This window comes from Centropristis striata, chromosome 11, assembly GCF_030273125.1.
Source record: "Centropristis striata isolate RG_2023a ecotype Rhode Island chromosome 11, C.striata_1.0, whole genome shotgun sequence".
NCBI lineage: Eukaryota > Metazoa > Chordata > Actinopteri > Perciformes > Serranidae > Centropristis > Centropristis striata.
In genome coordinates this window covers 14,276,493-14,518,958 of record NC_081527.1, presented here as the reverse complement: position 1 = coordinate 14,518,958, position 242,466 = coordinate 14,276,493, and the positions used below count along the sequence as shown (strand labels likewise).

At 39.8% G+C, this 242,466-nt stretch overlaps 14 protein-coding genes across 27 annotated transcripts; 7 read left to right on the top strand and 7 right to left on the bottom strand.

Moving 5' to 3' along the window:
• The first annotated feature begins 4,780 nt into the window (after positions 1–4,780).
• On the top strand, positions 4,781–24,494 carry LOC131980037 (transcriptional repressor p66 alpha-like). Of its 8 annotated transcripts, none has more exons than XM_059344173.1 (12): positions 4,814–4,926; positions 12,043–12,234; positions 15,073–15,584; positions 17,192–17,324; positions 18,591–18,719; positions 18,831–18,908; positions 18,995–19,114; positions 19,401–19,592; positions 20,285–20,546; positions 20,957–21,366; positions 21,710–21,968; positions 23,241–24,494. In XM_059344173.1, the coding sequence occupies exons 3-12, from the start codon at positions 15,076–15,078 to the stop codon at positions 23,378–23,380; spliced, it is 2,232 nt and encodes a 743-aa protein (XP_059200156.1). In that variant the 5' UTR covers positions 4,814–4,926; positions 12,043–12,234; positions 15,073–15,075; the 3' UTR covers positions 23,381–24,494. The 8 variants fall into 8 exon arrangements, with proteins under 8 accessions (XP_059200158.1, XP_059200160.1, XP_059200159.1 ...); XM_059344174.1 differs by lacking the exon at positions 4,814–4,926 and adding an exon at positions 5,180–5,216; XM_059344175.1 differs by lacking the exon at positions 12,043–12,234 and having other exon boundaries at positions 4,781–4,926; positions 17,195–17,324.
• An 834-nt stretch (positions 24,495–25,328) lies between these two features.
• ndufa13 (NADH:ubiquinone oxidoreductase subunit A13) lies at positions 25,329–29,993 on the top strand. The gene is made up of 5 exons (XM_059344187.1): positions 25,329–25,480; positions 27,419–27,497; positions 27,609–27,680; positions 27,787–27,856; positions 29,751–29,993. Exons 1-5 carry the CDS (start codon positions 25,387–25,389, stop codon positions 29,868–29,870), a joined length of 435 nt encoding a protein of 144 aa, XP_059200170.1. The 5' UTR covers positions 25,329–25,386; the 3' UTR covers positions 29,871–29,993.
• An 874-nt stretch (positions 29,994–30,867) lies between these two features.
• On the bottom strand, positions 30,868–36,178 carry cirbpa (cold inducible RNA binding protein a). 4 transcript variants are annotated; one of them, XR_009395169.1, is made up of 8 exons: positions 36,026–36,178; positions 35,194–35,304; positions 34,951–35,057; positions 34,462–34,594; positions 34,227–34,380; positions 34,076–34,128; positions 31,413–31,503; positions 30,868–31,165 (listed from the first exon to the last, which is right to left on the bottom strand). XR_009395169.1 is itself a non-coding variant. In XM_059344183.1 (7 exons), the coding sequence occupies exons 2-7, from the start codon at positions 35,291–35,293 to the stop codon at positions 33,512–33,514; spliced, it is 561 nt and encodes a 186-aa protein (XP_059200166.1). In that variant the 5' UTR covers positions 35,294–35,304; positions 36,026–36,177; the 3' UTR covers positions 32,575–33,511. The 4 variants fall into 4 exon arrangements, 3 of the variants coding, with proteins under 3 accessions (XP_059200166.1, XP_059200167.1, XP_059200168.1); XM_059344183.1 differs by lacking the exons at positions 30,868–31,165; positions 31,413–31,503 and adding an exon at positions 32,575–33,525 and having other exon boundaries at positions 36,026–36,177; XM_059344184.1 differs by lacking the exons at positions 30,868–31,165; positions 31,413–31,503 and adding an exon at positions 32,575–33,525 and having other exon boundaries at positions 34,474–34,594; positions 36,026–36,177.
• Positions 36,179–38,435: 2,257 nt separating this feature from the next.
• LOC131980497 (midnolin-like) lies at positions 38,436–46,000 on the bottom strand. The gene is made up of 7 exons (XM_059344744.1): positions 45,562–46,000; positions 44,538–44,625; positions 44,385–44,447; positions 42,132–42,644; positions 41,833–41,938; positions 40,319–40,564; positions 38,436–39,080 (listed from the first exon to the last, which is right to left on the bottom strand). The coding sequence occupies exons 1-7, from the start codon at positions 45,786–45,788 to the stop codon at positions 38,926–38,928; spliced, it is 1,398 nt and encodes a 465-aa protein (XP_059200727.1). The 5' UTR covers positions 45,789–46,000; the 3' UTR covers positions 38,436–38,925.
• A 6,059-nt stretch (positions 46,001–52,059) lies between these two features.
• LOC131980234 (uncharacterized) lies at positions 52,060–66,732 on the top strand. Its single transcript, XM_059344446.1, has 10 exons — positions 52,060–52,296; positions 54,967–55,038; positions 59,274–59,419; positions 59,598–59,659; positions 59,768–59,930; positions 60,008–60,188; positions 60,300–60,443; positions 61,978–62,176; positions 62,279–62,483; positions 62,842–66,732. Exons 1-10 carry the CDS (start codon positions 52,096–52,098, stop codon positions 64,691–64,693), a joined length of 3,225 nt encoding a protein of 1,074 aa, XP_059200429.1. The 5' UTR covers positions 52,060–52,095; the 3' UTR covers positions 64,694–66,732.
• Positions 66,733–67,374: 642 nt separating this feature from the next.
• stk11 (serine/threonine kinase 11) lies at positions 67,375–83,993 on the bottom strand. Its single transcript, XM_059344447.1, has 11 exons — positions 83,836–83,993; positions 82,048–83,008; positions 76,179–76,262; positions 75,918–76,007; positions 75,463–75,595; positions 74,876–75,012; positions 73,902–74,029; positions 72,464–72,521; positions 72,107–72,300; positions 69,827–70,071; positions 67,375–68,073 (listed from the first exon to the last, which is right to left on the bottom strand). The coding sequence occupies exons 2-10, from the start codon at positions 82,329–82,331 to the stop codon at positions 69,863–69,865; spliced, it is 1,317 nt and encodes a 438-aa protein (XP_059200430.1). The 5' UTR covers positions 82,332–83,008; positions 83,836–83,993; the 3' UTR covers positions 67,375–68,073; positions 69,827–69,862.
• A 1,966-nt stretch (positions 83,994–85,959) lies between these two features.
• sugp1 (SURP and G patch domain containing 1) lies at positions 85,960–93,945 on the bottom strand. The gene is made up of 14 exons (XM_059345214.1): positions 93,788–93,945; positions 92,820–92,988; positions 92,514–92,617; positions 91,461–91,709; positions 91,189–91,312; positions 90,994–91,094; positions 90,051–90,174; positions 89,631–89,959; positions 89,198–89,304; positions 88,749–88,926; positions 88,509–88,615; positions 87,671–87,816; positions 86,670–86,799; positions 85,960–86,480 (listed from the first exon to the last, which is right to left on the bottom strand). Exons 1-14 carry the CDS (start codon positions 93,804–93,806, stop codon positions 86,454–86,456), a joined length of 1,914 nt encoding a protein of 637 aa, XP_059201197.1. The 5' UTR covers positions 93,807–93,945; the 3' UTR covers positions 85,960–86,453.
• A 1,915-nt stretch (positions 93,946–95,860) lies between these two features.
• On the top strand, positions 95,861–102,323 carry rnf126 (ring finger protein 126). Its single transcript, XM_059343712.1, has 9 exons — positions 95,861–96,025; positions 98,260–98,318; positions 98,417–98,480; positions 98,568–98,806; positions 99,226–99,294; positions 99,390–99,459; positions 99,867–99,960; positions 100,401–100,516; positions 101,464–102,323. Exons 1-9 carry the CDS (start codon positions 95,951–95,953, stop codon positions 101,614–101,616), a joined length of 939 nt encoding a protein of 312 aa, XP_059199695.1. The 5' UTR covers positions 95,861–95,950; the 3' UTR covers positions 101,617–102,323.
• Positions 102,324–105,843: 3,520 nt separating this feature from the next.
• LOC131981056 (potassium/sodium hyperpolarization-activated cyclic nucleotide-gated channel 2-like) lies at positions 105,844–141,661 on the top strand. Its single transcript, XM_059345345.1, has 8 exons — positions 105,844–107,009; positions 109,833–110,256; positions 112,857–113,018; positions 122,280–122,498; positions 137,366–137,512; positions 137,896–138,136; positions 138,225–138,389; positions 139,406–141,661. Exons 1-8 carry the CDS (start codon positions 105,844–105,846, stop codon positions 140,350–140,352), a joined length of 3,471 nt encoding a protein of 1,156 aa, XP_059201328.1. The 3' UTR covers positions 140,353–141,661.
• A 27,381-nt stretch (positions 141,662–169,042) lies between these two features.
• LOC131980956 (spindlin-Z-like) lies at positions 169,043–175,400 on the top strand. Of its 3 annotated transcripts, none has more exons than XM_059345251.1 (5): positions 169,043–169,150; positions 169,804–169,845; positions 171,140–171,399; positions 172,767–173,000; positions 174,161–175,400. In XM_059345251.1, exons 2-5 carry the CDS (start codon positions 169,826–169,828, stop codon positions 174,364–174,366), a joined length of 720 nt encoding a protein of 239 aa, XP_059201234.1. In that variant the 5' UTR covers positions 169,043–169,150; positions 169,804–169,825; the 3' UTR covers positions 174,367–175,400. The 3 variants fall into 3 exon arrangements, with proteins under 3 accessions (XP_059201234.1, XP_059201236.1, XP_059201235.1); XM_059345253.1 differs by having other exon boundaries at positions 169,123–169,230; XM_059345252.1 differs by lacking the exon at positions 169,043–169,150 and adding an exon at positions 169,159–169,403.
• A 15,397-nt stretch (positions 175,401–190,797) lies between these two features.
• On the bottom strand, positions 190,798–198,796 carry LOC131980848 (fizzy-related protein homolog). The gene is made up of 14 exons (XM_059345157.1): positions 198,626–198,796; positions 197,342–197,415; positions 196,658–196,786; positions 196,420–196,483; positions 195,227–195,357; positions 195,049–195,134; positions 194,775–194,958; positions 194,496–194,561; positions 193,813–193,915; positions 193,478–193,662; positions 193,134–193,367; positions 192,938–193,042; positions 192,398–192,490; positions 190,798–192,286 (listed from the first exon to the last, which is right to left on the bottom strand). Exons 2-14 carry the CDS (start codon positions 197,408–197,410, stop codon positions 192,245–192,247), a joined length of 1,491 nt encoding a protein of 496 aa, XP_059201140.1. The 5' UTR covers positions 197,411–197,415; positions 198,626–198,796; the 3' UTR covers positions 190,798–192,244.
• Positions 198,797–199,058: 262 nt separating this feature from the next.
• On the bottom strand, positions 199,059–206,622 carry plekhj1 (pleckstrin homology domain containing, family J member 1). Its single transcript, XM_059345258.1, has 6 exons — positions 206,261–206,622; positions 205,186–205,253; positions 205,007–205,073; positions 203,545–203,635; positions 200,738–200,801; positions 199,059–200,277 (listed from the first exon to the last, which is right to left on the bottom strand). Exons 1-6 carry the CDS (start codon positions 206,352–206,354, stop codon positions 200,185–200,187), a joined length of 477 nt encoding a protein of 158 aa, XP_059201241.1. The 5' UTR covers positions 206,355–206,622; the 3' UTR covers positions 199,059–200,184.
• Positions 206,623–208,895: 2,273 nt separating this feature from the next.
• On the top strand, positions 208,896–213,486 carry sf3a2 (splicing factor 3a, subunit 2). 2 transcript variants are annotated; one of them, XM_059344797.1, is made up of 8 exons: positions 208,896–209,066; positions 209,892–210,147; positions 210,250–210,296; positions 210,511–210,620; positions 210,731–210,780; positions 211,624–211,764; positions 211,847–211,915; positions 213,011–213,486. In XM_059344797.1, the coding sequence occupies exons 2-8, from the start codon at positions 209,950–209,952 to the stop codon at positions 213,272–213,274; spliced, it is 879 nt and encodes a 292-aa protein (XP_059200780.1). In that variant the 5' UTR covers positions 208,896–209,066; positions 209,892–209,949; the 3' UTR covers positions 213,275–213,486. The 2 variants fall into 2 exon arrangements, with proteins under 2 accessions (XP_059200780.1, XP_059200781.1); XM_059344798.1 differs by lacking the exon at positions 208,896–209,066 and adding an exon at positions 209,127–209,428.
• Positions 213,487–214,318: 832 nt separating this feature from the next.
• On the bottom strand, positions 214,319–218,006 carry LOC131979923 (junctional sarcoplasmic reticulum protein 1). Its single transcript, XM_059343999.1, is given in 6 exon segments — positions 214,319–214,763; positions 214,842–214,939; positions 215,719–215,876; positions 215,943–216,022; positions 216,115–216,143; positions 217,913–218,006. Coding segments are annotated over 6 exon segments (852 nt in total). The 3' UTR covers positions 214,319–214,370.
• Positions 218,007–242,466: the final 24,460 nt, after the last annotated feature.

The following is a 242,466-nucleotide window of genomic DNA, read 5'->3' as shown; positions in this document are numbered from 1 at the left end:
TTTTTTATTGTAACTGTAACATAACTGTAATTCTCACAATAATTTGTTACTATTGTATAATCTCTGCATGAATAATGCATTTTTATGTTCTACTTACAGTAGGCTATGTTCTTCTGATTTTGTTTATAGATTTTTTAATATTTTAAAACATTGTCTTGATTCATATTTTATAAAAATCTTATTGTGAAATTCCATCGTCAGTATTTTTCATGCATGAACATGATGTTCTGCAGCCCATCGGTATTCAGTGGAGAGGTCCGTGAGATCATCAGTTTTTTCCCCCATAAAAATAACCATTTTGAAACATAACTACACCAAGTTACAGTATTTCTTCCTTTCTCTCTTATTTCCTCGTGCCCGATGCTGCCTTTAAAATATATTTAGCAGAGAAACAGCGTTAGTGAGAAGTGAAAACTTTTGGGACGCTCTAGGTGTCTTGGACGCAGCTGAAAGGAGCCATTTCCTGCCAAATAGTGAGCCCGTCTAATCGTGACTGCAGCAGCTACTTCCTGCATTGTTACAGTACTTAATGAGGATTAAGTTGAAGCTGTCATGTTGCAACGGGCGGCCATTAGACCTCCTCCACATGGAGAGAGGAGAGAGGCTGCAGGCTGATCTTTCCCTGTTTGATACAAGAGATGATCTCTTCACCTGGTCAGGACCTGCTCTCTGACTCTGTCCTGTCAAATCCTACATACAGGCCTTTATAAAGTCATCATTATTATTAATACATATCAATTCATTTGAGAAATAGTAAAACTTGTGTATAACATTTTTTATTCTCACATCATTTTCATGTAAAAGTTATGAACAATGAGCAGGCCTAAACTAAATATTTACCCTTTTTAAAAAGATGAGGTGCACCAAAAACAGGACTACCTGACAATATTATGTAATCCAACACAACATCACAATGTTCAGACACAGAAAATACTAAAACTATAACCTATAAACCTGACCTTTATTATACGCTCTAGATACTGTAGTTGTAGCAACATTTTGTTGTATTACATTCATTAAAAGACAAATTAACTTTTTATTTAACTATGTTTTCAGGACATTAGCCAGGATGTTAATTCAAGTTCCACCATTTAAAACCCTGAACAATTCTGACTAGACATCTAAAGAGAGTGCTCTAAAAAGGGTTTTACTTAATATTCTTACTTTACTAGATGCTGATGATATTTGTAAATATTTCTCATTATAATTATAAGTTAAATTCAGTTTCAAAGCCTTCTGGAAAGCCAGGAAATAATTATTGGATATTGACACAGACCCAACATTCATGGTCCCCAGGGGATGGTTCCTAATGATTTTGGTCATGACTTTGTGGCCCTCATCAGGGTCATCATACAACACTTTGAAGTTCTCCTTCATTTAATGCCTGTAAAAAAGTTGCATATGGAAGCAGAATCTGTAGGCAAGTGGGACAAGATTTTGTATCAGAAGCATTCTGGTTTCGGTTTATAGTCCTTATTAGTAATGTGTGGATGGGCTTTGGTTGGATGCAGGAAAACAGTCGCTGTGAAGGGAAAAAGAGGCAGAACATTGGCCGAAATGCAATGTCTTACCCCATTGCTATTATATGACAACAATTAATTTTCCTTTATATATGTATTTTTCATTTATAGTTAGATATCTGTTAATAAATAATTGTTGCCTGGAGCTAAAATACCTACAAAAGTATAAATGAAGCTGCTAATTGGAAAAGTCTTGGCCCAAATGTCCATTATTTGCTATCCAGATCTCCAATGTCTACACCAGAACTCCTGAAATTGACTCATTGTTGCCCAAAAGGTTAAATTGTCATCAGACAGATAGCCGATGGGTTCTCTAGACTGCCCTCCACTCCAATGTTAATGACCTCCAGGTTGCTGAAAAGTACCAAAATCCCCCCAAAAATGCTGGGGATATGACCTCAGAGTCCTCAAGAGAAGCTGGCTCTGACTGTTCTTTAGTTATTTCTGGCTAAGGTAATATCTACTTGTCTCTGGGTCTACAGGAACAGCTACGATATTTACAGAAAGATTCATCATAACCTATAAACTCCAGAGTGTTTTTTAATTTTTGCTTTAAGCAGCGTGATTATAAGAAGGTGGCCCCTTGGTACAGATTTGTGTGCACTTATAAGTGACAATCTGCAGCCTCAAGAGATGCAGTGTTAGGATGAGAGGATGAAAACAATCAGACCTGATGACACAGCATCATCTAAAGAGAGCTTTTTTTGTCATTTAAAGAACGGCAACAAAGATCACTGACAAAGCACTCAAACCCCCCCCACCCCCCACCTGTTAGAGAACAGCAGCCCCCTACCCACTTCAGTCTACAGCTATTGCTTAGATCACAGTAATTCAAACGCATATGTGTGTGTGTGTACATGTGCGTATGTGCATTTCTATGGGTGTTTGTGGATGACGGAGGATTAGTTCAGTTCACAGGGATGCTTTGAAGGGATGCCATGAAAGAGGCAGCCAGCTGGATCCTTTATGGAGGCGATTCTGCAACTTCTGACGTAGTTAACCCTGCTGGGGTGTGCTCCAGACCTGCGTGTATGGATCTGACTGTAACCACGGGCCTGGTTGACTAGTTATTGATGCAGCCGTCCTTTAAATCGCTACACAATAAAGTGAGAGGTAAATACTGTGTTGGGCATTATAGTTTGGATGTTTATGTGGGGTCAGGGAGTCGTATGTGATGCTTGTGTCGGTCCCTAAGAGACGTGAGTTATGTGATGCTGAGGTTGGGAAAAGGATCTGAATGTGGTGCTGATGCAGGTCCATGCTGAGAGCCAGTAAACATTGTGGTGCTGGTGTAAGACCAAAGTCTGAGTTTGGGGATAATATGATGCTGGAGTTTTTATACTTTATAGGGAAAAGCATAATGCATTTTTGTATAATACAGCAGCCATGTGAATGTGTGCTGTGCAGACTTCCTGATATAGCCTGATTGACCTGTTAGACCTGTTAAGGGGCTTCAGGGCAAACATTTATTAACTCCTCACATCCCACCCTCAGTGTAGACCTTCTGTCGCCTCATCCAGGAGGCTATAATTCACACAGTAGACCAGTGTTACTCAACTTACGGCCCGTGGGCCAAACAGGGTGCACTGCTGCGTGGCCCACTGACCATTTTCTTATTCACAAGGAAAATAAAATTGCTTCTCATTGGGGTTTTCTTGTACTTTTAACATGAATAAGGGGACGGACATCTACGACTTGTGTATAAGGATTATTAGAAAATGGCTATTAAGGCTCCTTTATTTTTATTTTTTTTTACTGAGTGTATGATGTTGTAGTGAAGGGTTAGGGGGCCATCAAAATAGAGCTTGTCCATCAAAAAAGAAAGTGAGGAAGGATCAGAACCAAGCCCTGATTGTCCATAAAACCTAGAAAATACCTCTGTGTACACCTAAGCAAATTCCAAAGAAAGATAAGTTATGGGCCTTTTAATGTTTATTAATTTTATCTGATGAAACTTATGAATGATTGTTGACTTCCAAGTCACATGATTGGGACTCAGGTCAGACTCAAGTCACAAATTTGATGATTTTGAGACTTTTGAAAAGACTTGAAACTCAACATGGATTTCAACACCAGTGACTTGTGATTTTGCTTGGACTTTGACCCCAAAATACTTGATACCTTGCCATTTTTTATGTAATGAAAATGCAATGTCAGCACTATTTTCTTTTGTTTAAGTTCAGTCGCACTGGTTTTAACAAACAAATACATTTTCAAAAGGCATGATTTTTGTAAATTTGATTTAATATTAGCCCACTCTGTTGTTGAAATGCCACTACATTCAGTGAAGAGCTTGTTTAGGACCTGTCTTGACTTGGGACTTGATTTGAGACTTGAAATTTGCAAAATGAGGACTTGGCCCCCCTCTGCCCTGCAGTAGACTGCACATGGCCTCAGGTTCATTGCCTTTTAACACAAGGTCCCACATTAATAACAATTAAGGACCCACATTAGTTTATATTGTGATTTGGTGTTACAAGTTCCCATACAAATTTTCAGTTATTACCAAACAAACAAACCAAAATGGTCAACATGTAGTAAACCTTGGACTTTTGAGGGCCCTGTGGGGGTCTCGGGTCCCAGGGCTGTTGGATTGCCACCTGTGCCCGGTTGGCAAACCAGTCTTGAATTCTGGCAGTCTCTCCCGGTACATCAGTTATGCTCTGATTGTGCTGTATGCTCTTCCAACTGATGTTTGCCCACTGTTTACTATGCAAAGTGACTTTGTTCTTGTTGTTTTGTTTTTTTAATGGTTTTGGTATTACCAGATCCCATGAGCTCATCATAGTAAATAAAATCATTGTGAGTCCTGACCTGAGGTTGCTGGTCTAGGTCTTTGTTGCATGCATGGAGGCAGTTGGGATGCTGGTGAGTGTTTTGGGGAACCTGTTTGATGCCTTTATCTAATTCTTTATAGGTTCATTGTTACATGGTGTGTGCCTGTGTGTGTGTGTGTGTGTGTGTGTGTGTGTGTGTGTGTGTGAGAGAGAGAGAGAGAGAGAGAGAGAGAGAGAGAGAGAGAGAGAGAGAGAGAGAGAGAGAGAGAGAGAATGAGTGTGTGTGTGTGTGTTAGAGGGGATATCTATGCATGCTGGTACAGTCATGGGTCAACCGGAGGAGCCCGGGGCCCCTGACATGGTCGTCCCGCTTTGGCCCTTGGTGGTCAGTGGCTTACATGATGAGATCCGGTCGCCCTGGTATGCCGAGGTGCGCATGCCCACTAAGAGGACGCAGCGGCTCCATGTGTGTTGAGGCGCATTATTTGGCAACAGACGCGGCAGTGGGGAGGGCCGAAAAAAAGAGGATATCCCCTGGATTTAAAAAAAGCAACGATTTATCGAGGTTAACTGCAGATTAAACATTCCTTGGTCGACCATCGGTGAAGAACGGGCGACAAAGCGACCGAGTAAGTTGACTGAGGTGAAGCTGAAGTTTTTTAGTGAGTGGATCGAGGGGAGCCTTTTATTCGGAGTCGTCGAGAGGAGCCAGGTTTTCCTCCACCTATCTGTGACGATAAAGAAGCTGATGGGCTGTTGAAAAGTAACACTTCTCCGCAGAGCCAAAGGTTGAGCACTGGGGAGGAGAAGGGGGGGCTCGCTCAGGCAAAGATTATTTAATTTTACGTTTTCTTACGAGTGCCAGCTTGTAACCATGATCCCTGGACTTGATTATGTGCGGTAGAAGTCGTTAAATGAGGTAAGGATTATAACGTTACATCGCCAGTGGCTCTCCGGCGGCGGCACGCTCAGTCCTTGGGCCGGTCGATGAAATTTACGAGTTCCGATTCGGTTTTCTCTCCGGGAGGGGACACCCAGGTAAACAGTCCCGGTGAGAGCTCATACAGCCTCACTTTTAGGGCAGTGGGATAAAAGTTTGTGCCCGCTTTTTGAGCTGATGGTTGTCCCGCATCGGGGATGCAGCCAGGTCAACGATTCGGGCTCGGTTCTGGTGGTGCGGGTCAGGATGTTGCTGCGCCCGGCTGGAGGAGTTACTCCACTTTGGCATGAAGTCACAGACAGCCGCTGACGTTCAGACGTTAACCTTTTATTTCCGACCTATCGTGTTTTTGTTTGTGTCGATGTTCGCTAATGTTAGCTCGCTAACTAATAACACGCTCACCTCCTCTGAGGCGGTGTCAATAATAATAAAAAAGCCGGCTAGTTGCACATGTACTGTGGGCTGGGTTTAGTTTTTAAAGGGCTGAGTTTGCTTTGGATGGTGTACTGGGTGGTGTAACGTTAATGGTGGACGCTGCTGCTCGCTTTAAGCCCCTTGGCACCAGTGTTGGTTCTGCTATCTGGTAGCTAATCTTCCTACTTCTCTCTGTGACAACCGTAGTCTTCCTCCTCTTAAAGCTGAACACACACACACACACTCTGACACACACCGCACACACTCCCTCTCTGTCTCACCCAGACAGGCGCACACATACACTCTCACGCGCACACATTTTTCCAGCCACCACAGCCATACCAGTTTGCAGCGCTTCAGGACAAAGCTGTGGCTCCGGATTTCTGCCATCAAACCAGTTTAAACTAATTTGTCCATTGTCTTCTCGTCTGTATGCACTGGGATGCATTTAGGAGCTTTAATATGTAATGATTAAACATGACGGAAGCCGGTGTGTTGACAAAGCCACATGCAGCATTTTGCATCGCGTTATGAAGACACTCTTTTAAGTTTATTTGTGCCATTTAAAGACTTTAAAGTCTAATTTGCACTTGTGATTAAATTTAGGTTGAGATTAAACAATGTTTTATTACATAATATATATACTGTCTGTAGGTATTTAAAATGAACTACTTTCTCAGCTGCAATAATAATGATCTGGTCTACAACTTTGAACTGAAGTATGCTCATAATCAGACAAATACAGAGAAATACCTTCATGGCTTTAAGTAGTTAAATTTATTATTTACTGTTTGGAGTGCCATGATTCTCCAAATAAACATTTTGATTAGACCTTCAAATTTAAGGTCACAATTTGATTACATTTTTTATTTAAACTTTTTTCCTCAGCACTGATGGCTATGCTATTGTAACACTATAGAGAAGAATCTATCACACTCAACAGATAATTAGGGTTATACCTGATGAGTGTCATCCACAATTTAAAATTCTTATTTAAAAGATAGGCTATAGTGTCAGATGTGATATGACTGCCATACTTTTTTTTTTTAATTTCCCACACTAAGGCCATATGGTCAAGTTTCAGTACATTGTTTAAAATGTAATTAATAACAATTACTTATTTCACCAGTCAATTGAACAATATACTGTAGATCCTGCTTTTTTGATCATTTGAATGATCATTTGATCATTTTTTCTTCAGTGTATTGTGATCCACTGTAAGGAGGCTTTATTGCCTATTTGTGGAGATCTGGAATTAACAGTTCATGTGAACAAAGGCTCTCTTGAGTGTTATTTGCATGTTAACAATCTGCTGCATGGTTGCATTGTTTATGACGTGTCACTGTGAACAATATACAGCTTGCCTTTATAGAAACACTGGTCTGAAGAGAGGAGAATGTGTTGCTTTGACACCAGCACTACAGCTACCTGTTGAAGTTGTACATCCACTGGTTGTTCTATTCACCCCAGAGTGACTGTATTCATAGTAGAAATATTACAAAACTGAGTGAGTCAGTATAGTATGAGTGTTCAGCTTTGTTGTTTTCCAGAAAACTGTTCCAGTGATCACACACTGGTCCAGAAAAGTTGTGTAATCAGCCACTGTTCTGGAAAGGGTCGTCTGCTGGCCACATTTTAAGCTGCTGCACATGACTGAAGGGGTCACAGGGCAGCTGTTTAGTCAAGCCTCCATGACTTCATCAAATATATAGGCAGCATTTTGCTCTAATTGCCTTTTTCTGCCTATTTTGTGGACACAGTGGTGTTGGTTGCTGCATAAAGCACTGACATGTTAAGAGTTGAGCAAACCCGTTATGAGTCCACAGCTATTCAAAGACACCAGCTTAGTTATGAGTTTATTTCTGCAATTAATGTCAAATATGATGTTTGCAGATTGTCATCACCATCATTGTTTTTCTGACAGATGTTACCAGATAATTGATAACAGTATTTGCCGCGTGCAGCAGTTCTACAAGGTGGTGTGAACGCGTGGGTGCACAGTTCTCTGGAAACCCTGTGCAGCCGTGTAGAAATATGTTTTCACAGGTTAAAGGTCTGTCAGTGGGTAAATAAAATGCTGAACACATGCTGTATGTGCAGCCAGACATCAATGATGGCAGAGAGTGCGGCTGCCGAACTGAGTGAAGGGTGATTGAGTGACTGATGGTTGACATGATCCACAAGTGACTAAATAAATAACCACCTCGGGGCAGGAAGAAGAGGCACTCAGCAGAAAACAAGACAGGTGTAGATAAACTGTGGATTTGGATGAGCAGCACCCTGATAGTGGTAGCAACCTGATATCAGAGTAAAGTATTCTGCCATGGTGAAAGCTGCACACACTAACAAAGAGTCAAGTACCAACATAGTGCAATATGATAATATGGTGATTACTGTGATGTAATTACACTCCAAATGTTACTTAACTTATTAACCGTTTTCATCACCCTTGTAGAGCAGTGGACAAATAATAGCAATAGTGAGATATTAAGTAATAACTTGGATCAGTTTTTCTTTTCCATGCATATATAACTATCTGCATTATCTACAGTAAGTGTACTGTTGGTTAAGGAATCTTTCATGTATATAAGAGCCATATTTACTCTAATAAGTTGTCACATCTTAATGATACGATGACAAAAACATTGTTTGTAACAGGATCAGTGTTTGATCATTTTGTCATGTGGCCTGATTAAGGAATGCACAATGGCTGCATTATGATTGCAGAAGTGATGTCAGTAACGATTTTATATTAATATCAATATTGATTAATCTGTCGATTTCTAGAAACTTTTTTTATTAATTATTTGGTCTATAAAATGTCAGAAATTTGTGAAAAATTTAAAAAGTTTTTCAAAGTCCAAGGTGATGTCTTTAAATGTTTTGTTTTATCAGTTCAAAACCCAAAGATTTTCAGTTTAATGTGATATCATGAGAAAAGTAGGAAATCTCCATGTTTAAGGCAATTTAAAACAGCATTTTCTGCCTTTTTTGCATGCAAAATTAATTTCACAATTAATCTATTCAAAAAAGAATTGACATTTATTTTTCTGTTGAACAACTAATTGTTTATCAGCTAGTTGTTGTAGCTCCATCACGAAGAAACTATGATAAATATTAATTTATATGCAGTAATATTTATTGCACTAAACCATGTTTCGCTACAGTTACTTTACAAAGCAGCATCAGCTAAAAAGTATTTCTTACACTGTTGTGTTTCACGCAAGTTCATATCATGGCGCATACCTCCACTAGTGTGTGGTTAATTTCCGTTTTACAGAAATATCTCCCAACAGAAAGAACTACTGATGGAGAACTATTGTTGTGATAAAATGTATGAAAAGAGAGTGACGTACAAAGGCAGCAGCCTAACAACCTTAAGGACACCTCACCACACACCGTACAATGATGTCTTTACAGTGTCGTTAAATGCTGTTTGAGGATTTACATATTATTTGAATATTTGTGTATGTTATTGTCTAGCCAGATAATTCTGACAATCATCCCACGAAACTTCCGTAACCACGTATGCTGTCTGATAAAAGTGGTATAATATTGAAATTAACAGTGTGGCTCTTTATCAGGTTATGTGTTCTTGTGAGCAGTTGGTTTATTGGAATATTTACTTTTTGTATGTAAAATGAGTTAAAAGTGTTAAGTTGAGTTTTCCTTTTAGTTCCAGTTGCCTGCAGAAGTTTTGCACTGGTTGCATGTGATGTCAATTTCTTGGGTGGGTGGGGGTGTGATCCACTCTGTGTGTCAGTGTGTGTGTGTGTGGGCTTGATGGAAACGTGTGTAAACTGCCATGGAGATGAAATGTGAAACCTGTCAGCCATTCAGATCCCCTGTTACAAAGATAGGGTCAGTGTCTGTGTGTGTGTGTGTGTGTGTGTGTGTGTGTGTGTGTGTGTGTGTGTGCGTGTGTGTGTGTGTGTATGTGTGTGTGTGTGGGAGTGGGAGTGGGTCTAAGCATCATTTCACAGCCATACGCATCAGAATTAATAGCGCCATCACAACTCTCTCCAGCACACACACACTCACACACACTCACACACTGTGTAATGGCCGTCAGTGGAAGCTCTGCATCTGCTCCAGCACCTGAAGGGTTAAAACTAGCTTCAGCTTCTCTCTCAGTCATACATACACACACACACACACACACACACACACACACACTAGCAGACTGGTTTCAACCGGTTCTCAGGAAAAGTGCTTTGTGTCCCACTGAATCCTGGGAAGGGTCATGTCATGTGTGTCTCAGTGATGTCAGAGTATTTAAAAAAGAAAAAAAAAACTTAGTCAGCTCTCTGTTATCAGATGATTGCTCTGCATGCTGCATTGTGACTCTGTATGTACACTGGATATAGGTACTTCATGGACATACTGAGTGTGATTTATGCTCGTCGTCATAATCATTATGAGTGCAGGAAGAGAAGGAGTTACAGTGTGTGTCACTGAGAAGTAGTAGGTTGTAAGGGTTAATTGTAGTCCTTTTTCTTCCTAAAAAAACCTTCACAGCTTCCTGTAGTGCGTCGCTGGGCAGACTGAGGGCCTCAGCAAACTTGGCAAGATCAGGCCTCGATTCTGTAACATACATGCAGAAATATAATTCACGACATAATGGTGCTGTGGTTCTCCTCTGTGGTCATCCAGTAAATAGCAACAGTCTGAGTCAGTCTCTGAATGTCACTTGTGCTTTCTGTTTGAGATTCTGAACTTTGAGCGCAGGTCGTCTCTTGCAGCACGTGTTTACCTTCCACATTTGATAATGGCCAAAGTCATTTCAACAAGCGCATGTACACCCATATTAGTATGCCAATTTTGAGTCTTATCCTAGTTTCGATCTTTATCTCGATAAAAGTCGTAAACCTCATTATTCAAATCAACAGGGTCATAACTGTGTCCATGTTTCTGACCGTCTGTGTGCATGTGTGTCTCGATCCCTTCACATCTAAACCACTTTGTGTCATTTCTGCACTGATGGAGTCTCCTCAGCAGCTGAGGATAGACACAGTCATACTTTCCATTAATTTTCAGCGTGTTGACGGTCATGACATCATTTACCATCATGCTTTTTGTTTTTCTGGAAACAGGAAGACCGGATAAAGTGTTCACATGCCAGAGTAGTTTCTAGCAGAAAACCTTGGGCTGGGGCAAGATTTATTCACTTTTTTGAAAGACATTTACTTGCATTAAACATACTAAAACCTGATGGTAGTAGTGCTCATGTAAAGCCACTCAATTCATGTTCTGTGCATGTTTAGGGTCTGGGTTATGTTTTAAAAGTACTTTAAAAGTAATGTCAGAAGGCAGAAGTGTTTATTCGTGATCCATATCCACACTCTGGATAAAAAGCCATAAATAAGAAGCGAAAAATGTTTAAATATAGGGATGACGGTACTCTCAGTCTACCCTCAGAGGGGTTCGCTGCACACAATAAAAGTGTCAGAAATGGTTGCGTAAAGAATGAAAAAAGACAGTTGGAGACATTGCTCTGGGTCAAGTAAAAGGACACTAGAAGTGGGAATCAGCAGAGGCCCCATGATACAATTTTATCCCGATACTTGAGTCACGATACAATATTATTGCGATTTTAAGCATTTTGCGATATGGTGAGAATTGTGATTGTGATATTGTGATTGATCTTTTTAGATGCATTTTGTGTCCATAAAATTAAATTCAATCAAGAATTAATTTGTCCAATAAGAGAAAATTCTCACTCTGTTCATCTCACTTCAGTCTTTTATTTCTCCACAATGAGAGTCAAACCTACAGACTGACCCACAAAGTATTCAGTCAAACTGAACTGAACTGATATCAAACATGTATGGACGACAACAACTGCAGCACAACAACTTCCAGACACTTTTGCCTATAGGTTCCTTAGATCTTCTAGTTCCATATGATACCAGTATCTCCAGTATATTCCTAAAAGTGAGCCCGCTACAGCCTCTGGGGGAAAAAAACGGCAAAAATCCTGACGATACACTAGAACACTAAATATTAATACCTGGCGGCCATGAATCCATATAATATTGGCACGCAAAATATCGCGACACTGTGCTGTATCAATTTTTTTTTTCCCCATCTCCACCAGACACATGCAAAAAAACCATAAACGCTAAACCCTGGATAAGATCAAACCCTTCTTATCTTGTCGAACACAGTTCCGCCAATTTCGAAATTATATTAACTATGCAGGTGTAAGAAGAATGTCTTATCCTGTGTATAAGGCTGTGGTTGACTGACACTGGCACACATTTCTCTTCTTATTGTGACGATAATGGTATAGTGTCTATGATTCATAAATGGTTCTAGGCCATTATCCAAACCATAAAGATAAACATGTATCGACCCATATCCGTGTGTCTCCTCTCTCATTTTTGACCAGACACTGACTCACCAGACTCCTGTCCTGTTGCACTGCACATTTGAGTGCACACTCTGTCCCCGCTTAGCTGTCGAGCTGCTGTATCTCTGCTGGCATGTCGGCATCTGCTGGGATTCAATTTGTTGGACCGGGGGGCATATGAGACTGTAGTGGATCTGGTGCTTTTTTGGTGCCTGACTCGAGAAAAAAAAGGTTGTTTATACACAAGCTTTTTGAAATGATTTAAAAAACATATTTTCTGTTGCACACATGCATTACTGAAATACTTGGATTCATGGATCATTATGAATCTTTTAACAAAATTCATGCTCCAGTTAATTCTGGATATTTCCCAAGTGTCTTCACTCTGATTTGATTATGATGTTGTCATGTTTTTGCAGCAGTTTAAGTCTCACTGCAGCATTTTTTGGTGTCACCCCTCTTCCAAAAGACCTTGTTACAGTTGAGTGATCCTCCAGTTTTTGCACTGAACATTGAGTACTCACTGTGCACTCCCATCCTTTTTTTTTTTTTTTTTACTCACATGTTTTTTCGGTTTTCCCTTCTTTTGGTTTTTGGTTGAGACTGACATTTTGGATAATTGGATGTTTTGAAATTATACTTGAGTCAACATCTTGGTCATGTGACCTTCCTAATCCCACGTGTTTTGTCTGGGGGCCATTTTAGTCACCCTGTGTCCCCTGCAGATGATTCAGGGTCAGTTTTGTCGACTGAAGTTCTGAATGACAGGCCCGAAATCACAACCACATGTTCAGCTAGAGTGGATAGCTTGATTTATTATTATAATAGCTCTGTAATGTTTGTTTGTTAGATAATGTCGACATCACAGGGATATAATATGGCATCCAATCAGAGTTTAAAATAGTCTTTTAAAGTAGTATGCAGCGCAGTATTGTTACAAATGTCTGTAATTTAACTTTATTTTGAACACATTGCTGGTGGTTCCTCAGTTGCTGAGAGCTAAATGAACAGACCTTTGGTGGCCATGTTTTTAATTTCATTTACTCATCTAGCTCTCGTCAGATTTCACATGAATATAGGTACAAACTGCATTTAAAAATCTTTGTACTTGTCCTTTCCCAGAACTCCACACTTGTTTATAAATGACTGATAACATGACTGACATTTCCGCTGCTTTCGACTCTTCCTCTTAAGCTGCTGTTTTAACTTCTTTCAGGATTAATTTAGAAATTAAAAATGTAATTGCATTTTGGGTTTAAAATGCAAATGCTTGGAGTGACGACATGTTCAGTGTTTTTAGTTGCTTTAAGCCTCTCAACTTCCAATTTAACTTGCCCTTAAAGGGGCCCTGTGGAGTTTTCCTACGAAAAACAGTTATGTTTTAACTTTCGCTCGACCCTTCAATTCCTTTAGTTGTGTGAACGTCTATACAATATTTAAGAGATTCACTTTTTGTAGAATTTAAGGCTGCATTCCTACCAAATCAGGTACTGCTGCGAAAATGTCGGTCCACCAATTTATTTACTGTAAACTAGTGCAGTGCCCGTAGGAAGTATGTATTCGTTAGCATGCTAATCGTGAGATAGCACATTACGCAGTATGCTGCACTGAAAGTACATAAAAATGAACCAAATTAGCTGATATACTATATTGCATGTAAGTATCTCATATCAAATGATTATGGGCATTACGCTTAGCAACATAAATGTCATCCCTGAATGACAAAATAATGCAACATAAGAAGTTTATAAAGCTCAATCTACGCTTAGCATGCTAATCGCGAATAACAGAATTTGCACATTACATGCAGACCACTACAACGTCTGCAACTCCATAAAACACTTACTTTTCATAAGGTACGCACACCATCCAGCACATACACATTGAACATTGATAGTCGCTGGAAACTATTTGAATATAATTGGAAAATCGAACCTTGTAGCGAACTTTAAAACTCCGAAAGATAGGTAGGCTAAATAGATTTACAGATGAGATGAGTCAGGCGTGGAAATCCAGAGTGAATTGGGTTACTGACCAGGTGTAGGCCTATCACACAATGGAGCTCCCCTAAAAGGCGTCCGATCAAAAACAGTGCAATGCCGAAACACTTCCTATGTAAATAAAGATATTTTGAAAAATTAATTCAAAAATCTTCGAAATTGAGGATGCACACCTTTGTGCCGTGCGCAAGCCACATACGAAATCTGAGGTCAGTCTGACTAATGGTCAGCAAAATATGCCCTAGACACACACACACACACAGATGCTTCTTGCTTTTATAGATAGATGTGAGTAGCAGGTTTAGGCTGCAGTGTTGAGGACCGAAGGGGATGCCGAAAGCAAACGTTCATGGACCAAACAATGTTGTGTCCTCGTTTGGTTTACAATCCTGATTCCCAAAAAGTTGTGACGTTGTCTAAAACATAAAATAAAATGCCGTCACACTTCAGTGGGTCAACCTGTGCCTCTTATCCGCGGGAAGACTTTCTGTATTGAATAATTGTAGAATTCATTTCGATTAGACAAGACCAGTCTGTGAATTTGTGTTCATCTGGACAGTAAGACTCTTTTAGTCAGCGGCTTCAGAGTAAATAGGTGTGCACCAGAACAGACCCAACCCACACAATTATAAAATACTTAAGTTGCTCTGCTGCACTTTTTATTATCTATATTTTTACTTCCAATGTAAGAATTGAGTGCTTTTTAATGTTTTATTATGTTATTTTTTATGTCTGTTCAATGTGAAGAACTTGGTGCCTGCAATTTATTTGTTGTAAAGCACTTTGTACTGCATTTCATGTATGAAAACTGCTACACAAATAAAGTTTATTATTATTATTTAAGTGACAGTCCCACATGACTGCATAACCTTTGAGTAATCACCGCAATGGCTGATTTGGTGTGAATGCAGCGTTACATCTGAAGACGCAAGCCACGTGTTTACAGATACAATTTTCTCCAGATAATTTAGCCCATTCTAGCTCTGTTGTATTTGGTACCATTTTTGTTATCAAGCTTTTCAATGTACAACAAGACAGAGGATGAAGTTTTTTCCTCCTTTATCTGCAGGGGATGTCTGAGGAGGCTGTCCGCCAGACTCGCAGCCAGAAGAGGGCGCTGGAGAAGGATGCTGCTCCCCAGTCGATAGAACCCTCTGAAGTTGACAATGAAAGCAAAAAACCTAAATTGGACCAGACTGAACCCACAACAGGGGAACAAACTGAACCTGAACCCAACCCTGTTCCGGCACAGGAAGATGAGAGCCGAACTCTGGTTGGGTCAGAGCAAGAGAAAGAGCAGAGCCGGTCGCCGTTACCTTTAGCGCCATCCTTGGCCTCTCAGCCTCTAAAGGAGGATCAGGAGCGGACCCAGAAACAACAGACATCGGTTGAACCCGGCTCAGACAATCGGACTGACTGCAATGACAAAGCCAGCAAAGTGAGGACAGAGCCGGCCGTGGATACGAAGAGCCAGGTTCAACTGGCGTCCAGTGACATGCTGGCTGCAGGCGAGGTGAAGGCCACCATTAAAGTGGAAGTTCAGACAGGAGAGCAGCCCGTGGACATGAGCACCTCCAGAGGGTGAGAAACTGTTTATAGTAAACTTTCTTCAGCTGTGAAGTATGTGCCAAAACGGTAATGATGTGAATATACAGGAAAGAATGAAGGCTTCTTGTTCAGAATTTTTGTTGGGGGTGGGAAAAAGTCACTTATTATGATCCTGATGTTCTTTAAAATGACTAAATAGGAGGGTGGAGGTGGAGGGGGTGGGGGTGGGGGTAGTTGTCCTCAGAGGGGATGTTTAACTTATCTGTAGTTAATCTTAAACTTTATCTTTTAGTCTACCTCCATTTTCCCCCCACTCACCACCTGAACCCTAAAAAGTCTCCTCACACAAAATGAAGCCGTGTGTCACAAACCGGTTCCAGCCGGTTGTTGCCATGGTTTCCACAGTGGAAGGAACAGTGAGGGCAGGGGGGAGGAGGAAAAGTGAGTGTGTCACGTGACGATGACTTTGAGGTCATGTGACTTCTTTGGAAGAGTAGTGATTAATCCACAGGAAGTGATGATGGCGCTAAGCCCTGAGGAGAGACTAATACACACACGCACACACACACACACACACACACACACACAAGGAGAACGGCGAGGAGAGACAGACCTCACGTTGTCATGCGCTGACTTTAACGACTTCATAGGAATACATAATCTGTGCAACCACAACACCATCCTTGTTTTTTAGAGCAGCATAACTCATGTTCTTCAGAGGTTCACTAGTGAAAGAATTTAGGTAATCGGCTCTCATATATGGTCCGCAGTTCAACTAGTCGCTTTGCTTTGAGGAGCTATGTGTCTTATATGTACATAATTGAAAGTGATTTTTTTGTAAACAGAAGTAAAGGGTTGATCCGAACTGCCTTCAAAATTCCCACTTGCTATAATTTTTTCAGCATGCTTTTGAATGACGTATGTAGCCCAATACAGGTCATCCACAGATGACTCAGACAACTGTAATGCGCTGCCACAATATCCTGTTTCAACAGGATATACGTGCTCTCAAACAGCCGTTGCATTGTGACTGAAAGACCTTAACTGGACCTTTAAGTTCAGGACTGTGCTGTTGATGGAATAGCAACAACAGACACACAGGAGCTGTGTGGAGAGGTGACTGGGCTTTCTAGGTTATAGTGGAGGGGTTTGACCCCCAGTCATGACTTCTGACTGTGGTTAAGGAGCAGATCTCCATTTAATACAGACGCCACTAATGGATGCTAATATTTGAGCCAGATGAGCCGCAATTCTTCATTTTAAACAGCCATAAATTGTTCTTAACCTCAATACTGTTGGACCAGTTACAACAGACTCATAATGTGCACCTAAACATAGTTCAATCCAAATAACATTTTTATAAATTCCAGTTTTCGAAATACCAAACATTCTTATTTGGCTAAATTTTGTAGAAATGTATAAAAAAACAACAACAAATAAATAGATTATTTTCAGGTATATTGTACCTATTTTTGTTGCATTTTTTCCAATTTTTTTGTATTCTTCTTCTATTCTTTATTTGTATCTTTATTTTATCACATTTTTTGCACCACTTGCTTTTATTTAGCTTCATCCTGTTTTTCTTTGTTTTTGTTATGCAACAAAATAATCCGGATATACTGAGATCTATTTATGTCCAGCAGTATAAAAAGGGAGAAGCGACCTCCGTCCCCTGAAGATGACGACGTCATCATCTTGTCAGATAATGACTCCCCCAGTCCACCGATGAATGGATTGAGCCATTTCAAGGAGCTCGACACTGACCTGCTCATGGTGAGTACACAAAGCTATGGATCATGCTGTTATACTACCGTGATGGATCCTGAGACACAATTAAGGGAAAATATATATAATATCAATCAAAAAATAAAAAATATATCAAATATCAATACATATATATATATATATATATATATATATATATATATATATATAAACTTCCCCCAGTTGATTACTATCAATTATTGTTATTAAGACATTTTTTGTGGTTTTCCATAGGGTTATATTCAAGTATGCAAATGAGGCTTTTTCTTTTTTTTACCACTGTTTTTATTGAGATTTAACTCCTATACTACACCAATACAATTCAGCACCTTTTCATAAATACAAAAACGTTACAGAGATGCAACATTCCGGTTCCACCCTAAGGTATAGATTACAGTAGTACCTGATCGATTCGTAAATAGACATCAGATTTAATAGAACTGTACCCAAAACAACAAACAAACAACAAACAAACAAATAAACAAAAAACAAACAATCACAAATCTCTCAGACAAAATTTAAGGTCCTTCATTGTTCTGTGTTGTGTTGTCATATTAGCCACCGTGAGAGGTTTACAACAGTTAGTGCTCAGTCGTCGTCTTCTACTAAATCCAGCTCTTTCACAAACATTTAAAAGATCCCCAAATCTTCTCAAACAAGTCTGGTTATTTTTTCCAGAGGTTGTTCATTCAGGTAATATGTGTGACCCGTGGGAGAGGATCCTAGAATAAAAAGGGCAGGGTTCATCAAGCAATCTTATGAGATAACCTTTTCGATTGCTTTTTTAACTTCTTCCCAATAAACCTTGATTTTCTGACATTGCCACATGCAATGAAATAAAGTCCCCTTTTCAAATGAGGCATTTTCTAATGCTAACTTTTGGTGATTGTAGAAGAAATCTACAGACACAAATTGAAAAAGTGTAGTTAAATAAACCTCTTAATGTGTATTTTGGATGTTACCTTTCACTAATCTGAGAGAAGACGTTATAGAGGCAAAATAGCATCAATTCTCAAAGCTGTCCAGTGAAGAAAATATCAATGTTTTGCCTGTAGCTTCTAGTCTTAAATCACAGCCTAAGCCTTGGATATATATGTATTTTATGATACTTTTTTTGTGTCTGTGGCAAGTTGTTGGGGCTTGGTTTGCACAAGTTATTTTCTCATCTCAAAGATGTAAGTGACATGGTGTCGCAGATAGGGCTTTTTTGTTCCACAGGATGCATGACTGTAAGTTCACAGTGGTGTAAGTGCTCTTGCTATCTGTTGAGTGTAGAAGAGCAGCCCCGAGGAGAGGGAGCGCATCATTAAGCAGCTGAAGGAGGAGCTGAGACTGGAAGAGGCCAAGCTGGTGCTGCTGAAGAAACTTCGACAGAGCCAGATACAGAAAGACACTCTGCAGAAGGTAAACACTGCTAACACATCAACACAGAATGAGTCGCACATCCTCACAACACAGACTTCCACTGCAAGCATCCTGTTTATTGTTTAATGAATTTCTCTGTTTCCTTTTCAGCCTTCGGGTCTGTCCGGCTCCTCTGCTCCTCCTCCTCTTATTCGAGGAACAATTACAAGCAATAAAGGCTCTCAGCAGGTTAGTGCTCTATGACACATGCACTTAGGCACCTTCATACTGTAGCCTAGTTGATGCTGTTTCTAATGGTGTTTTTCTCCGACCAGATTTTGACAGGCAGGAGTTCAGGCACGGTCATCCCTCCGCCGCTGGTGAGAGGAGGGCAGCAGGCGTCCTCCAAACATGGCTCCCACATCATAATGCCGCCTCTGGTCAGAGGGGCGCAGGTGAGTCACAGGGAATAATTTTAACAACATTATTAACATGCTAATTTATTATGTATTTTGTCGGGGTAAGTATAGCTTTAGTTGTCCCATATTACGATTGTTTTTCATTCTTGAGACAATCTGCAGGGAATTAATCCCACTTAAACTTAGAACTTATGATCTCTCTTTGCGCCTTTCTCTCTCTGTGTGTGCCCTTTGCCTCGGTGCTTTTGATGTCCCTCCCTTGTCCTCCACTACCTCCGTCTGTGATGTCCCTCTGTGTCCTCCCTCTCATCGTGCTGGTTAGCCCATCTCTGTATCTCCACAGCAGATCCAGGCTCTCCGCCAACAGCAGCAGCAGCAGTTGGCTGCCTCTGGAGGCTCAGGCTCAGGACCCCCTCCACTGCTGCTGGGCCCAAGGACCTCAGTTCCCACATCCCACGGCCAGAGGACGGTCCACTCTGGCCTCATCCGAATCGGCAGTAGCATTAACACGCTGGTCAGTATTTCACGGGTGCTTTCAAGTAAAAAAATGGCGTCTTCTGGCCCTTTACCCTATCCTGTGCACAAGCATAAACAGTTGTGTGTCGTCCAAGCCACTTTGTTTGTTTCCCATTTACTCAGTCAGGGCTGTGAGCAGTACACACACACACACACACACACACTAAGGAACGGATAGCTTGTGGTCCCTGCAGGGATAATCACTGAATTTAACAAATGTATTAGATAATCGCTGGCTCAACCTCTTTTTTTAAAGTGAATTTGAGTGAACATAAAGTGACTAAAGACTTCAGGTTTGACTTAAAAATGCATGCTTTTCTATTAACAGTTAGCCTAAAAATCTCAGGAGGTTAATGTTTCTTCATCATTGTGCACAACAAGAAACTGTAGCAAACCCCTTTATGAAAACAAAGCAAAACTGGTCCTTATAGATAAATGTATTCTAAGCCTTAATAATCATAAAGTAACCACTGAATTTTACACTTTTGTAGCAGTGCAATTCTAGTCTTTCTCGTTTTGCCAATTTTATTTTGAAGCTTTGATAAGGCTCAGACTGTCTGATCAGTGTTCTTTTGTCATTAAACACCTTGCAATTAATCAACAGTAAAAGCCCTTAGGATACGTCTGTATTACTATGACAAACCAACAATATTCTGACATTTACACCTGTTGTTCTGCTGATTTTCAAAGGCTTCAACATCCAGTATGAAGAGCTCTTCCTCAGGAAGCGGCGGTGTGTCCGTGGTTAGCATGAATGACTCTCCAGCCAGCCGCCAAGCTGCTGCTAAACTCGCCCTGCGGAAACAATTGGAGAAGACCCTGCTGGAGATTCCCCCACCCAAGCCCCCTGCCCCAGAGTTCAACTTCCTGCCCTCTGCAGCCAATAATGAGTTCATCTACCTGGTGGGACTGGAAGAAGTGGTGCAGAATCTGCTTGATACCTTCCACAGAGGTGTGTTGCTTTTCTTTTTTGATTGCTTTTATAAACATGTTTTAGAGGTAAAGTGATTCACAGACAACCAGTCGATCAACAGAAAACTAAAGAAGCTATTTTGTGATATATCTCTGGGCTGCAGTAAACTATGGTGTGCTTTTTACACATCTACTGCTATTATTGAAGAATATGATTGTAAGATTCTTCCATTATGTAAATGAATAATATTTCAATTGTCCTACCCATTTGTATGTTCATGGCTTCAAATTATTGTCTTGTTTTGATTAAGTATTGGAGTCCGGACAACGCCAAATTTGGCCCAGGACTTGATATCTGTTGATCATTGTTGGTTTCTTTTTTATAACTTGTATCAGCGCTCAGTCCCTTTTCAATCAGTGGCTCAGGGTTTCCCATCTCTCCCCATCCAGGAAAGACAGGTGCAGCACTGTCCAAGACCATTAACAAAGACCCCTTCACCTGCACCCAGTGCAAAACCGACTTCACCTGCCGCTGGAGGCAGGACAAGGCGAGAGGCGGGGCAGTCCTCTGTGAACACTGCATGTCATCCAATCAGAAAAAGGTTTTGAAAGCCGAGCATACCAATAGGCTGAAAGCCGCGTTTGTCAAAGCACTGCAACAAGAGCAGGAAATAGAGCAGCGCATTTTCCAGCAGACGTCTTCAACAATCTCCCACAGTAGCTCCTCGTCCTCTTCGTCGATGAAAGCAGAGCAGCTGGTGTCTCAGCAGCTGAAGCAGGCACACGCCAGAGCATCCTCCCTCCATCACATCCACCAGGCCAATCGAGGAAACATGCTTCACCATCACTCCAGCAAGCAGGTTACAATCAGTTTTTATCATAAGAGTGTTATATTTTCTACTTTCAAAATGAATTTCCCCTTTATGCTTGCATCCGTGATGTGGTTGTTTTCCAGAAACGGTCAGAAATCATTTTTTCCCAGCCATATTTTTATGATTTACTCTTAGTTATATATTTTAACCAGATGAAGAATTTAAGTAATTGCACTTCTGCAACTTCTCAGAGAAACAGGTTGACCAAACATTGGCAGCAGCTCGGCTCCAGCCCCCCTAAAACCTCCTGAACAATTAACACTCAAGCAATTCTAACCGGGACAAACTGACTGCAGTGACGATGTTAATCTCTGTTTCTTAACTCCATCAGGGCTCCCAGGGCCAGCTGTCCCATGGTGTCTCTTCATTGGGGGTGAGGGGCGTCCCCCACTCCTTCTCCTCCTCCTCCCAGCTGCAGAGTGCAGTGGCGGCTGCAGCTTTGGTCAGCCGGCCAGGTAAGAATGCCCACGTTTCCCACCGCTCTGTCCAGAGTTCAAAGGTGAGCAGCAGTGGAATCGCCGGCGGCAGGAATATCAGCGGAGGTAGTGCCTCATCCACTGCATGGAAGAAGCAGAGCAACAACAATACAGGTAGACTCACATTGATAGCAGCCTGCCGGCTGACATCAGCTCTCTTTCAAATTCCTGTCTGGTCCAAAAGCAATCCTTCAAAACATCCTACGTCCAAATTTCTCGAGTGTTAAGGAATCTTATACAAAGGTTACCTTCTGGTATAATCTCAAACACTAGAAGCAAAATAAAATACAGTAAAGTTGGAAATGTTTTCGGACAAGGCAATCCCACTCTCCAGTTCTCCCCCTGCCAGTCATCTCAGTCTTCCTACTTTAGTCCCTCAGTTTGGTGGTTTATTATTCTTCCTTGGGTGTCGCTAATAAACCTTGGAGTAGAAGTAAAGGCTGCACGATATTGGAAAAAAACCGGCATTGCAATATTTCTTATGCAATTACATATTGTAATATGAAAAAATTGCCTACAGTACAATCTATCTGGTGCACTTTGAGATCAGAATAAAACAATTGTTCTTGTAAACAATTTGGAGTTCCAGTAACCAATTGAAATATAAACACATTTATTGTGATGTGTGAATCGCGACGAATCAGCAAAAAAGTCACACAAACAAAGCATGGAAACAAGATGGGGTCCATGTTTCAAGATGGGAGGGTTGGTGGCATGCCGAAGACCCCTCACACACTGAGGACAGTGCACCATGGTCCAATGCCCACCAAGTCCTGGGCCTCGAGAAGCTGTGTGGTCCAGGCTCTTGAAAGCAGATCTAGGCTGCTAGGCTGCACCGCCACAGAGGAAATGCACCTGGTGAGGTCCAGGTAGAGGTCCCACAATGGGATCCTACACACCAAGCGGCCATCCCTGACCCACCAAGTTGAGTCCCCAGGGCCCCGAGTTCACGACCCCACCCGTTGAGAAAATTTTCAATATTTTCGTTTCATCATGCAACTATGGACCACCTAGACTTAATTAACAGGAAATGCCTGATTAGTCACAGATAATCAGAACCATGTCACTTTTCCTTTTGTATCAAGCAGCAAAAAAGGTTTGTTGCATGACGTGTTTGACTTAAATTGCCTCACTTGACATCTTGTGATGTGACTATTGCACAAGCACACACTGCAATGTCCAAACTGAAATGATATATCGTGCAGCCCGAGTAGATATTCTATATTCTGTCTGTTTTCCTGTTTCTGTCTTTGTGTTGTGGGAGCTCGGGTGGCTTTATAAGTCAAATCATACAGATTTTTTCTCTTATTCAACTCAAGAGACATTAAACTGTCAACATGCTGCTTGTTCCACACCTTGACCTGCTGCTCTGTTGCATGTTCACAGGAGTCACCATGGCCTATGTGAACCCCAGCCTGACTGGACACAAGACGTCAGCCACCGTCGACGCACGTCAGAGGGAGTACCTGCTGGACATGATCCCCTCTCGCTCGTCGATCTCGCAGACTGCAAACACGTGGAAATAATTTAAACAGTACTGTAGTACTACTTAGGTTTTGTCCAAGTTCCTCAGCTCCAATAATATGGTCAACAGCACCCCCCGGAGGACTGTTCAGCAAATACAATCTCTCAAAGTGAAGAAACGTTCCTTCTGTACCTTTTGTATGATTGTGTTTTAGTTTTCTTATGTTCTGTTGTTTATGTTGAGATTTGTTGTTATTTGATAATTGTGCAGAAACAATGTTGATTTGATTGGGGCAAAGAAAAAACTAATACTTGAAGGGCTTCCCCCTGGGTACTTCTGTCCTCCAGACTGGGTGGTTAAATGATAGTGTTTTAAAAGTGTATGTGTGCATCAAGTACTTAGATAAGAATAAGTGCTCTGATCTGGGCTAAAAAGCCCCTTTTGCCATGATTTGGGTAAAACTGACCCAACCTTTTAACACTTGAATGGTTTTAGTCATACCCAAGAGTTCACATTCAACAAAATATACATTTATTTTAAGCAAAAACGAAATAACTGAGTTGTAAAATGTTCAGTACACAACCCCTGTAATACCAGGTTTGACTTAATTTTGTATTTACAGTAAGTTATTTTGGATTTTTTTTTTTGCATTATATTTCAGTATATTGTGGTTTCCACAAATAAAAAGTTTCTTCTAGTTTTATTTCCCCATTTACCAGCATGCCTACCCGTAACCCCTCTGTTCATTTTGCACCTTAGCTGAAGAAGCATGGTGTCGTTACTTAATTCATCTGTAATTACCATCAATTTGCTTATTTTATATTAATGTCAACATTGTAATTATTTTCGAGTGTTTTGTCATTGCTGAGAAAATGCAAATTCTGAAGGAGCTGAGTTTGCCACACTGGAGCCGGAGATCTTGCCTCAGATTATTTCAACTATAATCCATACAATATGAGGCGTACATGTAGCCCTGAATCAGTTCTTAAAGGGACTGTCTCCCAGCTACCAAGAGCCTGGAATACACAAGATATATTTATCTTGTACCCCTCACCATATTGCATCAATTCTCTACTTCCCAATTTTAACTGCATTGTACAAACTTGTGTTAAAAGTTATTTGGTTTACTTTTTTTCCTAGCTCCTAAAGAAATAATAAAAAATATACATTTTAAACACTTGTTTCATTCATTATGTGTAGATGATATTCCACTGGCAAACAAAACATTATGGGACGGCAGGTTGTCAGATCGATGCCTGGCCAAAGCAAGTGACTGCAGTGTTTAGATCCAAAGTCAAAACTGAAGAAAATGAACCACAAATACAAGCAACAAGGAAAATGCAAAAGTTAAGTGAAAAGATTAATTCATAAAGGTGGAACAGATATCAATCTGAGATTAAAAGGGATGAAAACAGGAAAGGCAGGTTGGCGAGAAGGCAAACAGCCCAAAGGCAGCCGTGTCCTTTTCAAGTATGTGTGTAATGTGTTTTTACATTTACTCAAGTACGAAGAACAATTTTAAATTAATACTAAAATTCTGTTTAGATCTTCTACTTCTTGTGTCGGAAAAAATACCATCAAGTAATCAAAAGGGATCTTTCTTTATATATTCAGATTGAAATGCTGAACAGGGTACGAAGTAGTTAAAATTAACTGTTCTTTAACAATCTATGACATTGCAATAAGGCTTGTGTGTAAAAGTAAGTGACAGTTTCTCCAGCGGTATTAATGAATTCATCAGGAATGAAATATGGGATATGAGCGGGTCGAATGAGATTTTTTTTTTAAAAGCACTGTAAACATACACATGAAAAAGAAAGCACTACATGGAAAACACTAGCTGCAGTATTCTAAATATAATGTTGTTTTTACATTTATGAATTAAAAAAAAAATGGTTTGGCCATTTTTTAGATAAACTATCAGGTGCAATAAAATGTATAAATATAAGGAGCTGTAGGTTGTAATCCGGGCAAGTGGGGGCGGTAGAGCGCCACAGGAGCGTTCTGGGAGTAGAAGAAGTCCCCAATGTGACGTCACCGGCGTGTTTGGGAGAAGGCTGGAGGAAGATGGCGGGGTCCAAGGTGAAGCAGGACATGCCTCCTCCGGGAGGCTATGCTGCCTTTGATTATAAGAGAAATCTACCGAAACGAGGATTCTCTGGTACTTGCATTACATACAAACCTAGTTTATCATACAGGTCCGGGCACGAGCAGTTAAATATGCATAAAACATGAGATGTTTGATGCTAACTGAGCGGCGGCTAATGCTAATGCTAACAGGTCGGCGTCAGCTAGACAGAGAACTAATCTACTAAAATGTAAACACTGGAGTTGTTGGACGTAGTTGCATGTAGTATGACTGAACAATACATGTGTCATTTGACAGTATACTATGAAAAATAGCTAAAAACGTTTGCGAATTACTGACAGTGATGATAGCTACATGCTATCTAGCTAACACGGGCACCTAGTTCAATGCAGGTTGGGTCAAATTTTGTTTCATTGTTATAAGGTCATTAACTTTATATTTGATGTAATGCAGTCCGTTACACAAGTTGAGTAAGGCATATACAGTTACAGACCATTTTTTTTTGTTTTGCCCGAAAATGGGGGTAAACTTAAGTCAGATTTTTTCTGGTGCTGGCCCTAAATAAACAAACGAATATTTGCTTTTATTGATGATTTTTCAAGGTGGGCACAATAACTTCCTGTTGATTTGAATGTTTTGACGAGCACATAACATATTCTGCTTGGTCTGCAAGTTAATATTTGACAGCGCAGAATTAGATCTAGATATACAGACTTTATTGTCCCCTGGGGACATTTGACGTGGTCTCGACAAAGCTAGACAACCAGCAAACAGATTACATTAAAGAGGACTATGGCTGCGTGATTAAGCAAAATTATTTGTATCTGTTTAAGTATTTTTGACTGATGATTTTCACCACGGTTTGAACCAAATGCAATAACTTCAATTTAGATGATGCAGGGAAGTCCCTCAAACCATGCAGTCATTCCTGATTATTACACTCTCCAAAACAGCATAATGAAACAAATGCGGACAAATTCTTTGTACATGTAAAACCTGAACCAACAAATCCTCACACATGACAAGCTCTAACCAGCTTTAACATTTTTGTGGGGTTATATGTCATTAACTTTAATTAAATGTATTTTCAGCTCTTGACACTCTAGCAGGGGTTCCTAACATGGTCTACGAGCTCCCCTTAGCGGGGCACCAGAGATCACAGGGGATGCATGAAACTCTGTCTGCTTTGAGGTTATGAGGTTGTCAAAATTATACTTGTGTATGTTCAATAAAAAAATCATAACACATGTAGTGGAATAATCAAAAGTCTATATAATACCACTTAGAAACATATTTTGGTCCGCATTTTAAAATATTAGTCTATTTTGCAGTTCACACGTCTGTGACCTCTGAATCTCTGGGAATCAAACACCAGCTTTGATAAACACAAAAGTGACAATGACTCAATCAGTGCCAAAAAAAAGAAAATGAGGAAATATCTAGAGTTACTATAAGAGTTGCCTGAACTTTGGTTTTATTGAAGGACAGGACAGAAGTCAACCAAAATGTGTCATTTGTAGCAAAGTCTAGCTAATCCCATCCAGCATGAATCCAAGTTCATTAAACAACACCAATAAGAAATGGTACCAGGTAACTGCTAGTGAAAGTCAAGAATATTTTAAGAGGAAGTAGCAGTTAGAAGTTGCTTGGCTTGTCTTGTAACAAGTAGGACAGGCTCCAAGAAGAAGAAATAAAGCAACTTCTACTCTATAGTTCATCTAGTGCAACCGGTTCTGCCACTGTGGAAAAAATGTGAAGAACTGAGCTGCACTGCCATACAAACAAATATGTGTGTGTCTTAACGGCTGTACATGCTACCATTGTGACAAACTTTCTGTGCAAACTGGTTTAATTAGTTGATGGTGTCGATGTCAAAGTGCATTGAGCAGCCTTTAATATGCTCAGACGGGTTACTTAAGATTTGTTCATTCCATCTTTGTAGGATGAGAGAAAGAACTTGTCTCTGTCATGTTACTTTAAACTGTCTCTAATCACTTCTTTCATCAACAGGATATACCATGTTTGGCATTGGGATTGGTGTCATGATGTTCGGCTATTGGAGGCTCTTTCGCTGGAACAGAGAGAGAAGGTAGGAAAATTCTTAGTTATGCTTTCGGTTTTAATGTTGCTCACAGTCAAAGTCTGTATAATATTTCTCGATCAGACTGAAGCTAGTCATGACGTGTTTGTTCATTACAAGGCGCCTGCAGATTGAGGAGTTGGAAGCCAGGATAGCTATGATGCCCCTGCTGCAGGCAGAGAATGACCGAAGGTGACAACAAAAAACCTTACACACGCAAACATGTTAAATTTCTAAATGTGGTGGTAACTCCCTCATGACAGGCTTTATGTAACAGTTGAGCTTCTCCTCTGGCCAGGTCCTTACGGATGCTGAGGGAAAATCTAGAAGAGGAGGCTATAATCATGAAGGATGTCCCTGGATGGAAGGTATAGAAAAATTGTGATTTCTCATTGTTGCAACTACATTTTAACAAAGCTCTGATATCAGTCTACTAAGAGGGAAGATTAATCAATAACGGATATGGTGGCCAATATTGTATTTTTTTTTTTTTTTTGCTGTAATGAAAATAGACCTTTTTATGTGGGTAGTGCATAGATTTTTATACCACCAGAGCTCAATCACTCAAACATAAAACTCAAATTATACTTAACATTATTAAATATTTACACAATGAATTGCATTGTCCACCAGTTCTATAAATAGTAAAATAATTTTCGGCATTATATATTGTGGAAACAAGTTTTCATAACAGCACATATCTGACAGTGTACAGGTGCATCTCAATAAATTAGAATATCAGAGAAAACTTTATTTATGTCAGTAATTCAATTCAAAAAGTGGAAATAACACTTTATAAAGATCCATTACACACATAATGAAACATGCCATGTCTTAATTTATTTAATTTCTTCTAATTATGATGATTATGGCTTACAGACCTAAAAATCAGTGTCTCAAAAAAATATTAATTTTACAAAAGACCAATTTTAAAAAGTATGTTTGATATGGAAATGTTGGCCCCTGAAAAGTATGTCCATCTATATACACTCAATACTTGGTTGGGGCTATTTGACTTGAACTACTGGAAATTGACTTTTCCATGCTATTCTAATTTATTGAGATGCACCTGTATACACTGATCCCGATATGCCTTTCGATAAGGCCAATATCGACAGATATTATCTGTCAACATACCTGTCTGGCTCTAGTTAACAGATTTATCACAGCTGTCATATTTTATTAACCCCTGGATGCAGATATAGCCTAAAAACACAAGCACTTATCCCTTACTGTCCAGGGGTTTATTAAACGGCTGACTACATGGATGCTCATTTGATCCAGCCCAACCATCTTTTTTTCTTGTCTTGCTGCCGTGCTGCACTCTGGCAGAAAACAATCATTGTGAAATATAAACACTACTTGTGTTAAATTGGGGTTGGGTTAAAAGTTAACAATTTGATGACAAGCAAATGGGCCATTTAAGTGACACTGTCTTCCTCATTACCTAATTTTGAAAGGTATTCACTTACAATAGCAGGCACACTTTCAAATTATGGTCATGTTCTGTTTTTTAATTTGTGTATTTTTTGCCTTTTTAACAATGTTACACACACAAACTTTATTTTTGTGTGGAATTGAAATAATTATAATAATAAATTATACCAGCAAGCCTTGATTCTCATGCAGTAGACCTATTTATGCAGGAATGTAACTTCCAGTGACCTCTATATATTCCTAAGAATAATAGAAAGGTTAATTGGAATATCACATTAAGTAATTAATTGTAGCTTATTATTGAATATAACCTTTTTGAAAACAGCATTTAGCTGATGTTATAACAAGACAGACACCAAAAATAATAAATCAATATCTGTATTATAAACCTCTTTGGGAATAATATTTATTTTGACTTACTCTGTTTTTGGCCAATGTAATCAGTTTTTGTTCATGAATATTATAACTACAAACCAGAGTCCAAAAAGGAATCAGGACACTTTAAAAAAAAAATCAGAATTTACAGTTTGTATTTACAATACTAATGTATTATTCTCAACATAAATCTCATTGTGTTTGTACAGTTTTCAATTTATCATATGCCACAAAGAATTAGGAAATTATCAGATTGAGTTGTATTAATGTTTGAGTCCCAACTTTATTGTAAACACGGTTGTATGTACAAAACAATGTTTACATACAGAGGCTGTCTGGCTCTTTGTATTTATTGGGAGTTACAATCCAAGTTGAAAATTATCATCAGCTGCAGGTTAACAGCAGTGTCTTTGTATTGATAAAAACTGTGTCCCATTAACATTTGTGAAGGTCGGTGAGAGCGTCTTCCACACAGACCGCTGGGTCCCCCCTTTGACAGAGGAGCTGTTCAACCTCCGGCCCCGCGAGGAGTTGTTGCACAAGCGTTTCGGCTTCTTGCTTTACGTTTGAACACCAGCAAAGATGTCCAGCGTCCTGAGCTCCATCACCTTCCAGAGCCAGCACCACATGGACCTGAGCCCTTGTGCAATCCAGCTTGTAAATGTTCAATATTAAAGTATCTTTTTTCCTGTACCTCATCCTCACATACCTGTTGACATTTTTTTCAGTGTTTGGTTAAATTTAAATTTCTACATTTCATGCTATCCTACCCTTGTGCACCCCTTCATATATAAAGCAATTGTACTTACTACATTCAATTCCTATCATTGTTCAGGTACTTGTCTTAAGTGTATGATCAGCTCAAGGCATGGTGAACTGTTATCTCCACAAAGTATATTAAATAAGCTCCGCCCTAACCAGCTACACTCTGCTGCCAATACAGAATTACATCTCAAATAATTCCCCCTTTAAACGGGCCATTGATATTGAGTACTTTTGATATACATGTACATCTGGCTGAAAAGTTTGATACCAAACTTGAGTTGTGTTAGTACTCGTGACATGGAAGTAAACATGTTTTGGGGTTCATCTTTCCAAACTGCCCCCATCCTTAAATCATTTCACACCTTTTATTTTAATTAATTTTAATTCCCCAAAAATGTTACATTAGAAGTGAAATATTTTGGAAATTGCTTATGAAATTTCTGAAGCTAAATTCAAGCACTTGAAGATGCACCATGTCTGTGGTAAATTAAATTGATACATTTACATATTTCACCCTATTGAATTATGTTATGATCGATAACTAGATAATTTCATTAGAAAACTCTTTACCCAAGTGATTGGAGCTTCAGCTCAAGATTGTTTAAAGTCTTAAGAATACCAAAAAGAACATTCTTAAACTGGAAAATATAGGATTGTCTACACTTTCAAGACTTTTATCAATTCTGCACCACATTGTACTGTCATCCTATATAACCCAAATTTCAAGCACTACTGGCTCTGAAACCACAAAATTCAAGGACTTCCAGCAACCATAGTAATCCTGAAGAAATGCAACAAGCAGTTTGATTTGAAGACTTTATTTTTTAAATTTCAATACAAAACACCAGAATACTAGCATCTTTTCAGCTAAATTAATCAGCATTGAAATGAATGACAGTGCAACATCTTGAATGTAAGCCCATTGCTTGTACAGGACAGCATGACACCCTTCTGTAGGACTTCTGAGTAGCAGCACTTATATTTTTTTAAAAGTGTGTTTCAGGGCACACTACAGTCACACTTTCAGTTGGCAAGATCCTGGCAGGCTCCTCCCATGTAGCCACTGCTCACAGCTGCACCACCGCTGCTGCACCTTGGACCTGAAACAAGGCAGGAAGAGATGGTTATCAGCTAGGCAAACGACTACACAAAGGGTGGCAGTGAGATTACATCATAATTGTATTGCCATTCAATCGGTCAAAGTATATGGTTAGATGCTCTAAACTGTAAATCATTTTTTAAGATTGGATGCCTAGAAAAAGTTTTAAAATGTAACCATTAACTTTCATACCACTCTATGCCTTGAAATTCACCAACTGCTGCAACCCTAAATGTACAAGAATTTACCTGACTACTGGATCTGCATTATCACTGCCATCTGAAGCCGGATACTTCAGCTGTGAGGAGGTCGTCCGAAGCCTCTGACAGCCAGTTCACTCTAAAGAAAAAGATAAAGAGATGGATTAAGTCCGGCAATTAACATTTGACACAAGTCAAACAAGATGCATGCAACCCTACTGGAGTCTGAAACTCACCGCTTATTCAAATGTAAAAAGGTACAAATAAAAAGTGAATAGTCTAGAGACCTTAGGCGTCAATAAGGACGGCTGTGGGATATTACTGGAGCAAATGGTTTGCACTAATGCAGTGAACAGAAGTGGACTGAGCACAATACTACCCATGACTTAGAGGCCAATGCTTTTTTGGTGGGCTTGGGAGGTTGTGCACCACAATCCAGAGGAGCTTCACAGAAACATTTTCTCAAAGAACTTTTCCAATCGGGGAAGCGGCCATGGCATGTTGTAGGCGACATCTGAAGCAGAGGACTACAAACAACGACTAACTTGAAGGTATTCATGGAAACAATGAGAACTGAGTTTGAAGGATGTGAGCAAAGCAAAAGGAGATTTTTACCTCACGTGCATTGGCCTACTTTCTCCACATATGACCTAGGCAAGAGAGCAGCTTTCATCTCTGATGAGCACTTGTTGGAAGGCGCAACACTTCACTCTCCAAGGACTTGTAGGTTTTTGAAGTAGCTGACCTCTTGAACGTAATGAAGCATTAATATGACCAGACACCAGCTGATGTTTTCCCAGCATTACCATGTGCCACTTGGGGATTTTTTTTTTTTTTTTTTTAAACCTCACTAGAGGTTGGATCTCAATGCACTATGAAGATGCTGAACACATTTAGCAAACGGATGGTTTTTAGACAGGGTGCACTGGGCCAAAAACCATCTTTAATACTGAAATCTTAAACTACACAGGCAGCTTGTGGACTGGAAGTGGACTTTTTTTTTTAAATTAAAGATAAACCCAATTACAGTTAATGCAGCTATAGTTTTATTTAAATAATTAAAGCCAATTGATAATTGCCCTCCACAGAAATCCATGTGCAATTTCAGTGCTTCAATTAGTTGACTCACGCAGCATTGCAGTAACATGTGAGCCTACAGCTCTCAGCTAATTCCCCCATGCGGTAGTTTTGAAAGGCAAAAGAATCAAGATTATTTTCCACAGTCTGTTTAATAGGCTCCATGAAGCCAAACTGACAAAGAAAAAAAAATGTTGATCATACAAAGAACATAAAGTACAAAACTGTTCCCGGTTGGATATTACTTTGGGGAAACGAAGTTACATTTCTCGATCACTTAAACAAGATTAGTCCATTTTACAGCACATTTAAAATGCAGATGTTGAGCAGAGCACAGAAGATACCTTGGACAGACTGTAGCATGCTGCAATTTGCAACTTCATGAACAGCCGGCCACTTCGGATGTGTAGTTCACCAGTCTGAAAGGAATTCACTCTTTTGGGAAATTGAACACACAGGAGCCTCAGCTAGACTAAGTTTTTAATAGTAAAGGAATTTAGCATAAAATCCCCCAAAAGTCTATTTATGAATAACTGGATTTCTTTCCTCACTCAGTTTAAAACCTGGCAAGAGGTAGGTCAGCCACAGAGACTGAGAGGGGAAATAATTAAAGGAACAAACAAACAAAAACAAGCCCCATCGGATATATCAATATAAAAAAATAAACTAAATAAGGAATCAAAAATCAGAAAACACTTTAACGTGCTGGATAAAGAGTCTACAGCGATGGTGGTGGCTGTTCAACGAAAAGCCATGTGGAGAGCCATTGTTCGGTCCCCGAACTGGGACTTTACAGTACTAATCAGATTACACAGATGCCTTTTTAATTAATTAACAAACGACCTTTGAGGAATAAGGATGCCCAATCAAGCAAGGTAAGAGTCTTGAACTTCAATTTGTAACATGGTTTGTTAGGAATGACCAAAACTCATGGCTAGTTTCTTAAGATGCTTGAGCTACTACAACAGAACTACAAAACTAAGGTCAGCAATAACACGTGGACATTTTTCTTGAGGAGCGCATCTTTGAAATACAGCCAGCCAAGTGATGATCTTGAATCAGGGAGATGTTTACTCGTTTGCACCTGATGATAAGAAGTGGGCACACAGGTAAAGACACTGAAAGTTCCAACACTGGAGTTTCACAACATCCCCTTCAACCCACCAGACAGTCCATAAACCATCCCTCAGTTTTTGCATAAGGGGCTCCATCCGCTGAGATACGAGCAATGGCAAAATAGGTAACATTTGCTACATGTTTCAAATAGTTTGCCAGCCTCTTTATCAGAGTGGGACAACGGGAGGGGGGGCTAGCAAAATTTGGCAACGCATGGAGAGGCATCACGTTGGGCTCAGGTACAAAACTGAGGGACATAAAATACAAGCCATCATATGTTGGGGCTGTGAAGTTGTTTTAAAAGGTTTGATGGCGCTTAGTGTGGTGTATTAATCAGCCTACAACAGACAAATAGTTCATATGTTCAACTAAATAACGATGTAATGTCACAAATACTCCGGCATATCCAATAAACTACTTTGAAGATACTTTCATTAAGGTTCATTTGAAAAATTTGAAAATGACAGCCCCAACATAAGTCTACATACACAGTACAGATGCATATCATTGATGCTTACCATAGCTGTCGTAATCGCGATAGGTTGAGCGATCACCATATCCACCCTGACCCCTGGAAATAAAGAAAAGACAGATTAAGCATATTGCAATATATTACAAATATATGATAGGCTTCTGAACAAGCATCAGGGAGTGTCAGACATTTCTTACCTATTGTCTCTGTAGCTTGAATATCCTCCGCTACTCCTGTACTGGCCGCCGCCACCACCACCACTGCCTCCAAACCTGTCACCGCTGCTAAAGCTTCTGTCATTGTAGCGGCTGTCACCACCATATCCCCTATCACCATTGTATCCTCCGCCACCTAAGAAAACAAATAAATATTCGTAACCAGGGAAATGGCAGATTGCCATTAATGGACAAAATGCAGACAGCTAGTGTCCACCTCTGGAGTAACCTCGTCCACCTCTCCCTCTCCCGAATCCACCACGCTGTCCTCTTGGACCCCCGGAGAATCCCCCTCTGTTGCGTCCTCCCTTTCCTGCTTCATCCACACGAATAGCCCGTCCATCCACAGTCTGTAAACATTGTGAATTGAGGGAAAAGAAAAAAATTAACATGACATTTGGCTTTAAGGCAGAACGATATAGATATCCAATTGTGGTCATTTTTACAATCATGAGGTAACTACAATTTTTCATCAGTCTCACAGAATCCGTGGCAGAGACTGTTGATAGCTATATTGCAATTTCAATAAATCCTGACTTTTAACTTGTCCTCATAAGAACTAAAATGATTTTGACATGTGAAATAGTCCTGCAGGTATATACATAACGAAATTGATTTATATTGAAAAAATAATTTTGGTAAAAAAAGACAAAAATTAAATTGAATGAAAACGTGTAAATAGTGTTTAGTCGTGCAGGGTTTTTACCTTGCCGTTCATCGCTTCCAATGCGTCTTTAGCATCTTCTGTGTTGTCGTATTTCACGAAGCCGAAACCACGAGACTTCCCCGTCTCTTTGTCTCTGATCACATCCACTGATGGAGGGGGAGAGGGCAAAGAATCAATCAAACATTTGTTTTTTCCTCAAACAACGAAACCAATCAATTCGTGTGGAATCAATTCCAGTGGATTAAAACCTAAAAAACAAATTAAATGCTGCGGTGAATTTACCTTTTTCGATGGTTCCATATTTGCCGAAGGCCGCAGCCAGAGAGTCCTCGTTGGTCTCAAAGCTCAGTCCTCCGATGAACAATTTACCTTCGTCCGCCATATTTATAATATCTAGAAAATAATGTTGCAATAAAGGAACAGTCAGCTTAGCAAATGGATATTCACCACAATCTGCAAAAATATTTAGCAAACGTGCAAAAAAAAAAAAAAAAAATTGTCCGCTCACGCAGAACGAAAGTAGGTCACAAGCCGCCATAAGCGGCAAAATGTCATTTTATACCAAAGTGTTTCTTCTCCTCGTGTGTGGAATCAATGCTATGAATTAAACTCAATAGGTATAAATATGGGTTATTCCACGTTAACCGACCAGCACCATTGATATAGGCGGTCCGGTTAGGCCGCAGGCCCATAAACGTGGTGCCGTTAGACTAGCGGATTAGGCAGCCACCGTTAGCCCTTTTTTCCTTCGGCGCCATTTTGTAGCAACGAGCTCATAGAGCGCCTCACTTTTGTTTCACTGACCGCCATCGAAGTACGCCATGCGGCCATATTATCTGGGTTAACGTTACGTAATTGTTCTGAAAAACAAATGAAATATTGTCTATGCTATGCAATCTTAATCTACACATCATAATCATTTAGAGCGGTTTTATTTATTTTTTTGTTCCAATGTGCGTACGTGCATTGTATGGTTTTTCTACAACGCAGTATTATATATCTAAATTCAGGCAAACAAAAGAACAAGTTAGTCGTGAATTGTTAATTCAGATGTATGTTAGCGTATCAAATCCATTGTAAAAGCGGGAAATTTGTTTCTTGAAACAGCACTTACCTTAGCACTCGCGGGAGCCAGACAGCCGATGAGAGAATCTGCAGGTCGAATGAACGAAGGAGAAGAAGCGCTCCGCTTTTCAGCGCTCTGCGCTCTGACTCTTCTTCTGCGGTTGTATTGGCGGTCACCAAGCTACAAAGCGGCTCAGTACTGCCATCTATTGTACAGGGTGGTGCGGCCCCTGCATAAACGGCATATAGGCCTGTGATATAGGCTCCTCCAGGATCAGGCACGTTTTATGACTTAAAAAAAACCCACTTAATGTGTATAACTGTGTGTTTGTCTGATATGACATTAAAAAATGAAAAAGGTAATTTAATCTAATCCCAAGTATTGTCACAGCCTCAACATGTTGAGTTCCACAAATATTCTTCAGTCACAAAACATTGTCAATACAAATAAATGCATTTAGCATATTCTGCACTTAAAAATGGCACATATCGTAACCCTGTTAAAATAATCGCCTAACTCATTTTTTCAAATTTTTCAGGAAACACAAAAAACTTCACCAAAAGTGTCACATATGACATTTATTGATCATTTCACTCTAAAAAAAAGGATGTAACAAAGGATGGCTATTGGCATAGTATTAACACTGTGTGTAAATTATGTAACTTAAGAGAAATAAATGACTTAGGCAATTTTTTGAACATGCAAGATATGTTAACACTTTATTTTGAAGGTGTCTACATAAGAGCCACACAAGCCTGTCAGAAACATGACATGACAAGTATCATATCATGTTCATGACACATCCCATGTCTTGATTATGACACGCTCATGTCACTCTTATGTAGAAACCGTCAAAATAAAGTGTTACTATATCTTGCATGTTCAAAAAATTGCCTGAGTCACATTTTATTTTGACTTAGGCATAATAAATCTGCTTTAGTTACATACTTGACATAGGCCATTATCTTAAAGGGGTATAATCACATGATCTGATCAACTGAGGATGTAGCCGATTTTACCATAGGTGGCCGGCATTATAAGGCGATGATTTAGGCAAAAAACAATTTTGACAAAAAATGACTTAGGCGATTATTTTAACAGTGACGATATAGGCTCATCCAGGATCAGGCAAGTTTTATGACTTTAAGAAAAACACTTAATGTGTATAACTGTGTGTTTGTCTGATATGACATTACAAAATTAAAAAGGTAATTTAATCTACTTTTTTAAAATTACTTCAATACACCAATAACACACACACACACACACACACACACACACACACACAAAATCCACCCAAGTATTGTCACAGCCTCAACATTTTGAGTTCCACAAATATTCTTAAGTCACAAAACATTGTCAATACAAATAAAATGCATTTAGCATATTCTGCACTTAAAAAAATGGCACATATATGAAAAAACATACGGCTGATTTATAGGTGAATTAAAGTAAACTGCAGTTATACTTGATTGACAAACCAGCAATAAATAAAGGTTCTTTATTTATCACATGCACAACAATTATATGGGAGAATTAACTGGCAATGGAAATCTTGAGCCTCAGGCTTCCTCCAACAATTCTTTTGAAATATAGAAAGAAAAGGAAGAAGTATGTACAAGGTAAAACTTAATGAGGAAGTGGTAAAAATGTAAATAAGGAATTAAAATATTTTTAAAAAATTATGAAATCAGCTGCTCGGTATTGTCAGTACCAGACAAAATAAAAATCTGATTTTTTTGTTTTAGGTTGCTGTTTGTATTTGAAGAGCAAAGTTCCAGGAAAAGATCTAAAGCTTTCGAAAGTCTCCTGAGTCGTTGGTGTGAAGGGCGGAGAGCAGTTCACAGATCCTGAGTGCGGGTGGGGGGTCAGTGAGGGCCTGGCAGGGGGTGCAGTTGGCGGTGTGATATCTGTATCGGAGCGGGTGAGGGGTGTGAATGACGGTTTATCAAACCTACAGAAAAACAGGTTATGCTTTCCTGTAGCTGGTGATGTCCTGCTGGGCCGTTGGCTGAGAGCCTTTTCAGTGTAGCTTCTCTTTGTTATTCTGATTTCCTTTGTGTGACTGTGTTTCTGGTTGTATTGTCTGATTCTGTGGGGGTTCTTCTCCTCGGCTGGACAATGCGGCCTGGGTTTAGCTGTGAAACCAGTTGTTGTTGTGTGTGTGTGGAAAGTTTTGGTTACCAATAGCTCAGTTCTTCTACATCTACAACCTCAACACTCCTACCAGTGCAGTCAAAGCAAGCCTGTAACTCTAAATTGGCCTTATTTGTTCAGCTCCAAATATCACATAAGCATTTTGGCTCTTTATGTAAATGTCCCACCATGCCTGAATGTAAAGAAAGTTAACGTAAAAGACCCATGAATAAACAATTTAAAGGCTTTTACTCATAGAGACGGATGAAGGAAGCAAAGTTTGGTGTTCCATATCTGAAAAAGTGCTTGAGACAGAAATATCTCCACTTTCTTTTATGTTTTGCTTTATTCTTTTCCTTCCTTCTTTGTGTTTACACTTTCATATTGCAAAAAGGAAACATTTTGGAGGAACATCCTCTGCACAGAACAGAACATACAGTCTACATTCAAGACATTTAAGGCATTGGAAAACATAAAGAAACACACGGTAAGAGGTCTTTGTACAAACACCAACGTGGAACGTGAAAATGTACATCTTGTGGGGTATGCTACATAGCAATGATAGCCGTTGACATTGAAGGACAGACTCAGATGGAATAACATGCTCAGCACAGAGACAGTCACAGGACCTTTAGGGCTTACATTCTACATTCTTTGTATAAATATCAACAAAGCATCTGAGTTCACTCTGCTGTTATGTCACCTGGTCCACAAGTTCAGAGGTCAGCTTTGAGTTCCAAGATGGTTCTTCTTTTGGTCAGCAGAGAGCTGCCACTACGATCACAGTGACTGGATCTTTTCTGTCCAGGAGACTAGGGACGATTGTGATGATGCTGGTATGGGTGAGACCTTTGTGAGTTCCTGCGAGTCCGTCTGCGAAGACGCCTCTGATGCATCAAAAACTGAAGGCGCTCTAGCTTACAGTGCAATGTTTGATTCTCCTGTGTGGACGAGCAGAGGGACTCACCTGCAGGAGAGAGAAAGAACAACTCTTTAGACATGACACACAATTATTAAATTATTGTTTAGTATGTTCTGGGGGAGGGAGGAAGAATGTAAAGGTTCAGGTTCGTTGACTGGAAGCCAAAGGGGAAAACACAACTGGATAAAAAAAGTCTGGTCTCAATGCAGCAGGCCTTAATTTAGGTCACAGGCAAAGTTATGCAGCGCTGAACTCAGACTGACATAGCTCTCACAGGATCCCAGTCAGAATGAGCCCCGATTTCTGTAATAATTCAGATTTCATCTTTCTTGAGCTGGGCCAGCCCTGTACAGTTTGTTTGACTTACACGCAACCATGTTCTATTGGCCAGTTACCAATGACGTGGACTGGCCACTAGCTAACTCTCATTTCGATGATTGTGATACACTATGTGTGTGCGTGTTGTCCTACAGGCGCATATCTATGGGTTATAAAGCCTAAACAAGATAAAAAATACAGCTTGTAGTCACATCTTGCTTCTGTGGGAACATAAACTGGGCTCTCACATGCCTGTGGTAAAGAGGAAAGCTATAGTGGAGCTAATTATATGTGCTATCAGCTTTTATTAATTATCCAAATATAGCAAGAGTAAAGAGAAGAAGTCTCTGTAGCAAGCAGCAACCTCCAGGTCTCAAAAGCCAAGCCAGTGCAGTTCAGAAGCCAATGCAGAAGTGTCTTAAACCTGCATTCTTTCTAAGGGCCAGAAGGGGGCGTCTCCACAGGTTTCAAAATAAGTCTGATTGTATAGAAGGAAAATTTAAAGAGGAAAAGGAAAATGGTTCTACTTCTCACTTGATTTATTGTCTCAGTGAACATCTTCCTAATGAGTTTATGGACTCAATCACTAGTTTCAAGCCTGATTCAATACAACACAATGTCCTTTTTGTAAATTATTATTATAACTAAGGGAACTCAACCACAGGAAGCTCCAGAAAAACAAGATAAAAGACAAACTGAGAATAAATCAAAAGAGAAAGCAAAGCAATGGTAACTTGGGACTCATGAATTTATGAACAGTCTCCACTTCTTACTCAGTGGTGTGTGAGTAAATTTGGCCTTTTATCACAGCACCAACTGCAGCTCTATTTTAAGCAAATGCATCCATGTTCTTTTTTTAATTTTTAAACATATATCCCCCCTGTTTTCTTTCCTTGTTCGAGAAATACACATTTTCATAAGTTATATATTGTAAATGCTTCATGTGTTTAATATTCTGTGTTCACCTGGAGTTGTACTGAGGTCTGGTCTCTGGGTCGGCAGTGTTTTGCTCTTTGCTTTGCTTGGCTCCTCTGCAGTGAGCAGCGGGCCAGCTGGAGGGTTCGAGTCAGGACAGCGGAGAGGAGGAGGGGCAGGCTGAGCCCCCTGGTGGTGGCAGGCCGCTCTGAGCAGGTCGTTCAGGATCTGGAGAATGATGCTGATGCCTCGTCGAGGATGGCTGATGCTAGTCTGACTGCAAGGAGCCAGAGTGCCTGATGGGAAGAAAAGAAGAGAGCGGGGGGGTAAGAGAGGGAGGAAAACAATTACGAACTGAGACAGTAACAAGTTTCAATTGTAAAAGATCTAGGTGAAGCAAAAGCAACTATTTTAATAACCGATTAATCATATTTGGGAAGAATCCCATCGATTCACTGTTTTCAGCTGCTCAAATGTAATGATTTACTGCTTTTCTTTGAGGTAAACTAAATATCTCTGGGTTTTAGATCAGTGGTCAAATATAACAGGCAATCTAAAATCAACTCCTTAGGCAGTTTTTTGTCATTTTCTGAACAAAAGCTTTAATCAGGCACTTAACCTCACTTTGTCTGCCCAAAATACTAAACCGAGGTTATCTAACTCATACTTAGTCTACATGCGCATGGTTACTTATACGTACTGTATGTTACATATTGTTACAACATTTTTAACTATATAACTCACATTTAAAAAAAAAAAAATTTAATTGTATTTTAACTTCATTTATCATGTTTTAGCTGTTTCTATTTTTTGTTTTTCTCTCTCTTTAATTACTGTGAGTCAGTGAGCAGGCTTTTTTTTAATTTTTCCTTTTAATTATCTTTAAATGTCCTCTTTTAATGTGCTTTCCTGCCCTTTGTTGTGATGCTTTTGATGTGTTGTGTTAAGCACTATGAATTGCCTTGTTGCTGAAATGTGGTATATAAATAAACTTGCCTTGCCTTATTTTACTAATGCTGCTCATTACTGTTTTATTGTAAGCATCAAAAAATCCATTTGTAACACTATGATGAAGTTTATTTCACTTCCATACATTTTTATGTATTTCGCTAATGTTCCTCATTGTTTTTGTTTTTTAATGCTTGTTACACATGCTTTGTGCTTTTGGGCTACAACAAACTTGACTTGATTAGTTAATAGAGAAAATGATCTCATAATCATTAATAAAAAATAATAATTAGCTGCAGCCCCAGAAAACATAACTGAACTGCATTTGATTATATTTGAATATCCAAGAACAATCCTGCACCTGCAGTCTCTATTCTCCATTATTTTCCTATTCTATTTAATGTATTTTAGTTATTGTAAGTCCAACTTGGCTTTTTAAATTAAGAGTGTTTATTTTCGGGGGGTTTTGGTGACTTGGCTGAGGTAACACCGCAATTTCACTTTGGGATTTATAAAGTACTCCATCTATCTCACTCTATATCTTAATTTAACGTATCAAAAACAATTACGTTCTCATTATGTGTGTTGTTCGGGGCTCTGCTGCTCACACACTTACCAGAAAAAGTCCCGGAGAATACGCCCGGAGAATGGCTGACAAAACTTTCTATGACTGCTCCTGGCTGCTTACACAGCTCTGCAGTAGATGAGGTGTGCACGCTACTCTGTAAAACAAGGAGGAGAAAGATGTTTTTATCATCCATTATGAGGAATAAAAACTAGTAAACACTGTAATCTCTAATCTGTCTTGTTTTGCAGGATATGTTTCTAATATATGTCAATAATACAGTAAAAAAGTGGTGAAACCACCGCTTTGTGATTCAGATGTACTTTTGCAGAGGAATATGAAAGGCTAACCTCTTTGAAAGTGGAGGCTGGCGCTGGGCTCCGGGGTGCAGGAATGGCGCCAGCAGGAGCAGGTGAACAGACGGGTGTGGCTGCTGGTAGTGGACAGCTGGCATGTGGACAACCAGAAGGCAAAGACGGGGTAGAAGGAGCAGGAGATGTGCGTGTAGAGTGGGGAGGACAGGACTGATGTGGAGGGGCAGCAGTGGGTGAGTGGGAAGTGGGAGCTGCTGAGTTAAAGGAAGTCCTGGGTCTTTGAGCACTGAGTTCGATCGAATCTGGGGATAGAGTCGAGGTTTGGGAAGCGGAGGAGGAGGTGGATCCTGTGGAGGAGTCAGGGTGGCTCATCCTGGCGGCAGTGGACAGGCCGGTTTGAAGCTCGCCGCTGCTCCCGGCTCTCATGTCCCGGTGCTGCTGCAGCTCCGCCACGTTCTGTGCAGACAGCTGGAGCTGCACATACATCATGTGGGCACCGATTCCAAGGTTAATGGTCAGAGGCGTGTGCCCGGACAAGAAGTCACTGATCTGCAGGGGAGTCAGGAAAGACAGAGTTAAATTTACAATCCTCAAGATTTTAGTGACATTTAAGTCATTTGGATACTTTAGCAAACATTTATTGAGCAGAAACTTCTTCAGAAATACAACCAAAGAGCAAACTGACATATGACCCCCTTTGTCCCTGCAGTCTTTGTTCCCCAGTCCATTGTTCTGTTCAATAATTCATATTAATTCATTGTGCAATAACTCAGTGTGTATAATTACCCCAGTGGTGGAATATAACTAACTACATTTACTCAGGTTATGTACTTAAGTAAAGTACACGTACCTCAAAATTGTACTTGAGTATTTCAATTTTATGTAACTTTATACTTCTACTCCACTACATTTTGAGACAAATATTGTTCTTCTCAGGTCAAGATTTAACATAAAAAACATCACAAATTTAAAGTGATTAGACATTTTCTTAAAATTACACCTGATAACAGTATATTAACCAGTTAAAATGAGCTCTACCTTGAGAACATTTAAATGTATCAATAATAATCCAATAATATATGTAGAACATGCAGTATACTAATGTAAGTGGGGCCATTCTGCATAACAAGTACTTGCACTATTTTAGGTACATTTTCTTGCTTGTACTTTAATGCTTTTACGTAAATAAGTTCTGAATGCAGGACTTTTACTTGTAGTGGAGTAATTTCATAGTGTGGTATTAGTACATATACTTTAGAAAGGGATCTGAACACTTTTTCCACCACTGATTTACATAGATTTATATAGTTCACAGTGTGTATTTTAATGTATGTAGTGTGTATATCTTTTTATATTGACATGGTTCCTTAAAATGCCCTTCTTTGTCTTTTTTTAATTTAATTTAATTATTTTTTTAAAATAAGGTTAAAAAAATAGCATTTCAGGGTAAATGGCAATACATCTCTTGAATCTGCACTTCTTCCTTTGGCTAAGCTTGCTAATAACCATAAAAACTACTTTGTAGACAGTCATTAAATAATATAAACACTGTGAAGGCATATTGCAGACAAAATGCAAAAAATCAGATTTGATTTAATGAAAATCTTAAGGATTACAACTTAAAATACATTTTACACAACAGCTCTCTGCTCTACCTGCCTCTTCATGTAAAGCGTGTGTGTGTGTGTGTGTGTGTGTGTGTGTGTGGCTGTATGACTGTCAGTTATAACATGAAATGTGCATTAAGAAAGACATAATGCAATAATGTTTGCATGTGGATACATATTATTCTTTGAACATCAACTTGTGTGTGGATTTCTTTTTCCAATGAAAAACTGATTCATATATACACCTTGCTTTCCAACGACCGTCCCTGCACTACAAAGTTGATCCTTCCGTATTATTTAGTATGCAGGACAAGATATAGCATGTCCTAATACATAGTATGTCAAATGCAGTATGCAAATACCAAGATGTCTTATTGCATCAGGATGCATTTTGCAGTATGCAAGCCAGCATGCTTTTTCTGGCTATTATGAGCCACAATCCTCTGTGCAGAACGAGAGTGTCAAACCTCAAGTCACAATGTTATGACAAAATATTATGTCGTTGAGATTTTGGAGATACGTGTGTCACATCCTACAAAATAAGTGTAAAACACACACCTGTGCATTGTTTTGAATTCTTCAAGGACAAGATTGGTTCTCCTTCACCTAATTCAACCTAATTAATGCATTCAACAAGTGTCCATTAATTTACAGCATAGAGTTAAAAAGTGGTTAAACTCACCTGGGCTTCTGATAAACTTTCCAAGACGTCCATCATAGTTCTCTCAGTTCTGGCAGTGGAGCACTGTGCCAATACAAATACAACAACATGACATAATGTGTGATTGAATGTGTGTATGAAGTGAGTGTAAGATGTACATCAGTTTATACTTACCACTAAACCAGCTTCAATAGCAGGGACCAGGGTCAGTTTGCTTCCATCTGTTACACCCAGGTCCAACAGTTTGCCTGCAGTCAGCTGCCTGCCACACACAGCACAGTAAACAGTCAGTGGAGGTGGAAGAAATACTCCTTAACTTAAGTAAAGGATGATAAATAAATAAAAACTCCAAGACAAGTAAAAGTCCTAAATTCAAAATGGTACTGGAGTTAAAGCACAGATGGATTATCAGCAAAATGTACTAGAAGGTCTGCTCATTATGCAGAATAAAAAATAAATGTAGAATATTACATTATTATGTTTTTATGATTAGCTAAACAGCTTTGAGCCAATTTTAGCTTCTTCTGTTAAAGTACTTCTACCACAGTGCAGAAATACTGTGTTACAAGTCAAAGTCATGCATTCAAATATTTACTTAAAAGTAAAAGTATTAAAATCAAACATATTTAAAGTGCCAACATTGAAAGCAATTATTATGCAGAGTGGCACATTTCATAATATGTATTATGATATATGACATTATTGGATTATAATTATGAATGCATTACAATGCATGTCACTTGTTGCAGCTGAAAAAGGTGAGGATCAGTTTAATAACGTTATATACAGCTAGATCAAAACTATAATAATACATCCTTATTTATTTAATAATCTAAATCTGCAAAGTAACTGAGGCTGTCAGATAAATGTAGTTGAGTAAAAATATATAGATATTTTTTACCTGTGAGATGTAGTGGAGTAGAAGTATAAAGTAGCAAAAAATGTAAATTCTCAAGTACAGTATTGATGTTCTAACTTACATTCCACCAATAATCCTGTTAGTGTCAAATAACGATATAAATAACCTGACCTGTACAAATACTGAATAGTCTGGAAAAGTACCTCAAAACTGCACTGAAGCAGCCTTGAGTATCTGAGTAAACGTACTTAGTTACATTCCACAACTGACATAAATTGACTAAATAACACAGACTGGTGATGAAGAGATGTATTAGACTCTACATAAAGCATAACTCACTTGTCTCTGTACAACAGCACGATTCTGTCTGTCTGCAGTCTGAGTTTGTGGGAGATGTGTGTCCTCAGTCCCTCCACGGTCTCTCCCCGGGGGACACTGAGCTCCACCGGACTGCCGGTGGTCGACGTGATGGACAAACGCATGGCGGGCTGACCGGCGGAGACCCCAGCCCTGCAGCCAGCAGACTCTCCCGGGGTGAAGCTACAGAGGCCCCGCTGCTGCTCCATTCAGCTGATTTACTGTAAAAGCTTCAAATCTAAACCAGATTGTGGTAGCGCGGTTGAATTGAGGCGAGATGCGACGGGGTTTATCTTTTTAATCTTGCTCCTCATTCCTCAGCGGACACCATAAAGCAGCTTTGAACTTGAAGGAATAAAATTACAGATCGTTTTTTCGCCACAACAGACTTGCAGTTCCTCTTTCTGGCTTTGACAGACGCAGCACTACTCCACCGAGCGTAAAACACTCCAGCACAGTCATTCCAAGCCCCGCCCATTCGAACATGCAGCCAATCAGCGAGAGCCCCGAGACCCGTCGGCCCATTCCATCCAATCAGAAACGCCCGTTGCTCACATGGCTCAGCCCTGTTCTGTGCCTCACTCACCATTCATAAATGATGCAATCTGCAAAGCACTACAACATTTTAGTACAGGATGTCATAATAGCAAAATGTTTGTCTCGTTTGCCAATCAAAACAGACTGCCTGTACTGGCATTTGCAATATTCAAATGGTAATTTATCTTATTAAAAGCTTCCCAGAGATAATGTTTCTGAGCTTGTCCTAAAATGACTCATTGGCTACACCAACAACAAATACACTACCTCCCAATTATCTTAATAGCCCTGTTATTGCACTATAGGGGGTTTTCTCACATGACACATGACATTACACTAAAAAAAACCCAGGGTGTGTGACAATATAAAATGAATCATTAACTAACCTGTACTTGTGCAGTGTACAACACACGGTTGCCTTCTTCAAGTAGGAAACCTGAACTTTATGATCATAAAACAAAAACATGACGTCTGATCATACAGGATACTTGGTTAGTCAAAGTGCCTGAATTTTAAACTTTAAAAAAAGTCCTAGGCACACAAAAGGGGATATTTTTTTCTTTAAATTAACCTGCAGACAGTGCTGCTCCAGAAAAAAACAGTGAAAATATACCAGCTCATTGTTGTTTCATCTGTGTGGGAAAAAAGAAGGAAAAAAGTTTTTATACCTTTGGTAGCCTTACAGGCTCATTTGGGTTAAATACAAGATTTTGTGATATATAAATAAATGAAATTGACTCTTAATTAGAAACCTGTCAACTCAGTGAACTCACACAGTTTTGTAGCTACAACTCACTATAAAAACTACAATAATAAAAATGATTCTTGCACATTTCAACTGCTCAACAATAAAATAAGAGCTTGTATTTTTATCTAATGACTTCCATTGACACGAAAGCACAGGTGTGTAATGAAAAATAACACATTTGAATTATACAATATATTTTGAATTTAAATTGGGTTAAAATAGAATTCTGTATATACACAGAGGGTGTAAGGAATATTCCCAATCATTTCTCCTATTCTTCCTTTTCAAGGTCACATGGGTGCGTAAGCAGCCTGTCCCAGCATGCACTGGGCTGAATGCAGGGAAACACCCTGACCAGCTCATCACATGCACATCTCTGGATGCGGTATAATCTCACTGTTCAGCCAGTGGGAGGAGACGCTCAGAGACAGCATCCACCCTTTGTTCTCTGCAGTCTTTTTCATCCTTGGCTGTTTAGTATTCGTGTCCCTCCTCTGCTGGTCCTCAGCAGGATCTCGGGGCTGCACCTGTCACATGACTCAGAGTGGAGAGAGGACCAGCTTGGAGTAAAATGACGTAGGAAGCCCGGATAGGGCAGAGAAATGCAGCTAATATGTGTCTCCTCACAGTGGCTATAAATAGCTACACCCACAACACCCCCGCTTTATCCAGCCTGCGTCACTCCACTCCCATATCACCTACCTCCCTTCCTCCACTCACCCCCACACTCTCTCCTCTCCAAATGCAGACATGTTTGACTCTTTTCTGTCTGAAAACCTGAGCAGCGAGAAAAACACCAACTATTGATCCCCGCCTTTTTCATTCTTTTGTGCTTTGCTTAGCTACTTCAGTATTCTCATCTCTATTTGTTTCTTTGTCTTATGCTCCATAAACATGTGCTCTAGAAATATAAGAGCTATACACACATCGACACACAACCATGGATGGATTATTGATTGAGCTGACAGGACACAGACCCAGGGGCCCAAAGTGTCAGGGCCATCTATGACATGTCAATCAAAGAGACACGGACCATTTAGGAATAGACTGAAAATGACCACAAAAAAACATAAAATGACACAAAAAAACAACAAAGAGACACAAAAAGACTACAAAGAGACACAAAAAAGACTACAAAGAGACACAAAATGACTACGAAGAGACTTAAAACAGAAGGAAAAGATACCTAAAATGACTACACAGGGACACAAAAACACTACAGAGAGACTTAAAATGACTACAGAGTAACTTAAAATGACTACAGAGAGACTTAAAATGTCCACAAAGATGAACAAAATGACTCCAGAGACACAAAACAACATCAAACAGACACCAACTGACAAGGAGTGGTAGTGGGGCCTTTTGCCTGTCTGTGCCCAGGGGCCCTTTGCCTCACAATCTGCCCATAAATAACATTTAAAAGCATGACTTCATCGTAATCACTGTTGAACTATACTGGAATTCACAAGGAATCCTGCACTAATCTCCTCCTCATCTCTTTTTTCCTTTTAACTGGGAGTCATTCCCCCACCCAACATTTCTATGGCAGCGTACCCCTACAGAGTTTCGCTGAGACGAGCGAGAAGGGAGAGGTTGCTGCTTTACATTCTTCGGGGCTCGCTGAGAACAATTCCACAGGATGTCCTGCTCTCCAGAGCATGCACAGACGCAGCTCTGACGTCAACCGTCCAGCAACACACACACACACACACACTCGCACATAAACACACACACTGCGTTTATCCTCTCCTCCACATTCCTCCTACCCCTACACAGCCTCTCCTGGCATCATTTCCCAGATGCTTCAATCCTCTGGTATGTTACACCTTAGAGCTGCTGGAATTTCAGAGATGAAAACATTTGTAAGTGAAGAACCAGTGTTGGATATTTCAAGATTTAATAATCTTAAACACGGACTGAGAAAAAAATCATCAAATGGCTGAAGCGTTGTCTGAAATAGATTGAGGAGAGCACTGATGGCTCTTCACTGATCTTAAATGCATGACTTTACATCCCTAAATGGATGAATGTCTTAAACTCAGCTATATGTCTACCCATTCACTGTAGAGCACAGTGGGTACTATTTATTTATTTATTCATCTAATGCTTGTTTTAAGTATAAAGCATGGGCCAATGTTCCCCATATGAGCAAAAAACCCTAAGAGGTACACCATACAACTGAGTCTGATTATTTTAAAAATAATACCAAAATGATCATTTTAATATCAGCTACTCATCCCATACTACCTTGAATTCTTGTAGAAAAGCAAGAAAATCAAGAAAAGTATTTAAGAATTGAAAAAAAATGGTGGCAGCAAAACTATACTGTCACATTTGTGCAGTAGGAAGGATTTAGCAAACAAAATGTGTTTGTGAAGCTTACAACAGGACAAATTAGACGTGGGTCTGGATGATACTTTGAATGATACCAGTGAGGGGAAAAAAGCACTTTCTTCTATATGTGTCGACTATTAAATATCCATAATACATGTATTTATGTCATTCTATGTGGGGGTCTAAAAGCTAAAGATGTTCTCACAGACTGTGCCTAAAGTGGCAGCATTTTTATTCCAAAGTGTATAAACAAGTCCCAAGTCCTTGGAACCATACACTGTGTTTATATTTGGGATGTCTGAAGAGGATTTACTGCTCATAGAGTGAAATTAGACCCTCTTAGGAAGGCGGAAAATAGACAGAGGAGCTTAAAATGTCTCCAAATGTCCTGGAATGTAAGATACATAGTCTGAGAGGCTATTAAAGTTTACACAGACGTGGCATATGAGGGCATAATGTGGTCACATTCCTGAATCAACAGCATTTATCCAGCGAAAGGGACATCTCACTCCTACATTTTGTCGGTTAACTCCAGTGAGTAAATACATGTAGGTCAGTTTGTTGGCTGAACTGATCTGTCCTGGTGAATCAAAGTATCTCTGGTCATGTGTGAGGTTATTTCTGTCACTCAACCAGCTGTTCCACTTTTGGGCCAGTTTGCAAAAGTTTTGCTGGGGTAAAGTCTTTGTGCTCTGGGTTCTTCAGAAGTCTGCCTTATTCTCACTCAGACAATTTCCTCCAGCTTTCTGTTATCACACAGGTGCAGATTAGACCGCCTGCACACTGCAGCTGAAACATTTTTCATTTTTTTGCTGCTGCTTGCTACATTTCTGCATCACACAAGAACGTACACTGCAGGGCGATGACTGCAAGAAGCCTGTTTGAATTACAGAGTGAGTTCAAATATTTGTGTTACAAAAGACACACGATAGACAAAGTAATGGAAAGATATAATGGAAATAACTGACACTGACTTCAAATAAATATCACCTCTCTGGGTCTCTTTGATGATTAGAGCTTTGTTATTTGATGAAACCCTAACGGCAGGTGCATCAATCAATCTGTTCAATTATTCCATATATCAGGATATATAATAACATTGTGTTACAGTATACACAGACACACCACAGATGGATCAAGGGTTTGACAAACATTTACAAAGGAGTTGAAAGATAAGATATAAATGCCAAATAGCAGAAATGTATGTATAATGTGTATAAAATGTGTGTATATGTCTTATTTTTTATATTCTTTATTCTGTCTTCTATATCTATGTGTTTGTATCTTGAGCTACAGTGACAACTAAATTTCCCCACTGCGGGATAGATAAAGTCATATCTTATCTATCTTATAGACGATGCCAAGCAGCAGGCACAAACAAATATCTAAATTTGCAGTAGTTTTAGTCAATTTAGTGTTTAAGTTGAAGCAACAAAAACAAAAAGCTCTTATGTGTGCAGCCCTCAAGTCCAAGAAAAATGTCCCCAAGGGGATATTCAAGTATATCGTAAGGTATAACAATATTACAGGATCAAAACTTTCATTAGAGAAAGCATCCTTCTGGTGTAAATTCTCTCATTTTTCTAATGATTTCGATATAAATCCTTTATTCAACTAATAAAACATCTAAAGAAGTTCAATTATGATCAGAGGCCTGTTTCATAAAGCAAATTTGACATAGTTCAAGCCATGGTACTATGGCAATGCATTCTGGGGAAACTAGTTGAATGTGCTTTATGAAGGTGAATTAACTGAAAATTGAGTTAGCTGGCTTTATGGAACAGTAGTAGCCAGATTCTATTGAATATACAGTCATGGAAAAAATGATTAGAGCACCCTTTTTCTTCAATTTCGTGTTCATTTTAATGCCTGGTACAGCTAAAGATAGTTTGTTTGGACAAATATAATGAATGAAACAAAAATAGCTCATAAGAGTTTCATTTAAGAGATAATAACAAAAATGATATTTGTTTTTGATAATAACAAAAAATCCCTAACAAGAAAATCATTCCCAAAACTCTTATGAGCTATTTTTGTTGTTATCATTACATTGTCCGAACAAATGTACCTTTAGTTGTACCAGGTATTAAATGAACAAGAAATTGAAGAAAACAAAACAAGGGCAGTCTAATATTTTTTTTACATGACTGTATGGAACTATTTTTAAAATGTGGTTCTTGGCTGGATCTGATTTTTGAAAAAAAAAAATCTGCATGAAGAACTTCCATTTTATTAAACCAGAAAACAACAGTACAACGCTGCCACCTAGTGGTAAAACGTGAGATTACAAAAACGTCCACAGCACGCAGCTGTCTGCTGTCTCCCTGCATTTTGTCGCGCAACAAAGAAAAAGTGACAGACTCAAACACAGAAAATAAAAATAAAAAACATTAGAATATTAATTCGAATTCCGGATTACGTAAAAAATAACCTGATATCCACCCTTTGCTCTGCCAACGGCTGCCATTCATGAACAGCCGCTGTGAATGAGGTTTTCTCCTCCATCTCACATCATCACCACCATCATCATCGTCAGTGCTGGTCACGTGGTGCGCAGAGAGCGGGCGGTGGGTGTGTCTAATCGCGTGTGGTTTCATTCATAACTACAGTCTTTATTTGAAGCCCAAATTAAAGTATGCAGACGGGGCAGGCTGCCTGTGTTCCGCCGCTTCACACGGAGTCTACAGCCGGGTGAGTCCCGTCTCTGCCCCGCTCACATCAGCACCACTCCACGGACCGTGCTCGCGCTGTAATGTGCTACTATTTCATTATGTAAGACGTGGGATAGGTGACAAACAACAGCAGGAGAGATTATCGTGATTTAGTGAGAGGTGTTTGGAGCGCAGCGGCGGAGCATCCCGGTGTTGTCCGCGCACATGAGGGCTCCCGTGTGACTGATGGTGATTTATTCCCCGCAGGCTGGGAGCACACGACGCAGAGATGTGGGACAGCCCCGATCGGCGGGTTTTCGGAGGAGAGAGCAAGATGCTGCTGCTGCTGATGCTGAGGCTGCTGCTGCTGAGCGCCGCCGGCTGCCGCGGGTCGCTGTAGTCTGCACAGAGCGGAGGGAAGCTGCTCCAACACCGCCTGTATACACCGTAAGATACAGCTGCACACATCTGGAGACCATCATCATGCAGTCACACGCCAGGGTCATATGCAGTGACCCCCCCTTCACCCCCTTCGCCCCAAAAACTATGATGGTGCTTATAAGGGTGTAAACACCACGAGCATCATTAACGTCCACTAATGGAATGAACTAGAAACTGTCTGTCTGTCTGTCTGTCTGTCTTAGCCGCCTCGTCCATCTGTCTGTCTGCCTGCCCGGTGTGTATTTGCGTGTGTGCGTGGTTAAGCGCGCGCAAACAGCACTCATACATGCACGCCATGCGCGCATATTTTTTTGTACACCAGCCGGGGTCAGTGTTTTCAATTTACTTATTCTAGATACTTACCCTTAGTAATAAGATCAAATGATGATGACGCTAAGAAATCCCTTAATCTTTATAATCCATGTAGATGGCGGGTATAAGGCCTTTTATAATAACAATAACAATAATTATTATGATGATATTGTTTTCTATAACTTTAGGTTAATCAAAATGAGACCTATTGGAAAATAGTAACTATAAATGAATGTATAAATCATTAAATTCAATTAAAATGATTAGGTAATAAAATATTTTTATTACAATAATTGTAATCTTTTCTACAACTCCTAGCGTGTGCTCGAAATTAGACTAATAGGAAAAAAGTTATATGAATGAATCAATAATTCTGAAATAATGATATGAATAATAATAATAATAATAATATGATTATTAATGTTGTATTTCTAAGTGCTCATATTTAGACTATTAGGACAAAAACGTGAATGAATAATTAATTGAAATAAAAATAATTGAATAATACATTTATTTTTAATATAATCATAATACTGTGACACACAAAAAAGTAAATCGTTATACAATGAATATTCTCAAAATCAGTATGATGATAAAAAGATTAAAAAACGTATTAACACACTCTTTTCTTTTTTTAAATTTCCCCTGACATGGGCTTAAGTCATATTTTTCCACACTGTCTGACAATTAAACACATATATTATATATCAGCTTTACGATGTTTATTCAGAGTGAAAGAATTATGACTTCATGTTTTCATGTCTGCACCATTAATCTTATGAAAATATGCTAGATGTGTAATGCATCATTTTACAACATGTCCCCAAAATTCAGCCGGATATATTTGATATTTTTTGGAGACTTCGGGACATTAACTAAACTTCTTCAACCCAGATTCCAAAATGTTGGGACGCTGTAAAAACAGAATGCATCTTATTCAGTATTCAGGGTATATTTACAAAAAGCAAAAGTTTATCATTTTAAATATTAGGTTTCTTGTCTGTCTGTTTTAAGTATGTTTTTCACAGCATCCCAACCTTTTTTGGAATCAGGGTTGTATGTGTCTTTGAACACAGTTCCACAGCATGCTTTGTTCATAACTAACACATCACAAATTAAGTTTTTATATATATTATAATGCATATTTCATGTCAGAATGCATGAAGGGAACTGCTGTGATGGGTCATATTTACTGCAAGTTGATGAACAGGTCAGTTAATATAGAGAAATTATTAAATAGGTTTCTTCTTTGCAAAACCTTTTTATGAGGCTGAAAGAAAAGGAAAACATAAGACCGCCAACCAGGACATTTTTAAGACCTTGGACAATATAATACACATGACCATTTAAATTCTTCTGCAAGGTAGCTTTAAACCATTTTGATTGTTTTATAATCAGTCAGTAAAGAGAAGACAGATGTTTTCACCACATCTGCCTGGAAGGAGACTGTGATCATGTCAAAATAAAGATAAAAATCTTGCAGAATCTATCTGAAATCAGTATTTTTCACATATAATCACTAAATCGGTAATAAATAGTATAAAAGAGCTGTAATAATATAAAATGTGTCTTCACAGGATAATTAATACAAGTACTGTACATTAATTAAGTATTTTAAAAAGTCCTTATAGCTGCTTATAACTACATTATAGTTTGTTAAATAAATGATTACATGTTTATTCTGTCCAGAGACGCTAAGTAAGAGGGGTTAAAGTGTTACTGGCATTATGCTTGCATGTGTGTGGCTCTCTATTGTTGGTGTGCTCTTGCTATTCACAGCGCTGTCCTTGTCGTAGTTACCTTGAGCTGTTGGTATGTATGAGATATTACATAAAATATGACTCTCACATGGAGAGGCAGTGTGCGGCTGCAGAGTTACCAGTATGAGTATAAGGAATGCAATCATGGACTGATGTTACACAAGCTGCACTCTGTGTAAATTATTATGTACTGTCAGCTCTTCCACTTCCCTCACCACACGTCTTTGTCTGTCTCCGTCTCATTTTACAGACAATGGACTGTAGTCTAGAAACTGAGAGTTTATTGTGAGGGATTCTGGGTTTTTGTGCTGTAATAGTCCATCATCAGGAGACGTCAGTAAGTCTTTAGACAAACAAGGGTTTAATGCAAAGCACTCAGTCCAGACTAGAGTTAGGTATGTGGCGTGTTTGGTATGTAAAAGGGCCATTACACCAATTTTCAACAAATTGGTCAGTGCGTGTGGTTAGTAGGATCATTTAATTGTTGATTACCGTATCCCTTACATCTCCTCCATTTGAGTTTTCTGCATTAAATGACAGAATCTGTATCATTGCCAAGAGAAGCAGCAGCTCTGACTGACTTCACTGTCTCCGTCCTCTGCAGGGTTCACACACGCTGACCTGGACCATGAGCAATGATTTGCCTGTTCTAACAAGTCTGACTGACAACTCCACTGTGAGTACCACTCCATCCGCCCCTCCAACTCTGTCCAGCACCATCAACACATATACACTCACCATACCTTTAACATCAGCTGGAGCAGAAGCTTGGAAAAAATTAGGATATAAAGGTGTATTATTATGGAGGCCTTTTCTGCACCCATGACTTCATTGAGACAGTTATACATCAAGTTTTACTTGTGTGTGTCACTTGTGTGGACAACTTGAGTCTGCAATTACAAACATGAAAGTGGGACTAAATGTACAAACAAATCAAAAGTTAAATATCTTACAAAGCTGACAGTGGCCATGTGTTTCAACAGGTGTTTCTTTTGTGCATTCAGATATAGAGATAATGGACAGTAAGCTCTGAAATGTTTCACTTTGAATTTGGAGGTGTGAATATAAAATTGAGTCAAAACAGAGGCACCTGTGACGTACAAAAGAGGCGTGACGATGGACAGATGTGCAGCTGTGTGACACACGTCATAAATAATTAACACAGCTTTACAATGACAGCTTCGAAGCAAAGATGTCTCATTTTGTTAAATGCTTGTTGTCTCGCCTCCTCCGCTCGCATCCCCAGGGGTTGGGAATAGACGTGAGGGGAGGAAGAGAGGAAAGGAATCGAGGATGTACAAACTAGGAAATCAGAAAAGGCCTCTTGTGTCTGTGGTCTAGTGAACAGAAACTCCTCCACAATACTTTACGGATCAACCTGGAGCTCAGCCAAAAGCAGCCAGCAATAGGTAGACACAGCGAGCTAACACCACAGTGTTCCAGTAACAGGTATTATATCCCAGGTGGAGCTGTAGTGGAGGACAGCCTGATCTGTAGCCAAAGAGGATTTGACTCAAAAACAGGACTGTGTATGCTGCTGGCTTTGTGTGCCATGAAGCCCCTGGAGGCCGGGGGGGATATCTGAGCCAGCGGCGGTGATTATCGGACAGTTAAAGCTGTCTGTGTGGAGGGAGAATTGACTGTTGTTTGCCTCGACAGTGTGTGTTAGAAACATGGCCTAAAGAATAGTGAGAGGCTTCACTGCTGCAGCTGATTGATTGTGTTGTTCTTCCTGTTTGGCTGAGCTTGTAAAAACAGCAGATTTCATTAAGCTACAAATGCTTTGACAAATTTGTGTGTGTGTGCTGCACACACGAGTGTAACTGTGGATGCATCAAGGTGTGTATGTTATGCTGTGATGGAACTGTAATTCATGCACATACATACAGCTTCAAACACTGTATCTCCCCATAGGCTTAAGCTGAAAGTAGGCCACTTCAGCATCTGATGAATGTAAAAATATACTTTGTGTGTGTGTATATGTGTGTGACATGGGACTTGCTTTAACAGGATCAGGCCTAAAGTAGCTTTGAGGTTGAATGAAAAAGGGAAAAAAAGGTTATGTGCTCCAATGCACATAATCATCAACCCTTTCTGGTTTTATAAGTAAAAGATTACGGCTTCTTCTATGTAGCAGCACTCTCTCTTCTGCGCCTGCTGTTGGTGTGAGCGTGTGGTGGAGGCTGACACAGATTGATTGATGCTTTGTCTCACGGAGGTGCAACATTTACAGTAAAAGCAGAGTCAGCACAAAAAAACAGCTGTTTTTGCTCTTTGATTCACACACACACACACACACACACACACACACACACACACACACACACACACACACACACACACACACACACACACACACACACACACACACACACACACACACACACACACACACACACACACACACACACACACACACACACACACACACACACACACACACACTCTGTTTTCTAATACACACTTTCCTCAGTTGATTGACAGAAAATTAATCGTTTCAGTTATTTTTCAATTAAAATGTCAAACATTTTCAGTTTGCTGCTTCTCCAGTTGTGAGGATTTGATGCCATAAATGAAATATTTGAAAAAAAAAATTTTATTCTGATTTTATTCTGACATAACAAAGACTTTGGAGGCAGCAAACCATAAATTCAAAACCTACATATCATAGACTGTATATAAGTGGTGGACATAGCCACTATGATTTGACTGAGTTTGCGGACTGTTTTTAAAACTTGAGTTTGACGTTTTTGCCATCACCATCTTGGTGTTTTGGAGCACCTTGGCACCCAGGTCACGGACCCAGCTGCAAACGAAAAAGTGAAAAGCCTCCGTACTTTTGTATGCTTTCATTTGCCGTTTTGAGTAGAAGGAGGTCTGGAAGACAAGGTCATTTCAAACTCAGGCAGCAACCTCTCAGTTTGAGCAGTGAAGCAAATGCAGAAGTGAAGAAGTGCCTTAATCTTTCAAAAGTTCAGCAGGGGTCGACACTGTTGCAAAAGAACTCCTGTCCTATCTATCTCAATACAAAATTAGATTACTTCACACTTAATTAATTGCCTCAGTAAAATGCTGGTGGCATGATTATGGTCTCAATCACTAGTTTCAAGTCTTCTTCAAGACAATATGATGCTAATTGTGTAAATAATGGTCCCATTTAGAAGAAAAGAGATGATAAAGCAGGGTATGATTTGGACCTCCCCAATCCAAATATGATCTGTTCTGGTTTCAAAAAACAAAGATTGCGAGGGAAGGACGTAAAGCAAGATCATGATGGCCGTAATGCCAAACTCAGTGCTTCAAACGGGTAGTTCACAAATCACTGGGTGACATCACGTTGGCTATATCCACTATTTATATACAGTCTATGATCATGCTAACGCTAATGCTGTTAGGTAGAGTTAATGATTTATAAAAATAAATCAAGTGAGAAGTAGGGTCATTTTCTCATAGACTTCTTTTGGAAATAGTAGAGGCCCTTCCACAATGGCTTCACTATTAAGGCTTGGAGTTCGCAGATTAATCATTATTAAAATACATAATTTTCTGCAGTCCTTTGCGTCATCATAAAGGTCTTTCTGTGTTCAGTAAGGAGACTCTCCACTCCACTGTTTCCTTTGAATCTGTGCATGATGACAACCTTTAACATTTTAATACCTTATGTAACGTTAAATGCTGCAATGGGTGAACATCCCATTTGTGACGGTGAAAAGAGCCCAATTATTTTCACTCTCTTTTGAAAGTGACGGCGGAAGAAGAGCCAGGAAAGTCTGGTGTGGGGATTGCTCTTGTGCGTCTGCATCCTCCTCCGATTTCCATTTTTAGCCTGCGGAGGCCTCATTTCCCCCTCATTGAGAAGAGCTGGGAGATTGAATTAAGGGTCTCGCTGACATTTCGATTAGCATCCCCAAATCAGCTCACTCGGCCAAGACTGAGAGTATTAATCAGAGAAAGTGGAAAGCAGTGTGTGTGTGTGTGTGTGTGTGTGTGTGTGTGTGTGTGTGTGTGCAGGCAGGATGTATGTATGTATGTGTGGATAAGAATCACTGTGAGGAGGCCTGGACTTAAAGAAAGTCTTTCAGTGTTAATTCCACTCCTTATTAAATATTACGGCACTTAGCTGGCAGCGTAATGCGACACAGAGATTCCTCATTGCTGCAAAGCTCAAAGGAAGAAGAATCAATTATTGTCCCAGCAGGAAAAACACAGCTAGTGAGCTCACAATAACTAAAGATGACAACAGAGATATGTTAGCTTCTGCCTTATTGTACTATTAAAGGAATGAGTTACGAGCTCCAGCAATGTCATCTGAACACAAACAACCGGAATTAAACTGATGTTGTGCAACCTAAACACTAACAGAGTACAGAGAGTACCATGGTTTGAAGGCTGATATTTTTACCGAACATGATAATTTATCTCAATATTTGATTTTTTTTGGGACATTTTGAGTGTGTTACTTTAAAGGGAATTTTTTGAAATTATATTTCAGGATAAATCTTTTTTTATTTCTTATTGTGCTCTTCGATCAAGGGGAAGGTAGGGTGGTGGTTGGAAAACTGGTTGTTTCTTTATCTTTTTACACTGTAAATGTACTGAGCAAAGAAGCCCCATCGCAATACACTGCATGATAATAATAAAAAAAAAAAACATTGCTCGGTGTGTGAGAGATAAACTGAACTCTGGGGTACGCTGGTGAAAGAAGTAGTCAAAGAAAAACACAGAGAAAATGTAAAAAAGAGGCTATACTATCAGATAAATGTAATGGGAAAAAGTACAATATTTACCCTCAAATATAGTGAAGTGGAAGTATAAAGTTAAAATGAAAATACACAAGAAGTACTTAGGTACATTCCCCACTGTAAAGTACAATGTACTGACTAAATGTGCCTAACCTCTTCTCTTGGTCAGGATGTGCCGGTGTCGGCGGGCCAGGTGGAGAACTATGTGCTGCTGTTGGTGCTGCTGAGTGTGTTTGCTGGGGGGACCCTGGTCCTGCTCTCCCTGCTGCTCCTCTTCTGTCACCGCTGCTGCATGGGTGGACGGAGATACTCCAGGTGGGTGCTCCCCTGCTGAGTGGCACGCTGTGTGGGTTTAGTTCATCTGCAAACAAGCAGGGATTACAGGAGCTGTCGTGACTGTAGCAGCAGGGGATTAAAGTTGAAACTGAAAGATCTGATTTTTGTTTTCTATGAAAGACATTTCAAAAGAATTCAAAATCTTTTCCCCTTTCAGAGCGAGTGATGACCCTGAGAAGACAAACACCACCTATGCTGAGGATTCTCAGCCCACCCAAGGTCAGAGCTGTTTGTAAAAAAAGTTTATACATGTATATCTCCTGGGCCGCTGTCGTCATTAACACTATTATTCTCTCTTGGTTTGGCCTTGTTCTCTTTGTCACTCAGAGATCACCATTCATCTGGATGAATCAGACGCTCTCTCAGCTGCGAGCTGTCACGATGGAGAGTCAGAACGATTTGTATCCACTGGGGCTACTGGCCGCAGAGTCTCCTTTAATGAATCTGCACTTTATGAACAGGAGAAGACGACTCAGGACAAAGGACGCAGGTACATTACGACGGGTGATTTTTACATTATTTATGGATGAACTGGAATTAGATTTGATGATTCGTCCTCTTTCTCAGATACACTCTGACTGAGGGAGACTTCCACCACCTGAAGAAGGCCCGGCTGACCCACCTTCACCTGCCTCCGGCCCCATGCGACCTGAAGATCCTCACCATCATGGAGTGTGACTCAACAGAAAGCAGCACCGTCAACATCAATGAGACCGCAGCTCCCAAACTGCCTCTCACCATCTACCAGGTAACTTCACACTGGCTGTGGTTTATCGCACAAATGTCAATGTCAATGTGGTTTATGTGCACAAATTGCACAAGATCCATGTTTTCTCATCGTGTTGATTTCTTTTTCCAGCCCGCTGAGAGAAGAGTCTCCGACTGGGTGGGACAGAGCCTCAGCGGAGGCCTGCCTGGAGACCCGCACCACTCCACCATCCTGGACCAGGGCCCCAGACAGGTGTCATCAGCCATGAAAGCACAGCACACACGGTCCCAGACAGTGAGTTTCATTTTTTCTCCCAATGTGCTTTGACAGTTATAATACCAGTCAATATATATTTTTAGCTAGCTGTGCCGAACTTTAAAGAGCCGCTTGCGTTGAGTCTGATAGTGTGTTAGGATCGTAGTAGATTTTTCGCCTTGCATTACTTTAGTGAATATGGCTACTGGAGTGTTTTTTGTACTGGAGTACTTTTCAACTCACTGATATTAATCCCTAAATAGCCAATGGGAGTTCTCCTTCCAGAAACGAGAAGGGGCTTACCTCGTTAGATACCACACACCGAATGAGTCATTCCAACTCGCACATATGCGTATTCGCTTCTTATCACTGACACGTTTAGGGCATAGTCACACATTTACCAAATTAACATTGGTGAATATTGGCGTCCCCTTCACTTTCATTCTTTTCGAGCGAAAGGGCAAATAAAACCTGGCAGATGCTATTAGCACCCAGGTGTCCATAGCTAACAATGCTATTTGATCCCGGGCTGGAGGGCTAGTGTTGCTATTTACACCCAGGTGTGTATCATGGTAAAGACAAGCACCCAAGTATTACTTTTTAAGTGAATAACAAAAAAAAGTGACTTATTGCATAAGTTATCCCTAACCCTAAAGTTACCATAACCCATTAGACGTTAGTTATGCTAACTAACCAACTGATTAACAACCGTTACCATTTTTTCCAACAGTCCACACTAAATTGAACACAACATATGTTTCCATAATAACGCGAGATTGAGAGGACCGGGTGTAATATGCAGAATAGCTGCCGTGTGACTATTCTCAGCCGGGTGCAAATAGACAAAGAACATTTGCTTTGCATCTCTGCGTGTGTGGGGTTGGCCCCTCTTTGCTGACATAGGCTGTAGTTTCCTTAGTGAGCCAAGTTGGAGGAGACGTTGCTTTTCCCGTCACAAAACTTACAACCACAATAATTTGAACAAATTATAAAGCAAAGGCAATCTCAACCTAAATCTTGTTTTATTACCTCCTAAACGTGGGATTAGGATTCGATGCTCACTGTTTTTAATGAGATTCTTTGTTCTCAGGCAAAACCATTTTTTTTATCCTGGGGTCATCAGTGAAACATCAACATTTCAGGGTCTCTCTCAGGAATGCCTGTGAGAAAATAACAGCTGACATTTTTAGAACGTTTTAAGGTACCTACTTGTTTGTATCAAAAGAACCAATTTTCTCAAAATCTGGCCATCAAACAACACAATTTTACAGTAAAAATGTGAGCCTGCATTCAGTGGCCAGAAACACATTTGCACAGATAGATCTCTCAGTGACGAATGATCCAGTTGTATCACACACAAACAGAGCTGTGAAAAGCAGCTGCCACAGGCTCAAAGCTACTGATGCACTGTGACATCAGTCATCACTGCAGCTGAGTGACAATATGACAAAGTGCTGTCTCCTGAGGGCTTTGCCTCTGCCTGTCGCGATTCATCTCAGCTCGTCTGCCTCAATCTCTCCTTAATGTCTCATCACCTCCCTCCATCCTCCTCTCCCTTCATCTCTTCTGTCAGATGGAGACTATCGGGGACAGGGGAGAGGCTGAGAGTGAAAGGGGGATTAGAGGAGAGTTGACTCTAGCTCCGGGCCAGACTTCAGTTCTACAGTTCTTCTCTAAACTGCGGCGCCATGCCAGTCTGGAGGGGGCAGGGCCTTACTTCAGGAGGTGGAAGTTTGATAGCAGTCATCGGGCTGCCAGTCTGGATGCCAAAGGTCAGGATAAATGCTATAAATGAATGATTAGCCTTCATATTGTGAAGGTCTAATGATGCAAAAATGGAATTAAAGCTTAAAAAACATGTAAATTTCACCCAGGATCCCCCAAAAGAAGGCCCTTTCAGAGGCAGAGAGCAGCAAGTGAAACCACTGATCACACCGAAGACGACTCTTCGTCTCTCCGAGATGAGCTCATCGACTCTTTCCCACAGTCCCCCATCCAGACCAGTGGCCTCCAGTCCCTGTCTGCAGAGTCTCTGTCTCACCCCAACATGGCACCCACGTCCTCAGTCTTCCTCAGCAGGTATATCCATTCCCATAATCCCATGCAAGGTATTCTCATAGAACGGTTGATATGTTACCCTATGAAATATTACACGTAACCATTCCATTTAATGTTGTACAGCAGCTAGAGTTTTATACACATTGTTAACGTTGTGAAACAGAACTACTTGGTAAGGTTTAGGCACCAATACCAGAAAGTACATTTGCATAACTATATGTAAGAGCTCAGATTATGGGTCATAATAAGCTGCGCCTCCTGGCTCATAATTACATGGGTTACCTTACGAATTATAGTGGATAACTTTTAATAAGTATAAGTGAATAAGAACAGCTTCTCTCATGACCATTAATTAACTGACTGTTCTCCATCTGTGCAGGTTAAAGCTAGAGTCCATGGTAGAGGCAGGTGGTAGCAGTGGCACCAGAAGAGAAGATCTCTGTACGCCACCAAATGATTATCACACCCAGAGGCAAGGGGAGGCCACAGCCAATGGGACAGGAGAAGAAAAAGAAACAAAGTTTGGTGCAGTTATAAGAACAGAAGCAGCGGGAGATGAGCTAGAATCGATAGAAGATGACGACTTGTTTGTGGAACAACAAAAAGCTGGTGTACAGGAGAGTTTTGAAGACATGTTAAGGACAACTAAGGACACAAAAGACACATCAGATGAGAGGAAAAACAGTGAGTCGGAGGCAGATGACGGAGACGAGGTGGTGTTGGGAGCTGAGGCCAGACGAAGGACTGACTCAGGCTCTTCCTTTTCCTTCATGGTTCGCCAAGAGAGCTCGGAGGCTCCTCCCTCCCTGTACAGAGACATATGGAGCTTGCGAGCCTCTCTGGAGCAATACGCCTCCTCAGACCAGAGCAGCACAGATCGGGAGTCAATCCGCAGTGATGCTGACAGCGTCTCATCCCTCGGCGGTGCAGGAGCTCGTTCTGGACTGGACAGCTGCCTGTCTCAAGACCTGGACGATGAGGTTGATGGAGAAGGGGAGGGAGAGATGTTGGAGGGAGGGATCAGAGGGGCATCAGGTGGGGGCAGTGAGGTGGGAAGTGGAACTGGGGGAGAGGGTGAGGCAGGGAACCGTAAGCTCCTTCAGATGGACAGTGGCTACGCCTCCATTGAAGCACCATCTAGGGCCCCGGAGGAAATGCGGCTTTTTGGGACTCCTGGAGCTCCTAGAGGGAAGACGGCGTCTGAGAGGAGGTTATTCTTCACCAGCTCTGGGAGAAAAGGTTCAGTGTGCGAGAGCATCGAGGCCCGGCTCTTTCAGGAGGAGCTGGAGGAAGAGATGGCCGACAGCACAGAGACCGAGGAGAAACTAAAGGAGAAATCCCAAACTGGCAGCAAGTCCCTTACCCTTCAAGAACCATATCAACTCCTGAAATCCCTTCATCCCCAGAAACCACCAGAATCACAATCCCAGCTCAAGGCTCCGCTGATGAAGCCGATCCCACAGCCCTCGAGTCCTCACAAACCTCGTCTCCGCCGGCGCGACTACAGCATCGACGAGAAGACAGATGCTCTTTTCAACGAGTTCCTCCGCCACGATCCGAGGTTCGATCAGCAGGACTCTCCGCTGCGTTCCAGGCACCGGTCTAGAGTTCACCTGCGGAAACAATGGCAGAGACACAAGCAATACAGCGACCCAGGGTCAGGCGCAGGGGGGAGGTACTCCCCATCTTTGGAGAGGCAGAGATTCACGCCGCTGCGGAGAGGTGATAGCGCCGGTTACCCTCTGGACACCAGGTATCACAGCACACTCTCACGCATTGCGAGCGCTGCCGATGAAGAAGCCAGCGAGGTTGCGGCTTGTGAAGAAGCAGCCAAAGAGAGCACAGAGAGCAAAAATCCGTCGAGTGAAGGAGCAGCGGGGGATGCCACAGAAAGTACAGCAACCTCTGAGGCAACGAAGAGTTCTGCAGAGTCGACCGGTGAGGGCGATGGCTGCCAGGCCGCAACAGAAAAAGACACAGAAAGCACAACTAGCCAGTCTTTGACCTCTGTGACGACACGGGCGAGTCACATGGATCCGAGAGTCGACAACAGGAACAACAACAGCAGTCAAGCTATTCTGTCAGAGAGCAGCCTGACGGACAAGCTGGTCGTGTCGGTGGAAGAGAGGCTCTACGGCGGCCTGCGGAGCGCAGAGAAGCTCAGCCAGGGAGGAACGGAGCGTGTGCTTAGTGTGTCACACACAGCCTCACCTGGCTTCAGTCCCATTTAACCGCTTAACAATCCCATCATCTTCATCAAAATTATTTCATTATCTGTAGACGACAGACTTGAACAGAACGGTCTATAGCACTTCATCGTGTGTTAGATACTCGGTCCATCTCAGTGGCCCATATATTTGGACAGGTCATCAATATAAACATAAATGATGCATCAAAACACAGATATATCCTAAAGGACAGAAGTCCTTTCTCTCTCGATGGCCAGTCTCTTCCAGCATTTCCATTCAGACCTTAATTTCCACTGTGACACGTGATGCCCCATTTTATTGGTAACCATTCTTAAAATCAAATGCATTCATTACATAGCTTTGAAAATATAGACCCATCTTTAGAAAAATTAAATATTTTCAGACTTAACTGTGAATTTTCAGCATGCTACTGTATGTCCAAACAATGTGTATTTGAATACTGTACAGTTTTAACTTTAAAAACAAAAAGCACTTTGATGGGAAGAAAGATAATGGAGTTTCTGTCGCCCATTTCTCTCATTTTAAAACCATATCCTCCTTAAGTGTCCTTCTTGTCTCGATCACCATGAGGGTAAATGTCTCCATGAGAGCTTGTGGGAAGAACACTGACCATATATATATATATGTATATTAAAAAAAGAAAAGCCAAACATAATTCTTCAGAGCTCGCAGCCCTCTCGCATTAACACCATATCAGCAGATCTGAAGAATACACACATTATATCGTTCAGTAAAAAAAACAGATGGGATACCCAGACTATACAGCCAACACAGCGGTCGAAATCAGATAATTTTTTATACTCATATTTCATCTATTTTTATAGGATTTTTGTTAGTCATATGTCCCCATTATTCATCAGAATAAAGGAGGCGGTTTCCAGGAGCTTCTGTGGGCCCTAGTGAAGTGTTGTATCACTGCTGGGACTCTGCTGAGGGGGAGACTGACAGACGATACTTAAAGTGACTGACACAGGAGCCTCTCAGGCTCTCAGACAGATGGTCCACTGACAGAGAGTTGAGGCTGTGAAAATGGAGGTTGAAACTAAATATCAACAGCATGGGATATACTCACAACATAATACTGAATAAAAAATAATTCTGGTGATATTCTATATTTTTTGTTGTCAACAAATGCCATGAAAAGACAAAAAAAAAAGGTTTGTCAAGAAGTGCCTGTAGTTGAACTTGATCTAACTTATTTCTCCCAATTGTTTGTAAAAAATATATCGCCATGTAGCTGGAGTTGTTGACTTTCCTTCATGGCTACAAAGTAGGCTTGTAAAATTGTTTAAATTTGATTTAATTTGACCAAAATAACATTGTGTGTTCATCCACAGCTGAAAATAGTGCCCCCCAAAACACTATTAACCTGTAATTTAGTAATGTTTGCTCAAAACCACAGTGATTAGCTGTCAGGAAATTATTTAGCATTTAAAAAAACAAATGTACATTTATCATGTAAGAGTTGTCTTCAGCAGGAAAAACAATGGGTGTAGGGCTGAGAACCACAAACAAGCTGGGCAAGTGGTAAAGTATTTACAGAAAAACTAACACCTCATCGGTTTTGTTTATTTGTTGACATTAAGAAGAATATAGAATATTGTCTGCTTTCTGCAGATGTCCATCTTTACATGTTAAAATCACAGGCTGAACAGCTTTCTTTCCACTTTCTCTCCCTCTCTGCCAGTATGGATGTATATTTTTATTATTCGTTCTGCATTCATGTTGAATTGTATCTCTCCTACGCGAGAACATTGCTGCATGTTATAATGTGTGATGTCACCTGGGTAACTGCGATGGTCGGTACAGCTTGTACCTTTCTCCTCTCACACAGACTTGGGTTTGAGCTACAGTACATTTATGTGTGTATGTTATGAAACTCATGTCTTTGTCCTCATTTATGGTGAACCATCTGTTTTATTGTAAAAATGAGTAGTGCAGAAAATTCAAATGTCTCGCAGCCTTGACAAAGGCTAGACCTTGTGGGACCAACTGAGGCACATATTCATTTTGGACTGAACATTTTTTTCTGAATAAAAAAACCAAAACAGTGAAGAAAAGTTACTCTCCAACCTGTATAATTTTATGCTGCTGTAATGTGATTCATGTAAGCTGATGTACTGTGTGAAACTGTCATAACGGCAGAATCATTACCATGAGAACAGAAAGGTGTCCTGACATACTAATCATACCGTTGAAATATTCTTCTTGAGCCTGTTAACGTGAGGCATCTCTTCATCATTCCCCGTGCGTCTTGTCGAACGGAGAATCTCTCCCTCGACCTTGCTGACGTGGGAAGCGCTGTTCTCTCCCTCCCTCAGAGTAGTGACTCACCTGCTCTCTGATCTATTCCCAGCAAGGGGCTGACGATGGGCCTGGCTGCGTAAGAGGGGGGCAGGGCTCCCGCTGATGTGATCGGCGCAACAAAGAGCATCGCTGGAAAACAGGCAACTGGGTAATTGTGACGGCACACCGCCTGCAGCCGAGCGGCATCGGCTCTTGATATTCTAGGATGTGACTACAAACCAGTCACAGACATCAGAGAAAGACGAGTGTAGTATTCCTATCAAAGTATACCCTTTAAAAGGGCAGGTAAAATAATAATAAACACTAGAAATCAGGGAATAAACCACTAAGGTGTATTATATAATAACAATATGCTCAACTTAAAATTAAACAGAAAGGATCATCCAACAAAATAGCCTGTTTGGGACATATTTTATATAAATAATAATTAAAAAATATTCATTGGAAAAAAGAAAAAAAACAAAACCTAAATGGAAATCAAAAATCCCCAACAGGTCAGCGGTGGATCTCAAAGCTTCAGTCTTTCCACAAACCAAGCACTTTCCCTTTCTTCCAGCTCTGTACAGCATGCAGTTTTTTATGTTGGTGGTAGTAGGGTACTATCATAATTATTCTCATTATAGATTTAAATATAGAATTATTCATAACTTTTGTTATCTTTTTTTCTCCTCTTTAATTTTTTACACATCACAATGTGTCTTAAAAACTGCCATTAGGGTTCTGTAAAAACAAAAGGTAGTCAAAGAAACAGAAGGTGGGTACAGGGGTGATGGTGTTTGTAATGTCCGGTGACACACTTGGTTCTCCACAGAGGATGACAGGATGGAGAGGGGAAATGACTAGATGACAGAACTGTTTGACGAGTGTTGAAAGGAGCCAAAATATGGGGGAAAAAACACCATCTTCACAGCCAGTGCCTCAGTCTCAGAGCAAAAAGAACATTTCATGCTGTCCTCCTCCTCCCCGTCACTCATACCGCATCTTCAAAAGACTCTGCAGGCCAGTGGTCCAAGGAGGTTTGGGGGCATTAACGTCAGCAGGCTTCTCTCACAACTGTGAGGACTCCGGACAGAGAAGGACGGGGACAGATCAACCTGAGAGGGACAGAGACGGAGGACACAGTGAGTTTAACTTTAGATTATCTCAACACATTTAGAAATTAAACGTATTAACATTTCAGATCACAATTATTTTTTGATCAAAATGATCAGCATTATGGTGGTATTCTTAAAATGTCCAAAACAGATAAACACTTAAATCATAGTTGTTTTTTTTTCAAAAGTATCATATTGACAAGTAATTTTAGCTATTCTGAAGTGCACACGTCATACATTGTGGTAAAAGCTGCTTTGCATTACAGTAGTGGATGACTCATAAGATTCAAAGTGTGCAGTGTTTTTTATTCTGCGTGTTCTGCAGACCATATTTGATCCGAGTTATAAAAATCTAAAATAAAAACGTCACATAGGTGTTGTTCACAGCATGAACAAAAAAACTATGAATATATCGTTTTAAAAATTGTTTTAACACCACAACGACGACAGTGGCGAACAATATCGTCAGGATTACTTGATAGAAATAGAAACTAGCAGCCAATTAAAATTCATCTGAATTTACAGTGCGTCATCTCCCTGTGCAGCACAGCAGCAGCTGCTTTTCAACAGTTTTCTTATTTCATGTTCTTAATAATAAGAATAATAAAGGTTGAATCAAGGGCTTCATATCTGCCATTTCCCTCTTATGGAAGCATATAAATGGTATTAAGGAAAACAAAATAATGCAGAAGACCAGGGACATGTGTGGCACCAACACAGCAGTGTGAACTGCATGCTTGGCGCTGCTTTTATGTTTATGAGTGAGGATGCTCACATAATTATATTTATAATTACAGATATCGTTCTTGGTGTAGAAGGCCCTTAAGTCCTCTTAAAAGGCTGAAAAATCTCCAGAGTGGGTTTGCATTCGTCTTGCAAAACAAACCGTCATATGCATGCATGTTTGCATCTGGGAGACTTGTTGCTAATTTAAGTTAATCAAACACTGTTTTAATGATGATTAAGTAATACTCTTTGTCCGTATATTTATGAGCAGTTCATTGTAACCAGTAACAATGTCATCACTCTCATGACCAAAAGCAAGTTCTCTTTATGTTAAGGTATCACAGAATTACAACAAGAACGTACTAATTGGTGTGGTTAACACGGAAAAAGTCTCATCCACAGGGTGAGAAAGAGAGAGACAAACATCCCACAGCCCACTTCATCTCATACAGGGTGAGTCATCGCCTGAACAAATTAATACGCAGCATCTCCTCTGCACTGCACTCATGACAAACAGCCTCACACCGTGACTGGTTTGTATGTGCGAGCGATTGAAAGAGCAAACTGTGGGTGGTAACTGGAAAGAGAGGAGGACAACCGGTTAAAATGGTGTGTACGTTTGCTTGCAGCATAAATCTGCCCCAATTCTGTGCCTGAGTGACGGCCAGCGAAGAACCCCTGGAAGGTTAAAGTCTAGATAAATCCTAACAGAGAGGAGAAAAGTGATACTCTAAGACCAGTCCGCATCTCGTTTTGTGACTGTAAAGGAAACTGCCCGTGTGTTTGCCTGGGGAGTGGTGGTGAGTCAGAGCACTGCTCTCTGAATGTCAACACAGACTCTCTCTCCCCCCTGATTTCCTGTTCCACTCGTCCTCCCTCACCGATACTCATCTTTATGTCTCTGTCTGTTCGAACGCGTTCTCATCTGAGAGAATAATCTATCTTTTCATCTGTTCTCCTCAGGTGTTCCATCTTTCTCCTCTGTATAGAAGGTGTCCTCTAAGCACAATTCTGTTAACACACTCACCAGGTGGGTTGTTGCCGAGGCAGGAAGGGGAGGGGGTCATTGCTGTTTGCAGGTGGAGAGCTTGCGGATCTTGCTGGCTGTGGAGACTCCTTTACGTGAGGGGTTAGATGAAGAGGAGGAACGGCGTTCGGCTTTGGCCTTGCTGTTCAGAGCCCCCCCTTCTGTCCCATTCACACAAACTGGCTTGGCTAGAGCAGGACTGTGGTCCGTGTGCCCCTGATCCCGATCCTCTTCGGCCACTTGTCCTAGAAACACACACATTAGGGCTGAAAACTAATCCATCACTGTTTCACACAAGTGCTGACTTGACCGCTGCTTCACTGAGCAAGCGTGAGTCAATAGCAAGAGCGTGTACACAGTGAGTGATTACATGGGTGGAAATTACAACAGATCGGGTGCTGTAAAAACTGTAAACATGTTTTTTTTTTTTTAAAGGGGACCTTTAAAAAGCTCATTTGTCAGCAGCACCAGCAAATGTCAGGTCAGATAACCACGGGAAACAAGAGAAATACTAACCTACAACAACAGGAAATCAGCTGAGTGAATAATAGGCCCTAACCTAAATGTGACTTGTTTAGCTGCAGAGGTAGGTGTGTGTGTGTGTGTGTGTGTGTGTGTGTGTGTGTGTGTGTGTGTGTGTGTGAGAGAGAGAGAGAGAGAGAGAAAAACTTTAAATGACTTCCGACTCTGCAAAAAACTGACACCGAGGAGAATATTAAAAGCAGTGGGATAGTTAATTCTTAAGAGACACATCTTAAATGTTGATTAATTAAACCAAACGCTGTAATTTCATTCACATGAAGCATCCTATGAAACAAGCTCAGCATGTGTGGGAGTGAACCCTGGAAAACCATTTCAACTGGACTATTTTTAGATCACTTCATTCACATTCTGCAGCTCTGTTTGGTTTTTATGTGGGGCACCACTTCTCGATACCCGACACAGACTACTGCATTTATTATTACCGACTGTTGCCTAGCAACAGATAAAGGATCAGAATTCTGGGGGAAAAGGATAAAGGAGAGTTGGGGAACAAATTAAATTTAATATAAAAGATACTATCATTTTCTATTTTCACCAAACTCTGTAAACACTCAATAAAATGTGTGCACGCAGTTCACTACAAGGAAAAACTAAATTAAACAGGATTGTAGCCTGTTCCAGACCTAGGAATTTATGCCCGCTTTTAAGCCTTTCTAACAAATATCAGAACTTAGGTGGGTTTAAAAATGGGGACATCATCCTCGTACATACTGTACCAGTCAAAAGTTTAGACACACCTTCTCATTCAATGTTTTTTTCTTTATGTTTATTATATTTTCTACATTGAAGATTAATATTAAAGACATTCAAACTATGAAAGAAAACAAATGGAATTGTGTAGTAAACAAGAAAGTGTTAAACAGACCAGATTATGTTTAATATTTTAAATTCTTCAAAGTAGCCGCCTTTTGTTTTGATGGTCTCAAACACACTAAGAAGGAAAGAAATTCCACAAAGTAACTTTTGACTGGTACTGTACATGTAGTCAAAATGTACCTACATTCATGAAAAATACAGACAGAAAAATTGCAAAAGTGTGGAGATTGATGTAGCTGTACAAATTATTATAAATCCATGTACAGGAATAATAAATACTTAAGTCGACATAATTCTTTAAACGACGTGGAAAATGCTAAATTAGCTGATTGTGGCAACAGCTTCCAGAAATAGATCCTGATGGTAGAGCCTGACTGATTTATATAGGCTTATATAGTTATATAGGCATCTGTATGTTGTCCTATAAGCGCTGAGACGAGAGGTTTTACTACGAGGGGATTTAGAAATGGTTTATTGAATATTTATTTGATTTTTATCTATTCTTTCTCAGTTTTCATTTCTAAAATTGGTTAATTTATTACACTGCATGTATAATAATGTTCAATATTATTTATACATTCATATTTATTTACATTGTCATATTAGAGCTAAATTGGTGCAAAATACATATTGAAAAGGTATATTTTCATTTTATTCCAAAAATTCACGAACTTGAATAATGCTTTTTTTCCCCTCTACATCAATTATGTTGGATGGAAATTAAAATAATCTTCTTGGGGGGGATCTCAATTGTTGAGGCTTAGAATACACAACAAAGAATCACTAAAATAATTCCATTTAAGAATCACTGATTGAGCTCATACTCCACAATGTTGGGTAAAGAACTACAACACAAACATTTATATCAATCTTTTGTTTTTGAGTTCAACTATAAGAATTGCTGTCTGAGCTCCCGCCTACCTGGCACTGTGAAGTCCTGAGTGTATATGATCTCATCCTCTCCATCATAGAGCTCGTCATCATCCTCCTCTGTGTAGCCGTGAAGATCCTCCAGGTAGGGCACCACCGTCATACTCCGCCAAGGATCCCTGCTCTCTGCGCTGGCAGGGATGGGCACAGGGGGCTCAGATGGAGGGTGTTTCTTACGCACCCAGCTAGAAGCGGCAGACAGGAAGATAATGGATACGTAAATGACAAATCAAGCTTTAACAACTTTTCCAAAGAACTTACTGTAAATCAGCAGTCTTACGTGTCTTTTTTAAAATCTGCATGTAATAAATTTTATACCTGATAAAAGCAATATACTGAATCACTCACTTATGTTGCCTTATGTTCTGTATGGAAAACCTCTTCGCAGGGTCGTACTCAAGCATTCCTGTAAAGAAAACATCACAAAAGGTCAATCGAATCACAACAAACCTGAACAACTTCTCCACTCGCATCATCTCTCTCTCAAGTGTTTAACATAAACTGGTGGGAGGGCGCGGCAGTGAGGGGCGAGCTAACGGCAGACAGATGATAAACACATTCAAGGAACGTTAATTAATGCATATAATAATCTCATTCATCACTGTGTGTCAAGGCATCCTGCAAAGCTTAAGGAGTCAATGAGGTACAGTAAGGAAACATCAATATGAGTAGCATAACAGCTGTACCAATGTAATAAAGATTTTTGTCCTGTAATTATCATAATGTGGGCTGAATCTGTGGGAAAAGCAGAATGTCAGTGTGATAAGGCAGCAGTGATGCAGTGCCTATCCAGACCTAATAATGTAATTGTCTCCCAGCAGGCAGAGAGGGGCAGCGTGCAGAGTGCTGATAGTAGTGCTGCGCCTGCTGAAGGACACCTTTTGTGGCACTGGGCTTATTTTAGACCATGTAATTATGGACTGACTATCTCCCAGGTGCTGCGTCATCACACACAGACGTCACACGCTCGCACAAAATGGGGGATGGAGGCTCAGAGATTTATAACAGCACCAGAATGTGAACGAATTTTTCTTCCACTGTTCAAGACATTCAAAATCACTCCATGTGACAAAGTAAAGTAACAAGATAAGATGGATAACAAGCGAGAACACCAGCCATTCAGTTTCACGGTTTCATTAGTTGGTGCAAACATAATCTCGCCAACATTCTTTTTGGATTTTACATTCGTTTAGCCGATTAGACATTTCACTATAAAAGACTGTGGACTGGTTTGTTTTAACAAGGGGCAGGAGCTTTGCAGCATTCCAGCCGGGGAAAGCAACGCCTGACTATGAAGTGTTTAGTATTCTGCTGCTGGCTCCAGATCAATGGAAACTACGTCAACAGCTGGAGGGATTTCTACAGTTTGGAGGAAGCATACCATGCTGAGAAGTCACAGTGACTTTCAGTGTCACAGCACCACCTACTGGACACATGCAGAAAAGATCACAGTGCAACTAGCTGGGACTTTTTTGTGATTTGTCAATGCCCTCATGACACACCTGACCAATTTCATCTCAAAGCTTTTACTTACAGTAGTCTTTTTCTGTAATGCTCCACAAACTTGCATTTTGCAATCTTCAAAAACACACTAAAAGAAAACCTTTTCACTACCATTGTTGCAATGAATGAATGAGAGCCATCTACTATGACAAAAATACACTCAATGGATTAATCCTATGCTAAGATATGAATCATCCACTACGGCATAGGTATGTAACCATGGTAACACCTCCATGAGAGTGTATAATTGCACTACAAACACTTAGCTGGAGACAACACTCACCTCGCAGCAGGTCCGACAGGAGGGGTCCACACTCCTCGGGAATAGTGTAGTCTCCTTTTCCAATGTTCTCAAATAGCTTATAGATGTTGTCCCCCTCGAACGGATACAGACTCGTTGTAATGTTGTATCTGAATGGATGGAAAGTGTCAACAAATACTGTGAGTGTATCATAAACTCATACACTGTTGATATTGGTCACAATTTGTTTAATAAAATTAAAATAACTGTTATTGTCAAAGGAGGCTGGTGGCTTTAGAGAGAGCATAACAGCTTAAGTTCACAGTTGGAAAGGGCGTTTTGATGGCAAGGTGAAACAGCAAAAAGTTTTCTAAATATAGCGTACACTCAGATATTGATCTTTTTTTCCTGTGGGCTTTTATTAGGTTGCTAAAATACATTTGCTGACCATCCACAGCACTACATTTCTTAGCTTCTGTGTGCCATCTACTGTAGGTAATACAATATGGATAAGTACCTCATACAGACCAGTGGTGGAAGATGTGTTCAGATCTCTAATGTGACCCATATATTCTGTATATATTGTTGGATTATTATTATTCATTTATGTAGGCAACATTTTACTGTTGTCAAGGTAGGGTTCATTTTAACTATTTAATATACTGTTATGTGGTTTTCAAAAATGCTTAAGCATTCATAATTGATCACGTTTTTCAGTTGAAATCTCAACCTGAAAAGTAACTGGCTGTCAGCTTAATGTAGTGGAATGATAAGTACAACATTTGTCTCTAAAATGTTGTGAAGTAGAAGCATAAAGGTACGTAAATGGATAAGTAAAAGCACCTCAAAATTATACTTAAATGCAGTACTTGAGTAAATATACTTAGTTACATTCCACCACTGATCTAGGCCCTAAAAAGGCTTAGCAAATCTTCTGTCTAAAAATGGATGTTTAAAACTACAATTTGTCATTTGAAGCATCCTCTGAGAACCTTAGACTGTCTCTGACTACTCACAGTGTTACTCCAGCAGACCAAATGTCCACTTTAAACCCTGAAAAGGTGTCCAGTCCATTGGCTATCTCTGGCGGCTGGAAGGCCGGAGAGCCCTGGCTGGTGCGACATGTGTCATCCTCCGCAAATGGGTGAAGGGCCTAAAAAATACAGTGAATAAGATTAGAAAGAATTTGAGTTGGTGTTTCACTAGATCTATAACCACAGACATTACAAAAGGAAATAACAATAATTTGTTGCCGTTTCCTTCTTTCGTAACACCATCTACACTCGAACAACAAACAGTGATAAAAACACAAAACACATGGAGGCAAAGTCTCTTTTACACTCACATGATAGAGGAAACACTGCAACTCCAAATAAAATACCAAATCTACAGTCCTGCATTTAGATTTATCCACTTAAGTAATCTCAAGTGCAATACACTGACCGCACTTTTCTACTGTGTTTTTGTGTATACCTGAGCTGGCTGTGTTCACTATTACCACAGAGGAATACATAAATGTTTGATTTGTTGAAATCTGGAGGAAAGGGTGGAAAAACAACTTTCCCCTGGATGGTAAACAAACTATGCTGTCGCCCGAGCTCACCTCTGCTACTCCCAGGTCGGAGATTTTCAGCGCCCCGTCTGTGGTCAGCAGCAGATTCCCTGGTTTAATGTCTTTGTGAACTATTCCCTGGCTGTGCAAATATTCAAGGCCATCTAAGAGTTGGCAAAAGTACCTGGAAGAAGAAACGGAGGGGTTGACAAATACACTTAAGAGGAGTGGAAGTGTTCCATAATGCTAAGTAAACTATTGGCATATCAAACAATTTATCACTTTGGTCACAGGAACCTTCATCACTCAGTACTTTAGCGTCAATGGGTATCCCAGCAGCGACCGCACATTCACAACAATCTATGGTCAGTCATTTTAACAGTAGAGGCCCTGCAGTCTGCTCTAAAGTTAGCCCTGAAGCAATGGCTGCAGAGAGGCTTAATCTAAATATAGCAGAGAGAAAGAGGGAGAGAGGGAGCAGAGGGGAGAGAATAACAGACACTTACCCGTGAGCTTGAAATACTGGAAACCTTTTTTCTGGGACGCTGTCCAGCATTTCTTGCATCCCACAAACGCAATACTCCATCACCATATACGTAAATCAGAAGTCAAGGGGATTTGCCAAACAAAACACAAAGATCTTTTAATAAAGTGAGCCTATTATAAAGCTGACAAGTAACAGATATAAATGTTTAGGCCTAATAAAACCTAACATCTAAATCATTAAAATTAACTCATATGCACATTAATATATAACGTAAGGATATATTTTCTGCTTCTCTTCATTGTAGAGCACATCCACCAACTGAATCACATTCTTGTGTTGGAGTCTTCTTAGCAGCTGAATCTCCCTATAAAAGGGACACAAGAATAAAAAATAAATATTAATCAAGCAATACAAGATGTGTTTTATACTCTAATACTGGCACTTATCTGCTGAGAATGTGGTATAAAGGCCAGGTGCCTTCTATCAGTACAACGGCATAACTATGGCACTATATTGTACAATACATATACAGGTGTAATATTTGTTTATTATTATTAATAATAATAATAATAATAATAATAATAAGCTGGGCAAGAACACAAATCATTTTATGAAACACCCCTTTGTCTCTTGATATGAAATTCACATACATTGTGATTAAGAAACAATTCATTTGTATATCCATTAAATTAATATTAAAACATATTTGAGACTCTAATAGATGATGTTAAACATAAGTGCAAGAAGTATACTGCAAGACCTGATACTGTCTGAGTGCAGCAGCAGTCAATTACACTGGTCTCATAAAGAGAGATAACCTGACAGTTCACTTCCCTACCCAAGGAGAAGACGTTTAAATCACCAGCATGGTGAAACCCGCAGGAGACTCCACATTCATCAGAGAGCTGTGAGCGGGGACGCTAATGAATTTGGATCGGGACAGGAAGAGCACAAAGTACAAACCACAGGCTTCCCTAGACGCACTACCCACATCCACACACACACAGAAATACTATTGTTTTGTTCAACCATTAGGACAGGAGTCTTGCAATTAGATTTAGATACAATTTGTGTCACAACTGCATTGTTCATAGTATTTTATAATACTGGTATGTGTTTTAAATAGCAGCAGTGAATATTGAATAAAAACTCTACATGTCATAGGCGAACAATGACTTTCAACAGACAGCTTAACTGGCAGTTATGTTTCATATCAGAGTTGATGGGAAACACCTGTCAATCCTTTTACTGGAAAAAACGCACAATATGTAATCGTCTTTTTGTCATTTACAATCAGCGTCTCTTGGTTGGGATTCCTTCAGTGTTGGTAAAAACATTGATTAAAGCACTTTCATGTAAAAATCAGTGTTTTTTTTATGTTGAGTCGTGATTCCGCCAATGTTTGCTCAACATGCATTACTTAAGATCCAGATGTCCAATGACATAAAATCTTTCATCTTGTTAAAATATCTTTAAAAACAACCAAAATCTAAAAGGTATATCACAAAGATGAGCCTTAAAAGAGGTTAAAAGTAAATTTATGACAACTTCTGGCAGACAATCTCAATGATTTCATCATCATTGCATATTTAGTGCGGACCAAAAAAAACATAACGTCAAAGACATCAACGTCAGTGACAAAAATGAAAGATAATTCATTTTTGGTCTCTATTTAGTGTTGTAGAAGATAAAAGAAAACTTGATTCTTATTTTTGAAAAATTTCCCCACCCCTCCAGTAAATACATGTGATTTAATATGTCATGCAATGACAAGCCAAAGCTATAAAGGGAGTGCGCCAGTGCCAAAAAGGAATGAAATTCTCTCTCTCCTCTAGAGTGCTGAGGCATCATCTGTCTTCTTTTTTCTTTGACACAATCTTACAGCAAACACTTTGGAGCTTTTCTGTACCTTATCACCTTGCACTTCCTGAGCTGTGTCAGTCCTCTGCCTTATGCACAATCTTACTACTGACAAATAGATATTCTGGGACTAGTCAGCCTCTTGCTTGCACACAGACACACAAACAAGCGGTTAATGCTGCATCACCGCACTGGTAGAAAAGACACAGCTGACTCATGCTCACATAAAACAGAGCTATGATTAAAATTAAAATACGGTACAGCGTAATGAATAGCATCACTTTAAGCCTAATGTCACCTCTGCTGAATAGCGAGCACAGATGACATCTCAAATGTAAGAAAACAAACTTAATCTACATCACTACACGTTGCCATAAAACAAATCATAAAGCAGAGGCGGCGCTGCCACTGAGGCACAGTGACTGCTGCAGTCCATCTGCAGTCTCTGAGTTCAAAAGTGTGCTGATGGACCTTGTGTGTTCAAGGCCTGCAGGCTGCAGAGCTGAAAGGATTTCAGCACTCAGCGATATATGGCAGCTACTGTGGTACACAGTGGCAACATTAACTGATCAGAATCTGCATCCACACAGCGCTGGTGCAGACTCTGTGTCTGTTTTCGGGCATGTGTGCATCCATGTGCGCTCCTGTCATTCCAAACAAGGGCAAGGCGTTTTGGGGGTGTTGCTGTAGAAACAGGAGTGGCATTGCTCAATCAATGCTGGTATGAGCATGCCCATTACCATAGCAACCCTGTAAAAGCAGGAAGTGTTTGGCAGATAGGAATGCTAAACAGAAGCTGAATGCTGAGGCTGGGAGCTACTACGCCATCCACACACTGACAGGCCTTTACAGGCTCGAGGAGCCAGATTCCTCGGGTTGGAAAACATAAGGCCTCCACCGAGTGAGACAGAAAATACACAGGAAACGCATACAAATGAATTTCACACATCAAGGAAGATGGCTGTGCCTTATTAACAGAGTGACACAAACATGTCGTCTACCACTGCAGCTTTGCCCTAAAAATATAAATATAGCCAGGATAAAAAAGAAAACACACCTTTGAAAACAAGAAAAGCAAGAAAAGAGCTCCTGAGTAGCCACCCTGTCGCCCAGGGGAAGATAAAAATCATTCATGGTATGAAAAATATTTGGAAATACTTCAGGATGATACAACAAAAGGTATCCGGTGCCATGTAATGTGGCAACAGTAAGAAAAGGTGTGAGTGAAACCAGTTTTTAACATTTTAGTAGCCTGTCTTAAGTGCAATGCCTAGTATCTAACCTTCAAATTGTATATTTTGTGACTGCTCAACCTGTCGAGTGACATGGGGACTAGGACAACTGTAATTTTCAATTCTGGTTAAGACTGAGGCCACTCCAGGACACCAATATAATGTTTTTATGTCTTTTTGGAGCAGCAGTAGGTGTCCTCCAGGATTTCCTTCTGTTTTGCCATTTTTTACTTTACCCTCTAACTTCAATTCCAAGCAAACACTAACCAAGCTGTCATGTGAGATTTTTTTCAGCCCAGTTAACAGTTGTGCATGCACAGTGTCAACCATCTCAGCCATGGAGCCCTGCAGCACCGTTCAAAGACGTCATAGGCCTCTTAGTGGCCTTCTCGCAAGGACTTTTTAATGTCTGACCTTACGGAGTGTGTCCTGAAAACATTCTTGTATGCTTCTCCTTGTTGGTACTCTTGCATAACAGCATTGCAGATATGCCTGAAATACTCTTTTGTCTTTAGGATGTAGTTTTTACCAGCCAAACGTTGGTATTGGCCAAAATTTGTTTTGTTGAATGCCATTGGCCAATCGACAAATAAGGACATTCACCGATGATATTTATTTGATGTATCACATCCATTTTGCACGGCCAAAATGTTGTCTTCGTTGTTTGCAAAGGGTGTCATGAATTTTCAAATTCACAATTCTAAAATTCAAAACAAGCCTTTCGATTTAAGGCTGCAATTCAATTCAAATTCAGATTGTACATTTTTTAAAATTAAATTGGCAACTATGCCATTAAAGATTCAGATATCATTTGTTATATGTCCTGATAACTGTCACATTCAAAATTATCCTATAAAAAAAAGAGGTTATATATTATGAAGTGTGATATAACTGCCATCATTTTTTTGAATGTTGAAATATCGACATCAGGCAATGAACTTAGTTTTCAGTGAATGAACTTGTGTCCCCTCCTTACACACACCTTACAAGCACCTGTCAACAGGAAGCAGTACTTACCCATGGACACTAATGCACTCTACATGGTCACAAAAGCACTTTTCTTCTGCTACCAACCATCATGTTTTTAATGTGTCAGCTCTATTTACTACTCTGCTATGTGTCTGAAATGTTTATTTTAGGGATGGACATTTTTAAATATGCATTACGGTCTTTTAATGCACTGATTGTAGCTGGGGAGAAACAGTATTGTGTGGCAAAAAAGTGAATTTTGAATCTTTAACTTTGCTTAGGCAAGTGTATTTATCCTAAAACCTATTAGTTGCACTGAAAATGTAGCAGTTATAAAAGTTTGACCAGAGGTCCTTTTATTCTGTTCTATCTCAACAGATCTACACGTTTTTTTCAGTGCAACACTTGCACACACATACATTTTAGCACACCTTGTACTTCAGGCACTTTTATGTGACTTTAATTGTTGTTTTAGGCTTAAAGTCTATTTTTCTCTAATGTCCACATGTTTGCAAATGGTGGATTGGGCTGCTAGCAGTCTAAAAATGCTTCTCAGTGCAAGACAATGACACTGGTGGAGAACTGCAGCTGCTGCTGTTAAGCTGCTGACAGGCTGCTTTCAGTCGCATCTAACTGGAGACTGAGAAGGGGGGAAATATGGTACGCCTCAACTTTAAGTTGCCCATCTAAGAATAGTTAACACAACATCTTGCCTAGACTTCACTAAAGTCAGTCTGGATACCTGATAAACACAAGCTTCTACAATCCCAAACAAAATTATTCTTCTTGAGCGGTCACCATCACCACAGGCTTTTATCATCATTCTTCTCCTGCCGATTTCACTGCGACTCTAAAATCTCTCTCTCTCTCTCTGTCTCTGTCTCTCTCTCTCTCTCAACTCATTTTGACAGTTTTCTAAAGCTTCAGCTATAATTAGCACAGGCCCGCAGCGAAACGCTGGAGTAATATTTAATAAACTACTGTGTGATTAAAACTTCTGATACTCATCAGGAAATGGGGGACGCAGAAGAAAATGTTTGAAAATGTAGACATGAAAGCCGAATCACAGAGGCATTAAAACAGAGAAAAGACAGTTAGGGACAAAAAGAAAAAAATATTTAAAAAGTAAAAAAAACCTGATTTTGATATGCAACTACAGATAAACTAGCAGTTGTACACGGTAATTTGATTGTCTTGTGTTGCATGAATTTAAAAAGGAGATTTTTGGTTGTACTGACTATTGTGATGCAAAAACCATAACCAACTCACAGAGAAATCTGGTTACGGCAATATGCTATGTCACTACAGATGGTGGCTGTTTCTCTAGATAAGGTCCATCTGTGTTTATCAAGTTTCTTATATTTCTTCACTCTGGGTTGGATTTCGACATGGATTTAAGTGTACATTACATTATGTGGATTTAAATGCTGACATAGCTCTATATTTGTCTGTGTAAAAGCTGATACTTTATTTTGTCCAAGTGGTTTTATACTATACATACAAATGTGAATAAGTACTGACTGGACGGCATCTGCTACGAGTACTGAAAGCTTTGATATTTTCTGATTTAAACCATCATTTTGTTAATATAAAACAGTTTATTATTGAAGTTTTACGTTTTTTTAACAAAAGCTGAGGAGTATTTTGTATGCCTCCAGTAACTGGAGTTCTCATGTTAATGCAGTGATGTAGACGTGTATTTAGGGTGTGTCGAGTGTAACAGGTGAGCACACGTCTGACCTTACTCAACAAGGGTGATCAATAATGACGTGGGACAGGTATGATGGACCTTTCTCTTTGTGGCACACCGGTTAAACCTAGTTTACGGGTCTCATTAAATATTCAGCTGGTTGAATCAAACAAAATAACCCATTACATTCAGGCATTACTGTACTCACATCTAGTGTATTTCCGGATAACTGACTATCCCCAACTGAAAAGACCCTGCACTTTAGCATACATAAACTATACTGTAAGGGTGAGGCATCAGTAACATTGATGTTATGATTTTAACATTCAGAATGATGAGAAAAGAGGAAGATAAAGGGTAAAAAAAATGCAGACTGACAAAGCCAGAAAAACACTCACTTTTTCACATTAGCTTCTCCATTGGGAATCCTCCTCAGCTTCTTCTTCTTCAGTATTTTTACAGCCCTCCGACAAAGTGTCTCTGAGTCCAGCATCTCTTTCACTTTGCCATAAGATCCCTCCCCTAGTAGATCCCCCATCAAGTACTTTCCTATCAGCTTTGCCCTCTTCCTCCGTGGCTGGTAGATCACCTCTGTAGAGTCAATGCGATGAATGAAGGTATCCATCTCCATCAGTTCATTTTCATTTAGATAGTCAAGATGATGTAGCTCGCCGGTACTCATGACTGATAGTTCCGCAGCCACAACTTAAGCCTCCTGTGCAAAAATGTTTGCAAATAGCTATGATTGCTGTTGGAGAGTAATCCACTGGTAACCTTTCAGCACTGAGCCCAGTGTTTAAATTCCACAAGATGGAATACAGATGAATTACAAAATACTGAACATGGGAGAGAATAATCAGGCCTGAGAGTTGAGGGAGGAGGTGGGGGATCAATCCCAATTTGTAAACATTAGGGCTCTTTTCTCTCAAGAGGTGCGAACAGAAGTAAAGAACCTGTTGGGTCCAGTGCCAAGTTAGTGCTATTTACTGTGCATTTTGTACTACATCCGTGACAAGTGCAGTTGAACAGAAATTAGAAAAAAAAGTGATTCTAAAATGTTATTCTTCTTTGCTTAACTCTAAATCACCTCAATATGAATTTAATACCAGACAGCCTTAGATAGAGGCAACCAGTCCTGCTTCAAGGCCATGCAGCACAGCATTTCTGTCAAAGGTCCATGCTTCATAGCATTTCCCCAGGAAACATAAGTGTGTACAGCTGGCCTGGATCCAAGCACAGATCTACAGCCAAACGCATGCAGCAGTATCAGCCCGGCTCCTGGAGGTCGACTGAGCCATCCAATGTGTCCAACCGTCCTCAGGTGTCCTCCATGCCACTACGGTTCCTACTGCCTGATGCCTGAAAACAAGGACCGTTTAAACATTATTGAATAGACAAACACATGGCCTTGGCTCACTTCTAAACAAAGTAAGCCTTATTTGGTAAACAGTCTGTGCAGATATAAACATTGACCGGTTAACTTCCCTGAGTTTCTATTCTGCTGTGAGGCTCACATTAGGCACACGCAATTCATGCAAACAACTTACATATTCAGCACCCTAATTTAATAAAGAAGAGTCGTTTGCGAGTTACGATTGACACTAAAATTGCACTGTTGAAATACACATTTTTTTTTCTTAGTGTTAACTATTAGCTAGCTAGTGAGCTAACATAGCCCGTCTGTCTGAATGAACTAGCTAACTAACATACACTCTCACTTTGTGGTTCATACACACCTTTAGCGACCCATGTAGGTTATGACTCGAAGACTACTTTAAAACGGCGACAACTAATTTAATGTGGATGAGGACAAACGGTGGGAAGCTGGGCAGGATAACCGAAACGTCGTCACACAGCTGTAGCTAACGGTGGCTGTGCAGCCCGAGCTAACTTTGCCTGACGTTAAGATTAGCGTTAGCCAACTTCATCTCGTTTGCCGGTGGAGCGGCGGAAACATAGGAGACTGGAAATGCTCTCCGACTATATTGCATTATGCTGACCCAATATTAAAATCAACATAAGCTCCAACATCGTAACCAGCACCTACACCGGAGAACCAGATGCATCCATCCAGCTAACGCAAGCTAAATGGAGTTGCGTCGCTAGCAAGCCGTTCAGATTCCAATGTAAATTGCTAGCTAGCTAGTTAACAAGCTAACTAGTTAACTCCTGTTACCGGGTCTCACCTTATATCGATGTGAAGCTTGTTGCTGTTTCAGGTTTTATTTCGTCTCCGTGTGTCCGTCCTGGGTGAAGCAAATGTTTCACTTTGGTCTTTCAGTATATCAGTTAAATTTTCTGACTCTTCGCGTTACTCTTGCTACTCAGGTTGTCGCCATCTTGTTTACCTCCCCCCCCGACTCGCACTGACAGCCCATACGTTAATGCGTCAAATCAAAGTTTTCTTTTCCTCCACACATTGAGGAGTGTCACAATTGGTTTTGGGAAATATGACATAGAGGGAATACCTGCAGGGTTATATTTTACAATTTATTAAACTACAATTAACACCAGAAAATAATGGAGGGTGTGGATTAAAAAACTAGGTATTAAAAGCATTGCATGGATCAAGGAGTGTTAAATGTGCAAAACCAAAGGCTAAGGCAACAACAAAGTGGATGCCTGCTGCAACCATAGACTGTATAACAACAAGGCTGCAACAAGGGAAAGAGAGCTCATCATACTTAGTCTATAAACTCAGCCCATGATCTACCTGAGGTCAACAGGAAACACCAGAGGTAAAACATGGAATATAACACAGCTGATGTTTGGTAGTGGGAGCTGGGTGCTCAGCAGCAACACTGATTTTTGGCTGCAAACCTGTTCCTGACCCTGCTTGAAAAGGTAAGTGATGGTAGCTTTTGCACACTCACACCTCCTCAGGTGAAGGGTCAGTGAGGCATTTTCAAAGCAAAAACAAAAAAAACCCTGGGAGAATAACACCCACTCACCTGACACTGACATGAATAAAACGTTTTGGAAGTAGGCCTCACAGTTAGCTACACCAGGCAACACTGTCCACAGGAGTTGCTGAATGATGGTGGGGTCGTCACACATGCTAAATGTCATCACAGGGTACCGGAGGAAATTGTCAGGGGAAAAAGGCGGGGATGTCACAGGCTCTCTATGTCGAGGGAACTTGCCAGTACCCTTTACACAACTCGAGCTTGGTCACATAATTGTGCCTACCCTACCAATGCAGTCCTCAACATGTGGGAGAAGAAAGGAGTCAGGCTTAGTTAGACACAACTCACTTAATTTGGCGGGCTTTGTCCCTCTTTGGACTGGGCAGCATGGGGATTCAACATATTAACACAACTAACAGAGACTAGCATTTTCTCACTTGCACTTTCTCTATTTGAGTCTGAGTACAAATTACATCATTGGTGTCTCTTTGCTTTTTCACAACAACATAAGGCCCAGCAAACCTGGCATGTAACACTAAGCCAGGTAGAGAAGAAGAAGAAGAAGAAGGTGAGAACCTCATAGTCAAGCATATTGACATTTGGAGGCAAATGCAACAATAGCTGTTCCTGTAGCTACCAACTGTTTGGCAGGGCTTGGAAGGAATGAACCCAAGTGACTCTTGTGTAGTTTCATATGAATAAAATAAATAAAAATTGAAAGTTTCAGAGACTGCAAACAACAAAAAGAGCATGCCTTCATCCCACTCCGGACCTCATTAAAGACAGCAAGAGTATAACATACATCGGGGTAAGGTGGAATCTATCCAGAGATCTGGCTCTCAGGGTTGTAAACATATGAAAGCTCTCACCTGATTGAATACCTTAGGCATAAAGTTATTAATATGATCTGTTTGAGTCACTTTCTGCAAACCAAAAGTCGTACACAGATTTAATTAAATCAACTTGTGCTCTAGGAACATTTAAAAAAATAAATAAAACCAAATGATTGATGAAATAATAATTAAAATAATCTTTAGCTGCAGCTTGTATTCAACCAAAGCCTTGGTTAACCTTCTAAGTTGCTTCTGATTGATGCTGTGGCCAGTGCCAGAGTGTCTATCGCTTAGCTGGGATTTCGGGGTTATATTTATCCCGTGTAACCCCCCCTGGGGAATGGCAAACGGAAGGTCTTATTTCACTGATCTGTCACCTTCTTCCTCACCACTGGCTCCTTGAGCCTGGTCAACTGTGCCTGGTGTTGTCCAGAGCGATAAAGAAATGAATACTGGTGGCAGTTATCAACATGATTGAATAGATACCTGAACTTGGCACACAGGTGTACCATAAACTGAGTTTATTTTCACTCCTACTTATTTCCTAATAAACAGATAAACATAGTAAATATAAGACATACAAGTGGACATTTTTTATTGTGAACACTGAAGCATTTAATGACAGGGATCAAAAGTCAGTTTTATCACAGTGAGTAAAATTACCCAATGAAAAAATATACACAAGACTGTGTACTAATAAAGAACCGTGTTATATAGTTGGTGATACAATGTCGAGTCAAGCTCTAAAAAGGGGAACAAAATGGTAAAACAAACTTGAGTGAAATCATTCTGGAATTCAGGCAATGCAAGTCTGTATATTTTTAAGTTATTACAGTATTAAACAAAATGTGACAAAACAGGTGATCCATTATTTCATTTTGTTACTCAAATTAAACTTAAAATGTAACGGAGAATCTACCAGTCATCCTACTTGTCACACAGTTCAAATTTAAAAATGTCTATTGTGCAACAGTGTCCATTTCACAAACGAGCAGAGCTGTGGCAGCTGCAGGAAGCAGCTTTTAAGTTATGATGAACAAGTAAAAACAAAAACAGTCCTCTAAATCAGTAATATGGTCTCCGTGGATTATTCTGTGGAAACAAATAAGAAACAATAGATTAAATTCAAATATTAAAGCAAACCCTGATGAATCAAGTGTTTCTGAAGCTATTTACACTATTAAACAATGTGTATGTATTTCTACATGCTATTACACATTAAATTAAATTCGACTGAATGGAATATTGTTAAAACAAATAACAATATGAAACAGAAGTTACCAGTGGGTTGGGCCTGAAGCGGTAAGCCAGCATCATCCTCTTTCTGTAAGCATCATACTCGTCGTCATTTTTTGCGAGCTCGGCTGGACGTTCAATTCCAAACCCTGCTCCGTTAGAAGCAGTCACTCCCCTAGAGTCGGACAGAAAGACCCTCTAAATTAGTTTCTCCCTCCATGTACTTTATGTCATTTAAGAGCCAGGCAAACTTCAAATATAAGCCTTTTAACACAAGATCTTTTAATATGTCACAGTAAAAAAAATACATCTGTACATAACAGGGTTGCTCAAACTTCCTAAGTCAAATGTAAGCCCTTTCCAAGCATTTTCAAGGTGCCTTTTAAGCTTTTGCTGCACTTTACAGCTGAGGTAGATTACATCTTTATTTACAGCATACACAGTATATACAACATACTGATTATTTCACTGCTTCATGACATTTATGTAGATGTTACTGTGCTAAAAACCACCAAAGTTATGTTTTGTGACTTAAGCACTTTATTCAAACTCCAACCCCTTCCAAACCTTGATTTACAGCACCCGTAGGAACCCTGGAAAAAATAATATTAATGATGGTTTAAATTTAGCCGCTTCAGTTTCAGGGTCCCACTGTTATACATGCAGACTCACTGTGACACCTTCATGACTTACTGGAACACTCTAATAGTACAGCACCATGGTTAATGAGTGCTTTAAAAGTTAACAGTTTCTCAGCTCGACTTACATACTATGGAGCGTATGTTCACATTGTGTAAACAAAAGGAAATATTTCACAGTCCACAAAAAGCAATTGTTAGTGGAAATAAACAGTTTGTTTTGTACTCAACTATGAACTTTGTCTTGATGACGTTGTCAATTTTTTAGGTAACTAGAAGAACCATAATTCAGTAGTGCTGCTTCACTTGAAGCATTAATAAAACTATTTTTGTCATTTATAAATATACCCTAATCATATGGAAATGCAACAACTGTGAGAGGCAAATGTACTGAAGATGAATACTCACTTGTTGACAGGAGCCTTGATGCCCTGTCCATCACTGCCAAGGCCTTCACCCTCCTTCCAGCCCATCTTCATAAGCATTCGGAAACCAAGATTCTCCACCGTCAACTTAAACTCTTTATATTCTGAGTAGTCGGGGTCCCGGCCCTCCTGCAAGTCAACAAGAATAAAGTTGTGCTTTTATGCAGTACACACTGAACTGCTGCACTGTTTAATTGCCTCCAATGCCATTTTGTCTGAGGAAGAAGGTGGGGAGATAACAAAATACTAATTTAGTTTGGGTGAAGCAAGCTATTATATATACTATTTACTTGATTTAACTGGAAAAGAATGAACACCGCACTGGTGGACTTCGATATACAACCTGCAAAAACCTGAGTAAAAGTGATACATTTCAAAATAAAGTGGCAATTTCAGTCTAGTAGGGACGTCTGCTCTGCTTTGTTAGCTTTTGCCAAAGTGCCCCTGACATGGTTAAGCAGCTTTAAAACAGAGACATGCATGGAGGACTACAATCCTGTTTACAGACATTTCCACCCTGGCCCTACTAAATTATGTATGGCCTTTCTGTGGAGAAGCAAACATTTAATGGCCTATAGCCACAAATTACACTAAAGATGTATGAAACACGTTTTACAGTACTCTAAAGAGATACTGCAGAGGAGATTGTTTATTTTATAACACAAACAAAGCATCTCTTAAATTATATTAGTTTGATGTCTCCTTCTCTGACTCATCTTTATTTACCTCTTAAACAAAAGAAAAAGGCCAATCCTTGTAGTTGCGAAGTAAAATCCTTCCCTGTTAGGCTAAAGAACAAGTAAATTCACAGGAAAACTAACCTTGAGTGCCTTGAAGGTCTCCATGAACTTTTCCAGCTCTTCAGGCGGCAGGAAGTCACCTATAAAATGTTTCCCTTTACCCATTTCTGTCAGAGACTCTGCCCACTCTGGAAAAGAGACAAGAAGATTTTTTTTAAAGCAACAATTGATCACTTTTTGGTAAGAACTGATTATCAGCCACTGACAGCTGCTAGTGTTGCAGAGGCAAGACCAAGTCGCCGTCCTGATGGTCAGCCTTACCACGGGTCTTTTCCATTTCCATCTTTCGGAGACGATGCTCCCAGGTTCCTGCCTGCTGGTCAACTTCTTCATCACTGTCATATTCATGCTGGTGGTCCCTTATGGCCTTCTCCCACATCACCTGCATCTCTGCCATCGCACGCTTGTGTTTCATGATCATGTCGTACATCTCTTGCATCTACGGGGTGTGTGAGAAAACATCACACATGCACACAGTGAGAAAAATACACGAGACAAATATTATTACAGGCATAATAATCCAAATGTATGGTGTGATCAACCTGAGACATCAACAATCCTTCTGACTATTCTAATAGACAGATTATATTAAAAACAATGCACAAAGAGTGAAGTATCTTGGTAGAGGTTAGGTATAGTTCAAAATGCAGTGGCTTAATTTTCACTTCGATAGATTTAAACAGATTTACATTAATTTGGCTCTTCCATACCTCTTGTTGTTCTTTGATTTGTTTCTTCTGGTCCTCTGATAGTTCTGTCACTCCAACCAGACCAAGAGGCTTCCCCTTCTTATAACCAAGACCTCTCAGCTCTTGGGCTGAAACAGACATTACCATTCATAAATTAACTATTAGATTGGCTAAAAATGTGGCCAAAATAGCAAATAAAAATTAGATTTCAAAACAATACTTGGCACCATTTTATGAATATATATAATGATATGATATCAGTACCAAATTCTCAACAATGATTACACCTCTTCCAAAAAATGCATATTGACAATGGTATCAGTTTCAACCATATACTGACATTGCCTTTTAAAAAGGTTAAGGTTTTTTGGTTGATTGCTTTATCACCAGAGCAATGTGTATGCACACATTCTATGTTTACAGCATATAAAAAGAAGTTAAAGAGTTAATGTACCAGAGAGAGAGGGTGTGTTAGGGTCTGGAACATTCATCTCTGGAGGAATAATGATTGGAGGAATGGGCAACTCGACTTTGTCATCTTCAGACCCCCATCTGCTTTTTCTCTTTCGTTTGACGGGCGGAGTTCCAGCCCCCTGACTTTGGGGCAGAGAGGCAGGGTTCAGCGGTGGAGGGATTCCTGATAGCACCGGAGCAGCTGGTTGCTGAAGGTCTGTCCCCGACTCTGCTGCTGGAGGTGAAGAGCTTTGGGAGGCTGCAGCACGAAACTCCTGTACTTTCACTTTGTAGAAGCGGTGGGCTGGATTTTGGTTGTCACATAGAAAACTGAGAGGGACAGTGGATATTTTGTGTAAAATCAGGCTTTAAACCCCTCCATAAAGACTTAAAAAACAATGACCAGTATACAGTGACTGACCTGAAGGCAGGGTTGTCTCTGTAGCGCTCAGTAGCGATGGCTTCCATCTCGGGGCCACCCTCCGCCACAAACCTGGCCAGCTCCTCAGCCACTTGCTGGGTTTCCGCATCCACTGGGGGGGAGACTTTAAGCAGCCTATCAGTACTGGGACTCAATTCACACCCTACTACTGTACCGTACTCAACTGGCTCTCACACACCACCAGTCTAGAGCCAATAGGGGATAAGAGAGGAAGGAGGGAGGAGGAGCAAGGGGGACAGGGGTGGTGAATGGGGAACTGTATGGACGTGAGGCTTTTATTGTAACAAATGAAGACCATGTATAGCCCAGAGAGACTCCACCACATACACTGTGATAAAACTTGTATCTGTATGTGTAATGTGCACAATTTAAGACTAGAAATTGTACTCCATCTTTAGCTTCCAATCCAAAAACAAAAATACATATTTCATTTCATCATATTTCATCAATCTAGATTGTTAATGATGCAAGTTTGATTCAGGGACTATTTTCTTTTTTATTGAACAATACCCGCCAACCGCATCATTGTGCAGAAGGAATCGTGTTGAGTTTCGGCACTTTGAGCAATACAAGCCAAGTGCCATCTCGTCCCATTAAACTCGAAAGATGGCAGACATTTCTAATGCCGATATCCCAAACACGAGGTAACTCATATCAGCAATTCTACATTAATCAATAGAACTACAGGTAAAAAAAAATGCTTGATATTAGGGAGAATTGTCCCTTTAAGACTATTAGAATGCATCATAATGTCTAAGGTTGTCCATGTGAAGTCATATTGTGATAACTGGTATCTTTAATTGAAACTGAAGAAGCTATATTAACATATATTCCACAGCTTTTACATTTACATGTTTGTATTTCTGAGAGAGAAGACGAGAAAAAGAAAATGGAGACAAAAGACAGAGTGTGTGAATCTTACCATTATCTGACGAACTCTCAGGTCTTATCATATCCTTTCTCAAAACCGCAACTCTGTGTTTGTAGTACAGATACTCCATGCTGCTCTTATCATATAAAAACCTGAAAGGCAAAGATCAGATTTGAAATTACATGAATTTAAAAATACTGGATCAGTAAATGCTTCTTGATGAGCAACACTGTCCTTCAAACGTACGTGAAAACAGGATTATCCTTGTAGTCCTCCATGGCCTTTCTCTCAAGCTCAGCTCCTCCTTCCGCCACAAAAGAGGCCATCTTGTCGATAATGAGTCTGGTGTCTGAATCCTCTGGGGGAGAGACTTTAAGCAGGCTATGAGTACATTTACTCTAAGGGCACCTATGACAAAATGCCAGTCATAAGGCACTGCAGTATGCAGAAGATGCACTGAAATGTCCAAGCCATGGAGTTGTCCAGTGATACACTGAAAAACACAGGCCTTGATTTACCTTTCATCTCTAAGAATCTGGAGTAATCAGTCTCTTCATCATCATCTTCATCATCTGGAGAACAAAAAACACTTGGCCTCTGGCTGAGAACAGGATTCTTCTTGGTTTGTGAGTAGTTCTTGAACTGACTAAGCATGCTACTGACTCCAAGGCCAGGCCGCTTGCCAACAAGAATGCTCTTTTTCTGCAGCGCATTTCCTCCTGGCGATGCAGTCGATGTTGTGGGAGATTTGGCATCACTGTTGGAACCTGAAAAAAGGACGCATTTTTGAACAAGAGTAACTAGACATGGTGTCTTGTAGTTGTATGCCTCCACCAAGCAGCCAAGTCTGTCCAGACTGATATGTAGCCATGACAGTAGACAATGCTTTAAATATGGATGCTGCTGCAAAGAAGCTACACATTCTTACAAGATGCAGATGTTTCACACACATCTTCAACCTAACAGCTGAGGAGATCTATACAATCATCATTCTCACTGTGTCAGCAGCATGAAGGCATACAAATCCAGTACAACCCTACACATAAAGGGTAGTATTCTTTCTGCTATAGATGATGTATTGGCAGGTCTTAACTTTTTAGTGTTACCCACTCAGGCAGTCAAAGGAGCTGTATGTCTCTGTGTGTGAAGGGGTAAGGATGTGTCATAGCAAATTGTTATCAAATTCAAGTTGTAGGATTCAACCTTCTACTTCAGTTTCCAGGAAACATAGCCAGCCTAGAGAAAGGTCTAAATGTGCAGACAAAATACTGTATTTATTGAAAGACACCACCTAAGGTGCACACTTACTTAGTACTGACTTCTGAACTTCTTTAAGTAACTATTTACAGGCGGACAGCTTGGGGATAGACATTTACAAATGTGTACTTTGTTTAATGCAATAAATCTCACAAAATTCAGATTATCTCTGTGAATTGCTGACTTATAACGAGGACAGTATTTTCCCCATCATCAACCAGAATATTTGGCAGGTAACAAACACAGGTAGGTAATGTAAGGTAATGTTCGTTATCACTCTTCTCAACTAATTTTCATTCAGTCAAAGTACTCACCAGACCCATTGTTGGATTTATCCTTCTGCATCCTCATGAACTGCTGTAAGAAGCTTCCATCATTTGCAAACTTGTTTGACGAAGCTCCTTGCAGCATGGGAGAACTATTGGAATCAGAATTAATGAAAAGTTTTAATATGCTTTGTTATCATTTTAGGCCAAAGTTGGTGTCAAAGAAAACATTCACACAACAATATTAATTGGCAGCACCAGACATACACATAACACTTAAATAAATAAATCCATACATGTAATTTTCACACATCTGTGTCATATTAGCAGATCAATAATTATATGTATTGTTACCTTGGAGGCAGGGGTTTGTTTGGTGTTTGCACATTAATTTTAGCTTGCTCTGCCATCCTGGCCTCAATCTCCTTCTTCTTCTGAGCTATCAGCTTCTCTTGACGGAGAATATTCATGTTCATCTTGCTTTTCTGTGGCTGGATAAGCTTGGACTTCCATCCTCCTCGCCCTAGAAGAAAGATAAAAGGGAAAACACAAAGATAAGCATTTTATAAAGCTGTGTAGTTTGCAGTTCGGGTAACTGGGGCTTCAACTAACAATAATTTTCATAGTTTCATTAATCTGCAGGTAATTCACTTAATTTAAGATTAATCGTTTGGTCATTTGGTAAATGTCCAGAGAATAGCATGGAATAGCCAGATAAACGAGGCTGAACAGTATTTTTTCCAAAAGACATTACTACAATGACTATTCTACAATCAAAATAGTTTGTGACTATTTCTCTGCAGATTGACAACATGTGGCATTTGTTGATATGCATCCTATGAATTTTGCCCCAATAAAGAATAATTTCACAACGAAATGCAACACTACAACCATTTTAGTGTTGAGTATATATAAGTTTACATTTCCATGTAATAGTTAGTATTCTAACTTTGCATTGCAGACTAGCATACAAGAAACCTCTAAAACGAACTACAAAACACCTTTAAAAGCTGCTAAGAATTCTGGGAGTTAAGCGACATTCATGTGTTACTGTTTGCAAAGGGAACTCGGGTATGTGTTGCGTAAATATATAGCAAATTGTTCTATTTGACAACTAAATACGTAGTTTATTTTACCCGACAGCTAGCTAACGTTGTACTCTGATTACGCCAACAACCGAGCTCCCCTACGGCCACATATGCTAGATAGTTCCCGTTAAAGCTAACGTTAAATGCTATCCTGGCTAACCGTTAACTGTTTATTTCGGGCAGTGCTACATATTTAGCATTAGCATCGCAGTCCAATTCACAGTGAAGATTAACCTGCATCGCTGGGTTCCATGGTTGTAACAGGAAGAAAAATATATTTCGAAAACGACGCTAACGGAATACAATAAGGCCTTTCGCTGCTACCGTGATAGTTGATCTCTAAGCTAGCTGCTTGGCAAACTACAAAACACAAGACAAGACTTCCGGTCCTCTTTTTCCAGAATAAAAGCACAAGCCCATACACATCTGCTACAGGACTGTCAAATCTTCAGACACTGGCTATCTAGTAGCTACTCTGACACAAAACGGTAAATATTTCAGTATTCTCCCTCACACTAAGTAACCCGACACAACAGCTGCCCCAGGTCACATATAAGCACAAAACGTACATTTGGGGTGTGTGTGTGTGTGTGTGTGTGTGTGTGTCTGTCTGTCTGTGTGTGTGTGTGTGTGTTATTTTATACATCCATACACCGCAAATTGTCACACTCTTCATGTTGTGCATGAATATATTTTTGTCAGGTGACAGATAGTAGAGATGCAGAAGGAGATACAAGAGAAGAGGCTGGAGGAGGTAGAGGAGGAGAAGTTGGAGGAGATGAAGGAGGAGAGGCTGGAGGCTACATGCTTTACAAAAGGTAAAACCAAAAACGGGACAGTAAACTTAAAAGTAACAATAGAAAACTAGAAGAACTACTAGAAAACAGAGTGAACTGAAAGAGTTTGAATTTTATTAAAGATACTCACCACACAAGGACTCAGCCTTAGTGGTATGTGCTCTACCAGTGAGCCAGTGAGCCAAGGTTAAATACTTCCCCAGAAAGCACAACCTTCAGATTTGGAATGACACTTTTATTGTTTTATCTCAGTTCTCCTCAACCAGGCTTGACTAAATACTTCAGTCGTAACATATCCAAGTCCCCTGGATTTTTTTGTGCCTTAAGTCAATCAGTGCTCCAGATTATTCTTCATAGTTTTCATAGTATTGAATTTAATTATTTAGAAAGCTGTTTCTATTCTGTCGCCATCAAGCAGCTATATAAATAGGGCCGAACAAAACATTGTCGGAATGACAGCACTCTGATGCAGTTTCAGTTATTAAATACGACATACAGCTCTTAGAGACACATCCTCTGGTAGAGCAATAATTAATAAAAAGTAATTGTTTTGCAAGTCAAAAGTAAATCACAAGTCTTTACAGTTAAGTCCTGAGTTAAGTCATTAAAATACCATGTCATTTTAATAACAAATCATTTACAAAAAGACTTAATGCTTTTTAAAATGTGTATTTATTCGTTTACCAGTTTGCTGAAACAAGTGCAACTGAATTCAAATGATTAAAAGTACTGCTAACATTTCAGCATTTTCATAGCATATAGCATGACTTGAATGGAGGTATTAAGTATTTTTCGTCAAAAGCTTTAATCTGGGTTAAGTTATGCATCATTGGTCCTCAGTTGATCAGATCATGTGATTTTACCCCTTTAAGATCATCACTTCTTTGACAGTTTGCCACATTCATAGGTATCAGCTAAGAACCCAGCAAAGAAGAGCTAGAGGGAGATTGTTTTGTTATCAGTTTAGTTTATCAGTGTTTTATTGTTGACACTAATATTGGTAACACTTTACTCTAAGGTCTCTACATAAGAGGGACATGAGCGTGTCATAAACGTGACATGGGATGTGTCATGAACATTAATGACACTTTGAAGTAACATTAATGCTCATGATACTTGTCATGTCTTGTTTCTGACAGGCTTGTGTGACTCTTGTGTAGACACCTTCAACATAAAGTGTTACCATATCTTGCTTAAATCACAAAGGCATGTTCAAAAAAATTGCCTAAGTCATTTATTTCTCTGAAGTTACATAATTTACACACAGTGTTATTACTATGTCAATAGCCATCCTTTGTTACATCCTTTTTGAGTGAAATGATCAATAAATGTCACTTTTGGTGAAGTTTTTGTGTTTATTGCAAAACTTGAAAAAATGAGTTCGGCGATTATTTTAACACCGTGACGATATTTCCCTTTTATTTGAAGGTAAATATTAAACCGGAGGTCTTCCTCTTGGTCATTTTTTCTAGCTGCCATGGTAACGTTACGCTGGGGCGCATGTTTCCGTTTCCTCTGTACTTTCTCGTTGCAAAAGTCAGGGTTTGTTGTCCCTCGTTGCTTCCCCTCCGTATCGTACGAACTGGTCTCCTGCTTAGAAATGGCTGAAGCTCCCCCACGGCCCAGCCGGTTTTTTTGTCACCGGTGTTCGGCAGAGATTAGTCCGCGTTTACCGGTAAGAGACATATTGACTTTCTTGAAGAATGAAAGATTAATTTGGGGTTTGTGTGGTTTTATGTATGCATATGTGTTTGTGGCGCACAACCAGTCACGTCGACTGATTGCTGCTACGCTAGTTAGCTAGCCCCATAGACAGCAGCGGTCCACAGTGACAGTGAAGTAATGGTAGTAATTAAGTTGACGGGTTCACTCACGTTATGCTCTTGTGTTTTCGACATATTTTCAGCTATATTGTAGTGTTATATATTTAAGCTAGATAGCGCCCATTTTAGCGTTTAACGCCCGCTAGCTAGCTAACAGAAGAAAACGTAGGTTCACTTTCTAGCTAAATCAGATTTGTACACTGGGAAAAAAAACATTTTGGCCCTGTAATTATTATTTCAATCATCTATATAAATTATTCAAAGAAATACGAATTCAGTGCTTTAACTTTAAAATAGCAGTTTTTAATGTCGTGCATTACTTAGTGATTGTTTGTTATTATGTGTCCTTCGTTCCAAGTAATATTAACTAAACCAGTTCATTGGCTTAATTGGCTTATTTCCAAGTAAAATGTAATTGAGGGACATCGGTGAATCTGCAAATTACTTGTGTATTTTCATTAAATAAAACAAGTGGTTCTATGAAATAAATATTACTTAGGAACAGCCTGAGTAAAGATTACAAACACTTTCTGTGTGGAAAAACTTGCCTAGCTTTTTCTTTTAAAGTAAATGTCACTCCATTTTTTTTCAGTGTGTCCTGTCAGGGGGCGTATGGCCAGTTTTGGTTTTGAATTCCTGACGGTATAAATTCCTGGTATAAATATATTTCTCTTAAGGCTTTAGTTATTGTGGTTGTGCCTCAAAGAGAAGTAAAACTTTCACAATATCTGTCCAAAGCCAGTCTCAGTCACTCAGCTGTTGTAGTAACAGCCCGCTTGCCTGCCACAGCAGTCTGTTGTCAAGCCATTCATGGGAAGCTTCTTGAATGTTATAGTAACAGTTACTTTATTGACAGTCAGCCAGTTGCTTATCTGTGTGACGGTTACTGTCAGGAGCGAGGTTCAAATTTAGCATCATCCACTGGCCAAATGCTGGTAAAATAAGGCAAGATTAAGGTAGAAGTTCTTCACTCACCAGCTAAAAAAACAATGGTAAACTATTGAGTGGCTACTACACATTTAACATTCATTAGCTATTTGGACAGTTGACAAACAAGTTAATTCTGCACACTGGTCAGGTGATTATATTCATTAATTGGAAGTGCTAACAATGTGCCATTTACAGCATGTAACATTTGTTCAACTTTAGGTAATGTATTGTCAGCAAGACATCAGGGTTAATATTGATTATCCTTATGGAAATCATCAACATTGGCATAGTCTACACTTCACAGAGACATGTTTATAGGAGAGTATGTTCCATTATTAGACATCATATGCTCGTGTTTCATATACCTGAAACTAATGCAGCCTAATACTGGAACCCTGCAATAAATCCTGCTTGCATGGATCTTATAATATTCACTTTTTGTTTTCTTTGTTTGTTTTTTAAGGGTTGTGTTTTTCTGAGAGGCATTTCTACTATTTTGTCCACCACATGTATCTCCATAATGGTAGATTAAATATGAGGAACACCATTAAGTATAAGAGAAGGATAAATGTCAAAGATACATGAGGTAAACTCACCTCCTACAGAGTCGAAAAAGCAAAGGAGAAAGTGACTTGAGTGATAAATTAAAATGAACTAAGATAAAGACACAATAAACACTGATGAAAGCAGTTAATTGCACAGGATGTTATAAGTGGGTGATGGTGACCGTGTAACATTAAGTAATGCTAGTGTTTAAAAAGTCTGATGTTGGAACAAAGGAACTGCAATTGAAAGGCAGTTAGCCCTCTTTCTTAAACTGTGGGCAGAGGTCACAGTCTGTAATGAAAGAGTAACTGAATAAGGAACCCAACTGATATGGGATTTTAGAGACTGAGAGACATCAGTACTGTATGCACTAGTCGGTCTTTACCTAAGGTGGTACACTGTACAATTCAACAGAAGCCTTTAAATTGACCATTAAGTTGTATCAACACATCTCCTACACCGAAAAGCTGTATGACCCGTAGCAGTTTTTGCTGAGCAGCTAAATTGGAGCGCATTAGTTTCAGCTTCAAAAAAAACAGACAACTGTGTATGTGTTAGTTATGGTGTATACGTACTATAGATTTTTATATAATTTATATTTCCCCTGTAGGACTACACGTGTCCACGCTGTGAATCTGGTTTCATTGAGGAGCTGCCAGAGGAAAGAAGGTATGGATTATTTTGTGTCATGTGAATTTTATTAATTAGATGCTTGACTGGATTTCTGAGTCTGACTTTTGACATTCTTTACCACTGTGTTCACACAGTACTGAAAATGGGTCTGCATCCACATCCTCCACCAGTAGTGATCAGAACCGCCCATACTTTGAGGTCAGTATGACTTGTTAAATCAGCTGGTCAATGGTACATTTTGCACCCTGCACCAGGATTTGACATTGCCTTTGTCTTTTCAACCAGAACGTGGATCACCAACACTTGTTCACATTTCCCACTGGATATGGTCCATTCACTCTTGGGATATTTGATGAGAACTTCGACCTTCGAACGCGGCTACCCACAGAGGACAACCGAGAGACAGAAAACAGGAGAGAAAGGGAAATGGCATCACGGCAGCGATATGGTGCGCGGCAACCACGGGGTCGACATGTTCCTCGACGACAGGGTACGCGACATGAGGGAGTTCCCACATTAGAGGGGTGAGACATTTTCAGCAGTAGAGCGTGTGTGTTGGTAGAAAACACAAACAATATTATTTACAGTTTTAGAATGTGGTAACATGATGTGTTTAAATACATGTAAACATAATGTAAAACTTTGCCTTAAAAGTGATCTGTTATGTCTCTTAGTATAAGCGTATTACCTCATTCAATAGTATAAAACAAATTTTATACTACTTTTTATAACAAAGAGTGACTTTTCCCATAAATACCAAGCAGCAGACATCTAGTATTTGTTATAACTTATCATTTTAATTGGGTTGAGTTTGTCTTTTTATGACCATAAAGTTTTTAATATGTACAGACATTTTCCATTTGTGCAATTCAGATAAAAAGTTTTATTTTTCAGTTTGAAGGTGTTGAACGTGTTGCTTTTTGTGATGTTTTTTTCTTGACAGAATTATCCAGCAGCTAGTAAATGGCATTATAGCACCTACAGCCATGCCAAATATTGGGATGGGACCTTGGTAAGTATAAGAACTGTGATACATATTTGTTTACCTATTTTCATATAAAAATGTAAAAATATATTTTTTTTCTTTGCCTATCTTGTTTCCTGCAGGGGTATGTTGCATTCCAATCCAATGGACTATGCCTGGGGTGCCAATGGTCTTGATGCTATCATTACACAGGTATAAAAATAGTTATTCTTCTACATGACATTGGAGATTAAACTGTATATAAATGAGGCAGCTTCAGTGTCCCAAGAACCTTTTCAATAAAGCCTTAACAATAGTGTTATAGTACTATAAATGATTGTAAAGCAATATAATGATAATTGTATCCAACAATCATTTCTACATTTTTAAGATTAGATTATATATGGATGATAATCTGTTGGCACTAAAACACTTTTGTCCCAGAATGTAGCTGCCAAATCAAACTTTGTGAAGAATTTATCCTTTAAATCGTACACGTAGGAGTTAAGCTAAATCCTGGAAGTGAATGTCTAAAAGTTGTCATTTACAAAACAACGTGACTGTTTTGCAGATAATCTCAAAGCCATTTATTGGGATTCTTCTTTTTCTTTTCTTTGTAGTTATTGAACCAGTTTGAAAACACGGGTCCCCCTCCTGCAGACAGAGAAAGGATAAAGAGTTTACCCACCATTACCATTACAGAGGAACACGTGGGTAAGTCCATGCCATTCTCTCACTTACATTTACTTACTCCTTGTCACTCACCCAGCCTCTACCAGCAGCACCTTTGTTTGAGTTATTTCTCAGAAAAGAACAGAAGTTCTCTTTTTCATCGGTGCTGTTCTTTGTACTGGTTTCATACAGTCATACATGTAACTACAACCTTCTTAGTGTACCACATAAAAAATAAACGTTTTTGCTTTGGCGTGTAAGCTTTTTCTTCTTGTTATTGCTACTGAAGTAAAATGCTTGATTTAATCCTACACAACACTACCTAAATTCAAATGGATAGAATCAGTGTGATCACAATTTCCTATACAGCTGAAGCACGTGAGTGTGGGTCTCACACACACACACACACACACACACACACACACACACACACACAGACACAGACAGATAGATAGACAGTGTGTCGTTTACTTTTTTTGCAGGTGCTGGTTTAGAGTGTCCTGTGTGCAAAGAAGACTACAGCGTTGAGGAGACTGTCAGACAACTGCCGTGCAATCACTTGTTTCACAATGACTGTATAGTACCATGGCTGGAACAGGTATGTATATCTATCAAGGATGTTCTAAACAGATCTGCAAGACTGAAATCAGATGTTGATGATGGTTTTTGATTGGTATCAGCTATATTAAGCTGTATATTTATGTCAAGCTAGATTTGTCTTGAGTAATTTTATTTAACCCAGTGTCCTTGCTGAAAGTCTGTGAAGCTATTCTCAACATGCTGCATTGTGACCAAATTAACTGCAAAACGACACAAATTTACAGCAGTTAAATGTATGGATAGTGACTGTGTGCAAGTGAGCAAAAACAGTGATGCTTTGAGTCAGAAAAAAAAATGCTTTGCCTCCATTTTGAGACATACCTCTCATGCTCCTTAATTGCTGTTGCAGGTTGACAAGGCACATTTAAAAAGCTTGTAAATATTTTTCAGGTTTAGTATATGACACTATAAAAACAATATAATAGCACTTTAGGAAACCAGTAAAAGGAAAGCTTGGATGCAGACTAGGTTTTTCTCTTCTGAGTTAGGGCTGTAGCAGATTTGGATACAGTCATTTGCATCCAAACCAGTCATGTGAATTTGTTAAAGGATGTTCCTAAAAAAAACAAGACAATGTATGGACAAAAATAATCCATTTGTATCTTTTTTTATGACCATTTAGAAGTGTGTGGCAGTGTCTGTATCTGCAGAGAACCTGCCCTCTGCCTGTATTTTCTTTTGTCTTTGCTGTGTTCTGGACATTTTTGGGCGTGGCATGCCTGACAGTTGAGTTTGAAGCATGGGAAGCTCTGCTAAAATTCTCCCGTATGGACAAAAATACTTTGCCTATTAGACTGAAGATTGCTAAATCCACTGGCTAAGGAGTGGCCAACATTGAATTTTGTATTTACAAACAGCAAAAAAAAAATCCTACACATTCTGCCTTTTAACATGTTGAAAATACTTAGTTTTTACTCAAATCTCGTTTATCCTTCTTTCCCACAGCACGATACGTGTCCCGTGTGCAGGAAGAGTCTTAGCGGACAGAACACAGCCACAGACCCACCGGGGTTATCAGGAATGAACTTCTCTCCCTCGTCCTCATCCTCTTCCTCCCCCAGCTCACCTAGCAATGAGAATGCTGCCAGCAACTCATAGATTTTCACCGTCACCTCACACCTGAAAACCTCACAACATACAACACCCAACGACTCCTAGCTGAGACCAGGACAGTTGTTCGTCGCAGCTCTAGGGGACAATATGAGTCGAGTTGAACTCTGAAACTGTTTCAGATTTTTAGTCATCATTCCTCCCCCTGTGCTGAACGGACACCGGGTCCAGTTGCTGCTGCTATTGTTGTTGAGTATTTTGAGGAGGTGGGACTGGGCAGTGCTGAATGAGGATTCAGAGAGGCTGTGAAGAAGAAGAAAAATAGGATTGTAACCAGAACTGGATTTGAACCAGAGTGGACTGCTTTTTGATGGAGACATGTCTTTGCCATGAGGCTGAGGCACATTTTATATTTAAAAGACAAAAAAGCTCTTTAAAAAAAACATAGCCTGTGGTGGTGCAGAGTCCATAAATGTGTAGATAGAGAATTCATTTTGAATGGTCAGCCACTGTACAGCTAGTGGATCAAACAAAAACCTTGTGGAAAGGAAACTGAGTGTACGCATCCAATTTTTATTTATTTGCACCTTTTTTTTTATTTTGCACAAAAATCTGTCTGATGTTGAGAATGTGAATTTGGGTGAACTACTGAACAAAATGAGAGAAGAAAAAAAGAAGATTTTTCAAATTTTTGCATTGAAGTCTTTTTGGACTTTATTGTTTTTATTAGGTTCTCTTTTTATTAGAGCTTGATCCAGTGTATTTGGTGCATCTTGACAAGATAAAGATCCTCACAGCTCAACAGTGGACACATTTTTATTCCTCAAGTGATAACATTCACAAACCTACTTATTTATTGAACCCTTGCCCACGGCACAAATTGAGCAATGTAAAAGGAAAAAAAAGGACACATAGAAAAAGGCATGGGAACATCTTACCTCTATGAAACTGGCCAAATGTGTTTCACAAAAACAAGTGTTTATTATTTTATTTACTGATTTTTCGTACAGTCTGAATAAAGTGCTAAAACATAATTTTGAGTTTCTGCTGATAATGAACAGTGTGAAAATGTTATCCTTCTACTGCAGCTGCTCCAGGACATTAACTTTAATAATGCTTCAATATCAATCAAACCAATTGATTTTAATCAATTTTGCTTTGACGAGAGCAATAGAAGGACTTCAGTTCCCCTCAAGTAAACCTAAACAGGACTGTCTGGCTAGCAGTCAGACAGCAATAAACTGATATCTGATATCTTAGTCTCAGACAAATCACATGAAAACTTCCACAGGAGGTGAATGGTTTTTACAGGCGCTGTAAGTCTGTCCATTGTGGTTATGGTGTTGACAAAGCTCAAAGTGAATGTTGATCAGATTTACTCAGAAGTCTTCAAGTGCCTTCATGGAACTAGGCAGCCTGCCAATCGTATTTGTCATTTACATTCACAGCGAGCCCAGGGAATTTTTAGCAATAATTAACAAACAGGTGGTGGCTGAGTCACCAGACCAGAGGTTTTCATATTTAAATAAATACGAATAACAAATTATATTCCCATTCCTGATGGTCCCAAAGTTACCAAAGCAAATAGATGAGGTGTTGCCACCCACTGCGAATATAAAAATCTGTTAGGTTGATTTTAATGGTTTATTTACATGACCTTGAGATAGAAGAGGCTCTGTTTGAGAAATACTGACTTAATTAGTTGTAAAACTGTTGAAAGAGATGCAAAATTTCCCTCCCATTTGTTTTAACTAGTTTAGGACATTTGTGTGTCTATTGCTCCACACCAATAAGGTCATCACTTCATCTTCACTATATGGGTTAGCGCTCTTGATTTTGATTAATGGATAAACCCTTTTAGCTCCTGTGCAGTGCTGCAACATGGTTCTGGGCCATTGATACCACCACTTGTCTATTTGTGTAATGCTTCTTTTGCCGTTTCAGTGAATCGCTGTTGTTTCTGTCATTTGTTGAAAACTGTTTAAGAGCGTCACACCTGCTGCATCACCCCACCAGGAAATTAAAGTGAACCTTGGTGCAGCTGCAGCATTTTGTCTAATGAAGTGGAAGGAGGATGACTGAGAGAGGGAGACAGAGAAAGAATAGGGGAGGGGGAGAGAGTGATGACACTCATGACTTCCCAGCACTGATGTCAAAAGGTAAGAAAGGTGCAAGAAGAAAATTAACAATATTTTTTGTTTGAAAAGTTAGTATTGTGCAGGGATGATGTGTTACAACAGTGACTGGTTGAGTCTTAAATGCATATTGCTTTTGTTAAGCTGATCTCTGTCTGTATTTGTGTATAAAAACATGCTATCATTCACATGTGACCACAATTAGACACAACCAAAACTAGAACAAAGAAAATAGGCTATCTACTTAATCACTTCTCAAGTGACAAAGCACTCGATTATCATGGCCCATATCCTGAATGAGTCGGAGTAATGCTCTGCAATTCTGTAGCTTTGGCCTCTGGAACAATTGTGTTCAGGCTGTTTTAGTGCCACTCCTTACAACACACATGCTAATGGAAGTGTTATGTGAAAATGGCTGGTTTAATGCACATACCATGCAGCTGTAACCAGAGCAAAACCAAACAGTCCATCAGTGATGCTGAACCTGCATCTGACTGCAGCAGCATCCTGCTGTCGGTGTGTGCACTACATGAATACCTCTGCTGTACTTGATGACCCCTGTTACAGGTCATACAGCAGGGATTAAGCAGAAGCTGACTGAGCTGATGTGAATAGCTAAGTAAATAGGGGAGACTGGGGATATTTTAACAAAGGGATGGTTGTAACAGCACCACTTTCACCAAGTAGGGATGTGTTGTGTGGATGGACCAAGTCTATATAGTGAGGAGTACTGATGGTGAAAAAAACAGATCGGGGTGTGCTTGCACCCATACTAAATGTACTAAAATCTGCATCAGATGAGGTAAGGCAGGTAAGGGCAGTATGGTGTGTCCCCAAAGAATATGCCACATGACATTGTGAAAATACTGCAAGGAACTAGAAAACCTCAGAGAAAGAGGATCAACACAGCTGCCCTGTGTGGGCTATAAAGCAGAGTCGTACTTTCTACTCACTCCGTGTGAGGTACTCAGCATAGAAGCTAAAAATACAGGTTAGTGTGTTAGATTTCGGTCAGGACTGGTTATTAGTGAAGGTGTTATTTTATGTGTAATTGCGTCATTTTTAATTCTTCACTCTTATTGTTACAATTTGTAATCGTGGAGCACCTTGTATTTTACATCAGTTGATGAAAGCATGGCTATTTGTAGAAGCAAATAAGGGTACATTGTGGCATAATGTTAGAGGTGCTGAGACAAAAATAACCATCCCCAGTCTCTACTATTCAGTGCTGCTTTGGTGTTCCTCATGGTCACCGTTTTAGAAAATAAAAACCACACACAGCACCAAAACAGTACACATTGTTGTTAATTGGACTGTGTACATTCAATGCACAAAAACCTTTGGGCTGTGCCTCTAACTTAACAAGACCAGACTCCAGGGGGCAGAAACAAAAATGTACCTTGTGAGAAGTGAAAAGTACAGTATGTTCCCTCAGGGGAGCCCAGCCACAAGCACCCAAAGGATCGGCACCTTTCAGATGATGTGTTACAAGCTGCCATTTTGTAGAGAAGTTGACCTAAACTGTTCACCTGCTCATCCTTCTAACCACATGACTTTGACAAAATGTGACATTTCTTTTGTGTCAGAATCACATTGAACATTTGTCTTCCACGTCCTGTGCCAACCTCGTGTGGCCGCTAGGGCGCGCTAAACACCAACCATGGGTGACATCAGCTCAGAGAGGTTGTCATTGAAAGCACCTTCTAAAACATATGACATCATTTTGAGTTTTCATTAACACGTGGTAATTAAACTTTTGACGTGAGTATATACTGTGATTGACATGTTAAGCATCTATTTCCGTGTGATTATTTGTGAAGAGCTACTTGAAGCAATTGAAGCTTCAGGTCATGACTGAGAGGCCTCAGCTGGAAGCAGCTTGAGTTGAATTAGCAGCAGCATAAGCTCATTTAATTTAATGATATTTGACACGCAGTCAAAGGGCTCAGATAGCTTCATGCCTGAGCATCTTTGACACAATGACTAGTGAAAGTAAAAGCGCAGTAGTTTGCAAAGAAGTCACGTCCACCCCTCCCTCTGTCCCTCTCTCCTTTCTCTCTCCCTCTCTCTGCTTCTTCTCTCCATCTCCCCTCTATCTCTGATTGGTTTTCTCCAAAGATAATTGGAGGCAACATTTGATATGCTCAATGTCATGGACAGGAATGAGGTTTCACCGGCGTCTGCTGCCACCATGAAAAAGAAGGCGGTGGGCGGCAGTGGATGCAGCCACATCAGCGCACCAAAGGCTGCCGCGTCCAAATGCACGAGAAGCAACAGCAGCCAAAACTGTCTGGACTCCGCTTCTCCCGGTGCACCGAGCGGTAAGCAGTCCGGTGCGGCCAGCAACGTCGTGATGGACGAGACGGAAGACGGAGAAGAGGAGTCCAAGTTTCAGCATCCGCGGTTGCGCCGAGCCGGGGGGAGCGGCAGCGGCGGAGGTGGAGGAGGAGGAGGCGGCAGTATTAGGATGAAGAACTTTACGCCAGGAGGGGGAGCCGCGTCCTCGGGTTCCAGGAGGAACTCAAACAAGGAGCCCTGCCATACGCACGCAGAGGACACTCCTGCCGCTCCACGGCCCACTGTTGCCTCCAGAGCTACCGAGACCCAGACACCCTGTCCGGGCGATGCTGCCCCGCGCGGCGAGACCAGCAGAGCATCTGGGGCGGAGGCGTCGGTATCAGCGGTCGCGGTAGAGGTTTTAAACGCGACAGCGGGTGATGGTTGCAAAAACGTCGCTCCAATTTCCAGCATGAAATGCAACAAAAACGGAGAATGCAGGAGGGACTCGGGTACCGGGAGCCTGCGCTCAATCATCTCCAAGCAGGAGAAGCAGACAGGAGGGTCGGGGAGGGCCGAGGACGGAGGGAGCGCCAAGCGAGGAGCCTGTAACTCGACCACCGCCAGCATGGACGGCTCGATCACACCGGGCGAGAGCGCAAACCCCGGCTCTACCCCCGTGTCCAGCGGTGTCCCCGAGAAAAAGGACTCCAAGGTGTCCTTCTCTAACGCACCAAGCCGGAAAGCCTCGTCCTCGGTGCACGGCCCGACTCAGACTCAGACCCAGCAGCCCAGGAACTCTGTCACTTTCCAGAAGCCGGAGGATGGACCGCCAATTGTGCCCGCCGAGGATGCGGAGCCTCAGGGCAGCCAAGCCAGCTTCATGCAGCGGCAGTTTAGTAGTATGCTGCAGCCTGGAGTTAACAAATTCTCCTTACGCATGTATGGTAGTCAAAAAGCAGTGGAAAGAGAGCAGGAGAGGGTAAAATCAGCTGGAAATTGGATTATCCACCCTTACAGCGATTTCAGGTAAGAGCTGGGGCTGCCATTGGTCGCACAGTGAAAGTCATGAGGGGCCCGTATGGGTCCTCATTGTCATCTACAACTTACTTCATAGTGAGTAACCACTGTGCCTTTATGGGAACACATGCATGGTTATTGTTCAACGCTGCTGAATTTTAATGCCACCCCTTATGATTAAATCTGTAGAGATTTGAATCGAGGCAAAGCAACGTGCTGCCATTAATCCCCCAAACAACCTGTTGTCAGGCAAATGGACTTGAGCAAAGAGTGTCCTCTCAAGGTTGTAAACAAATCCTATTCCAGTCTGCATGTACAGTAGCATGTCTGGGATGCTCAACCAGCCCGGCCTGCTAACACATCTCGACTTTTCGTTGCAGCGCGTTCACATTTAACAAAGAGGACATCGCTCTGACGCTAATTCTGGCTTATTTAAAAATGCCATAATTTTTCAAAAGATCTGGCTAATATTCGCTGTAGTATAATCTATGCCCTGCGACAAGAGCCGTGCTGACAGGATGTAGGCTATGCGTGTGTGTGTATGTGTGTGTGTGCACTCAGTAATGGAATGTCACCTTGAGCCAAGTGTGCGAAAACCTCAAGCATGCTCACTGAAGACATATCCGCCTGTACGACTCCCCGGATCCTGCATTTTAATGACGGATGCGCTCTGTTTATCACGGCTCAAACACCGATAACCCAGCTGGACATCCAGCAGCTATTTTCACATACAAATATTTAGAGAAATCTACGAGCCAAGGAAGCTCCTCGTGACTGAGGCTTGATGAATTAGCCTGCATGCCTTTTCCCCCCCGACATGTATCAGCCGCTGAATAGCATTTGGGTCAGAGTATCAGTAGGTTTTCCTCTCGGCTGGGCTGGCTGGCTTCAGCACCACCAGGAGTGGACAGCTCCCGTCTGGTTTGGAGTCTTCTCGCGCGTGCCTTCACAGAGCCATTCATGTTTGGCCCGTTTGTATCACATAACGCCGAGTCAGTAGCCCACTAAAGCCTTAACTTGAGACATGTCTTTAACAGCAGAAGTGTAATTGGACGACAGACCACTCTGGACACCTTTCTGTACCATGCGAGCTCCCACACGGTGTGAAGCTGTAGGTAGCTCATTATGCAAATTCATGCATAGTTAAAGCAGCAAAGTTGCTTCAAACATGATCATCGGGGCGGTTATTGTTATTGCCGTGAAGTGGAGGAGTCAGAGCTTGTTGCATAAGTCGCAGTGTAATGACTCAGCGCTGCACCTGTCCTGCAGAGCTTCCTCTGACGGGCTCAAACCTCACTACTTTTACTCTGGCTGTCCCAGACAGCAAACTGCCACATCACCACTGGCACTAAGGAGCAAGAGACACGCCTTCCTGGTACCAATGTGTTTGTTCTGCAAGGTCAATAAGGGCTCCAGATACACTCTGATAAATTACACCTAGTGTTAGGACATATTAGGGGTCCTGGGGACTGTTTTTCCTCTTACCTGTACTGCTATTTATTAATATAGATTGCCAAGTGGCATCTAGCTCCATTATATTTGAGAGTAGGTAGACATCTGTACATCCTGTATCTCCAGTACCCTGCAACTCACACCAAAACAAATTAAGATTGATACATGTTAGAGGAAAACTGTGGATTAAAAAGAATGTTGGGGTGAACTTACCCTTTTACAGCTTACAGTTGAGTGTAATTTAGTCTGCTACAAAAATGAGACCCAGGCTGTTGGTTAAACACAACCGATATGCTCAAAATCAATTATTAATATTGACAATATTTGTGTGTTGCTTCTTGGCTCTTATTGAAGGTTCACTGTAGTTTGTTCACACAATATCTAATTGACTGCAAACATAAGTAACATCACAAACAAGGATAATATGTACTATATAACATAGGCCCATACATCATAGAAAATGTTAAATGTTTCAATTTTATTGTCATTGCTGAACACATTTTGTGATCAAAGTGCAAGCTCAGTCTTTGGTAAAGGAAAGAACGGTCACTTCAGTTCTTTTCTACATCTAAGGTTTGTCAGGTGAGACAAAATTAACAAAAGACATTTTGCAGTTATAGTTCCCTGTACTTATATTTTACACCTGCACTAGTAGGGTAAATCAAATCAATCAAATCAAAGTAATTTATAAAGCACATTAAAAAAACCCTAGTGTGGATCAAAGTGCTGCCCAATAAAATAGCATTAAATCAAAGAAAATAACAAAACATGGCAACATAAAAAAGCAGAGGAGGAAACTCAACAATAGAATCCCATACAGAAATAAATAAGTAAAGGAACTGATTAAACACAAGCACAGGAGAGTAAAAGGTGAAAGATAAAACCTTAAGGAGTGTAAGTAAAAGAAGGGTTAGGAAAGGAGGCTGAAAGTTGATTCTATCATTTAAACCTTGAATGTGCAGCATGAAGAGCATGTTCACTTCAGGCAGTCATAGATTAGAAAACCTACCATAGTATAGAATGCATGGTGAAATGACCATAAATATCATAGTATGTGAATGTCTGGAAAAGTGAGATCAGCATTTCATTACTTTCTGCATGTTCAGGCACGCAGAGTGTAGCCCCTGCTTGGTTTACATGTTCCCATGTTGAGTTAGGAAGTCTCTTGTGCCTATCGGCTTTCCACAGCAACTCCCTTTTCTTATCTGACTCTATTTTTGTCTTTTTCCCTCCCCCCCTTTTTTCCCTCTCCTGTACACACACGCACACACACACACACACACACACACACACACACACACACACACACACACACACACACACACACACACACTAACCCATGTCATGTACACACCACAATCACACACACATGCCTGTTAGGTTCTACTGGGATTTCACAATGCTGCTGTTTATGGTGGGCAACCTGATCATCATCCCTGTGGGCATCACCTTCTTCAAGGAGGAGACCACAACGCCCTGGATCATCTTCAACGTGGTCTCCGACACCTTCTTCCTCATGGACCTGGTGCTCAACTTTCGCACTGGAATCATCATTGAGGACAACTCTGACATAATTTTGGACCCACAAACCATTAAGAAGAAGTACTTAAAAACTTGGTTCATTGTGGACTTTATCTCCTCCATCCCTGTGGATTACATATTCCTCATAGTGGAAAAAGGGATCGACTCGGAGGTGTACAAGACTGCTCGGGCCCTGAGGATCGTCCGTTTTACCAAGATCCTGAGTCTCCTGAGACTGCTGAGGCTCTCCAGATTAATACGCTACATTCACCAATGGGAAGAGGTAAGAGCATACGTTTTAGGCCTGTCCCTCAGTATATATTCAAAAAAATAAATAAATATTATGTTAACTCTAATCACACAACTGAAAGGAAGAAACACCCAATCTAGTCTGTGATAAAAGGTCACTGATTTGCCTCCAATATGCTGACGTTGGCTCATGACCAAAGCAACAATCTGCCTCTCTGTCTGCTCCGAGCGGCTTGCTCTCCTGCGCCAGGAGGCTCGATGTTAATGTTCTCACCTGCCACCTGGTGAGAAATGTATAATGTCAGCAGGATGTTTGAGCTTTAACAAACTTTGCATTCTAATTACTGTTATTGTCACACAAGCCCCCCCTACCCCTCTGTCTCCCTGTCTGACCTGGCAGTCCCACAGGCGGCATCAGGCGCTCTAATAAGCAGCCTATTACCAGGGCAAACACAGTTAATCAATTAAGGTGCCAGCGGAAGAGCAGGTGGGGTAGAGGGTGATGATGATATGCAGCACTAGGGGGCTGTGGACTGCGATTATATATGTAACTAATTGTTCATTTAAAGGGAGCAAAGAGGTTAGGTGAGCTGGCATTTCCTCAGAGGCCTGACTTTGGATGTGAAGATGGGTGCTGTTGCTAGGAAGTCCCCACTGAACTCAATGACCCAGTCCTGCCCTTCCTGGCCACTCAGCTTTTATGTACTCCGTGAGGGATGGACTTTGTCGGGGCCCTGCTCCAGCCTCTCCATCTGACTCCTTCCTCGAATGAAGGAGAGCAGCCTGGGAGACAGGAGGTCCAACAATGTCACGAGATCACTCGACTTCTCGTTTATGCCAGTATTGGCAGCCTGGTGTTGGCATTTTGCAGTGGTGAGCAGCGCAGTGGGGCTCGGCTGCTAACTTGACCTTTGGATAATTGGATTTCTGAAGATATGATGTGATACGCACACATACACACATACATACACACACACACACACACACACACACACACACACACACACACACACACACACACACACACACACACACACACACAGCGTTGCATGATGGGAAATTATACTTGGCATGCATGGAAAATGAGAGAGGAGTGTGAAACACTGACACAGGAAAACCCAGTTTCAAATGCCCAGTCTGTCTAATGTTATCTGTCAAAATAGTTTATTTTGAAAATTCAAGAATCTCAACCTTAAAGGGGGTATATAATGCTCATTTGGGTTTCTACTAGTACATCCAAAAATACTTTTCCCCATTAACTTGCACAAGAGACGTCTGTACATCAGCAGATACATTTTTTTGCTTCACAACCACTGGGTAATTACTTGTTGCACTAACAGAATTTGATCCATTTTATGCACAACTTTTTGGCCTCACTGAACAACTCTTATAGGAATGGACCAGCATCCAACACTGTTTCCAGCTCTCTTTATACATCCATGCTCTGTACCATCGCCAATGCAGCCAGTGGAATAACTGTAACAGAGTATAGCAGCACTTTCTATCATGAAAAAGGTTGGAAACCTGATCTTTGCTTATGGGGATTACTTACAGGCTGCATTATTTGTGCATGTTTAATATGTTGAATATGATAAAATAAAATAAAAATAAAATTAATTTATTTTTTAATTTTAATTTTTTATTTTTAAAAATAAATATATATATATATAAATTAATGAAAAGCACAACCGGTCCCCTTTAAACTACTTTCCTGTAATTTTCTTGGCGCTGTCCATGGTGCTGAACATCTCCGTCAGCCCCACAACATGACTGTCTGCAGTACAGTTTCTCTCATCCATCTTCAGTGAAAAAGATATGACAAATTGCTCTATTTTGTCAGTTTCTGATTGATAAAAACTGACAGTGAAAACCCTATAAAGGTTAAAGCGGCATTTAGAAAGATCAGCACATGTGATTCATGTCCAGTCTCATTCCTCATCACTCCCATCACAGAGTATCACTTCTCCTTCAGCTGCACTGAGTAAGACATTATCCATTTAGCAGACATTACTGTGTCTGTTACTATGAAAAGTTTTGTAATTTCTCCAGATTTAGACCTGATAAAGATTATTGTGGCTTTAAATGCAGCCATTAAGCAGCAACAAAGGGTGTTTTCTCGAAGTCAGTGAGGTGATAGATGATTGGCCTAAGTGACTGTCCAGTGACTCAGAATGATTGATGTGTGAGACGACATAGACTCAGAGTTGTTAAAGATCATGATGGTTCCTGTCCATCACTCTGTGTGTTTGAATATGTGTACGTGTTGGCATGTCTGTCTGTGTTGTTAGTGTATGCCTGCAGGCTTGCGTGAGTGTTGTGTGTGTGTGACTGAACTCTGTGTTCATGTTTGAGCCTCTGATTGATGTCATGTGTCTCTGTGTAACAAATGTCTTGGCCTGCTCCTGCTGTGTTTGATGTGGGACTGATGGGAACCTGTCTCCCCTACTCATTAATCAAACTTGGTATGATCCGAAGGAGACTGAGGGACTGAGTAGGAAGCTTGTCCTGTCACTCAGATATGAAGTCAAGGTCTTCACAAAGTTATAAAAGAATTCCAAAATCTCACATATTCTCTGTCTCCACATGTCTCAGCCCAGTTTGAACTCCCCTCCCTGTCTTATTGTCTCGCTTCAGATCTTCCATATGACCTACGACCTGGCCAGTGCAGTGATGCGGATCTTTAACCTGATTGGTATGATGCTGCTGCTGTGTCACTGGGACGGCTGCCTACAGTTTCTGGTTCCCATGCTGCAGGACTTCCCCTCAGACTGCTGGGTGTCCCTCAACAAGATGGAGGTATGTGACAGGAAATCATGTCTGTGCATACCAATTTCCACATTTCACCCCCAGAACTGGATTAGCATTTTTTATTCTGAGTTGATTGGGAAAGAGCTCACAGTGGTCACAGAATATTGATTGAAGTTTCTGACCGCCATCAGAAAATATTGGCTGAATGTCAATCAATATTTTGTGACCATGATAAACTCTTTCTTGTCTTTACTAAAACAGGAACCCGAGTGCTCTAGAAAGGATAGTGGAAAGCCTATGTATGAATCTTTGCATTTGACAGCCCTTTATTTTAATTTTAAGAGCAGAAAAAATAAACGCATCTTTGTTGCCACAAGATGAAATGTGTTGGTAGTTTAGTTTTATGTAGTACTGGAGGAACATGGGTCATCCAACAAAAAATGAATAAATAAAAAAGTCTTTGTTAACAATGGAATGCTGTAATGGTATAAATATAGGTTTTGGTCATTGAAAATGACTTAGTGCCCTACAGTGCAGCAATGCTGTTACTGTTAGTTTCAGACCCATGTAGTTGTTATTTTGCACTTGCACCACACACTTTAGACCGTGCTCTACGGAAAGGTTTAAATTTACAGCCACACGAGCAGCTCTGTGAAGCTGTATGTTCTGTAAATTCTTATGTCAGCATGTGTACAAGCTCACACCATGTGTCTACTATGTTCACTATGTTAGTTTGGTGTGTAAGCATGCTATCTAGCACTAAACATCATTAGTAATTATTAGTTTTGGTCAGTAGGCTTCAGAATCAGAATATCTTTATTGTCATTGTCGCAATTAGAACGAAATGAAGTGCATTCCCATCAGTGCAAGATTAAAAATAAATGCAAGATGAATAAATAGTAAAAAGAGAGGAAGAACAAACAAACACATAAAAAACAAACCCTTACAAACATCTGCATTTGCACAAGTCCATAAGTCCATTCTCTGAGGGCCGAAAATGTTTCTACAAAATTTCATGGCAATCCATGCGACAGTTGTTCAGATATTCATTCATTTTATTCAGTCTGAACCAAAGTGGTGGGCAGTGGGCACACATATCCCTCTTAAGAGCTATGCTGCTGGCTTAGCTAAAAATGAAAGGTCCTCTAGGTTAGTGGCAATAGTTATAGATACTGTAATTTAGATCAATATGGTCCACTTTAAAAACCAGTGCACTGCACTATTCAGGGGACCATTATTATCCTAAGTAATGTTTGTTGCAATTATGCTATTACCTAATCAGGAGGAAAAGTCAGTATTTCTCTCCAACAAATCAGGAAAATTACTCATATAACTGCCCTCTGCAGCAGCATTCAGCCGTTGTGCCAGACAAAACAACTGTAGGATACCAATGAACAGGCTGTAAAAAAGAAACCAGAGTGATTTAAGCACACCTCTGGATCCCTCCTCTTCAGCATGGAGGGGTGATGACAGGAAAGATAAAAGGGGAAAACAGAGGGATGGGAGGGATATGGCCTGGCAGCTGGGCTCTTTGTTGCCATGTCTCTCTCAGAGAGATAAAAGCTGGTTGTTTATAGGTCCTGTCTGTGAGCCTTTTACTGAGTGAGGGGAGACCACACTAACCCAGACATGAGGCACAGGTCCAAATGGGGTTTTAAACAGATTGGGTCCCGCTCCCCGACATAGTCAGAGCCTGCCATGACTACTTGTACATTTCAGATTGAAAACATTTCCTGGACAGCAGCATTGGCTTTTTTAATGCTGTACATAAGTAATTCCTGTTAAAACAAGTTACAGTTCACAATATGAGAAATGTCCTCTCTTTCATGCTGTGGAAGGGGAAGGAGGTTACCTTTGTTTAATTTGTCACACTTGGACTCACTGCAGTTTTACTGTTATTATTTTTTCAATAGAGCTTGACAGTATTGACGAAAACATACAATATTGACTCAGTATTTATTGATCTCAATATCAATAATGTGAAGATATTTGGGGTGTGATGAATGGTGCTTTCACGTGACATTTAATCACAATTAGCTGATGGTGACATGTCAGAAAATAATATGTACTATGGTGGCAAAACAGGTAGAGACATCTGATTTTTTATGACTCGGCTAAAAAAATCTCAGAAATAAAAAGTTCAGAAAGCAGATTCACATAATAAAAAAGACAACATTTAAGCTGTATATACTTCAATTTTACAATAACCACAAGGCAGACAGAGAGACTTTAGCTGGAGCAGGTGTGTCCACTACCCCTGAGGTGACTCTCGACCAAATCCAAATCAAGTCTTTGATGTTATAAACTATCAAAAACTCCATCACGCACTGCCTTTGACTGCATCCTTCAACCGGCTGCCCTCCACTGAAATACAACCACACAAAAAACTCTGAATGCAGCAAGCCAGTACTCAATCCTTGTATCCACGTATTTTCTTAAAACCAAATATCTTTCAGCGTGGGACTGCTGGTCAGAACAGTAAACAAATTGAAGATGTTATCTTGACATTTTTTACATTAAATGATCAATCAGTAATAGGGGTGTAAGAAAATATTGATACACTGGTATTATGTTTTGTGATACTGTATTCTCAATAACACTATATGGATTTTTAGTTCATATTTTACATGCAATGATTTGCTGCAGACAAATTGCTATGATATTATATGTTATAGGAACTGTGATAAATGCAAATGCAGATCCCTCTGTTCTGATTGCACATAAAAGTACATTTTTAAAATAAGTTTTTTATACCTTAAATTAGATTTTAAAAAGTGCAATATATCGCCTTGCTTACAGAATTACAATATGTTGCAGTATATTGAATTGTAACTTCTGTATCATATCGCCAGATTCTTGCCAATACACAGCCCTAATCAGTTCATCAAAAATATATTAAATGTAAATAGTGATAATAAATATCAATATGCTGACATAAAGCTATACTCTCAACTATTAATGTGGTATTTCTTTTATTCATGTATGGAGTGTAAAATTATATAAACCGTGTTGACCTTCCCTATAAAGAACTGCAAGCACGACAACTTTAACTTTAAGACAACTTGAATATTTCTGCTTTTATAAACTAACATGACTCATGAGAGGACAACCTTGGACTGTGCAGTGTGAGTTTGAAGTCCAGGATGATGAAGTTTGGGGCTGACAGGCCAATGACTCCTCCATTGCTTTCTATCTCTGTATAATCAAAGACAGTCAGTCTCCAGAGAGCCGTCACTCTCAAACTAAAGGGCTGCTCTGGCATGGTACAGGCAGCCTACAGCCACCTGAGACCGCCCCCCTATTGAGTGGCTGACAACTTGTAACATTAGCCATTGTGTTGCAGCCAGGCCATCCATCACGCCTCGCACCCTACCGTGGCACTGGTGGTGTGGGGCCCAGAGGCAGGACCCATGGAGGGCACTGAGAACACTCTGTAACTCTGGATGACATCCACCAACCAGTAATTGGATTCAGTCAAACTTGTAATCCCTCCGGGAACATGCATTGTTCTTGGAGTGCACCCCAACTTCCATCCATTAATTTCATTTTGTTTATATTTAGCATTAGCTTTATGCAGTTGTGGCAGCCACATACTTAATCTGCATGGTAGAGTGCGGTTGTGGCAGAGCCTCGCTGCATCAGCGGAGGCGACTGGGTAATAATAGTGACAGCGGCGCTAACTGACAGACACAGGGTGTATAGTTTCAACTTTGTAATTACAACTGCGTGTGTACCCATCCCTTACATCACAGAGACGTCTCCTTATTATCCCCCACTGCCTTCAGCAGGAGGGGGCTTTGCAGTACACTGGTCTGCTCCCTGAGAGAAGATAAGCCGGTAATTACTACGTATGGTGTTAAATCACTTTATTTACTCACCGCACCTAGTTTGACCAAACAGCATTACAGGTCTGCTGCTGGACGTTGCAAATTGGATTTAAACTACTCACCATGCCTGTAACAGCATATAAACATGAAAAGTGAAAGCTGCTGTCTAACCCCTGAAAATGGACTTGAAATTAGGTGGTGTTTGTTTCCAGAGGGAGGAGAGAAAAGATTGCCATTATCTCAGTCCCAGAGGAACTCAGGTGTTTTTGTTCTGAAGGATCTTGTTGCACTGAGGACAAGGGTGCTACAATAGCCTACTCAAGCAAGAAGTACGGTTCTTAAGCATTACTTAAACAGCAGGAAGCTTGTTGTGTTGAAAACTACTCATGCAGCTGTGCAGATGTTAGTCTTCTGAATACAGTCGTTACATATGGTCGACGTGAAATTGCAATCTTGATTAAGATGGTTTCAAAAAGAATTCATGCTGCCGAAGAAGCCCTCTCCAGTTAAGTGAGTCTGTAGTAGTCATCAGGGCATCTAAGTAAGACATTTTCTTCAAAGATTGCCTCATGATAAAGAAGATGTTCAAAGCAAACCCAGTTGTTAATATTCACGACTGTACCACAACAGAACTGCAGGCTTTATAGTTATTGAAGCCTTTCCAAATGCAGCTGAACTCATCAAAAATCAGATTCCAGAAACATGTAACAGCATAACAAACAAAAACAGAGGAACATATTTTACACATAAAAGGTCAGTTTAATAGTTATGGATTTTACCACTCAGCTTGTGAAAACAATTGCTTTGTGTTTTCTGTCGCTCTGGAGGAGCTTTGTCAGATCTAAAAAAATAACCCTTCATCATGTCGGTGGGGTTATCTCGGCTTCGAGACAACATATTCATAACTAAAAGCCTGTGTTTGAAACTGGGGTCATAGAGTTTGAAATGCATTTGCTTTTACTGAGCATTTAAGCTATTACGTTGCATTGTGGGAAATGGAGGATCCTACATTTTTGGAGACTTAGAGGTTGGTTAGCTTTGCTTAAAAACCTCTGTCCAAATTACACACAAAAAAACCCAACAACCAGCACCTCTAAATCTCAGTAACAAGTTGCATCTTGTTTGTTTAATCTGTACACAAACAGAAATGTGAAAACAACAAGTTGTAATTTTATGTGCTGGAACTAGCGAGACGAGCTGTCTCCCTCTGCCTCATGTCTAGCTAAGCTTAGCAGGCTGGCTAGTTCTTGTTCCATGCTTGCAGCACAGACATGTGGTATCAATCCTCTCATGTTGGCAACAAAGCTAATAAGCGTATTTCCAGAAATCTCAGATGATAAATAGCATGAATTTAACTTTGAATTAATTTCAAACCATCTACACCAGTCTAGGCTGAGCTAATGTTGATAGATACAGTAGAGTGCCATTTTTTCTATTGGCCTCAAAATGAACTGTCAGGAGACAGAGGATGCCTTGCCTTCCACATTCCCAAGCAACATATTTCACTGCCCACCCTACAGACTATAAAGAGACCACACACACTTACTGAGGCAGACTAGAAAAAAAGGAAGAAAGAGACAGCGAGTGAGAGGGAGGAAGCAGCAGACAGCGCTGACTGTACAGATAAGCCATTGTAAACTAAACCTGGTGGGTGTGTGACAGGGTTGGGGCAGAGGCTTTATTACTTGTGTGTCGATTATCTTTTGATATTTGTCCAGCTTATCGGCCGTCGGACACACATAGTGATCGGTCATCCACTCCGATGTAACTCTATTTACCGTTATCTGCTTCTTCCATGTCTGTCTCTGTCATTCCTTCCACCCCTGCACCTATATCAGCCATACACAGAGTCTGAGTCCAACAGTCAGGGAGGTGCAGCCTGACGAGGGGCAAAAGTTGGGTTGGTCTTCTACTTTGGTCCAAACTAAAATATCTCAATAAAATTTAGATAAAATGATGCACGGACATTTATTTATCCATTGTCTTTAACGACAATTGGAGAGATTACCATACAATTTGGACCAGATTCTCCCTTCTTATAGGCTAATCCACCTCAGCTGTATTTTGTGCTACTAAGCAAATGTTAGTACTAACATGTTATATTAATATGGTAAGACATCATGTCTATGTTCCCAAACACTATGTCTCCCTCAGCACTGTGTTCCCTCAACCATGTGTAGCCTAAAACCTATGTTCCCTTGGCCTTATGTTCCCCTTAAACCCATGTTCCTTCAGCCCTATGTTACCTTTACTCTATGTTCTCTTAACCATATGTTCCCTCCACCCTATATTCCCTTTACCCTCGGTTCTCTTAAGCATGTTTCCTCAGCATTATGTTCCCAGAGCCATATGTTCCCTAAAGCCCATGTTCCCTCATCCCTATGTTCTCTCAACCATGTGTTCCCTAAATCCCATGTTCCTCACACATATGTTCTCTCAACCATATGTTCCTTAAAACTATGTTCATTCAGCCTTATGTTCCCTCGTCCCTATGTTCTCTCAACCATATGTTCTCTAAAACCCATGTTCCCTCAGACCTATGTTTCCTTTACCCTATGTTCCCTAAAACCCTAGGTTCTCTTAACCATATGTTCCCTAAAAAGTATGTTCCCTCAGCCGTGTGTTCCATCATCCCTATGTTCTCTCAACCATATGTTCCCTAAAACCTATGTTCCCGCAGCCCTATGTTACCTTTACTCTATGTTCTCCTAACCCTTTGTTCCCTCCACCCTATATTCCCTTTGCCCTTGGTTCTCTTAAGCATGTTCCCTCAGCCTTATGTTCCCAGAGCCATATGTTCCCTCGACCATATGTTCCCTAAAGCCCATGTTCCCTCATCCGTATGTTCTCTCAACCATGTGTTCCCTAAATCCCATGTTCCTCACACCTATGTCTCTTTACCCTATGTTCTCTCAACCATATGTTCCCTAAACCCATGTTCCCTCACACCTATGTTCTCTTTACCCTATGTTCTCTCAGCCATATGTTCCCTAAAAACTATGTTCCCTCAGCCTTATGTTCCCTAAAACCCATGTTCCCGCAGACCTATGTTTCCTTTAACCTATGTTCCCTTTATCCTAGATTCTCTTCACCATATGTTCCCTAAAAACTGTTCCCTCAGTGGTTTGTTCCCTTAGCCCTATGTGCCTTCAAAAAAACTATATCCCCTCAGCCTTATTTCCTCAACCCCTTGGTCCCTTAGCCCTATGTTCTCCAACTATATGTTGCCTCAAATCAATGTTCCTTCAGGCCTATGTCTCCTTAGCCAAATGTTCCCTCAGATCAGTGCCTCCACAAGTGACATAATTTCTTCGCCTCTGTCTTTTTGTTTGTCTGTGTGTTATTTGATATTGTTGGTGCAATATATCAAACGTTAATAGACGGAGTTACATGTGTGCCAAAGACCTGAACCCTAACCTCAAGGGAACATAGGAACATCTTTGGGATGGACAAAAGTTAATGACGCAACAAAGTGCTAAGGGAGCATAGGACCAGCACCGGGATGATTTTAAACATATTCTATTTATAATTGTTCAAGAAAAAAAAGGATTGTATTTTTTTACTTCACCCAAATTATAAAACAGATCAAATCTGTTCTTTGTGGGACATCTGGTCATTCTGTTGCAGCAGGTGAAAATCTCGTTTGAGTTTATATGTGAGACACATGAGCCAGGTCGCAGCTGCGTGTACAAAGAGGCATTTTAGGACACTTGAAGATAAATTTAAAGCCTTTTGCGTTATCAGCCAACTTCAAACAGACTATCTGCAGCTAATGGAGACGGTGATTACCAACAAAGCAACGGATAGTTCCCAAACTAAAACCTCTGGGGAGGGTTGTTGAGACTTATGAGGATATGGAGTCTCTCTCTCCTTCTCTCTTCCCTGTGCTATTTCAGAATCAAAGTGCTCATCGTTCATCTATTATTCAATCTGTTTCACTCCACTGTTTCTCTTTCTGTTTTCACATACACCATTTAGCCTCAGCCCACTTGGTGGAGCTGTATTTATTTTTGGAGTCTTCATTTTCTCTCTGCTCGTGACGGAGAAGGCCTTCTATCACTGCGTGGCCCTTTAATGTTGTGTCTCTCACATGAGACAGACGTTTGCACATGCTGTTGTATTGTGCATTTATTTTATCCAATTGCTCTTTTGTTAAATTTAGGGTTTACCAATAAAATATTGACTAACAAATCTTTAATTTTTTAAAATTGATGATCATTTTATAAAAATGTAAAAACATGTCTGTTGCAATTTCAAAGAGCCTTAGGTGTAAAAAAAGAAACTCTCAAAAATAACCAATTTGCTATGATAAAGTTTTTTTAGCCCATGACATGTTGACATTATGCAGAAAGCTTTAACCGGATAGTGATGGGTCTAATTTAGTTATTTAAAATGTGCCAGGGAAATGAAGGAGTGTTTTATAATGTGATGGCACATGCACTAATAGACTGCTAATGCACCTCTATAAGTTATAAGAGAGGATACATTTGATTGCCTTTGCTGAGTGCAGACTGTAACCTCTTTGTAGCCTGCTACGAATTTAGAGTGGAGGAGTGTGTGTGTGTGTGTGTCAGGAACCATGATAGAAAATGTTTTTTGTTCCCTTAAAGCTGGGCTCTAAGAGGTTTTCAGGAAGCTGTTTTTAAACTTCATTTTTCCATAGCCGGAAGCTATGCTTTAGTAATACAGGTTCATTACGCAGGATTTTAGTTCCCCTGGTAGAATGATTTAAATGAAACCAAAAAAAGCTGGGCTTCAACCCCGACTTTTGACTTTACCTTGAATAAATTGGCATCAGCAGTCTGTTAAGGTCACCACAGTCACCATACAAAGCTAATGAAAGAAAAAAGGGAAACAAAGAAAGCTGGTGGACAAAAGTATCAGATCAGTGGAGCTTGTTTGTATTGCTCAGTCACCCCTCTCTTTGTGACGCAGGGCTTTTTTGGCATAGAGCTGCAGTGGAATATCACAGAGCCAATATTTACATTTAGAAAAGTATGATGACTCTTGACCAGACGTTCTCAAAGTGTTCGGACAACATGACTAATGCCCCTTGATGTTTTTATAACCTACGACCTGAGGTTTACCCCTTCATGAATCTCAGCGCAGGCAGCCTGGTGGCTGCTCCCTGACTGTCACCGCCTGCAGTACATTCCTACTCACAGAGCTCTGAAAGGGCATATTTAATGACCTCTCATTATCATTCCTCTCTGAGGAAATAATTTCCAAACCTTCTCTACTTTACTGATTAGGCCTCGAAGGATTCCCCTGATGTCGTTTCCACTTCCTCTCTCTTTCCTTCTAATGCAACTCCGTCCCTGGAGTTCTCATTTGTATAAGTGCTATTCCACGACCCTGCTGTCCCCTAAGCTTTACTTCTGGTTCCTTATTCACTGCCACCACTCTCCCTCAAAACATGCCTTTTTATGTAATATTCAAGTCTTTAACTGTTTGCTTATCTCTCTCTCTTTTCTCTCCATAGAATGATACCTGGTCAGAGCTGTACTCCTTTGCTGTGTTCAAGGCAATGAGCCACATGCTGTGCATCGGTTATGGCCGGCAGGCCCCGGAGAGTCTATCAGATATCTGGCTCACCATGCTGAGTATGATTGTCGGCGCTACGTGCTACGCTGTTTTTATTGGCCATGCAACAGCTCTCATCCAGTCCCTGGACTCCTCCAGACGGCAGTATCAGGAAAAGGTGAGTAACTTTATTACAACAACTCTGTCTCTGGCCTGGTCTACTAAAAATGATGTTCCTGTACAACCAAACTACATCATCAATTACATTTCAAGGGAAGAGTATTGACTTATGATGTGTTTTTGGCGTATTACAAAAATGTTTCTAATAAAAGTCAGCAAAATTCAAGTGCAATGAGAAAGTGTGTAGGGGCGGATTGCTCAAACTAACATAGGAAACTGCTGCTTGTGTTCGGTGTGAAACCAAAAGTCAATGATTGCTTATTTATGTAACAAATCTACCAAATTTAACTCAAACCATAATCTTTTACTAAACAAAACCACTTCGTTTTTGTTGCTTTAACCAAACGGCAACTCTTTCACACTGTTAACCAAAATGTCATGTCATCTGGTAAAAAGTGATTTTCCTCTAAATGTTGTTTTGGAACATAATTTTTTAGGAGACAGGTTTACTTTCCTATGTCTCTAAAACTTTTACTGTTTCCTATTAGCTGTTTAACATTAGATTTTCTAGTTTTATTTTTTCTCTCAAAGAAAAAGTTTCACATTTTGAGAAATATTCACTTTATTGCTGATGAGAAAATTACTAAATCTGTACAGGAAATATGAAGCTACTGTCACAACCCGGCTAACTCACTAATTAGGGAGAACCAGCACCTCCAGCCTCTAATTAACGATGACTTGCACAAGCCTAAAAAGATGTATGGATGTCACACATAGTTGGAGAATGGATGTGTGGCTACATCTCCATGGTACCTTGCATATAGAAGAAATGTACCTATGGGAATTTTGTGAAAAGAAGATCACAGGTATGAGGTCTGTACTTGCGCAGCATGATGCCTTTAGTTTGGCTCTGTGTATCAGGGGAGAGAAAGTTGAATCAGTTCCAACTATGTGTGGCTGCACAGCGGGAGTTTTGTACTAACTGACCCGCTGGTGGCTCAGTTTGATTGAAGAGCTTCCTCAGTGGTCAATTAAAAAAAATTATCTTAGTTGATCAAAACAATGATCCTGCTCATTATTTCTCTCTCTCCTCCTGTGCCTTTGTTAGTCATTGGCTCAGCTGATTTTACATTATTGAATAGTTGCTGCTGATTAAATGGAAATGTATCACATTGTATCCTCATCCACTAATTAATTTAAATTGCAGGATCTGATAAGCATGAACATGAGTGGAAATTTTTTTGCAAATGTATTGTGGTGCAGCAGCATCAGGTCACGCCACTTTCCTTTGACCTTAACCACACATTATCAGATCCTGATAATGTGTGATAACCCCTCGTGTATATTGTCATTGGATAGTATTTTTCTTTACCTATCAGACATCTTTTGAAACAAGGATGGGGATCAGAGCAGAGCAGAACAGTGCTGCAGCAGTGGCCTGTAGTGGAAACGGTGCAGCCTCTCTGTTTCCAAGCAGAGTCTCGCTGGCTGGGGAGCAGGGGGAGTGTTGCTGGCTTTCAACAGCCAATCAGAGGCTGCGGGTGTGTTCGGCCAGGTAGAGCCACGTCGCCAGGGGCTTGGACGTATGTGTGTGTGTGTGTGTGTGTGTGTGTGTGTGTGTGTGTGTGTGTGGGGGGCTGATGTGGGAGGGGGAGAACAAGACATAGAGAGAGAGTGTGTGTGTGTTATATGATGTCCCCTTGGGCAGCAGTAGAATTGATGAGGCAGCAGACCTGTGTGTCCTGCCAATGTCATCCTGAAGGTGACGTAAGCAACCATGGCTGCCGCTCTCTCTCTGATCACTCACTCACTGGCTCCCACTCTACCTGCACTCTGTATCATCTGTTATGCATCTTTAACTATCCCACTTTACATTATCTCATCCCCTCTTTTCTTCCCCTCCACCTGATTTCCTGCGTTGTCTCTCATCTCCCTCTAATCTTTATCCCCCTCTCCTCTCCTCTTGATCTGAATTTCTCTCTCCTTCTTCCTCTCCTCCCCTCTCTCTATCCTCTCTGGTGGTGGTGTCCTTGAGAGGTGCAGTGCTACTGCTAACTGTCTGCTACAGGGAGCAAAGCGAAGGGGGGGAGGGGAAACCTGTGGGAGACGGTAGGGCCTTGTTGTCGACACTGGGCCTGGCAGTGCACTGTGAGATATTTGTCTGTTTCCCATCGTTTAGTGCTTTTGTCTGCGATTTGTCTGGCTAGCATTGTTTGGAACTCCCCATAGGGGTTTTTCAGCCATGTGGCAGGACACCCGGGTATAAATCATTTCCAATAAATGCTTTAGAAGACAGCAAGAGCTGTGCTTACTGTTGCTCTTGTCTTTACTGTGTGTCCTGGATTAGAGAAATCTATTGTGTTCTATCTGTGAGGAATGGTTTCTTCCACACTGGGGGTCACATAAATGAGCAATCTGTCCAAGAAAAAGACCATTACTCTGCCCTGTTTCCTGTTGCTGGTGGTTGAAAGTATAAAGGGGTTTGGGTTAGTTTCTTTTTCACACTTGTAGTTTGGGTTTCTACTAGAACATGTTTGCATGCCTTAAAGTACAAAAGCACTTAATTTCCCTCATACTGCCCATGGCTGCAGCACTTCTACTCACCCTCTGTCTGAGACGGTCTGTTGTAGCACCTGTCTCTTTAAGCCCTCCCTCCTGCAAAAGCCCACTGTGCTCTGATTGGTTTTTCAGTCATGTTCCAGAAGAAATGTGATTTAAATTTGGGGAGAAATTAACAACATCTGCAACCAAGATTATAGGTTTCTCTGATTTTAATGTGCAGCTACATGAAGCAATGGAGTGACTAAGTATGGGAGTACGGGAGCGGCATTGTCATGGCATGAAAAATCACCACTTGAATATTTTAAACTAAAAACTACAATCGAGCATGTTTAATCAGGAATTTGATCCAAATTTGGGTAGAAATGAACAACATCGGATTCTACATTTGATTTTAGCATTTAGCTACATGTAGTAATTCTTTTGCTCCCATGGATCACTTTTAAATACGTTCTCCATATTTTTTTTTTACACTTTGGCCACATTTAATATGAATATCCAACATTGTAACATGATATATATGACAGAAAATAAGTAAAAGCACAAAAGCCCCATTTAACTTTTAACTTTTCACCTTAGTTTTAAATATCTAGTTTAACTAAATTTTCACTAGAAGCAGCAATGCCTTATGTATTAAAGAGATGTGATGAGTTGTATAAGTGTATATAAACCTCAAACATTAACCTTAAACTTTATTTTCATTCAGTTTAGAGATAAATTGAGAATACGAATCATACATTTTCTTACACATCCTCAGCCCACATCACTGTTTTTCTTCTGTTAAGGGCAGGAAAGTGCATTTCCTCAGAACCCCTTTTTTCTGACAAGTTTTGAGATTTTCTTTTTTTTTCCTGATGCAAAGTTTTTTTTCTGCTGCTCTATGAGGATTAGCATTTCAGCTGAGGATGAGTTTATTAAAAACGTAAAGTGCCAGCCATGCCAGTGAGGCTGATGCTGAAGCTGCTGGGTGAATTCGCCACGCCTCTGGATAGGACTGTGAGTGACATTTTTATCATTTGGAGAGTGTTAGCCAAACAAGTCTGCTGGCAGTCTGTTACAGCCCCAGCGAGGCTTCAGCTAGCATTGTGTGGAGGTTGCCATTTCAGCCTGGCAGTAATGTCAGACTCACATCTCATGCTGGTTAAATTTAGGGAGAATTTGGCTTGGTGGCTTTGGTGCAGAGACCTATGAGTTATTTATACGTAGTAAGAGTGCACACAGACACACAGCAGAGGGGCACATAGACCGTCTCACTTGTGCCTCCTTTAATGCACAATGCAACAAATTCAGGCTTGTGTTTTGGAGCTCATGATTATTGATATCTGACCTTCAAACTTGCATATTTGACCAAAACAAACACTTCTTTTTTTTGGTGCATCATATTCTGTGATTTTGACTTTGTGATTCTGACATCATTCTGTTTTATGCAATCCGGTGTGAGGTCACTAGAAAATGCAGCATTAAAAGCCCTTCACACTCCATTATGCACCCACATAGTGAGTGTTTTTTCACTGATTTTACCTGATAAGTCTCATGCTGCGTTCACCCACTACCGGCATAATAAGAAGAACATGACAACCCAAGACGGTTCCCCCCCGTTACTACTTTTTTGTGTTATAAACCAGATACAAAGACATCAGAATAGCTCCTTTTGAAACAGCTGAATCCTATTCTATTCATTTTAATATGGATTTTATTTAAATGTGACACCCAGGCAGGTGGTTTTGCTATCTGTTGACACCTTTGTAGTTCTTTTCACCAAGTGGGACATATTGTCCCTGTCAGAAATTCCTGAAAAATCTCCAACTTGGAGGCTGAAGTTAGTGGTTTCTCAGAGTATATGATGTGAATGCGGCATGAGCACTGTGCTTAACAGACATCTGTCCGAATCTTGTTTTATGGTGCATTCATGTGCTCCAAGGATGGTCCCTATGCTGAGCTGGGAAGTGGTTCTTCCAACAGCTTTCAGTCATAATGTGGAAACAACATGGGTTTTACAAAGAAAAAGTATTTTATTTTGTTGCTTAGAGTATTGAACAACATGTACATTACCAAAAAGCACTAAAAATATTGCTTTAACTGACTTGTGATCAGTATTGAAGCTAATAAATAACTTCTCTAACTAATCTACACGGTTGGCCATAATGTTGGAATAACATTTTTTTTTTTTACCTCTTTCCATGAAATGATTGTGACAATGCGATTTATTATTGACAAATAAAGTGTATCTTCTCAAAACTTTAATAATCAATTTCTTCCAAACATATCACAATGAAAATGAAACCACAATTAACAGGATTGTGTCTGAAAACAAAATTATTCCAACTAAATGGGTGACCGTGTAGGTTCCTCCTTGTGGACAGCAACTAACAATACATGAATTCATAAAAAGTTTCTGACCTCCAACCTAACATTTAATTTTTTGTCACCTCAACAAGTCTTGTACCAAAATTTTAGTTGTTGTACCGACTGAAGAGGGCACTTTCACCAAAGGCATTTTTTACCTGTCATAGAAGGAAAAGCGCAGGTGATACTAATAGAATCAAGATAAGATAAGATAAGATAAGATAAGATAAGATAAGATAAGATAAGATAAGATAGAACTTAATTAATTCCTAAGGAAATTCTGCTTCCAGATTGCTCCAAGTTACAGAAACAGTTACAAAAACAACCACAATATAGGATAAGATAAGAAAAACAATGAACGAAATAGCTAACAATAACAATTTCTAATATAAATATGACTATAAATATAATAATAAAGAATAAAGTGTCAGAGGAGTAAAGCCAATACACCAATATTGAGCCAATACACCAGGACCGTGAAGCTGAAGCAACTATACTGAATTCAGCCATTATTAAGATTATGATTTACACCTGCTTTTCATACTGTTAAAAAACTGTGATGTACATTTTTTTCATAAGGCGTCCCCTTTTTCCCCACACATTGTGCCTTTAAGACACGCAGCAGACAGTAGTCTAGTCCTATAACTCCACACAGATACACCTTTTGCATCAATAATCAGCTCTTAACGGCCTCACAGGGGGGGTTACATTGAATCAGCTCTCCTCTCTTGTAGTCGTATAGACTAATCTCAGTCAGCAAGACGGAGAGCAGACATCAGTCTGAGCCCTCTGCCATGATGTGGCACAAGACAGGATACAAGATTGTTTTCTACCTTTTCCCCCTCCTGCTCCGCTCCCTCTCCGTGCTGCTGCCACCATTAACAACAGTGATCTGTCTTCTTTTAGCCAGACTGCTTGTCACTGATCGCTCCAATTATCCACAAGCAGGCTGACTTTGCAAAGATAGTGGCCAAAGAAATTCCTACGCCATTGTCTACAACGAAAACAGCGTCCCTTTGGTCGTGGCAAATGATATTCACTGCTCTAGCAGAAAGTGTGTCTGATGAACAAACCCCTTATCAGTCAGACTGCTTCGGTCGTCACTCCCTTTGACTGAATTGAAGGATTTTCAGTGTTTCCTTAGAAGCCTCATTTCATTTAATGAGACTTTGTACTGTGTGAGACCTCACAGTGTGTTGTTCCTCCCTGTGTACACATCTCCAAATTGAAGAAAGACAAGACAAGCTCTGACTTACCACTATCTGATTTTCTTCTCTTTGGTGAATGTGCTGCATAATATAATGAGGCGATTTAGCAGGGAATTAAGTGAATGAATTATACATCCACATGGCCGTTTGGGATGAACCCGAATTAGAATTTCCAATGGAGAGAGGCTGTGGGATGAATGAGGAGAGGAGAGGAGAGGAGAGGAGAGGAGAGGAGAGGAGAAGGAGAAGATGGGAATGGAAACTTCAGGAAAGGAAAGGAAAGGAAAGGAAAGGAAAGGAAAGGAAAGGAAAGGAAAGGAAAGGAGAGATGGGAAAGTTAAGAAAACTAAATATAAGCAGAGGAGAGAAAAAGGAAGCTAAAGCAAAGGAAATTAAACATAAGTTAATGATAAAGAAAGAAAAATAAGTTAAAGGAGAAGATGGGAAAGGAAAGGAAAGGAGAAGCTTGAAAAGTAAATTTAAAAAAAAGAAAGTGTAGGAACAAAGGAGAAGGGGAGGCCAATAATAAAAAGCTGTGGGTCAGCAGTTAATGGGCCTGAAAGGTGGAAAAACATAATCAAAGACAAAACTCTGCAGAAATGTATTTATATTTCGTCTGAATAATATATCAAAAAAATGCAAAGACTTCCGAAAAGCAGCAGCTTCGACAAAACGTCAGTGGAGCATTCTCTTGCCGCATACACCGTCATCAAAGTGACACAGAAAATGGATGTTGTTTTCACTCTCATTTGGGTGTTTGTCAGGCCCCCGTGGGTGCTGTGACGCACTGGCCCAACACTCCCTCTCCTCTGACACCGGAGAGATTTCAGGTTGGCCTGGTGACGATCGATACACCGCACTGTGACTTGGCTCTCAAAGTCAAGTCATTAAATGCCACCATCTAAGTTCAATCAGATAGGCTTTTGCTGCCTCACTCATTAGACTTAGCCGCGTCACGGCCCCACCACAGCTGCTCGGCCGCTGCATCTCTGCGGGGAGTGTGAGGTTTTTCCCTCCCCGCCACACCTGCACTTTGTTCACAATCAGCACTTCTATTCTATGAAAGGCTCACCAGCTGCAGTGTTAGCTTTGACACGGCGGGTAAAGAGTTGTGACACGGGGTCATTTCCTCAGGCTGCTCTCCATCTGCAGATGTCAGGAAGCAGAGCCACTCATGCAGGTGAGACTTTGTGTTGTGTAACTCCATCAGAGGAGCTGTGCAGCTGCACCTCCCTCCTCTCCACCCAGGAGACCGTACGTACATGCTGAATAATTCAAATGTTGCATGTTTGGTTTATTTATGTTTATGTTATATGGCAGAAGGAAGCAGTGTGGGTGACGGTATCAGTCAGAAACATGCATTGCTATTTCTGGACCGAGTGAAAATACTGTTCTTGGCGAGTGATGTGAGGTCATTGTATACCAACATCCCCTCTGCAGGAGCTGTGTGTGGTAGCATTAAACCTACTTACAGTTCATGAAGTATTTAGTTTTCACTGTTTTGGCTCTGTAATGTTGCAGGATTTTAAACAGGATGGAGAGGATTTAATATTTCCCCACTTCCTGTTCATGTGAAATGCTGGTGTTAGAACTTCTACAGGCCGCTGGTGTTAAGAAAACTTTAAGAAGAAGTAGTCATACACACCTGCAGCCATGCTCACAGCTGTGTGAGACGACACCATAGACTGGATAAAAGAAGCGCACACAGCCACCATGATGTCTACACCAGTGGTGGAAAGTACATTTACTCAAGTACTGTACTTAAGTATAATTTTTAAGGTACTTGTACTTTACTTTAGTATCTCCATTAACTTTATACTTCTACTTGACTACATTTTGAGGCAAATTTTTGTAGTTTTTACTCCACTACATTTAACTGAGAGCTTTAGTTACTTTACAGGTTGAGATTTAACATAAAAAATATGATCAATTTTTTTTAGTTTAACCTCACAGTATATTAAGTAGTTTAAATGAGCCATACCTTGACACTTCTTGCATAAATGCATCAATAATAATAATCCAATATTTGGAATATATAAAACAATCTGAGTGGGCGCATTCTGCATAACAAGTACTTTTACTTTTGATACTTTGAGTACATTTTGAGGCCGATACTTTTGTACTGTTACTTAAGTAAGTATTGCAGGACTTTTACTTGTACTGGAGTAAGTATTCAGTGTGTATTAGTACTTTTACTTAAGTAAGGGATCTGAATACTTCTTCCACCACTGGTCTCCACTTGGTTTGAACGAGTTTGGTTTGAGCTGCAAATTTGTTTTTTAGGAGCCAGAGGTGAAAAGGGTGCAGCTGAGGAACCATGGCTCTTGTACTCGGGTCTGGTCTCTGTCTTGAGTTCACTCTCAAGATCACTTTTTTAAAAGTCTTTCTCTTATCTTGGCCTCAGGCCTTGTTGGACTCAGAATTGTCATGGTCTTGGGTTTGGCTTTTGGTCAAGTTGTTCCTGGAAGTTGATTTGGGATCAGCTGTACAGAATGAGTCTGATTCTACCAACATGATATGTTCTGTATATTAAATCAATGATAGGTGAAACCGTTCTGTGTGAAGTTTGTATGTTGTCCCCAGGTTCTCCGGCTTCCTCCAACAGCCCAAAGACATTCAGCTCAGGTTTAATTGAACACTCTAAATTGCCTGTAGGAGTGAATGAGAGTGTGAATGGTAGTCTGTAGTCCCTTTAAGACCGTTTCAAGCTGCGATATTTATGCCTTCGTGATGTTTCGCCTGTGGTCTGAACGTCCATAAGGCATACACAAGGGGGGACCAAGTGATCACGGCTCTGTACCATCTCCAGAGGTAGGGAATGGCGTTTGGAAGAAACCTGCCAACTTGATCATCTATAACGTTAACGATCAATTAATCGATTAATCACTTTGTTTTTACACATATTTTAATATGTGTAAAAACATGCATACATGGGCAAAATTAAAAAATATATATTCAGCACTATGCAAAAGCCTGTTTTGATAATGGACACTTTTATTTTGAAAGGACGAAAAGAGACTTCCTTTCGATCTTAAAACTAAATCAACTGAGATGATACTGTAGAGATTTTATCAAGGAGTTAAATGTTTTATGTTTCAGCCCCCGAAGTAGCCTGGCTAACACCAGACTAATCTCAAATGAGAAAAGTCTGGGAACCAGCCGTTCATTTCTCCGTAGAGGAGGTGTGGTTTACGGTCCTCCGGAGCCGTTTATTGGGCGCTTAGAATGTCTATCAAAAGCGTCTGTAGGTAGCTCTTAGCCAATCAGATCAGTTATACCAGATGACGTAGTAGAGCAACAGAAATGGATGTTTGTTGTGTGTGTGTCTGTGAGAGAGTGTTGCTTGCTGCTTTGCTTCTCCAGTTCTCACTTTCTGCAAGATTATTTATTTTCACGCTTTATTCCCCCTCATGTCATTCAGCCACACACATCCACTGATTTTATGGGAATAAACAAGCTGCTGCGGGTCTCTCGGCGGCTCCGCTGTCTCGTAGCGAGATCACCGGCGCTACAATAGCGGGGCTAATAGTGGTAGTGCTACGCTACCGTTACGGTGTTAGCGGTAGCTATTAGCCCCGCTATTGTAACGCCGGTGATCTCGCTACGAGACAGCGGAGCCGCCGAGAGACCTTTCGCCTTTCAACTTTCGCTCTAAACTATTTTAAACACCATCTACAGCTAAAGAGAGTTTCGCGTCTGCTGCAGCCATGTTGGATCCATAAGAAAACTACAAGCTTCCGTCTGCCGGCTAGTATGCGTCATCATCTTGCCGTCCCTCCCCGCTCTGTGATTGGATCCCTAAAACAGGGCTAAGAAACCTCTCTGGTTTCCAGACCCCTTGGCAGTTCGAAATGAAATCGAGCGTGCAAGGCAGTCTGGGTATACCCAGGCTACCCCCGAAGAGACATTACGTTAGTTTTCACAGTAATCTTGCATATTTAAGTGTGTTTTGTGTTTATCTAATAAAGTATGAAAAATGCCTCCCAAAAAAAAAAAAAAAAAAATTCCATGTGATTGACCAAATTCTTTACGACCATTAATCAATCACTGATTAATTATTCCCATCCATAGTAGTAACAGAGGCGTTAGATTTGGGGCGACTGTTTGAGGCGGGATTAATGTGAACTGGCAGTTAAAACATGTTCAGCAAAATGCAACAACTGCTTGAGTCTGTAGAATCTCTACAGCCAGAAACAGCAGTTCTTCCGCCATTATTGTTTTGAAGTCACTTACTACTTATTGTACACATACTGCTGCTGATACTACCGTCTCCTCACACTTCTGTGTTCTAATGTGAATCGATGCTATTATTATGCCATTTTGGAATCAGTATGAATGTCCTAAGGCATGATGGCAGAGCTTCATTACAGCACTTTTGCTGAAACACAAGTAGAAAAGGGCTTCTCTCTATGTGTCTGCCACTACGATAGAGTCCACAAAATCTTGGGGAAAGTGCCCTCTTGGATGCCCCTGTGGTGGATAAAATGTGATGAAGGATGCTGTTTCTATGGAGAAAACATACTGACCCGAGTTCAGATTGGTGGTTAAGCCGAATGAATGAATAAATGAATGAATGAATGAATTATATTTAGCTGCTTTGATTTCAGAGTCCTTTTATTGTTCATGCTGGCTCACTGTCACTGTCACTGGAGCAGTTGAATCGAGCAGAGTTTGGTTATGAGTAACACCTGTACTTTACCTGCTATGACAAGTCAAAATGTCGGCTGTGAGAAAGGCCTATTTTCAGACAATGCACCTGAATAATAACCTCAAACATACCCGAATCCAGACTGAGGACATGCTGCTTTTGCTGAAGACCAGACTGAATGGAAAAAGTGCCTGAAATAAGTGAGAACTGAAGAGTTAAAACCTGGCAGGGCATCGCAGGAGAGGATGCCAAGTGTCTGCTCATGTCTTCAGGTCATAGAGTCCAGCCAACCATTTACAGCAAAAAGATTCGCTGGCGACTATGAAATATAAAGACCTCATTCAAGTTTATGTTAGCTTGTTACTATCTTTCCCATAAATGGAAAAGACTGTACATAAAAAAACACTACAATCTCTACATATTTCATCGGCTGTGGATGTGATCACACACAGATTACTGCTGAGAGTAAGGACTTTTAAGAGACAATAGACATTTTCTTTTGCTTTAACTTATCATTATGAACTAAATGTTGATTGCACAATGTAATGCTGTAGAATAATGAGACCATCAATGTTTAGATTGGTAACCTATTATTCTCGCTTGCACTATGCAATTCTATTTGCCACTGGGTCCGATCTCCCGGGAAAATGAAGGCACAATTTACGGCACAAAACAGGATGAGGATGGTGCTTGAGTTACACCCGTACTTATGAAGGTAATAAAAAAAAACACAGAAGCAAGCTGACACTACATCACTGCTTACCGCGTGTTTCACTGCACCTTCATCATAGCACTGAGATCGACAGTTGAAATGGTTGTTTTTTGCTTTGGAGCCAGGCTGCTAATGTATCTAACAAGTAGATTGAATCACTTGACTCACGGAAGAGGACTGGGGCCAGGTAGGAGAAAAAAATAATGAGAGGAGGATTTTTTTTTTCATTATGCAGTTTGAGGAAAAAAGTTGAAATAACGAGAAAAGGGTAAAAATGATGAGAATAAGGTTAACTTTTTGTTTTCAGTAAAGTTGGAAAGATATTTACAGATTTGTGTCAATAAGTCAGAGGAACATTGTTTTCTATCTGAACATTTATGTAGACTGCAAGTAACAATCAGATTTTCATAAATGTCATAAAGTGAGCAACTACTAATATTTAATGGTGTAGTACTAAAATCCCCCTACACATAAATGAGCTATTCTTGGTAGTAGGCTACCACAACTATTGTTTTGGGGAAAATCTGATTTTATGTAATTTTTTAGACATATATTGCATTATATTATATATTATATATGTATTTTCTCAACATTGTATTTCAATTTTATTCTCTACATTGTATTTCGACTTTATTCTCTTCATTTCAACTTTTTTCTTGAACTTAATAATGACTTATTTTTTTCTCCTACCTGGCCCTAATCCTCTCCCATACTTGACTAGATAGATCTGGTTTGAGCAGTTATCTGTTTCTGCTTTAACACCAGAGTTATTGTTTCAAATAATGCAACAACAATGTAACTTTCTGTCAGTCGACCCTGCAGTTAATTTAGTTGCTAATGTGTCCCTGCTTGTGTGAAATAATACACACAGGGTCTGTTCAATTTGGTGTTTAAGGTGCTAACACAATATCAGCTGAAATTACATTATAGTGGAGTTATTCTTAGCTGTGAGTTATTGTACTTCTGTCAGGAAAGTGGGGATTTCATTGTACTGCAGGATTCTCTCTGTTTACACGAGCATTCAGTAACTAGAAATCTTTGTTTGCCAAATATGTATCTCCTTTGGAAACAGGGAGCCAGTCTGTCTGTCTGTCTCAAACTGTACAAACAATTTCCAATGGAGGCATTTATCTGATGCTGTTGAGGATCCAGAGCTCTTAGTGTGCACGCAGGTGGACTTCACTGTCTTGCTCGGGGCCTCTGACAGGCTGCACACATGGCTGCTGATGCAATATCACCAATAGTGGACCTGGGTCCTTCCAGTTGTGCTGAGGCCTCGCTGTTGCTGAAGACATTGTCAAAAGTCCCTTGATGCCAGCTGACAGTTTTTCTTTTGTTGTGGTCGTCCACTTCACCATTTCAGGACCGATGGGAGAGAGACAGCGTGGATGATGATTTCCTCAGTCCCTGAAAGTTTTGAAAACACAGCACGTGCCTGCCCGCCCGCCGAGCTGTCTCTGCCTCTCAAAATCGTGCTTCAGACAGTTTTATAGGTGCAGGGTGGAGCTGTGCGTCTTATTAGGCTTTCCATTTGTGCTCGGTTGAAGCGTACGCAGTCTGACAGCAAAGTACAAGAAGAAATCTTTTCCCTCTCTCAACAGTTTACTGCTTTTGGTTTCTCAGTGGTTACTTTGGACAGATTGATTAGCATAGTTCAACAATAGGAGCTGGTTGTTTGTGTTTTTGCTGTGTTGGACCCTATCGATTGCCCGATTGCCCCTATCGGCATTGCTAAACTTCTAGGTAGCATTGATCAAATGGCCAGTGTGTTCATTTAAACTGACAGCTGAAGGGCGGGTGCCCGCACTGCTCTGTGCAGACTCACTGGAAGAAACACTGACGCATCATCCCCAGAAACACACCTTTTATATTTTCATTGATAAGCTGCAGCCCTTTGGTTATAGTCTGAGGTCTTTATTCTGTTAAATGTTGTGCAACCAGAAATAAACTATAAGAAAACCCTCCAAGGATAATTCAATACAATCCAACAGCACCAAGAACTACAGCCTCCAAAATGGCCATAAATTTGAAACAGGCATCTTTCTAAAACAGATTCGATATAAACTGAACATTGTAACCTTCATGGAGGGAAGATTTACTGCCAGGCTGTTGCATTGGACTGCCAGCTGAGTGAAGGTATTGGTGTAGTTCAAAAAACAAAATTTAAACTGCTAAATAAATGTCAATCAAAGAATATTTTCATACAAACCTATCTAAAGATATCTGCATTCTTGCTGTGTGTGAATTGTATTTCCTGCTGTAAACACAAGTATGGACTCACATGAACTGATTATTTTTGCTTTAAAACATGTATAACAAACTGAAAAAGGAAAAAGCTGGTAAAAGTCTTTATATATGTTATTGACCACACATTTCATGAAAGGTTTGTCATTCACTTTCTTTTATGCATATTTTGAAATATCAAATGAGAAAAGCTGAATGGAAAGGGCAAAAATTGCACAAAATATTTTCATGCATGCCTGAAGAGGTTCTTGCCCTTGTCACAAAAGAGTTGATGCACTAAATGGGGACAAAAGGACACACTTTTGCTGAACAAATTCTGACTTAACGAACATTTAGCTCACATGACTGAACAGCTGTTGTCCGCATCTTCCTGGATGATATGAATTGGTCTTTGTCTCTGGACATAATTCCTGGCCACTAAGAGCTGATATAAAAAGATTAATTAAACTTGTTTTGTTTCCAGTTTGTTGGATTGCAACCATGCAATGCTCCATCTGTTAAAAACTACACTAGAGCAGTTTATTTGCTCTAGACTAGTTTATGAAAATGAGCCTTAATTCACTTTTTTGTTGTTGCAATATTTAAAAAGTTTGCTAATAATTTGCTTGATAATTAAATGGAAAAACAGTTGTTTTAATTGTAGTAATTTAGTTGTTTTTACCCTGTCTATAGCTTTGATTTCAGTTTTTGAAAATGCTAAATAATGAATTTAAACAGCTGGATGCTGTATTCTATAGTTAATTATTCCATCAGGAGTAAATAGTGCAGTATTCGGGGCTATTTTCAGCTGTGGAGAAATCAATATTTGTGGTCTGCAGTGAGTATTTAACAGCAGCAGGGCGGTGTTTGTGGGATTAACTTGAAATAAACTACAGTGCCCATTTTCATCATAATGAAGGGACATGTCACCCAGAGCAACAGTGTGACTTATTGATGTTTAGAAAAAATGGAAAAAAACAAAAACAAACAATATATATTTGGAAAACAGTGGAGCTCTCTTGAAGCTTTGACTACACAGACAGGACCGGCTGGTGGGATCAGTGCATTGTTGCTTTTAGATCCTCTTCATGGGATTTTTCTGACAATATGAAAAACACAGAACATCACCACACTTACCCTTTAAAAAATAACAATTAAACACTGTTACAATTATTGTCAGAATTGTTATGTGCACTGCACTAACAGAACACTATCTTTGTCCCTCTCAGTACAAACAAGTGGAGCAGTATATGTCCTTCCACAAGCTGCCTGCCGACTTCCGACAGAAAATCCATGACTACTACGAGCACAGATACCAGGGCAAGATGTTTGACGAGGAGAGCATTTTGGGAGAACTCAGCGAGCCCCTCAGAGAGGTGAGACGTACACGCACAATAAGACACATCTGACGCTGTAGGACAAAAATGTCCGCGTCAAAACAAAATCATTTATTTATTTTATTTTCCACTTTCACTGAGTACATTTTTAACCAACTTCAGGGATGTCTATCACTACCAATATATTAAATAGTTTTGAGAATTTTATTTCATTAAAATGCCAGTTTGTTTACATACCACAGTCTTTATTCAGCTACATCGTTTTTTGGACTTATTATAGACTATAAAGGTTAAAATTATTCATTGTGATATTGAAAATACAATAAAAGCATAGAAAGCTACTTGTTTTAAGCCACTATTTTGAAGTTTGATGTCACCTATACTGAGAATATGAATTTTTCTTTGAATTTTCTTTTCTTTAGGAAATTGTAAACTTCAACTGTCGCAAGCTGGTGGCCTCCATGCCACTGTTCGCCAACGCAGAGCCAAACTTTGTGACGGCCATGTTGACAAAGCTGCGTTTTGAGGTTTTCCAGCCGCATGATTACATTATAAGGGAAGGCACCATCGGAAAGAAAATGTTCTTCATTCAACACGGAGTCTGCAGCGTCATCACTAAGGGCACTCTGGCAATGAAACTTTCTGACGGCTCTTATTTTGGAGGTAAGCCACAGTTTGTGGCTCACACATAGTTTTTCTGGTGGTGCCGTTTTTAGCTTCTGCTGATTCACTTCCTCCTTCCTTGTTCCAGAGATCTGTTTATTGACGAGAGGTCGGCGAACAGCCAGCGTACGAGCAGAGACGTACTGTCGACTCTACTCGCTGTCTGTTGACCACTTCAATGAGGTGCTGGAAGAATATCCCATGATGAGACGCGCCTTCGAGACTGTTGCCATTGACCGTCTAGACCGCATAGGTAAAAGTTTTTTTCCTGTGCATGCATTAACCCTCAGGGCCGGCTCAAATACTGTGCAAACTTTTACAGCTTAGCGCATAAAAACGCACTCTTTAAAAGCAAGCTATAAAAAAATATTATACATTATTATATTTTACTTTCATTGTACAGATTTTTTTTCACCTACATCTGACCTCATTATTGATATCAAATACTAAATAATTTTAAAGATTTTTACCTTTTTAAATGCCAGGTTTTTGTCATGATACCACCAGGATTTTAAATGAAAAAAAAAAACAAACAGAAAATATTATTATTTTTCTACTGCTTAGCGCATAAAACATGTTCAACCTGCCCTGAGGGTTAAGGGTGTCCAAAAATGACATTTGAATATTTCTTCAAAAAACACACACAGGTTCTACTGGAATATACACATTTGTACATTATGTCCATATCAGGCAAACCCATTCAACATGAGACAAAACTACTATATAGATTGATTTATTTCAACATAAACATGTCTTTTAACAGGTCTACATGGCTACACATTACAGAAATAAACAAATAACAAAATATCTTTAAGGCCTACTGTAAAACTTAATAAAAGACAAGTCATATAGGGGAACTTTGATGCAGTTAGACATATGACTCGCAGTACAAAAGCTTTAAATCTCTGCATACAGCCTCTAAAATGAACCCCATGTACAGGAAATAAAATAATATTTAGTATATAATATGTTTCCAGAATATTAATGTTGGAATAGGCAGTAAAATGAGCTGTGCTGTTCCCTCAGAACGACACGGGACACTGTAACAGTAGATGAAAGTACAGGGTGACACATCCATTTTCCTCGGGGCCTGTTCTGCAAAAGGATGTACCTGGTGGTGTGAAGGACATCACATGCTATATCTAACTCACATTGTTCTTCCTTTTCAAATCCTCTTCTTTCCATATCTTTATGTGTTCTGCTTTTTGTCCTCTCTGCCCTGTCTTTTCTCATCTCCCTTTAATAACAGCTCCATATTTATTCCTGCAGGTAAAAAGAACTCCATCCTGATGCACAAGGTTCAGCACGATCTCAACTCTGGCGTCTTCAACAACCAGGAGAACGAGCTGATCCAGGAGATTGTCAAGTACGACCGTGAGATGGTGAAGCTGGTGGACCTGCAGCGGCCGCGGGCCATGTCTATGACCCCTTCCATTGGCGGTATCTTTGCTCCCCCCGGCCAGGCGCAGTCGGGCTCTGCTATCGCCACTCTGCAGCAGGCTGTGGCCATGAGCTTTTGTCCTCAAATGGCGAGTCCCCTGGTGGGTCCGGGGACTCTTCAGTCTCCTCGCATGGTGCGAAGGTTCCAGGTGATGCAGAACCTGGCGAGCCCAGTCTCCATGTCTCCGCTTCAGTCTCAACCCCCGCAGGCATTCGGAGGGGCGTTTGGATCTGCAATCTCCAGCCCGCCTGTCCAAAGCCCGCTCGCAGCTTCAGGACGGACTTTCCAGTACATGGCGAGCGCAGGACCCTCTGGTTCCCAGTTGTCCCTAGTACAGCACCATGCACCCAGCCCCACACAGACCCAGCAGAGGCCTGCCTCACACAAGAGCACCCACTCCCTTCATGCAGGTAGCTTGAGCCAGGATACCCGAGCCCTGTCTGACTCCCAGCTTTCACTCCCCCAAGAGGGAACACAAGCTGCCTCCGCAGCCCCCAGCCCTCCGCAATCCACCCGCACCTCCAACAACTCCATCGGCCCCCCTCAGCCCTCTCACCCCAACCTGCCAGGGCCCTCGGGGGTGGGGAGATCGGCAGGAGCTCAACAGAGGGTGGCCTTTGCCTCCACACCCCCTCCTGGTGGACCTGCTGGAATGGGGGCAGTAGCAGCAGCTGCTGGATCAGGACCTCCAGACTCTGGAGTTCCCAAGAAAGATTCAATTGTCAGCCTTCCAGAGCTAGACTCTGCCAGATCCCGGCTGTCTTCCAACTTGTGACCCTGGTAGAGTTCAGGAAAGAGGCCTTTTTTGTAGGAGAATCTGTTTGTTTTAGGTCAGTCCAGCTGATCTGTCAGCCTGCTAAATGACCAATCAGCTACTGCCGGCGCCACCAGTCATTCGCCCTGGATGCACTGTGTGCTGGTGTCAGCAGAAGGAAAAGAGCAACTCAAAGTCTTGAGACACTTTGACTAGGAGGAGTCTATACAATTAAACTAGTATAACTTAAGGTTGAACTGGTCTAGTCTACTGTGCCAGCACCTTTAGTCTTAGTATCACCCCTACACTCTGCTTCCAAACACCTACTGTATATCGCTGTCTTTACTGTAAAGATATGAAGAAAAGTACGATTCATGTAACTATTGCATACTGTGTAGAATCCATGCAATGCAATCTAGCAGGAGCTGGATTTAAAAATGAAAATCAGGGACTTGAGGTCAAATGACAATGACATTTTAAGCGTTCAAAAAGTGTTTTGAGTGTAATTTTTCCGTATAAGCTGTCGTAGCAAAAGAACACATTGCTCTTCATATTGTTTAAAATAGTAGTGAAAATAGTGTTTTAGACCGCTGGTCGATCTTACATCGATGTGTAAATAGTTGATGAAAAAAGTACGGAGGGATATTATATTCATTGTATCTACCCAAACCAAAGTTGAGCTTGAACACAAAGTCTGGTTGTGTCTGTATCAACTAAAAAAGAAACATAGAAGAAAAATGCCATTTATTTAACTGCCTTGATTCAACGTTAGAAGCCATATATTTGGTTTGTGTGTATGTATATATGTGAGTGTAAGTTTGTGCGCGTGAGTTTGTTGGTACGTTTTGGTTCTATTTCCAGAGAATGGACTCACACACACTCTACACTTGCTTTGTCAAGCGCGATTGGTTTGACATGCTGACGGCGACACTGACCCGATTTCTCCAAACATCTGGGAAGCGGTCAGCCGTTTGGTCAGTACACTGATTGTAACCCTGAAGGCAGAGGTGGTTAAATAATCTGAGCTTTATCGAAAGGAAACATTTGTGAACAACCCATACTGTATACTTGCTTGTTTTTTGTCTAGGTTTATTGATTAACACATGCAATATAATTCTGCAATACTCTACCCCGCCTATATATAAATATATATGAATATAAATATCTATACATATGCTGTACAGGAAAGTTTTCCTTTTTGTTTAATTTTTAATGTGAAATCTTAAAGAATCCAGCAGCTATTGTGGCTCCACTTGAAGTATTGTAATCCAGTGACCATGTTGTTACCTTAACCAAAAATGTCGGGAGGGAATGAGAGGACGTGCAGTGTCATTTTCGTAAAAAAAAACACACAAAAAAAACGGGGCCGGGACAAACTGGTTTAGAGTCCACGCTTTGAGTTCAGCAAGACAGATCCTCAAAAACGTCACTTTAAAGGCCATTTGAAGATATTAAATTTTAAGATGAATGGGGGTGGGCAATATGGGGCACCAATGCCTCACTTGTATATCCATATCAAAGTCTCAAAGTGCCCCATATCACCCACAACTCCCATGAATGTCTCAACATTTGGATCCATTTGGATTGATCAAATTTCGGGATTGGGTTGAGGCTTTGGTGATAGAAATATTCTGATCCTGTTGAACCTAAAAGCCTTCTCTTGCTGAATGTATGCCATACGAGAAGGAAGACAGCTAATCAGATATAAACTGCCATGTAAATAAAGGGACAGAGATTTAAAGAGGCTTTTATGATGCAAGGGGGTTGTGGGCATTGCTGTATGTGTTGCTGAGTGTCTGTTCGATCTTTTTAGGTTTGATGATGCTTCTCTGGGTAGAACGTTGCTGTATTTAATCTGTATGTTACCCCCCTCCCCCTACACACCCTATCTGTCACAAGAGGATCCATTTGTCTTTAGGTTTCTTTATTGAGGTGAGCGAGAGCGAGTCGTGACCACTTTGAACTCCTCGGTCCAAAGCGAGCACTGAGGACATTCAGTCAAGCACCTTCTGTTGCACTGCGATCTTGTAATCAAAATAAAAATCAATGCTCTGTTCTCTTAAAACGGGTGCAGTACTTCTCCTGGACCCATTATCTGGTTAAAGGACGAAAAGCGAATCCAATTGGGACAGAAAGCAGGCAGCTGATTCAATGCGTTAAACAAACAGCGCGTCCAACTTTTTTCAGCTCTGAGCATCGATCCGGAGCCAAACTGTAAAATCGATGCGACGGACATTTCACTCAGGTTTGCTACCTTTCCAGAGAGATTTATTGATTGCTGCATCGTGGCTGTACATTGATTTGTGTAGACTTGTCCATCTTCCCATAATCAACGTGTTGATTTAACCATGCTGAAAGATTCCCCTTGAATTTTGATTGGCTGAGTAAAGCAAGGATCTATCGAGTGGAGTCATAACCCTCAGATTGTTATTAACAAAACTCGCTGCCGTTTTGTTTCCATCACTTGAGAGCTGTTTAAATCTTGAAACAAGGTGTAAGTGATTGTTTTTATCCAAGGGCTTCATTATATGGCTTGTAAACCCTGGCTCATTGTCACTGTAGAGCAGCTGCATTTCCACTTTTCATTTGATCACTAACATGCACTAAACCTTGTTTTTACAACCCGCTCCATCAGCAACATGGGAACTTTGTATCGTTTTGTTGTTTTTTTTTCCTATGGGAAAGGTACATGCCAAAATGCCAATACGATTGTGAATGAATCGAGTCCATTTGAGTCAATAGCTGTTGTGTGCTTCGATACTGTTCCAGTGCAATCAATTGGTCCTCTTCCCCATTCCTTTGTGCTAATACCAGAGTTTGCCCTATTAAGCTGCTATCAGGAATGTGCTGATATTATTTGAATGAGTCTGCAGTCGGTGAGAGCGTGATGGAAGGAGAGTTAAAGAGCTAATGTTTCAGGCAATATCAGGCACCATCTCTGTTTCATTGCATCCATCCAGTAAGATACTGTAGTGTGTAATTCACTCCCACTCAAAGGATGGCATCCCAGACACTTTGATCAGTACCACTCTGTTTCAACCCTCAGCCATGACGCTGATACAGCGCTGGCCAAGCACATACTTCTGTCAGATATCTGTTTTGTGTCTGTGTCACAAGTGTGTTCATTCAGTTGGCATCCAGCCACTGCCCAAATGTGTGTGTGCATGTGTGTGTGTGCGCGTGTGTGTGTGATATAGCGCTGTATTTGCCTGATGACGGGGGGTTCAAAGTGCGATTGTTTAACGGTTCTTCTTCTGGACCTTGCTGTGAAGTGGGATTGAAATCCCTCATACATGTTTGACACTGACTGACAATTATTGAGAGTATCTAAGTTTCAAACCTCTCATTCTTGCTGTACCAGATATTAAGGGTACTGAATGCCTTGGTGTTGATATGTTAGCAAATCAGGGTATTCTTTTTTTTTCTTTTTTGTGTCTTTGATTTATCAGTATATTTTGTTTGTTATTGTTTTTGCAATGTGCCCCATGCACATGGACTGTATATACCTTGTGCCTAGTATATCTAGTTTCCACATAGTCTATTTTTGTGGTATGTATGTGCCTGTAAAAATGCAAATATGTGTTTTTATTTTCAACTTGCAATATATGTAAAAAAAAACAAAAAACATTAGATGAAGAATAGTATTGCTGAATTAAAATGACAATGTCAGTATATATAATTTTCCCTGATTTGGGAAACACAAAATTGCACATTTTTGTTGGTTTGAGCCTTCCAACACCATGCGCGCTGTACTCTGTACTTTCATGTTCTGTACATATGGTATACACAGAGATGTGGGGCACATTGTTGTGTTTTACCACAACCTGCTGTATAAGAAACATTTTCTACAGTGAGAGGGTGAGCTCTGACAGGCTTCTGGTGGATATCGGCAGTCTAGACGTTAGCTTAGATGACCTGCTTGCTGCACAGAGCCAAAAGAAAATAACAAATAAAACTGTGGAGATGCCTGCACAATATAAATACAGGAACTAAACTAGACTGCTGGAAAATCTTTCTCAAACCACATTGTTGCACAGGTCTTTAAACTCTGATGCTGGTTGCACACTGATCTGGTTTGCCATTCAAATATATATATATATATATATATATATATATATATATATATATATATATATATATATATATATATATATATATATATTTAAAAAAAACTATCCAAGGCTGAATTTGGCTCACGAGCCGCAGCCGTCACGAGCTCGACTCCCCAGGTTGAGTTACCTTGACAGATAATAGCAGAGTGCATGCTTGTATTTTTCTTATCTAAGCAGAGTTTTGTGTACGATTCTTAGTGGGACCTTCAAATCTAGACATTGTTGTGTACCAACTACTGTACAATGATTTTATTTAGTCTAACAGTTAAACCTTTGTGTCGTAGCTACTGTAGCCTGCTTAGCTTACCTAAGCCTTCTCTCTGCTTCAGGACTCTGTGTATTGTGTGCTTGAGTTTGTGTGTGCGTGTGTGTGTTCCTGTGCCTTTCCTTCTATAATGTTGGTCCCACTTGAGAATACGATGCCGTTTAGGGGTTTGAAACCCACGTGAGGCTGAGAGAGAAGCCAGCACAAGCTGGAAAGTGTTACACGGTCACGACTCCACTTGTTCTAAAAAAACGACACTGTAATGCTCGTAGAAAAGACTCCAGCACATCCCTAGACTTAGTAGCATTCCACAGCCTGCACGAGCAGCTCGGTGTGGGCATCCAGACACACTTTACCAGCACCATGTAGACAACAGCACAGATATCTGACACAGCATGTGTCCTCTCTCTCTCTTTCTCTCTGGAGGCCAATCTGCAACCATCTCAGGCTGTGCTCTGCTTCTGCTCTTAACAAAAAGTATTTCAGAACTCCAGCTCTGTCTAAGTTGATGTCTACAGTCCAGGGACAAATCAGCTCCCAGCCCGGGCCGCAGCACTTCCAAATCGATCTCAAAGGATCAGCGGGATGCTTGGGATGCTGGCGATATTTATCGCTGTCCAGTCCTTTCAGACTGAGATGCACAGCTGGTGGCGGCGGGAGCGGGAGCTGATTTGAGCCTGCGTCCAAAAGGCTGTCTTGTCCACCACCTCTGCTGGCCGAGAACACAGAGCCACACCCTGGTCTCTCTCAATAAGCTGGTCTGTCAGTCAGTGGCAATGTCGTTTAAGCGTTCGTAAAAAGACGATACATTGTTGTGCAATAAAAAGATGAGCGCATTGGCATACTTACCTCTGTGTGTGGACTTTTATTCACTGGTGTGTCTTTGTTGCTTGGCATGCTGTGTTGGATGCAGGGACGGGACGAGGGCCAAATAGTTACGATTCACAATACTGTCCCGATTAACATCTAAATAAGATAAACAGGCCACTCACCAGCAGAATATGTTGGCATTATATGTTTATGCAAAGCACAAATGTGTTAATCTGCAATGTTTTGTGTGGTGACGAAAGTTGTGGGTGTGTGGGACTAACAAACCCAAAACTTTGAACTGGGAGAGCAGTGTTTGCGTCCCATTGTTTGAAGTTCTTGTGCAGAAGTAATGTTTTTCTGTCCCTCTGTTGGAAGTTATGTCTATAAGTTTATAGTTTTTAACCTAACCATCAACACATTTTTGCAGTGTGTTTAAAGCATCATCCAGTTTCACAATGAGAAAGGGTTGCATCAGTTCAGAAATGTTCATATTCAACATATTTGTGGTTTGCAGAAACGCCAACATTTATTCTGGTGACTTGGTACATGAAAAATGATTGTAATACCTGGAAATCTTCCTGTATAGGAGAGTGAGCAAATGTATCTGCCAGAGCAAATAAAACATGAGCTTGGCAGATTTAACTTTATTCCAGGATATCAAAATATGGTTAAAACGGCTCTCAAACATACTGGAATCACTTAAACTGTATATACACCCCAAATACACACACACACACACACACACACACACACATATATATATAACTCCATGTTTCACTTCTCTATTATGATGTCAAATGGTACCGAGAAAAATTCGATAAATTGCGTTAATGTATATGATTTATCTCTGACTTAAAAAAAAAAAGGAATTATCCTTTCACAAAACATAGTCCAACTGGAATTGTGGCATAGAGGCAGACTATTATTTGAGACCCGTCTTAGTAAAACATTGTGGTACTTTCTTGCAATCTAACAGTAGTTGAAGAAAAACATATCAGCACGTTCACTTTTTCTGGCTTTAATTGTGCTTTTTGATGATTCTCCAAATAATGGAAATTCAGTCAACTTATTGTGAGGCTTTTAATCACGTTCCACGATAAAATCGTCCTGTCCCTAGTTGGATGCAGTGTATGCGAACATTTAATGTACCATGGGTAGCTGCAAACACACACATGCACCTCAACCTTGTAAATCAGCCAGCAACCCCTCCACCCTCGTTCTACCCCACATCAGATGAGATCTCTCTCTCTCTCTCTCTGCAGACAGGGGCTCTGCTGCATCCCTGATGAGATGTCTGAGCTCAGTCTAAGAGCTTTCCACTGTGCCTGTGTGTGTGTGCCTGTGTGTGTGTGTGTGTGTGTTTGTGTGTGCGCCTGTGTGTGTGTGTGTGTATTTATTCCTGTACCTATGAGCGCGTGCATGCACATGCAAGCCCTAGTTTTGTATTTGTCTGATACAGAGAGAGAGAGTAAATGAACCGGTGGCAGGAGTGTGTGTGTGAAAGGGTGGGTGGGTGTGTGCGTCAGAGATGAGGGCAGTCCAAGGACACACTCCTCTAGCAGCCTGGGAGCAGCACCCACCCATTCCCTCTCCCTGTCTATTTCCTTTTCCTGCGCACACACACACACACACACACACACACACACACACGCACACACAAACACGCACACACACAAACTGCTGTCTGGATCCTCAGTGATTATGCATGGCACACTGAGATAGAAAGATTAAAATTACATGCAAGGTGAGGTTTCAACACCATTCATGTTGCCTCCTCAGATCTACATGCAGCCGGTACAAATGTGGGTGAGGCCATCCGCAGTGCGTGTACGTAGTTTTACCTTGACGTGACATAATGTCCTCTCTCTCTTCCGCTCTATTGACACACACACACTCTCTCTCCCTCTCTCTATCCATTTCATTGTAATTCAATGAGGAAGCAATGTACTGATAGTGGCTGCAGGCAGATACTACACCAAGTTGTGAAGCTATATGTAGTCTGGGTATATAGTTTCATCCTGTATATGGCCGAGGATTGTCCTCTACCTGGTTTCCTCTGCAGTGCCGGTCCTCTACTGTGTCCCTGGCTGTCCTACTTCAATTAATCATATCAGCATCTCCCGCACTACCCCCCAGGCTGTTTACCTCCAGAGGGCAATTTGCTTATTTAGCTGCTTACTGGTATCCTTGTCCTCCTCCCATCCATCTCCTTCCAGTCCCCTCGCCTTGACTGGACGCAAACTTCCTATTATATTAGAAGCTACAACATTAGTGTCCCCCAGGGTTTTTCCCCTGCAAAATAAGCATTTTTTTAGCAACTTCATAAGGACAGGTGCAACATTTGCAGGTGTGGATGCGTACAGAAAACTCTATGTGTGAGTATGGAAAGAAGCCTCAGTGGAGAAAAATGTACATATACTCCATGCCACAAAAGTTTAATAAATATGTTTGGATGTTACCTGAAGATGGAGACCACACCCATATTTATACATGCACACCGGTCAGTTGACACGCTCTAAGATGTCAAGTAAATGGTAAATGGACCTGCACTTATATAGCTAAACAGTCCCACCTGCCACCATTGGGAATTCATTCACACCCCGATGAACACAGCATCGGGAGCAATTTGGGGTTCAGTATCTTGCTCAAGGATACTTCAACATGTAGGCCGCGACGGACAGGGATCGAACCGCCAACCCTTCGGTTGGGGGCCAACTGACTCTACCAGCTGAGCCACAGCCGCCCAAGTGTGGTTCATCCAAAATGCACAGGGTGAAAAAAGCAATTTATTAAACTTTTGTAGTGTGGAATTAGCATGCAGACTTCACATGTTTCTCCACTGACGCTTGCACTTATAACAACTCTCCTTCAGTCAGTGAGTGTGAAAAGAAGACAGAGGCGCAAGCGTTCGCCCTTCTGCCCTCACATTTCCCCTCTGCTGAAGCGGCTTTGGCCATGTCTCTCTGCACCAGGGAGCATCTAGAGAACACAGCTCAAATCTGAATGCCAGGATTAGCATTTGGTCCAAGCTCTGAGTCCATGAATGAGTCAGTGAGCAAGAGAGAGAGAGAGAGAGAGAGAGAGAGAGAGAGAGAGAGATACAGTAAATCATCTTACAGCCGCAGGCAGCCTTAGTAACATGATCACAGTTGCTGGACAGTGGGCTGGGGAGGAAGTGAGAAGTGCGTCAAGCTGGAATGATCAAGAGAAAAACACACGGTGAGAGACAGGAGGAGAGGGGTCACGTGGTCCTCTTCAAGTCATCTTATTTTAATTTAATTTGTTGGTCGTCTTATCTTTGGTCCCCGAGGACATTTGTTTGACGGTGTTATTCCTCATTTAGACAAAAGGAGAATTTTTTCCTCTGACGGATCAATACAGCCTTCATCCAAGGACACACGCCTATAAATCACATGACCCAAACCAACTGTAATTTCGATTTACCATTCAGTGGCACACTTACTGCACGCATACATCAAAAGACAGGAAATGGCAAAGAGTCCAGAAAAGCAGGAATTTAAGACCAAAACACATAATAACACATGTACAACCATGATCAGAAACGGATAACATTTTTAACCACTATTCATATAAATCTGAGTGTATTTTAATGGTATTGCATAGTAATTATGCCATAAATTATGTATTTACTTGATTCCTGTGGTCTATGTCTAGTATCATCAGGTTGAATGCACTTATTGTAAGTCGCTTTGGATAAAAGTGTCAGCTAAATGACATGTAATGTAATGTAATTAGGTTAATAATGGGGCAACAAACTCTAAACAGACTATTAGAATGTGGCCAAGATCTGCTGTTATTAACTATTTTATATAGGGCTGTCCTTGACTAAAAAAATTATAAGCTGACAAACACAGACACTGGACCGAAATCAATGTTTTTTTTAAAGTGAACCTGTAAACTAACTTCTGTGCGTGATTATATCACATTCTATGTCACACTCGGTAACACCTACATAAATGTGTCCCGTAGTCTTTATTTAAATTGCAAGCTATGTATGGAAGTAGTTATGTTTTTAAAACCAAAATTCTGATCTTTTTCCTCACCTTAACCAAGTAGTTCTGATGCCTAAACATAAATAAGTGCCATAATTGTTGTTTACCACGTGTTTGAAATTGTGACTCAGTGCATCATAAGTAGGAAATGAGAACGGGTGAAAAAGAGATTTAACCTATCCGTGGTTTGCAGAAACGTACAGTGCCAGCATTAATTTTCAGACCTAATTTTACATGATTTTGATACGGTACAATAACAAGGTTTAAAAAATATACACCTTAGATTTACTCAATCCGTTATGTAATGTTCCTGAATAGTGAGATGTGAATTCAGACCTGTGCTGCGAAGCTTTACAGTACAATTGGCAGCTAAAGCTGAGAATTTAACACTATTTCTTATCGAGTACTGTATATGTGCTTACAGCAACAAATTATGTAATGAGGAATGTGTCTCTTGGGGGAGTGGAGGAGGAGGAGGAGGAGGAGGAAGCAGAGGGCAACAGCAGTAACAAGGGCACATCCTGCAGCCAGTATGCAGCTCATACATACAATGTTTTATGCAAATGATGAACCGTTTCAATGTGGCTTCCTGAGAAAGCCCCTGAATATTGTTTTCAAAGTAAAATAATAATTCAGCAACTAGTTTGAACTAAACCAACTAACATTCTTGCGGGTTTTGTTGTTAGATCTTTCTGTTGAAATAAATGGAGAGCAGGAGCAGGAAGGTTGCTGGCTGTTGGGCTCTCTGTGAGCAGCTGGCCTGAGCAGCACTCATGCATCTGCTCTGCTAAACACTTCCCATTACAGACGACCCAGAAACGTCCATGAACCCTCCGGCCAAAAGAAGAGGAGAGAAAAAGAGAGGATGAAAAAGGTTGCACAAAGCAAAGCGGTGAAACAGAGAACAGGAAATATGATTCATGGAGAAGTGAAAAAAAAACCTCTCGGCAGATATTATTACTTTTTTTCTCTCAGTGCACTTTGTTTCGTTTGCAAAACATTTAATCTCCTGCAGGTCTTTAGGCTGTTTCAGCTGTGATTGTTTTGCGGCAGGAAACAAAGGCCTCTGCTCGATGATTTCCCTCCATCATCCACTTCCACCGATAATATTTGCTCTGGGCCGCCAACTGAAGTGATGAGAGCCAGGACAATGCTTTGGCTTCTGAATCATCTCATCTGTTCTGCTCTGTCAAGGTCTGTACTCAGTGACACTGTGGCTATTCATCAGAGCAGCCACACTCACACATTCACACACTGTCGCACGCACACACATGCAGTGAAACCAAAAATATTCACCATCCGAGTGTGCTCCTTGTTGCAAAGCTTTTATTAACTAATCAGACATTCACAGTGTCACAGCACACACATAAAGTCACCACACCGCCTTTAAGTGTGATTTACTGTGCTATTATGTCATTGCACCCAGTATATCTAATACATTTAGAGCCACCCTGTAAAGTTTTTGACCACTTATAGGACTGTGAAGCAATGTTTTTATGAGTGGGCATTACACTTATTATTATATTTCCAATGACACTTAAACAGGAGCAACTGTTTTCTCTTTGATTTTACACATTTACATTGGGAAATTTAAGGAGAAACACTACAGGCAAAAATATTATGTTTTCATGCACTGGTCAATTTTAAGGTTTGGAGCTACATTTCTCCCATTACATTAATTCTTTCAGAATAGTGGAAAGAAAACATCCAAACCAAACATTTATGTCTACATTTTACCATATTTTGTAGATTTCTCCTAAATTCTAGTCTAAACCTCATCAGCATCAGATTCAATATTTTGTCTTCAAATAGTCATATCCAGTAAGAATGTATGATAGAAAATTATTTTTTTCTCATGCTCTGAGGCAAATGTATAATCTTCCAGCAGTTGAACGTATTGTTGACTGTATGCATGAAGTGGGCAGGGTTTTATAACATGCAGTTAATCCTTCGATTTTTCTCCACCTCACTTAATTGATTGTCAGGACTGGTATGCCTTGTCGATGAGTGAAATGTTATATGTTAGCATTGCCAGTGTTTGAATGACAAATTAATGTCACATGAATAATTAAAATACTTACATTTGTTAATTCTGTGTTTTGTGTTCAGGTTTACAACCTAACTAGGGGTCTAAATAACTTTCTGTCCATCGAGCTAACCACAGACTAAGTGTCGGTAGGCTGGTGTGTGGATGTCTGTTGTGCGTGTTTATACAATAACCGTGAAAGGAAAAAGAACCGAGTTGTATCCGCCTTACTTTTCCTGATATCCCTTCCAGATGGGAGTTTACTATACTATAATAGTAATTTAGTAAAATTCTAGACACCAAATCTAGACTTCAGCTAGACTTACACATACAAAACCTACCAGTTTTATTCCTAATTATACTCTGAATGTCTTTACAGAAGGATTTGTCTATATATCATTCATTTCGTTTTATATAACATTTTTTATAGCTTTTGATGGTGTTTTCTTATTTATTAAATGATAAATTTCAATTTCCTTCTGTAAGAAAACTTTGAATCTAATATATCAACAAAATAAAATAATACTTACTTTGAAATTAGTTTTATCTGAGCACCCCTCAGATAAAGCAAAAGTCCTGGAAATATATGTAAATTAGTGCATACCTACATTTAAAAAAATCAGAAAACTTATCATGCAAAAAAACTATTGTTACATAACAAACTGGGGAGGTTTCATGGTGATATCTATAAGTTTAAGAAATACCTTATTCACTAGTGTCTCCCCTTAACAGCTTTGCACAAATCGCAGGGTCATTTTTTTTGTTTCTACGCAGATTCCTTGTGTGGGTGAAAGCTATTAACCAACAGCTCAGATAATGTGAGCAGAGGCTGAGAGGAAGTGACAGACAACAGAGAAAAACTATAAACAAGATAAACTATTTGTTGCTGTGACCCTTTAACACAGCTATTTAATTCTGGCCATGTTGGGCTTCTTGTTGTTGTCGAGCATTAGTCCAGGGGCCAGTCTGTTCTGCCCCGTCACTGTGTTTGGCTATGTGACCACACTTGCTAATACGCGGCTGTGAGGTCCTGCATTTAGTGGAATCCAGCACTCTGTGCAGAAACATAATCTCCAGTAGTGATTTTAAACGGCCTAAGTAAAGATTGATGACTGTGTGCTGAGGCGTCTCAGGCAGTCCGCTGTTTCTGGATGTGAGGGGAGAACAGCAGTGATGGTATAATTGTCAGGAGGACAGTGAAACCCCACAGCATCCATCACATTCACACAGAGCACCCCAGGGTCCTAACAGCACCCTCCTCTCCCGCTCTCTCACCTGGGAACTATCAGACCTCGGGTAAGTCAAACAAATGCAATAGAAATGTCCTGGAAGCCTCAACAGAGTGTCTAATGAGCCTGTGCTGTACGCCATATGGTGTGTCTTTTTGTTTCTCACCATGACATGACATATTTATCTTTGTTTGTTTTAAGGAAGCTTTGTTCTTTTTTTAATGTCTCTCCTACAGCCACACACATTTAGATATGAGAGCTGATCAAAACGACCACAGTTCTGGGGGATCAAGTGTGTTTCTAAAGCTGACTCACAAATTTACATGTGAGGTCAGAGGAGGGGGACACTTAATAATCATGGAAAAGTTTGCAACTGCAATCACATTTAAATATTGCACAACAGAGAGGATTTACAGTGAAATTGATAAATACTGTCACTGTATCCTCATACAACTGTTTGTATTATATCTTCTGAAATAAGAAACAGTAACACTGTTGCTGTTTTAAACATGTTACTGTTCTGTTTTTTACATTGTGAAACAGTCACAGATTGAAACATGTGGTTAAAGTAATGAAACAGAACTACTTGGTTAGGTTTAGGAAAAAGATCATGGGCTGTGTTTCACATACTAACATGCTATTTATACTAAATGAGTAGTGCGTACATAATCCAGTATGTGGATTTTGTGTATGCATGAAATGCCCAGTTGCACAACTTGTACACTAGATTAGCAAGACTTTGTGAGTATGCAGCATGAGTTTACTAGACATTCTCAACTGCCCCACAGTGCATTGCATCCCTTTAGGCAGTCCAACAGCAGCCAGGTTACAAACTGTTAATATGCTTTTTATGGCTGAGAAGCCGGCTGGGAGCATAATAGACAGGATCTCTACATTGGATCCAGGAAAGAGCAGAGCAAAGCAAAGCACACAGGTGCGGTGAAACAGCACACAGCCATAGGAACAGTCAGACAGAAACCAGGAGAAGCAGAGGCAAAACTCGTGGTAGGGGGCGGAAGGCTGAGGCACTCACCAGGGAACTGACGAAGCAGGAGAGTCAGAGACAGGAAGGAGCAACAGTAAGGGCCTGTTTGCACGACAACGACAAAATATTTTATCAGATGTGCCTCTCATTTAGGTGTCGACAGCTTAAAAATGAAAAGGGTTGAAAATGCAAAAGTGTGTTCTGATCAGCTCATGCTGGTTCTCGTCCCCTACGCGTTTACGTAAAATCCATGTGCAGTCCAGGCAAACGACAATAAACATGTCGGACTATTTCCATCAGTCAGACATTCAAGTTGCCCGAGCAGCTCTAATAACTATCTAGGAGTCATTTCAGCAGTTAAGCAGAATTATCACAGATAATATAACAAAACTGAGAAGGCACATTCATTACCTAGGGAAATTTTATCCATCTATTTTGCGCTACTAGGAAGAGAAGTAGTACAGTAGAGAAGTGTCTATGCATGCTCAAGCTCTTGGTGGTGTTGTGTAGCAATGCTTCACAGTACCACCTCGCCACCTGGCGTGCATACTACATTGAATTTCACAAACTTTTGCATCACCATATGCACAAAGATTTCCTTAAGACAATCATCGAAACGCGGAATAAAAAGTGAGAAAGTAACTAAATCAGTCCAAAAAGAAACGCTGGAAAGTCAGGCATGAATGCAATGAGCGATCTGGCAGTGAATGTGTATGAGGCAGGAGTCTTCATACTGGCTTGATTGGTGATCTGAAGCAGCGGAGTGAACAGGTGAGTGGAATTGGGCTGATGAGGTGGGAGACAGGTTGCAGGAGTGAGCATGAGGGTGCAGGGCTGACCTGTGATACAGGTTATAAGTGTCCCCTATTTCAGATTCTTTATTTTGTATGGCTCCTCCTGTATATTCTATTTCATTATATGACTGCATTGCTCGTCTCATTTTTATGTACGTATTTTAGCAATTATCAACAGATTGTTATGCCAGTTATTTAAATTGTGACTTTGTTTGATTGGTTGTTGCAGTCACCACCTTAATTCTTTGCATTACGAAATGTTTTTACATCTCATTACGTCTTGTCCATTTGCTCATTTGATCCACAGACTGTGCTGCACCCTAAAATTTTTAATAATCATAATAACAACATTCATGTTTATCTGAAAAAATGTGACCTGTATCATCAGAAAGGTGAGCAGAATCACTTGTAACAGAAAAGGGTATTATGCAGCTAATTATATACAGTTTCAGGGAGCACAAGAGAGGAGGGGGACAGGGAGAGGGGATAAGGTGCTTTCACCCTTTCAATGCCTCCTCTGATCAAAATAGTTGGCTACAATTTTGAGACAGAGTTAACTTAAAAAGCATTTTAGTAGGAAAATATGCATGTGGAACAGCGTGCCCTTTAGATCACTCAATCAATGACAGAGCCTGTCAAACTATCAGTCATTGTTAACCAATTCACTGCAAACAAGATGCTGCGGTGGCTACAGAGGGAAAACCAACATTTATTTAAAAAAGAAGATGTGCGAGCAGAGAAACAGAATTAATCTACAGTCTGCTTTAAGTCTTGTTGTGTTTTTGTTACCTTTTAAAAAGCGACTTATGGTTCCCTCTTGCCTGCATGTTGAGCAGATATTTGCAGCCGTGACAAAGAGGAGATGGAGATGTGAAAATGACAGCTTCATTGTTCTTTCTTCTTTGAGTCTGTTTACACTTGGTTTTAAAATGCTTCTTGGTGATCGGATCACAAGTAGACAGATGAGACTTTATTACATTGGATAACAACAACTCCAGTCGCTAGTTGCTATCATGCTGGCAATAGGCTCGTAAACAGCCCGGTCACGATATGAGTCATCAAGTTTTCTTTGGACTGAATCTTCTGCTCAGATTGACTTGGTTTCACTTACACTCTGACCACGTACATCAGTGCCCCTCTTCGTTTTTATGACCGTTGGTCAGTGACATGTTATTATGGATCCCACTGCAGTTCTGAACAAGTCACGCCCTGCGACGCTGTGATTGGTCAGCGGTGGCTTACGTCCTGCGTCGTATCGCCACATTGGGTGTTCTTGACCCCTTTGGAAGAAGCTAACAAAATGTAACCATAGCACGTAAGAAGTTTATTAAGGATTATACCTACAAGAGACAGCACGTAATTATAATAACCCTAACCCTTACCACCTCGGCAAGTGGTTTAAGCGATCCAATCATAATGCATCTCGGACCCTGTTCACACTTGTATTTAGCAGTGACCACCTGTAATCCAATTGAAGACACATTTTAAATCCAAATGTTAACAGGCTTTTTGTTTAAACACAAGACTGATTTTATGTGTCTTTGTAGGCTTGAAATGAAATCATATTTGGTAACTGTTAGTGACTAGCAGCAACACAGAATATTAAAAAAACAAAACAAACAAAGCTAATAAAATACAATAAATAATTTTAAAAAGGTGTTGCAAAACAGGTTAGTATAACAGGAAGTGTTGGGGTGCATTCGCAGCCGTTAGGGGTGAGTTCTAATATTTACAGTCCTCACTCATCAACAGCTATGGGGGGGGGATGATGGAGGCTACAGCTCTGGGGAAAAAGCTGTTTTTCAGTCTGTTCATCATGTAACCCCGTGTCAACCAAATGAGGCATGCACAATCTGCATCATATCTGGCCTTTATATGAAACCAGTATAAAGAAGATGAGTAATGGTAAAGAGTGGGAGTGAGGTCTGGGCACAATGAGCTTTGAGCCAAACCAGTCATGGTGACCCATTGTTCAATCTGACGTGGCTAATGTGAAAAACCCACTGACACCAGAACAAAATGGAGAGAGACATTGGGTGCGTTCCATGTCCCTTAATTTTCGACTCCTCTATCCTCGCTTGAACCGGAAGTTCTTTCGCGGGCGCCATCTTTACGACCGTTCCAAAGCTCTTATTTGTGCTCGGAGGATAGAGGATAGAGGAGGCATATCGGAGGAGGCACAAGCGAGGATACATGAGAGCATCCTATGCGGAAATCTTTTAGCGGTGGCCCCGCCCCCTTTTTTTAACCTTAATCATCCAACCTAATAAAACATTGGCCGGTGTTCAGCGGACACAATCATGTTCTGGGATATTAAATAATTAATTTAACACCAGGATCGTCTACTACGACGACGACATTATTTTTTATGTATGAAAAAATAAATAAATATTGACCCAGGGAAGTGGGGCCCAGCCACCATGGCATGCGTAAAAACACATAACATGAGGTGATGGTACTACATCACTACATTTCATTCCTTTCTACCCGCCGGATGTCTCTTCTTCTCCATGACTCACTCTGTTTTGGGTGTTTCATCAGAGTGATTGTTTATGAGTGATCCGACTGACGCTCCCCTCCAGCCTGTCGGCACACAGAGCGCTCTCTTTAGACCTCCTCTGCTCCTTGTTGACAGTTACAGTGTGTAACGTTAGTCTAAACTTTTTTCACAGCAGCAGGTTTATTTTTCCCAGCCTTCATTCCTCACACCTGAAGCTCATAACTACCCCTCTATTTAAGACAGTCAGTTCCCTTTGCCTCATTGCCAGATCTTAGTTAGTGCTCCTGCCTGCTCTGTATCCCGCATTTGATTACTTGTTGGATTTTTGACATTTACCTTTGCCTGGAACTTTGTCTTAAGTAAAGTCTTTTTGCCTAACTCCTGCCTCTGCCTGTGATTCTGGCTCACTGGTCTCGTCACGACGGGTTCCAGACCTCCAGACTTCCACCTTTCTGACTTTTCCATTGTGATCATTGATGACAATCTCCAAGGCAATCAAACTTTTGTAAGCAGGATTGAGAATGCTGTCATCTTGCAACAAACAACAGCAGAAACGTGATGGAGATCAACCCAGCTGTACATGTTGTTAGCCATGATAGAGGCACGATGTGGTCCTGCACTTTGGAATTAACAGCCAATGTTGATATTTGGAGTCAACAAAATGACAAAGTGACAAAGTGTCGGTATCTGACAAGTTGGGATGATGTGTTTGGCCCAATGGTGGAATGTAACTAAGTACATTTGCTCAAGTATTGTACTTAAGTACAATTTTGAGGCACTTGTACTGTACTTTAGTATTTCAATTTTTATGTGACTTTATACTCCTACTCCTACATTTTGAGGCAAATATTGTACTTTTTTACTCCACTACATTTAGCTGACAGCTTTAGTTACTTTTCAGGTCGAGATATGACATGAAAAATGTGATTCAAACCCCTGACTGCTTAAGATTATTTACAATTAAAATATATGAGTGTGTGTGTGTATATATATATATATATATATATATATATGCAATATTTGTGTTTTTGCTTTCAAGCTGATGCTAAATTAAGTGAAGTTTTTTAATTTCAGTATATCACATACAATAGATATAAATTTAGGCATGATACAAATCAGCGACATTAGGCATAATTGTGCACAACAGTTGCACAACACATTTGATGAGCCCTACCTTAAGAAAATTGAATAATAAGAAAAACACTGCTTACAAAAATGCATCAAATTAATCCAATAATATGTTCAGGATTATAAAACAATCTGAGTGGGTCCATTCTGCATAACAAGTACTTCTACTTTTGATGCTTTGAGTACATTTTAATGCTGATACTTTGTACTTTTACTTGAGTGTGTTTTGAATGCAGGACATTTACTTGTAGTGAAGTCATTTTACAGTGTAGTATTAGCACTTTTACTTAAGTAAGGGATTTGAATACTTCATCCACCACTGGTTGGGCCTCACCGAGCCACCAGCAGAGCTGTAGACTCTTAGTCTCGTTTGAGGTTCGATTTAAAGAAATAAAATTTCTTAAATTGGCATATTTATTTGGCTGATGTTTAAAAAACATTACGTTAAACGCCTTGAGAAACTGTGATGACTGAACGTAAGTGGGCAGATGTGGCAGTCACTGCCCTCCTTAACATCAATTAAGGCTGGTTAATAATGTTGTAAAAACTAAACATTTCAATCAGATGATGAGGTAATCATCAAGTCAATCTTTAAAACAAACGGTGCTGATAGTTGGCACAAATTAGGCAAACGATTAGAAAATGATCGATATCTTAAGCCCACTTCAGATTTTACACCAATCACACATGCGCTCTCTTGCATTACAAACATTCTCCATTGGTTCTTGGAGGCTCTCTACCTAATCTAATAGGGAGCTCATTTCCTTTCTTCTTCCTCTCTCTGTCTTCCATCAGACCACCACTGCTGCGACCACCTCATAGCTCACACACACACACGCACACACACACACATACACACGAGTTCAGTGCATGACCCAGTGCATACTCATGCTCCTCATTGTCTCTGCTGGAGTTAATTCTCCACCCCACCATGTGAGAGTCGGTGTTATCTAGGATGGCAGAATACCCAGGGCCTCTCCCTTCTCCTCCTCTCCTCAGATATCCCAGTATGGTCTATTTCTGTCCCTGCGTCTCTCTGCTTTCAGCAAAGTGCCACTGACGTCTCTCTCTGCGCTAAACAGATGAGGGCTGTCAGTGACGGGAGTTCAGTTGAAGATCCTACTGCAAAACAACAGAATTTAAATAATGACTTTCCTTTTTTTTATTCCACCAGATTATGTCTCCCACCTCAATTGCTGCTCTAGAAAAGGAGCATAATAAAACAATGGATGTGTGATTTTCAAATGTCCTGTCCCTCTTTTCTCTAATTGAGAGTCATTACACTGATGAGATGTTATTTTTATGAACAAAAGCAATTAAGTAATGAGACATAATTATTATTGGGAGTGAGGAGGGAAGAGGAGGTGGTGGAGTGCGAAAAGGGCAAAAGGGGTAAGGAGTGAAGGGAGCAGAATGAGAAGAGGGGATTATTTACAAAAAAAAAAAATCATCTCTGAAATTGCTGAGTCACCGGAAGGGTAAAGCTGCAGACCAGCTTTCTTCCTCCTTCTGTCTCTTCCTCCTCACCAACAAGCCCCACACCAAGACACACAGCTTGTCTCCACCCCACCGCCACCATCACCAGCAAACACACACTTATGCACACTCGCAACCCCAGAGAGCGCTGGGCACAGGAAGGAGGATGGGGCATATTGTTACTCCATAGATATCCTGCAGTATCGGTACTGGCTGTGCTTTTGTCATACGGACCCTTAAAATGAAACCGAATCGCACTAAACTGGAAAAAAACCCAATTTATGTAAATCTAAAGCAGCAGACTGGAGGCCTAGCAGCCAGATGACGTGCATGTGACATCACATATGTTTTTCATATCACATACAGGCTTCACATTGTTGCAGGTCCCAGTGTTCACCAGAAGAAAAGCAAAAGATTTAATGGCATTTTAATAGTCACAGCCTCCGGTCACAGATGGCATTATGTGGCTCTGACCACATCACTTTTGGCACGTATATTCATTTTCTTTCTGCAACACGTGCAGAATGGCCCTACAACTACATATCTTTCCCATATGTTGTGATGTGTTTATAAAAACCTCTGACTTGGTTAAGAAATCAAACTCACATGCTCTACTTGCTGGAAAGCTACAGCCCTCCGGAGCAGAAATTAGTGTGTGCAAATCGGTGATTGGCAAAGCTTGATAATCCTATCTATTACACTGCTCAGTGGGCAGTAAGCATTTATGTGATTGGTCAGGATGAATTATATTTATAGTAGTACTTGCCAACAGTGATATACAACAGCAGCAGCACGCTGGGAAGAAAATATATGACTGAAGTTCAAAGGGCCGCCAACAAACTGACTTATTTTCCCATTAAAGCCAGAATGTTGAAAATAAATCTTGGCTTTGATTTGGTGCAGTTATAACACTTATTTATGGAAGGCTATGATGGCTTAAGAATCGTGATACCACAGTAAGTACATTTACTCGACTACTACTACGATTTCAAGGTGCTTAAGTGAGTATTTTCTGCCATTGCATTTTAAAGGGAAATATTGTATTTTTACTTTACTTATTTGACAGCTGTATTAATTAAATATACAAAACATGTGATGAAGATATGTGATGCATTGTGACAGATTAAACAACTAAACAGTGTATAAAGTAGTTAATGGAAGCTTCATCTTCCCCAGCTGCAACATAAAAATGCTGCCTATGCAGAAATGTATCAGTAATAATAATGATAATAATCCAATAATAAAATACATAATAATATAACACTAAAAATGGCCATTCTGATGACATTGTCACCCCCCCCGAACCCTACATCAAAATACAAGCAGCTTATTACGACACATACTTAGGTTTATTGTTTGGTGGCGACCTCTGCTGGTCGTATAAATTATGACAAGAGAAAAGGCGGACAGGCGACCTAGTGTATAGAACGACAAAGTCCATGTAGGGAGGAAGACTTTCACCCAAGAGATCGTTGCTTGTGTCCTGATGACCAAAAGTCAAGTTTTTTTCACATACGTAATGTATTTTACTTGCATCATGAACAGAATTTAAGTCAACTTATGTATGTAACTGGAGGCTTTCACAACCCCAGTCTTTAGAACTTCAGAACAAAAATACTTATTTTAACCCAAAAAAATATATTTTCCCAAGTCTTGTTGCATAAACCTAACCAGCTGCAACATCACAACATTAACCACATGTTTAAATCTGTGAGCGTTACATGTTGATCTCCTGCCACCACCAGGGGGCACTAATTTAGGAAACGCTCCTGTGGATCATATTAGATGGTAGAAAACAACTACCTGTGTGGTTCTATGTGTTAGAAGACTTGTTTCTTCTGCTGCGTGATGGATAACCTCTTAAACTTTTCATATGCTATGTTGTTAATACCTTTTGACCTTCATTCTTTGATTTTGAATGAAGAACATTTGCCAGCAACTTATTTTAACATTTCAGCATTTTTTTTTTTTTTAACAAGTAAAGAAAGATACTTGACAAATTATTTAAAAAAATACTTATTCCACTCCTGCAACTTTAATGTGCTCTTCATGGATTGTGTTGCGTTAATGTTTTAAACCACATTTTTTGCAGTCAAAATGAATATTCTTTGCTTTAAATTAAAAGTAATAACAGGAATAACAGGAATGAATTGCAAATTGTGCAGAAGCTGAGTCTTTACTGGCTCTGTTATTGTCTACACATTAGTTCATCAGTTCATCAAAATAACACTCCCTCGAACACACACACACACACACACACACACACACACGCACACACACGGACCCAGCAAGCAGCATCAGCAATCGATCGACAGAGCAGCACCCCCTGCTGTTTGTGTAACATTGACAGGAAGAACACACACACTGTCAAACACAAAAATATACTGTGATAAACAGGAGAGGAGAGGAGAGGAGAGGAGAGGAGAGGAGAGGAGAGGAGAGGAGAGGAGAGGAGAGGAGAGGAGAGGAGAGGCTGATTTGATACAGTATGACTCAGGGCTATGAAGTCAGAGTGGGTTTATGCAGAGATTAAAGGATTGAAGAACAAGGGAGAGAAAGCGTGGGCAGACAGATAGAGAGTCCACTAAGTCCAGGAGCCCGCTGGAGAGACTACAGAGAGTCACACAGTGCTGTTACTCATCAAAATAAACTGTAATCAACATTAGCTGCAATAACACCTCTTGACGATGAAGTGATGAATACATTTTGCAATATGTATTATCTCAGCAGGGAAACATAAAGCTTGAATCAGTTCTGAGAGTGTGAGGAGTAAAAGGAGGGATATCTTTGTCCTCGGTGAATGAGGCTGTCCCGTAAGCAGACAGTGTCAGATTACATCTCCACCACAGCTACTCTCTGTCCATCAATAACACAGAGTCCTGTTGGAGTGTCCTTGAGCAAGAAGCTACCATTTACTTCAGTCACTTGGGATGGAAGCAGCAAAATGGGCCTTCAAATCAATTTGAAAAAGCACAATTTCTCCAGAAAAAGAAAAATGACCGGCTGATACATTGGGAAATCATTTTCATTTGCTTTTTCAGCGCTTTTCAGCATTTTTCAGCATTTTCAAACTTAAAAGTCATTATATATCTATGTTTCTGTTTAGGAGGAAAAAAAAAACAGGATTACAAATCGGTGTGGAAGGAGTCCCTCGCAGTGAGGAACTCACACAGAATTGTCTCCCGACTCTACGGCTCCTCTCGGCTCACCTCTCAACTCCATGGAGTTTTATAGCATCTTTTAGTTCATTGTTTTGGTTTTAGGGTCACCAGCTTTACTGTTTTTGGTTCAGATTCACTGCTCTCATCTGCATTGTTTTCAGCAGCAGCAGGCAGCTGTTTTCAGTGAAAAAAACTCTAAAGACCCTCTGTACACTCCCTGCACAGCACCAAACAGCAGACAGACAAAGTTAACGACTACTTGGTGAACATAGTGGAGTATTTAGCAGATGAAGATCCAGATATTTCCCTCTGGAGTTAGATAGAAACACAGCTCCAAATAAAGTTCTCTCTTATACTTACTGGATGTGCAAAGCATTTGCTTAGAGGTTTGCCATGTAAACTCAAAAGGTGGTAAAATGTTGCAGTTTGTCTGGAAAGAGACACTGCTGTTGAGTTTTTCAAATGTATTTGAACACTTTGAGCACCACAGAGGATGATACCTCCAACACTCAGCAACTCACACCAAAACAATCTAGAATGATAAATAGAACCACAGGAAAGAGGAAAAATATGTTTTTTGGATTATAAACTCTCCCTTTAATGAAATAGTAATTAATGGTTAATACGGCTGGCTTCTGCCACACCAATTATAGTAAAATAAGTGCAAACTTGACTAAACCTTGTGAGAAAAAAGAAAAAAAAGTATTGATAAAAAGCATACAGCACTAAATATGTGTTACAAAACCAATATATACAAAACACATTGGCAAGGATGAGTATAATGTTTAATGCCGTGAATACCATAACCATGGATAATATAGGATGACATATAAAAAGAGTTTATATTATAGAATATACTACATTTATGCTTCTCTCTCCATATGGTCTGCTGGCTCTATTGATTGGGGTTAAGAGATCCCATGTCACACACACACACATACACACACACACACACACACACACACACACACACACACACACACACACACACACACACATGCATCCCTTTGTGTTTCTGGTGGTGGTGTTAATTAGAGTTGTGCATAAATGAAGGCAGATGTACTCCACCTCATTCTTGGGGTCAATTAGCTGTGACAGCAAGAGCTACACAATCCTAAGACCCAATTAATGAGAGGATTTACTTATTATCACACCGACTGGATATAATTACATTGAAACATTTAGTGTTATGGTTAAGTGCTGGACGGCAGATGCTACGGCTACCGTCAGCCCTCAGAAAGGGCCGCTGTTAATCATGTGGTTATGGCACTTTATTAATACTTTATTGCATCAGCCATCTTTTTTTTAATGACAGATTACTGATTTTTGTGTTACTTAAATACTCTACATACTGGACAGACAGATACTCTTTCTTCAGTCTTTTACAGATATTGACTTCTGACAGACTTCTGAAAATTCAAAAGTGCTGACAAGAACCTCTCCACCAGCTGACAATCAGACCAGATAAATCCCCAGCATGTGTAATCAGGATGCACTTTTACTACAGGGTGCAAACAACAATCAGCAATGGATTGATTACTAGAGAGGCCTACCAGGCATAGGCTGTGTCAGGGCCCCGCTGCCTTCACCTGCAAAATGTTACTTGAAGAGACACATAGCAGCAAAGAGATGCAAAATGACCCAAAAGAAACATAAATTGATTACAAAATGAGGCAAGCAACAAGAGAGATACAAAAATGCTAAAATTAAAATTATAAATTATTACAGAAAGACACAAAATTACTACAAAAATACACTAAAAGACCACAAGAGACACAAAAAGACTACAAAGAGAAACAAAGAAACCGCACAGAAACACTAAATAACTACAAACATGGCAAATCAATCACAAATAAATACAAATGACTACAAAGGGACACAAAACAACTACACAAATACACAAAAAGACCAGAGGGGACACAAAGTGACTACAAAGATATGCCAAACAAGAGCATAGACACACAAAATAACAATAAAAAGCTACAAAACAGCCACAAAGACACACAAACTGACTACAAAAATTCATAAAAAGACCAGAAAAAAACATAAAACAACCACAAAAAGATATAAAAAAAAATACAAAAAAAAGAAGCAAAACCACCACAGAGTGTGTGTCTTGCTCCTATGTAGGAAATAATACGGGGCCCTACATCTGAGCCCAGGGGCCCGTTGTTCCATAACCTGCTCATGAAACCAGCACACTGTCCAAGACAAGGGCCAATAAATCTTATGGGCTCACATGTTCACACATTAGTTGTGGACGAGTTGAAGAACAGACGGGCGAAACACCTCAGGGAGATCCAACTGTCAACCTGACGATCCAGCACTTCATCATCACATGTACCAAGAGATTAAATTACACACATTCGGATTGAAGGTGATTCATTCTCTCAACAGAAACAGTGAATTTGGACTTTTGGGAGTTGAATTTATGAGACAGAGTACATGAAGATGAGCTAACGGCAGGTGTGAGCCTCTTTGTGAAAAGTCTAGAAAATATATTCCCACACTTCTATATGGATAACATTTCTCCAGGGACAGTTAGTTCTGATTGAAAAGTAAAAATCAAACATGGGAAACCGTCTCAGCACCAAAGGGGAATTAGCTTTCATCTAAACATGAAAGAAAACACAGGAATAGCCGGCAGCCAGACGAAAACACATGCTCATGTGTTGTTCTGTATCTACTGTCATCACAGTCTCTGGAAACTGTTCATAATCCAAATCACAATAATATATTTTGGGCCAGATTTTGGCTCTCAGAGTTGTTGTCAAACATGTTCATATTTGCCAGCTTGTCTTCAGTGTAAAGGTGAGCTGTGATCCAGACGGAAACAGAACCCTGCTAATTAAAAATCAGCGGCACACTTCTGCTTTTCTGTTTTAGCCCCGACACCCTGTTTCACACAGACACACACACACACACACACACACACACACACACACACACACACACACACACACACACACACACAATCAAGTTTGGTTTAGCTCCAGACATGTATGATACAGCCATAATATGCCATCCTTTTAAAGCTACCGTAGTTCAGGTTGCATAGAGATGTTGCTAATAATAGATTTATCTAATCAATGCACACATACACACACACACACACACACACACACACACACACTAACCTTGGGTTGACTTTACAAGTCTGCTATGCAATCTCCCTGCAACACCTGACAAAAAACCATCAACAGTATTTCTCAGCGGGGTGCAACTCACATCTGTGTGTGTGTGTGTGTGTGTGTGTGTGTGTGTGTGTGTGTGTTTGAGTGTGTCCCTTTAACCAGCAACATAAATGGAAGCGACAGATACCTGGAAGAGCGGAAGAGTTGGAAAGGAGAGGAGGAGACCTCTATTTTTGGAGACGGTATTCTCATGGTGTCCCGGGGGAAAGGGCCGCTGTGGGCTCCCCTCAGATGGCAGCTCTGGAGAAACCTGCAAGCAGAACATGTCAGTCACAGATGAGTAATAAGGATTTATATTTTGGGGGTTTGCAACAGCAGTACAGTCAGTTTAAATAAATAAATGCAAGTGGCAGAGATGCAACAACTGGTTTTGGGAATGTGCTGAGTTGCCTGACTTCCTTTCGCCCTGAAAACTGAGAGACCTCCACTAATTTACTGAACGGCTGCTGTACAGCATTGTGGGACTAAATGTAACAAAAAACATACAGAAGAAGAAGCCGGCCCATTTCTCTAACATCCAGGCCTTTTCTGTTGCTGTGACAACAACAAGGACAAGAGGAGGCAACCTTGGACGCTGGACAGCTTTGTGTCGATACAACACTGACTTTCTCCTGAAGGCTGTCAGCTTTGCAGAGCACCAACACTGACTCACACCTCGCAGTGATTCCGTCTGCAGTGAACTCATCTGACATATCTGTGGTCAAACTGTTTTAATCCAGCATTTGATTATCAGAGAGAGTGAACTTTGGCTGTAACCACTCAGACCGCCATGGTTGCTAATGGAAGACAGCAATTTTTTCTCTCTTGGGTGAAATGGTCTTGTTAATACATCTGGTTGAGAGGAAACTGTTTCTGAAGAGCCAGAGGGGAATTTAGATCATGAGTGGCTGATTTATAATGAGTTCAACAAGTGCTGACAAGATTTAACTGAACAAAAATGCTTTTACTTGTTTGAAGTTTGAACATACATACATCATAATCAGGCCCATTGCCAAGACTGTACTTTACTGTTATTCAAAAAACATCTTTAATTAGCAAAGTTTGATCATGTATTTCACTGTAATGCATCTCCACTTGTAATTCAAACTTCTATGTAAAATCTTTATTTCTATTAATTTTAGGTTACATTTTTATTTAATAGTCAAGGAGTCTTTAAAAGCTGTTTTGGGATTTTAACCTCTCCTGCTCACTTTTTTTTTTTTTAATTCTTACTCTACTTACCTACTTACTCTACTTTTTACATATGTGCATATGTGTGTAAATAAACCAAACAAAATTATTTTAGTCCCCTAAACATCCTTACCATCCCCATCACAAAATTTGGACCTGACAGGAATGAGGTCAGATTTTTAGTTTTTTCATATTTATTAATTAAATCAACTAACTGCTCAGTTTCTGTAAACTGAATCTTCCAACTTGAAGGTCTAAATGCTTTCACACTGCCAAAACAACCACCATGTGTTGGATTTTAATTGTAAAATGTAAACTCATAAATTGCCAGAAACTGAGTATTTGTCTTCTTACTGTTTGTTTGGTCATAAAATATATATTATGTATGGTAAATTGGTATCTATGAGCTAAAGTACTGGTATTTTATACTAAAATAAGAGGATTAAACATAAACAGATTAATAACTAATTAATAACAGGCCATGTGAAACATTTTATTTGCCACAATCATTATTATATGTGTATGACTACAACTGTTTGCTTTGCGATGACCAGGAACATGAGTTTAAGGTTTACACAGTGTGTTTTTATTCACCTCCACATCACAGGTGAGTCATACGCACACACAGGTGGTTTGGCACAAGATAAAACCAAAAGCTTTCACCCTGAAAAAGCTGTCAGACAGGCGCCCAAGGGTACTGCATCATTCACTCTCCACACTGGTCAGTTCATCATCTGAAGTCTGTTACTGTAAGAGGCCTGTGGCGGAGATTTTGTGTTTAGTATGACATCTAGTGGTAGAAATTAACATTTCACCGACAAGAAAAGACCACCTTTCCCTCAGTTTTTTTAATGACAGCATTCAAATGGCAAAGCTCTTTGTGTGGTGTGTTTTATAATATGTGATGAGGTTGGGTATAGTTAGATATGGTTCAAAACATGTTTTTATGATTGACTAATAGACATTCAAATAACACATACAGGTGTTTATTTGTTTATTTAAAATTAATGCTAGGACTAGGACTGCACAAGTAATTAATTTGTTTTGCAAAATCACAATATAGACAATATAGGCAAATAGGTTAAAAAAAAAAATAGGCAAAAACAGAAGGAGCAATATTTGCTAAAGACTAAATATGCCACAATTCAGGAGGCAATAGTTACAAACATTATAAAAACATCAACTAAATAATGCCTTCCTGTGTGCCCTTTTTTTTGCTCTTCAGTATTATAATTATCATCCATAATTTCCATATTTATAGTCTGACACAAAATACAAATAGTGTGTTTTTAAGCTAACAAAAAAAAGAAGTTAAAAACATGCTTTAATTTTGCCCCAAGTAAAGACATCAAATAAATGCATATGGTTTGTCAAAATAAATTATAAATAAAGAATAAATTATCTGTATAAAAATGTAGGCTTAATTTACACCTAACCTTTTATCACTTCAGAGACTTTATATATATTTAATGTATTTAAATAGTTTGCTTTTTAAAGGTTGTTACATCTACCTCCGTCCGTCACTGTAATTATTACTTACATGGTGTTGAGGAAAGAGAGGAATTGGAAATGTGCGGCAGTCTACGATTCAAGGAAAAATGTGGGTTTGATCTAGGTTTGATCTTTGGTGAATTATGGGAAATGTAGTTTTAGGTCTTTTTTTCGCTTCACCACACATCCTAAACATCTAAAATATATATAATATTAATATCCAATTGTTTGAAAACACATAAAACACCGGGCTGTGTAAAGGTGATAACACTAGGATATAAAGATAAACGCCATTGCACTAAAACACACACAACTGACTTCAAGTCCCAGAGTGCTTTGCGAGCTGCGAGCTCCTTCTGGTAGTTGTAGTCCACATATCAGGCTCGTTTCCGTGTATCTAGCCTACCTTAGTTAGGTGGTGGAATCTGCTCAGCAAAGACAAACACATGTGAAATTATTGATCAGGTAGGGCAAACAGCTTATTCTGCCGGCTCCTACCTATTGAGCTCGTCGATCGGATATAAAATATCAGTTAATTTATTATGGTCAGTCCATAATTTGTCCGTTAATCTAGAAGCTACAACCAGTGTGCAAAATCAGCGCTTACATGGCGATGCATTTCCTTTTGTTCAGCTAGCTTATTTGTAGAGATGTACAAGCCAAATTCTCAGGAATGTTACTCATTTAAGATGAAGAGTGACTGAAATGATTTGTTAACGTAAGCTACCTAGCTATTTCCTATTTTAGACACACTGTAGGCGCTTATTTCCGACGACACTCGACACGTAGACATTTATTCAGCCAGTCTCAGTGAGGTTACTCATTTATTTGCCTTAAATGTACTCGTATATTATATATAACCTGTAGTCTTCATTAGCATTGAGCTACGTTAGTTAGCATTAGCACTGGGCTTGTCGCAGTTACGTTGTTTACATCCGGTAATGCGGGTCTGTTGGCTAATTTGCATGGCTGAGCTCAGGAGGGCGACCTGCTGGGTGATACAAGTCTGTTAACTGCTAGAAAAACTATATAAATTAATATAAATTAAGGCTAGAGGAGAAAGTAAGCGTCAGCTGGTCTTGTTATATTCACTAACTCAAATGTCTTGTGTCTCACAGGGTTGTCTGAATTTATGGAAACATGTCAAAGAAACGGGGCAGGTAGGATCACATATCGTCACACTGTTAAAATAATCGCCTAACTCATTTTTTCAAGTTTTGCAGGAAACACAAGAAACTTCACCAAAAGTGTAACATATGATATTTATTGATCATTTCACTCAAAAAGGATGGCTATTGGCATAGTAATAACACTGTGTGTAAAGTATGTAACTTAAGAGAAATAAATGACTTAGGCAATTTTTTAACATGCCTTTGTGACTTAAGCAAGATATGGTAACACTTTATTTTGAAGGTGTCTATCAACATAAGAGTCACACAAGCCTGTCAGAAACATGACATGACAAGTATCATGAGCATTAATGTTACTTCAAAGTGTCATTAATGTTCATGACACATCCCATGTCACGTTTATGACACGCTCATGTCACTCTTATGTAGACACCTTAGAGTAAAGTGTTACCAATTATAGTGTCAACAATAAAACACTGATAAACTAAACTGATAACTAAACAATCTCCCTCTAGCGCTTTGCTGGGTTTTTATCTGATACTTATGAATGTGGCACATTGTCAAAGAAGTGATGATCTTAAAGGGGTAAAATCACATGATCTGATCAACTGAGGATGTAGGTGATTTTACCATAGGTGGCCGGCATCATGAGGAGATGATTTAGGCAAAAAAAACGATTTTGACAAAAAATGACTTAGGCGATCATTTTAACAGTGTGATTATATTAATGTTGTATGTCAGTGTATGGCAGTATACTAATCTATGCACCTAGAATGACATTATGTAAACATAATAACTTTTATTAACAACTTTATTTCAAGTGTTTCCTGTATTCTTCTTAAAGGGGTACCATGCAACTTTTCCGCATTAAAATGTCAAGTCAAAATGCCTATATTATGTATTTTCTTGAGTCCCAAATGTTTGCAACAATTTTCAAATCCAATTAATTTGTTAAGTTTATTCATGCTATTTAATCTTTTTCATTTGGTAACCTATATCACCATATCTCTCTTTATGCATGTGTCAACATTGTTGTTGTCTGCCAGAAACTCTTGACTAAAGTGTATGACTATAAAAAGTAAATGATTTAGCTGCAGCACTTTGAAGTGGAGACACTTGCCCTCCGGACAGCATGGCAATTATGAATATTAATATATAATGTATGCACCTGTAAGAGTTCACTGTTTGGACGACTTGGAAAAAACAAAAAGCCAACACTAATATTGAATGAAAAGATCATAAAATAATTTTAAAAAGTTGATCATACAGATTATCATCTATGACATTAATGCTAATATGAAGCTCATTCCCTTCATGTTCACAGGAAGCGTAGCAGTGGAGAGCTGAGTGAAAGCTCGGCGTCGACCCTGAGCCCAGACCCTGACAACCTGCTGGGCCGCAGGATTCAGCACACCTGGAGGGAGAAGGGTAACGTGACCAAGTGGAAAGGCACCGTCCTGGAGCGCCTGACTGTGAACAGCTCTCTCTACATGGTCAAATATGATGGCTTTGACTGCGTGTATGGCATCGAGCTCTTCAAAGACAGCCGGGTGTCCAACCTGCAGGTGTTGACTGAGAAAGTCGGTGAGTGTAACTTTGTCTAATGAGTGACATATTTCTGCTTGGCTTGGGTGTGAATTTGTATACACTAAAATACTGAGAAGTGATATTTTTAGCTCTTTAATTTGGGGAACTACTCCGGTTACACTTGGTCATTTATTTATACTGTGTGTTTCTCAGTATCTCGGGGATCATTTTACTATCGGCACTATAATGACCTTTTCTTAAGATTTCCCGTTTGTGTTGGTATTTTTCTTATTCTCATGGTGTGGTGACTATCGTTGCTAATGTTTACTACCCAGTTATTCTTTTGTTTCCTCTAAATACACCATTGTTGCTGGCTGAAAGGTGCAAAATAAGTAACATGTTTCATGGTTCTGAGTATGAATGAATGCATTCTAAGTAGATAATAAGGCTGAGCAATATGGCCTGAAAATAAATTTCATTATTTCACAACAAACCTGATTTACGATTTTTTTTTTTCTCAAAACAAACTGCAAATGGTATGTCTTAGCAGGAGTAAATGAACAAAGGTGAATTACCCTATTGGTATTAATAAAGTGTACATTTTCAACAAACATCACTTTTTTTTCTTTTTTTTTTTTTACAAAATACATGGTCGCCAATAGAGTTTGAATAAAATATTTTTTAGCTCTTTCCATGAAATGATTGGGACAATGTGGTTTATTCTTGACAGATAAAGTGTATATCTTCTCAAAACTTTATTATTCAATCTCTTCCAAACATATCACAATGAAAATGAAACCACATTTAACAGAGGATTATGTCTGAAAACAAAATTATTCCATCTTTATGGGTGACCGTGTACTTCTGGTGAGATTTTTGGGAAAAAATGGACAGATTGAGACTTACAAATATGTCACAAAGTCAAGGCATATGCTGAGTCCAGATCATTGTGCAAATGGGCCTTGAACTTGGCAGAAGAAGTTCATCTTTTGTGTTAATTTTGAGCTATTTCTTTAATATTCATCATCAAGCCTTACAAAAAATGAATGAATGCGGGAATGTATTTTCCATCTCTGATGTGGTGAGCGGCTTCGGTCTCATCAACAGAACCTCCAGCTTCCCACGGCTCCTCCCTCTACCGCCTCAAACGTCAAATGACCCCTGGTCACTCGGGGGGGCCATATTGGCTCTAAATAGCAACTTCGCAGCTCTGAGTAACCATTAGAATTCTTCCGATATCGTAAACTCTTAAGTAATCACGTAATCCAAAGTAAGCAAACGTTTCGCTGCCGCGACACTCTGTGTTAAATGGTAAACTTATTTACTGCAGTGAGCTAAAATAAAGCCAATATTAAGAAAAATCCCTTTTGGGATGTATACAATTTTCCAGTTAACAGGCTTATCTAAATGTTTTCTTTCTGCAGTGAATAATAAGATAAAGGTTCCTCCTGGGGCGGAGGAGCTGGTGGGCCGGGCTGTGGAGCATCTGTTCGAGAAGGAGGATGGCGAGAAAAACGAGTGGCGAGGCATGGTGCTGTCCCGTGCTCCCATCATGACCCACTGGTACTACATTACCTACGAGAAGGACCCGGTCCTGTACATGTACCAGCTCTGGGACGACTACAAGGACGGAGATCTACGTGTCCTGCCTGAATCAGGTACAGTAGCGAGAGCTTCATTGTTTGTTTGCATAAAACTATCAATGTTTCATATTTCAGATGCTCCTGGAAAAGGTGGGAGGAAGAGAGCAGGACAAATTTACATAGTCAGCATTACAAAACACTCCAATCTCTATTCCGCCTTCTTTTTTTTCTGAACATTTTGTGCAGAGTTTTGCTTGACTCAAGAGTAAGAGAGTATAATTTGGTATGGGCACTCATGTGTTATCATGAAGACACAATGCTATCTATAAGGGATTAGAGGAGACAAGCAGAGGTGAATAAATGAACTGGGGAAGGCATGTTTGGTAGGGGACAAGGTTCAACTTCAAATTGTAGATAATTTACTATGTAAGAGGAATACTTCAAATTTTTTTGTTGAGGTTGGGTTGTATGAGGTACTTATCCACAGTTAGTGTATTACCTACAGTGGATGGTGGACAGCTCACTCGCAGTTTGGAGAAGCAGACAAAAGTATCTGCACGAAAACTAAGCAAAATGTGAAAAAAAACCTTAACCCAAACTTAGACCATTATCTTTGCTCTCTTCAAGGACACCAGACTCCTTTGACAAAAGGTTCTTGCAGAACACAGAAGCTGCTGGTTTTCCGCTGCCTCGATCAGTGTATTTGTTTGTGTGACTTTGGTGTTTTTAAAGGGTTTATTCCAATTCACCAAAGTCACACAATAACATAAACAAACCAAATGATCAGGGTGGGGGTAGAACAGCAACTCCCGTGTTCTGAAAGGTAAAATCGCTATTTTTGTCTATGATGTCTGGTGGCTTTGGAGAGAGCAGTTGAGTTCCCTCCAAGTAAATTTATACAGGGCTATCTTTTTTTTTAGGTGAACCTTTTTTTAGTTTGCTAAAATATGTTTTGCCTCTGCCCACATCCTCAGCAGTACATTGCTTAGCTTCCGGGCAGGTTCTCCTTCCTGCTTCTCCAAACTGGGGGTGTGCAGCCCGCCACCTTCTGTAGTTAATACACTGACTACGGATAAAGTACCTCAAAGAGCCCCACTTAAAAAAATAAAAACCATCCCTTTAACATTGCAGCTTTTTCTTGTCTGCAAATGTTTCAACGTTGGCTGCTTAAAAGCTATAAACGAAGCGATTTCTTGCTCCTGTTTTATTGGTCTTATTCTTTCTTTCTTTGACAGAGAACAAACACCTGCTGCCAGCAGACAGGAAACCAGGTGAGGAGCCAGAGAGCCTCGTGGGGAAACAGGTGGAGTACGTCACAGATAACGGTCTTAAGAGGACGGGCTTGGTCATCTACCAGGTCCCAGCTAAGCCCACAGTATACTACATCAAATATGACGATGACGTCCACATTCACGTCTATGATCTGGTGAAGACCACCTAGTACTGACTGTCCGGTATCCTCTTCAGCTGACGGCTCCTCTCTAATCTGAGCCGCCGTTACCTGTGAAAGTGTTACAAATTTCATTTTTCCTCCAGCAGGAGACGATGTGCCGAAGATTAAAAAGTCCCGTCTTTTTTTTGTTTTGTTTGTTTGTTTAAATTGTTTTGGCCTCCAGAGGCTTCTTCCATTCTCACTCCACCAGACATTTTGGTTTTTGATTCTCAATTTTTAAGTTGACCTTAATGTATGACTGTTGGGTCCTCTTCAGTGTAAATAAAGCAGGTCTGAGACTGGATGTATAGCCCAGCAGCTGAAATGGAGCTAGACGTTTGTTTTGGTTAAATCACACTTGTATAGTGCAACTTTCAAACTCCAAATTCATACTTTTTGTAAGACATCAAAGAAAAAATAATTAAGCTTTCTTACCTATACCTCTGTGTTTTACTTGTATTTCATTTCACTTTTATATGCCTGTGCTATTTATTTCATCTGGAATATCTGGCTGTGCTGCTGGTAACATTTTGGCAAAACTTGTCTGCTGTGCTTTCTGTGTGTCACTGGGTAGCCCTCAGTTGTTGAATATAAAAGTAATATTCATTTGACCAGTGTACTAATTTTACCATCGCAGTGAAATATTATTTCAGTTGAAGTGTTTCGGCATTAATGAGACTCGACCGTCTCACATCATGGATGTAAAACACAGATTATTCTTAAAAAGTCATTTATCATATTTTTGTTCTATTTCTTCTTGTAAACTTTTCTACATTATGATAATATATGAAAAATACTGATGATGTTGATGTCATGTTGTTTCAGCAGTGTTTATGCTACACACTATTTATGTAGTTCAAATTGGCTACCAACAATGTTTAGTATTTTGGACTGAAGTCTTTATTATTTGCCAAAAAATGAATGATGTGATATGACATATTCAGGCCTCAAAATATTGTTCATTGTGACCCTAAGTATGTTTTTTCTGTAAATATAATCGGAGACATTTTTATGAACGTAAAACAAAGATGCTTGAAAATGGATTCTGTGTGAAGTTGTTTTTTTAAGATTTCATTTATGAACATTTTCAAATTAAATTACATCAAGTAAGAGACAAGTAGACAATGACAAATACATAAACGGTAATAAGAAAATTGAAAAAATATAAATAAAAAACCAATAGACAGGGACACAGACGGGGGCAAAAGTCACAGCAGTGTCATCTGCTCCACTATACAACTGTCCATAGCAAAGAGAGTATCATTGGTCGTTAATATGCTCTAGCATTGGACTCCATATCCTGGAGAACTTCAGAGGGTTACCAGAAACTTTCTCAGTCTCAGTCACGTGTAGAATACTTATGAGTTCCCTCGACCAAGTCTTAAAATTGGGAGCTAAATCAGACCTCCACTGTTTCAGGATACATCTCTTAGCAAGCATCATACCATGAACCAGTGCGTACGTTAAAATCCAAGTTTTTCAAAGTATTTGAGCATCCTTATAGAGCAGTTTCAGGGTCAGGTGTTACAATGATGTTAAAGGCAGAGGAAAACCATTGGAAAATGAAAGACCAAAAGTTGTGTAAGTTCGGGCAGTTTACATTTTTTACACAGTGGAGAGACATTAGGGAAACTCTTGTTTAATCTGGTTTTAGAATAATGTAATTTATGAACTACATTGTACTGGCTCAGTTGAAGCCTTGCATTAATCGAGCAAGACTTAATGTTAGCTAATACTTCATTCCATTAGTCATCCTAGATCTCAATACCAAGTTTGGTATTGTATTATTTTAATAGTGGATGAATCCAGAGTACTTGAAAAGTAGCAAACCAGCTCTGAGATTTGAACAATGAATTATTTTTCAGCCGGTAATTCATACGATTTAATAGCCTGTCGGACATAATGTCTCAACTGTAAATATCTAACAATACCCATACAGCCTCAGCGTGGAGTTATTGTTAAACACTGTTTGTGTTGATATTTGTGTGAATGAGGTCCACCGTGTTGCAAGTAGAATACATTAGTTCAGTCAAATAGTAAACACATTTTGTCATATAGCATACATGTTGCATAGCATTGTCCGCCTCTTATTCAGTGGCTGTATTTTTCACTATAATTCATAATCCAAGATGTGACCTCCAGCATTATGTTCTAATTATATTTTTCTGTGGTTAAATTGACCCATTCAGATTGTGAATATTATTGGAACTAACTGAAGGCTGTATGTGCATACTGACCGTGTAACTGAATGTGAAATACCCCCTCTTTATACAAGTACTTTATCTGAGAGACATCTGTCCTCGACCTTGCTGAGTGCAGGGAATACTTCAGAACATTGAATAGATGCTCTACATGCATTCTGTTGCTTGAATGAAAACTTTTGTTTCAAAGCAGCCATCTATCAAATGCAACGGTCAAATTATTGGAAATATTTTAGTAAAATCTACATTTTTGCCTCCAACTTCCCCAAAGAGTTTCTTATGTTATGAACAATAAAAAAGAAAACCTTATAGCACAGTATGGACAGAGTAAAAACGGCTGTCAAGGTGGAGGCTGGAAAGCCTGGCCAGTATAGTTGTCCTGAATCTGGAATTTACATAGCTATAGAGACCAAAACTGTTTCTCTGTACCAGGCAGTAAACACATGCTGTAAAGACTCCCGTTTGGAGCACAGCCTGTTTTGGCAAAACTGTAAAGGCGCGAGGAAGGTCCAAAAAGGTGGGTTCAGTTTCCAAAAAGATGTTCAGCAAAACCAAATAACTAAAAGAACAGAATAAAGGCTTATAGGACCCCTAAAAAAGATCAACAAAACATACTGAAAAATAAGGCAAACACAAACAGACATTAACTCAACTAACAGACCTGATGCAATGAGGCATTAGGGAAACTGATATCCTAGCTGATCAAACCAATAAAGACATGTGGGAGGACAATATTATTGGAGGTATTACTGGTGACACAACAAGGTGGAACGGACATCTTTATCTGTGAGATGAGATATGCATTGGTTCCTTTTCAATCGTAAAGTCCTGATAGGCAACATGCCACAATACCTCAACACAATGGTTACTATAGGCCGGTTTAAAACTATGCTACTAAGTGCTTTTAACTGTAACTGTTTTAAGTTGCCAATGGTGTTCTGTGTGTTCTTTACTTGTTTTCCCCGTGCTCTTGACATCATGATTTCTCAAGATTTAAACAAAGGATAAATGAAAAAATGAAATTAATAAAAACACCAAAGAAACTCAGCGGCCAAGTAACCCAACTCAAAAGAAATGAAGCAATATCAGATTAAACTGAGGTACAATATGACAAACAATGAAGATTAAATGTGTTTTCAAAAATTGCTATTAAAGAAATTACAAAATAAACTGATTGTTTTGTAATTTGGCATCATTTGGCAACTTCTAATGATTTTGGAGCTAGTGCTATAGCACGGTGAATGTGTGCAGCATTTTTAATAGCCCACTTTACGGGCACATTACCAAGTAATCAATAAGGATTATGAAAATCTTTAGCTCATACGATAAAGTGTCTACTGCTGTATATGGATTATGGTACTAAATTATCAGCTGTGTAAGTTAATAGTGTCAGTTCTCCTGGTTTCATTGGCCTTGGGTAGCTATAGCTACTGTCATTGGAAAAGAGTTGTTTTCTTTTTGTTGGCAGACAGATTGCTTTGACCGGTTCAGACACTTTCTCTGAATCGGTTGCCTGTCTTTCTTATTTAGCTTATTGATCAGCTAGATTGTGTCTTTGATCCTTTAGCTTTCTAGTTTACCAGCGAGGCAAAAGCTGTTACAACAAAATAATCAAGATAATATTGGTGAAAAACAGATAGTTACACATTAAATAACAAAAAAGAAATAACAATCAGTGTGTCATGCTTTAAAAAGTAACCAACATTATAAAGTTTGACTCGACCCCCTTGTTCTGCCGCTTCATGTTTCTTGAAGCCTATTTTAATCAGTTTCCTGAAAAGCTTCTGTATTTAAAGGCCACTGAAATTAGGGGAACTGACACTATTAAATTACACAGCTGATAATTTAGTACCATCATCCATATACAGCAGTAGACACTTTATATGAGCTAAACATTTTCATAATCCTTATTGATTACTTGGTTATGTGCCCATGTGCCCCAGCTATTAAAGATGCTGCACACATTCACCATACCTCTATTTTCCTCTATTTTAAGCAGTTATTTGTCACGCAGTATTGTAAATTATTAATCACCCAGAAAAAATATATTAGAGATGACCCTCCTTTGATATTTGTAATTGTTTAATGCCAAACGCAATCTGCCATGAGGTGCAGCTGATGTCTGATAACAGGGTTGATCAGCTCATCAAATGTCAGCTCAGCTTTGAAGATGAGCGAACATGTTCTCATCTGATTCCCGCTCCTCCTGACCACACACACATAGCCACATGCTGACTGCTGACTGCCTCTCCCTCCCGCAGAGTCCCTCCGAGGTGCCAGGGTGCTGGTGATGGGTGCCAGTACAGACAGCGGGGGAACAGTTGGCATACCATCACGCCAGGCTGGGTGCCCAGATAGTAATAACAACGAGGAGGGAGTACATGCATTACACAAGGTCTGTGCTCTTGAGAATGTGTCTGATGCAATTTGTCACCTGTTGTGCACTTCCTTTTACACATCCATCACTATTCTCTAGCATTTTCTTCCTCCATGAAACCATCTGTCTGGACTCCTGGCAGCTGCTTTCATTGTTCAAACATAATAATCACAAACTCAAGTATCTTTGACTGTGAAGCCATCTCTTCCCACAAGGTCATAGGAGCTCCGATTTGTAATTCAGGAAAAACAGGATGAATAAAGCACCATATGTGCTTGTTTATGGCTGACGTGTGATTCTGTCCCTGTCCTGTGGGTGGCAGGAGCACTTGGGGGCCCAGAGAGCTGGATAACAGGGCATGTTTTTAGGGGAGAAAGTACAGACAAAAAACATTTTTAATGCTGGTTAATTTTGAGATTTTGGGTTACTTTACTTCAATAACATGTCTTATTTCAAACTAGTGGAACTGCACACTATTTGTGTCTGTCGGTGTCTTCTAAATTCACCAAAATATAGCACTTCATAATGCCTCATTTGCATATAAAAAAATAATTGTCTTAATGTCAGTGATCAACAGTTTCATGGTAACATCAATCTTATTATTTTATCCTTTTTGCCTGTAGTGTCTTTCAAAATGTATGGATTTTTTACAATACATGTCTTTAAAGGCAGTTTTTTCTCAAATTCTGAGCCAGAAATCTCCACTTCAGTAGCAGTTATAGAAATCAAACTTTTTAGTTTTACTACTATCAATATTCTGAAGAAATTCTTCTGAGGAGTTTGTTAATTTATCATTTATAGCCTGATTTATGCAACATTTATTCCTATTTCATAATATTTTTGTGTAGTATTTTGTTTTATCTTGCACTGTTTGTACATACTATTTCTCAATATTTTTCATACATTTTACTGTAAATATTTCTATTGCAACTATGTGAGCTCCTATCGCATTGCACTTGTACATTGACAATAAATTATATCTTATCTTAAAGGCAAATATATATTTATTACAGTATTTTCTGATTCATGGACTGATAAATAGAGACATCTTACAGATGCATATTTACAACTGCAATTACAAAATAGGTGGGACGTCTCCCAGTTTGGCATTAGATATCTTGTCTGTCTGCTGTATTTAATTGAATGAAGGAAATCATTGCATTCTGTTATTACATTACACAGTGTCCAAACTTTTTTACTGTGGTTGTGATGGATAACATTTTTCTTTAGAAAACTTGTAACACAAATAATAACTGTCTTCATGTAAGTAATAACCTTGTGGAGTTTCATGTTGCTATCTATTAATTGACATGTTTCCCTGTTCACCTGAAGTGTCTCCCCTTAAATGTACAGAGCATCTTTAGAGAGAAAAGAGGTGAGCAGTTATTTTTATGTTCTGGAGGCTGTGAGGCTACAACCTACAATGAATGGACCATCCTTCACCTCTGTTCCAAACCGGCTGAGAGCCGTTCATGAGCTCTGTGAAAGACAGAAGCATCTTCATGCATAACACTATTTATACTCCCATACAAAGATATGAAAGGCTGTTATTCGAGAATCTTCGGCTCCATTTTTTTCCTATGAGTTACATTATTACAGGACCTTCATGGAGAACCTTGAAACTTTGTCTGCATTCTTATTGGCCAATAAACAAATGCACTTGACTCTTTTGTGTTGCTTAGCAACGGAAGCCAGTCCCTGGTTTTTATATATGAAAAAGCAGCATGCCGCCAATCTGGAGATTTACAGGGTGCAGTGTGAATGAGACCAGCCACGATGCATATTTAATTAAAACATTGCAAGCTTTTCTGAGGGAAAGGGGCTGTAAGCATTGTGTGTTATTAACAGGAGATGGTGACAGGACTGATTTTTAGTGTCAGTGGAGATAAAATACGTTGCTCAAATATATCTTGCTTCTCAAGCCAGCTTTAAAGTTCAATCTTTACTTTGCATTCATCTGATAGCATCTAACATAAATATAATGCCTTTTTTTCATTTGAGACAGGCTTGACTTTCTGCTCTAAACGCCCTGCTTGCCATGCGCAACAAAAATGGGGATCCTGTCAGGTCACTCATGCAGGTATCCTGAGGGAGGGAGAGGCTGATAGGGTGTATGTGGTGTGTTTTCAAATTTATAATGTCTGCTGCCTCGAGCCTTTTACATCACTTTCATCCAAACGTTTTAAATCCCCCATTTCTAAGAAATAATTGTGCTTACCCTCACTGCTTTTTATATGCAGCATTTAAGCACAGCTGGTGGAATTTAACATGCAGCGTGGTTCAAAGGCTTTTAATTGTACATCTGTGTCTATTACTATATATATGTATATATATATATATATATATATACATATATATATATATATATATATATATATAGTAATAGTAACAGTAACAGTAATAGTAATAGTAATATATATATATATATATATATATATATATATATACCCCAGCATTGGAGAAGAGAGCAGGATCTACCGGACATGTGTCTCCTGCTATGTGTGCGCATGCCTCCCACACTTCTTCTTTCTAGTGACTGTAGATATGTTTTATATTTGTTCATTTCTGTTGACTGATATTAATCAAAGCTCAGAAAGGGCCTGCCTCTGCATCCCGACCATAAGCAGACAAAATTCAGGCAGTGAAGTGTAATAAAAAGCACAACAAAAAAATATTACAATAAGAAATGTGAGACTCATCCCCTAATTATTTCTCATCCTAATGGCCCCCTAGCACTGCCACTAAGATCACACTAAAGGCTTCCTTCATAGCAATGTGTTAGCCACCCTGCAGGGAGTCAGGGCAGCCTCCCAACACTTCCCTTAATAATTAGGATGATTGCCTGCAAAGTTGATTATGTGATATCTTCACAATTTGGTTGCATTCATGTATTCCCTCTGCTGCTGGTTGCACTTCATTCACCTGCTCTGACACAGACTGAAGTAACAACTAAACCACTACCGGAAGTTCTGCCCACTGTCCCTTACAGTGAGTGAGGCAGGTCTCTTATTGGGTGTATTTTTGCCCTCTTTGTACTCAATTTTGCACACAGTACAGCGTTAAGTAAAGCTTCCTGGCAGCAGGCCATGTCATCTAAGGGATGTCATATATTTAAGTGGAGAATGAAGTGTAGTTAGTAGGACATGAGAAGACAAATAGACCAGTGTTTTTTTGTCTTTGGGATCTCCTCATTACCTGGTGTGCATGTGTGTGTGCGTGTGTGTGTGTGTGTGTGTACATTCAGTGTTATATTGGTGCTGACGTGAGGAAATGCAGAAATACGCATAAAAAGAGAAAGAATATAATCCAGGTTTTATTTCAACAATATAAAAAGGCAAGAAATAAAGTCCAATGCAGATTAATGAATGAACGTTTAGATGAACAATTACATTTATGTAGCACAATTGGAAAGCAGTGAAGTGTAGAATCAATAATTAGAAAGGAAGTGAAATGAGTAATACTGCCTTATTTCAGCCTGTTTTGTACAAGGTGTGCTGCTGTTTAACATTATTACAGTATTTCCCTGAGGTTATGGTCACATTATACTGGTATTAATGATAATCCTATTTTAAACAATGAAATTCTGGTTAATAATACACATATCATAACATTGTCTAAATATTCCAGCGTCTCTTAAATAATTTCCATTTGTGTCATTTATTTTCCAAAAAACATACTAAACACACAGCATCATTTCCTTCATAACTTCTATAGATATTGTAATAATATTGTTATCCTGGATTATTTTGGCCACGATACTCGTGTAGTGAAAATGTGATAACTTGACAGCCCTAGTTGTCATGGTGCGTGATTCAGTGCCATGAGTGTCCCTGCTCAAATGCTGCTTTTGATTGCAATTTTGCTCGTAAATAATGAACATTAAGGCTCAGTCACATAGGGGCGTGCAGGCAGAGATGAATCATAGCATTTTAAGTGCGTTTTTTAAGGGCAGGTTACATATTTTTGAAGCTGAGCTAAAAGGAATACTCAGACATTGACACATGAACACATTGTGAATTGAAGAGCCGTGCAGGTTAAAGCTGACGTGGACTGAAGAGCGCTGCTTGTGCTGAGAGGCAGACTGGGACTTGTTGTTCTTTGATCAGCATCACAACAAAATCACTAGTCTTCCACTCAGCACCACCAACACTTTGCCTCTCATATGTGTTTGCACATCCACTGCTTCACTCTGTAATGAAAGAAAAGAGTTGTAACACCACAGAGCTTTGACATACTACAGTTTGAACCCTCTGTTAAACATGAGAGGTAGATTTTTTGCAATGTCACTCAGAGTTTTAGAGCATTTCAGGATATGCAGGTGCATCAGGTGTTGCAGAGCGTCCGACCACTGCCTAGTGGTGTGTTGACAGGTTGTGAACTTCAGATGTCGGAGATGGAAACATGCAATTCCCCTCTCTGTGTTTCCCTCAACCCATTTCTCTCTGAAGCCTGTTGACATTCCATCCTTCCTTTGTTGTTGTAATGCCAACCTTTCAGCTCCTCTCAAAAGAGGGAGACAGGAGGAGGAGGTGGAGGAGGAGGAGGAGGAGGAGGAGAGGAACAGAGAGGATCACAGCACAGCACTTAGAATAAACGCTGTTCACCATATGCAATGAACAGAAACCCCAAGCTGTGCACAATTTGCAATTACACCCTATTTAGATTGAGATAATGGAAATGCGAATGCAGGCTGTCAAACTCAGTGATATGTTTTCCTCCCAATAAGTCACATGTAGAGGGAGAGAAAAGAGACAGACAGATTGTCCTGCATCTCCAGTATGTTTCTGAGCTGGTAGCTATGCAACAAGACTGGGAGTCAGTGGAAGAGGGGGATGGGAAGATGGGGACAGTTTAGTGTTAGAGAGGAAGGAAGGGAGGAAGGAAGGAAGGAAGGAAGGGAGGAAGCAAGCAAGGAAGGGGGAAAGCAAGGGTCCTTGAGTGAAAAGTAGAAAAAGAGGAGTGCTGAGCAGAGACAACACTCTATTTAGACCAAGAGGAGACCCCAGAAGAGATAATCAATAATGTGCACTGAAGTGATTTTAATATAATATTGATCAAAAACAATAATTTGTTGCTCTTTCAGGCTCACATTCAAGCATCAAAAATCCTCCATTTAGTTTCCAAGCAGCAGCAGCAGAAGAAGCAGCAGGGACATTTGAATATGTTAATTTTCACTACACATGTCAATTTCAAATATAAGCCACAAAAGCGACAAATAAACCGTCCAGATGGCAGCTAAAGAGAAATGAGTAGTCCTCGTCGTGGGAGCTGTCCACTGTCTCGGTGCTGAATGACGCCCTACTTTTTCCTCCACGTCCATCTCCTCCTCAGCATCTCGGCCCGGGAAAAAAACATGCCACCTGTTGCTGCACCGAAGTTTTCTCTCAGGAGGTTATAAAGCCAAAAGACCTCTGATATCTGACACATATAATGTGCAGCGAACCTGCTCCTGATCTAAAGTAAAGGTCAGGTCTCTTTTTATTCTCTCGCTCTTTCAACATGACGACATGATAAACATTTCTCCCTCCAGGCGAGGCAGGAAGAGGAGGAAGGGGTTGTCATTTAATTTCCTATAAACGCAGTCGGGATTTGAACAGCTATTTTTTCCCCCTTTAGGCCTTTTTTTTTTTTTTTTGCTTCATTATATTTGCTTTTCAACCCTGAAGTGCAAAAAAAAAGGAACGATTATGGAGCGGAAAACAATGCAAACATATGAATATATTGCAAAAATGAATAGCATAACATAGCGTATTATTAAAAGGAGCAGGATTGAGGCTGGTGGACTCACCGTGTGTCGACGGAACAACAGGTGATGCCGACATTATGTTAGTGTGCTGGATGAGTAGCCAAGGCTGCGTCTCTGTCAGTGTTTCTGTTGAAATCAGCCACGATCTGAGGCTGCTGCGCCCTCCCATCTGAGCTCCACGTAATGGTTATCATGATGTTACTGGGTAGGCTGGAGGAAGATGGATCAGCGTGTTTATATACGTCTGCTGCCCGGAGAAGACAAGGAGGAGGCGGGACGAGGTGGAGTGACGACGGCGAGGGGAGACCAATTGACGTGGATTTTTTTTCCTTCAGACCTTGTTAAGGGTGCGGCCCAAACAGGCAGCCAAATTACATTATATGAAGGTTAAGGGGTGCACATGAATAAAACATATGGAAGCTGAGGATGTATATGTCGATGGGAAATACCTCGTTTCTATTTAAGGATTGATTACTGTAAGGTTAAATCAATGGAGCTACAGTTTTGTAACCTCATGTCAGTGCATTTAATCTGATCGAGGAAACACCACCCACACACACACACACACACACACACACACACACACACACACACACAGAAAAAAACCTAAATTAAAATAGTGTGTCCCAAGTGTGCAAAAGACTGAGCACCTGTGGTGAGGAGCTCACATGTAATTGAATTAAACCTGAACTGTGCAGATCAAGATTATGCATCAAATTAATTGGTGAGGGGAAACAACAAGAGTGGAGTGTAACATACCTAAAGGGCTGTGCAAATTGTAAATGGTAAAATTAATTGCTTTGAAAAAAAACAACTGGGCTGAATACAATTTTCAACCTGTGCTGATACATTTACACAGTTAGAGTTGTACATGTTTCAAGTATGTTCAGGCAAACTAAAAGCCCTGTTGATCTTCTCCAACAGTCAATGCTTTATTGCTATTTTAATATAATTGACTGCTTTTAGTTCACATAAAACATAGACATTACACATAGTAACCACAGAGACATGAAAGACAAATGGTTAAATACTTAAAAGACCATAGTTAACGATAAGACCTTTATACATAGATTAAAATGAAATAAAAATAAGAAACTTTTTCATATTGCGCTTTTCTTAGTGTTTTACAAAAACAGAAAAGGTGATGAGAATAAGGTCAAAGGACAGGAGCACAGAAGAAGTAGAGACAATAAACTGGATAAGATCAAATCAATAGGAATAAAAACAATATCAGCTTTCACAATAATAAACCTTTCTAGAAGAGTTTTAAAAGAAGAAAATTATGTCTTAGGGTTCTATAGTGTGGCGGCTCTAACAGCAAAAGCCCGACCAACCTTTTGTCACAAAGCTTGTCCTGGGAGTAACCGGCAGGGCTCCATCCGAGGATCTTAATGGTCACGAGGGCACAAACCAGGTCAATAATCCAAGATGTATTTAGAAGCAAGGCAGTTTAAAGCCTTAAAAGTGAGCAATAAAATTTTAAAATCAATTTGAAATCTAACAGGGAACCAGTGTAGCACAGGGGTGATGTGATTATACCTCTTTGTCCCGGTAATGAGTCGAGCAGCAACATTTTGTACCAACTGGAGACGGTGGAGGGAACCCTGGATGATACCTTAGGACAGCGCATTGTGACAATCAAGCCAACAATAGATAAAAGGAGATAGTTTTTTTGTAGCTCACCCATTGAAAACACACACACACACACACACACACACACACACACACACACAACATTTTTAACTCGATCATCAAAAGGTTAAAATCTAATATTGCCCATTGCAGCTTGCTTTATATTATTTGACAGACCATCAAGATTTGCACCAAAAGAGCTGGTGAAATTTGAGGGGCTGAGAAAAATGATCTATGCCTCATTATGTTTAAGCCAATTTTGGGGCATCCAAATTTTCATATCCGAGTGTGAATAAGTAAGAGTTGCTTGGCTGCTTGGATCTGTGGGTTTTAATGCCATATATAACTGAGTGTCATCGGAGTAGAAATGGTAACGCGCATCATGACTTTGAATGATCTGGCGAAGATGCAGCATTTTCATAGAAAACAGAAGAGGACCAAGAACAGAGCCTTGTGGGGCACCACAACTCAAGGAGGTAGAGTTAAGGGAGAGACGTTAAAGGTTCTGCTGGAGAGATGTGAGTGTAGCAAGCTAAAAGTTGAGCCTTTAAGGCCTACCCAAGTCTCCAAGCGATGTAAGAGGACACTATGATTGACTGCGTCAGAGATTACAGAATTAAAATTGAGCAGTGACTGCAACTTGCAGCTGATCATTAGTGACCTTAACAAGAACTGTCTCAGTACAATGAAGTGCTCTGAAACCAGACTGTAACCTCCAATATGAATAATATGGGATGTATTCATATTTTCAGTGTTTTAAAAGAAGGGAGGGGGCTAAAAAGATGATTGGCAGGGTAAGAGGAGTCCAAGAGTCCTGTATCATGATTTTTCCAAGCCAAATGATGTACATTTAAGCAGGGGGTGGCTGTTACAAACTGATGTTCTCAAATCTAAAGGCAGTTGTAACCCAAATGGCAGGGTCTCCAGAACGGAGCTCAACAGTATCATAGGTTGTTCCTGCATTATGTCCCAAAGCCATAATAGTTACTGTTACTCATTGTTTTTAAGCTCCTTGACAGTTTAGTTTTGGCTTTACGCTGGTAGGGTGCAAGAGTATGATTCAAATGTGCAATTAAGAGTTTGGGTTTGGTATTATGGATGTTATATCCATGGATTTTTCTTCCAGTACAGCACTGCCTGTAAAACTGTACAGCATTATATTATCACAGTCAAAAGAAAAACATAAAAGTACAAATAAAACTTACATATTATTATTCTATGCTCATAATTCCATGCAAGTATTATGTCGGAAATGCAAATGTTTATTTTAGGGCTTCATCTAACAACTGTTAGTTATTTCATTTCTGGTGACATACACAGAAAAGGAAGAAACTCTTCATAGTTTCAAAGCTGCACTGAGCATTTTATTTGCTGTTTTAAAAACTGGAAACCACTTATTTTAAATTAATTTAATTTTTGAATTAACTGAGCTCTCATCACAGCAGGGCTCAATATAAGGACAGTCTGACTTTAATTTCATTTCCAAGGAAGACACTAAATAACAAAGACACCTTGTCAATGATGTTTCCTGCTGCAATGGGCAGATTATGAAAAAAAATGGGCCCCTGGGCACAGACATGCAAAAGGCCCCACCACATACTAGCAATACAAAAACTTTAATAGTTGTTTAGCCTCTTTTGGTTGGTGTTTTGAGTCTCTTTGTAGTCATTGTGCATTTCTCTGTGGTACTGTGTCTCTTTGCATTGTCATTTTGTAATTGTTTTGGGGGTTTTCTTGTAGCATTTTTTGTCTTTGGTTGTTTTGCTCCTTTTTGTAGTTGCTTTGTGTCTCTTTGTGGTTAGGAGCTGGAGCTGGTTGGTGTATTATACAGCAAAATATGTTGACATTTTATGTTTCAGCAAACCAAAAAGACTTGACAAGTTTTTTGTCCAGTGATGAAGCAATGTGTTGTTAAATGTCACATAGGTCTCCTATTAGGCAGACAGCTTCTTCTTCTTTTTTTTTTTTTTTTTACCTAACTTTAACCTTTTTCTTTGCCTAACCTTTACCAATGTATTTAAACAGCAATCATCACAGGTTTTCAATGTGTTGCCACGATTCACCGTTTCACAATGAGAATGGGTTTTCATCATGCATGAGATCAGAAACATTCACATTCAACATATTTGTGTTTAAAAAGTGTTGAGATTCAATGGATCTGTGGTTTGCAGAAACGTGGGTTGATTTTGAGTCTGTTTTTGATTGTTTTTTCCCCTTTTTTTAGTCAGTGTAGTTGGTACCTATCTCTTTGAGTGACATTTTACCAAAATATTCAAAAGCCTAAAGACAATCAGGCACACCTGATCCTCTCTGGCGTCCCTTTTTAAGCTCTTTACATCATAGCATCTTCTGTGACACCTGCTATTTGACAGCTCGTCACAGTTCACAGGCTTTGGAAGAGCACTCCATCAATCAATCCCCTGTTTCATTAATGCAAAGGTGTTGCTGGGGTGAGAGCGTATTTGTGAATAAGGCAGACGAGTGACCCTCTCTGTCCTCTGACAAAATGGTCAAAAAGAAGCCTGGGAGGCTGCAGCCATTAGTTCTCACAAAAGCCTTGTTCCTTTGATACCGTGTCGGCTGGTTATCAATACAACTCAAGAGTCGGGCTTAGGGAGGAACCTGGGGGAAGATCCTGCTCTCTGTGTTGTGAGGCTTTAGTCGTATAACGAACATCGCACTCTGTGCCTCTTGATAGAAACATCAGGAGGTAGGATTATGCATATTAGCAATCCCCCTCTGTCCTTCCCTCTGCTTTCAGGGCTTAATGTTAACATCTGCCCACCGAGAGCCACAGATGAGCTGGAAGACTATGGTGAATGTCTTCCATTCAGATGATTTACGTGATCACTATAATGGACTATGCATGTTATTTAGATGACATTATAATGGAGTCTGAAGGGGAGAAAGGCTCAGGCTTTCTGACGTTAAGAGAAACTGAGTCACAGAGGCCCACAGCACCTGATCTTCATCACATGGAAAAAAAGACGTTTACAAAAATGACCTTTCATTTTTTTAGTCATTAAATTACCAGTGGTGTTTTTCAGTCCGTCTTATTAGTATTCAAGGCAGTTTTCAATATTACCTGATTTATATCTGTAAATTCTAGCAAAGCCACAGGAGCAGAACCATTTTAAATCCCGTTTCTTCCTGTATTAAGATCCTTCTGCTGTTTTTTTAAATAGTAAAAATCCATTTGCTGCTTAAATGTGTGTGAGCGAGTTTGGAGAGGCCACAGGGCACAAGCAGAGGTGTTGGCGCTTTGGGAGGCGGTGAACATTCATTATTTTTCATGCTCTGGGTGAAAACTATGTTTGTGTGGGCTGAACTGGTAATGTGCTGAATATTTGCAGACTTCCAGGGAACAAGGTGAGGGCACAGGATGTGTTGCGGTCGTTAAAAACTCTCATTCTTACAAATGTGGTGCAGGAAAAAATGAAACTAGATCCAATCTTTGTTGGGAGGTTTAACCTTCTTTATAGCCTGTTATAAAGACATTCAACATCACTGACAAGATATTCTTTTACTGAGTGTTTGACCTGATACTCACCTTCTAGATAACATGATTTAGGTTGATTGAATGGGTGTGGTAGAAACAGTGTAGTGGCTAATCACAGCATGGCTCCCTCTGGTGTTAACTTTGGATTTGGACAAGACTGGAAACCACAAACACTGAAGGAAGCATTTGAAAGGTGGCAAATTAAAGGAAAACAGAATAATTGAGTGGAGAAAAAAGAATAAAGACATTAATCCACACAATATCTAAATATTTTTCTCTTTGTAATAGTGCATTTTTAACTGTTGAGACTGTCTGCAGTCCTAGTTTTTTATTGTTTTAAGTGTGTACTTTTGATATTTCTTGTTTAAATTGTTAAGTTTCTATACATTTTATTGATGCTTCTTTCTATTTTTGTTATACACCTTTTGATGCTGTAAATTTCCCCATTTTGGGATTAAGAAGGGAATATTTTATCTTGAATTATGTGCTACAACTTTCACTACCACCTGATCCTATCGGCTTACAAGAGAATGCTACAATTATATATTTGTTAAAGGCAAATCATTTACCAAGACAGCCAGACACTGTAGTTCTTAGCTAATATTTAATCAGTAATAAATAGATCATTTATTGAGGTCCATTTTCAGCCGTGGAGCAATACACACATAGCTCTGTAGTGAATATTTTACTTTAGCAAAACAGAATGAAAAGAAAGTACAGCTCCATGTTCATAATAATGAAGGAACATGTCTCAGTGCAGCTCATTCATGTGTTTTGGAGCTTTATGATTCAGAGGAATAAGCTATATCAGGCTTTGGCTTCACACCTTACACTCGTCATCGGATCAATTCATTGATCTGATCTTGAGCTTGCCGGGCTTGAAAGAATGATGTAACAACTATTGCCCTTTTACTTCACAGCAGCAGACTGATTTTATAGATGTCTCCCTCGAGTTATTAGACAATAAAACAGCGGCAACATAAGGTACAAGATATGATCATTTAATTGTTGATTATCTCTCAGTACAGAAATATTTTCTTTTAACATTCTTTCTGTAATTCAAGTTGGCAGCATTGTCTTGATTATGAAGTGGCATTAAAAGAAATTTCCATAAAGTCTCGCAGTGAAACTGCCCATCAACTTCCCTCAGATAACATTAGTAAACAGACATGCCATTTCTGTACAAGAACCTTTCTTCACAACACAAATAAATAGCATTCATTTAAATGTGGCACGCTAGTTGACTCAGACATTCAAACAGGGAAAAAAAGACAATGAAAACTGGGAGAAAATCTTGCAGATGATATGAATTGTTTTTTCAGAAAAAGAGAATTGCATGACTGCTTAACACAAAAATGGTCTGAAGTGGTGAAAGACAAGTGCCCTGAGCTTGAATATCTTAGCAGACACAACACAAAGCAGCAGCGTTTCACTGATGTAATCCCAAATGTTTTTACTGTGTGCTTTAGTTGCGGTTACAAACTACACTGAAAAGCCAAAGTGTTTTCATTTTAACTTCCCTTGTCTGATTTTTCAATTTAGAAAGTAGGAAAACAATACGAGTAAAAAATCTTCCACACAAGTCACTTTAAAATGTTCCTGTGAATTATACTTTTGTAAGCAACTGTTACTTCTTATGTACAGTATTACCAAATAATTGTTTTCTTCTAAGATGTGCCATATGCCTTTACATTTTCTTGAGATAATGAAACAATACTGCTTAATATTATTAGGCTAAAATTAACTTAATATAAGACTTTAAAAAGGAGATCAAGGCCATTTGTGCAAACCTTGTGAACCATGAACAGTCGAAATGGCACAGGATTGTGTGATCGGTTATCAGTGTGCGTGAAACATTATCATCTCCCAGTAAAATACAAAAAGACAAAGCCTGGATTTTTCTGCAAAACCTGAACAAAGCCAAACATACTCCACAGATCAGACCAAAAACTGCAGTTACACACATAAAAAGAATTCTACCAGCCTTTGAAACAAACGCACCAGTCGGAATAAATGTTAATCAAACAAAATAACTAAATAAATTAAATAAGACAGTCAAAAGGACAAACGCAATATTTGGCAGGTAAGCACAACGTCAGTCTGTAAACAAAAACATAATCACACGGGGAGAGAAAGGCCCCCCAAATTCTCCTCATCATCAGATCACTGGTCTGTTGGAGGTGGCTCCGTCATTCAGGAGGAAGTGGAATACTGTACATACGCATCTCTTCTGCCCTCGACACCAAGGCTGCGCATCTCTCCAGCTCACTCCCACCTCTGGCTACAACTTGGCTAAACAACTAAGGTGATCGAGGGGGCCCTCTGTAGACTACTGAGGTGAAACTCGAAGAAGGGGCCCATTTACAGCCGGATACATACAAAGATAAATTCCCTTCCCGGCTTCATTCCCTCTCGGTACAGAGGCGTGCTTACTACCGAATCCTGGTGAAGAGGTTCAGCACGGATACAGATTCCTACAAGAGGGACAGAGAAAGAAGAGTGAGGAAAGACAAAGACCACTGGGAATAAAATATTACAGACAGATAAGAGGATGGATCAGATGGAGCAGAGATAGACGTAAATACCTTAGTGGATCTCATCTTGCTGAAGACGTTCCAGAACCGAAGTGTTTCATCTCCAGCTCCCGTCACTATGGCCTCTCCGTCAGGGGACATGGCCTGCACATACACTCATCATTAGACACTGAATATACAGTTTGACAATGGCATTTAGTTAAATGTGAAATGAAGCATGTAGGATAAAATTATTTTGATAAAAAAATCACTATTTTATGGTTCGACTGTTTTTCCCGACAGAGGCATTCATCACGTGGTTCGTTCAAGGAATGTTGGAAATGTGAAAATCTGACAATAATTTATGTTTTTAAAGTTTTTGGCTACAATAAATAGTGTAATTTTGGCTTTTTAAAAAAATAAAAAATGCCTTTCAAACTTGCCTGTGGGTTATGGGGTTCAGAGGGTTAATAGTTTTAGTGACCATTTATTGTTTTTTTCCCCCACCAACTAGATGTTTTTTGCACCGCGTACTTTGCTTCAGTTTTGGGACAGGACATGGGACAATATTCTGCAGACAGACACATATAAATACACACAGTATATACTGACCAGGTAGAGTACTCTGTAGGAATGTCCAGTAAGTTTGGCCACTTGAGTGAGAGAGGGATACTTCCACACCAGGATCTGGTTCTGGGAATAACCATGTGTGCTGACCTGCAGGAAACAAACCATGTTTTTCACATATTTACCCTAGACTTGAAGGAATCAGTGTTAGTTTGAGACATGTGCCTGTAAGGTGACTCACCAGTTCATTAGTGTGCTTGGACCAGGCGAGGTTGCAGACCTGAGAGCCGGTGTCTGTGCACTGTAAGGGCTGGCCGGTCAGGGTGTTCCAGAAGCGGATGCAGCGGTCGGCGGTGCCGCCTCCGGAGGCCAGCAGGCCGTGCTGGTGGGGTGACCAGGCAATGGCCTTCACTGCAGCCAAGTGCTCCGTGTACTGCTGCACCGGGAGGACGCTCGAGTGGTTCCACACAAGTAACTACAGAGGGCAGGATGAAACGAGGGGATAGGAGGTAGAGGGATCAGTTGTTTTATGATGAGGTCCTAAAGGTAATTGTGTAACTAAGACAGGTGAGACACTTTCTTTACCTTGTTGTCATTTCCACCCGAGGCCAGCAGCTGGTGGTCTGTGCTCCACTTGAGCCCGCAGACTTCCTGTCTGTGTCCTTGGAGACGTCGCTCCGACTGGAGAGGCGGGGCTCTGATGTCCCGCTGCAGGATGACCCGATCGCGGCTCCCAGATGACAGCTGGTCCGCATTCCATGCCAACGCACCTGGCAGCGAAGAATTAAATCAAAGGGGAGATCATTCACCAGCCCTGAATTTGACATGTTGCTAAACAACTGTGTGAAAATGAATATAAAGCTGTAATCATTTACTCCCAAAACTGTCTCCGTCCCCACCTCTCAGGCCACACAACTCACCCACTCTGGCTGTGTGTCCTTCTAGTACAGAGAGCTTCTTCCCTGCTGCTGCATCCCAGATCTGTACATAGCCTTTATGAGTCCCCACCGCCACCAGGTTACCCTAAAAATAGACGGTACACTTTGAATATCACACTGACCAGCATTAAAAATCAAGTACGAAGAGCACACCAAAACTCCATTTACATCTTAACTAAATGTCAAGTAACAACCCTTTTCCAAGATGGATCTTTGACCCCTTTTCAACCAACGTGAGCCTACTTCTAGTGCTGTATATGTCTGCGTAAGTCCCCGCTCTCCGCAAGCATAATAACAATAGAAGACTACATTGTCTCTTTGAAAATGTTGCTCATGGCTTTGTGAGCCTACATTGTCATCCAACACGACTGGTAAAACACATTAGTCCTGCTCGTCTTGAATGCTATGGACAGCGATTACGTTCTTATTAACACTGAATGTAAGATGTTGATGATAAGCCGTTCATGGTACCAGACCAGCAGAGTTGGCGCAACTCTGGAAGCAGTTTTCCTGGCCAAAAGCCCTCAAACTGCCTTGGTGGAAAGTTTTTTTATTTATCAGGTCAATCTGAGACACAGTTAATGACAACCATATTTAAGATACTTGGTGTCTTTTTTTAGTGTTACCTGACAACAAAGATGATCATAAATGACAGAGAAACTCACCCTCTCTGACCAGCCTACTGATGTAACAGAATCTCCTTCCACAGAAAGGTCACATAGTCGTGTCACCTAAAAAAATGGGAGGAAAACAATATGAATTAACATATTTCATCCTAAGAGTAAATATGTGTGACATACAACCAGTCAAACCCTTCACTGAGAGATCCAACATGATTACAGACATTATTTGAGAGGGAAATATTTACTGTTAGATCATTTTTAAATGACATCTGCAGGATGCCTTTCTGTCGTGCACTGTTAATGTTAATAGATCACACACACCTGGCTGGTGCAGGCGCTCCACAGGTAGACGCAGGTTCCCAGTCCAACACTGAGCACATTCAGAGAGGACCAGTCCACTAGGTTGAGGTAGAAGTCGTCCTGAAGCTCTGGAGCATCCAGGACTTTGAAAGGAATTTTGGATATTTTACGTGTAGGTTTTCTTGGCGACCGCAGCAGTTTCTGGCTGTAATGCACAACACAGTTTAGTAAAGAGCACAATGATACTCATTCAAAATGAAGAGGTGACATTTGAGGGATGACATTGAAACATTACCTGTTGCTACTAACAGGCGATAGAGAATATGGAGAGACTGTGTTTCCATCTTCTTCTGGTAGAGCCCTCTTCGTACTTACAGAATACTACAAAACACAGACGCAGGATTACTGATGCAGAAAAAAACTTTCCATGAAAGTAAATCAGTCAAAGTTATAGCCATGAAAATTATTTTTACACTAAAAAGGCTTCTCTTGGCAGGAGTAGATGGCTGTAGACGGCGGTCTTCTGACTGGGGGTCTTGGACTTTCTCGATGCCTGCTCCGAGCAGCTCGTTCTTTAGCAGAGCTGAGTAAGCCAGACCGTCCGCTAAAAGGCAGAGGAAGAGACAGAGGGGAAATCAAACCAGGCTGTCGAAATGATTAAGTTCAAAAGCTGTGCTCCCTCCCTGTGTCTTTCTCACATCTCTAAGGATCAGGGAGAATTTTTCTCAAAGCTTTGTTCAGCCTTATCTCCAGTTTCCATGGGCCTGTCCAGGCTAAGTAAACAAGGAAAGGTCAAATTATCAACTTTGACTGAGGCTGACAGAGATACCTGAAGAAATTTGATGAAAATGGATAAGACTAACACCAGATACACATCACAGCAGACTATGTCTTCTTAGGGGCAGAGTGTCATAGCATCACAGTCAAGATAATTGTCTTATGATAACTAAGGTGTCATAACAAAGAGTAATTTTACAATATACTGAAAGGCAATCTCTCTCAAGCTGCAACATTTAGTCAATCTTAAAACATGCATGAACAATTTTGATGATGAATTAGTCATTTAAGTGATTTTCAAGCAGAAATGAATGTTAAGGTTGCAGCTTTTCAAAGGTGAATATTTTCTAGATTTATTTTTCTTCTGTGATGGTGATTTAAATATTTGTGGGTTCTGGACTCTTAGTTGTACAAAACACACATTTGTAGAAAGCATCTCGGTCTCTGGAAACTTGAGACAGACATTTTTTTTGTGCAATTTATAGACCAAAGAAGTAATGGATAATCGGTAGATTAAGCCAGAGATTCTGAAAGTGGTGTCAGTGGCACTCTGCCAGGCAGTCCCTGAAAAGTTTTCAGATACATTGATTTAAATTGTATTATATATATTTGTAAAAAAATGAAATATATATATACATATACATATATATATATTTACAAAAGGCTTCTTAGTTCAAGGAATGATATTTGAAATGTTTAAATCTGTGATAGTTCATCGATTAAGTCTGCAAATACAATAAGATACACCTAAGAAGCAAAGCAGAATATTGCATGATACTGATACTGATGCAAGTGTACTAATAACATATTACAAGACACTAGATCATGGTCGGGTGTGATATCAGCTTGTCCCATGCCTAGTCTCTGGATATAGAGTAGGATGGATTACCTTTGTTGCTGTCCGTTGTGCCATCTTTGGTTTTTCTGTTTTGATTGTGCGACTTTTCAATTTCCTACATCAGAAAATGGAACAAATAGGCAATCAACAACATAAATAACAGATAAGCGAAAGAAGAATGGCAAGGCGTTTTTTCTTTTTAACCTACAATCGACACTTTGATCTTGAGAACATTGTTCTTTTGAAGGGAAAGACAGTGATGTCCTGGGTGTACTGCAAACAGACTCACATTGATACGATGGAAGTTGACACTCCAGTTGGCCCCGGCCCGGGAGGGAATAAAGCGATCACCATGCTTGCTAGGGGAGGACAGGGGGGAGCTGGTGGGTGTCAGTGCCCGCACTGCTCCTAACGCTTTCTGCACAAGTAGGGAGAGGAGAAAGTATTTGCTGACTGAAGGCCAAACACAAACAGGCCTTGGACAGTGATGTGATAACTTGGTAGCATAGCAAGACAATCATTTAGGTGGCAGATGGTGCATTTGTCCGAGGCGTTAACAACAGGAGGCATCATTCACAAAAGCCAGTCATTTGGCCGGTGAGGTCTTGTTTTCATTCAACACTAGTGACATTGTCAAAAGATAGAGACTGGCCTGTTAATCCGTTTATTCTTCCAACACACAGAGAGCAACACCATCTTCGCCCATCTCAAGTACTTTGCTAGTCAACAATCCTCTTTGGGAGGGTTTATCATCAAGCTTTAGTAAAGAAAATGACCTGTTAAAACTAGTGATACTCGTTGGTCCAGACCTTTATGCTAACTCCAAGTAACAAGCTGTCTGTCAAATATTGGGCAAAGTTAAGACTGTAACCTTTAGCTAGAGGAGGCAATGCATGTTCATGTATTAAGGAGCATTTAGATCAAGATTGAAATACAGCTCCTCCATGTACAGGTGTGTGTATTATTTACTTACTACTGGGCTTGCGTTCTCATTTTGAATGTTGATCTGTCTGAGCAGCCTGCACTCATAGTCCTGATCCATGATGCCTGAAAACATGATAAGACTGATCAACACATTTATAAAATGATACAGCAGTTACATGAATGTGCATATCAGATGTCAGGTAAGTAAACTAACAGCAGTACTTTCATAGTTATGATTTGCAGACTTCAAGTGAGACTTCTGACACTGACAACTAAGCCTATTTACCTCGTGAATGACAGACAAAAATGTCACCTCGTAGTAGTTTTTAACTATTGGCTTTTTACAATCAATCAATATTGATCTATTTATTATTTCACAATAAATTGTGTGTGAAAGGGTTGAGGTCAGAAAGTTTGATAACATTGGGAAAAACACCCAAACTGCTTGTTTTTCCAACCATCAAAAGCTCCCAGGTATACACTTTTAAAAAATATAAAACCGAGAAAAGATGTGATGAATGAATGATCATATTCAAGAAGCTGGAACCTGCAAATGTCTGCAATTTGCTTAGCTAACTGATTAATGCAATGACGAGTGTTTTAGCAATACTGCAGTGTAACATTTTATGACTATATGTCTGTGTTCCACTACTAAATTGACTAATGAAAGCTGACTGAGCAGCCGTGTAATTTCATCATTGGAAAGAGTATCACACTGATCAGACGCAGTTACCCCGATTTCGATATGCATTTCATTTGGTATAAGGTAAAGAAAATAACAGTAGGTATTACATTTAACTGGATGATAATTAAATACAAACTCAACGGTCACCTTCAGGAAGCATTCCCAGAGATAGCAAAACCGACACAATTACAAAGACAAACCAAACAAACCCTTTAAATGATGTACCTTAATTAAAAAAAACCCACTTAAAACAAGATAACTAATGACAAATCTGTTTATGATAACAATGACATTAGTTACAATTCATGTGATCAGCTGCGGGTGGGCTCAGTCTTCTGCTAACAACACTTATCGTTTAATTATCTTTGTGATAACTAACGTTAGCAACCTATTGCTAGCTGTTAAAACCATCCTAACCGTAGGTATTTGCTTGCATGCCCCATGAAACAAAACACCGTTGTGATGGCTATCGCTAATCTGTAATCGTGACGCTAAAATCATTCAAAAACCAAATAATTCAATCACCAAGCATTCAGAGTTATGCTAATGCTAACGCTAGCTCGGATAGCTGACTTAACGTTAGATACGCTAGCTATCCGGCTAAAGCGCTAGCAACATTGTTTGTTCACAATCTACTCGTTTTATCACCTTCCGTGCCGGTTATACTCTTCCCGTTGTGCGCCGTTAAGATGTGTTTGATAGCGGTGTCAATTCCAGTTGAAATGTCTTGTTTTATGCGTTTGACTCTTTAAAACAGAGTATTCAAAATACAATTGTTTTCTTTAGCCGAGCGTTCAATTTGGGTTCGCTAAGCATCACGGGAAAAATGTGACGTAGCTGTTTTTGAATCACACATTTTGCGTTGCTAAGGAAACGTGTCACTGACTCCTTCATCTTCACCAGAAAAAACATCTAACACAAAAAAGCATTTGACGAATCAAATATATATTTTATAGGCTAACTCGTTATGAAAATATACATATATAAATATACTGTTAAACGTTATTGTATTTAACAATTTATATTTATGTTTTGTTGATAACATTTTTGTGTTGACACGAGTTAACAGATGACAACTATATTTCTTTACAGTATCATTTAAATGGCTTTATTAGTATAAAAAGAAAAGAAAAAGAAAAGAAATGCAAGTGAAACAAATACATTCTTACATGAAGTAAAAACAGATTAAACATTCTATGTGCAAAAGTTTAAAATAAAGACACATTCAATGACATATCATCCTTGTGGGTAGACTCCTGATGGGTGAAATCAATATGTTACCAATTTGCAGAGTAGTGAAATTTGGTTTAGACCTTACCATTACACTGACAAAGAAGGTGGTGTGATATTAAAAAAGAAATCATGTCAAGAGCCTGGTCCAACAGCTTATCTAAAGGCATCTGACTCAAAGTGCCACAGAAAAGGTACAGATGGTTCAAGTAAATTACCGAAATTCTAATACAAAATATAAACCCTTAACTCCCAGTTAATGTGTGCAAAAGTATAGTTTTTAAAACTAAATAGTCCAAATGGGCTACATCATAAATATACATTGGGATAACTAAAAAAATATTTCTAATAAGCAAAAATTGAGTACAATGGGTGGCTCAACTCAGCAGATCAAAGGGTCCATGCAGTTCAAATCGGTACAGTAAATACTGCCAGAGGGTTGTTTTTTTAAATCATAATCTTCTTTAAACAGCGCACATTTACGCCTACTGGATTGACATTATTCATATGTCCTGAAAGTCACAGCTCTACAGCATTAGTACAGTCAGACAATCTCAAAATCACATTGTCTTACAGTACAGTATGTCCCGTAGAAAACAGCGTATAAAACATAATTCATACAGACAATCTATTAACCAATGCAAAGTCTGAAAATTATACAGAAAATTGCATGTAAAATCCCCTTAACCGAAAATAAGACAGTGTTGAGTTTTCCACAGCCCCATGTAATGATCGACAGAACAGAAAATCAGCTTTCTCACTCCGTCACTTGGCATGGCCTCAGATACGCCATTATAACATCCGTATAAAAACCTCTCTGTAAGTCTGGAGCAACTTAATACAATCAGAGCAGTGAGGGTCTGAAAAGTTGGTGTGCTTATGGTAATGCCACGTTTTTAAACCAGTGAGGAGTGGATATTGGAATGGCAGGGTGAACTAACATGAAAACAAAGTGAATCTGGACACAGGTAGCTGGTCTACAGGGAGGAGGTATCTCTAGCCATAAGTTGCAGACCATTGTTGACCTGGAAGCGAGTTTCATCTGATATACCGTACTGCTCCAACGGATCCTGTGGAGAAAGAAGAAGATGAGTAAAGACTGTAAATTAAAACTCAAAATGCTCAGAGTATACAGAGCAAATTCCCTGTTACTGAAGGAGGATAAGACTTTATATAAATGGTGGGTGGAATTTAATTACAGCATCCAAAAATTACATTTGACAAGCTCAACAATAATACTTCTTCACAGAATTTGCTATGAACAGTTTTTTATTGACAACTACTTCAAGGTCTCCAGATGATCCTGAGTGATCATGAATTCATTTTTGAAAGATATATTGTTTTTTAAGTATAAAAACAAATCCACCGAATCTTTTTACACTGACCTATCCATCTATCTCCTGCATTTCAGCGAGTCAAGCACAGCACAAACACATTCACACTTTAATCCCTCATAGTACAACACTGTTGGATAGAAGCGCCATCTGTGTGGCATTTAGTGCATCAAGTTGCTGCTGTGATGGGTCTCACCTTGCCAGTGAGCCTGTGGATTTCAGTTCGATAGAATATCAGGTTCTTCCTCATGAACTCGTAACTGCAAGAGATGAGATGAAAAATGATGGTTTCCCTAGTAAACTTAAACACAATGTCAAGCAGTGATGAATCAGCTGAAAACTGCTCAACACAAGTCACACTGAGTCTCTCAAAACAGCTACATCCTTTGTTTGAGACAGTTTCACCCATGTGAGTCTATTACTGGAGGCTAAAACACAATGAGGTGCAAGTTGTTCTACCCCGTCGTTTAAATAGCATCTCACTGCACATAAGGCATGCAAAGCTGTTTATCGCTGCAGATACGTGACCACATTCAGCCGTAGAGAACACAGTTACTATAATGTTCTTTCACATGAGCATCTTTTTGTCGGAAAAATACAGATATATTGCCTTCTATTTTGTTTTAGATTATTCAATGACCATATGCAATATGTGTGAATGTTTTAAGTTTCACAGCAAAAATGATCAGTAAACCACAAAAAAAAAAATCTAAATCGTCCCTTTAAATAGTCAACTACAAACAGAATTATTTGAGTCAGATTTTAAGACAAAATGCACATAAATTGCAGATTGAAATATGAAGATCCTCTTGACACCTCCATTTGGCGTTGACATTGAAAAATATATATATGGAAAAAAATTGAATCTTTTGTTTTCTTGACTATACCAAATGTGTACAAAACTGTGACCTCGAATTGTGTTCAAACTGTACATTCTTCTTGTGGACAGCTACACACGTGGACAAAATTGTTGGTACCCCTCGGTTAATAATAGAAAAACTCACAATGGTCACAGAAATAACTTGATTCTGACAAAAGTAATAATAAATAAAAATTCTATGAAAATTAACCAATGAAAGTCAGACATTTCTTTTCAACCATGCTTCAACAGAATTATTTAAAAAAATATACACATGAAACAGGCTTGGACAAAAATGATTATACCCTTAACTTAATATTTTGTTGCACAACCTTTTGAGGCAATCACTGCAATCAAATTATTCCTGTGACTGTCAATGAGACTTCTGCACCTCTCGGCAGGTATTTTGGCCCACTCCTCATGAGCAAACTGCTCCAGTTGTCTCAGGTTTGAAGGATGCCTTTTCCAGACGGCATGTTTCAGCTCCTTCCAAAGATGCTCAATAGGATTTAGGTCGGGGCTCATAGAAGGCCACTTTAGAATGGTCCAATGTTTTCCTCTTAGCCATTCTTGGGTGTTTTTAGCTGTGTTTTGGGTCATTATCCTGTTGCCAGACCCATGACCTGCGACTGAGACCAAGCTCTCCGACACTGGCCAGCACATTTCTCTCTAGAATCCCTTGATTGTCTTGAGATTTCATTGTACCCTGTACAGATTCAAGACACCCTATGCAAGACGCAGCAAAGCAGGCCCAGAACATAACAGAGCCTCCTCCATGTTTCACAGTAGGGACAGTGTTCTTTTCTTAACATGCTTCATCTTTTCGTCTGTGAACATAGAGCTGATGTGCCTTGGCATAAATTGCCATTTTTGTCTCATCTGTCCATAGGACATTCTCCCACAAGCTTTGTGGCTTGTCAACAAATTCCAGTCTGGATTTTTTATGATTTGTTTTCAACAATGGTGTCCTCCATGGTCGTCTCCCATTAAATCCACTTTGGCTCAAACAACGACGGATGGTGCGATCTGACATTGATGTTCCTTGAGCTTGAAGTTCACCTTTAATCTCTTTAGAAGTTTTTCTGGGCTCTTTTGTTACCATTCATATTATCCCTCTCTTTGATTTGTCATCAATTTTCCTCCTGCGGCCACGTCCAGGGAGGTTGGCTACAGTCCCATGGATCTTAAATTTCTGAATATTATGTGCAACTGTAGTCACATGAACATCAAGCTGCTTGGAGATGGTCCTATAGCCTTTACCTTTAACATGCTTGTCTATATATATATTTTTTTAATCTCCTGAGTCAACTCTTTCCTTCGCTTCCTCTGGTCCATGTTGAGTGGTACACAACATGTCACCAAACAGCACAGTGACTACCTGCAACCCTATATATAGGCCCACTGACTGATTACAATATTGTAGACACGTGTGACACTAATTAGTGGACACACCTTGATTTAACATGTCCCTTTGGTCACATTATTTTCAGTCTTTTCTAGGGGTACCATCATTTTTGTCCAAGCCTGTTTCATGAGTTTATTTTTTAAAATAATTCTGTTGAACCACGGTTCAAAATCAATGTCGGATTTTCATTTGTTAATTCATTTGTTAATTTGTTATTTCATAGAATTTTTATTTATTATTACTTTTGTCAGAATCAAGTTATTTCTGTGACCATTGTGGGTTTTTCTTTCATTAACCAAGGGGTACCAACAATTTTGTCCACGTGTGTATATCCCAAGGTGCAGCTAATGACTATTTTTAATCATCATTTTTGATTTAAAGTAACAATCTTGAAGATTTTAAAATTCAAATAAATGTTTGTAAAGTCACTATCTAACACATAAGATAACACAAAGGTAACTGAGTCTATGTAGGCGCCATTCGCAGGAAAACTGAAACAGGGAACTGTTTTGCAAGCATTACAAATAAATGTTACTATGGCCAAACAATCAAAGAAAAGAGTGATGACTAGTCATCAGCGCCTAAAGTGATGTGTTCGGTAAACTGTATTCTGTTATCCTCAGCCATAAAATGTAATCTTTTTCAGCTTGGAAGAGAGAAATTCTGGGATTTTTTTTCCACTTGATAATTGACTGAAATGACTGATCATCAATATTCTGTGTATATGATGATGTCCTACCTGGCCTTGATAATGCAGTCTACCCATTCCCCACACTGCTCCTCTGTGTCACACTCAAACAGATATTTCCTCTCCGCTTCATCCAGAAATGCTACAAAGAAAAACACACAGAATTACTCATTACTGAATTATTTGTCAAGGCACTAACTTTAATACTAGGCAAACATCAAAAGGTAGTTTTTCCACTTCCTGTTTCAAAGGTAATGCAAGGCAATGTACTGTTATGTCCAGTGAATTGGAAACATGGAGTGGTTTGCAATCACATATTTCACATTTACAAGTTCAACTGTTTTAAGAAAAAAAAAAGATCTGATGGCACAGCACACCATCCCTTCTCCTAATAGGTTTCACTACATAATATCTGACTATGATCATTAATACAAATTGACTTTCTTTATTTTCTCAGTCACTGTATACTCAGTTATTAGTGGTGCTACCGTGTTTGATCTGTGCCAAATGTGTTACTGTATATTTAGATAAGGTTGGGGTACTTGTTATCATTCTCATTAGTTTGTCTGTTGTTGTTGATTTATAGTTTCCTTTTGCCTTTGATTTTTTAATTATAGATTTGTTTCTGGACTTCAAGAAGAGTAGTTGCTACCTACTGTTGACAGTGGTCCATATTAATCAAATCAAAATTACTTTATTTATCCCTGGGGGGAAATTCAGTTAGTCTGGTAGAATCTCAGCAAAGGATCTTTTGTATCTCTCCGTCCTGCAACAGAGAGAGAGGAGCCGTCCACTGCTATTTTTTGGTCCATTAGAGCCCTATTAGGCCAATATTAGCTTATCCCAGACATATTGTTATAAATCGTATTGGTGTATATGTGTTACGATATGAACCAATATAAAAAATATTTTTTCCCCATAAAATATAATGCAGAAAACATTTGGGTTATTTAGAAATGGTGTTAGCTATTTATTTTGTTTTTATTTAAATGGTCAGCAATTGACTGATACTAAACATACAGTACTGATATTTATTCATCTACTTATTTTTTTAATTATATTTTCTTTAGTTGGTTGACTATGTAATGCATTGTATGTATAAATGTAATATATCATTTAATAAAGTTGTTTGAGATCGCAGCCTTCTGAGTAGCTTTGCAGAGTCATATCAGTGCAAAATCCACATAGAAAAGGTCCTTTTTCATTCTTGTCCCCAAAAAAATCATTATATTGCCTGCCATATCAGTAAGTGGTGAATTTTTTCCCTGAAAAATTGGTATTGTATCGTATTGTAAATTTTACACAGAAATACATAATAAAAATACATATATACATGATAACAGATTTCAACATCATGTACTTAATGGACATTTCTCTATTGCTGTTTAGTGACACATCAACAATGCAGTTTGGATAGCCTCAGCACAAACCACTAATTTCCACTGAAGGATTTGAAACCAGTCAGCAAGTGTGAAAGTGAAGGTGAGTCATGTGAATGTGAACTGAAACTCACCAACAGAGAACGTCTGGCTGTCCTCTCTCTCCACCCGACACTGCTCCAGCAGCAGAGCTCCGATTGGCTGACAAATAAATAATGAAGAGTTAGTTTCACTTTCACATGAGATACAGGTAAGAAAGACAGTAAATACATGGTGGATAAATACTGCATGGGCAGGTAATTATCCAACTGACCTCCTCCTCATCAGTCCGGAAATAAAAGAGGAAGTTAACAACCAGTTTCACCAGCCTCTTCTTCACTACTGTGTAAAAGCAAAAAAGGAAACTGAGATAAGACTTCACTGCACATTCTAATGACATGAACATACAGTCATGGTAAAAAATTATTAGACCACTTTTTTTCTTCAATTTCTTGTTCATTTTAATGCCTGGTACAACTAAAGGTACATTTAGTCACCCTGTTAAAATAATCGCTGAACTCATTTTTTTGATCATTTCACTCAAAAAGGATGTAACAAAGGATGGCTATTGGTATAGTAATAACATTGTGTGTAATTAATGTAACTTAAGGGAAATAAATGACTTAGGCAATTTTTTTGAACATGCCTTTGTGACTTAACCAAGATATGGTAACACTTTATTTTGAAGGTGTCTACATAAGAGTCACACAAGCCTGTCAGAAACATGACATGACATGTATGATGAGCATTAGTGTTACTTCAAAGTGTCATTAATGTTCATGACACATCCCATGTCATGTTTATGACACGCTCATGTCACCCTTATGTAGACACCTTAGAGTAAAGTGTTACCAATATTAGTGTCAACAATAAAACACTGATAAACTAAACTGATAACTAAACAATCTCCCTCTAGCTCTTCTTTGCTGGGTTCTTATCTGATGCCTATGAATGTGGCAAATTGTCAAAGAAGTGATGATCTTAAAGGGGTAAAATCACATGATCTGATCAACTGAGGATGTAGGCGACTTTGCAAAAAAAAAGAAACAATTTTGACAAAAATTTACTTAGGATTATTTTAACAGTGTGACGATTTGTTTGGACAAATATAATAATAACAACAAAAATAGCTCGTAAGAGTTTAATTTAAGATCTGATATCTGGCCATTTTCCATTGTTGCACCTTTAGTTGTACCATTAAAATGAACAATAAAGTGAAGAAAGCAAGGGTTGTCTAACAATGTTGTCCATGACTGTACCTCTAAACATTAGCTGCCTGCTGCCAACACTACATGAAACGGAAGTAGGTGTGATAAGAGCTGATAAGAGTCTGTAATAAACCGTGTTACCGTCTCCTTTCTTGGGTCCTCGCATCCCCAGCTCGGCTGCCATCTCCGAGGGCTGGCGGCTCAGAGACACCAGCTCTTTCTCGTTGAAACGCATCACGGCCACTGACGCAGTAAAGCACAGGTTAAAGTGGATTCTTCGGCTACGACCGAGCCAGTCCCGCCGACATAGTAACGGAGTGTAACAGTCGCGAGGAGTGACAGAGGTGGTTTGTACCGCTGTGTTGCTGTGTTGCTATCTGCTGATGTCGAAATGTGACGGATTGTGTTCGGTCATTTCTGCGGTCAAACAAGTACAGCGGAGACGGACTTCTTCCTCTTCATGCTACACACCGGACACACACACATACACTCCTGTTGGTTGGCAGACATGGGCAGACAGACACTCCTATTTGGTAATAGTACGGTAGTCGGTGAGGGTCAAACTAGGCGAACATTGCGTTTACAAACGGCTTTCATAATGCATTCTGTTTGAGTGACAAAGTAATATCCAGCGAGGCAGGTGTCGTGCCAAAAAGTGATAGCCTGCCAGAATCTGATTTCTGGCCGCGGGAGCGCACACGGCAGCCCGTTGAGCGGTAGCGTAAACACGTCTGCTTTTCTCTGGATTAAACGGTTTTAATATGCAGATACACACAACTGTATTATAATGTAATTATAGCAAAGGCATGTGGCTTCGAAAGTTTAACGTTTGTTGTTGCGTAATTATTACAACTGTGGCCAAAAGAAGTGTATAGTTTGTAGCGAAAACAAACATGGCAACTACGTGATAGACACGTCTATTTCAGTTTTCACCTCGCAAAAACTGATTGAAGGCATAGTATAGTTACTGAGAGGTTATTTCTGCCTAAATATGACTTGATCTCATTCATGAGCTTCATAATGTAAAGATCTGACCGCTCAACGGGCTGCCGTGCGCGCTCCCGCGGCCAGAAATCAGATTCTGGCAGGCAATCACTTTTTGGCACGACACCTGTCCTACGCTGGGGCAAGAGGGGGCAGAGCCCCCTTAAATAAATGTCTTGCCCCCTCAAATGAAAAATTTTAGAAGTTGAGAAAGCACATTTTAATATACTCACACAATTAATATACATTACAATTTGACAAAATTATCTGCATTAGCGGAAAAATCCGCTAAAAAAGTGACACACGACACAAGATTGTTGGTTGAAATCTGTATGAAGGATGTTTTATTTTATTTTATTCATTTATTTTATTTTATTTTTTCAGTGTTTTCTTCAATTATTTGTTCATGTTAATGCCTGGTACAACTAAAGGTACATTTGTTTTGACAAATATAATGGTAACAACAAAAATAGATCATAGGGGATTCATTTAAGATATCGACCCATTTTCCATGGTTTTATTGATAATAACCAAAATCATTCTCAAGACAAACCATGGAAAATGGCTAGATATCAGCTCTTAAATTAAACTCTTATGAGCTATTTTTGTTGTTATTATGATATGTGTCCAAACAAATCGTCACACTGTTAAAAATTATATTTGTCGAAACAAATGTACCTCTAGTTGTACCAGACATTAAAATGAACAATGTTTTATGTTAAATCTCGACCTGAAAAGTAGCTAAAGCTGGTGGCTAAATGTAGTGGAGTAAAAAGTACAATATTTGCCTCAAAATGTAATGGAGTAGAAGTATACACTTACATAAAATGGAAATGCTCAAGTAAAGTACAATACCTCAAATTAATACTTAAGTCCAGTATTTCAGTAAATGTACTACGTTCCACCACTGGTGAAATTACTCCACAACAAATAAAATACCTGCATTCAACACACAACACTTCCAAGTAGAGGTAGAAAAGTAACTAATACGTTTGTACTTTTACTTTAGTGAAATTTTGAATGCAGGACATTGTGGTATTGCTACTTCTACTTATGAAAATGATGAGTTTCATTTTGCAATTGCTGCAGGAATGTGGAAAAGACTAAATCAAGAAAAACATAAAAATCAATTGACCTTGTGGGTGTATTCTATAGGGGTTTTCTGTAGATTCCCAAATGTGAACGTAAACAACAGAAGCAGATGAATAATTTAAATTTGAGATTTATGGACACGAATGAAATGTACAGCTTATGTAAAAAACATTTAGGCATGTGGTTTAATAATAGGTTTGCATGATAATATATGTATAATCCTGTTTATAAACTACTGGTGTTGAAAATCAAAGAAGATGAAAGGAGAGGAGAGAAAATAGCCAATTAATGAAGCCTAATCTACTTTATATTTGATTTTTTAAAGTGTCTATGGTTCAACTTATATTGTTTGATTGAAAGGCGAAGGTAATGAAACCTATAAGCCGTTCTGTGACTTTAATCAGTCAGTGCAGGGCACGAAGGAGGTCTGCACAACGTTCAACTCCAGATAAATACTTTATTCTTCTCTGCCCTCCTTTCATTTCATCGTTTTGATCTGATCAGCCTTGAAAAGAGAAAAAAGAAACTATTTGTATGGAGCCCTTGCAGACCTCCTTTGTGCCCACTGCAGTGAAATATTAGCCTTACTATAGTTTTACTTACACTTGCACACACTTAGTTCCTCTTTTTTCAGTCACTGTCAACTAGATTTTTGAAGAGCTGTTTAATTTGTTTAATTTTGTCTTATTGAAAAAAAAAAAAATGTTTCTATATTGTCTGGAAAGCCAATAGGCCTTTGCTCCAGGCCAAGAGGTGGCGGTTGTGCAACCGGAAGCCGTTTGACAATCGCCGAAAACCGAAGAAGAAGCTACTCGAGCATGCGCACTAACAAACTACTCTGGCACGATACAAACCAAACGTTGCGGAGGCGGTGAGTATTTTATAACAAACGTAACGTTTTTACAACAACCCTTTATTCGTTATTATTGTTTTCTCGTGTGAAAAAAACTGTTATCACACACAAAGAGCTAGATACGTTTTGCTTGTCTTTCTTATCGTTTAACCTTTGTTAAGAGCTGGTAACTCTGTTAGCTTAGCATTACCATTGTAATGCATTCGGTAGTTAGCGTTACGTTATGCTAACACACTGCAGCTAACTGGAGTTTGTAGAGATCACTCAATGAATACTTTTTTATTGTAACGTGATGAACGTCTCCGCTTAACTGTAGTAAATTATCTGAAGCAATACATTAATATTTAGCTAAATAACTGAGCTGTTTGCTTTACTTCCCAGTAAGTACGTTAGTTAGACCAATTAATGTGAAGGAAAGTTAGCATAAAGAAACTTGGCCAGTACTCATTGTATTGTTTTCAAAACAAGACTAGTAACATAAATATGGCTTTGAAATTTACTTTTGAAATCAAAGATACACTTATTTCATCTGCTCCTTAAAATGTATACATGCGCATGTCTTAAATGCAAATAATGTTATCTGAGAAATAATGTAAAGTATCAACACAACAAATACAGAGTGAAGCCAGTACTCTTCTGATGTATTCTGTCTTTGTGTCTGTTCACTCATTATATATAAAGTGACGTTGAATATTTTTTAAAAGTGCTATATAAATCTTATCAATTTATTAAATTATTACTCAATTATTACTCACAAGTCTTAGCGTGACTCCACACATGGTACTGTGTGGCACCACAATCCTGGACTGTAATAATAATAAATGTAATTGTGTTTTTTTTCAGTGTTAACTGGGCGAAAACGTTTGGGTGTCTGTGTAATTGACCCCATCACCTTGCAAAGATGGATTTCCAGCATCGAGCTGGAGGGAAGACGGGGAGTGGTGGGGTGGCGTCAGCCTCCGAGAGTAACCGTGATAGGCGAGAGCGGTTACGTCAGCTGGCTCTGGAGACCATTGACATCAACAAAGACCCCTACTTTATGAAGAATCATTTGGGATCATATGAGTGCAAACTTTGCTTGACACTTCATAACAATGAGGTAAGGAGGAACATAATGAAACCTCTCTAGATTGTGTTATCTGAACTTTGTTATTTCTTATCGAGTATCTGGTTTAACAAACTGCTCTCCTCTGCGTTACAGGGCAGCTACTTGGCTCACACACAAGGAAAAAAACATCAGACCAACTTGTAAGTATAATGTGTAGTTTTAATTTGTTTATGTCTGTCTACCTCACATTCCTATGACAGATAAAGTTATCAAACCACATGTCTGCTTAACACATACTTGACTTGTGGTTGATCATGAGCTATTTCGTGGTTGCTGTTAATTGACAGAGCAACAGCAAACTGAGTCCAATGTGTTGATTAGCAGGTATAAACACATTGTTATTTTTTTTTTTAGAGCACGGAGAGCAGCCAAAGAGGCAAAAGAGGCTCCTGCTCAGCCAGCTCCAGCAAAAGTAAAAGTTGAGGTCAAGAAATTTGTCAAAATTGGTCGACCAGGATACAAAGGTAAACGAACTGCATAAATATCAATGGAGTAATTTTTTAGTTAATGCTGAGTGCAATTTCACAATGTATTGCATTTAATATATATTTCATGTCTTTCATTTCTTTAATAGTAACCAAACAAAGGGACCCAGAGACGGGACAGCAGTCCTTACTTTTTCAGGTAAGTGAGTTTGATGGAAATAACTTGTTTTGTGAATATTTATAAATTAAGTAAATAAACATTAAAGCTGGGGTGAGCTTGCTTCCCAAAAATAGTCACATGAACAGTGGTTCTCGCAGATGGTTGTAGGCTATAGATCTGAATGGGCATGACAGGGCAAAAAAGTCAGACACACAAAGCATGGTAAATGAGACAAGGTCCTTGTTTAAATATGGGTCAGGTATTTTGCAGACATTGTTGCAGATCCATGACACACTGAGGCGGTCAGTCGAATGGGGAGCAGGTTCGCCGTCCCTCCACGCAGTGAGAGAGGGTGCAGTGAAAACCAGGTCCTGGTCCCCGGTAGTAGCTGACTTATAGTCGGTCGAAGCGCACCACCAGGAGCAGAACTAGAGTACTCACCCCTTGTGAAGTGGAACGATTTTTATTGAACAGCCAAATCTGATTAGGGACAACCCTAAATAAAGATCCACTTAAAATAAATACGATAAAGTTATCCAGTTTGTCAAATGTTACTTTTTATAAGCTTGTAATTCATAGGTATGACTTTTTTATATTCAGCCTGGGTCAAACCTAAAACGAAGCTTAATGCCGCAATTACTTTTGGTTTCATACTTGCAATTTTGCCTGTGTCAGTGTGACAGATTTGGTCCTGCTGGCCAAATCAAAAAAACAGCAATATAATGTATACTTCCCATTGTCTCATATACAAAGCATCACCCTGTGCTGCAACCTATGAAATTTATTGTAGCAATAATGACTTAATATTGTTTTAAGTTTTTGAGTTCCAACTGTAACAGACAGATCTATAAACTACCTGTTTTTCTTTTCTCTGTTCATTAGATTGACTACCCAGAGATCGCTGAAGGAATTGGACCAAGACATCGTTTCATGTCTGCTTATGAACAGCGCATTGAGCCACCTGATCGTCGCTGGCAATACCTGCTTTTGGCTGCTGAACCATATGAGACTATTGCCTTTAAGGTGAATTGATGCTGCACCTATATTGTGTTGTTATAGAGTGTTTTGCTTCTTGCTGATAACATTAACATATCTACTCTCTTAGGTTCCCAGTAGAGAAATTGATAAAGCAGAAAACCGCTTCTGGACCCACTGGAACAGAGAAACTAAACAGGTACTGATAAGTTGTTTACCACAAAGCCAACCTGAGTCATTTATTTCAGAAATGTGGAAAAATGCTAGCCTGGCCAACGGCAGACTATATCACAAATGAAATCTAGTCTGGCAACGAGCTATTCATTTCTCTGTAGAGGAGGCGTGGTTTACGATCCTCCAGAGCCGTTTATTGGGCGCTACAAATGTCTGTCATAAGCGTCTATAGTTAGCTCTTAGCCAATCGTATCAGTTATACCAGATGACGCATGTAGAGCGACAGAAATTCAAGGAAGCATCGAGCAAGAACATGACTGATGTTTACATAGCCAGACTAGCCCATCTCTACTTTGAGACTAAAATGCTCAATTCTGCTTCTGCAACGTTTTTCTGCAGCATGTTCTGACTCTGGCTGCTCACAGTCTACCGTGTGTGTGTGTGTGTGTGTGTGTGTGTGTGTGTGTGTGTGTGTGTGTGTGTGTGCGTGTGCGTGTGCGTGTGTGCGCGTCTGTGAGAGAGTGTTGCTTGCTGCTTTGCTTCTCCAGTTCTCGCTTTCTGCAAGATTATTTATTTTTACGCCTTATTCCCCCCTAATGTCATTCAGACACACACATCCACTGATTTTATGGGCAATAGACAAGCTGCTGCGGGTCTCTCGGCGGCTCGTAGCGAGATCACCGGCGTTACAGCAGTAAGCTGTAGCGGGGCTGGATGGTAGATTAGGCTTTTGCCAAATCCTGTCGGAAGCAAGGCTAAACCATCCTTTTTCGTGGTGAAACAGGAGTGTAAAGTGAAAAGTTATTCTTCTTTTAAAATAAGCTTTGGCTCTAAACTATCTAGAACACTGTCTACAGCTAGATCCAAAGAGCTTCGCGTCTGCTGCAGCCATGTTAGATCCATAAGAAAACTACAAAACTACAAACTTCCGTCGGTCGAGTAGTATGCGTCATTGTCTTGCCGTCCCTCCCCGTTCTGTGATTGGATCCCTAAAACAGGGCTAAGAAACGGCCTTAGACACCAGACTGTTTGCAGGTTCGAAATTAAATCAAGCGCAAAAGGCAGTATGGGTATACTCAGGCTAGAAAAATAATTTGTGTCATGTTGTTTTTCCTCCCAGTTCTTCCTGCAGTTTCACTTCAAAATGGAGAAAGCTGTTCCCCAGTCCAGTGGACCTCCACCTGCTGCAGGTGTGAAGCGCCCTCCTCCTCTCATGAGTGGAGTTGGACCTCGCCCACCAAATGATTCTTTGCCTCCTCCCCCGCCAGGAGGGATGCCCCCTCTCCCACCAGGTGCTCCGGGTACCCCCCATATGCCCCCTCAGATGCCCCTGCCCCCCATGCCAATGAGGCCGCCTCCTCCTGAGGGACTTCATAATAACTGATCCCCTACCGGTGTATCCTGATTGGTGTTTTCAGTTATAATAAAAATCCACATTTAGTAGATTTTTATACATTTGTTTGGTTTATGTAAATGTGTAGGACAGACCCTATGACCACACTGTTTTGTATAAAAGTTTAGATTCTGGAGCTATGGCTGAAAACGGCTCATCTTTTAAGATCTGTTTTTGTAATTAAATTCTGTGCAGAAAAAACATTTTCACTTTTGTGGCCTGTGTTTTTACAAGACATCACACACAGAAAGATTAATGATGATTAATGATTGTGTGAATGCATCATAGCAACAGAAGAGCAACACTGCAGAAGTTTCTGAAATATTAGGCTTGATGATGCTGAAGCCTTTGAATTTGGCTCTCTAAAAGAAGCTCTCAGATGGCATAATTGCATAACTGTTGAGCCTGACTGTTACTGGTTTTCTGGGACTGATGCTGGTAATGGGGAGCAAAAAACTTTCAATATAGGTTTATGTAGTTATGTTTTGTAATCAAATATGCAAAAGTTACTTTTGAGTGTTTGTAATGTGTTTTTAAATTACTAAAGTATCCTTTTCCTGCAGTATATTCTGAAAAAAACCTTCCATATTGGAAACATGTACACTTATACCAACACATCACCAATATAACAGATTGGTTGATATCTGCTTTTCTATTTATCAGTCTAGCTTAAAATAAGTGTGCCAAATTGTTGGTAACCCCTAAGCTTGATCATCAGTTTGCCATGTTCAGTTCCTATCAGCTACTTGCTACTGATAGTTAACTGAGCTGGAACAACTCATGAGCGTTTTATCATAGATGTAGATCTTTCAAAATTAAAGGGAATCAAATGATCACATGAAGATCTCAAATATAGCAGTCAGCGTTGCATAAAATGAAATGCAAATGTTTCTACGGGTAACTTGGAGCTCCATGACATTGTCATTTAACTGAAGGCACACATTGTTTTTGACTCAGTGGTTGTATTTGGAAGATTTGACAGAGGGAATCTTGAATTCAATATTACCAACTTTAATGAACGTTATGAAATCTAAGGTAAAATTGTTAAGAAAATGAATCGGCATCTGTCACAGTAGAAAGAATCAACTCATTCCTTTTGAGTCTTTTTCTTCTCTTTCTTTTCCTCCAGATTGTTGTCTGGCTCTGCCTCCTCATTTCCCTCATCCACATCTTCCTCATCTGCTGCCTCTTCAGGATCCTCCTTTTTATCTCTTTCTTTCTTTTCTTTGATTGCTTCATCTCTGGCTTTCTTGGCTCTCCTGTCCTTAAATTTCCCTTCTCGTTGTTTCATTAGTTTTTTGTCCGGTATTGGCATGTTTCTGAGACCTCTTGATGCTCCTGCTTTTGCTCCTTTCTTTGATTTCACTTTTTTTTTTAGTTGTCCATCATCGTCATAATCATCCTCCTCCTCCTCCTCATCGTCTTCATCATCGAGGTCCGGCAGCCACCAAAACATGACTTCCCATAGAGATGTCTCAGGCTAGAGAGAGGAGAACACATGAAATAACAGTGACACAATACAAACTGTCGTATAAAAACAGTTGGATGAAGCGTTTACCTCTGGTGGGTGTCCTCTGTGTTGTAATGAGCCTCTCTGTCTCACTGTCAGTCCTACTTCTTCCTCCTCCTCTGCTGTCCCCTGACCGCGCAGAGTTTCTGTATTTAATCAATATTATATTTCATTAAAAAAAAAGTCCAGTTTAGGGATGTGAATAATTAATCGATGATGAATGAATGGTCGTTAAAAATGTGGTCGATCACGTGTGATTTGTGATCGATCTGTGTATTTTTTAATATCTATGACTGTGTATCAATACTCACTGAACTGAAACACGGCTGATCATTCAGTTCTGCGGCTGTACGCTAATAAGCCAATGAGCTAAGAATTAAGTTGGATAAAGCTACAATTTGCAAACTAAAAGTCATTACAATGCTAAAACACAGGAATACAAGAGTATTAATTTGAGCAAAACCTGCTGTATCAAACCTTGCTAGCATGAATTATGTTTTAGTTTAATTTGATCCAAAACTTATTCAAACACAAGACACGTAAATATGCAAGATACTGTGAGAACTAACCTCATGTCTCTTCGGGGGCTAAAACATAAAACATTGAACTCCTTGAAGTTACAGCTTAATCTCACTTGATTATTTTTACTATTGATAGGATCAAGTCTCTTTTCGTCCTTTCAAAATAAAAGCGTCCAAAACAGTCTTTTGCATAGTACTGTATATATTTATTTTATTTTGCCCATGTATGCATGTTTTTATACATACTGGAGAATGTACAAAAACAAAGCGATTAATCGATTAATTGTTTGTTAACATTATAGATACTGGAGTTGGCAGGTTTCTTCCAAACGCCCATCCCTAGTCCAGTTATTGACAGCAGGCATGTTATTTTAAGTTTATAATTAAGCTTTGAGTTTACTTGCCATTAAGCCTCTGAAAGCCCGAGGTGAGCACCAGGATGGTTATAGCCACAAACAGACATCGGTTGAGGGTGACGTTCTCCCATGGTGTTTCAATCTGGGTCAGGTTTTGGGCGGACACGGCTTTTTGTATGGATGCTGAAAGAAGAGAGGAGGATTAACTTTTATTGTCATCTGATAAAGCAAACACTGAGAGCTGACAGGTTGAGGAGGAAGATGTGAATGACTCACTGGTTCTGGGGAAGCTAGGCTCTCTGGGTAAAATCTTGGGTTCTGCTCTTGGTTGCTGTGGAAATGTAGCCATTTCCTATCGGAGAACAACATGTAGCTTAGATAAAAGATGTATTGGGAATGTAAACACAGTGAAAATTTGCTCATGTTGGTTGTTGTCCAACTAACCTCTCTGGCTTTCCTCGTAGCGTTCATTTCTGAAACAGACAGATGGAGATTAACTGAGGGGTGCTTTCATAAATCCTACAAACAACAACTCTCTCAATCTGGAATTCATTTATTCATACATTTTTGTTGGCTGCCGTGCTTCATTTTATTAAACTCTCATTTACATAAAATACAATTCTACTGGGCCAAAGTTTATATTACTGAAAACATAACAGCATTAAGCTACAAGCTAACACCAGCCCCCTATGTGCCCTGGCATGTGTGATTTAAATTAGTGGTGTGTCATTCATACGTTTCGTTTACTTTGAACCAATCTTTTATATGACTGGGGAGTAATGAGTAGTCTCAGTGAGTGATTAGTTCATTTATACATTCCCTCGTCACATGGCAGCTGCATAAGATCAGTCAGACTCAGGACCAGGCGGCAACCTCCGGGTCTGAGCAGGGAGGCAAACCAGGAAGTGCCTTAAGCACTTTTGCTGCATTCTACTGAAAATTTCAGCAGGGGGCACTGACAGCGGCTTCAGAAGCATTTGGGCCCATGCATTTCAATACAAAATGAGAAACTTCTCACTTGATTTATTACCTCAGAATTTTTTTTTTTTAGGACAACATTATGGTCTCAATCGCTGGTTAAAAAAATAATCTTCAAGACAATGTGATGTTAAATGTGTAAAAAATGGCCCTATTTAGAAGAAAATAGTTTGAAATAATTGATTGACAGGTCACTGACAAGGCGAGCCCTCATCAGAAGAGAAGAAAAGAAATGCGTATCCACGGCACTGTGTCAATACAGTAAAAGAAAAAAAAAACATTTACCGGTTTGGTCTCATAACTTTGACCTTTTAACACTGTATTTTTACTTAATGACAGTTTATTTGAACGTTTTGTTCATTAAAAATGTCTTACAACCAGTGATTCATACGATCAGTCTTGTTCTTTTGTCACGTGACAGCTACCGCAAATCCTTTTTTTACATCGCCCTCAAGAGGGATATGGCGCCACACTAGTTAGAATGAACAAAATTACTTAAAAAAATCTTCACTGCTTAACTGCAAACAAACAAAGGTAGGTGGATGTTTCAAATGCAGTTTGAATGGTAAAGATCCATTCAGCCACTGCGAAAATATAAATGTCAAAAGTCAAGAAAACTGTCTTGACATTGACATTTGACTTCTTACAAAAAACACTGCTGAAAACAAAACCCCTTGAAAGGTCTCCTCAGTGAGTCATGTAAAAAGATATTGAGCTGAACATTGGAAACAGATAAACTGTCATTAAACCAAAAACACACTGCTGATGCTAAAATACTGTTTAGGATGTCCATTAGCTTAGTTTAACATGCTAATGCTTGCTAGTTAGCACGAAAAAACAATAACTACAGCTGAGGATGATCAGACTTTAAATATTTTTGCAGTTTGTCATAAGTAAGTAAAATATTGGCTAGAAATTGGCATTAGATAAAAAACCTAAGTCATTCCTGTTCAAAATGATTTCAGTCTGGACCCAAATACCTTCTTCCACCTCGTCTTTTTTAGACTTTTAAGCACTCAGCCTCACAAGGAGGACTTTGTGTGTGTTTAGAGAGAGTGAGTCTTATTACACCCACCATCCATTCAGCACGGCTGAGCTGCATTATCACTGTGTTGCCTTTGACCAGGAGTCATATTTCAGTGCTGCTACTTCGAGGTATTTATAGTGTTGTACAATATATGTACAATAGACGAAGGCTTTTATACGCAGGCAGCTTCTGTGTGTGTGTGTGTGTGTGTGTGTGTGTATGTGTGTGTGTCGCCACCTGGTCTGCGGATCTGTCGAACAGGCTTCTGTGGAGGAGGATCTGCTCTTGGTGGCCATAACTCCTCTTCAAATGTCTCATAGCTTTCTTCCATCCCTTTCCTGTGAGAAAGAGAGGGAAGAAGATGGACATGGCTCAAATCTGAGTCTGTTAAAAAAAATTATCCAGCAGATTTTAGCATGTAACACAAAGCTTGCAATATGAACCAGCTGCAGTCAAAAGGCCAGTTGAGCCTTGCATTGTTGGTATTTATAGAAATGCTTTTCTTGCCAGAAACAAGATGAGTCAATGGATCACAATGTCTTTACCTCTGTTCATATCAGTATTCTTGACTTTGTAAAAGTTATGTCCATTATCTCATCAGTGTTACACAATGGCAGCACAAAATGATGCAAGTAAAAGGTCAACTTCTCTAGTTTCAGAATAAAATTGAAGCAGTTTCTTGACCTTCACATTTACGGATGAACGCTGTGAGGCCCTTATGTCTTACATGACATTTCTACACGGACATTTAGCTAATGTCCTAGCAGCCCTATAAATAGATTGAGTAAAGCCACTGGAAAGACAGATGGATATACACATCATATGAATACACAAAAAAAGAAAAGAGCTGTTGTTACCGCTGTACCAGCGGCTAACCTCTCAATGTGATGAAACCTTGACCCTGACTGAAACGAGGACCTACCTGCCTCGACATCTGGGGTCCCCCAAGGCAGCGTCAGGGAACCTTTGTCACAGAGGCTGTTGTTCCTCTGCAGAGATGGCAGCACAGTCACGCTCTGAACTGTCTGACAGCCAAGCACAGGTGCCGGAGGATGAAAAAAACAAAAAGGAATTGAGTGTCAGTCAGACGCATTGGCTGAGGGAGGGTTGACATTAACATGTGCCATACGGCTGTCAAATCCCAACAGAGGACTGAGAGGAGGAGGAGAAGAAGAAGAAGGACACACCTCATACAAAGTTCTGGAAAACTCTCAGCCGGATTAGAAAAATCTTATCAAATGAAATCAAAATCAAATCAAAATTACTTTATTTATCCCAGAGGGAAAATTCAGCCATAGAAGTGTTGTCTTATTTGTTTGAGTCAAACAGATTTTGAGCAACAATGGCATCACATCAATTCTTTGTGATTTGAAAATAGATAGAAGGAACAAATGTAGATGTTTATGCTAAAGATTTAATTTTTAGATTCTTTCTCCGTTTCTGTTTGAAGATTTATGTGAGAGGAAATACGCCTCCAAAGGAATAAAACCACCATAAACACTGTCAATCATTTGAATTGAACTGATGTTTGTACCTTTAAATACATTTCTTACAAATAAATAAATATTAAATTAAATAAATATTACATGTAATTAAATGTATAACAGAAAATTGTTTACACAGTCCTCACATATTTGCATTTTTTTAAATGCATGCAATGTCTACATTTATATATATATATATATATAATGTTTATATATAAAATGTTTATATATATCAACATTTTATAAGGCAAATTCACACTTTTTCCTGTTTCTATTCTGAAGTTACACTTTACCTATTTTCATTTATTTATTTGATTATGTTACGCAGATCTTTACTCATTGTACATACAGTTTTTGTTTTTATTTTTTCACTCTTGTCTTGGCAGTGTTAACATATGATTCCCATCATAATAAAGCCCCTAAGAACTGAAATCTAATTGAATATGGACACTTTCATATCCCACCAGCAGAGAGCGCCACTGTACTTAAAGAGGGAGGTTCAGTTCTCTTTACCTCCATAAATGATGTCTGTGGTCTGTCAAACAGATTGACAGAAGGGCAGACATATTTTCTTTTTATGAACTGACCATCAGCTGCAACCCTTTACATCAAACACTTGAGACACATATTAACGTTTTGTCAATCAAATGATAATAATAATATCCATTACATGGATATTACATCCGTACATCTTTTTTTCAGTAATCCTGTCAACTGAATGAGACAAGTACACATTTGTGTGTGTGTGTGTGTGTGTGTGTGTGTGTGTGTGTGTGTGTGTGTGTGTGTGTGAGAAAGAGAGGCCGCTAACAAGAAGCACTGTAAACAGATGTAAAGATGATTGGGATATATCAGGGTGAGGTGGTTGCAGGCCACCTTTATGTGGGAGGAGAGAGGAAGTGTTGGTAAACAGACTTGTGGCGATGTTGATGACTCATACCTTTGCTGGGACTCTGCCCAATTCCAGCTGAATCACACTTTGCTATACACCCATCAGTAATCAGTTTGAAGTGGACATAAGCTCTGTAACCTTTTGCCGTGGGTGGACTGACCAAGAGAAGGCCCCGACCTCCAGTGACACAACCGATCTTTGTCAGTTGTGGTGCCTTTTAAATCAAAACTGGTTGCCCCACCACTTTGTCCCTGAATGAAATATCTCTTTATTGGATGCACTGCCATGAAATCTCAGACACGATGAAGGTGATTTTCTCAAATGTCACCTAGCACTATTATCAGGTCATGATTTCAAGATTTTACCTAATTAAGTGCTGTTCACATGTGCCTCACAATAAGATTGTTTTTTTAAAAACAACCTTTTGTAGACTTTGAAGGTGCAATGTGTAAGATATGGCCAGAATTTCTCTTGAAAACAGTCCTCCTATATTTGCATGCAATTTCTACATTTATATATATATTTATGGCAAGATCTTATAAGGCAAAATCACACTTTTCCTGTTTCTATTTTGAAGTTACCTATTTGTATTTACATATTTGATTACAACATTGCAATGTTACGCTGTCTCTTTTCACATTTTTTTCATTCTAATAGATCTTTACTTATACTTTTACTTATATTGTACATCCATTTTTTGTTTTTATTTCACCCCTGACTCAGACATGGTGAAGGTGATTTTTCTCCAATGTCACCTAACACTATTATCAGGTCAAGATTTTACCTAATTAAGTGCTGTTCACATGTGCCTTACATTAAGATAAAAAAACAACCTTAAGTAGATTTTAAAGGTGCAATGTGTAAGATATGGCCAGAATTTTTTATCTAAAAACATTAAAAAAAACAAGATGTAACAGTTCTGACATTGAAAATGTGTATGGAAAATGTGTATTGTGTTGCAGAGAGACTGAAAAGAGCAGGCTAACCTGCTGGCCTCAGCCTGTCCTGTCTTGTAATACCATTTTAACCCTGTGAGCGGATAGAGTGAGTCACTGTAGCGTCCAGTCTGCCCTCAGTCCAACATGAGCTGCCCTGAGGGCTTTTAAATCACATTAAAGGTACAGCCCTCTGGGTAGTGGCACAGTAAATGCAAAGAAGCTCTTTGCAATTTTTCATCATTGATAACAACAACCATGTTCATCGGAAAACAAAAAAAGGCATTAATTTCCACCACTAACGACAGCTCTTGCTGAGTAAAGACACGAGGTTTGATAGTGAACTTTCAACATTTCTCTTGGAGTCTTACGTTTCTTAAAAATATCTTTGCCGCAGCTAGTGATGACACAAACTGGACTGAAAATACATTTCAAACTGTTTTGTTGTAGCTTTTTTTTCATGTCACTATTGTCTTGCTTAAGCTGAGCTCAGCAAGCTATAACTTATACTATAGGCAGATACCACACATGAAGAATATAGGATAGAAGTGTTATTTTGCTCTCAGCTCTCAGAGTTTCAGCAGTTTGGTTTAATTTTTCTTCCCCTGCTGTTAGTTAGACGTTAGCTTTAGACTGTATAGATTGACTGAAAACATTTTCATTGATTCACCATATTGTAACCATTATTGTCATGAGATGAGGCAAGATTGAAAGTTTGTAAAGTTCTCTATACATTTTTTAGGTTTATAATGTGGTTAAATACTGTCCCTGTCCTGTTTTTTTAAGCATGTACCCAGAAATTACACATTACACCTTTAAGCTGTTGTGATATTTTATGCATGTATGTGTATATGATAGTCTAGACTTTCATATTCCAGCATACAGAACACACACTGAATAGTATAGTGGCATTGTTAATTTAGTGTTATTCTTGCTTATAATGAGCTCCTCTGCAGATTTAATTGACCAAGTGCACACTCTCACCCCACTGATTTGTCAGAGCTTACACTGTAGTCTCAAGGATACAGCTTCATCACCAGTTAGAGCGCATCATCTGAGGACACAGCTCTAATTGAAAAGCGTTATTTGATATGGATAAATTAAGTCTCCCAACTGAGCCTTTCGGATTTCCCCCTTCATGTCAATAAGTAATCTGAGCTCCTTCTGTCTTATTCTCAGCACATGTCGAGGTGAAAAAAAGTGAAACTCCGCCAAGTTTGGGCCAAAGTCTTAAAGAGTGTTTCAAGGGCAGCACAATCCCCGCATGGACACGTCGTGCCCAATAAGGTAAGCAAACATTGCTCGCGGACATCTACGTTCCACATTTGGTCACCGGAGAGATCTGAGCTGGGTGAAGCTTTCTGTCCCCTTTTTGTCCTTACATATTGAGGCCTGTGCCCAGAGGACACTTGACCGTCCAGCAGCAACCAGTGGGAGCTGCTCTATGCCCTTGTACACTGAGGAGCATGGCGGAGCGTGAAACAACATTAACTGTGTAGTCTGTCTCAGACTCACAGGCTTGAATGACTTACAGGGACTTCAATTAATATGTGATTTAATTACTGTGTGTTGATTTGCGGACATTGTAAACAAAGAGCTTTATAAAGCTGACATACAGCTCTGGAAAAAAATTAGAGACCACTCTCACAAATGTTTCTTCAATCAGCATCTCTACATCTATGGTTGCCAGTCCATTCCAGTGTTTGTTTGATTCCAACGCAAGCCTCCTCATTCTAATTCATGAGACACTGATCAGGTGATCCAAATCTGAACCAAATCTTATTTTATGAGGAAGATTATAAAAACCACTGCTGTGATTAAAGATTGAGATGATCCCAAAAATAATGATTTCCAAACTCTTCCCAAGTTAAAATATTAGTGTTGTGTTGTTTAAAAATGAATATGAACATTTCTTTGCATTATTCAAGGTCTGACAACACTGCATATTTTTGTTGTTGTTTTGACCACTTGTTAATTTCTGCAAATAAATGGTCTAAATGACAATATTTTAATTTAAAATGTGAGAGAAATGTTGTCAGCACTTTATAGAATGAAACAAAAATGTATACCTATAAATAGTAAAACCAGCACAACTGATCATTTTGCAGTGACCTCTTATTTTTTTCCAGAGATGTATGTCTTTATGATCTGTCCAGAGCTGTAGTGACTTGAGTCACTTGGGTATCTGAGGTTTGCTCTCCAGATTACACTGCATGCTGGTAAAAGCAACTCTTAAACCAACGGCAACTGATAACATATGGAAAAGAGATTTACAATTATTACACTGGCCAGAGTCTGGGCCAATATATCAGTTTCTTTGGAAACCCAAATCATGAGATGACACAAAATCATTTTGGTTTGAGGACATACTGCACACCTTGAAAATTATTTCTGATGAAAGTCAGACGACCCTCAAATTGCACGCTTTGCTCTCAGACAATTTCCGGCACATTTAATGCCTCTACACCAGTGACAGCTGTGACCGGAAGCATGATGTAGTCAGCTTGTCCATCCGTCTGGCCCGTTCTTCCGAATGCCACATCACAGAAACACCTGGAAGGAATTTCTTCAAGTTGGCACAAATGTCCACTTGGACTCACAGAAGAACTGCTTAGATTTTGAAGGTCAAAGGTCAAGGTCACTGCGACATAATGTTCTGCAAAAACACTCTGAAACTATGCCGGTTGGCATACAGCTGCGAGGGTTTTTTTGTTGTTGTTGTTGTTGTTTTTACATTCATATGCCGTGGCTATTCCAACATACAAAGTGATTATGTACATTCACTGAGTGAATATTTAGAAAATAAAACATATATTTCTCGCTAGAAATGTGATCAAAATCCATTTTTATGCAGAAACTAAGTCAAAATATTGATTTTTTCACTAAAAATGAGAGAACTGTCCGCCATGTTTTTTTTTCTGACTGCCGGGACCTTGAAAGTCACGTGACTTGGAACACCAATAGCCACGGGATATGACTGTCATTAACTTGCATTGTAGCGAAATCCGTGTCAGTTTCACGGAAATTTGAGTGATTCCGTGGCTATTCCACGGATTTTGAGTTAAGCGAATCCGTGGCTATTTCACGGATTCCTGTGAGACCAGGTTCTTCCAGATATGTAGCTGTGTAACTTGAGTTCTTTTCTGATCTTGCAAAAACAATCATAACTTACCAAGTAGCCTAGGGTGACCAAGCGTCCTCTTTTGCCAGGACATGTCCACTTTTTACGTCCTGTCCGGGGCGTCCGGCCGGGTTTTATAAATTCACGAAAATGTCCGGTGTTCACTGTTTTTCATAGGACCAGTACACGTGCACGTAAATTGACCGGCGCTTTGCACACAATTTTGCGAGACGTAATTACCAAGAGGCTGCCTTGTGGGCGGGTCAGCGCCGCGCACACACAGAGAGAGACAGAGAGCAGAGCAGACAGAGGGCAGATCAAACAGCGGAGCAGCATTGCACGGGAAATGCCGAAGCGTAAGTGCAGCTTCACAGATGAACTGCAAAAAACATTTCCGACGTACCGTCCCGGTCGGGACAGGTGGGAGGCGGAGTGCACCGTGTGCAATGCTGGCACATATGTCTCAGTGTCTAATAAAGGTGCTGGAGATCTCAAAGCTCAAAGACAACTAAAGATGAAAAGTATAGATCCTTTTTGTTTGTTAAGTTAGTATCTTTGTGAGACTCTTCTATTATTTATCTTATTGCAGTTATTAAGAGATAAATTGTTGAAGCTAGATTTTCTAACAGAAGAGTTCATATTTAGAACATTATTTCATATTATTTATTCATTTATTTGAAAAGAGTCTACGAGAGCTATTATTTTGTTACAAGTTTTTACAGATTTCATTTTATTTTATTACAGAAGTTAATTTTGCACCATTGAAGCATAATAAAGCATGTTCATCAACCTCCGAGAAGCCTGTCTGAATTTGTGTCTCGAGGCCGTGCCGATTGTCCTCTTTTTTGGAAATCAAAATATGGTCACCCTAAAATAGCCTTTCTGTTGTCCAACAGATGCATCACAAGGCCTTCATTAGACAGTGTTTTTTTCTTTTGTCGTGGATGGATCCATTTATATGCAAGCAAAGTATCTGTTTTGATGTTATTCATATTCCTTTAAAATTCTTGCTGATGTTGCTTTCATTGTAAACATGAAAGTTCACTCTTCACCTTGGGCATAGCACTTCAATAAGCCATTTTCTACAGCATGCTCCAGAAAAAGCTACTGGGCCTTTACTTGATGATGCTTTGCAATGATATTAACACAAGAAAATACTCAAAGGCAGTGTCATCTTAATGGTCCATATTCAGAGCCTCACATTTTGACTTTGGCTGCTACAGCTTCCCAACAGAAGTAGAAAATGATTTATTCTCTCTGGATCTTTGTGGAAATCTTGTTGTTTAATGATACAGCCAAAAAAAAGCCATTCAGCTCTTACTGGAGTTCTGTGCTTCATTAAAAAAAACCCTATTCTGTGCAGTATCAGCACTTCTTATTCGGAGTAGTTACAGGTGACGAGATAGGTTGTATGCCAAAAATGAATATGGAATAGTTTATTTACATTACAGTGTTTCTACAGTATATAGTGTTGCCCATAAAATTGGAATAATTTCGTTTTCAGACACAATCCTGTTTATTCCGATTTAAATGCATAATTACAAGATGATAATGCATGATTAATAAAGTTATGAGATGATATACACTTTATCTGTCAAGAATATGTGTGGAAAGAGGTAAATAAGAAAATAAAAAAGATTTTATTCCAACTTTATGAGTGACAGTGTATATGGTGTTAAAAACGTGTTAAGCATAAATGTTGCCTTTGCCTAATGTGCAGCAACAACACAGAAAAACTGATAAACTGTCAAATTAAACCAAATAATGAATGCAATAACTGCAAAAACAAGTGACAAGTAAAACAATCGTGGAGGAATTTTGAGCAGATTATTTCCTGTGAATTAATTTATGAAAAGCAGGGCAACTGAATTTCCTTTTTTTTAAATCAAGAGGGCCTCATGACCCCCTGTGAGGCTTTTGGTGACTTCTAATGGTGGTCGGGACCCCCAGGTTGAGAACCAGTGCCTTTGAGAATTTATACTTTGTATGTAGAAAAAAACTCATCTATATGTTTTATTTCTCCTATAAACAGCCTTTGAATTGCTTCTACTTTTTTTTTATTATTATTATACAATATACTTATTGCCTTTGTCGCTATATAATGTAAATTATATGGCAAAAACAAGTCAGAGGGACTGAACTAGCAACTTGTATCTACCAGACAGCCTCACAGGACAACCTGTCTGGCTCCCAGCACAGATATCAACCTATGTGTTAAACATCATCGCTCTCAGATGTGAAACCTGTGTTTGAAGAGGAATGACACTGGATCCACAAGGATTCAGTCATATGTCTCAGTGCTGCTTGCCTTTCACTTTGAATCTCAATCCAAAGCCTTCATGTTCTCTTGGAGTCACTGTGGGACTTGTATGTTTCACTGTATCTCTTTAGGCAGCTCGCTCAGCCTTTGATCTTTGAAAGACCACAATATGTAACTGACCAGATCATGAGTCTGAGTCCTGCTAAGTTCACTGGGGGAGCGCACTGCTGTAATCCGGACCGTGCCCTCAGGCAGATAAATGTTCAAATGTCCAAACAATGTGATAAACTGTCCCTCATTTTACCCACTGCCGGAGGGGAAAGCAGAGGTGTAATGTCCAGAGACATACATCTTGGAGACAGGAGCTGGAGTGAGACGTTGACCCAGAGGAACGCTGGGACATTGCTGGGTGGATGACTCTTTCACAGGGGATGAGAGGATCTGAGAGGAAGATTAAGCAAAAGATTTTCATCATGCGCAGGCTGTGCATTTCCCCCTATTGATCTTTTTCTCCAAATTTCTTGAAACCTTGTTTCATCATTATGGGACGAGCGAGCAGGAGATCGAGGGGAGATGAGCGGCAAAAAAGAGAGAAGAGTAATTGGTTAGAGATATTGGATTTCTTAAAAGGCAAGGGGAATCCAATTGATAGTGTCTGATTGTGAACTTTAAAGGTGCACTGTGCAATACCTGGCACTTGCTTCATACTGAGAGGGGGCAGCATTTCACCTCCTCACACCTAGATTGTGTGCAGTTACATTGTTACTAAGCTAAAATGAAATATAACTAATAACCTTTCAAAAAAAAAAAAAACTAAACACAAATTATATCAGCTAGGTAAAAAACAAATGATTAAAATAAATATTAATGTAAATGAATCCCAGTTTTAATTTCTTAGCTCCAATTTATCCCTTCCAAAACGACAGCATGAATTTTCTTCAACTTTCATGACACTGAACCGCAGAAATTGAACAAACTTGCATCACATCTGACACTCAAGTAGCACGAGGATTAACTATTATGGCCATTCCTACACAGTTTTATTTGTAGATACATACTTCTGAGCTATTATACGCGCACCTAACAAAGACAAACTCAAGCTACTGTAAATAAAATATATAAAAACAAAAAAAGTTTTTTTTTCTGGAAAAACTGAAACTAACTTCTAACTTGTAATCTTCACATGTCGTTAACCTATAGTTTATGTTATAGCCTGTATTGATACATTAAGTTAAGTAGTCAACACACATAACTTTATGTAAATAAAACGACAATGACGCACAAGACACGAACAGCACTCTCCTGAGTGCAAGTCAAGTTTTTGTTTGACCCACGGATGCTACAGTAACTCTCACTGCTTCTGGAAACAAGTGGTATTACAGAACAGGACATGTCGGGCTATCTGGTTAGCATGCTCATTTCAGTAGATATGATATATTACTGTTCATATACATATTTGACATGACTTAAAAACTTCATATATTCTTCATATATCCCTGTTTACACTTGTATAAAGTTCTGACCAAGTGCACTGCAAAAAAGGGTTGTCTAAAAACAAGATAAAAACACTAAATCTGAGGGAAATCATCTTGCTGCATGGACAGGTAATTTCATTTGACAAGATTTCTTGAAATAAGATTGTTGAATCTAGAAATAAGCATGTTGACCACTTAAAATAAGAAATTAACTCTTAAAACAAGATACATTATCTAACACTTCTAAATCTAAGGTTTTTTTGTCGTTGTTCTCAAGTGCAAAAGGTGTCATAGTTCATTTTTAGAATCTTTCAAATGTATCTTACACATTGTACCTTTAATTTCAACTTTAATCTGCTGAGTCCTTATCAATCTTTAAGAAGAGACTGAAGACCCAACCTTCACACTTGATCTACACAGATGACAACAATAAATATTGCACTGACCGCTCACGCGACCTAAAAGCCCTTACGTCCTAATGGACTCAAACTTTACCCATGGCACTTTCTCTTGTTTCTTGACTTCATCTTTGCTTGTGTTGTATTAACTCTCAAATGTATGTCACTTTGGATAAAAGTGTCTGCTAAATGACATTGTAGAACATCTCCATGTACAGAGCCCATTCTCTTCATTTAGGCTTCCTTATAGCTGTGGTATATATGTTTTCATTATCTTTCCTTCTCTCTGGTTTTGTATTTTATTTCATAACCTTTTCTCCAGTTTCTCACCTTTTTAAAATTGGTTTAACACTTCTTTTATGTTTTCTCTCTCTCTCCAGAGAGTCCCTTTATCAAGAAATGAACCATTTCGCTTTCACAGTTAAACACCTGAGAGTAGCTTGGCCCTAATATGTACCGTTTTCTCCCCCCTCCCTCCCTTCTTCTCTGTCTCTCATTGTGTCTGTTGGCCATTTTATTGATAGGGTAATTTGCCCTGAGATTGTACTGCAGTCTCCCGGGTGCTATGTGTATTAATTACCATCTATTCATCTGAGGCTGTCCAGCCTTTCAGCGTGCTCCAGAGCAGTGGTTCCAGGCCAATGCTTCACAGCTTCTGTCACAGCCCTAATGCTCCGGCATAAGCGTGAGTGCCTGTGGGAGACGAGTAATGTGAAACCTCATGTGCCGAGGAAGAGTGTGATGTATTATTGCTGCTCTGCGATGGCCATGTGAGTCTGGACATGTACAATTTTCAGCTTTGTTAGTTGTATGCACACAGACCTGTAAGATCAATAACTCATTCCAGTGTCTTAAACTAATTAGGAATTTGTGAAACTGCTAATCATTTCCAGATAAAGCTTTCATTTAGATAAAAGATGGAGAGAGTGAACAGAAAAAGAGGAGAGGGGGTTCTTTTTTGTTTGATGTAAGCACTCCCATTCCACTAACTTTGTCAGTTACATGCACACTAACACTTCAAAATGTGTGTATTTAATATGGAATATATACCGAGCTGTATATCCCGAGCTCCTCTGCTTACTGTTTGTGCTCTTTTATCCTCTCTGACATTCAGAAGACATATACCTTAAGTTGGACATCCAAAAACGACACAGTCAAATCTCCCTCTTGCAGAATTTAAGCTCAGTTTCTCCTTTGCTCTTATATGATGGCTGCTAAGAGGGATGAGTGCTGCATGACAACATCCTAAACCCTCCTTTTACTCATCCATCAGCCTTCTTCTCTGTCTCATCAAGGAGCCTACATGCACTTAGTTTCTCCCGTCTGAGCCATCAGTGGCAGTGCTCAACCTGTGCATTAAGAATATTGTATTAAAGTTGCAGGAAAGAAATTGGGACAAAATATCTTGCACCAGAAGTGGTAACAGTATGACTCGACTTAAATGTTAACTAAAGTAGGAGTAAAATACTTTTTAAGCTAAAAATGTATTCAAGTAAATGTGAAACCAGCCATTAACCTCCGAGTCTGAAAAGTAAAACCTGTTAACCGTGTAAACAACATACTACAAGAAACATAAACTAAAGTTTGTAACGAAAAAATGCGATTAAACATGGATAAATGGGCCGACAGTGAAGTTCAGGCTTTACTGACCATATATGGGACATGCAAATATAACGTGATTTTGATTTGTCAACCGTTGAGCGGCTGACGTACATCACTTTAGCATTCCTGTTAGCGTTACCAATGCAAACAGAAAAAGAGTCTTAGAAGGTGGGACGTTATCCTTAGGGAGATGTAGAACTGTTTAGTCCAAAAACAACTATAAAGAGAGACAACCACTCATGCTTACACCTGTTAAAATAATTTCTATATCTTGGACAGACACTCTCCTTAGTTCAGAGTGACCTCCGACCTATTTGAAACTGTTGGACACAGACTTGATCTTTACTCCAATTTACGAGTATCTCTTATAAGAGCTCGACTCCAAGGTCGATCTGCTGCATTCGTCTCTTTCTATCTGTGTTCTGTGCAGACAGAAAGGTGCTTCTTTCAGTTCATGCATATTCAAAGACTAATCCAAAGTATGCATACGTTTAGGAGACATATTTGGTAATATTTTGACAAATTTGACCTCTAACATTAACATTATGTTAAAACATATATACCACGGCTGAGGGAAGGTCTGGCAGAACTGGCTCTGACACTGCACTGTGATACACAGTTGGTTGTTAATGTCATCCTTCAAAAAAACATTCCAACATCTGGAGTCTCCTTAGTCATTTGTGCGGATGTCTAGCATCAGCAATTTCCACAACAGCACCTATAAGCAATCCAGAGTCAATTAACTTTTTAAAGTATGTTTTTTGGGGCATTTTGCCTTTAATGGACAGCACAGGGCCACAGGTCTGTATCAAAGTGCCGCTGCAGGAAGGATTCAGCTGGAAGGAGTCTTCTGTTCATTTTGATTGACAGATATTGTCACTTCTGGCTCCAAAAAAACAAATAGCTGCGGCCAAAATGCCAAACTCGAGGCTTTATAATAATTTATAAAGTCCACAAACCAATGAATGACATCACAATTGTTATATCCACTCTTTCTATACAGTCTATATGTGTGAAGTGTAGGCTGTATAAAATGTTTTGTTATTCCTTTCAAACTTCTTGTGTCAATGGGTTTTTGGAGAGAACCATGAGGCTGTGTATGAGACAGAAAGCTTTAGAGAGACAGTGCTGTTATCATTCTCTCCTCTGATTAGAATTCACATCTGCTGCAGCTTCTTTTGTGATCTCAATTATAACGTGTTTTTCACAACCATGCCGGCTGATTTTGAACATCGCAACCATTTTCTTTTCTTTCCCAGAGATATTTTACCCTCCGTGCCCCCTCGATGCCTCTCTCCCTCCGCCGTGTTTGTGTGCGAGCAGCCTTTCAGCCGGCCCCTGGTTGTCAACTGATTGTAGATAATTACAGCTATTTGACTGCAGCTTTCACAGCCAGTCCTTTCTAGAGGCACTTACAGAGGGAGAACATGCCAAGCGGAGGCCCTTAAATGCCTCTGCGGATCACTACAGACACAATAGGAGAGGAAAAATGAATCATATATCTGACCGATGCTGCAGCAATGAGGAATCCTCACATAACGCTGTCCTGGATTCTGTCAAAACCTAAATATCTAAACAGCAGACCTTTGCATCAGCAAAGATACAATATTATTATCTTCTTTAACATTAAATGCTGCATCGTTCTGCATAAAAATAGAATATAATTCCCCTTTTTTTCCAAGCAGGAATGTTACAAAATCTAAAAATATAGCTGAATGAATATCTCCATTTTATATTAAGGCATAAACAACCTACAAGTAGACATAATTTGGTGGCAGTTTCAATGGAAATTGAGTTTTTTCTCTATGTAGTTTCGTAGAGACCGGCCCGCTCTCTCACATATTATGAGACTAATCCTGGTTTGAAGGAATGTAATTGTTCTCGAGCTGTCGTACATCAGCTACATGCCTCTCAGCTCAGTGCTATATCCAGAACAGTAAGAATGAGTCAGACTCTTTATGATGACAGCTCTCCTCTCTTTCTCTATCTCCCTCTCTTTCTCTCACTGCCTGCCTGACACTTTCTTCTCTTCCCCTTCTTTCTCTTTTCTCTGCTCATTGTCTTCTGCGTCTCTATCTCCTTTCCCTCCTCCGTCGTCTCCTGCTTACATAAGCTGCGTCGTGTGCAGTGACAGCGGAGATTTGAGGAGGCATCACAGCCCTCACTCAACAGGAACCCGCCTTTCTGTCTGTCTCCTTGTTTCACGGGGAGCCATGACAGCTGCACACTGGACCGCAGGCGAAAGTGGATAATAGCAAGAGAGATCAAAGCAGGAAAAAGATAACGCATGCACACATGCGCTTTCTCTCGCTCCCATCTTTGTGCATCTCTCTCCCACACACTCTCCTTCTCCGTGACTCTCACTTGACATGCACAAGGAACTTCACTTTCAAAGTGGACCCACAAGTTCAAAGTAATAACTTGTTTTTTTGATGATGAAAGGAAATGCAGGATTGACAGAAGCTGGATGTAAAACACAGGCAAGGACGTGTCTGTTTGTACCCTAACAGGAACCCAAACCCCTCTGTAAATTTGAAAAACAATGCTATATGGATGGTTACAAATCCATCACAACTAAACCACTAAATCAACTAGTGCATTACAATGCTGTAGTATCATAACAGCAAAAACATCTTTGCACAACTTTACTGGAAATTGAGTAGCATTTATACAGCAGTATTGTGGACATCCTCTCAGCAGCTTCTCACTACTAACCTGGCTCTTGCTCTTGCTCTCTCTCAGCCTCCTGTGACTTTCTTACAGTAACATTGCAGGATAACTCTACTCAATGCTAAGTTCCAAGTTATGACACTGCAGTAAATCCTCGGTAGGAAAATCTTTAGCTTTTTATTTTTTGGCTGTGTAAATGCATACATGTTTTCCTTCAATTTTTTAAAGTTTAACCTCAGCTCCTATATTAGGGCTATAATAAACTGTGTAGCCAAAATACAGACACTGAGACCTTTTCGGACAAAAATGTTCCTATTAAACTAAAATTTTTGGTTCCCATGACCATTAAAACATTAAATCATATTATATCAAGCTTTTCACTGTAGAGCCCTGGGTTCAAAATCGTTGTTTCTACTTTTTTTTTAACCAGATTTAGTCATTTTCTCATGTTTACCTGGAGCAGCTGTTGCTCAGTTGGTAGAGCATTCATCTAGTGATCGGAGGGTTGGTGGTTCGATCCCTGACCATGGAAGCCCACATGTCAAAGTATCCTTGAGCAAGATACTGAACCCCAATGCTGCGTTCATTGGTGTGTGAACGAATTCCCAATGGTGGCAGGTGGCACCGTTTAGGGTAACCTCTACCACCTGTATGAATGTGTGTGTAAACGGGTGAATGAGTGCAGTCTGTAGTGTAAAGTTTGAGTGGTCGAAAAGCGCTATATAAGTGCAGGTCCATTTACCATTTTCCTGGTTTTCTCTAGGGTTATTGCTGTTGTATTATGGAAAACTAAAAATTAAACACTAAAATTAGTGCTAATCATTGAGATATACCCCTAAAAAAAACCCTAACGTGTAGTATTCTACACGTTCTACATTCTACACCCACTGTGGGGCCAGAGTGACAGGAGGGTCGCTTGAGTGATGGGGTAGTCAATTATTCAAAGGAGGGCAATGACTGTACTGAAGTGAAGGGTTGTATTGTATATACAGTGGCAAGAAAAAGTATGTATACCCTTTAAAATGAAATTGTTTTCTGCATCTATTTGTCATAAAATGTGATCTGATATGCATCTATGATAAACAATATAGACAAACAGAATGTGCTTAACCTAATACCACACAAACAACTATAATATTTCATGTCTTTATTCATTAGCCAAAGGATTCACTTACTTTTTGTTAAGCACATTCTGTTTGTCTATACTTGGGACTAAGATGCTGATAAGATTACATTGTATGGAAAAATAATTCAGAAAACTTGGTAATTTAAAATGGTTCACATCTTAATGCAATTCTCATATTCAGGCGACATGTAGCAAATAATTGCTGTAAACCAATCTTCTGTCCATACTGAACAATGCTGGCCGACAAAATCCACAATCTCTTCTCAACCAGTATGTAGAGAGAATACATACAGTCATGGAAAAAAAATATTAGACCACTTTTTTTTCTTCAATTTCTTTTTTAATTTTAATGCTGAGTACAACTAAAGGTACATTTGTTTGTCTTATGAGCTGTTTTTGTTGTTATCATTATATTTGTCCAAACAAATGTACCTTTAGCTGTACCAGGAATTAAATGAACAAGAAATTGAAGAAAACAAGGGTGGTCTAATAATTTTTTCCATGACTGTATTAGCATGTGAGAACTGTTTTAAACATTTGCAAAACCCCTTGTAGGATGTCTTTTTCTGACACTATACTGTTGTTCTTTTCATATTAACCTTATAAAAACAAAGAGCTGCTGGTGATCAGAGAGTCTAGTCCTGTCAGATATGTAGTTGTAAAGCAACAGAGCAGCTCACATTATGACAGACTAACAAGAATACAAAGTAGATGCTTTGGTGCGTGCCCTGATAGAATGTTTTTTCCTTCTTGCCGCTTTATCACTGGTCTCAGTTTGTATTTATGGGCTGTGAAATGAGGCGGGCAGAGGAGAAGCAGGAGACAACAGAACTGTGAGAGGAAAGATGGCAGTAAGTGTACGATTATTGAACTGAACTGTTGCTCTGGTCTCCTTCAGGCTTGTAATGTCGTTGAGCACAGATTCAGATGCACACATACACACAAACACACACATGCTGACAAAAGGGCAGGCCTTTCTTTTTGTTTATCTCGCCACTGCAGGCACTCTGATTTCCCATGCAGGCTCACATATGTGATTGTTATGCCCACTGAGTGTTTGCTGGCACCTGACGGCAGATTTCTTATTGCCTGTTTGATGAGACCTTGTACATGCCTGCGCTTTTTTGTGTGTGTGAGTGAGTATTCCTTCTAAAAGAAAAACACGAACCAGCAATAATTTTTCACAACATGCTGGTGAAAAAAAAATGCTTTCAGCCAAATTCTCATCCCTGTCCAGCTGAATATATATCCTTCTGCACGTGTGAATAGTTGCATAGATGTGAAGGATTTGCTGCTGCTTCCTTTGAACCATCCCCACCGGGCTATTTGCATGATTGTGACCCCGTAGTGCCATCACAGATCATCTAGAAATTTTAGTGATTATTTAAGCCTTTTTCTATCTTCTTTAGTGCTCTGTGCTTTTATCTACAGTAATCCAGAGAGGCAGATTTACAGCCCAGTTCAACAAAGACTTGCAGCACAAAAAAACAATCAATATGGGATCGATACAGGAGGGAGATGTGTGACAGGCTGCTTGTATACTGTATGTTTTCACTAAACCTATGCTTGATTCTGCATCTGTGCTTGTTTCTGTTTCTGTAGACCTGCGGCTGGTGATAACAGGGTGATCAATGTATGCCTTGTAATAATAGTCCAAGACTGCTTCCATTTCGGCAGTGCGTAGGAGTCCCACGCCAGGTGCCAAAATAAAATAAGATTACCATTTATTTTCTCAGAGTGCAGAGAGTAATGCAAACCTGAGCCTCGTTTATCAATGTTTTCACTTCTGTATGCATGAAATGTTGTGATGCTTGACCAACTGCTTGTTAATTTGATAATATATCACAAGTTAATTGGTGTCTACAGAGTACAGGCTTGGCACACCTTGTGCCAGAAATCAACCTCTCTGCAGATGTGATGCATTATAAAACAAACTGTGTTTTTTTTTTTCTGCCATTAATTTTGGCAAGCTCTGCAGAGGCAATAATTCACCGCGTATGTGCTCTCTATAACAATGAGGCCTGCATCAGCTGTGGCCATGGTCTCAGGTGTGAGGTGGTCATGTCCTGCAGAAAGCAGCTCAGCCTGCATCAGAACACATCATCTATCCCCCTCAGTCTCATTCTCCACTGGGAGATAGAGCCCTCATCACTCACCCCTCTCCATCAGCTGCCCTGATTGGCTTATTATCAGATGTCCTGCACAGATGAAGAGTGGGCCATGCATCACCGCACACTTATGAACCCCTGTACACACCCTGACTACACAAACCTACACATCGAGGAATCTAAAAGGATGAAACCCTTTTTTTTGTCTCTGTCAGTTGTAATAGCCTGCTGGGACGCAGGAATTACACACACACTTGAATGTGAATACACACTGGTGCAGACACAGAAGACATAAGCATCTGAAAGGAAAATGAAACAATCCCCTTTCTGATGCTGCGCCACAAAACCTGCCCGTTGTCATAGTTACCGTGGTTACCTTGATGGTAAATATTGTTTTAACGGAGTCTCTTAAAGCTGTACTACACCTATTTTGAATGACAGTTTCCTATTCCTGGTTAGTAATATTTAGCTTTTGAAAACAGTCTTATACTGTCATCTGTGGCTCCTGAAGGAGCATTATCAGATCGGAAAAAAATGACCCTGATGATGTCATAGTGATGTCATCATTGTTATCTCAGCTTGGACTTGAAGAAATCAGATTTATATTAAGATTTTTACAGGAAATTTACAGTACATTACAAACTGGTGATCCAGAATAAAAAAGGTTGAGTTGCCAGTGTTGGGAAGAAGTGAACTACAAGTAGCTGAACTGGTAGTTCGACTGCATTCATATTTGTATGGAGATTGAAATAGTAAAATGACTTTTTTGCCATTCTTTGTGTAGTTAAACTACTGAAACTTCAAACTATAAATTGACCCATAAAAGGAAAGTAACTTTTTTTTAATTATTATTATTATTTGACCATTGCTTTTCTACTGTAATTTAATGATGTATGAGCAATTAAGTCAGTTTAAAGTATGTTGAACTTCTTTTTCTAAGAAGCTTTGAACAGTTGAACTAGAATTTCCACTCGGGTAGCTTTAATGAAGTTCAATTTCTTCTAGTGTGAAGTTATTAGTAGCTTGCAAAGCTGCTTTTAAAGTAGCTTCCCCAACACTGCAAGTTGCATTATGGATAATGTAGGATGCATTGTTTATTAAGATCGTCATGTACAAAGGACTAATGCTGTGTTGCAGACAAACGTGGGGCAAATCCATCTACCCTGACTTCATGAAGATGCAGTTATCTGACATACCACAATGTCAGCATTCATGGAAGCACACACGATAAATGGTAAACCATCAACTAAAATAGGCAATGCAAGGCATGTTTGTCTGTATTTTTAATGAAAATGACATGCTATCATCTAGTAAACCTGTTCTGCATGTAAACTGATGTCAAAATCTGTTGCATCGTGCATCTGCAACACTTAGCGTTGAAGCTGGAAATTTCAGTTACTCTTTGATTGTTAAGCAGAATAAATGTTGGCCTCTTTTGCTTCACTTTTCAATATTCTTTTAAAAGTCTGTCTCATGAGTCCACAGAAATTATGGATGCGCTGTACTTAATCGCTTGAGCGCCTGTTTATGGTTTTGAATGCTATTATTAGGCTACAAATCTCCCTGTGCATGTTCCTATAGAGCCATTCATGCCATAGCTGTACACTGCAAGTCTATTTAAAGAACGAATATAATGCTGCGTTACATCACATCAGTGAGTTCATGGTGCAGTCAAATGTCACACTGTGCCAGTTACTACCTGTCACTGTTTATGTAAGGGTTTGCTGTCCATATGCTCGCTATCTCTTCACCTGGCTGAGGGCACCATCTAACATTAGTCTTCTCCTCTAAAATCTTTATATAAAATCATTACCAAGAGGGAAGCAACGATGAGTCAAGCAGTGAGGGGCTGTGCTGTGTATTGGCCAGGCTCTTCACTGGATGCATCTGCAGCAGAGCGTGGTTCTGGTGTAATAAACTGCAGTGTGCTGGAATAATCTCTCCGTGTTTCAGGCCTGATTTCACTTCAGCCATAGAGCGACAGAGAGATGAAGACAGAGAGAGAAAGTGTGGTGGCTCAGGCTTGATTTTGGAGTCAAGGGGACCGGGGATCAGCATCTTATCTTGTGTGTTTGTCTAAGTGTGTGTGAAAGTGAGAGACTGAGCGTTTGCACGTAGGTGTATTGTTTTTCTTATAGCAGAGGATATATTTTTCAGTCTGAGGTGAACAGAGGTAACCGCCACAAGCTTCAACAGTCTCCCACCTTATCCTCTTTGCACAATCCCTTCATTTTCTGGCCTCTCCACCATCGTGTCTCCAAATGCACTCTAATTCTGCAACCAATTTCATACTATATTTCAGCCAAAGCCTCCATTTTCCCTTCACTTCTACCCACTCACTTGTCAATCCTCCTCTACTTCACGCTGTATATATTCTCATTTAGACTTCCCTCGTTCATGGCGGTTAATCTCTCCCTCTGCTGCTCCGATCCCGACCTTTCACTTTCCTCCTTTACCGGATCTTTTCCTCTTTCTCTGCTCCAACCCTTTGTGCCCTTCTCTTTGACCTCTCCCACCCTGGCTCTAAGCCTTCCTTCTATAAAACCAGTGAGAGGCCCCAAGTGCTTACACAGTTTAGGACTGTACCGCCTTCTGAGGGCTCAGAGAGCTTGAGGATGTGAAAGGTTTGGTTTCTTCAATGTTTGTGTGTGTGTGTGTGTGTGTGTGTGTGTGTGCTTCAGAGACCGTTAGGGGTGTTGCGAGTGGTGATTAATGCGCTGTCTGTTCTCCCCTCATGCAGATCGGACATCCAGGGAGGGGAGAGGCAGCACAAGGACAGGAAGTGGGGCAGCAGGAAAGAGGAAGTAAGTTAATGAAAGAAAATGTTTCCATTTAGTTCAGTGGAGAAATGTGCTGATTTGTCCGTGTTGGACAGAACACAACCGATTAACATTCAGTACATGTGGCTTTTTGGAGCAGAAAAAGATTCCCCTTATATTCTTCGAGTTAATGCAGGGCAGCAGTGGAGGTGTAAAGGTGAAATTATTTTTCGCCCTGTCTATAATATGTACGTGGCAGAGCTGAGTAAAGAAAACTTGCAGCAACTCCTGCTACAATGCCCTTGAGCAAGGGTTCTTTAAGGTCAGAAGCAGGGTTTTTTTTTCTTTTTAGATATTTCTGTCTGTCAGGAACAAACCTCACCCAAACAGCTGCTGGTTTACACACATTTATCAACAGTATGACAATCAACTGGTAACGCAAAACAAAAATTGTGGTCATACACTTTATAAAAACACAAAAACATAAATTGCAGATCTGTGAAAGGACAAAAAGTCCAAATTGTGAGGTGCAGAATTGTTCATACCATTACATGCAACAACCTATTTAACATGCAAAAAAAAATTCTCTCCAATGTGCTATATCTGTAAAATGCAAAGAAAACAAACAAACACAAAAAATAATATGTTAATAATAAATGCCAAATAGCAGAAATGTATGTATATATAATGTGTATAGGATGTATGCATATGTCTTATTTTTAGGGCCTCGGGGCAATCACACCGAGCACTACTGTTATACTGTGGATTTCTTCTTATTCCTCTTCCGGACGCAATTTCGTCCTGCTACTAGTTATATATCGGTTGCTACTAATTATATATCAAAATGTGCGGTTTGATCGGGATCGGTGTGCTATTACTTTTCTCTACGGAATATGAAACTGCCCAAAATTTTGCATTGAAATGAATGGGACAGCCGAAAGGAAATGAGCAAAAAAGAACATTAATTGAAGATTTTCAGACGTCTACTTCTCCGGCATAATTTCACCTAGAGACTCCATTTAAACTTTAAACAGTAGACACAAGTCTTGTGTATTGGTGTATTACTTTGCGTTTCGATAGGTCATATAGTTTTTTTATCAATCCCTGTTCAATGACCATGATCATTTTTGGAGAAATTCTGAGATTATAATGGGTGTGTATTGCACGGAATGTTCGTGTCAGAGTGTGTGATGTCATCGCTCAGAGTGTAGAGGGAGAGGAAAAACTGTCAAAAAATAAATTTGAAAACTGCACTCCAGGCCGCAAATTCCACTCTACAGAAATAATTTATACATAGAAATGTAGGAAAATTTGTCTTCTCACTCACAATCCTCTGGTAAAGCTGTCAGAGTTATAATTTGGGCGTACGACGCAAAGATGCGCCACCAAAACCACCAACAGCCTCATTGGGTCCCATATTAAAAACGCAGGAAGATTTCTGAAAAAGTGAGATTTAACTGTTTTTTTAGATCGCTCTAACAAAGCTATTTTTTAATTTTTCTTAAAAAAAAAAACATATGTAGAGGTTCAGGAAGAACTCAGGACGCTCAAAGTGAAGTCGGATCAATGATAGGTGTTATGGTTTTGCCAAAAATGCTTTCTGTTCGAGGCCAGAAATTTCACTCTGCCCACCTCTGGCTGCTTTCACTCTGCCAGAAGATTCCACAGCTGTTAATTCCGTTGATTGCTCTGCTCTGATTGGTCGACCCCCCGCTTTGATGTTTTGATGTGATTACAGTTACAGATACACGCACGCACACACACACACACACACTGGTCATTTAATGTAATAACAGTTAAAGATACACGCACACACACACACACACACTGGTCATTTAATGTAATAACAGTTAAAGATACACGCACACACACACACACACACTGGTCATTTAATGTAATAACAGTTAAAGATACACGCACACACACACACACACTGGTCATTTAATGTAATAACAGTTAAAGTTCCAAGCACGCACACACACACACAAACACACTGGTAATTTAATGTAATAACAGTTAAAGATACACACACACACACACACACACACACACATGCGCGCGTAAGCGCGCACACTCCTCCAGATACAAATGTAGGTTAAAGGGCATAGGTTGCTGTATAAATAAATACTTGAAGAGGAATAGTATCATAACATTACTAGTATTAATTGTTTGAAATCTCTGAAGAATCTCATCATAGTGTACACACACCGGCAGTAGCCCCCGTGGCCCTTTCAAAATTTCCCCCAGAGGAAATTTTCTAGTTTATATTCTTATTCTTTCTTCTATATCTATGTGTCTGTATCTTGAGCTGCTGCGACGACTAAATTTACCACTGCGGGATAAATAAAGTCATATCTTATCTTATCTTATATTATATCATATTATATTATATTATATTATATTATATTATTACTAGAAATAGTGGGAACATTAGGAAGATACTTTCTTCGACACCTCCGCAGAACAGGACTAGAGAAGGCAGGCGTTGACCCACCAGCTTCTTGTGTCAACATCAATGTTTCTTTATTTTGGCCCAAATAAAAAAGTAACCTCCCATTAACAGATACAATAGGCACTCAGAGAGCAGACCTCTGCCAACTCTGTGCTCACAATGTTAATAAAAGTGAAAAATAATCTGTGTATCCACTCTGTGATCAGGATCTGCTCCAAAATGTAATGGGTTTCATTAAAACTGCACTGTGAGCTTGTTTTTATATATATTTTTTTTCATGTCTATGTACAAAACACTTTCTGCTGCTACACTTCTGTGCAATATAAACATTCTGTTTTTTACAGTTTTATATTTTATATTTATACTTTATTTATGACATGCCGGAGTATGATTACTGTGAGCCAATGCAACGGAATTTCGTTCAACGTGCATATTTTGTATGTATAACTGAATGACAATAAAGTCTGTCTAAGTCTAAAAACACTTTTTTTGTAATTACGCTGAAAAAACAAATAAAACCTTTTTAGTGGAGGTGAATGGATGAAATAAAGCAGAATCTATGTTGATTGTGTCATAAACATTCAATAATGGACATCAGTGCAGAAAAGCAATGAAGGCTGCGATTTAAACCATTCTCAATTTGTAGTTAACTAAATTGGCTGTATGGTCTTTCAATCCTCCAGCTCCTCAGGCCACCAGAGCTGTGCAGCAGTAAATGCAGAATTTTGGCACATTGAGAAACACTGAGGCGTGAACTTATTTACTTGTTGAAGTTTAAGCTGAAGCGCTGATGGAATGTAGTATCTGTGCTTAGCCCTCAATTCCTGGATGAAGGCTTTAAAAGAGAGAACTTGGACGGATTAAAGTGGTTATAAGGTGTGATAAAGGCGTTAAAGAAATAATTGCAATTCTCCCGTCATGGAGGCTTGGGCTTGACTCCAGGTTACATTCTGCCTGCGAGGACTCGAGCAGGTGTATGGAGGCAGATATAGACATGGAAATTAATTAGAATTCTCCCTCTCCTCCCCTTCTCTTTTTATGCATACATAATCGCTCACTGCTCGTGACCACGGGGTTGAGAGCCGCAAAACTAGGCGGAGAGCTGAGGAAGAAAGGTGAGAGTGTGGAGAGAGGGAGGTGCTGAAACTGAGAGAGGGCACAGAGTGATGAAGGTGAGAGATTAATAACCGCCTAGTGCTTCGCTAACAGGCTACTAGATGTAGTTATATCCACAGCCATCAGTGTGTGTGTGTTGTTTAACCTTCATTCATCCAGTGAAGGCTTACCGGGCTTGCATATGACATCTGCTTCATCTTTACACCTGGAAACTGCCCAAAACATCCACTGTCAGCCTCCAGGCTCGGTTTTTTAGGACACATTGACTCCGGTTTTTAACTGAAAGTGTTTGGGAAACTTTATTTTACGGGTACATAATTACCTAATAATAAATGTTCCCTTGAAAAAACAATGTCATTAAATACTAATTTTAAAGGACCCTGAAAACATAAT

Excerpts from the sequence above, each read along its gene's own strand:
- rnf126 (XM_059343712.1), top strand. The coding sequence starts at position 95,951 with ATGGCTGAAGCTCCCCCACGGCCCAGCCGGTTTTTTTGTCACCGGTGT. Across the intron at positions 98,319-98,416 it reads GAGCTGCCAGAGGAAAGAAG|TACTGAAAATGGGTCTGCAT; the intron begins GTATGGATTATT and ends GTGTTCACACAG. Across the intron at positions 99,961-100,400 it reads CATTACAGAGGAACACGTGG|GTGCTGGTTTAGAGTGTCCT; the intron begins GTAAGTCCATGC and ends CTTTTTTTGCAG.
- sugp1 (XM_059345214.1), bottom strand. Across the intron at positions 89,960-90,050 it reads AGAGACAACCCTGCCTTCAG|TTTTCTATGTGACAACCAAA; the intron begins GTCAGTCACTGT and ends TGTCCCTCTCAG. Across the intron at positions 88,927-89,197 it reads AAATCAAAGAACAACAAGAG|ATGCAAGAGATGTACGACAT; the intron begins GTATGGAAGAGC and ends CACACCCCGTAG.
- LOC131980037 (XM_059344171.1), top strand. The coding sequence starts at position 15,076 with ATGTCTGAGGAGGCTGTCCGCCAGACTCGCAGCCAGAAGAGGGCGCTG. Across the intron at positions 15,585-17,191 it reads GACATGAGCACCTCCAGAGG|CAGTATAAAAAGGGAGAAGC; the intron begins GTGAGAAACTGT and ends ATTTATGTCCAG. Across the intron at positions 19,115-19,400 it reads CTCTGGTCAGAGGGGCGCAG|CCCATCTCTGTATCTCCACA; the intron begins GTGAGTCACAGG and ends CGTGCTGGTTAG.
- sf3a2 (XM_059344797.1), top strand. The coding sequence starts at position 209,950 with ATGGATTTCCAGCATCGAGCTGGAGGGAAGACGGGGAGTGGTGGGGTG. Across the intron at positions 210,297-210,510 it reads AAAAAACATCAGACCAACTT|AGCACGGAGAGCAGCCAAAG; the intron begins GTAAGTATAATG and ends TTTTTTTTTTAG. Across the intron at positions 210,621-210,730 it reads TGGTCGACCAGGATACAAAG|TAACCAAACAAAGGGACCCA; the intron begins GTAAACGAACTG and ends TTTCTTTAATAG.
- LOC131980956 (XM_059345251.1), top strand. The coding sequence starts at position 169,826 with ATGTCAAAGAAACGGGGCAG. Across the intron at positions 169,846-171,139 it reads ATGTCAAAGAAACGGGGCAG|GAAGCGTAGCAGTGGAGAGC; the intron begins GTAGGATCACAT and ends TCATGTTCACAG. Across the intron at positions 171,400-172,766 it reads GGTGTTGACTGAGAAAGTCG|TGAATAATAAGATAAAGGTT; the intron begins GTGAGTGTAACT and ends TTCTTTCTGCAG.
- LOC131980497 (XM_059344744.1), bottom strand. The coding sequence starts at position 45,788 with ATGGAGCAGCAGCGGGGCCTCTGTAGCTTCACCCCGGGAGAGTCTGCT. Across the intron at positions 41,939-42,131 it reads CAGCCTCCACTTTCAAAGAG|AGTAGCGTGCACACCTCATC; the intron begins GTTAGCCTTTCA and ends CTTGTTTTACAG. Across the intron at positions 39,081-40,318 it reads AGACCTCAGTACAACTCCAG|GTGAGTCCCTCTGCTCGTCC; the intron begins GTGAACACAGAA and ends TCTCTCCTGCAG.
- cirbpa (XM_059344183.1), bottom strand. The coding sequence starts at position 35,293 with ATGGCGGACGAAGGTAAATTGTTCATCGGAGGACTGAGCTTTGAGACC. Across the intron at positions 34,595-34,950 it reads TGGAAGCGATGAACGGCAAG|ACTGTGGATGGACGGGCTAT; the intron begins GTAAAAACCCTG and ends CAATGTTTACAG. Across the intron at positions 34,129-34,226 it reads TCAAGCTACAGAGACAATAG|GGGTCAGGGTGGATATGGTG; the intron begins GTAAGAAATGTC and ends CTTTATTTCCAG.
- plekhj1 (XM_059345258.1), bottom strand. The coding sequence starts at position 206,354 with ATGCGTTTCAACGAGAAAGAGCTGGTGTCTCTGAGCCGCCAGCCCTCG. Across the intron at positions 205,254-206,260 it reads AGGACCCAAGAAAGGAGACG|TAGTGAAGAAGAGGCTGGTG; the intron begins GTAACACGGTTT and ends GCTTTTACACAG. Across the intron at positions 200,278-200,737 it reads TCCACAGGCTCACTGGCAAG|GATCCGTTGGAGCAGTACGG; the intron begins GTGAGACCCATC and ends CTTTCTCCACAG.
- LOC131980848 (XM_059345157.1), bottom strand. The coding sequence starts at position 197,410 with ATGGATCAGGACTATGAGTGCAGGCTGCTCAGACAGATCAACATTCAA. Across the intron at positions 194,959-195,048 it reads TCGCCTGTTAGTAGCAACAG|CCAGAAACTGCTGCGGTCGC; the intron begins GTAATGTTTCAA and ends TGTGCATTACAG. Across the intron at positions 192,491-192,937 it reads CCTACAGAGTACTCTACCTG|GCCATGTCCCCTGACGGAGA; the intron begins GTCAGTATATAC and ends GTGTATGTGCAG.
- LOC131980234 (XM_059344446.1), top strand. The coding sequence starts at position 52,096 with ATGGTGATTTATTCCCCGCAGGCTGGGAGCACACGACGCAGAGATGTG. Across the intron at positions 62,177-62,278 it reads TGCCAGTCTGGATGCCAAAG|GATCCCCCAAAAGAAGGCCC; the intron begins GTCAGGATAAAT and ends AATTTCACCCAG. Across the intron at positions 62,484-62,841 it reads TCCTCAGTCTTCCTCAGCAG|GTTAAAGCTAGAGTCCATGG; the intron begins GTATATCCATTC and ends CCATCTGTGCAG.
- LOC131981056 (XM_059345345.1), top strand. The coding sequence starts at position 105,844 with ATGCTCAATGTCATGGACAGGAATGAGGTTTCACCGGCGTCTGCTGCC. Across the intron at positions 107,010-109,832 it reads CACCCTTACAGCGATTTCAG|GTTCTACTGGGATTTCACAA; the intron begins GTAAGAGCTGGG and ends CATGCCTGTTAG. Across the intron at positions 113,019-122,279 it reads TGTCCCTCAACAAGATGGAG|AATGATACCTGGTCAGAGCT; the intron begins GTATGTGACAGG and ends TTCTCTCCATAG.
- stk11 (XM_059344447.1), bottom strand. The coding sequence starts at position 82,331 with ATGAGTACCGGCGAGCTACATCATCTTGACTATCTAAATGAAAATGAA. Across the intron at positions 72,522-73,901 it reads CCTGTCGGACCTGCTGCGAG|GAATGCTTGAGTACGACCCT; the intron begins GTGAGTGTTGTC and ends TTTTCTTTACAG. Across the intron at positions 70,072-72,106 it reads TCAGGACTTCACAGTGCCAG|GACAAGTGGCCGAAGAGGAT; the intron begins GTAGGCGGGAGC and ends GTGTGTTTCTAG.
- ndufa13 (XM_059344187.1), top strand. The coding sequence starts at position 25,387 with ATGGCGGGGTCCAAGGTGAAGCAGGACATGCCTCCTCCGGGAGGCTAT. Across the intron at positions 27,498-27,608 it reads CGCTGGAACAGAGAGAGAAG|GCGCCTGCAGATTGAGGAGT; the intron begins GTAGGAAAATTC and ends GTTCATTACAAG. Across the intron at positions 27,857-29,750 it reads AGGATGTCCCTGGATGGAAG|GTCGGTGAGAGCGTCTTCCA; the intron begins GTATAGAAAAAT and ends ACATTTGTGAAG.